The 250,272-nt window shown below is 45.5% G+C and overlaps 27 protein-coding genes, 3 long non-coding RNA genes and 3 other non-coding genes across 86 annotated transcripts; 17 read left to right on the top strand and 16 right to left on the bottom strand.

The window, feature by feature from the left end:
• Positions 1–8,305: 8,305 nt before the first annotated feature.
• Positions 8,306–10,446, bottom strand: metap1d (methionyl aminopeptidase type 1D (mitochondrial)). The gene is made up of 10 exons (XM_037276413.1): positions 10,395–10,446; positions 9,856–10,025; positions 9,566–9,715; positions 9,359–9,507; positions 9,229–9,271; positions 8,976–9,139; positions 8,812–8,909; positions 8,696–8,743; positions 8,549–8,627; positions 8,306–8,474 (listed from the first exon to the last, which is right to left on the bottom strand). The coding sequence occupies exons 1-10, from the start codon at positions 10,423–10,425 to the stop codon at positions 8,390–8,392; spliced, it is 1,017 nt and encodes a 338-aa protein (XP_037132308.1). The 5' UTR covers positions 10,426–10,446; the 3' UTR covers positions 8,306–8,389.
• Positions 10,447–11,398: 952 nt separating this feature from the next.
• LOC119137239 (calcium-binding mitochondrial carrier protein Aralar1-like) lies at positions 11,399–18,346 on the top strand. Of its 5 annotated transcripts, none has more exons than XM_037276408.1 (19): positions 11,399–11,470; positions 12,109–12,162; positions 13,426–13,571; positions 14,019–14,134; positions 14,394–14,533; positions 14,634–14,780; positions 14,962–15,100; positions 15,190–15,283; positions 15,548–15,632; positions 15,726–15,813; positions 15,876–16,034; positions 16,102–16,154; positions 16,253–16,333; positions 16,411–16,551; positions 16,630–16,768; positions 16,922–17,080; positions 17,175–17,265; positions 17,343–17,551; positions 17,644–18,346. In XM_037276408.1, the coding sequence occupies exons 1-18, from the start codon at positions 11,459–11,461 to the stop codon at positions 17,548–17,550; spliced, it is 2,052 nt and encodes a 683-aa protein (XP_037132303.1). In that variant the 5' UTR covers positions 11,399–11,458; the 3' UTR covers position 17,551; positions 17,644–18,346. The 5 variants fall into 5 exon arrangements, with proteins under 5 accessions (XP_037132303.1, XP_037132301.1, XP_037132302.1 ...); XM_037276406.1 differs by having other exon boundaries at positions 17,641–18,346; XM_037276407.1 differs by having other exon boundaries at positions 17,343–17,555.
• A 306-nt stretch (positions 18,347–18,652) lies between these two features.
• On the bottom strand, positions 18,653–24,769 carry LOC119137238 (dynein, cytoplasmic 1, intermediate chain 2a-like). 8 transcript variants are annotated; one of them, XM_037276403.1, is made up of 17 exons: positions 24,663–24,769; positions 23,805–23,937; positions 23,610–23,733; positions 23,036–23,177; positions 22,441–22,503; positions 22,120–22,241; positions 21,601–21,690; positions 21,291–21,453; positions 21,107–21,206; positions 20,917–21,042; positions 20,713–20,859; positions 20,529–20,642; positions 20,319–20,452; positions 20,075–20,219; positions 19,871–20,011; positions 19,681–19,806; positions 18,653–19,544 (listed from the first exon to the last, which is right to left on the bottom strand). In XM_037276403.1, the coding sequence occupies exons 2-17, from the start codon at positions 23,910–23,912 to the stop codon at positions 19,443–19,445; spliced, it is 1,947 nt and encodes a 648-aa protein (XP_037132298.1). In that variant the 5' UTR covers positions 23,913–23,937; positions 24,663–24,769; the 3' UTR covers positions 18,653–19,442. The 8 variants fall into 8 exon arrangements, with proteins under 8 accessions (XP_037132298.1, XP_037132292.1, XP_037132299.1 ...); XM_037276397.1 differs by having other exon boundaries at positions 23,805–23,941; positions 24,663–24,768; XM_037276404.1 differs by having other exon boundaries at positions 23,805–23,925; positions 24,663–24,768.
• Positions 24,770–24,857: 88 nt separating this feature from the next.
• usp33 (ubiquitin specific peptidase 33) lies at positions 24,858–33,462 on the top strand. Of its 4 annotated transcripts, none has more exons than XM_037276396.1 (24): positions 24,860–25,042; positions 26,234–26,331; positions 26,432–26,485; positions 26,565–26,627; positions 27,048–27,188; positions 27,334–27,445; positions 27,621–27,690; positions 28,112–28,225; positions 28,298–28,376; positions 28,533–28,962; positions 29,200–29,334; positions 29,509–29,624; positions 29,688–29,863; positions 29,930–30,000; positions 30,091–30,124; positions 30,205–30,250; positions 30,332–30,512; positions 30,588–30,714; positions 30,926–31,095; positions 31,175–31,256; positions 31,320–31,428; positions 31,838–31,940; positions 32,142–32,210; positions 32,533–33,462. In XM_037276396.1, exons 2-24 carry the CDS (start codon positions 26,248–26,250, stop codon positions 32,697–32,699), a joined length of 2,733 nt encoding a protein of 910 aa, XP_037132291.1. In that variant the 5' UTR covers positions 24,860–25,042; positions 26,234–26,247; the 3' UTR covers positions 32,700–33,462. The 4 variants fall into 4 exon arrangements, with proteins under 4 accessions (XP_037132288.1, XP_037132291.1, XP_037132290.1 ...); XM_037276395.1 differs by having other exon boundaries at positions 29,464–29,624; XM_037276393.1 differs by having other exon boundaries at positions 24,858–25,042; positions 29,464–29,624; positions 29,688–30,000.
• A 359-nt stretch (positions 33,463–33,821) lies between these two features.
• On the bottom strand, positions 33,822–34,664 carry LOC119137243. The gene is made up of 2 exons (XR_005100884.1): positions 34,560–34,664; positions 33,822–34,474 (listed from the first exon to the last, which is right to left on the bottom strand). It is a non-coding gene; the product is annotated as an uncharacterized LOC119137243 (long non-coding RNA).
• Positions 34,665–34,701: 37 nt separating this feature from the next.
• Positions 34,702–43,093, top strand: zzz3 (zinc finger, ZZ-type containing 3). Its single transcript, XM_037276392.1, is given in 14 exon segments — positions 34,702–34,926; positions 35,473–35,644; positions 37,425–39,039; positions 40,372–40,510; positions 41,027–41,174; positions 41,244–41,356; positions 41,463–41,534; positions 41,624–41,725; positions 41,861–41,956; positions 42,055–42,216; positions 42,344–42,456; positions 42,458–42,479; positions 42,546–42,646; positions 42,779–43,093. Coding segments are annotated over 14 exon segments (3,111 nt in total). The 5' UTR covers positions 34,702–34,815; the 3' UTR covers positions 42,924–43,093.
• Positions 43,094–44,062: 969 nt separating this feature from the next.
• Positions 44,063–58,777, bottom strand: ak5 (adenylate kinase 5). The gene is given in 17 exon segments (XM_037276818.1): positions 44,063–45,165; positions 45,311–45,511; positions 45,583–45,720; positions 46,514–46,677; positions 47,896–47,940; positions 48,295–48,340; positions 49,065–49,135; positions 50,066–50,085; positions 50,651–50,742; positions 51,501–51,543; positions 51,545–51,690; positions 53,024–53,110; positions 53,112–53,138; positions 55,142–55,314; positions 56,234–56,401; positions 57,541–57,727; positions 58,508–58,777. Coding segments are annotated over 17 exon segments (1,743 nt in total). The 5' UTR covers positions 58,568–58,777; the 3' UTR covers positions 44,063–45,090.
• A 437-nt stretch (positions 58,778–59,214) lies between these two features.
• pigk (phosphatidylinositol glycan anchor biosynthesis, class K) lies at positions 59,215–72,363 on the top strand. Its single transcript, XM_037275600.1, has 11 exons — positions 59,215–59,343; positions 59,507–59,560; positions 59,641–59,732; positions 59,976–60,111; positions 60,212–60,323; positions 60,415–60,511; positions 61,167–61,284; positions 61,388–61,498; positions 62,029–62,201; positions 66,044–66,119; positions 70,628–72,363. Exons 1-11 carry the CDS (start codon positions 59,275–59,277, stop codon positions 70,742–70,744), a joined length of 1,155 nt encoding a protein of 384 aa, XP_037131495.1. The 5' UTR covers positions 59,215–59,274; the 3' UTR covers positions 70,745–72,363.
• Positions 72,364–74,741: 2,378 nt separating this feature from the next.
• st6galnac5a (ST6 (alpha-N-acetyl-neuraminyl-2,3-beta-galactosyl-1,3)-N-acetylgalactosaminide alpha-2,6-sialyltransferase 5a) lies at positions 74,742–88,195 on the bottom strand. 4 transcript variants are annotated; one of them, XM_037275603.1, is made up of 5 exons: positions 88,031–88,195; positions 86,966–87,169; positions 78,723–79,135; positions 76,234–76,341; positions 74,742–75,650 (listed from the first exon to the last, which is right to left on the bottom strand). In XM_037275603.1, exons 1-5 carry the CDS (start codon positions 88,049–88,051, stop codon positions 75,404–75,406), a joined length of 993 nt encoding a protein of 330 aa, XP_037131498.1. In that variant the 5' UTR covers positions 88,052–88,195; the 3' UTR covers positions 74,742–75,403. The 4 variants fall into 4 exon arrangements, with proteins under 4 accessions (XP_037131498.1, XP_037131499.1, XP_037131500.1 ...); XM_037275604.1 differs by having other exon boundaries at positions 74,742–75,647; XM_037275605.1 differs by having other exon boundaries at positions 88,037–88,194.
• A 5,193-nt stretch (positions 88,196–93,388) lies between these two features.
• LOC119136840 lies at positions 93,389–101,977 on the top strand. Its single transcript, XR_005100814.1, has 3 exons — positions 93,389–93,529; positions 95,502–95,609; positions 101,797–101,977. It is a non-coding gene; the product is annotated as an uncharacterized LOC119136840 (long non-coding RNA).
• Positions 94,559–103,604, bottom strand: st6galnac3 (ST6 (alpha-N-acetyl-neuraminyl-2,3-beta-galactosyl-1,3)-N-acetylgalactosaminide alpha-2,6-sialyltransferase 3). The gene is made up of 5 exons (XM_037275607.1): positions 102,939–103,604; positions 100,450–100,644; positions 98,024–98,433; positions 95,521–95,628; positions 94,559–95,405 (listed from the first exon to the last, which is right to left on the bottom strand). The coding sequence occupies exons 1-5, from the start codon at positions 102,954–102,956 to the stop codon at positions 95,216–95,218; spliced, it is 921 nt and encodes a 306-aa protein (XP_037131502.1). The 5' UTR covers positions 102,957–103,604; the 3' UTR covers positions 94,559–95,215.
• A 175-nt stretch (positions 103,605–103,779) lies between these two features.
• rabggtb (Rab geranylgeranyltransferase subunit beta) lies at positions 103,780–106,139 on the bottom strand. Its single transcript, XM_037275601.1, has 9 exons — positions 106,009–106,139; positions 105,625–105,732; positions 105,290–105,487; positions 105,101–105,206; positions 104,963–105,015; positions 104,769–104,879; positions 104,559–104,684; positions 104,251–104,400; positions 103,780–104,188 (listed from the first exon to the last, which is right to left on the bottom strand). Exons 1-9 carry the CDS (start codon positions 106,009–106,011, stop codon positions 104,048–104,050), a joined length of 996 nt encoding a protein of 331 aa, XP_037131496.1. The 5' UTR covers positions 106,012–106,139; the 3' UTR covers positions 103,780–104,047.
• A 282-nt stretch (positions 106,140–106,421) lies between these two features.
• hectd3 (HECT domain containing 3) lies at positions 106,422–112,023 on the top strand. 3 transcript variants are annotated; one of them, XM_037275596.1, is made up of 19 exons: positions 106,422–106,531; positions 106,834–107,263; positions 107,535–107,788; positions 107,998–108,133; positions 108,405–108,526; positions 108,605–108,718; positions 108,788–108,870; positions 108,970–109,135; positions 109,211–109,292; positions 109,391–109,573; positions 109,791–110,012; positions 110,095–110,208; positions 110,295–110,384; positions 110,776–110,982; positions 111,053–111,182; positions 111,326–111,400; positions 111,464–111,551; positions 111,628–111,696; positions 111,815–112,023. In XM_037275596.1, exons 2-19 carry the CDS (start codon positions 106,913–106,915, stop codon positions 111,897–111,899), a joined length of 2,571 nt encoding a protein of 856 aa, XP_037131491.1. In that variant the 5' UTR covers positions 106,422–106,531; positions 106,834–106,912; the 3' UTR covers positions 111,900–112,023. The 3 variants fall into 3 exon arrangements, with proteins under 3 accessions (XP_037131491.1, XP_037131492.1, XP_037131490.1); XM_037275597.1 differs by having other exon boundaries at positions 106,430–106,541; positions 111,464–111,539; XM_037275595.1 differs by having other exon boundaries at positions 106,430–106,541.
• A 676-nt stretch (positions 112,024–112,699) lies between these two features.
• On the top strand, positions 112,700–114,974 carry rps8a (ribosomal protein S8a). Its single transcript, XM_037275609.1, has 6 exons — positions 112,700–112,781; positions 113,605–113,711; positions 113,921–114,020; positions 114,197–114,372; positions 114,560–114,689; positions 114,826–114,974. The coding sequence occupies exons 1-6, from the start codon at positions 112,778–112,780 to the stop codon at positions 114,933–114,935; spliced, it is 627 nt and encodes a 208-aa protein (XP_037131504.1). The 5' UTR covers positions 112,700–112,777; the 3' UTR covers positions 114,936–114,974.
• On the top strand, positions 113,747–113,854 carry LOC119137709. The gene has a single exon (XR_005100992.1). It is a non-coding gene; the product is annotated as a small nucleolar RNA SNORD46 (small nucleolar RNA).
• Positions 114,412–114,478, top strand: LOC119137708. The gene has a single exon (XR_005100991.1). It is a non-coding gene; the product is annotated as a small nucleolar RNA SNORD38 (small nucleolar RNA).
• A 589-nt stretch (positions 114,975–115,563) lies between the features above and the next one.
• On the top strand, positions 115,564–118,888 carry acadm (acyl-CoA dehydrogenase medium chain). The gene is made up of 12 exons (XM_037275599.1): positions 115,564–115,702; positions 115,992–116,106; positions 116,431–116,528; positions 116,602–116,671; positions 116,745–116,845; positions 116,956–117,036; positions 117,111–117,241; positions 117,442–117,550; positions 117,724–117,864; positions 117,928–118,023; positions 118,099–118,347; positions 118,586–118,888. Exons 1-12 carry the CDS (start codon positions 115,688–115,690, stop codon positions 118,655–118,657), a joined length of 1,278 nt encoding a protein of 425 aa, XP_037131494.1. The 5' UTR covers positions 115,564–115,687; the 3' UTR covers positions 118,658–118,888.
• Positions 118,889–119,121: 233 nt separating this feature from the next.
• LOC119136839 lies at positions 119,122–124,761 on the top strand. Its single transcript, XR_005100813.1, has 7 exons — positions 119,122–119,179; positions 119,583–119,685; positions 120,081–120,126; positions 120,348–120,409; positions 120,657–120,696; positions 120,947–122,841; positions 124,198–124,761. It is a non-coding gene; the product is annotated as an uncharacterized LOC119136839 (long non-coding RNA).
• Positions 119,734–119,932, top strand: LOC119137706. Its single transcript, XR_005100989.1, has one exon. It is a non-coding gene; the product is annotated as a small nucleolar RNA SNORA74 (small nucleolar RNA).
• On the bottom strand, positions 120,698–124,199 carry best4 (bestrophin 4). The gene is made up of 8 exons (XM_037275598.1): positions 123,532–124,199; positions 122,922–123,022; positions 122,593–122,826; positions 122,360–122,514; positions 122,211–122,288; positions 121,910–122,143; positions 121,697–121,851; positions 120,698–121,570 (listed from the first exon to the last, which is right to left on the bottom strand). The coding sequence occupies exons 1-8, from the start codon at positions 123,681–123,683 to the stop codon at positions 121,366–121,368; spliced, it is 1,314 nt and encodes a 437-aa protein (XP_037131493.1). The 5' UTR covers positions 123,684–124,199; the 3' UTR covers positions 120,698–121,365.
• Positions 124,762–126,085: 1,324 nt separating the features above from the next.
• On the bottom strand, positions 126,086–131,452 carry zgc:66427 (uncharacterized protein LOC406256 homolog). Its single transcript, XM_037275608.1, has 5 exons — positions 130,537–131,452; positions 127,963–128,058; positions 127,765–127,870; positions 126,505–126,598; positions 126,086–126,333 (listed from the first exon to the last, which is right to left on the bottom strand). Exons 1-4 carry the CDS (start codon positions 131,063–131,065, stop codon positions 126,541–126,543), a joined length of 789 nt encoding a protein of 262 aa, XP_037131503.1. The 5' UTR covers positions 131,066–131,452; the 3' UTR covers positions 126,086–126,333; positions 126,505–126,540.
• Positions 131,453–131,676: 224 nt separating this feature from the next.
• tep1 (telomerase-associated protein 1) lies at positions 131,677–147,734 on the top strand. 3 transcript variants are annotated; one of them, XM_037275594.1, is made up of 56 exons: positions 131,677–131,812; positions 132,194–132,627; positions 132,761–132,958; positions 133,057–133,206; positions 133,515–133,679; positions 133,751–133,882; positions 134,047–134,118; positions 134,204–134,325; positions 134,388–134,545; positions 134,688–134,797; positions 134,872–134,950; positions 135,088–135,271; positions 135,352–135,610; positions 135,779–135,931; positions 136,010–136,078; positions 136,306–136,427; positions 136,503–136,571; positions 136,785–136,928; positions 137,032–137,323; positions 137,525–137,646; positions 137,760–137,873; positions 137,962–138,079; positions 138,158–138,352; positions 138,472–138,653; positions 138,734–138,875; positions 139,007–139,186; positions 139,266–139,358; positions 139,535–139,670; positions 139,864–140,023; positions 140,183–140,316; positions 140,399–140,487; positions 140,567–140,681; positions 140,762–140,996; positions 141,201–141,318; positions 141,569–141,693; positions 141,763–141,862; positions 141,936–142,091; positions 142,222–142,437; positions 142,509–142,565; positions 142,760–142,898; positions 142,984–143,232; positions 143,435–143,586; positions 143,709–143,816; positions 144,148–144,252; positions 144,325–144,454; positions 144,524–144,603; positions 144,818–144,944; positions 145,200–145,333; positions 145,391–145,512; positions 145,610–145,759; positions 146,263–146,362; positions 146,598–146,742; positions 146,823–146,905; positions 147,040–147,144; positions 147,227–147,319; positions 147,398–147,734. In XM_037275594.1, the coding sequence occupies exons 2-56, from the start codon at positions 132,196–132,198 to the stop codon at positions 147,422–147,424; spliced, it is 7,746 nt and encodes a 2,581-aa protein (XP_037131489.1). In that variant the 5' UTR covers positions 131,677–131,812; positions 132,194–132,195; the 3' UTR covers positions 147,425–147,734. The 3 variants fall into 3 exon arrangements, 2 of the variants coding, with proteins under 2 accessions (XP_037131489.1, XP_037131488.1); XM_037275593.1 differs by having other exon boundaries at positions 147,227–147,734; XR_005100812.1 differs by lacking the exons at positions 146,823–146,905; positions 147,398–147,734 and having other exon boundaries at positions 147,227–147,263.
• A 276-nt stretch (positions 147,735–148,010) lies between these two features.
• Positions 148,011–157,021, top strand: LOC119137073 (myb-like protein V). Of its 11 annotated transcripts, none has more exons than XM_037276078.1 (35): positions 148,011–148,251; positions 148,337–148,390; positions 148,987–149,046; positions 149,116–149,175; positions 149,265–149,330; positions 149,528–149,599; positions 149,932–150,003; positions 150,072–150,128; positions 150,272–150,343; positions 150,416–150,478; positions 150,553–150,609; positions 150,827–150,877; positions 150,939–151,010; positions 151,066–151,131; positions 151,227–151,292; positions 151,370–151,441; positions 151,614–151,733; positions 151,800–151,847; positions 151,922–151,996; positions 152,075–152,194; positions 152,264–152,317; positions 152,615–152,671; positions 152,767–152,844; positions 152,917–152,970; positions 153,051–153,128; positions 153,262–153,318; positions 153,388–153,465; positions 153,526–153,579; positions 153,636–153,740; positions 153,817–153,867; positions 153,974–154,009; positions 154,959–155,036; positions 155,119–155,158; positions 155,252–155,303; positions 155,391–157,021. In XM_037276078.1, the coding sequence occupies exons 1-35, from the start codon at positions 148,249–148,251 to the stop codon at positions 156,346–156,348; spliced, it is 3,156 nt and encodes a 1,051-aa protein (XP_037131973.1). In that variant the 5' UTR covers positions 148,011–148,248; the 3' UTR covers positions 156,349–157,021. The 11 variants fall into 11 exon arrangements, with proteins under 11 accessions (XP_037131973.1, XP_037131978.1, XP_037131977.1 ...); XM_037276075.1 differs by having other exon boundaries at positions 148,031–148,251; positions 148,963–149,046; positions 152,075–152,176; positions 152,261–152,317; XM_037276077.1 differs by having other exon boundaries at positions 148,032–148,251; positions 148,981–149,046.
• Positions 157,022–159,022: 2,001 nt separating this feature from the next.
• On the top strand, positions 159,023–169,745 carry LOC119137029. 7 transcript variants are annotated; one of them, XM_037275979.1, is made up of 38 exons: positions 159,023–159,125; positions 159,819–159,866; positions 159,981–160,007; positions 160,081–160,146; positions 160,391–160,441; positions 160,659–160,739; positions 160,816–160,866; positions 160,936–160,983; positions 161,064–161,120; positions 161,407–161,475; positions 161,623–161,667; positions 161,748–161,870; positions 162,186–162,236; positions 162,334–162,451; positions 162,644–162,714; positions 162,786–162,848; positions 162,979–163,038; positions 163,157–163,219; positions 163,455–163,514; positions 163,608–163,682; positions 163,747–163,839; positions 164,269–164,328; positions 164,401–164,469; positions 164,539–164,607; positions 164,705–164,758; positions 165,255–165,320; positions 165,392–165,466; positions 165,533–165,604; positions 165,682–165,720; positions 165,846–165,911; positions 166,001–166,060; positions 166,120–166,206; positions 166,290–166,352; positions 166,494–166,550; positions 166,667–166,738; positions 166,819–166,858; positions 166,939–166,981; positions 167,202–169,745. In XM_037275979.1, the coding sequence occupies exons 1-38, from the start codon at positions 159,084–159,086 to the stop codon at positions 168,964–168,966; spliced, it is 4,119 nt and encodes a 1,372-aa protein (XP_037131874.1). In that variant the 5' UTR covers positions 159,023–159,083; the 3' UTR covers positions 168,967–169,745. The 7 variants fall into 7 exon arrangements, with proteins under 7 accessions (XP_037131874.1, XP_037131875.1, XP_037131873.1 ...); XM_037275980.1 differs by having other exon boundaries at positions 159,024–159,125; positions 161,064–161,111; positions 166,664–166,738; XM_037275978.1 differs by having other exon boundaries at positions 159,024–159,125; positions 162,334–162,450; positions 162,646–162,714; positions 166,664–166,738.
• Positions 169,746–172,963: 3,218 nt separating this feature from the next.
• On the bottom strand, positions 172,964–178,838 carry si:dkeyp-68b7.12 (rho GTPase-activating protein 30). Of its 5 annotated transcripts, XM_037277256.1 has the most exons (13): positions 178,609–178,735; positions 177,801–178,014; positions 177,618–177,720; positions 177,410–177,554; positions 177,229–177,311; positions 177,063–177,170; positions 176,863–176,981; positions 176,636–176,789; positions 176,447–176,544; positions 176,204–176,275; positions 175,379–175,990; positions 175,173–175,303; positions 172,964–174,857 (listed from the first exon to the last, which is right to left on the bottom strand). In XM_037277256.1, the coding sequence occupies exons 2-13, from the start codon at positions 177,886–177,888 to the stop codon at positions 173,064–173,066; spliced, it is 3,507 nt and encodes a 1,168-aa protein (XP_037133151.1). In that variant the 5' UTR covers positions 177,889–178,014; positions 178,609–178,735; the 3' UTR covers positions 172,964–173,063. The 5 variants fall into 5 exon arrangements, with proteins under 5 accessions (XP_037133151.1, XP_037133147.1, XP_037133146.1 ...); XM_037277252.1 differs by having other exon boundaries at positions 176,863–177,170; positions 178,726–178,838; XM_037277251.1 differs by having other exon boundaries at positions 176,863–177,170; positions 178,609–178,736.
• A 301-nt stretch (positions 178,839–179,139) lies between these two features.
• tesk2 (testis associated actin remodelling kinase 2) lies at positions 179,140–191,180 on the bottom strand. Of its 5 annotated transcripts, none has more exons than XM_037277261.1 (14): positions 191,057–191,180; positions 186,535–186,596; positions 186,292–186,434; positions 186,039–186,158; positions 184,742–184,863; positions 183,539–183,587; positions 182,367–182,513; positions 181,966–182,051; positions 181,568–181,652; positions 181,420–181,503; positions 181,087–181,173; positions 180,762–180,885; positions 180,105–180,644; positions 179,140–180,029 (listed from the first exon to the last, which is right to left on the bottom strand). In XM_037277261.1, exons 3-14 carry the CDS (start codon positions 186,412–186,414, stop codon positions 179,779–179,781), a joined length of 1,818 nt encoding a protein of 605 aa, XP_037133156.1. In that variant the 5' UTR covers positions 186,415–186,434; positions 186,535–186,596; positions 191,057–191,180; the 3' UTR covers positions 179,140–179,778. The 5 variants fall into 5 exon arrangements, with proteins under 5 accessions (XP_037133156.1, XP_037133155.1, XP_037133153.1 ...); XM_037277260.1 differs by lacking the exon at positions 191,057–191,180 and adding an exon at positions 190,078–190,485; XM_037277258.1 differs by lacking the exon at positions 191,057–191,180 and adding an exon at positions 189,739–189,985 and having other exon boundaries at positions 180,105–180,649; positions 180,767–180,885.
• On the top strand, positions 190,898–192,994 carry LOC119137705 (zinc finger protein 835). Of its 2 annotated transcripts, none has more exons than XM_037277267.1 (3): positions 190,898–191,362; positions 191,491–192,378; positions 192,666–192,994. In XM_037277267.1, exons 1-2 carry the CDS (start codon positions 191,065–191,067, stop codon positions 192,267–192,269), a joined length of 1,077 nt encoding a protein of 358 aa, XP_037133162.1. In that variant the 5' UTR covers positions 190,898–191,064; the 3' UTR covers positions 192,270–192,378; positions 192,666–192,994. The 2 variants fall into 2 exon arrangements, with proteins under 2 accessions (XP_037133162.1, XP_037133163.1); XM_037277268.1 differs by having other exon boundaries at positions 190,899–191,362; positions 191,497–192,378.
• A 3-nt stretch (positions 192,995–192,997) lies between these two features.
• On the bottom strand, positions 192,998–201,336 carry nectin4b (nectin cell adhesion molecule 4b). Of its 5 annotated transcripts, XR_005100988.1 has the most exons (12): positions 201,009–201,336; positions 199,566–199,769; positions 199,103–199,270; positions 197,219–197,497; positions 196,974–197,091; positions 196,060–196,211; positions 195,707–195,890; positions 195,562–195,637; positions 195,195–195,254; positions 194,941–195,129; positions 193,641–194,836; positions 192,998–193,514 (listed from the first exon to the last, which is right to left on the bottom strand). XR_005100988.1 is itself a non-coding variant. In XM_037277262.1 (11 exons), exons 1-11 carry the CDS (start codon positions 201,061–201,063, stop codon positions 194,513–194,515), a joined length of 1,809 nt encoding a protein of 602 aa, XP_037133157.1. In that variant the 5' UTR covers positions 201,064–201,336; the 3' UTR covers positions 192,998–194,512. The 5 variants fall into 5 exon arrangements, 4 of the variants coding, with proteins under 4 accessions (XP_037133157.1, XP_037133161.1, XP_037133158.1 ...); XM_037277262.1 differs by having other exon boundaries at positions 192,998–194,836; XM_037277266.1 differs by having other exon boundaries at positions 192,998–194,836; positions 195,707–195,875.
• A 355-nt stretch (positions 201,337–201,691) lies between these two features.
• On the bottom strand, positions 201,692–211,198 carry vangl2 (VANGL planar cell polarity protein 2). Of its 4 annotated transcripts, none has more exons than XM_037276283.1 (8): positions 211,112–211,198; positions 206,005–206,246; positions 205,800–205,917; positions 204,961–205,568; positions 204,591–204,724; positions 204,253–204,406; positions 203,743–203,992; positions 201,692–203,532 (listed from the first exon to the last, which is right to left on the bottom strand). In XM_037276283.1, the coding sequence occupies exons 2-8, from the start codon at positions 206,073–206,075 to the stop codon at positions 203,272–203,274; spliced, it is 1,596 nt and encodes a 531-aa protein (XP_037132178.1). In that variant the 5' UTR covers positions 206,076–206,246; positions 211,112–211,198; the 3' UTR covers positions 201,692–203,271. The 4 variants fall into 4 exon arrangements, with proteins under 4 accessions (XP_037132178.1, XP_037132179.1, XP_037132180.1 ...); XM_037276284.1 differs by having other exon boundaries at positions 204,253–204,388; positions 211,112–211,196; XM_037276285.1 differs by lacking the exon at positions 211,112–211,198 and having other exon boundaries at positions 206,005–206,363.
• A 533-nt stretch (positions 211,199–211,731) lies between these two features.
• Positions 211,732–217,267, bottom strand: ncstn (nicastrin). Its single transcript, XM_037276374.1, has 17 exons — positions 217,161–217,267; positions 216,204–216,305; positions 216,006–216,129; positions 215,734–215,855; positions 215,333–215,478; positions 215,121–215,265; positions 214,937–215,049; positions 214,407–214,559; positions 214,215–214,319; positions 213,994–214,071; positions 213,752–213,921; positions 213,523–213,625; positions 213,342–213,440; positions 213,169–213,256; positions 212,883–213,046; positions 212,591–212,812; positions 211,732–212,468 (listed from the first exon to the last, which is right to left on the bottom strand). Exons 1-17 carry the CDS (start codon positions 217,216–217,218, stop codon positions 212,346–212,348), a joined length of 2,115 nt encoding a protein of 704 aa, XP_037132269.1. The 5' UTR covers positions 217,219–217,267; the 3' UTR covers positions 211,732–212,345.
• A 423-nt stretch (positions 217,268–217,690) lies between these two features.
• copa (COPI coat complex subunit alpha) lies at positions 217,691–226,909 on the bottom strand. Its single transcript, XM_037275990.1, has 29 exons — positions 226,702–226,909; positions 226,256–226,369; positions 225,944–226,017; positions 225,733–225,813; positions 225,288–225,364; positions 225,096–225,205; positions 223,631–223,740; positions 223,191–223,290; positions 222,892–223,110; positions 222,625–222,775; positions 222,495–222,561; positions 222,075–222,150; positions 221,917–221,999; positions 221,596–221,821; positions 221,376–221,514; positions 221,026–221,188; positions 220,780–220,926; positions 220,524–220,713; positions 220,349–220,444; positions 220,097–220,185; positions 219,889–220,012; positions 219,741–219,830; positions 219,455–219,558; positions 219,201–219,347; positions 218,795–219,118; positions 218,560–218,670; positions 218,323–218,484; positions 218,016–218,210; positions 217,691–217,936 (listed from the first exon to the last, which is right to left on the bottom strand). The coding sequence occupies exons 1-29, from the start codon at positions 226,739–226,741 to the stop codon at positions 217,877–217,879; spliced, it is 3,669 nt and encodes a 1,222-aa protein (XP_037131885.1). The 5' UTR covers positions 226,742–226,909; the 3' UTR covers positions 217,691–217,876.
• A 244-nt stretch (positions 226,910–227,153) lies between these two features.
• pex19 (peroxisomal biogenesis factor 19) lies at positions 227,154–230,799 on the bottom strand. The gene is made up of 8 exons (XM_037276288.1): positions 230,658–230,799; positions 230,292–230,371; positions 230,071–230,230; positions 229,900–229,985; positions 229,522–229,701; positions 229,295–229,453; positions 229,178–229,222; positions 227,154–228,889 (listed from the first exon to the last, which is right to left on the bottom strand). Exons 1-8 carry the CDS (start codon positions 230,719–230,721, stop codon positions 228,800–228,802), a joined length of 864 nt encoding a protein of 287 aa, XP_037132183.1. The 5' UTR covers positions 230,722–230,799; the 3' UTR covers positions 227,154–228,799.
• Positions 230,800–233,085: 2,286 nt separating this feature from the next.
• Positions 233,086–239,318, top strand: LOC119137133 (myeloid-associated differentiation marker homolog). Its single transcript, XM_037276202.1, has 2 exons — positions 233,086–233,234; positions 237,071–239,318. The coding sequence occupies exon 2, from the start codon at positions 237,118–237,120 to the stop codon at positions 237,997–237,999; it is 882 nt and encodes a 293-aa protein (XP_037132097.1). The 5' UTR covers positions 233,086–233,234; positions 237,071–237,117; the 3' UTR covers positions 238,000–239,318.
• The last annotated feature ends 10,954 nt before the right edge of the window (positions 239,319–250,272 follow it).

Here is a 250,272-nt window from a genome sequence, read left to right as displayed (position 1 = left end):
AAATACAAATACTTCACATATTCTGTGACGTTACACGTGGAAAAGAAAATATTTATACACTAGTCCAACCAAAATATAATGAGATGAAATTTTAGATGATTTGAGCAGCTTTTGACAAATGTGTATCGTAGACGCAGACTGGACAGTCCAATGGAACTTTATTTTTTTTATTTTTTTTTTAAATTTGTGCTTCTCAGTCTCTCTTTTTTCCAGGCCATGTCAATTGGCTCGGCTGGAGCTTTGGCATCGTCGTTTTAATTGCGAAAGAGGTTGAAGCTGGGCTTAATTGTTGTACAAGGTGTCTTTGTTTGTTTGTTTGTTTGTTTGTTTGTTTGTTTGTTTGTTTGTTTGTTTGTTTGTTTGTTTGTTTGTTTTGAAGAAGGCCGACCTGATGTCGCATTTCAAGTGGACGTGTGCGTGAACTGTGCATTTGTGGCTGGCTACAATAAGGCCAGGCGGGACTCTATCAAGTACCGTCTGTATCGGTGTTAGAGAAAGAGAAATGCATCTGAAGCTGTTATTTTTATCACCTAGACTTCTCATTGCATTCATGTGTTTTGAGAGAGAGCCATCACGGACAGTTCTGCCACTTTTTTTGCTCTGCCTTTCATCCAACTTTGTGCTGCTAAGCATTAGGGCTAAGACGACAAGTAGCTGATGCAAGGAAGTTATGATTTTTTTTTAAACTCCTGACACGTCCGAGGCCTCGTGTTACAGAACTAAAACTATATATACACACCATATGTACATAAAGTGGAGGGTGCTGTCTGCTCGAAAGATTTTTTTTGGAATCCATCTACTATTCCATGGGTAAAGACATGCTGTGTGTTATAAATAAAAACAAGTGCATAACAAATTGGTGAGTTTGCCCCCTCATCAGTGTTCCACACCTGAGCATTGACACAAAGCGTTCCATCCCACAACGGCGCAAACGCCCAGTTGGACAAGTGGAGCAAAAGAAAGAAAACGTTGCCTATACGTAGTGCTGTGACCTCAATGCGTATGTGGGAGTCAGTCAGCTGATGCGCGAGTGACAATCCGACATGGCGGCAGGAATAATACCAGTTTATACTTGTTGCTGATATGTCCGTTGTGACCCGCTGGTTCTAACATATGACTACTTCAATAACAGCTGCCTCTTTTGTGTGCATGTGTCTTTGCGTGTCAATTTCAATTCAAACGGATGACAATCATCATTAGCCAAGGCATGAGGGCCATATGAGCTGGGTCGTTACCATTTACAGAAATAGATTTAGCCATTTGTTTCTGGTAAACATATCAGAATGATGAGAATAATGAGAAGAAATTGGAATTATTTTGCACAGGAATTTGCTACGCCGCCAGACTTTGATCTCTTTTCCCAAAATGGAACATTTAACATCGACATCAAACCAAGTTGATGACGTGAACTTGTCGTGCAGCGTGTCCCGCAATTGGTGCACTCCTCCGATCTCAAGCTTTCAGGGTGATTTATTCATGACACCAATGTAACTCACGGATTGTCTGAGTGTCACTGAGCCGAGCGCGTGACCTGCGTCAGTGAGCTTTATAAGGAAGCGGCGGCCAGTGCAGACAATTGTCTCCACCTGGTGCCATGAAGATTCTGATGGTACTCGCCGGACTTGTTGTCCTTGGGGCCGCTATGCCTGCTCCCATGCCCTTCTACCACGGCTTCTGCAGAACTCTCTGGTAAAAGAAAAACTGGAAAGAAAGCCACGGGATGTGCTTATGCGTGTTCTCTGTGCTTCCTTAGGCTCTTTTCTTCACCCTGCGCGACAGTCACCAGCAAATTGGTGCAGCAGATTCAAGCCTACAACCCCATGTTTGGTTGCGACGAGTGTCACTACATGGTAACCTTTTGTACTTGGGAGGAAAGAATGACACCAGACCCATTTTGCCATCAACTTGTTGCTGCAGCTGGTAGCCGGCACCCCTTTGGGCATCACCGCCTACCACTCTTCCGCTGACGGTCTGGCAGTTGAGAACATCACCTTCACCTTCAGCCCCACCGTGATAACGGGAGGATGCCGCGTGTCCGTAAGTGTCAGCGAGGGGGTCTGCGATAGCATTTGGAGACGGCGTTAAAGGACTGCTTATGTCCACAACTAACCTTCAAATTGTTTTATTTTTGTCTTTTTCTGAAAGCTAACCCTGAGATAGAAATTGGCATAAAGGAAGTATATGAGTGATACATTTGATTGAGAGTACGGATGTGACTTTAGCCTACGCCAAACTATCTGTCGAAAAGAAGGATGCAGTCAAATATGAAGTGGTTTGACAATGACTGTTTTGGGGGGTCGGACCCAGGGCCAGTCCACCTCTTTGGGATTCACCAGCCTTCTGGACAACGGCCTCAATTACTGCAACCTCTACGATCTGCTCTCAGGTTCGCCCCCCCCCACATACATGCAAGGAAGGCATACACATTTGACGATGCTCACGCTAATGCCCTTTTCCTTTTTTCTTCAGCTAGCGGATTAGCCAGCGAAGCAGGTTTCATGGAGATGACCAACGAGTGGGCTTGCCTGGGCTACGGACTCGCCACCTGCAAAGCCTGAAAGAAAGAAATGAAAGAGAGAAAAACAAATCAACAATAAACTTTGAAGCATTCAAATGGTCCTGTGTCTATCCTACATTTGACATTTGCTGACATGTGCATGAAAACCTCTTGACTGCTGCTTTAGCACCTTTACTCCCTTCTCCAGTAACGTTGAATGGAAATGATGAATTCATCACATATATAGGAACATGGAAAGGTTGAATTAAGAATCAAAATCATGATTTTGACTAACAAACATGCTTTGTTGCATTATTTTATTATTATTTTTTTAATATTATTATTAATAATATGATTTAATTTCTTATCCTTACACGAAATAGGATGAAAGAACCTTGATTTGTATTTGCTGATTGGCTGGGATACATCACATGGTTCACTCGTAATCAAATAGGGGTGTTCGCACCTTGCAACCACTCCCCGATGGTCCAGTGGTTAGAATGCGGAGCTTTCATCGCCCATGAGGCTGTGGGCGGGTTCCATTGCTGGCCAGGGAACCGTATGCAGCCTTGGGGGGCATGTGTCAGTGTCAAATCATCTGGAAGAAAACCGCTGTTTCGCTGCCAATCGGTGCAACCGCATGATCTCAGTTGTTCTCAGAATTTTCACTTCAAAATTGAATTGAATTGGATTGGTCAGGTTTGAAATGATATATCTTGCGCTCAGGTTTGGTAGCACAAGCACTTAGCATTTGAACAGGGGTGTGTTGACTTTTTAGATTCACTGTACTGTATGTAAAGAAGAAATGAGGTGATCTTTTTATACTTTCAAATCCAATCTTTGGTGACACTAGTCGTGAACCTTTTTACCTGTGCGGGCAGGCCGGCCGGCAGGCCAGGCTAGGCGTACACGCGTGCTCTTTTGTTCGCCCCCCCCCATTACGAGGCCTTGAGCGCATGCATCATCGGCACTAGTCCACGCTCAATCGATTGTAAGGCTGCCGAGCGCATGACCCGGGACGGATGTCCCCCCGGACGTATAAGAGCGCAAACGGCTAAGGTTCGTCCCACAAGAAACTCCAACAGCAGCCACCATGAAGACTCTGTTTCTCCTCGCCGGGCTGGTCCTGTTTGTGTCCGCCGTGCCCATTCCTGGGCCCATCTACCATGCCTACTGCAGAACGCTCTGGTAAGTGACTTTTGACATGCAATCGAGATCACTATGAAGTCTTTGGTGTCAATTTTAGCCAAATGTATTTTGGATGCTAATTTAACAAATGCCTTTAGCACAATAGATTTGGCAGATATTTTCTTTTTTAAGTTTGATCTCTTGCTGAATATGGAGTTACCGTGCACTGTCATTTTCAGCTGAAAAGAAATCCACCTGTTGCCGAAGCTAAGATTTCATTTGGAAATGTTTTAACCATACCCCTTTTTAACACTAAATGAACAACAGTTGAAATATAATCAAAAGCATAACTACATTGCACTCATTCCAAAATTGGATGTCATCTCTGTTCTATTAGGCTCATCCCTTCAACTTGTGCGGAGGTCAGCACCAAATTGTTGCAGCAGATTGAAGCCTTCAACCCAATGTTTGGCTGTCCTAAGTGTCACTACATGGTAAGTCAAAGTCAAAGTCTGCTTTAGTGTCAATTTCTTCACATGCCAAGACGCACAAAGAAATCGAAATGACGTTCCCACGGTGACAAGACATAGTACACAATATACTTACAAGTAAACAACACCAAAAAATAAAAACAAGAAGGCACAAACAATGAAGAAATATGAGTGATGAATAAATAAGAAATAAACAAATAACATAATAAATAAGAGGAGCACAAATGGAGCAAGTGTGCATGTTGTTTTAGTGTGTCAACAAATTCAATCAACCCATTTGAGCCGTTGAAAATGCTCTCTCTCTCTTCCAGCTGGTGGGGGGCACTCCTCTGGACCTCAGCGCCAACCACACGTCGGTGGACGGCCTTACAGTGGAGAACATCACGTTCACCTTCAGCCCCACTGTGCTGACGGCCGGCTGCCGCGTGACCGTGAGTCGACATGGTCTGAAATAGTGTCCAAAGGAAACATTTTGTTAAATAATGTCTTTTGTTTTTTTTGTTTGTCTGTTTGTTCCAGGGCCAGTCCACCTCTTTGGGCTTCACCAGCCTTCTGGACAACGGCCTCAATTACTGCAACCTCTACGATCTGCTCTCAGGTCAGCTCCTCTCGTTCAAGATTCGGGTTTTATGCTAAGGCTAATGCGAAGGTTTTTTGTCATTCTCATGCAGCGAGCGAATTGAACAGCAGTCCAGGCTTCTTGGAGATGACCAACGAATGGGCTTGCCTGGGCTATGGACTTGCAACTTGCAAATAAAGAAAAACACAACATGGGATGATTTGCTGCTGCGTAAATTGAATTGATTGAGAATGTTTTTCTTGGAATCTGGATTTGAATGAATAAAGCTTTACTTGCCTGCATCACAAATGTGTGCATTTGTGACATTTGATGATGATGATGATATATGATTAGAATCACGTTGTGGCTGGATTCAGGGCACAATATTTTTTTTGCAGTGTGCTCCATACAGCAAAACCAATTTAATCACATGAAAAAAAATCATACAAGAAATATTTTAAAAACTGCCGAAAAAATCAAACTTTGTATGTTTGACTTTTTCATAGTTTATCTAGTATCTATTGCTAGGTTTAGCATCCAATGAGTGAGAAGAGGTGCAAAGCTAATGTTATTTATTTATTATTTTTTCAACTTGGAGCAGGATTAACGTGTGACTCATTAAACCGCATGATGGGGGATTTCTGCTCTTTGTTCTATTCTTTTTATTTGTAGAGTGCAAAGCAGATTGATTTACGTTTTTGAAATCCTCTTGTCACGCAGCAATCAATTGTTTTTGCATTGCACATGGGGACATTCTCATTCCACAGTACCATACGAGTGATTTCCTCACATTTACTTAATTTCCTGTCAATTTCATTATTCTTATTTTACAACTGTATTAACTCACATGACTTTTATCATCTTTGCCAACATGAATTTCCTGAGTTTGGATGGCCAATTTTGCAACCATTCTCCACATGCTTAAAACTAGCACAGTGGAGGTCACATTTGATGTCCTTTGTCTACTTTTGACTCTTTGTTGACCCAACAGACTAGCGGCGCATCAAATCCTTCCGGAGGAAAATGAGCCCAGCCCAGCCCAGCCCAGCCCAGCCGACCCCATGGGATGATGAGCCCACTTCAGGTCACCACGACAATAAACAAAGAGCACATGAAGAGAATAGCTCCATATAATCAGAAATGGCCTCCACATGTGACTTGCGCGATGTCAATGATGCCTTAAAGTGCATTTGGGACGGAAAATCGGCATCCCCCGTGAAAAAACATTCAGATAGTCATAGAAATTGTTAATCAGTATGTCTTGTGCAGAACTGAAAGGGATGGGGCCAGATGGAAGGAATCACGGGGCACTTGAGCTCGTGTGCATTGCATTTGCGTTCTGCAGGTGGGCCGGCCGGCCGGCCACACGTCACAAGTTGCCCACCACTTGCTTGACTTGTTGATTTGACGCTATTGTGACACAAGGGCGAATATACATACATATGGAGTCAAGTTTTATAATAGGACGGACGACAGAAGGCATGATTGTAATTGTACTGTCCTCTTGTGGAGGAAGTGGTGAGTCTGAGTTTTGTATGTTTTGACCCTCCGATGTTCCGTAGTGCATCGTATCGAAGGCAGGCAATTATGGTTGTTATGAGTTCGAAGCCTGTAATTATGACATCTGAAGTACCTGTCTCGAAGTAAACCAGGTTACCGAATTGATGTTTGAATTTTGGGATCGGATTCTAAGCGCTAATTAGCTCGAGCCTTCCGACGGCGAACGTGATGCTAACGGTAAGGTTTTTTTAGGCTTTGCAGCTAATGTCAGTGAATGGTCCAAGTCTATCTTGTTTCAAACTATAAATAACATGATGGTCATGGATCATGATGTTGTCTATGTTACAGTTTTACAGTTACGTCCAGCAAAGTACCAAAACGGCAAGAGGCTTCTTGGTCATAATTGGAAAAGCTGTTAGCTCTCTGTTAAGCTAGTTCCTAAACACTCGTGGAGACAAAATCGTATTGATCACTCACACTCTGGATTTCAACATTTCCTTATGTAAATGTTTCATTTTTGCCAAACTTTTGGGGATACATTTAAGGCCTTCAAGGCACTCTTTCCCAACCTTTATTTCGCCGAGGCACATATTTTCTTTCCATTGGCAAGATCTCACATGACAATGCTTCTGCATGTGATTATATGTCAGAGGCAAAAGATAAGGAGGCTTCATCGTTTTTATTATTATTGGCAAATGCAACACAAACATTTTCCGACTCATTTGCTTTTGCAGGCTGAGACTCCGTAACCCAGGCAGAGCCACTCGTTGGTGTACTCGGTGAAGCCCGGAGCCTTGGCGAGGCCGCTTCCTGCACAGGAAATGGTACCAATCGGAAAGAATGCATTGGAGGGCTCAAAATGAAGGTGAGAGAAGAACACCTTGTATCACGTTGCGGAGATTGCAGTAGTTGGTGCCGTTATCGAACATGCTGGACCAAATGGCGGAGGTGGACGCTCCCTGAAACAAAGTCCCAATCAAAGTGAGTTCTTCTTGCATTCCACTGAGACTGCTTGAGGAGCACTCGTGGTACGGTACGCAGGCTCCCTCTTGTGGGAATCTGAATGTGCCTGTAGAACAGGGGTCTGTCTCAAAGTCCAGTCCTCGGGGGCGGGCCGCATTCCGACATGTTTTCCAAGTTTCCCTCGTTCAACACACCCGATTCAAATGATCAGTTCATCCTCCCGTTCTGCAGGAGCCTGATCATTGAATCAGGTGTGTTGAACGAGGGAAACTTGGAAAACATGGAGGAATGCGGCCCCCCCCCCCCCCCCCCCCCCGAGGACTGGACTTTGAGACCCCTGCTGTCGAGTGTTTCTAATCCAGTGTGTAAAGTACAATTGAATGCTACTGAGCCAATTTGATGTTAAGAACAATGCAACAGAAAGACGGTCACGCGACTTACATCCACGCGGCATCCCAGGCTCATGGCGGCGGACGATACGGTGAAATTAACACTCTCCACCTGACCAAATGCTGAGGTGTGGTTTGCCCGGATTAGCAACGGCGTCACTGGGCCTAGCTGAATCCAAAACACAGTGCGGAATGCCTTATTGCGCTCGCTCCTGCGTGAAATAATCCTTCATTTCTTACCTTGTATGAGCCCATGGCTTTGATTTGAGTCACAATGGCAAGGTTGACCTGAACACACGGCACACCGAGCAGCCTGGAGGGATTAAATCCCATTTATTCATCCGCGTAATCCGGGATTATGATTACAATTATCTTTGTATTCATATGTCGCTAAATACCTACTCGAAAATTCATTACAAAGGGAATGAACGGTCAAGAGTTCTTACCAGACGACCTTGCAGAAGGCGTGCGTCGGGTCAGTGGGGGCGCCATGTGTCAAAATACACAAACCCAAAATGAGGACGAGAGCAGCAAACTTGCTTTTAGCAGACATGGTCGCAGGAATACAAAGGTGCTCGGCGGCGGCGGCGACGGCAGCGGTTCGTGTGGGAATGTCGGCGGCTGAGTGCCGATTTTAAGGAACCTGCTCGGTGAGGGAGAGCGATCATGTGGCAGCGTACAAAAGACATTAGCGTGACACTTCATGGTGCATGCTTGAACTTTAAGAGAGTCAAATAAATGAACAAAGACTGTTCTTTTATTAAAAACACAATTGAAGTCCTTTTTATTTGACAATTCATCTTTATTGACATAGCGCTTCCTTGTGTGTGTATGTCCAAGTAAACAGTTCCGCCCTAAAACCTCAATTGTGGGCCTCTTCCGGCAATTCGGTGAGAATTTCCACTCCGTCATACGTGATAACCACCGTGTGTTCAAACTGAGCCGATCTGGGAAGAAAGCATGCGGAACGCGTTTGGATGACACGGAGAGAGACGGACGGACGGGCAAAAGCGACTCCCACCTTTTATCGTCTGCAGACACAGCCGTCCACTTGTCCTTGAGAATGTGAAACTCCGCGCACCCCTCCATCAGAATGGGCTCTGTCGAAGGAAACGAACGCCGTCAGCCCCCCCCACGGATTGGCCCGTCAAATGGACATTTACCTCACCGATTGTGAAAGTCATCCCTTCGTCCATGGTCACGTCATTGTCGTTGGCTGGAAATAAAGACAGGGGGCGCCGTGAGGAACCCAAACACAATAAGGTCGGTCTCTCAGGAACTCACCGTGGTGCCAGATTTCAGGATAGCAATGAAAGTAGGAGCCGATTCCATGTCCAATGAAATAAGGACACACTTGGAATCCGTTAGCCTGAGCTATTTCGCTGTAACACGGTACAAACATTTGATTTCAAATCATATCTTAGTTAACCAAACACCTCGCCGCGTACCTGATGGTGTTTCCGATAACGCAAAGCTGCGCTCCCGGCTTACAGGCGGCGATGGCACGGTCTCTGCAAAGCTTGGCCGTTTCCACCAATCGCCGCCCGACCTCATCCACCTCGCCCACCAAGAAGGTTTCCGACGTATCGCCGTGGTAACCGTCCAAATACACCTGGCGGGGAAACAAACGGGATGAGCGTCGCTCAGACCGATCGTGCCGTGGCACGGCGTGGCTTGACGTATCCTTTGCGGCTCGCTTACAGTCACGTCGACGTTGATAATGTCGCCGTCTTGAAGTCGCCGACTGCGGGTGGGCGTATTCATGAAAGCTCTTTTTCGTCGGCAATCGCACGTCCGTAATGAACGTCATCTTCAAGCGCTTGTCATTTACCTGTCAGGTATGCCGTGACACACCACGTTGTTGACTGAAGTACAAACGGATTTTGGGAAGCCTCCGTATCTGAGAGGGGAGGGGTACGCGTCGTGCCGGACGATCTCCTGATGTACCATGAAGTCGACTTCATCTGTTGTCATACCCACCTGAAACGAAAACTCGTGATTTCAAATCTGCTCGCCAGAGCTGCGTGCGTACGCTTACTTTCAGACTTTGTCCGGCAAGCAGCAGCACATGTCGAGCAAGGCGACACGCTCTGGCCAGGCCTTGGATTTGCTCTGCGTTTTTTAGTTCAATATAGTCGGGCCATTCTGGGACGAGTCCATTTGCGACATAATCCGGCCGTTCAATGTGCTTATTAGAGGAGAAGAAAACAGTGGGTCACAAAGTCATATGAACAAGTGTGAAATGAAAATATCAGTTGAAATGTCAGATAGTGGCCGATTGGTATCGCTTTTGGCTGTGAGCAAATGCTACAAAATGCCTCTGTCTACCTTGGGTACGGCATAAGCAGGCTTGACAGTAGCTGGCCGAACGACATTGTGCGAGTGGGATTTCATCCACTTCCTCCAGAAAAAGCGCCTATGCGGGTGACGCAGTCGCAGCGCCGAGGAGGACCTGCACGGGTCAAAAGCGCACACTCGTCGCAGGACGCTGGCCAGTCCTGCAAGAAGCCAAAGTCAATATTTGATTCATGACTCGAATGATCGTACATGTGCATACAAACGTGTGTCTAAGTTATTAGATGATAATAATTTGTGTGATACTACTATGTCTCGTGTTATTGCATACTGATGTGTTATTGATACAAGCTAAAAGTCTCGATCAGTGCAACCATTCTGCAAGCTGTCACTATGTATTACGTATATGACATGTTTCCATTCTGCTTGTTGAATGAATGGACTTGTTTTACCCTAACCCGGCGATAATTCCGTACAGCTAGCAGACATGCTAAAGTCGTGTGGTTCACGTAAGATGGTTTCCCACCTGCCTTTTTACTCGGATGATCGGTTCACTTAAGCGTGTCACCTACCAGATCTTGTTGCAGAGCAGTAGGACGCCATAACTGGTCACGTGATACGCTAGTCATGTGACGTGGAGCAGCGAATCGGCGACAATATGACAATGTGGAGCTCGCGCACTGTTTTAAATGAGAGATTCAAATCTAAAAAAAAAGTCACGATTTCGCATCATTTTTTTCTAAAGTGTAAAAAAAAAAAGGAACGATGTCATAAGATATCATTCTCCATGAAATATGTGCAGGAAATTTTGTTATATAAAATTTTTGTTTTGCATCATTCGTTTTTGTGAAATGTTTCACGGTTTGTAAAATTGTTTTGTACTTCCTGGTCAAGTGAACATTTAGCAATAAAGATTATTCATTGATTGTCTTTGCTTCTACATTCCTCGCACTTGGCTTTTTATGGGTTCTTAACTCAAACAGAAACAAACACACCTATCCTAAATATGAGTGGCATTTTATTTGGATAGCAACACAATACAATGTACCGTCTTACTCTGTACACAAACCAAGACATCCTGCATGAAGCAACACAAATTACATGAATACACGCAGTCTATTAGATGTTAAAACAGAACACAGAGACATCAATCTGGCCATGTTTTCAGGTTCACATATTAATAGAATTAACTTCTAGATGAGTTTGCCAAAGAAAACTCCCTTATCTACTGACACTGGAAATGAATGGTTTTACCTAAAGTGATTCCTGATGGCTGGGATTGGGCCAACTGTAATCCCGCGAGCAGAAAGTAGGGTGGAAACCATACAAACACTAAAAATACCAAGGTTAGAGCGATTGTTACTCGGTGTTCAGTGTGCTTTTTTCATTTCTTTTTTTCGCAGTGCAACCTAGTCATTTTAGGGCGTCTATTTATTGCAATACAATAAGGAAAAAAGACTTGCGGTAAGTGAAAGAGGTCGAGAAAAGTCAGGAGAAAAAATCTAATTATTTTGCAATACTAAATTTGCAACAATGACAGCATTCTCTCTCTCTCTCTCTCTCTCTCTCTCTCTCTCTCTCTCGCTCTCTCTCTCTCTCTCTCTCTCTCGCTCACTGTACGTGACGTCAAACCAGCATGGCGGTCAAGGTGACTTGGGCATCGTTCTCTTTGCAATTTCCAACCCCTACTTGTGTCATTTCTCTTGGTGTTTTGCTCGTTTTCGTGTGTAGGAACAGTCGAGGCGAGTGTGCGCCGGACGAGCGGGCGTCGTGCTCGGAGCTGCCTTGTAGCATCCCCGGGCTAGCTGACGCCCGGCGGCCGGTTGGCGGCTGCTGGCCTTGATGACACTTCCTTCCCAACAGGCTGGAGGGAGAGAGAGGGAGGATAGCTCCGTAATGCTAACCAGCTGTCAGTTATGCTTTCTTCCTGACAAAAATGCTAAGCGGAACGTCTTTTTCTTTTTAGCCAGTAGCAATCAAACTTGAACTTTTTTTCCCTCTCGTCATTGTAACGGTTCGCGTCCTCTTCGTGCTAGCTCTGTTAGCCGACCGGGGCTGGTTCGAGGTTCGACCCGTTACCAACCACCAGCCCGGTAGCATCATAGCTTCATGCCAGGCAAAACTGTACACGTCCGTTTTGGGCTGGACTTCCAAACCAACGTACACTATAATTTGCACCCAAAAAAAAAAACGTATAGGGGGGGGAGGAATGCGTAAACAGTGTCAAATTCCCTAACATCCTCATATGACTATTTTTGTCTGAATTTGTTCCTTTTTCATTTGTAGGTGCAATCAACCAAACGTGGGGATCCAAGTGAGCTCAAAGCCATCTTCCAGAAGGTGAGCTTTACACATTTAAGATGCATCCATTGTTCAGATGTTATTTTGAGTGCCATGGGTCACTCGTATGTACCTTCATTTGTTGGAAAATGATGATGAGTTACCAATTGAAAATATGTTTATCTATGCATAGTGACAGGCAGAACAATGAACTGCTCTTCTGTTGAGTGGCCGAAGGTACAATTCATACAACGGAAGACCAAAGAGTAAATAAAGGGAGACATTGCTTCATACTTTTGGTGAGATTTTTGTCCGGTCGTGGGCCGCAGCATTTTTCTTTTTGGAACTGCGCACGGGGTGAAAGAGTGAGCCGAGTCTGATTTTGCTTTGTAAATTGAACTGAGGGGGTTGTGTCACAGGGTTTAAATTAGTCCACTGTTAGCTACGACTAAACGTCCATAACAGGCTGCTGTTTCACTCCACGTCGAAAATGAAACGCAACCTCGAAATGACATGTGACGGAAGCGAAATACGCTGACATTCAAATTTGAATCTACTACTTGACTGGTGAAGTCTTCAAACATCTGCGTCAGGTTGTTTGCCACTGTTGTCGTCGTCCTTCCGCGTGAGGCTTACTACCAAAGTGTTGTTGTCAGCAAAGAGCACAAACAAGGAAGTGCTTCCATATGGTTTTGACTCGCCCGGCCACACCGCTCCTCACGTTTAGTATTTGAAATCCTACGCGTGCGGCGTGCCTTGGGTTATTATTCAAGCAAGCACTTAACCTTCACGTTGCTTTCTGCCACGGCCGGTGCGTGACCGGACCATGTGACCGTTGCGTGACAAGCACACACAGGGTCAAATAACACACAAGCTCAAGCCAAAAAGATTGATGTGCCTGCTCGCTCGCTCGCTCGGGTTAGTCGCAAAGTTGTCGAGCATGCAACAGAAATACGACAACCTCTGAATATGTTTGTTAGATCCGTGACATCACCGAAGCGCATATGTCGGACAGCGACATGACCTTGAACGTGTCAAGAACAGCTCGTTCTGGGAGCAGGTGTGACGTGATTGTAATCATCATTTAAATGATGGCAGTATTTTAGTTTTGTTCCCTAGCAAATGGATAGCAAAGTCTTTAATGAGTGACAGAATTGTCCTGTCACATTCCTTCTTTTCCTTTCCCACAAATGTAAGCTACTCTAACTGCAGCTTTGGGCTTTAGCGAGGCTACAAGCCACAGATGAACGTGATTATGTCGTAACGCACGCGACGCTCACGCAAATTGACGTGACTCGCATGTCTTTTTTTTTGCGTCCTCAGTATGCCAGCGAAGTGGACAAAGATGGGGAGAGGTTCATGACCCCAGGAGACTTTGTCCAGAAGTACCTGGGCCTGCAAACACAGATCCACCACAACCCCAAAACCGTGCAACTGCTGGCCGCTGTGGCCGACACCACCAAGGACGGGTGTGTGCCGCCGATCCGCAAAACATGAAGCGGCGCTAATTGATTGAAAGAAAAAAAAAACACGCACACACACTTGCTACCGTTAGCTCATAAAGATAAGATCAACGGCTTGTTATCGGTGCGGTCGTATGCGCAGCCAGGACACGCACACTTGTGTTATTTATCGAGAAAGAGGAAAGACAAGTCATGGTTCAGTCAAATCTGTTGCCTAAAATGGTAAAAACCAATTTTTCATAAGCATTCAAAGCAAATGGACTTAAAAATGAAATACAACTTCATTGTGCCTAAAAATGTCCCCTTCTTGAAAAGTCGAATACATGGGTTGCCGACTTCCAAGTTGATGGTTGAGTATGTGATATTTCGGACTTTCTTGATTGAATGTGTTACTCCTGTGCTAATCCCGCGTGATCAATTTGTTGTGTATTTGTTGTGCGCCGACTTGGACAGGCTCATCTCCTTCCAGGAGTTCCTTGCTTTCGAGTCGGTGCTGTGCGCGCCTGACGCTCTCTTCATAGTTGCCTTCCAGCTCTTTGACAAGACTGGAACTGGAGACATTTCCTTTGGTGCGTGCCATTCATTCTCTCTGACTTTCCTCGCCACCTGAAATCACACGCGTGGAGCCACAAACACACACCCCAGCCCACTCGACGAACATTCTGCGTTCATAAGCAGTCCGCTGCCGATAAGGAATGTCCGAGCGTGACTCTCGGAAGCCGATTATTCCTCTTTCCGGCTCGCTACGTGCGCGTGGATAAACTGACTGTTTCCTCCCAAAACACAATTGGCTCCTTATTACTTGATTTATTTGTTCCCATTCCACAGAGAACGTGCGGGACATTTTCAGCCAGACCACGGTGCACCACCACATTCCCTTCAACTGGGACTGTGAGTTTGTCCATTTGCACTTTGGCCATGACCGTAAGAAACGCCTCAACTACCTGGAATTCACCCAGTTCCTGCAGGTAAGCGACACCTTTTTGTCACACGGTGATGATGGATGGATGGATGGATGGATGGATGGATGGATGGGACACAACATCTTTTTGGAACTTTGTCTGCTAGGAGCTGCAGTTGGAACATGCCCGGCAGGCCTTTGCCCAGAAGGACAAAGGGAAGAATGGCGTCATCTCCGCCTTGGACTTCAGTGACATTATGGCCACCATCAGGCACCACATGCTCACGCCCTTTGTGGAGGAGAACCTTGTCTCGGTGGGTTAGCGTCGCTATGATCTCCATTTACTTTTCAACTGTTGATTGAATAGCGGACAGACGGATGGACGTGCAGTACAGCACTTTACACAAAGATGATAGACACGCCGGAGCTGTTTTGGGCCACAGCTGGCGGCTGTAGTCTCACACCATGACTCACTCTATCTATCCATCCATCCAGGCAGCAGGAGGCGGCACCTCTCACCTGGTCAGCTTCTCTTACTTCAACGCCTTCAACTCCCTCCTCAACAACATGGAGCTGATCCGCAAAATTTACAGCACGCTAGCCGGTTCCTGGAGTGACACGCTGGTCACCAAAGGTACACCTTTGTTTCTTTGCAAACTTTTCTTATTTGCTATCTTGTCTCATCCTTCCTTCCTTGCTTCCTTCCTTCCTTCCCCCCTGCAGAGGAGTTTGTTCATGCTGCCAACAAGTTTGGTCAAATCACACCAATGGAAATTGACATCTTGTACCAGTTATCAGGCCTGCACTCTCCGTCAGGGTAAACACTCGTATTGCCGCCGTAAAACTAACAACCGCGCTCACTTCGACACTTCTTTTATCAGTTCAAACTGAGTCAGTCAACATTGGTTCATCTCTGGGCATGGCGACTAGAGGCCGTCAACCTTTTTTTTTTTTTTTTTCCCTCCCCCCCTGCCCCCTCCACTAAATGCGCTCTCGCTGCTTCAATGTCTTTGTGAGTCGTGCATAACAAACGGAATCCCCCCCCCATTCTCAGCTGCGATGATCTGCTCTTGTGCTTCAGGCGCCTGAATCTTGCTGACATTGAGAGAATAGCCCCTCTGGAAGAAGGAAGTCTTCCATATAACCTGGCTGAAACCCAAAAGCAGGTAACTGGTGTTGTGTTCAAGGCCTGTCCTTCCAGTCAAAACCAATACTCGATGTCAAAGTGTGACGTCGTTCTTATGTTGCGATTCCCCCAGACTCAAGCTCAAGGGGACGGTTCGAGACCCGTGTGGCTCCAAGTTGCCGAATCTGCTTACAGGTTCACGTTGGGCTCCATCGCCGGAGGTGAGTTCTTCTCGCCGTGGCCCGAGGAAGCCTTTGGCCCGAGCTCGTGTTTGTTTGCGCAGCCACGGGCGCCACGGCCGTGTACCCCATCGACTTGGTGAAGACCCGAATGCAGAACCAGAGGTCCACGGGCTCTTTTGTCGGGGAGCTGATGTACAAAAACAGCTTTGACTGCGCTAAGAAGGTGCTTCGCTACGAAGGCTTCTTTGGCTTCTACCGAGGTAAAGCGTTCAAATAGCAGTTGGCGTGCCAAACGGCTACAAACGTTTGATGGTGGCCCGCCCGCAGGTCTGGTTCCTCAGCTCATCGGCGTGGCGCCAGAGAAGGCCATCAAACTCACCGTGAGTCCCATGTCGCGAGATACTAACACGGCATGGACATTTGGTATCACTACCGAGGTGTCTTCTTCGCTAACTTTATTTCTATCGGCGCCACCTAGGTGAACGACTTTGTGCGAGACAAGTTCACGGACAAAGACAATTCCATCCCTTTCCTGGCCGAAATCTTGGCCGGCGGCTGCGTGAGTGACATTGTACATGTGGAAGATGTGAGACGACACTAACTAACTAAGAGTTTTTGTTCTCCTCCTTCACCAAGGCCGGAGGCTCCCAGGTGATCTTTACCAACCCTCTGGAGATAGTCAAGATCCGTTTGCAGGTGGCGGGGGAGATCACCACCGGGCCTCGAGTTAGCGCGCTCAACGTGGTGCGAGACTTGGGCTTCTTTGGCCTCTACAAGGTAAAATATGCGCCGCCGCTAGGTAGGTAGGTAGGTACATTCTGCAATCCATCTTTGCTGCTGCATGTGTGTTTCTAGGGAGCCAAGGCCTGTTTCCTGAGGGACATCCCCTTCTCTGCCATCTATTTCCCCGCCTACGCCCACCTCAAGTCTTCCATGGCTGACGAACAAGGAAGGCTCGGACCCTTGCAGCTTCTCACGGCCGGAGCCATTGCAGGTAATGAATGCTGATTTGCGTACGGCGTAGTATGCAGCGGGCGAGCGAGCGTGGCTAAAGAGCCACACAGAAATCTTGTCAAGCGCAAATAGGAAGGCGAACCGGCGTGTTCAGGCAATCTCTGCAGTCGTCTCTTCCTGCTCCATTTTGCAGGCATCCCCGCGGCCTCGCTGGTGACGCCGGCCGACGTCATCAAGACTCGCCTGCAAGTGGCCGCCCGGGCGGGTCAGACCACTTACTCCGGGGTCACCGATTGCTTCCGGAAGATCATGCGGGAGGAAGGCTTCCGAGCTCTCTGGAAGGGAGCGGGAGGTTAGTCGGAGTGAGCCAATGAGGGAGGGGGGGGGAAGCTTATTTTCAATGTTGACGCAACACCCACCGTGGTGTCGCTCTCTCTTTCTCGCAGCTCGTATGTGCCGGTCCTCTCCCCAATTTGGTGTGACTTTGTTGACCTATGAACTCTTGCAGAGGTGGTTCTATGTTGACTTTGGAGGACAGTAAGTTCTTTGTATTTCTTAATCGCCACAGACGTGTACGGAATTGCTTGTAATTGCAACTTTTTCGCGGTCGGCAGTCGGCCGTCAGGCTCCGAGCCCACGCCCAAGTCTCGCATCTCGGAGCTGCCCCCCATCAACGCCCATCACGTGGGAGGCTACCGCCTGGCCGCCGCCACCTTCGCTGGAGTGGAGAACAAATTCGGCCTCCACCTGCCCAAGTTCAAGTCCTCGGGCGTGGTGTCCATCCACCCCCCGGAGCCCGCCGCACGCGCTCAGTCCCCGTAGGGTAGGTCTGAGCGTTCGTATCGCATCTCCACCCATATTTACGACAGCGGCGACTAAAGGCTGCCTCCGTTTGTGTGCAGCCCAAAACAGCAGCATAGATGCGGTGGCTGTCATAGATTCAAGAACAACGACAGTGTGGCGTTGTCCCACGCCCTACCTAGCCAATGGTGGCGTAGCAACCTGCTCACTGTGCAGACTTCAGCACTTTGATATATCTTCAGTGGCTGTTCATTGGTGAAATCACTCCAGAATCCATACGCATTATCATGAGTAGCTTTGATTTTTTGTTTGTTTGTTTTCGTCTGTTACTTTTTGCGAATAGGGCTGGCCATAGAAAATGATTAGCTTGTTAACGGTGTGTTGTGTGTAGGGTTGCGGGAAATTTGGAACTTCTAAGGCACTCGTAAGTTATTTGGGTTTTTCCCCTACAAAATTGAAGTTCCCAAATTAGAGCCAACATGAAATGTTGTAAATTCCTGCCATATGATCTCATGTCCAGTTTCAAAATGCAAATGTCAAGAATTTTGCAACCCTAATTGTGAGTGTGGGGGACAGGAGGATGAATTCTGTACATATTGTAAAAGTGATATGTTTAGGACGGACGGCGTCACGTGCAGTATGCATCATGTAGAACTGTACAGAGATAGCTACTGTGACGAGGCCACGTTGGTGCATGGAGTGCTTCATTGTAATATCACGGCAAGAGGCAGGCTTACGGGTGTACAGACCTTTGAGTTATTATCAGACCATATGCTTATGAATTTTATTGAAATAAATCATCCATGTGGTTTTATTCTGATAAGTGCAGCTGTTTTAGCCACAGCAACGGGATTGGAACAGGCTGCAACATGTGGTTGCTTTCTCATTGTTAAGGACGCAACCACAAACATTTGGAGAATGCAAAACACTTCCGCTGAATACGCTTCGTCTGATATTCCAAAGATATACGTATGTGCTTATTACTGGGTGTCCTGAAAAAAATTCCTCATGTTGAGGAGTCTGGTCCTGAAGACCATCATCAACTGAAGAAAGAGTATTAGGTCATATTTTATTTTTTCTCTCAAACATGTCATTGTGACCACTTGGAAAGAATGACCCATGGTAGCCACTTCTGGTTTTTAATTAGCAACAAGTTAAGTTCTTCTCAAACTATTGTCCAAGACATTGAGAAACACTTTTGATCCCAGCTGTTTGTAACATGAACATGAGGAGTTGGATGGTAAAGTAGCTATAAAAATGACCTTTGGACTACACCTTCATCATCCAAATTCATTTTGATACTGAAAATGACTGTTCTTAAACAAAGCATGAGACATGAAATAATAGCTGAGGTCGAAATAGTTTCAGGTTAAAAAAAGCTTGTAGTGCTAAGTGTGTGTGGCGCATAGACTTTTAAGCGCAAAGCAGCATTTCAAAGTACTATATGCGCATCAAATTTGAAAGAAGTGCAAGCACCGGAATAAATAGTATTAAATATGTATATGGAACACTCCCTTGCACAGGACACAGTGCAAAAATAGTGTCTCCAATTTGTGCTGAGCAGGACACAAAAAGGCTTGTGAACAAGTGTGTTGTGGAAATATCCAATCAAACATGTTGGAAAAATGCAACATTAGTACGTAGAAAGGTGCGAGTACAAATAGTTGCATATTGATTGAGGCCTTGAGAGCAGTCAGCGAAGCCCTGGAAATGGTCACATTTGACAGCAAATCAATTGACAGTATTTTGTACTGCTGCCAGAGACATGTCAAATTGTAGGGGGATCCACAAACAAACATCAAAATGGTTCTATTCGAATCGAACACTGCACGTTTCTCCAGGCTGGACGCCAACTCGTGTCATTTCAGGAAGTAGTGTACAGAGGGGGAAGGAAACGAAAAAGGTTTGCCTCATCAGACGTTGGCGAGCTCCTCGGCTTCGTCTCTGTTCTCGTTAATGTCGGCCAGAGTCCCGACGAAGCGCGTCCACTCGTCGGCCTTGGGCACGCAGATTTGCTGGCAAAAGATCAAAGTGGATGGATGGATGAAAAGCACCAATTGGCGCTGTGCTTCCAAAGGAAATGGAGCCCGCAATAGTATTTGGAGGAATATTGCGTAAGAAGTGGAATCCAGCCATTTTCAGCCATCTCACCTCGCCCACGTCGTACACCTGCACTTGTCCTTCCGAGTCTCCCGTAGCGATCTCTTTTCCCGAGTGAGCCCATCGCACGCGGTTCAGTGCCGGAGCCCCTTCCACGTACACGCTGGCGGTGGGAACCTGGCCAACAACAAGTGACAAGACCACTTCAAACAGAACACCATCAACAGTTCCACCTTCGTACCTCCGTGTCATTGTTGAGGTTCCACAAGTCCAGACGTCCGGCAAGGTCCACGCAAGCGAAGAGCGCAGGGTGCGTCGGAGACCACACGGCATCGTACACGTAGTCGCAACTATCCTCAAAGGAGTAGAGCGGCCGGGTGCTCTGCGCGGAGGAAACGGATTAGCCGGACCGCATCTACTCTTGCTATCTTCTGCGCGCCACCACCTTGGTGCTCCAGAGTTTGACGGTCCAGTCGAAAGAAGAGGAGATGAAGAGATGAGAGAAGTCCACGGGTCCCGCCGCTGTATGACAACTCAATCCCGTCACTGGACCGTGGTGGCCCTCAAACACCTCAGTGATGCCCGCCTTACTGTCGACGCACACAACCGAGTCGGTCGGACCTGCGCGTTCGCTACCTTGGCCTGGTGCTGTTCGATAAACGCAACGTGCCGAGTGACGGACGACTCACCTCCCGTGGCGACAGGCGGTATAGACGGATCCGTCCTCGCTGCCCACCACAAAGTTGTTCACATCACCTAGCGGGAAGGCCATGGAGGTGACAGCCACCGCCTTGCTCTGCTTGAACACCAGCTCCAAACTGTCCTGTCGCAGACAAACGCCAAAAGACTCTCAGCGAGCGCCCCGTGTGGACCTCCGCAAGAACCAGCGATGCCGGTACCTGCGGCTGGGACAACATGTCCAGGCTCCACGAGCACATCTTGCCGTCTGTGGAGACGCTGATCAAGTTGTTGGCGTTCTGCGTTCCCACCACGTTCACGCAGTAGACGGGATGCTGCCACGCACACAACCAGTTGATCAAGAAACAGCCAAGTGTGTGTGTGTGTGTGGGGGCGGAGCATTACCGTGTGCGCGGTGGCCGACAGCGGCGTTCTCTGGACGGGGGTTCGCTTGTTGCTGCGGTTGTCCCATAAGACAATCTGTCCCGAGTAGGTGCCGCCCACAACCAGGTTGGGGTGAAACTTTGCAAAGCCGGCTGACATCACCTCCGACTGAAGAACGGCAACTCATTAGAAGACGGTACGGTCCGAATGTCAAGTCCCTCTTACCTGACAGTGGAAGATGTACTCCGGGGTGCTCTTCTTGTATTTCAGGTTCCAGACCAGTGCTACTCCGTCAGGCTCATGAGGAGAGTCCTCGTTGTTGTTGTAGGAGGCCACCAGCAGCTCCGGGTACTGGTACAGTGCAGTCACCTCATTAATCGAATTCCAAGTCTATAGGCCTGTATTACAAACCCACCTGAGGAGACCAGTCGAGACAGGTGACCACTCTGTTTTTGGTCCAGCGTTCGTCTGCAAACTGTCGGTTCAGAACCAGCTTGGCGCCCGCCTGCAGGTCCCTAAACAAGATGTTGAGGGTCCTGCATCTCATCTGCATTTTTTTTTCTCTCTCTCTCTCTCTCTCTCCCTTGAACGGGCCTCACCCCTCCTTGTCCTCCAGATCTCGGCCGCTGTAGTCAAAGCAGACGTCCACCTGCTCGCACAGCGCTCGCTCCACAATGCGGCTGCCGCGCTCGAAAAAGGTCAGGAAGTCCTCGGAATGCAGGACCTGCAGCTTCTCTTCCTCCGTCAGCTCTTTGGGAATGTCTACGCACACAGAGGACAACATTCGAAGGATCATTTTGTTGTTCATACTTTTTACCCAGTCGTCATTTGAGTTTGTTTGGATCCGACAAACGTCGACACTTAAGTGAGCCAATGCCAGGTTTTGTCTGCTGGTGCGACGTTACAAACCTTCCTCATGTTGGTCTCCCTGGTCTTCTTTCTCCTCTTGAGCAACCTCGACTGGTGGGCCCGCACTTATCTCATCATCCTCATCCTCATCTGTAGGGCAAACAAAATACACACCCCCAAATTAGAATACTGTGACGCACCACAGTTCACGCTTAGGCGTTTGGTCACATTCCGATCTTTTTTCGCCAAGTTATTTGCTCAAAATCTCACCTAGTTGATCAAATGTGTCCTTTGGCGACCCCTGGTGGAATCTAGGTTGAATTAATAGATCATGTTTTTCGTCTGCATTTCCTGTTTTGTTATGGGTGCCTGCACCTCGTGCAGAGTGAAAGTATGTCTGCTGAAGGTGAGTTGAATGCCTTAATACTGTTTGTGCAAATGTGAGTGTGTGTGTATATTTGTCAGCTAAGTTTGTGCTAAGCCTAAAGGCTGGTAAACTAGCTCATATGATTGCTGCGCCTCGCGTAAGGGTGGTTTGTTGTGCGTTAGTAGGCTTACTCTGAAAGGATGTTTCTTTACCTGCTTTTTGTTCTGCGTGAGCTTCAGTGGGAGTCTGGGTCTCTTTTGAGTAGGACACCATCTCTTTGGGGACAATGTCCACTTGAATCACTTTGGACATGCCGAGCCTCACGGCCCCACGCCTGGATAGACGCAACGCAGCGCACATCATCATGTGAGCAAGACCGCAGTGTCGTGGAGAACTTGAGACGACGGGAGATGTGATGAGGAGGAGGGCTAACGGACATATTACTAACACTCAAACATATTTGGACGCGGAGTTGAAATTAGAGAAGCTCATTCAAAGCTGCTAGCTACAGGAGGTGAGAGGAGCAGCAGTACCCCATCAGCTCAGAGTCGGCGTGGAGTTGCAGAGTAGAGGGGTCGGGGTCCCAATGCAAAGTCCTTAAGGGGCCAAACCACCAGGCGGAGTTAGCGAGAGGCAGACAGAGAGAGAGAGAGAGAGACGGGAGGAAGGGAGGGAGGGAGAAAGAGCACACGGGGACAGCGGTGGCACCGACCAACCGCACAAGGAGACGGCTCAAGGGTGAGATGGAGAAGATGGAGGAGACAGTACATAGAAGAAAGGGAGAGAAGAAGTGCGTGTTAATTGCGTGCGGGTAAAAAGGCAAAGAGTTCAACGATGGTCATATACAATCACAAAACAAGACTGCTCCTCCAATATGATGTAGTGGAAATCCCCAAATAATCATCGTGTCGACTTGAATTGCAGCAAAGCCAGCAGGGGGCGCTGCTGCATAAAATGTCTGCCACGTGACCTGCTTAATTCCTCCTACCGCACAACAGCAATCGGAATATAATAAAGTGCTGGATTGTGCGGGAGGTGTACCTAATCAAGTGTCTGGTTGACAGTGTTATGTATATCCCGCTTTCTCCCAAACACACACACACACACACAGCGTGCACGCGCACACACCTTGGTCCTGCGTTTCCGTCCCCAGAATCCTGGCTTCCCGCGTCGCTGGCCACTGATTTGTTGGAGGGAGACATGGGGGCGGGGACTAGGTAGTGAAATAGACAGGTATCCTCTGTTACTACCCTCAGGGGCTGAGCTGTGGCTGTTTGACCAGTGAGTGGGAGAGTGATGGGGGGGGTGAGGAGGGGTAGCAAGTGGCGAGAGTGGATGAGTGAAGCATGCAGCGAGGGGGCCGAGACAAGGACGCACACACGGGCAGATAGGGGAGAGAAGAGAGAATGAACATACACGATAGACAGGCTTAGGCGTCATGCGCAAAATGGTCAGATAATACAATCGTATGTGAAAGGGTGAACACAACTTATCCCAACTGGAGAAAAAAGAAGTTAGTTTGTTAAAGCTTCAGCGTAACCGAGCAGTCCATCAGAGCTGATCTTGGGTAATCCATACAGTAGTACTTTGACTTAAACAGGGTTCCTCTAGTACACAATTGATAAATGATGACAATGTACGTCCGCACACAAAAAAGAAAGAAAGATGAGCATGCTGGCACATGTGCATTTGTGTAATGTACCATGTTGTATGTCAGGGGCAATGCCAACACTCTGCAACAAAGCCTCGGCCTCCTTCCTCTTCTTCTCCAGGTCCGAGTCTTCGGCACCCGCGGCGGCGGAATCCACCACACGCTTTGAGTCTCCCTGCAGAGGACAAGGACAAGCTCCAGAAAGAATTCCCGCATTTTTACCGTCGTTATTGTCACGTGACTGACATCCTTCTTCTTCTTCTCTTCTTCTTTTCTTTTCTTCTCCTCTCGAATCTGGGCGATACGCTGTTTCTTCCTCTCAAGCTCGGCCTTCAGCTCACTCTTGTCAGACATACTGCGTGCGTGCCTGCGTGCGTGCCTGCGTGCGGGGAGACGCCAGCGTCCGCTCATCAGTTATAAAGGTTACAAAAAGAGGATTACATGGTACACAGTACAGACAGACAGACACGTGAACATGGGGATATGCTTTGGCCTACATGTTAGTCAAGAAAAACAGTATTCATGTCAGGCCTGCGCTATTTCCAAAAAAGGAAGAAGTGGCCCTGGGCCCGTCACATTGCTAATATGAGGACAGCTGCTTATTACAATGTTCCCTTTCTATGTGCTCATATTGGGCGTTGTTTTGAAGCACACAGAAAGCCCCTGAACAAATGGCCAGGACGGATGGACATACTAACAACAATGTCATTACCCCGCAATTGCTTTATGAATTAACATGTGAGCCAACCTTTGGCCATCTATGACGTCATTGTTGTAACCCAACCAAGATGCTCAACAACGCCCCTCCCGCTGTCATAACAACTGTAGATAATAATAGTTATTTACGACCCATCTAAAAATCAAGTGAGATTTTAATCACTTGATCCATGTTTCCCACCGACTCGGCAACCTGCCAAACATGGTTTGATCTCCTTAAAAACCTTCCTGACAGGCAGGCCAAGCAGCTAGCTATCTATCTATCTACGTTAGCATGCTAATCCGAGAGGGCCCGAGAGATGGATGCATCGGAAAAAACAACCGCACCCAGTTGTTTGCAAGACGACTAGACATGTACGATGGGAAAACTCGTAACGGAATAACCACCTGACGTCCAAGTAAAACAGTCCAGTGACAAAGCGGTTCGGAAGAGAAGCGAAGTGATGATGAGCGGTGATGATGCTGGAACTGGAAGCACAACGGAGTCAGTGGGTTGTGCCAAAGGAGTTACCCCCGTGGAAATCTGTAGCCGCTGCCGCGGGAGCGCGCACGCCTCGAGTGGAAAGCGGAAACGAAAGACGATTTCTCTCTTGTACCCACTCCGTGTTCTTTGATGGTCAAGACTGCCTGTAACGTTAGCAACCACCCAGAACGGGGCGTTTAAATGTTCAAAACGAACGAAAACGGTAACAGCACATCCAACGCGAACATTTAGACTTAGGTGGACTATAACGACGTGGGTAGCACCGCTGACGTTGATCGTAAAGGTAAGCGCCGACATAGGTTGCCGCCGGGCGTGGTTTTAGTTTTGGATTCTCCGTGGGGGGATTGTCGGCTTTCGCTTCGTTCCGCAACGCTATCAGGCTAACGTTAGCTTCATGCTAACGGAGAGCTGCTAAGCATCGTCTCGCTCGTTTCGCTGGCGTTAAGTAAATTCACGCACTTCTTTATATTTTTACACCATCGTGTTCGTGTGTGTGTGTGTTGCCTTTTATTCTTCAAATTACATACTGAAATGTGTCAGATTGATGCTAATGCTACGTGCTAACTGCGCTGTCAAAAAAAAAAAAAAGCCTCGCCTGCTTCTGACAGCTCATCTCCATAGGCCAACATTACGTACATGTATCTACATGTAATATTCTATTGCCTATTTATACAGAAAACATGCAAAGCCAACCTTTTTTGTATGTCAACGTGACACGAGTTAACGCGAACGGGCTGCAGTTAACGTGTATCTTTTTACAGCATCTGCACCGTAAACTGGCGCTCGGTGTCAAATTGTAACGTACAGTAGACCCGAATGTGTACGTACACACACACACACACACACAATCGACGACGCAACGCCTTGCTAAATAGAGGCAATCATCAAGTGGTGCTTGTGGATTGTTGTCTGCACTATTGGTTGTATTATCAGGCAGAGTGCCCCGCCCTAGTTTGGCATCTCAGCCCCTAATGTACCGATATGTCCGTTTTGCACACTTTGAATAATCTTCAGATGAAATAAATGGGGATACCAACAAACCAACCAGAAATAACAAGGAAAGCTTGGGTTACTAATTTGAAAGGCGTAACATGCTGTATGAGAAACACTCCTTTGATGAGAAAACGTTGCTTCTGTATAGGTCAAACAGTCTTGTGACTAAACGTGCCCATTAGGATTTGAGCAGACTCTCGTGACAATGTAACACTAAAGTGTTCATGCTCACCAAAATACTCAAGAAGTGAAACATATGTTGCATTAAAACTGCTCCGACAGTTTGTTCAAAACCATAAAGTACATTTCGCACAGGACATTGAAAATACTCTATTGATGACATTTGAGCTGATAACCACAGCGGTTGTTCGCGTGTGCCGTGACTTGCGTTCCCCCCCATCTGTCATCGAGATGTAGATGATATTCCAAACGATTGTATTCTTGTGAAAGAGGAAGTGACTTTCTGCTCCCCATTTAACAGCTGTCGGGTGAGCAATGTCACCGGCCCCCAGCTGCGACTGCCCCCACCTGGATTGTGTGGGGGAGATCACCAAGGAGGAGCTCATCCACAAATCTCATGTGAGTTTCTATGATGACAATACCTGATGTGTTCTGGTCTGAACAAAACATATAGCGCGGTGCTATCTATGCTAATATGCATGCCATATCATATCTGCAGGGCCAATGTCAAGACTGTAAAGTTGGAGGACCAAATTTGTGGGCTTGTTTGGAGGTAAGACAAAAGAGTGAGAGAGAAAACCCCGTCAAATGTAGGAAGGAAAAAGATATGGTTTGTATTTCTGTGTTACTAGAATGGCTGTGCGTACGTTGGCTGCGGAGAGTCCCATGTGGATCACAGCACAGGACACTCGCAGGTGAGACTGAAAAAGTGCTCCCTCCTTACATGGCTGTTAACCACACTTAAAGCCCAATAACGCCACATATCAAAGCGCTTCAACATGTCTGCCATAGTTCCTTTTGTGAATCATTTAGACGGACTCTTTCTTTGTTGTCTGGGCCTCTTTCCCTGCTGCTGTGTGACCGACCCCTAATGCAGCGTCCATCAATAATGCACACGGGCGGGTGACCCCCCCCCCCCCCCGATTCACACTCGTCTCCAAAATACAAACGAATGTCCCCCCTCAAGTCACTCTCGTCTCCAAAATACAAATGACTCTTATCATTGTTAGCTACTTCCAAAATTCAAACACTTTTTGGGTGTTTCTCAGATAAATCAGGAATAAAGACAATCAAACTTTTGATGTGCTTGGTTCATTTGTTGTGCTTGCATGCAGGAGAGCGGCCACAACCTGACGGTGAACCTGACCACCCTGCGAGTGTGGTGTTATGCCTGTGGCAAGGAGGTCTTCTTGGACCGTAAACTAGTCCCTCAGCCCCCGCAGTCTAACAGCAAGCCTCTCGCCTCCTCCCAGCAGGTACATGCCGCCCGCCACCCCTGCTGTCCTTTTATCATTTCGATTAGCACGACTTTATCTTATCATTTCTCTCTTACGTAACAATGTTTTTCCTCTTATCCAGATAACTAACTATTGATTTTTGTTTGTGTGTAACTCACTGAAGGGTAACAATAAAGCCTCTCCTGCGAGCCCCGCCTCTCTCCGCGTGACGCCCAACAGTGTTTGCGAAGATCTGGACATGGAGACGGAGGAAGAGGATGACATGCGTGCTCGTGGTAAGCCCCACTGTATTGACACAAGAGACATGAGCCACTTTTGCTCTGTCTGCAAAAGCCAAGATTGAGATATGAAATCTATTTTTTTTTATATCCTTGCCACCCACAGTGACTTAGGGCCAGCCACTTGTGTTTCTGATTGGTTGCCTAACTGCACTCCCGTTTCCCTTCCCAGGCTTGACTGGACTGAAGAACATCGGCAACTCGTGCTACATGAATGCCGCTCTTCAAGCCCTGTCCAACTGGTGACTATGTGCCATATTTGACGTGACAATGCCACTTGATTTTGCTTTCCCTACACGCACGCACAGACACAAAGATGTTGCCGTGATAAAAGAAGCCCAATTGTCGCACCCTGCGGGCTCGTATTTGTTTATTGGGCCCGCCCTTTACGATTGGCCACTAAAATAACAAAGTTTTGTAGCAAACAGCAATCCTCCTCTGCCGCATTGCGTGCCCGGCCGGAGGCTGGTCAAATTTGTGCTCATGGGAAAAAAAAAAGCTGGGCGTGAATTTGTAAACGAAATCACTTTCCTCGAGCGAGTGGGAATGTTCTGTGCTTTCTTTTAATGACTGTATTTATTTTTTGGGCATTTTTGGGGAGGAGCAGTGTATTTCTCTTCGTGTCCGTCCGTCCGACCGTGACAAAGTGTCCTTTTGTCACAGCCCGCCGTTGACACAGTTCTTCTTGGAGTGTGGCGGTTTGGTGAGAACGGACAAGAAGCCGGCGCTCTGCAAGAGCTACCAGAAACTTGTGTCTGACCTGTGGCATAAGAATAGGTAGGCAACTTTTTCCTCTTGTTGAAAACAAATACCCGGTGCCCTTTCTTCATGTCTGTGGCGTCATTGCAGACCATCCTACGTGGTGCCGACTAATCTGTTCCAGGGAATCAAAGCCATCAACCCAATGTTCCGAGGATACTCTCAACAGGTGTGTGTGTGTGATGTTTCTTTCTTCATAGGTGTAAGAACGGAGTGGCCTTGATGTCAACATGGGTTGTGACGTCATGGAACATTCCTCGTGGCTTAATGCATCATCAGCAAAGCCCAGTAATACTTGTGATTTTCAAACTGTTCCGTCCCGCAGGACTCACAGGAGTTTCTGCGCTGCCTGATGGACCAGCTGCACGAAGAGCTGAAGGAGATGCTGCCCGAGCCGTACGAGCCGTCTGGCGTCCCGGTGGAAGGCGGCCCGTCCAGGGAAGATAACCACAACCAGTCAGACAGCGACTTTCAGTCCTGCGAGTCGTGCGGGTGCAGCGATCGGGCCGACGGCGAAGCACCGCACGCGGGCGCGCCCACTGTCGTCGTCGACAACGAGGCGGAGATGCTGATTCCCGAGCAAGATGACCTTCAGGCCAACAGGGAGTGGCAGAAGGAGAAGAACATGATCAACGACATCTACCGCACCGGGGAGAACGCAGTGGCGGACATGGACAAAGAGGTGGACACCACCACTGAGACCACGCCCATTATCAGCAGTCAGGGACACATTAAGACGCAAAGCAGGACATCGGGTAAGGAGAAGATACTCAATAGAAATCGATGTCATGATATCACACACCTGTTTTGATATTTGCCCTTCAGCTTGTGGTTAGAAAACACAGCATTGTGCAAAAAGCACTGGCAGATTAAAATTTGTCATCAAATTTGAGAGAAGATTACGTTTATAAAACATTTTAAGGTTCATCCTAAAATTGCAGCCCAATATCAGAACTTTTGACTCTCTCTCTCTCTCTTTCCTCCTTCTTCAGAGTCTTTTCCAGACATCCAAATGTCCAACCTCACAAGACCACAAAGTCCAGTCCCTATGGAGGGCCACAAAATGTCCAGCAGCCCACCCAAAACTTCCTCTGTGTGGCCCAGTCTCAACAATGCACATAAGAAAGGTAAATGATAAGTTTCCTACCAACAAATATAGCTCCAAATATCACTTTGGGAAGGGGACTGGTACTGGACATTGGTTGTTCGTATTCTGCTTGTTTTATTTTTCATTCAACGGACATTTGTGGACGGAGCTCACTCAGTCTTATGGCGTATGTCCTCTTGCCGCCTGTCCGCAGCGGTGAGCACGTTCTCCCCGGCCAAGACCAAGTGTCAAAGGAGGTACCGCAGCGTCATCTCGGACGTGTTTGATGGGACGATTGTGAGCTCAGTGCAGTGCCTCACCTGCGATCGGGTTAGTGTTCTCATCTCCACTTACATCGGCGCACATGCTCAATGACCACTCACTTACCATCAGGTGTCGGTCACGCTGGAGAACTTCCAGGACATCTCCTTACCCATCCCGGGGAAAGAAGACCTGGCCAAACTGCACTCTGCTACCCACCAGACATCCTTGGTGAAAGCCGCCGGCTCTTGCGGGGAAGCGTACGCGCCGCAGGGCTGGATTGCATTTGTCATGGAATACATCAAGAGGTGCGTACTGATTTGCTATTTTACACTGGAGCAGGTGTCATCCATCTTGTCGGCTCCTATTTTCAGCTGGTTCTGGGGTCCGGTGGTCACGCTACAAGATTGCCTCGCGGCCTTCTTTGCCAGGGATGAGCTGAAAGGTAAGCGATTATTTTAGGCATGGGGAGAATAATTTGCGGGATTGACCTCATTGAGTTTGTTTTTGATTTGTTTGTGGTGTGATTTTCTAGGCGACAACATGTACAGCTGTGAAAAATGCAAAAAGTAAGTTCATTTAAGATTTTTTTTTTTTTTCCCATGAACGTTCGAAGGGTTTTTATTGATGTTTATCATCCCCCCTCAAGGTTACGAAATGGAGTCAAGTTTTGCAAAATGCAAAGTTTGCCAGAGGTATCCCCCCCTCTTGACATCACAAAGAACCTCAGCCTTGAAGCTCAGGCTCTTGGTTGAAATGAATGTCTTTTCTTCTAGATTCTGTGTATCCACCTGAAACGCTTCAGGCATGAGCTGATGTTCTCCACCAAAATTGGAACCCACGTCTCCTTTCCTTTGGAGGGTCTCGACTTGCAGCCCTTCTTAGCCAAGGACAGCTCGACGCAGACCGCCAACTACGACCTGCTGTCAGTCATCTGCCACCACGGCACCGCCAGCAGTGAGTGGCCTTCGGGCGGGCGCTGCTCGAAACGTGCTTGTGATGGTCTCACCACCTCTTCCCTTCCTTCTGCAGGTGGCCACTACATTGCATACTGTAGGAACGACATAAACAATCTCTGGTATGAGTTTGATGACCAAAGCGTGACTGAGGTGTCAGAGTCTTGCGTTCAGAACGCTGAGGCTTATGTGCTCTTCTACAAGTAAGCCAACACACTCAACCTTGCATGCATAACATTGCAAGCAATCCAAGTCAGTGGGCCCCAATCTTTTTTCCGCCCCGTACCGGTTCAAACCAGTCCATAACTGTCAGACATAAAGGCACAGATGTTAGAGAAGTGTCTTGTGAAAAGATTTCAAACTTTTCACTCTGGCACTGGATAACAGCACATTGTGTCTACTCGCTCCCCAAAGGAAGAGCAACGAGGACGCCGTGAAGGAGCGAAATAGGGTGTCGGGCTTGCTCAACATGATGGAGCCCAGCCTACTGCAGTTCTACATTTCCCGCCAATGGCTCAACAAGTTCAAGACCTTCGCTGAGCCGGGGCCCATTTCCAATGACGATTTCCTGTGCTCGCACGGGGGTACCGTGACACGTTTATCATTCTACATTTTGTGCTCCGAGATCTGTTTTTCCTGAGTGTCTCTTTCCTACCGTGTCAGGTGTTCCACCCGACAAAGCGGCCTACATTGAAGAGCTGGCTGTAATGGTCCCACAGAACGTGTGGGACCACCTGTACGGCAGGTATGCCGACTCGTCATTCCTCTCGTTCCCCCGGCAACTTAATGGCTACGGTTGTCTACTAAGGTACGGGGGAGGACCCGCCGTCAATCACCTGTACGTCTGCAACACGTGTCAGATTGAGGTGGAGAAGCTGGAGAAGCGGCGCAAGTCAGAGCTGGACATGTTTGTCCGGGTAAGTTGTCTCCCCATCCACCACCTCGTCAATGAAATGGCTCATTTTATGATGTCGGCGCCATTAACATTGTATGGGTGTTCCTGTGCCATTTGGAGGCTCCGTTTTGTCTTCATCACCCAAGAGGGGGATGAGAGGTGTAAAGCTGATGAAAGCCTCATTATTAATGCAACCCGACGGCTGGATGGATGCAGCTGCCTTAGCATCAAGAACACAACCTGCTTCATTTCACAGAAGGGCACAGTGTGTTCAGAATGTCATGTCATGACAGCAAAGAAGCTGATGGATTTAGTTTCACTCGGTCACTTGATTTATTCTGCGTGAAATCCCCCGCCACCGCCTCTTCTTCCTTCCCACTGCTCGCTCGCTCGTTCGCTCACTCCTACCTCCACATTTGCTCTCTCCGCAGCTGAACAAGGCCTTCCAGGATGAGGAGTCTCCGGTGGTCATATACTGCATCAGCATGCAGTGGTTCCGCGAGTGGGAGGGTTTTGTCAAAGGGAAAGACAACAGTAAGTGGATGTTAGAGTGTGACACAAATGAGTCATCACGTCACAAAGAAGATGCAAAGTTGTCCCAATTCGTCGCTGGATGTGTCAGCCACAAAAAGAAGACCTCTCACAAATGACACAGAAGCGTGAAATGGCTTGTTCTTAGCTTCCCATGCATGACAACAACCTTTGACACTCATTGAGGTCTTTCTCTTTTTCAAGATCCACCAGGAGCCATTGAGAATTCCAAGATAGCAGTGAACAAGAGTGGCCATTTAACTCTCAAACCAGGTACAAAAAGTCATGTGGAATGTTTTCTCAATGTAATGTCTCTTCACTTGTGACAATATAGTGGAACGTCTACAAAAGTGGTTGACTTACTCTTTTTTTTGTTTTGTTTTAGCCTTTAGGAAATATTGATCACCATAACACCTTTGTTAACGGATCAGGCAATGTTTCAAGTCACATTTGAACTTTCTGATACAAGTGACATTTTTAAAGCCATTTCAATGAGTGTTACATGACCAGGCCTATGTGTTCATTTTAAAAATCAAACATGGCCCTTGAGCACAAGAATTTGCAACTCATTAACATTGCTTCTCCGTCTCGGCAGGCGCCGACTCGGGCCAGATCTCCGAGGAGACGTGGAACTTCCTGCACGGCATCTACGGCGGCGGACCGCTGGTGACTGTGCGGCCCAGTGTGGTTGCCGGCCACCAGGAAGCAGACGCCTCCCACCAGTCAGAGGAAAAGATCGAGGTGGAGACGCGCTCGCTTTAAAAAAAAAAAAAACGAAACAAAAAGCAGACGGAGAATGAGCGAACAAGATAAAATCAACAAGGCCTTTTTCATTTTGTTTTGCACTTGGATTGGAAACGCATTCAGGCAAAAAAAAACAAAGACGCCAACATTATCTGCTTATGCGACAGTCTGCTCCGAAAAGGGAATCAAAACTTTGTCGTATTGTACAAATGTGTATATGTTTCTATTAGCACTGCAGTTGTCTCGTGTCACTATTTTAAATGTGTGAAGCTAGATAACAACCACAAAAAAAAAAAAAAAAATTACACGGAATGCCATTTTATTTTGACCAAATGAGCACATGTAGCAAGTGTTCATGACACTTGTACTATAGCACTTCCACCGACGGACATCTTAAGGTTATGAAGGGACAGACGAGTCTCAGGAATTCATTGTTGAGTGTTTTGTGGGACAGAGCAGCGCTTCTCAACTGGCCTGGTAGCTTGTTTTCTCTTGAAATTGTCATCATTTGATAGCATTCCATGCCTCACTTTGCCCCACTCTCATGAGGTAGACAGAAGAGCTGCGCCCATCTGTTTTGGATACCTGCTTCTGATTTGAGTGAATTCACAAGTGAGGTTTTGGCAAGTACTTGCCCTGGTAATAAGCCCAATTGGCAGAGTCCCTGTCCGATTCCGGGAATGTGTCCTTGCGAATGTTGCTTGTGGAAAAACTGGCTTGGGCAGGCTGAATTTAAAAAAAAAAAAGAAAACTACCCCTTTTCATGGGGATCAAAATAGTCTCCACACTTTGTCAAAAAAAAAAGCTGTATTTGGTGTTGCCCTACTGTCTTTAGATTTGGGCAAATGACTGAGTAGACATTCGTACCTGAGAGCCCAAGAATCTATCCAAAATGTCTTGCCAATTGAGCTCACCACAACTGTCGCTAACCAAAACAGCAGCACCAAACGACACAGACATCTTGAGCCGTGTCGTTTACGTCGACTTTTGCTTCCACCGGTTGAGAATCGCTGTTTTGACACACAAAAGGACGGGCATGCAGATGTTTGAATGTAATAATGGTGTATGTTGGTTAAGATTCAGCACTTGCTTATTTATCACGGACAAGGAGTTTAAAAAAAGAATGTTTGTTTTTTTTTCTTTTGTATATACATGGTGAAATACGAATGCATGCTTTTAACATTGAAATCTCACAACTCCTAACTGTGCACGAGCTATCCTACACTGCAGTATAGTAAGTAGTAATCGGCAGCATTGTCAGTCTTGATCGAGGACATTATTTTACATATCGGATGCCGTATGTGTTAACCGATGGACCATTAGTCAGTAAGACCAATTCGGATTTTCTTTTTTGATGCCTCGCACAATAAAAGAAAAAAAAAAAAAACATGGATGGAATCCTGATGAATGTGTGCTCATCTTGATTAATCCCCAACATAAATGAATCTTGCCCACATTCCTCTTGATCAAAAAGGAGTAGCTCAACTGAGTGCCGCTGTCCTACACGTCTCCCTCCTCCAACACAATTGATTGAAATGATCAGGCTTCTTCAGGCCACAATGATCATTTGAAACGTGTGTTGGCGAAGGGAGACATTCAAAACAAGCCGAGCACAGATCAAAATCAAAGTGCTTATCATGCCTACTAGGATAAAGCAGTAACGGCACTCGGTGTTTCAAATGAGACATCACTGGTAATGAAAAAAAGAATAAAGTGTTGATGAATGAGCTTTGTTTACAAAAGGTTGGTCAGAATAGAGTCCTATGATGGGATCGGGAACAGGAAGTAGAAATCTGCCAAAATAAAAACAGCACACTGAGTGAGATTCAATTGCATGCAAGGCTCAAGCTGAGAATCATAGCTAGGGAAAGTAGAAACCTATCAAAAGGAAAGCAATGCCTCAAATGCACATTGGTAGAAGATCCAAAAAGTCTTTGGTTCATAAAAAGTTGCTCAAAACTCTCTCTTGATGAGTCCAACCAAAAGCAAGCAAGCAGTCACAACATGAAGGCTTTTTCTACGAAGTCATCATAATGCTTGTGATCCACATTTGCTGTGGATTAGAAAGCATTTCAAGGGCACGAGAAGCCAAACATGTTGCCGAGTGCGGCAAGCGAATGTCGCCCTCGCCTCAATGTGCTCGCACACCCGAGCCCGAGCTAGAGCTCGAGCAGGAGCCGGAGCGCTCGGCTGCACTGTAAAAACATGGCTGCGAGCGAGCGTGCAGTCACCGTACGGAAGTGAGGTACGTGCTACATTCTTTTGAGGGCTCCGCAAATGTTTAACCAGACTACGGAGCGTTTCAATAGTCTGGCGCTGGAGGGGGAACAACACAAACGGCCGGACTGTTTGTGAACGACCGCCGCCGTTTGCAAATTAAACGGCAAAGTTGGGAGCGGAACAATCGGCTAAGCTAGTGTGGCTAACGCTTAGCTACAGGCAGACTGCCACGATTCTCCCTACCGGTTTTATCAACTCGCCTAGCCTAGCAGAGACGCTTCTCGAGTCGAATGGACTAACGTGGAAGCCCCGCCACACCGGAGTCTCCTTAGGTAGCCTCTTTACTAATTTCGGCCGTTTACGGCTCGCCAGCGTGCCGTATTTAGCCGCGGCTCGAACGAGGAGTTAGTCCCATTGAAGCGCTAACCAAGCGGTGTTTTGCAGTCAAGTTACTGCTAACGTTTAGCTCGCTCGCCCACCGCCCCCGGCTGCGCTCTTGATATGAAACTACACTTGTGTGTATTATATGTAAGTTTTTTTATTTTATTTAACTCAACGGATTGTATTCCAGTTTTGGGTCACACCTAGGTCTCGGTTGAGTAGCAACCGGTTCCTGCTGCACATGCCAAGCAAGGACGCGGGGATCCGAGCCCCAGTACTCGGGATGCACGCCACGCCACCCCGTGGATGTCACGTTGACGCTAGGCCCCAATGGAAGTGTGGAGACGAAAGTGGACTCAAAAGTAACAAGCACACTAGGCTTTAGATTTAGGACAAACGTCCCCGAAAATTGCGAGCTTGTTTTCTTTAGCCATCGCTCTTGGCTTGTTTGGCAGGTGTGCTCACGCCTAATTGTGCACATTGTCTGCCTTTAACACTGTCTTAAATGACATGGTTTGATCACTTTTGGACGGAATGGTCAATGCTAGCACGAGCATTTCACTTTCAAGCCGGGCATGCATGTTTTTAAAGCGGTTTGACATGATCAGTCAGTATACAGCCTCTTAAATCGTGCCAAATTCCGAACGTAATCAATGAGCTCCCCCCAAAAAGTTAGTTTGGGTCTATTTTATGAGGCACTAACATCGTATTGCGACTTTGTCAATGTTTATGAACAATAGTGAAAAGGTTGAGCAAAGCAACCAGCAAAAATAGAGCTCAGTTCAGAATCTGGGATTTCTCGATACAGACCTTTAAAAGCAAGCAAAAAATCCATTGAAATATTCAAGGAATCTAATGAGATACTGCTGCGACAATGTATCATCCCCTTGGCTGCGTTCTGTGTAAACTGCACGGCTGGGTAAATGCAACGTTGCTGGATCTCTGTGAAAGAGGCTGATAACCAACTAAAAAGCAAGTCCTGAATGAAGGCATCCTCCCGCTTGACCTTATCATGCTTGGAAATCCTGTGAAGGTTCTATAAGGCTGTCAATTTGACCCTGAAACAGGTTACTACTGTTTTCCCATTGGGAGCAATTGCTTCTCAGAATGTGTGGATGTATAGTACATACTGAAGGCAGCGTTTGTTAGCGTATTAGCTAATTACCTCCGCTGCTACGAGTTAGGCTGTAACGATATGTTAGCGTTTATTCGACCGAGCTGATCGGTGTTGGTTATTTTCCTCCCAGAGAAGAGCTAACGAGCGTGCCTCATTAATTTGTTGCGTTGAACTGAATGTAGAGCGTCGGCTCCTTTTGCCTCCTTCCTGTTTTACGCATGGATGCGTCAAGTTAGCCGTCTCAGCAGCCGCCGACTGGCCGTGCAAGTAATGTGTGCACGTTCAACCATGATTGACTCTGCAAGTTGCGTAAATGCACAACACTGCTTGCAGAAAGATCCAAATCAAAATACTCTCCACAAATGAACACTGGCGTCAACGGAATGTCTTATCAGGGACGCACAAAGAGGAAATGCAAACTTTCCAAAATGAAAGAAAATCTCCAGCTATCCCAAACTACCGACATTCATTTAACGCGGTACAAAAGTAATGGCACAGAGCTTTTGTCTTCTCTGCTTGAATGTGTCCTCTTCATGGTCATGTCTGTGTCCGCGGTGCTAATTGATGTGCTCCTTTTACAACCCGCAAAGGACACCACCGTAATGACTCAATGTGACTTTCGAATGCCGGCCGGCCGGACCGGCACCTTTTATTTTTTATTGCGCTCTTTCGATTCATTAGCGGAATTAACCTGGCACTCTCTTCTCACGCCATGTTTGGTTGAAGGCAGTCAGCCCTGTGCGGCAACTTTTTTATTTATTGTAATGCTGCACCAGACCTCATTTATTGTGGAAAGTCTGAACGCGTTTAACATCTCGCTTGAATGTATTCATTCCGGCCGGGTAAGTGGGCGAAAATAACTTTCATTCACACAGCCATTGCGGCTTGCTTCATTTCTATCGTCAGATGTGCGATAGCGGCGAGCCAATTACACGCTGCAGTCATTAGCGGCATAGCAGTAGAGTCAGGCAAATAGATTGCTAACCCTACGGATTTTACATTCACAGTAGTGTGTGTCTTTGCAGGTGCCCACGTTCCGCCACAGTGGAGAGTGCACCAGGATGAGGAGATTGTAGGCAGCCGCCGTAGTATGGCCGCGTCCCGTTCCTCGCGCGTCACAAGGTCATCGGTGGGGCTCAATGGATTGGACGAGAACTTTTGTGGGCGCACGCTCAGGAACCGCAGCATCGCCCAGCTGGAAGAGTCGGCTGTGTCTCCGCTGCCCAGGGCTCGCTCGCCCAAGAAGAGGCAGGAGTCCCGGCAGGACTCCAGGCAGCTGGCCAAACAGGACATCAAGACGCTGTCCAAGCAGAAGGAGAAGACCAAGCAGGATGCTAAAGAGGACACTGACAACCAGTCGCTCCAGGACTCAGAGCGGCAGATCTCGTCGGAGGGACGGTTAAAGGACTCAAAGGACTGTAATAGTTCTCCGGCGGGCGAGCAGGACTTTGTGGCCGGTCTTCGCAAACGGAGCGGCTCGTGTCTGGAAAACGACGTCAGCCCCCAAAAGTCGGAACATTGCGATCAAGGGAACGGGGTGCCGGATGCTCCTCCTTTAATCAAAAGAGCCAAGCGGTGTTCCCGAGTCGGGGAATCTCGGGAACGCGAGGAGGACGCCGGGAGCCCCGAGTGTCCCGTCTCTCTTCCTGAACCTTGCGAGGGGAACGCTCGGGTAGACGTTCCCGCCCGGAACTCCGACTTAGCTCCCGACTCACCTGTCCTCAAGGAAGAGAAAGGGGAGCTGGCCAAAGATGGCCGGGTGGAGCACGAAGGGGCGCTGGAGTCCCCCAATGCTCATAAGGCCTCAAACGGGCTCGGGGACAACACAGCGGAGAACCTCGCCGAAGAGTCTTCGAGCCCAGTCTCCGCCGTCGGCTACCCGTCGCTGCTCAACGGCGGCCGGGCCGAGGCGCCCCCCTCTGCCCGCCCCACGGTGCCTTGTACGAACTCTAGTCCGGCGCGCACGGAGGTCGCCGCCTCAGCGGAGCCGCCCGCTTGGTTCTCCCCGGCCCCTCCGGAGGATCCGCTGCCTGAGCTGGTGGTGGCCGGGGAGCAGGAAGTGGAGGATGTAGAGGTGGACGTGGTGGGTGACCCCCTTTGTTTGGCCGGCGAGGAGCAGGTGATGGACAGCGAGGGCGACGGAAATGGTCGCCCGCATACGCCGGTGCCGGACACCGCCGCCGCCGCTTCGCCTTCCCCCGCCGCCTACAACAGTAACTCAGGAGAAACAACACCCCCGCTGGCGACGAGCCCGCCGCCGCCCGCCGAGCCCGGGCGCACGCCCCTGTCTTTTGTCGAGCTCTACGAACACAGGTACACCCTGCGGACTTCGCCCCGCAAGGCCAAGGCCTGCTCTCCACCTCGAGACGCCGCCGCCCCGAAGGAGGACGGGGAGGCGTCGGAGGGGATGGACGAGGACTTTCTCGCTCCTTCAGACTCTTTGTGTCGCCCTGACCACCACGAGACCACCCGCGCGGAGCCCGGAGACGAGACGGGCCGCGGCGGCGGCCCTGTGGTGCCCGGAGACGTCGGCAACGAAGCGGTGTGCAGTCACGCCACAGAGGAAGAAGAAGAGGAAGAGGAGGAGCCAGACGTGTATTACTTTGAATCCGACCACCTGGCTCTGAAACATAACAAAGAGTACGTACGTGCAAGGGACTTTGGCCGGGTGGTCCCTTTGGCTTTGCCGCCTCGCTCGTGTCGCTCAGCCTAATCTTTCCACTCTTGCCTTTTTTCTCGTCTGCACTGTCAAATAATCCTGCCGTGCTCTTGATTTGAATGGGATTTGGAGCTGGTAAAAATTGAAATAATGCGGCGTAATACCCTAGAACCTCTAGCGTCGAATGCAGTCTGCTTTGTGACAATATCCGATCTCCTGTGTAAATAGGTTTCAGGCTCAGACATTGAATAGGCAAAAGCAGTGCTCCCCACTAACCCTAACCCCTCCAAGCACACACCTGCAGAATGTTGATTTAAAAAACAAGTTCAGTTTAGGTTGACATTACGGAGGTCATGCTATCCGACTTTAAAACACAACCGCGTCAACGTCTCTCTCTCTCTCTCTCTCTCTCTCTCTCCCTCTCTCTCTCTCTCTCTCTCTCTCTCTCTCTCTCTCTCTCTCTCTCTCTCTCTCTCTCTCTCCTCTCTCTCTCTCTCTCTCTCTCTCTCTCTCTCTCTCTCTCTCTCTCTCTCTCATCTCTCCCCTCCTCTCTCCTCCTCTCTCTCTCTCTCTCTCTCTCTCTCTCTCTCTCTCTCTCTCTCTCTCTCTCTCTCTCCCTCCCTCCCTCCCTCCCTCCCTCTCTCGTATCGGCGGATATTTCACATTCAGCGCAGGCGGCAAAGTAACTGGATCGAGTTTCTGCGACAAGATTCAATCGAGCCCACAAAGATGGATCAATACAAGCTGGGAGTCATTTAAAGGAAGCGTGACTCTGCGTTTTGAGACTGGAACTCTCCATCCATATGTGTCACTTGGGGTTGGAGTGCAGGCGTTGTTAGGTTTGACGGGGCGAGGTTGTTTTCATTTTGTCCAATTGCCGTGGTAAAGTCACAATTCCAGTAGCTACGCTATTTGCTCGTAAAACTGAGAATTGAGAGTGCGTTGAGCTGCGCAACAAGATATTCTTATTTGGTCCCACAGTTTGAGGATCCCCGGGTTATAGTTGTTCCCTCCGTTACCATTTTTGTAGTCCAATTTCCTCAATTTTTGTGCTTCTAAAATGGTCTCCAGGACGTCTATCTGAATATTCAATGTTATGTCGCCTGCCAACGTGGGTAATGTTTGAGGAGCCCGCCACGTCGTGTTAACGGAGATGGACGCGTGCCTTTGAGTCAGTCCCGCTCGCGACGCCTTTCTCTCACCCCCGCAAAATGCCAAACTGTGATGCCGCGAGCCGTTGTTTGACATGCCAGCGTTGTGATAGCTCGAGACGCATTAGCTGGAATTGAGTCATTCACATGATGTTCTTTCAGTTACCAGAGGTTGTTGCAGACAATTGCCGTTCTTGAGGCCCAGCGCACGCAGGCCATCCTGGACTTGGAGACGTTGGCGCGGCACCGAAGAGAGGCCCTGGCTGACCCCATCACCTTTGCGGAGCAGCTGCAGAAGAGGGTAAGCCGAATCAACGGCTCGGAGTTTGATCGAGAGCAATTTGTCCATTTTGGCTCAGCGTACTTACTGTACTGGTGTTTATTGCTTCGAATTTTCCCAAAGTGGCAGTGGGTTATTCAAAGCCTGTTCGGACTGAAGTGCACTTCACAAAATGCAGTCACTGTTGCTAAGTTACTATTTTGGTATTTACCTTTTTATTCTTTGACAACAGACATGGATGGACCAGTCAAGCCATGCCCTTTGAAAACAATATGTGTCTCTTTGTGTCGTCTGGCATCTGCAGATGCAAATGAATGCATCAAAAAACACCACGCCGAAAAACTGGCTTCAAAGCTTGTTTGGTAACATCAAATCTCAGAAGGCGTGGATCAAAAAAAGAAAACTTGTTTTGAATAATGTCATATTCATGTCATTTTTCCCAAACCAAAGAGGGGATCTGAAAATACGTTTATTTTCAGTCAATGTCACCCAGCCCTACTTTCAAAAGTCATGTTGCATTTCGGTGGCTTTCTTCAGGTGAATCTGGGACTGCCGTGTCCCCAGCGTGTCGTTCAGCTCCCGGACCTGGCGTGGGAGCAGTACACCTCTGGCCTCGGGGATTTCCAGAGGGAGTTCTGCGACAAGAAACGGAAAACCAGGCGGCTCAAGCTCATCTTTGACAAAGGTGTGGCAGCCGGCCGGCCGGTCCAAAATGGCCACCTTGCTCTAAATGGTTTTACCCCTTCCTTCCTAGGTTTGCCCGCCCGACCCAAAAGTCCCGTCGAGCCCAAGAAAGACTGTGAAGCCTCCACCTTGTACTCGTCACTCCCTACTAGTGACGCCCCAGAGAATGGCAGGCAGACACAGGTCCGATTTAAGCAGCCGGCCGGCCAAGGCATCATCCCCTAAGAGTCCTTCTAATATGGGTCTGCCATTTAACATCATCCCGGTAACTGTTGCTCTGCGTCTACAGATGATCCGGGGTAGGCTTTGTCACTCCAGCAAGCCCGACACCTTTAACCAGCTGTGGACGGCGGATGAGCAGGTAATAAAAAGCACACGTATGAACACAGTCGTGTGGCAGACATGTTGTTCACGATCACACGTCCTCCGTGTTGGCTTTGGACCCGTTAGAAGAAACTGGAAGAGCTGCTTATCAAGTTTCCTCCTGAGGAGGTGGAGTCCAAAAGGTGGCAGAAGATCGCAGACGAGTTGGGCAACCGGACGGCCAAACAGGTCAAATGAAACACTTTAAGTTGACTGCAAATTTGAGTCATTTATTCATTCCAATGTACTTAACTCTAAATATTGAAAATTGGATTTGAATCAATGAATATTTGTTGGATCTGATTCCCTGTGACATGGTTGCAGGTTGCTAGCAGGGTGCAGAAGTACTTCATTAAACTGACAAAAGCTGGAATCCCCGTGCCCGGAAGGACCCCCAACCTGTACATGTACACTAAGAAGGTACGCTAACGCCTTGGCACCATCTAGTCTTTAAAAAAAAAAAAAAAGACTACCCCCACACCGAAAATAGCGCATGCTTGGTGTTGTTTGTTGGCCAGGCGACCAGCAAGCGGCAGCACCACCTCAACAAACACCTCTCCCGGCCCTCCACCTTCCTCACCTCCTACGAGCCTCCCGTCTTCATGGATGACGATGACGACGACGACGACGAGCGGGTGGCGTTCTACGGCGCCATGCACGAGCCCGCAGACGACGACTCGGTCGGTTTGCGCGCTTTCTTCTTCATCGGATTGGATTGGATGAAATGACTTCATACGTAGACAATGCGGGTCGGGTCGTCGCACCGGATCACCGTCAGTTCACTCGTTTGTTTGGGTGTGTCGCCAGGACGACGATGGCATCCCCGTGGACCTGCGTAATCTTCCAGAGTACAAAGAGCTGCTGGAGCTGAAGCGTCTGAAGAAACAAAAGCTTCAGGAGCTCTGCGAGGACAAGGCCGGCTGTGCGACACTTGGGATACAAGGTGATGCCACCTTCCAACCATTATTCCGCTTTCAAAGGTATGTCACACACATTCTGTACGTGTTAGTGCGACGTGTGCGGCGTGGAACCCATCCAGGTGTGCCGCTGGCACTGTCAAGATTGTCCCCCGGACAGCACCGTGGATTTCTGCGCCAACTGTTCAGACTGGTCAGTCGCGAGACGTGCACAAAGCAGATACACTTCATTCGGTCATAAGTGAACTCCTCAGAGTCACTTTTAGTATTTCACAGAGCACTAGTCATGTGCAAGTAAGTTGACTTTTCCCGTTCCCCGGTGCAGCTTGTTCAAGACCGAGACCCACAAGCCCAATCACCACTTGGACCCCGTGTACCAGCCCGACACTTTACTGGACCGCGACTACCGCCTGCCACAGAGCACCAGCTACAACTACCTGGATCCCAACTACTTCCCGGCCAACAGATGACAGACGAGCGGCAGGCGCCCGTAGCTCCACCACACGCACACGTTCTCTTTCTTTCTCTCCCTTCTCTCCAGCGCGCATGGCTCCATCGCTCAAGCCATGCCGGCACGCCAGCGGGCGGAGGAGGGGGAGCAGAGCAGAGCAGCTCCGCTGCCGCCGAGTGGCCGGCCGGCCAAGTCGCCGGGCCTCAGCGAGGTTAAACCATGGATATTTTAAAGAAAAAGACAAAACAAAAAAAAAAGTGAAGGCAACATTCCCGCGCGTCAAGAGTGGCGGTTTGTCGCGCTTCCACATTTCAAATGCCAACACAGCGGTTTTTTTATTTTACCCCCCCTCCCACACTCACCTGTCAGTGTTTGCCGCCATGGATCACGTGAAGCGTTTATGGTGACCAGTAGTTGGCGCTAGATGTTGTGTGTGTGCCATTGAAAATATTACAAAACGAAAAAACATTGTTTAGTCCGTCATCTTTCGGTTGAAGTTCATGGAAAAAGATTGTATTTTTATTAAGCTATTTAAAAAAAGAAAAAAAAAAGTTTTGAGGTGGTGCTCGGTGCCTCCACGTTTTTATACACACACTCACTCGCGCACGCACGCACGCACGCACGCCCATAGGTCTTGTTTGTGCTGACTAGACACCATTCTCAACTATCCCCCCGGAAAGCCTCCCTCCCTCCCTCCCCTCCTGCTTAAATATCTGTGTATAACAAGTCTGTTCTTATGTTAAGAAAATAATAAAATAATGTACAAAAAATGCTAGAGGAGACGCGTGGAAATAAAAAGTTCGTGAAAATACTTTTGCTGTCCATGTTTCTTATTGACAGATGAGTCCAGCCAGTTGTTGAACCTCCTAAATAGTACTAAATGTTACTTAACAGAATAATCTGTCTGGAAAAAGGAGTGTTCAGTAATGTTTCTAAACATAGTTCATTGAATTTAAACTTGTTTTGGCACAATTTAATGAATTAATGGACATGAGTTGAATCCATTTTATGAAATTAAAATAATGCAATTGCTTTTAAATGTATTTAATTTGGCTCCGGAAAACTCTGAATTTTGTCCAGTTCTCGTTTGTACTTGATGTCATTTTTTTAATGTGTCATTACGCTTTAAATGGACAAAAACAGCATCGCACACAAGAAACCATTTCAGAAGAATATTTAATTTGACATGAGATGACGTTTGGGCAGAGCCTTCATCATTGCGCTTTTGACCAGCAGAGGGCACTGTCACATAGCAAAAAGTCCAATTCGTCAAATACACAACTTTATTGAAACGTAAGTAGCAGACTCAGATATTAAAGCGGAAGTCAACCCAATAAGACAAAACTTATTGCCTAACCTAATCTAAACTTGGCACAGTGTTTTTCAAACGTTGATCCACCAAGTATTTCTTCTAAAAAAAAAAAAAACGCTCAAAACGTTGGCATTTACTCACTAACCGAGTTGCCATTTTGGTCTCCAGTCGCAAGAATATGACGTAATCGGTCTCTAATTAGCAGCCAGGTGTAACTGCCCGCCCGGCCAGGTTTTTGGGTGCACTAACGAGAATGAGAAATGTTCAGGGAAAAGTTGTTTTTTCCAGATTCAAAATGCTTCGAAAATTCCACAAAGGCGGAATAAAACGGCAAAGCGTTTTCATTTGATTGAAGCTGGGCACTCTGTGGACAACAATGACTTCTAAGCACAGAGCTGAATGTCAAACAAACAAAGTGAGGCAATGTTCGGCGTTGAGGGACCTAAATAAGGTAGTAATGTCATTAAAGTTCTTTCTATCAGACTAATATTTATTTAATTACTGAATATTCAATAATGGATTGTGTATGTTTATTTAGACAAGCATTGATATTTAGTAAATATTATTTAGCACTGAATTACCGAATGGAGAACCAGTGCGTGCCCCGAGCGCACCATTGGTTTGCGGGTGAGACCAGAAGGAACGCGAAAAGCAATTAGTGACGTACAAATGTTTTTTTTTTTTTAATTATTATTTTTTTTGTCCACAAATGATCCTTTATATTTGACAGTGAATGCATGCTTTTTGTTTACCATACAAAACATAAGGATGGGCTGTGCGTGACGGAATCAGTATTTGTGTTGTGCAGCGGACTTTGTTAATCTGTACAATCAAACCAGGAGAACGGCAGGTATGTGTGTGTGCATACGTTAAATCAAATAGCGGGAAAGGTCTCCATCACCTGGCAGATTTGAGCGAACACTTGGTCAGGTGACTTCTCGGCATCAATCTGCAAAATAAAAAGTTACAAATGTGCTCAAACATTGATGCATGAGGTTTTTCTAAACATGTGACGAGGCAACTTGGAGTAAAAAATATGTGGTCATAAAAAAGGAAAAAATGAGATGTGTTTGCACTTTCCACGATGCACTGACCCTGTGCAGCAGCTTTTTTTCTTCGTAGTGTTCCACCACCGGCTCGGCGTCGGCCCAGAAGCTGTCATTCCTCCAGCACGAGGCACCGTCTTTGACCGTCGGCGACACCGTGGCCGAAGTGAAACTCCGGCGTCTCTGCAGACGACTGGTGAGAGTTTGGGTGGAGCAGCTGAGCAGGAGCACTGCGGTGGGCTCACCCATCTGACACATACATTTGTTAACTTTCCCTTTGTCCTCAAACCATAGAAGAAGACGGGTGATGCGGAACCACCCTTGGCCTCGTACACTTGAGCCTGTCTCAGGTCTACGGGGAAGCCGCATAGCACCACGCCCCTTGTCTGACGTCTAGTTGCTGCTGCTGCTGCTGCTGCTGCTCCGACAGCCTCGCACAGCACATCCATGGTAATGTCCTATATGACACACACGGAAGTATGTCAAGCAATCACGTTCTGGTTTGATAGGTAGACACCAAATACCAGGTTGGAGAAGAAGTTAATTGCCTGTCGCCACGGGCCCTCATTTCATTGGCGGTGGTTCCGACGACGCCGTGCAAATGAAGCTGTGAGTAGTACTCGGTCGGCGTCAGAGATATACTTAATAAGACAAATGTTTTGATCGCATTTTTGTCGATTCAATTTGCGCATGTGGCAACGCAAGATGGCCGCCGGTGGCGTCATTTCCGCTACTGCCATGATTTCAGCTTAAAAAAAAAAAAAAAATCAAACAACCTGCTCATTTTACATTGACTAACCAATCTTTGACATTTTTGTTTTCAATCTGGTAAATACTGTGGAGGTGATGAAACTCCTCGGGCTGTCATATTGGCTTCTCTGTGACATTTGACTTCAAAACTCGCTTGCCTTGCACACAGGCACGATTCGGCACCTTTGAACGTGAGACAGTGTGTTTGTGCATGTGTGCGTGTGTGTTCAGTCAAAAGTGGATCAAAAAGAGCTTACTGCTGTCATTTGACACATAAAAGTGCACAACCGCCAACCACCATGCTTCTTCGAATGAATTGACCTATCGATGCATTTAGCACCTGTGCCTTCAATGGGGATTTAATCAGCCCAAATCGTTTGACTCCGTTTTATGAATCGGCTTTTTGGTGCAAACTGTCACGGTAGACCAGCGTCCTCCCGGTTTGGTGTCCAGCAGTGAAACTGGTAACAATGGTGGCTAGCTAGGGTTGCGGTCACTGACCTCCGGCAGGGGCTCTCCTCTCTGCAGGATGTCCCGTAGGTGGCGCCCCCTGTCGCCTGGAGTCTGCATTTCGCTGCAAAGCAGGTCGGCCATTGACACGCGACGCAGGCCCAGTTTGTCCTCCATGCGCTCGCATTGTGCGCGCTTGCCTGAGCCCGCAGCGCCTACAGGCCCAAACGCACACATAGAAAATATAGTAGCAATCAATAGATTTATGTTATGTAATGAGGTATTTATGAATTATGGGTTAGGTTCAGCAATAGGTGGATTTTATGTCTTCTTGAGCAGTTAATGAAAAATATTGTATTATAATTTTACAGTGTGAAATCAACAATCCAAAATGAAATGCATTTAGTTTGTTAGTCATGAATGAGCAATTATGTCTTTATATAGTGCATTTCCTGACTGTGCTGGACATAATTAAAAGTAGACTTAAAAGCACAATCCAGCTCATGACTGATTATGAAATAACGAGGTCATTAGATTGTGCAGGTGCATCGAATGTATTGTGTGTGTGTGTGTGTGTGTGTATGCCAAATCATTTCCTTTGCACGTCTGCGTGTCAGGATGCAGTTATCGTATGATCATTATCACGATGCTGATGATGATGCGAGTTGTACTAGTGGTAGATAAACATGTCATTATGGCTACACGGTTTTCTACACCGTCCAATAAGCCATCCACAGGCAGATATTTTTTTTTCTTTCCCCGATTCCGTGTGGATTTGATGGGTTGCCATAACGACAACGGTGCTGGCAGAGAGGAGCAAAGTCACAGCTTAAACCTTCTTGCATTCTTCCTGTTAGTTGGTTTTTGACTTCCGAACTGCAACTTGGCCCACTCAGCTGAACAAAAAACATTTGGATGTGATAGTCAAATACTTCTCTTTTGTCTAGTTTGTTTAACTTTGTATGTATCTTTTTGAAGATTCACTATTGTTTTAATGCAACATTACTATGAGGACGTTTATTTTCGGGTGTTTATGTATTTATCTCAAAGTTCATTTTTCTTTTTCTTCCTTTGGGATTCATTTAAGATTTTAAATTCAAATTTCATTTGAATTTATGTCTAGTTATGATGATGTTTAGTTTTATTACACATTTTTAAAATTCAAATTCTATATTTTCTATTAGAAATATTTTGATTTTAACATATGACAACTATAATTTAGTTACCATTTTGATTTCTATTTCATTTTCATATCATGTATTTAGTTTGAATTATAATTGAATTAAATTTGATTAAACGTGGAGGCTAAAATGTATGAGGACTAATACAAACAGCCTTGACTCTCATTTTGGGTTGGAATTCAGGTCCGACGAATGAGCTTTGCTGTTCCATGTCGCGTGTGTGTGTGTGTGTGCATTTGTGTGTGCGCGTACCCATCAAAAAGATGACCTTAGGCTTTTTTGGCAGTGTGCAAAAACCTGTCCGAGAAAATGAGAGCAAGGTTCACTTTAGCATGGACACACACAGATACATGCGCACACTCAAGGGGTGTCGTGTCATGTTTCCAAAATGATGTACACGAGGTCCATCGAAAGTGTTTTCGATGTTTTCAAAAACATGGACATTTTGTCACTTGTGTTAGATGAAAAGATGATCCTTGGCTTTACAAAATACGCGCTAGGATAATTAGACCAAATTTAGCAAAGCGTACATGAATTCGTTTCATTGACTGTTCTGTTTAGAAAGTTATCAAATGAAAACTCTTCAAATTGTCGTGTTAGACAAACATCAACGTTTAGTGATTGAAGGTGGTGACGGCGGTGAATACTTACTTTCTTCACTTTCTTTGGCGTATCCGAGCTCTTCTTCCTCTTCATCCTAAATATATGCACACACAAAATTGGCTTGTTACTCTTTTCAATCCATGTCAGAATAGAGAGGAATAAAATGATTGTGGGTTTTTTTTTTTTTTTGCAGTATAATCACAATCCTATTTAAATCTATTTCGTGTGAAGAAGAGAATTTTTCAAATGATTTAAGCAGTTGTTTGTTTTCGGACTTAAGTACATTTCCTTTTTTTTCTTTTGACATCAGAAATGTTTGCTTGAAGAACATTTGGAGCTTTACAATTTTGAAATAAGTGATTCTCTGATTACTTGAGCTTTCAGTGTCATTTTGTTTTGCTTTTCTTCTGACTCTCAGACAAGCGCCTGCAAGATAAACATCGCCTCCGTGTTTCATCTCACCTCCTACTACCAATGAAGAAAAAATAGTGAGCAAATGTGTGAAAAGTGAGCGCAAAAACATTGCTGTGCTAATTTTCTCCCCCCCGGCCCCCCTCCTCCTAATGTTGATTCATTGTTTATTTAACAGATGCTCCAAGTTGTTTACGCTGCTTCTGACTGCACACTGGGAAAGCTACTGCGCAAATTCAAAGACCGAATCTGGCACGTAAGGTCAATTAGCGTTTCAAAAATGTCTTCACTCACTTTATTTGTGCATCGTTCACCCGAGACTACATTGTCTTTGATATTCATGTTCATTGATATGTAAGGTGCCAAATCGTCATTGGAAAAAAATCCAAATGGACTTTGCTTCTTACCTCATCAGTCTTTCCAGCAAAGTGGCCCATGTTGCATTCAGGCAGCATACTGAGATCCAGCTCACTTGGAACTGCGGGCGACAAAACATATAACTATGACTTGATTAAATTGGGATGCCTTGACAACTTCTCTTCCTCCGTCTGCAAGGACCTGCTGACATTCCCCATGGCGACGTCACTACATTCAAGCCGTCATTCCCTGCCCGCCGCTCGGATGACACATCGCCATCCCCCTCATCTTATTCGCCATCATCGGCACCCAGCTGCCATTCCAGAAGTAAGTGAAAATAATTGGAACACGTTTTCTGCTTATGCAAAGACTGATTGGGGATCATCTGAAACCAAATCATTATCCATCCGTCAGTATATTGAAATTGCTACCAAGTGACCATGCCATTTGAAAGAACTGGAAATGATATTTTTGTCAGCTTTAAATGTCACAAGAACTTTGGGGCAATTATCGTCCTACCGTCAAATGGTTGAATTTTTGCAAAGGCGCCTCATAACTGGAAGAATTTGATAAGAACGCGTAATGCTCTTGCGATAACAGGTGGAAAAAAACGGATAGCTTCTGTCATCTGACCAGATGCTTGTTGGATGGGCTCCACTGCAATTTCCAATGAAATGACGTTCCGATTTTTGAGACAAAACTCAACTCGTTGTCCTTACACGACCTTATCGACAAAAGAACGGACAAAACTGCGTGAGCGTGATGCTAGCAATAAACGGAGAGACATGTTTATTTGTAGCTGATGTATCCATTTAAGGCGTTCATTTTTTTGTCCATCCCAAATTGCTGCACGGGCAGATGCGGCATCCATCAATGAGAATGCGATGGTTGGTAAGGCACCTTACGCAAGCAATGCCGCCGTCTGACCTAAATGATTGTGCGCTTCTCACAAAGCTTAGCTAGTGCTGCAATGCCGGTTGCCATGACAACAAGTGCCGTAACCAGGGAGCGGGTGGGAGATTTTTTTTTTTTTTTTTTACTCTTATCTCACCTTGGTTCCTGATAAACTCACTACAGATGTAACAAGAGAGAATATAGTACTTTATCCATCTTCAAGGCAAATTCACATCTTCCGATGAACAACACAAAGGCACACTTGCGTGAAGTTACGATTGAAGATGTGAAACGTTTCAAACGCATCGTCTCCAAACTAATAAAGCCATCATTTTAGTGCAGGTCCAGAATAGGGAAGTCCTGCTGAGAAGTGCGCAAAGTTGAACACGTGATGTGATCTTTGAGCGTTGTCCCTCCCTGGCAGAATGGATTCAAAAACGCTGCGTGCTATGGGGGAAGGAGGGGACGAATAATTTCCTCGTCTGTTAGCGAGCCAACAAAGTGACTTCAGCCTGTCACTGAAAGCTGCTCCTCTCCCTGGAGAACTGACGGTGTTGGCGCGCTCAATGAATGGACACAACTCATTCGAAATGTAGCGCCAGAATCCACACTGGACCACCGGGAGCCGACATCAAAACGCGCAGACGTTGGAACAACGAGGCAAACGTTACTAAGCCCCGGCCGGCCGTGGGCCAGTCGTGCTGCATGGAGTTGTTCAGCTGAAAATAGCATCTGAGACTACCTGCGGCGGACCCCTCTGACGGGAAAGAGCTTGTTATCTAAAGTTGCGCTGATGTCACAGAACACCTCCTCTTCATCACGAGCCGCGTCCAGCTGAGAGGAGAGAATTTCGTTTAGTCAAAATGTTGCGGATGTTCCACGGAGCCGCTGAAAGCTGTGACATTTTCACGTCACCCTAGCTCCCAATCATGGGTGGAACATTTAGTGTGTCAGTAATTGAAGAATTTCCAAACTCATCTTAAAAATACATTGGTTGTGTATTTTTACTCTTGGCAGAGTATGTCTCCAGGGATCCAATGTATGTATAACAATACAAATAGAAAAAGTGGTTTTCCGCTCGTCCCTTATTGTTAATAGGCAGATCGATAAGAAGCGAGGTGGCCGACGGTCACCTGCCGAAGCTGGCCTGTTTAATGAAGCTCCCGCGAGGGATGCAATTAACAGGACCCGACTAATGATCTGCCCATTAGTCGTTACCGTTTGTGTGCACTTTGCACTATTCATGAGGACGTTTCCTAGAACCCCAAGCTAATGTTAGACAATACAATCATTTCAAACAAATAGGACAAACATTTTCAGTGTTTTACAATACAGAGTCGAGTTATCTTGCAAAGGATGTCTTTAGTATATTATAGATACAGTAATGAATGAATTTGTTTCGTGACAGCGCTCATAACTAAAAAGACATTTCTCAAATCATCTTTTCCCACTGAAATGAATGCCATTCATCAGTTGCAGCCAAAAGCCACCAAGACTGTACAAATTCTTTGGATTGCGTTAACCTAAACTCGATCTGAAATGTAGCATAGTCATAACGGATCGAATCTTGTGTTCCGTATGGCGTGCGTTACCGTGACGATGAGGCCCCGCTCCTGGAAGTACTTGACCAAGGGATGGTGTTTTGCTTAAGTTGGTCAAACGCCGGTCGATGGCTTTCGGGTTGTCGTCGGGGCGACCCTGTGCTCGGCCCCGCCGCTGCAGGCGCTCCTTCAAGCGGTGGGTGGTGCACGCCAGGAACACCACCACGTCGGGAGTGCAGATCTGCCAGCAGAGAGGGAACGTCGATGACAATCTTGACATTTGCGCTCTATTAATATTCCATCCAAAATAGAAGTTTTGCTTTTGTTTCCAGACGCCAATTTGCATGACATCAAGCACATGCTTGCACAAAAGGAGGTCGAGTTCCAGGAGTGTTCAGCGCCTCTCAAGTGAGAAATTCAACAACCACGTAAATTGTCTTGTCATCTGCCCTGTTTCTGATTTCGACGTAATACTCTCCAACAGTGACTTTGGCCACCCATGACCAGACAGTGAGACTGGGTGACGATTTTCAAGCAGGCGGTCAAACTAAGTAAATGGAAGGAAGCACCATCGTGTCAAAGGCAAAGATGGTAAGCAGAGCTGCAGTGTTACCGCAGACTAGCTATAAAATAAAAAAAAAAAAGTCAGTTTCTATTAATGACAACAGGTAGATTAGATTACGTACACAAATGATTGGACTTGCAGCAGTTTCTATTGATGCTGCGTTGGTCACTATACGTCGCTGGTCACGGGGGGGGGGGGCGAAAGGGCTGCAGATCAGGTAAGAAACAAACGAAGGGTATTTGTATGTGGATGGTGAGCTGATTGATGCGGGCGACGGAGCGGCACGCTTGGGTAAATGTCGAAAATGTAACGTCAATTGTCACAAAGCCTCCGATGTCACACAAAGAACGTCTCCTACAACTGTTTATTTCAGCTGGAGACTCCAAAAAAGAGAAAGGGCAATCTCAGAACTCATGTTGCAGACCTGAATGATCTGCTCGCGCCATCCCTTCCTGTTGTTTCCCTCTGGTCCTCAGCGTGGTGGCTCGTGAGCATTGGGGTTGATTTTGGACGAGCGTCTGGTCCTGGTCTGGTCGTCAGCCATCGCAACCGCAACTACTAACTAACCACAGCAATTTAACTACGGTCCTGTTTGTAATTACGACGATGCCGTAGGAATATAAATGATGAAACGTGGCAATGTCCCAGTGCTGTTGTGTCTGCTGAATAGAGCTGGACTGCGAGTCGCTGACTCTCATGAGGTGCCGTTAAACGTTAGAGCCTTCAAATGCAACAAGCTCCGCTTCTCACTTGCTGCCGTAATTGTTCGATGCCCAAGCACACCTTCTGACAGCGGTTCAAAAGAATGTGTCGTTATGTTCGCTTAGCCTGTAAGTTTAGTTGCTGGGTAATTGAGGCTTCATATTGTATTTGTCAATTAACAACAGCCTATATGTTTTGAGGCTGTCACATGCCGCCATATATATGAGCGGCTATTGCCAATAAATTGTGTACCCTGAGAAAAAAAACATATGGTATCCCACGATATTCCAAGGCGTTTGACACTCACCTGGTCCTCAAAGGACAAGGCCTGCCCGACGTCTCATCGAAAGCCATCGATGACTATGCCGTTGGCGTCTGGGATTTTCATGATCTTCTTGCTTGATCTCGGTGATCGTGGTCTCCTGCAAAACACAGATGCTGCGCTCTTGTTTTATCCATCCACCATTTGCATTAGCTAGCGTAAATGCTACAAGACCTTGTCAGCGCCGGCTGGGATGGGATGGGATGCATCCCTCGACAGTTAAATGAATAGTTTGAATAGCGATCATGCGCCATGTCATCATCCAAATATAGTATGTATGTTTGTTTAGCTTTTTCTTTGGATATATAATGATTACAAAGGAGGAATAATCGCAATAAGAGAAGAAAAAAGGAAGACAAGTCTTTGGCTTGAATCATGTGATTCGAATGAGTCATCAAGTCTCCTTTAGTTAACCTTTTCTGGCTGAGTTGAAAGCGCATCAAATATTAATCATGACGAGCCTGGACCTAAGAGAAGCGATGACAGCGGCACACTGCCGGCCAATTTCTTTCTTTCTTTCTTTCTTTCTTTCTTTCTTTCTCTCTCTCTCTATCTATCCCACGCTGTATTCGAGTGGTGCAACATGATGGCGGTCGGTCGAGCTCACTCGAGGCCACTGAGTGCCAGCATCCTTTAGCGTCACTTACTTCTTCCTGACTGCAGGAGGAGGTCAACAAAAGCAGATACACGAGCGCTTCGCTGCTCTAAAAATAACACAGTAGCAACACACACACACACACACACACACACAACGCAGGCGGGCGCTTTCTCATCAAGATTCCATGGCCGCTTTCCAAGCCTTGAAGTGGTTCACCAGACTCCATAGCATGCACCTAACCTTTTGGATGCCAATCACATTGGACCAAATAACTTGACCCCATTGCAAGCCATGCAAACAGTATTTAACTGTGCATCGTGTCATGTAAGAGAAAAATGTTAAATCAACATTTTGATGGGGTTTATGAGAATTGGAAGAGAAAAAAAAGGATGTTTTATCCCGCCGTGGCTAAAAACAGACTAATAGTTGACGTTTGTGGAGCAGTACTTTACTGTGAGAGGAAACCAATTTGGTATGTCATGAAATGAGTCATCCGTTTCCATTATTTGATGCTTGTTTATCGATACTGTCGCATGCGTGAGTTCAACCCATAAATCACAAGATTGCTGCTATTTTGACCCGCCTCCAGTTAAAACACATCCATATTTGATGCTCGTGTATCGATACTTTGCTGGAGATGATGCATAACAATATGGATGATGTTGTCCTATGATCAATATTTAGCAATTGTGTATCAATACTAGCAATAGATCATCGTGTGGATATTTTGTCCAAACCCAGGTTAAAAGGGGTCATTTGGTGATGCATGTGGTGGATCAATAATGTACTGGCAGAGAAAACAAGATACTGATAGTTTGGTTGAATCCATTGACGTTTGATGCTTGTGTCTTGATGGAGAAAACAAATTGATTTTCTGCCCACTTTTAAAATCTTCATGTGTTTAAGCAATGTCCCATAGCCACGAATGACTTGATCGCATGGAACGAGCTGCCAGCATGACCCACTTTGCTGTTTGTTTGACTGCTTCACGACAGGCCATCTGGCGAACGGCCGGACGGAGATGATGGGAAAGAAGGGAAGGATTCAAAGAGAACGATTTTGCGAGGGCGCTCGGCACCGCCAGTCGCGACGTGGGCGGTAGCGCCGAGTGTTTTTTGGCTTCGCACTTTGCCGCATCACCGACCGCTTCATCTGTGTGGACAGCAGCAGCTGCCTCCCCGAACCGACCCAGATCATTTCAATCGCTAGACCTCGGGGTCATCATAAAAAGTGTACTGTGCAAAAGTCTAGGGAAGGCAAGCTTAATCGTGTTTCATTTGACTCAAATAGAGTCTATCTTAAGAGGTGCTCCTTAACTAACTAACTAACTAACGATTGAATGGCAACGACGACATTCAAAAGCACGCAAACCAACTCAGGTTGGCCAGTCTGACTTATTTCCTCGGCACTAATGAGATGCGTCCGGCTTCCCGTGTGACTCAAACACCGCTAATGAACGGCTACTTGTGTGCGTTGGTGTTGTTCCTGTGTCTTTCTGGGACTACCTGCGGTGCCAGCTCGCCGTTGGTGATGATCTTAGCGATCAGGCTCCACTTCCTGTTGCTAGTGGCGTTGTGGATCATCTTCTTGCGCAGCAGCTCCCCCACCGACACGTACTGAAAGCCGTAACGCTCGGCGATCTTCAGGCACTGTGTTCCCTTGCCGCTTCCGGGACCTCCTAGGGTGGTAGACCAGAAAATGCAAGGACAAATGTGTCATCAGCCCAAACCAGCATTGGAGCTTTTCTTTTGTGTTATTCATGCGATACCAGGCTTTGAATTGAACATGAAAGTGAAGATAACAAGGTAGTCTTGCTGGGGAGAGAGCAACAGAGACAGAAAGAAAGTGTGAAAACATTGTGCGCGTGGGTGGCTGCCTGGCTGGCTGGCTTGCTGTATTGCAGTGAGACATTATGGCATTACGTGAAGCCTGTTGCGGGTACGAGGCCGCTGCTAATTCGCCGACTGTGTGTTTGGGGGCTGATTAAGCAGGTATAGGTGTGAAGTTTCACATTTTCAAAAGCGTCTTCTTTCTCGCTCGCTTCATTTTGACGGCAGGAGGAACTTCAAAATGATGGACGCCTCAAAAGTCATCCAGCTGACTTATATTCCAGTTCATGTTGTATTTATTTAATAGTGGTGTGGCTGCTCTATGACAAGGTGGGAAACAGGTCATGATAGGAACGATGATGTTAATGATGTTAAACTCACCTTAAGCATATGGCACCGCCCCTTCGCTTACAGACAAAGCAACGTGGCACGATACATGCCACAAGAAGGCTTCCACGCAAAGTAAACAAACGTTCATTGAGATTCATTTGGATGACTGGAAGAGTAATAAGAAGCAGCTCTTGCTAGAAAGAAAACATCAGCTTTCCTGATGCTGACAAACGAGAATTGGCAGCAATTTGTTTTCCATTTCTTTATCTAGGTATTATTATGGATATTTGATGCCACTTTTTCTGATCGTAATGTTTTGTTCTTTGACTTGACTACGTTATGTTTACTTCACCACGCGAATACGTGGAAATGAAAATCACCGATAGAAAAAGATACTACATCTACCACGTCAGCTGAGCGCGTTTCTTGTTCACCTACCGATGACAAGGATAACTTTGGGCCGTGGTCTGGACGGATCAAACACTTCGTACTCCTCGATGAGCTCGGCCGTCTCCGACAAGTCCGAGTCGCTCTCGATGGAGAACTGGCTGATGGGAGGAAGGCGCTCGTAACGTCTGTAGGGGAAATTGGGACTGTCGGGCATCGCTGTCACGCACGCACGCACGCACACACAGACACACACACACACCTTAGCATGAGTGTCTGTGGGGAAAGATCTTCTTCGTGCACGACTCAGCTGTCCATCACGCTTCATATACTGTGGCCTCTGGTGTCGAGCTCACCCAAAAAAAAACACATGACTGCCCTAATGAGCACATCTGTGATGACAGTTTTATGGTGATGAGCAAATTAAAAGAGCAAAGATCTGATTCTGAGGGCAGTCAGTGACAAGCATCTTCTAGTTATTATTGATCATTAATTCCAAGCACAGTACTCACACAAACCTGTCAGAAACACATATTTGCCTTCTTCCGTCCGGGTAGTTGCGTCAAAGAAGGGCATGTGTGTGTGTGTCATAAAAACAAACAGGATTACCGTCACCATGTTTTGCATTGGAGCAATAGCTAGAAAAAGCAGACTAAGGGGGTGTCATTTTTTGGTTAATAATGAAACCAGTTGACGTATTGTCCACCAAGATGAAATCCAGCACCAAATGCTCATCATATACGTATAATAATTGGCGGACTCACTCCACCGTCATGACTGAGTGCCTGTTGAGATTTACAGCCTGTGGCACTTTCTGGGGGGGATTATATCACAGCACAGATGGGTCCAGACTGGAAGTCAATAAAAGTGGCTTTTGCTCTCTAATCTCAGCAAATCTTGAACTCCACACAGCAAATAGCATCAACACCACAGATCATGCTCTCTTCATTTTGAGAAGGAAATATGGGCTTGTAAATGTTTTCTTCCTTTTGTCTGGGAATGGCATTCACAATGATATCGTTTTTGTTCTTATTCTTATGATCACTCGGGGGGCAACGTGCTTCAAATGTCTTCATTCTTTTCACTTAATACTGATAATATTGGGTTGATCATTTCAGTTTTTCTAAATAATTGGTCTTATTTTGTGTCGTGATTCATTAAGTGAATGTTGGGAGACCATGCCACTTCTTAGTAAAGGTGCCAAAAGTGAAATACAACTGAATTGGAATTTTCTTTCGCATACCACTCGAGGTAATAGTCATGTCATAGTAACTACACTTTGAGAATGACTCATCGAGTTCGACCGTATTTCTTTGTCATTTTAGTCACAAGATTTCACGACGGCCCGGTTCCCTCACCGTTTCTGAGGAGTGAGCGGCGCGACTGGCCACCGTTGAGGGGGGGCAGCGGCTTCTTCTCCTGGCCCACGAACGTGTCCCACCGCACCTTTTCTGGGCCGCCCAACTCCCGGACTTTTTTCAGGCAGCCCTCCAGGTAATCCACTGGGTCATCGGGACGGTAGTACATCAGACCCGTCAGCAGGCTCTAAAGGTAAATATGGAGAGTCAGGCTCTGGAGGTGTGATCAACTTCCTCCAACTCAACAAAACATTGATTTTGTGGCGCGCTTCAATAACAGTTGGCAGTAAATGCCCGTGATCGCTTGCTTGTAGTAGACGATTGCTCATAAGTGAGGCCTCGTTAAGAGCATCCAGGAGTTTGAATGGATTTCATGATCATGATCGGGATATACAGTAGCATAAGGAAACAAGAATGAAGGAGTAACACTGAAAAGAAAACGCTACACCTGTGGAAAAGAATGACAAAAAGGATATTTTTTTACAAACAAATGTGAAAAGAAAACGCTACACCTGTGGAAAAGAATGACAAAAAAGGATATTTTTTTTACAAAGAAAATGCAAGACCTTTGAATTTTCTAAGACTTGATCAGTTTTACAAGCAGTGAAAATAGTGGTCAAAGTATTGGTATTACTATAGAACATTACGTTCAATTAACAACACTGCCATGTCGGTTGGCACAAACAAATGAATCCATCCGTAAATTCATAAATTGCCATGAAATAATAAAGTAAAACGATTAGTAGTGAATGAGAGCAGGGAGCATACTTTTTTAAGAGGAACATTGTGTCCAACATATATCTTACACTTACTGGGATTGTCACTTAAAACAATTATATGGAAGGATGCAGGAAGACGTCTAGACGGCGCGTTCCACTTGAAGCATTCCCTAAATAATCTCTCGTCTTTATCCATTTTTGGAAATGCAAGATATTACTGAGAAACGGGAACGTCATGTATTGCTCACCTCAAATAGTTGAGGTATCTCCCGCCGTGCCAGATACTCTTTGGCATCGTTGGTGTTCATCTCCTCCGAGATTCTGCAACTTGTTTGCCTTCCAACGTCTCGTTTTTTCTTGAGTTTGTTTTCTTGCTCCTCGGCGACTCTCGAAAAGTCACAGCGCCTCAAGCTCAGCGCTCATCGTGGCCGGCCGTGTGCGTGCGTGCGTGCGTGCGCTCGCTCGCTCTCCTCCCGGATTCCTGCAGGCGAAACCACAGCGACACGACATCCTCCTCCTCCTCCTCCTCGCTCTCTCCTGCCTGCCCCTGTCTCCATCCTTTCTCTCCGCCTCCTCCCTCATCTTCCTTGCTGATTCAAATGCGGGCCTGAGTCTTCCCCTGACGCTCACCAATATATTCAATGTACAAATATTGCACGTGACTTTTTTCCAAATGGGAAAACAAACTAAATGTAATATCAAGTACTCTCACAAAGTGATTTCCATTCTCACGTTCTACAATATCGACTGAATGATAAGATAAGATAATCCTTTATTATTCCCTCAATGGGGAAACTCCTATGTTATGCGTGTGATCTTAAATGGCTTCTTGTAGAATCGGACCTCATCACAAACATCATGAGTTTTCACGACATCATCTTATGACTTGCTCAGCCGGCAACGTGTTACAAGCTTTTATTTTGACACTTTTCAACCGGAAGTACTCGTAGGACCGCGCCGAGTGTCGAGCACTTTGCCTTGCTGGTTTCGCAGTTTCACTCCACTCCACTACTGCATGATGAAAATTCTCACTCTCGCTCTCTTATTGAGCACCTTTTCTTCAACGAACGGCATAAATGTCGCGGTAAGCATCACCGCTCTGTGCTAAATCCCGATTAATTGACCCCTTTATTCTTTTGGGCGACGCGGTTAGCCGGTTAGCTTGCCGTGCTGTCATCCTCTGATCATTTCTTTGAACTGACACCATTTTCAAACTTGTGTCTTTCTACACTTTCTTTTTTAACCAGGAGTCCGCCGGTCAGTTCTTCAGCAGCGGTCATACCAATAATTGGGCAGTTCTGGTCAGTTTCACACAGATGACGCGTCGCTTTGTGGACAATTTCTTTATCCATCTTAATACATACACGTGTGCTTTTAACAGGCGTGTACGTCCAGATTCTGGTTCAACTACCGTCATGTGGCCAACACCCTGTCCGTGTACCGAAGCGTGAAGCGTCTCGGCATCCCTGATAGGTGTGTGTCTTGAAGTGATTGTTAAATCGCATATTTCCCATGTCAAGGTCTGCCATCTCTATGACGTCATTTTCAGTTGCCGTTCACCAAGTCCCCATCAAACGTATTGCTTTTTTGCAATGATTAGACCGACAATACTTGGGCTTTTTACATTTTCCAATTCTCTCAGATTCCTTCGTCAACGCTTGAGCACAATAGAAATGGCATTTTCTAGTTGATTTGACCTTTTGCTTGTTCTCTCAGTCACATCGTACTGATGCTGGCAGACGACATGGCTTGCAACCACAGAAACCCCAAGCCGGCTACCGTGTTCAGCCACAAGAGCTTGGAGCTGAACGTGTACGGCGACGACGTGGAGGTGGACTACCGAGGTTATGAGGTACGTTTGGCGAGAACCAAGTTCAAGCCACCTTTCCCACCCCGTCATCGCTTTTACTTTTGTGGCGAGCCCGTGTAATGTTGCTGGGTCCATTTTCCAGGTGACTGTGGAGAATTTTCTGCGAGTCCTGACGGGGAGGCTTCCGCCCAGCACGCCGCGCTCCAAGCGTCTCCTGTCTGATGACCGAAGCAACATTCTCATTTATCTGACAGGTCATTATGCAGTCATTTCAAAATGGAGAAAAAGGAATGTCAGTGCAGTGTGACTCTTTGATTTAGTTTAGTATTTGTGTGTTTTCTAAAGGACATGGTGGCAATGGCTTCCTGAAGTTCCAAGACTTTGAAGAGATCACCAATGTGGATTTGGGGGATGCCTTTGAGCAGATGTGGCAAAAAAGGAGGTAAATGATGACGTGTCAATCAAGCATTGTGGCTTCGCACAAGAAATGAAACATCAGTATCTGTTGACACAATATTGTCGTGCAATGTTGTCATCATGGAACCCTAATTGTCACTACTTAACGTCGTATTATCTGGAATGCTCATGTTCACCACACAGACTATTGAAATGCTCCCAAGGACAAGCTAGGCTGAACTACTAACTTCATCCTTCCTTGCATAGATCAACAGAACATAATGGCAGGGAGAGATGCAGTCAGCACGGTTACAACGTACATTAAAGCAGCGTTTGTTAGCGGGGCAGTTTGTGTGCTCTGCTCCTGTGCTGCTGTTCTTCTTGGCAACAGAGTTCCAAGGGGCTCAGTAGTCCACTCAACGGTCCCGTGTGTGAGATCAATGACGGCAATGAACTGAAGAGCATTCCTCTCATGGTTGTTTTTTTCCTTAATGCGGAAAGGAAGGAAACAGCGACTTGAGGGAGCCGTTCATTTGTCTGGATGACGCACGGGGTTACCGCTGCATCCACTCTTGAGAAAAAAAAATGTTATTTGAGAGGGGAAAATAAGGTGCCAGACTTAGTTGCCTTAGCAACCGTCCAATGAAAGATGCTTTTAAGGGTGTGAGCATGAAACCTTCTCTTTTGACGTGTGTCGCCAGGTACAACGAACTGCTTTTCATCATCGATACTTGTCAGGGAGCCTCCATGTACGAGAAGTTCTACTCGCCGAACATCATTGCTCTGGCCAGCAGTCAAGTTGGAGAGGACTCCTTGTCGGTGGGTTTCCCGCGAGGAGCGTATTAATAAACATTCCCATTATTAACCTCTGTATTGTGAAAGTACGAAGATTGACCGGTGGCGAATTTGTCCTATCACGCAGCACCAACCTGATTTGTCCATCGGAGTCCATCTGGCGGATCGTTACACTTTCTACCTTCTGGAGTTCCTTGAAGACATCCACCCTACCAGCAAAGCTAATATGAATGATCTGGTGAGCTCATTTCCCTTCTCCCACTCATCACTTACAGTAATGCTAATTATACTGCCCCTTGGTGGCCAAGTGAAAGAGCAGCATTCGTGACGCACAAACTCGTTTCATTCGATTGACATTCTTCAAAGAGTGACACGGGTTGCCTTCATGTTTTATCATGTTCAAATCTGATTCACTAGCTGGACATGAAACCGAATATATATGTGGACCTTTTGACATTATGTTTCGAATATTGGCTCCATGCTGTGCTGACTCGTGGTGCTAGCTTGGCACACTAGGCAGCGCCCGCATTTCGCCCTCCCTCCCTCCCTCTCCCCAATTCCAGCAAATATCAAATGGCCTGAAGAAATAATCTCCAACTTCCATTTGTCACCTTTAATTACTTTTGTTCCGGTGCCTTTTTGAGATCGATGCGACGGATTTTTCGGACGTGCGGCAATGCATTATGGGCTGTGGCTGACAGCTGAATAACAGGATGACTGAGTACTGAATAACTTGTGCTGGTCTAACTTGTTTTGTTTTTCCCGCAGTTCAAAATATGCCCCAAGAGCCAGTGCGTGTCCACTACGGGCTACCGTACAGACCTGTTCCTGCGCGACCCAGGAAGCGCCCTCATCACCGATTTCTTTGGTAACGTCCGCAAGGTGGAGCTCTCCAGGGAAACCATCAACTTGACCGAGCCCATCATTTTGGTGGAAGACAAGTAAGTAAGCAAGCCAAGCACACAGTCTAGTCTCTGTGACAAATTCCTCTGGAAAATTGATCCTTCCTTTTCGCGCACATTCAGTATACGCACACTATTGACCATCTGAACTCTGTTGCTAATTAAAACGGCAGCACCAAAGTACCTTGGCTACTGTTATCTAGCACATCTGACCATCCTTATCCTCAGCAAAGGTGTTTTTATTTAGTTTTCTAGATTGATTTAAAACGACTCAATATACACTTCAAAGAATAGATACTATCATTAGCTGCCATTTGATTTTTAATTAAAAAGAGTGCAAATTGGGTTTAAACTTTAATGAGAGGCTGTTATCATTGGCTTGTAATGGAAGGGCAGTAAGCCCAATTTAATTGGATTTCTCTCATTTGCGCTTCTTCACTGGTTGTTTTGTCTGGGTTGCAATGCAGAGCATACTCTCTAAATTCTGACAGTCAGAGGTGCCCTCAGTTCATGAGAAAAACAGAGCTCTGCATTCACTTTCTAGCTTTCCACAAAGTAGAAAGTTGCACAATTGCAGGGTGAAGCCACTCGACGCTTGTAGAGACTCTTCAATCTAGCCCTTCTTACTTCAAGGCCAAGCCACATGTCAATCGCAGTACCAAGACTGACCTGCTGGTGACAGCAAAATGCCAGAAAATACGAAGAAGGCGTCGTAACTGTTGAACTCGGAAGTAGCCATGCAGTAACTCCTCTGGTTACACATCTCATCACATCAATCAATCGACAATCGGTCCTTTGCTGACACATTGGAATTTATTGTCAATATTAGACTTTACACAAATGCGGTTTTTGGCCGACACAAAGTTACATTAAAAAACATTCAAACTTCTCCCAGCCGCACAAATATTGGACTCAATAGAGCACTAAAAGCTTGTAGTCATAATGTTTAGTGTGGCTAATTAGTCATTAGAAGCGCTTGCTTGTCCTCTTTTATAGTCTTTGGCTGTTTTGATTCCCAAGGCAACTCGCAACTTCCCATGTTACTTTACTATTGATTAGTAGCTGGTGGATCAATAATGCAGACCAGAAACACTCTGCTACACGATGTTGCAATTCTTATTCTGGAGAACCAAGTTTTATTGGCAGTTCAACCTAGCTAGCTAGCCCTCTTAAGACAAAATAAAATCATCAAGGTGAGAGTGAATCCAAGTGCTTTGAAATCAAGACACCCAAAAAAAAAAGGATAGCACGTGAATAGGCAGATATCTGCTTTTAATGCAAATGCTTGCTAGTCAAGACACACACACACATTAATTTAATCACTAAATTACTTCTGTAGTCTTTTAATTAAAAACACAAACATTGGACGCAAATTAGTTTAGTCACTGCTTTTGATTGCGCCCCAGCACTCATCCGGCAGTGCACCTTTATTTTAAGCTCTGTGAGTTAGTTGTTGGAGTATTTTTAGACGTATCACTGCTGAGAAACTAATCTACATATTAAAGTGATAATGAAAGTCATGTTGGCAACGCCGCACACTCGGCTAATGATGCCCCACCTTCCCTTGGGAAATAGATATTTATTTTTATGTTGGGGACAACAAAAACATGCTTAAATAGGTCAACTCTTTCAATACCTGGGGAAACCAGATAATGAAAATGGGGAGCTCCATGTGTTGCCATAGAGATGGCGTATCCAAGGCACACACAACCTGGCTAATTAAACGGTTTTCAACATGAATGTTTTTATTTGAATTTGTGCACCACGTTTTGGGATTACCTGATCTTAATCAGTAGTGCTGAGCCTGCGTGTGTGTGTGCGCGTGTGTGTGTTGGTCGTCAATCCTGGCTAATTAAATGGTATTTTATCTCCTGCACCCCCCTCGAGGGCACCCCTCACTTTATGAATCTCTGAGTTAAACTGATGGGTTGAAAAGTCAGTCTGGCCAATTAAAGGGAATGCAAAGTTAAACACGGGATTTGTCTGGCGCACCCCCTGAAGGGAGCACCAGAGCGCTATGTGATTCAAACCAGTGGGCGAGTCAGTCCAAGCCAATTAAATGATACGTGCAGCTGGATAATTTATCACATGGATCTTTTTTGTGGTGCACCATAATTTGCGATTAGAGAGTCAGTTCAATTAAACTATATCACTGCGGTCCTCATATCGCTAAAAGAACCCCCCCCCCCCCCAAAAAAGCCATCTTGCTCGGTCGGGTTACACAATGCTGCGATAATATCAATTTGTGGAAAAAATATCAAATTGACCACATTTGGACTTGCAAAGTTTTTGCCCGACAGGGATGAAATGTAATGTATATTTTTATTTGATTCTTCATAGTTTGGGAATCCATTTTTAGATCCCAACCAAAATGAAATGCTACGTCAAATGTAATAATGTTGTTAAACTTGCGCACCATATTTTGAGCATCTCTAATGTAAACCAGAAGGGTCGATGGTGGACCAATGAAAGGGTATTTCATATGTTTTGAATTTGATCTGGCTTACCCCCTTGAGGATGCGCCACAATTTGGAATGACTTGATCCAAAACGGTCGATTCAATTCAGTCGGGTCAATGAAATGTTTTTGATTCGTTTTTTTTGTCGGCTGTAGAGGGCAACGAGTGGAGTCAACGGGCTGTTATTAAACATTGCGCTGCATGAATGGCCACTTTTGGCCACTGGCTTTCTTTCACTCGTCCTCTCTCATCGAAGCTCTCTCCAAGCGGCCATTTTGCCTCGCAACAAGCTGCTCTTCCATGAAGTGAATTGCACTTGATTGAGAAGACATATGAATGGAGCGTTCAGCCCCTTCTTCATTATACGCACGGCCTAACAATGTAATGACATTTTGCGCCGTTAGTCATCTCCTGTTGACCGAAAGGTGGCCCGACGAGGTTTTTGCCGAGTTCATTTTCCGAGTGATCCATTTATTTGATTTGTGACCCAGTCGGCCAAAGTTTCTTAGCGGAGAATTAGTTTGACCTGAAGATGGCAGGCGCAGACAGCGAGGCTCCGCCCGTTTGAGAGATCTACGCAATAAAGTGGAAAGTGCTCTCGATTGAATTGCCTCATAGTCTACTGGCCTCGCGGCCATTTATTTCTCTTTGTCCTCCTTGTTTTTCACGTACGCACAAAGAGCACTTTTTGAGGAAACCTAAGGTTTTGCTTGGAGAAGAGTGCTTTTTGGTTTTGTCTGGGAAAACCTTGGATTTTCCTCTGTCATCCTTTGAGTTGAGTCTTGCTCAATTTGCAATTGAAAAGACCAAACAATGTCTGGAAAAATATAGAAGCGCTCCAATATTGCAGACAAGCTCGCACACGTGGTTGAGTTGTACTTGACCTAATTAGTGCTGCGTGCGGAAGAAATGCAGCCGTGATTGCCGCGACATTGATTGTCTTATCTGACGCCCTTTCCATTGTTTGAGCTCGTATAGTGTCTTGATTTTTTTTTTTTTTTTTTTTAATCTACACATTCAAGTTGTCAACCAATAGTATCCAATCAACCTGCTTTTTCAAGACTTAATTGGTATTGTTGTAAGGAATTGATCGCAATTACCTTTGAAGGGCAACTGCAAGAAAACAACCAAAGATTTAACCTTAGCCTTCACAAGTCTTTCCATTGTGGCGCAAATTGTCGCAGAAATACTGCTTTGGCGCTATAACAGAAGAGTTGACATTTCCTGCTTCTGCCTTTTTCACGGAACCCTGCGAAGGCAGGATATTACTGTCTGATGATTGTCTTATTTTCAGTTGTCCTGCTTCAGTTACACCTTTGATAGCACCTCCAAAGTCAGGAAATTGTCTACTGTTTCAAACCAATGGGTGGCCGCTTACCATTTGAAAAAATCGAACCCAAAAAGCTTTTTTTTTCTGCTTTAGTTCTGAAAGCGGAGAGCTGCAAAAGGAGTTGCAGTCGTACGTGGATCAGCTGCCAGTGTCCGAGATCATTCATCAGGTAAGACACACGCGCGCACAAACAGACTCGCTGTACGACACACACACACATTCTTCCCTCGAGCTCACCTTCGTGTCAATTCAAGTGCGTCCACGCTTCATTTGGAGGTTGCATAGAAAGTTGTGCAGGACAACCCTTGGCAAATGGCTTTGTGCCATTTCCATGGCTACGGTGGCAACTGTGAAATGTGGCACAATGGACATTTGCGCGACAGAGTGTTTTGTTACCAGTTATAGCTTTTTTTTTTTACCATGCTTTGCATTCAAGTAGCTAGCCAAGCTGTTTTTCTGTACCAATATGCATTACAGACGCAATTGCACATGCATCATTTGTACGCAGAAGCACGGTTCAAAGGACTAAACATTTCACTCAAAAGACAGAATTCAATGAATATTTACTGTAAATCTTGTTGGCAATTCTACTCTGGTCTGATTTCTTCCTCAACCAAGTCTGTTCCTTTTCTTCATCTTCAAAGTATTGCGCTCAGATTGGTTGTTTCACCTGAGCTGAGCATCCCCAAGGGCTTTCTTTGTGCAATTTGCGCAGAGCCGAGCCCCTGAGACTGGCCCACCAAACCACTCGGGTCCAATCGAATTCCTGTTAAGAACCATAGCTGGTGACGCCTCATTTGAATTCCCAGCAGGAAATGACAAACCTGTTTGAAGTTGGTTGCTAGGCAAAACAGTCGTGAGGTCTGATTAATAGAATCAATAGAGTCTTCACGTCACTCCAGAGCCTTGTGTACGTTTCTCCGTTCTCCAACCCCCACCCTTAAATTTCACATCTGTCTTTCAGTAATATACTTTCTGTTTCATTTCCATCCATAATCGTGCGTGTAAAAATAGTACATCTTGTTGGACACTTTTCGTCAGCGGCAGTTTAGTATTTTACAGTCCCTCTCTCTCTCCCTCCCTCTGATTTATTTCCCATGCCTGTATTATAGAATGCATCACCCCAGGGGTCCCCTGCCTTCCACAGAGTCTTGATTATATTCTGGCACTCCTATTTACAGTTGTAGGTCCTCATATCCGGCCATCTGCACTAAGGGTCAGGCTCCCCCGTAGCTTATTGACAGCTCCCCCCTTGCCCGCCTCCTTCAGATTTGCTGCCTTGCGGCCAGAATCCCCCGACGATGCATCTTTGTACTTAAAATTCAGACGCACTCGAGCGATGAAGTAAGATGTGAGCCAGCTTGGCACTGACTCCATGTCTCCAATATGCCCAAGAGGGTCTGCCGCCTGTGGCGACAAACGCAAATCCAATCATTGATTGTCTTCTCGGCGCCCGGCAGAGCATGCGCCAACTTGTAAATAGGGAAGTCATCAGAATGGCTGACAGCGAATATGCGTGCGTGTGCTTTGTAAAAGAAAAACAAAAAGCGGTGTGTGTGTGTGTGTAAAGTCGATTGATTAATGTCCTGTCTCTTCCCATCCCATTCAGTCCATTCGACCATTGCTGGAAAGAAATCACTCACTCCTCTCTTGTGTTTTGTGCTTTCTTTCATTATTTGGCCCGCTGTTCAGCGGCTACGAAATTGTTATTTACGCTTCCGCCGGCTTGACAATACGCCTCCAAAGAATTGAGGGTGTCAAGTGCGCACGGTGGAAATGAATTCCTTGCCGCCTTCGTCGGTCGCAAACGGTGAGACTCCTTCCAAAGTGGACGTGGCTCAGAGTCCTTTGCCACCTCCGCTCTTATTTATTCCATTAGAAGTTGAAATGTGCCTGTGCGCAGCCCTAACAAATGATGGAATTTAGAACAACCAAATAAATACATTTTGTATGAGAATAATAATGTGCCTTCGTTCACATTAGGTACAGTAAAGGAGCAAAACACCGAAGTACCTTTCTGAAACCGATTTAATGAGAGTACAGTACTAGCAGGATAAACTTCCCATCCAATAAAACAACCAATTTCGGGTTGGGATAAGTAGCACATTGTAGCCCAATTTACAATTGTCAGGAATTAGTCAACCCACACATCACATTCTCGCAAATTTGCGCTCTTGCGAGAGTGAAAAGACCCTCGAAAAAAAAAGAAATCAAATAAGACATGACGTGATAGTAGTAGTGGGGGGCATGTCATGGGAGCAAGTGCAATAGAAATCCACTGCCACGCTCCGCTGACATCATTTGCAGCTGTTTTCGACCTTGGGAGCGCTCGTGCTTCCGACCACTGTCAGCATCTCATGTTAATTATCTCCAATCAATCTGATGGCTTTGCTATTAATTGATTTATACCGGCCAATTGAATATGCAACACAGAGGCGGCGTAATAAGCTGCTTCAGTGACGCTTCAATCAGTGAAGGTCACCGAAGCAGCCAGCCAGCCAGCCAGGCAGCCAGCCAGGCAGCCTTCCTCTCTTACCCGTTGATCGTCCACGTGCTTGTCCTTCTTTTATTCATGCCCCATTCAATCAAAGATCATGTAATATGTACATTAGTCTGAAGAAGAAGTGACACCGGAGAGAAGAATGACACTCGCGTGCATCCCAAAAGCCTCAAAGAGAAACAGTGAAGTGAATAAGCAATGACAGCAGCAGTGCCCATCACAAAAGCCTGAGAACGGAGCAGAGCGACAGCAACATGCTAAGCACAAGCCTGATTGATTGATTGAGAGAAGTCAGCAGTCTACAAAAGCCTGGAAAAACAAGTCCAGAGTGTCTTGTTATTTTCACCGGGTGCTATCGACTTGCTCATTTCGCTCGTCTGACTCCATATGTTCCTCGCCTTCTTGCTAGCAGCGCTGATAATGTGACTTTGGGTCAGTGGCGCGCCGCCGTCTCCCATATGTGCTCATCTTCCTCCACTTCAGCGTCTCCTGACGATCACACGCTCTCCGTCATTAGCGAAGACCTGACATGTCCGTACATAGCAAGTAATCAGACGCTAGATTATTGTTATCATAGCTATGGGCCAACTCATTTGCAAGTGAAACGAAGGAAATCTATCTAGAAAGCGAAGTTGTGGTGTATGCCCAATATTATTTGATCATTCACATCCATAGACGTTCATTTGGACTTCCTTAAAGCCATCCAAGATCTTAGCATACGGCTGATTAGCCCCTCATGATTTATACACCATACTTGGGGACGGATGCTATCGGTGTCCAGCTTCCAACTTTGAGGAACACTTGATTTAATTCAGTCTTTAAATCATACAGTATCTTCTTTTCCTTTCAGCTTGACACGTTAAGCTACCACAGTGGGTCTGCAATGCAAAGTCTTTTTTCTTTTTCTTTTCTTTTTCTTAACCTTAAAAGTGCCAAGCCGACGCTCACCCGTGCTCTAATCTGGTTGTTCACGCAGCCTTCCAAACTTGAAGTCATTTACATTCAGTGCAGGGAGTGAAGCGCCATTGATTTCGCTTTGATCAATTGAGCAATTAAATATACGATATTTGCTGTCCAACGTTTACTGATGACCGTGGTCATTTGCCAGCATAGTCGCGTAACTTGCTGTGAAGATCAGGCGTCCTGTTGCATATGGAAGCCCAAAATGACCATTTTTCCCTTAATGTCTGGAAGCGAACAATTTCCTTTCTTTTGTCATGTTGTGAATGATGGATATTCGCAATTTTCCCCCCAGAAGCTTCCGAGGCAGATCGTAATGTCTTGCTGACCGACCGAATGTGTCACTGCAATCTAATCATCAGTCATTGGTGCCTCCTTCAGGGAAGATTGACAGTTTTTGTCTGTTAGTCAAAGACTTAAAAGTAGACCCATTTCCTAATCTGTCTTTCACACTGAAACCAAAGCAGTAAAACTGCGTATTTACATTGGTAAACGTTGGTAGTCATCACAAAAAAAAATGCTCAAATTTCTTTGTGTGTGTATATATTGTGACTCCTTTAGCTTCTACGTTACCTTGCGTCCTGTCCCTCAGCGTGTTGGTCTCCTGTCTGTCTGTCTGTCAGCTTGGCTTTATCTCCATTTGCAGTGTCAATGTTCACAGCTCAGCAAAGCTTCCCCTCGTCTCTCCCTCATGGAGCCAAACGGACACCGTGCTTTTCCTGTTACATCCTGAGAGCTTGTCCTGTCAAGTCTGTGGATGGGGGGGGGGGATCCATAATGTCAGCTTCTGTGGAGAGTAATAACAAAAATCTCCTTAAGTGCTTGCTCGCTGTGTATGTATCATTTTTTCTATTTCTCCCCACCACCATTTCTAGAGGTTAACTCATCGGGGTGCGGAATATTGCTGTCGCATTAGCATATAAATGGTGCGCCTCGCGATGCGCGTTTTAATACGAAGAGGAAATTTAAAAGTATAATGGTACACAAAATGATGATGCGCCGCTACTGAACGGGACAAACATGAGGCGAGGGAGGGAGGTATACTGTCCATGGGCCGGCCTACCATTGTGAATGACAGCGCAATCAGCGGTGGTAGGCTCAACGAGGAGAAATATGCTCACTATTACGCTACTAAACTGCATTCCCCCCCCCCCCCCTTCTTCTCGACCCGCTCTTCCATCCCCCTTATCACCTCACATCACCACCCACCCCTGTAGAAGCCCAAACAGAAAGACTGGCACCCCCCCGATGGCTTCATCCTTGGCCTCTGGACCCTCATCCTGCTTGTGTTTTTCAAGACGTACGGCATGAAGCACCTCAAACACATCTTCTGAGACCAAGAGCTTTTTTGTAAAGCCGCATTGAATGGGAACCTCCAATGATGTACGGCAACGTGACTGCGAGGCCACGGTCGCCGCTTTGTTTTGACACTGTGACATTTGTCTGTGTTTTCCTTTTTTTTTCTATTTAAACTGGATGTTTGGTTTGACTTTTTCAATGGTCTGGGAAGCGTGGCAGTGAAATTTGGACATTTCCACACAAAAATGGGAATTGTGTGACTTGGACTATGTAGCGCAATTCCAGCCAGTCCTTGAATAAGAATTGAATCGCTTTGAGCGGATGTTCTGCTCAGCATATTTTTGTGTTCAGACTGCCGGGCCAGCCAGAGAGGGGAAAAAAAAATGAGACAGAACCCGTCTGATCGGCGGCGACTGGCGCTGCTGAGGGTCGACTACGTTAGGTCTCCGCTGTCAGCGCGCATTACACCCGTCATATCGTGGATGACGATCCTACATAATAGCGACTTTCACCAAATTGCCCTCCCCGTCGAAACATCCGTCAGCTCTCTGACCGACGGCTGTTTGCGTGGCCGTTTGCAGTCCGCCAATAAGTGACTGATAAGCCAGCCAGCCAGCCAGCCAGCCATCCGCTAAGCCATCCCGAATGGATCCTTTGTGATATCATGGGCCTTCTTTTCATTTCTCTTTCCCCCTTTGATTCCTGGCTTGACACTACATCACAGCCTGATTGCCGGGAGGACTGATTGTTGTTTGAAGCGCACGGGCCGGGCCGGGCATGGCCTGGCCGCCTGCCCTCTCTGAAAGCAGACAGCTGCTGCATCAGCCGCCCGGGTGCCTTTCTTCTTATGCATTATTAATAGCGTGCGCACGGCTTCCTTCCTTTTCTGTCTCTTTATTATTTCCTGCCATCCAATTCCCACGGCTTCCCTCCTTCCCCTTTTTGGTTGAGCTCAACATGTTGCACTGCCTCATTTTGGCAGGATGCCGGCCGGCGCCCTGATTATAGATGAATGGCTGAATTAAAAGAATAAATTTGTCTCCAACTGCTGGTAAGCGACAATATTGAGCTTTCCTAATGACTTGGCGAAACCTCCTCTTCCTGCTGCAAGTGCCTCCCTCGAAGGTGATAAGACGCTGTACGATTTTTGACTGTCTCTGAAACGGTTTGAACTTCTGCCACTTTTGGGCTGTGCAGTCGACTGACTGTAAAGCGAGCCACGAGGTGTGTCACAAAAGATTTCAAACCTGTGACGGTGAAGAGCAGCTCTTTGAGAAGCCTCGGTTGATGGTCCAAATTTGCTTCTGTCTTTTGTGATCCTTTTCCGACACACCTCGTCAGCCTGCTCCATTGAAAGAATGACAAACAAAAGGCAAGCCCGAAAGGTTTTGACTGTGTGAATGAAGCTGAAACATTTCAGGGAACATTTGCTTTGTACTGTCAATCATTTCCAAATGTATTCTAGATTATTGGCATCATCACTGGGTGGGTGGGTGGGCAATGTACTTGGAATGAGAGACCAAGCCTGTCTTTATGCTTGGAAAGATTTTGATAGTTTATTATTGCTGTCCAAGGAAAATCCAGTGATATTTGCTTCAAATTAAAAATAATAATAATGGCTACTTGCTTTTCAAGGAAACGACAAAATGATTTTCACAAACAAGTCAAATTTGCCATAAGCATATATATGCTGACAGATTTGGACTATGCTTAAAAGTCATGAATTTCGAGATACATCCGTCCTAATGAGTCCAAACATCTGGTGGTTGCACTTTGTTATGAATACTAAAAAGTCACTTCTGAAGCTACTTGTTTGTAATCAATAGGAAAAAAAAGTGAGCAGACTTGGAAATACGAGCTTTTCATTGGACAGCAACATTATGATGTCTTTTTGCCACTAAAGACTTGACTACTGATTTTTGTCTGCTCTTTTGTATTTGTGAAGGATCTTCATTATTAATAATAATAATAAAGCAGATTTGAAAAATAAACTTTTCCTTGTCTGAATCTTGATCGATTGCCCGAAAACTAATCCAGCAACTCATCAAAGTAAATACGATTTCATTTTGACAGTTGCACCAATAAGTTTGTTGTGAAAACGTCAACACCAAGTCCTGTCAAATTACGGTTTATCTAACGCACCACAGAATTTAATATCTTATTGATTTTTCTTCTTTTTTTGCGAGTGGGAGAAACGCTCAGGAATGGTGATTAGATTTTGGCAGACAAGGTCAACTTGAGCAAACATCTCCCTCCTTGCTCCCTGCCTGTCGAACAGATTTTTTTTCCTTATGCCAATAATGACTTTTACTGATGACTTTTCAAAATAAGTTGGGTGGAAAAATGAACTGGCAAAACAAAAACAAAAAATTCACTTGAAGCATGAAGTGCTTGAAATGATATCCATCTTAAAAACGGATTTAGTGGTTCTATGAACAGTCTGTCATCTTAAATGTCTTACTGAATTTATTCATAGAGACTTAAAATCTTCTACTTCTTTTCCTTTCGGCTTTTTCCCTCCAGGAATGATTTTTGTTTTTTCTTCCCAGGAAGAGTAACAAGCAATACCGCAATCTATTTGATGAATCAATCTGTGAATGTTCTGAACTCCTGTTTCATGCCCGTTTTGTATTTGGCAGACTAATGCTGCTGAAGGAGTTGCGCCATAGCCTGGCTGTAGTCAAGAGTGTCATCTTTTTTTTTAAATGGCAAACTCATTGACACTGTCAACAGCACCTCTGCTGGTTGAAGGTAAGACCTGCACTCCCATTTTGACATCTTTGCTTCAAGTACTATTTCCATGAATTGAACACGCGTCATAAGGTTGAAAGGTCACATGACCCAACACTTTGCGCTGCTGACAGTGTTGGAGGATACCGACCGAGGCACCATCTTAAAGATGTCGAACCGAACTGGAATTACGACGAGCCCGATTTGAATTGTAGATTTGACAAGATTCATACCTGAAATGACAATTGCGGATGTGAAGAATGGAGGTACGGGCTATTTTCGACGAGGCTATACTGAATTAGAGGTAGTTACGACACATGTCCTTATGCGTGAACTAACAAGTTTGTGCCTATTTTGTAAATCAAGCCCTAAATCTTCTTTTTTTTCTGAGCAAACTATTTGCAATTTTTCCAGATTGTGACCTTAATGTTTCTCCACTCCTATCGTCATAGTAACCAAAACGGTACTTGCCGTTGCCCCCCCGTAGAGTGACATGGCTTTAAGCGAGGATCATTTGCACGAGTTGACTCGCCCCCACACGACACCCCTGAGTTTGAGGTTACGTTGAATCCTTTTCATTCATTTCGGTGACATTGAATTGAATAGTCCTGCTATGAATAAAGCGAACATTGACCAAAAAAAAAAACCCCAACCCATTCACAGTCAAAAAACGTTAATTGGCAAAAACCGATGTGATCCGCTCGCTGCTATTCACGTACTCCTTTTGAGCAACATGGAGCTTTTTATACAAGAGTGTAAAGTGCTCCTCTTGCTACATCTGAGACGGCGACATGAATCACACAGACGAGACCCAGATCAATGGGGACTCGACACGAGCATGTATCACTAGAAAACCGTTTCTCCGTTTTTACCCCGGCTGACACCTGATTCTTGGAGAAGTGGCGTCAGAAGAAAGTGCAACAAAGCATCTCGAGCACGGCGGAAGGCCAGTTCTATATGCGGCAGGATAAAAGCGCACTTCACTGGGCGATAGCCATGTCACGTCCTCGCCCAAGAAAAAAACTGCCGCGGCGGCGGCCGCTTCATCTTCATCGTCCTCGAGTCTTTTGAGTCTTGTCTGACGTGACACGGCGGTGTTTGCATGACTCGTAGCAGCATCAATCACACTATTAGCTGGAGACAGCCAGCGCTCATTCGTAGGCAGCTGAAGTACGAAGAAGCCGTAAAAAGAAATAGCAGTCAAATTACAAGTTTTAAAAAAGAAGCCATTGAATGTCTAAAACAAACATAAAAAAAGAGCAAACTAAAAAAAGAAAAAGTTGTTACGTGGAACATATCTTCGTGCTGAAATGAGTTGAGCTTTATTTCGACAAACGTAGTCCTTAGCTACCATTTGATGGCATCCATAGGCAATTAAGTACAGTCGAAACCTTTTCAGGGGCCGTGGATTTCCAGCTTTCGCAGTTGGGCTCCTTCCTCACCCTTGCCTTCAGAATTGCTGCCACGGTGCTAGCGGCTTCTCCTCTTGTCATTTGAATGAAATTCCGGATCAAATTGACCTGCGCGCTGACTTTGGATCCAAGGAAATGTCAGCTTTGTCAACGGTGATCAAATTGCATCCGTTTGGTAAATGTCGAAAAATGCCTGGCAAGTAAACAGCAATTCCGAATGCGGACATGGCAAAAGAAAGCTCATTCAATTTGACTTCCTCCAAAACCAAATAAACATTTCACTTTATATTGAACTCACTTTCAATTCTGCCAACAAACAAGCACACACGTACACACCATATGATTGACATTGCTCCCGAGTGCGCATCAGACGATGATGTTCGCCCCTCGTATAACTTCACCGTCACGGCGAAAAGAAAAAAAAAAGAAGCCATGGGCTTGTGAAGCCTTGAAATATTTTCCTCAACAAGCGTCAATCAGGATCAACTCGTCTGGCGTCAAAGTCAGCTCGCGTTCCTTCCTTCCCTGGGCGGGTTGGGTCTTGCCATCCACTCACGTTCCTTGCCGACTCCCCCGTCCGTCCACTGTGCGGTTAGCCGGCAGAGGGGCGGGGCTCCAGTCGGGCTGGTAGAAGTGGATGTCAAACGTCCGCGCCCAGTCGGCAAAGACCCGCTTCTCCGTGATGAAGCGGTGGTGACTGCCCCGTCGGCCGCGCTCGTGCGATATGTACATGGCGCACTCGTCGGGGCCCCGCGGCTCGTAGTAGTGGTAGGGCACCGAAGGCTGCTCCGGATCCCTGCTGTCGAAATACATTCAGCAATGTCTGGAGTGCACATTCTGACACCGTACTTGTATATTGAATCTTTCGGTGTCCCCGGCCGGGGAATTTGCTCTACCATGTGACACAATGTTGAAAAAATGAGTTTCATGCCCAACATTTTATGATATCGGGAGGCTCAGTAATGCTAAGGGGATGATAACATCACAAATTGTCTTGTTTTGGGAGGTAGGCTTGAACGGATTGCTGGCATATCCAGTCATCCGAATTGGGAACATAACATTTACGCAATACGTCCCGGATTGGATTGAGCTTTCATTCCCGCGATAGACGAGTAAAAGCTCTTGCAATGTTTTGGTGTCGGTGAATATGGTGGAGAATTTCTGGATTTGAGTGCACGTACTTTCAGATGACATGGAATGCTTTTATTTCACTCTCATAGCCAATTGTATTTTTCAGGCCTTAGTCCTTGGTTTTACTCGAGTTTTTAAAGACTGCCACGATCTGTCACTAATACCTCAGATGTTCAAATCGGAATGATACTCCTTTGGTAGGAACACAGATCTTATGCGTGCATATTCTGCATGCCATGCATCTCTCACACCTGCAGAAGTCGGGCGAGACCATGCCATACACATTGATCCTATCGCAGAGCTCCAGGGCGATGGTCATCGTGAACCAGCCGGTGCTCAGCCACGAGTTGGATATCCTCCTGTGAGAGAAGGAGCCAGCGGGTGACATTTAGATGGATGGAACGTTTGATTTTTTTTTTGCCGCGTGATTAAGCGAAGACTCGTCTCAATCCGGCGCTCGATCGTTCACGCTCCTCCGCGGCGTCATTAAAAGACGCGTCGCATATCGAGCGATACAAATGAAGCCCGTCAAATCGTGGAAGCCCTCATCAGGAAGTCGGCGCAAGGACAAAGTGTCCACTGACGGATGACGAGAGAGATCATTTTGCACCACTGCTCTTTTGTGCGAGGGGAGAGAAAGAAATCTCGCAAAAAGTCCTTCAGACCTTCAAGGATGCTGCTTGATTATAAGATGTCAGATTTGCTTTGGATTTTTTTCTGGGTTTAGCATTCATACACAGCCCAACCGCATTGGAGAGGGGAAAAAAAACCCTAAATAAAACATGGCTACTTTCTCAATTTATATCATATTATTGAATCATTCTCAATTTAGGTTAGGACCAAATAGCTTTGTGTATGCCTCCTCCAAAATATCCGATCATCAGCAAACTTGGAGAAAGCCTGATAAGGATATTTTTGCTTCTAAAGACATCTGCCTGCCTGCCTGGTTGGGTTCAGTGAAAAAGCTAACATGTCTTTGACAGAAACATACAGTTCATGAGACTAAAATCCCTTTGCTGAAAACAACTGTCATGTTAGGTTTAGGGAGGACGTCTGAAGTGTACAAAAAACACGTCTTTGATGTTTTACGAAAACACCTACCTCGTTAAGTTCATCGCCGACTAAATGATCATCCGCGTTTGCAAGCGGAATGCTGTCAGCGAGTGTCTGTGAGACTTGCAGTGCCGACACATTAATGTTGTTTTTTTTGCCTGTCTTTCATCTTTTGGAGGCGACCCACTCCCGCCCGCCCGCCCTCCCTCATCGTTGTGGTGTTTACGGGCGTGTCGACGAATAACCCAGAAGCAAACGTTCCCGAGCCGCGAGTGGACAAACGCAAATATTTATCCCTCTCCCCGATTGTGTTTACTTGCTACTTTACCGCTGGAATCCACCAATTTAACAAGCTTTTTGATTGTGTTGATTCTTTTCTGCACGTGTTTGAAATTGAAACAAGCTTTCCGCACAGATTCTTATTGGTAAATAAATCAGCCAAAAAATGATTAACGGGTCCCGATTGAGTGAGAAATCGAAACATTTTGACGGCCTGCTCTGCCTCACAAACGTTAATGAATACATTTAAAAAAAGGGCAAAGAATTGCTAATGATTGATCCATTTTAACTACGAGTGGCACAAAATATGTCAATAATCACGTGTCGAATAGTGCTAGTGCAATAAAACAATCAGAGCTATCGTTATGCCACCTTTTTGCAATCATACACACGTATCTAACTTACTAACGAGGGCTAGGACCATTTTTGCGCTGTATTATTTTATTTTACAGTATAGTATGAATACGTTAAATATCAATCCATTGACACAAATAATCATAATTACGATGTACCGACGCCTTGAACAAATCCATTTCATGGCATCTCCGCTGATTTGAATGGGGACAAGTGATTTGAGGAATGAGCGTCGTTTTGGGGTACGGAGCAAATTGCTTTTCAAGGGGTTCGTTGCCCATCCCTTGCTTAATTAGTTACTGGGCAACAAGAAATATTCGAATCGAATTTTTCTTTCAAAAGACATCATCTGTTGATCTGTTGGCTCCTCTGCGGCTGTTATTAAAATGGGTTCGATGTAGGTACAGCCTTCACACGTTATGTTAATGACCTTGACTGGAACAGCAGGAATGAAAGTCATAACAAATACAGGGTTGTTGATTGCGCAACAGGTTGCCCGTTAAGGCATTTTTGAAGAGTAACACTGCATGCCAACCAACAAGTTAAACGCCCCCACTCTTCACAATCATTCATTCCTGATGTCGCAGTGGCGGTAAAAGGGGAAATGAGAAGAGCAGAACGTTTGGCGTGATTCAAGTCGCCGGGGTGGGATAAATGTCCGAGCTGGACACCCCCACCCCCGCAAGGCAATTTCTTTGCCGCCGTCTATCTTAGCCGAAGTGGCGTTCAATCTCTTCTGACGCGTGGAACAAAAGCTAAGGCACGGACGGAGGCTGAAACCAATTGAGTTGCCTTTTATTCACTGTTAACCCTGGGCTTGTTTTGAAGCCAAAGTAACCTCTTCCTTCCTGGAACCTCTTATTTCTGTCTCCTCGAATGGGTAAAACAGAGTGGTGCATTCCAACAACAAGGGCACTTTGCCAAGGTTTTCTGCCACCTTCAATGGAACTTGGCCAAATTGTAAAGTCTCTAAGCAGCCAGCTCGAATGGCAATCTCGCAGCTAATGCCGACGAAACCTAAGCGAGCACGATTGAAAACAAAGAAAGCTCTTACCTGTCCTTGCCCGTTTCTCTCTTGAAGAGGTCGTCAAACTGCAACATCTTCTGCCAGGAGATGATGTAGACTTTGAGCGCAGGAAGCACCTGGCTCATGAGCCGCAAGTTGTTGTACACCAGGCCCTTGCCGTCTCGCCGCATGTAGCTACTCGGTCCCCAGAAGATGAAAACGGCGTCCTGGCTGGCATTAAGCAGATGGTTGCGACTCCTCAGCACGCGTTGCATGCTGGAGTGGGCGATGACGCGCAGGGACGTGCGGCGGCCCACGTCGGACGCGTACTCCCCCGCCGCCGGCGCGTCGTTCATGCGGAGCACGCACTCGGACCGGTCGATCTCGTCACCGCGGCCGCCGCCGATCAGGTGGCCCGAGCTGGTGACCAGGGCGCACGTCCGGCAGTGCATCTTCAGCGGCTGATCCAAAATAGGGAAAAAATAAGAGTTGCGCAGACATAAACAAAGTAAGACAACTCTTTGGGCTTTGCTGTTTATTGTACCCTCGCTCGGTCCACCGAATCGACGAAATTCTATTTGTTGTTTTCATTCCAGTCTAGCGAGGGCAAACGTGTGACACAATTAGAAGACCTTTGGTATGCTGCTTTTAAAAGCCACTGTCAATGGCCGCCAGTGACTGGAGCAGCAGCACTGCTTAATAGGAGCACAGAAGTCGTTCACCACTTTACAAATGATACTGTGAAACATGACATTACAAAACCTAGCTAGTATGAGGATAGTGAAAAGAATGCGGAAAGTTGGAATGGGAAAAAAAACCCGGATGAATGCAGCGGGAGCCATTTGGTGCTTGATGATACATGGCGCGAATGAGTTCGGCCGGCCCCCTCCCACCCGGCAGCACTTTGACAGCCTATGCAGCGGACGGAGGTAGCTAGCAAGTTGTATTTTGTACCCGGGGGCCTGCCTGGCAGACCTCCTCTGTCACCAGAAGCAGCGCCTCGCTGGCCAGCGATCGCTCTCTTCGGGGAGGTTATTACCGAGAAACAAGGCTCTCCATCTCACCTGGAGTCATTTGACTTATTCCAGGCGGAGCGTCCTGACAACTAGATTTATCGGACTTATTCCAAATGGCTTGTCGTCAATCCTGGACTTTTATGACTTATTCCAGGTGGTGCGTCCTTAAAACTGGAGTCATGTGAAGTCATTCCAAGCGGCAAATCTTCATGTGTAAGTCTTTGTGACGTAAGAACATTCTAAAATGTACAGTTATTTGATTTCTTCCTCGAGTCCTGACACCTAAAGTCATGTGACCTATTGTAGGCTGAGGACTGTAACAACACCATTCATCTAACTTAGTGTCGGCAACTTAAGTCCTGCGAATTGTTCCAGGCTGAGGGGCCCAACTGGATTTATTTGGCTTCATCTAGATGGCGCATCCTAAGAACTTGAGTCATGTGACTTTTTTTCTAAGTTGCGCCTCCTAACAACACCTGTAGTCATGTGACTTATCCCAGGAGAAGCATCCTAGAGCGGCTGATACTGTACAAAGATTGGGCCGTGCTAATAAATCAGCAGTGATTCACATTTTCAGCTCTCATGAATCATTGATGTGCTTGAAATTGAGCGTTTTGTACTTTGCCGGCGCCGCGAGCATAACAACCTTCACTGTCTCGTTGATTAGGCAGACGTAGTTATGATTGCTTTCGGGCTCTTTTGTTTCATTGGAGAAATGCATTGAGAGAGGCATGAAAATAGACATGGCGGCCAATGAAATGGTTGTTTTGCAAAAGGATTTCATTTCATTGTTTTTTGATTGCACAGAGCAGCTGTGGCGCTTTTGCTCCCTTTGATACATGATTATACCATTTGACTATAGGCAAAAATCAAGAGCTTCGTTTCCCCAAAAAATGCAGTTAACTCAACTGCGGTGAATTGTATCGCATCAGAGAAGCGTAGATCGTAAATATTGTCATGAACGTTATGCTGTCATAATTGGAGTGAATCATATGATCGTATTGTAATTTGATTGAAATTTATTGTATCGTAATTGGAGGGAATTGCATAGAAACACGGGAGTTCAAAAAAAACACTGCGGGTGCCGAGCCACAGTTGTACGGGGCTCCTCTGTGAAAAAAATCTAAATCACGAAAGAAAAATCTTTCTTTGGACCCAGCTCAGTGCAAAGGAAGTATGTTGAAGTGATTTTAGCAGCTTCACTTGCAAAAAGTAGTGCTTTGCTGCCATCTCCTCGCATCTCAGTGCCATGGAACTATATTGAAGTGAGTCTTGGAGCTTGATGTAGACAAACGTAGCGCTTTGCCACCAACTTGTGACTTTCATAGGTTATTCGAAATGGGCTTGGATTTCTTTTCGCAGTAGGTTTCGTTCATGAATAGCGGCAATTGTTAAAAGTTCACGTGGGTGTGCCACACGCAGGCTGTGCGCCCGGTGGCTTGTGCTAGCCGTCTAATAGTATCGAACGTGTAATTAAACAGAGGAAGAAAAGGCCCGGCCGGGAATGTCGCACACGTGATCGTCGGGTTGTTTTCCAATCGGCTTGGCGCTCACAGCCAACACGTAACACGTTTCACGTAGCCGCTCACGCGTAACACGGCCGATAATTGCTCCTTTCCCGACGTCCAGAATGCTCCCTGGAGGAGTGGGCCATTACGCCTGATGGATGCCGTGCCCCCTCAGAGCTGAGAAATAGCATTCCAGTGTTGTTATTGATTATTTGGCGGGGCGGCGAGGAGCAAGACGGGGAGGGGCGTCGGCTTTGAGGGACAGAGCGAAGGCCAGCCCGTCATCGGCCGGGCGGGCGGTGGCTGAAGAATTAGCCAATGCTACTATAGGTGGCAGTCGTGCCGTGCCGTGCCGTGCCGTGCCGCAGGGCATCGTCATCTGGCGCTTCCAAAATGCTATTTTGGCTCTTTCCAAAGTGAGTCAGAATAACTCAGCAAAATGGTCCAACTTTTCAGCAGTGGTGCCAAAAGAAGGCCCTAGAAAATGGTCACTTGTGCAGACATGTTGCAATTGTTGTGCTTTCCATTCTCAAGAGTAAGCCAAAGTGTCAGATTAAGTTAGAAGAGGTCCTCCATACAAAGCGCAAAGTGTGAGCTAAAGGCAGCACGGAGAGGAGAAGCTGCGGCGGCAGCAGCAGCAGCAATTACAGTCGACTCAAACGTCAGCCTCTCAAGACCGCCATCAAACGGACCTTGGTTGTGCTGTGCTGTGCTGCAGGGCGGAGGCAGGGACGGGACGGGACGGAACGGAGGCAGCTCATTTGAAGCGCCCCGGCGAAGGGCTCACTTGACAGTTGATGAAGGAAATACAAAAATGACGTTTTTGGTCACCAAGTCCAGAGATATGCCTTGACTTTGACTCATAAATAAATGAGGCCTTCTGTATTACATTCTGGCTGCCTGAAGATAGAAACTCTCTCTAAAATGAAAAGTCGGAGCTTGAATACTTGAAGCACCTGACCGATGCTAAGTAGCTAAGCAAGATTATGCGCATGGCTGGAATCCTGTAAAATATGAAGACCTTTCCTCCTGCAACGACTGTTTGAAATGTCCTGAATCTTACGGAGATGTGATTCTTTTCCCTTCTTCTCCCCAGCAGACCTCACTAGCACGTTTGTCATTTCCTAATAGTTGGAACTTTAATATTTAGAACTTCCTCCTTGTCTCACAGCTGACGCTTGCCCCCTCCCCTGGCCCGCGAGTTTCAATGATTGTATTGCGTTTGGATTCTGGCGCAGCGAAAGTGAGCAGACAATGGAGTTGCACGGCGTTGCAACATGCTGTGTTTTTTTTTTCTTTTTCTCCCAACCTTGGCTATAATTGGCTCCCTTTCAGGCCGCCGGCCTCCGGTGCACAGCGTAACCTCCATGCAGCTGGGAGAAGAGACAGCTTCTACCACACACACAGGCGATGCAGAGGTAGTTGCTCGGAATACAAAAGACAGGGTCAAAAGATCTCTCTCTGCTTTCACATGTTTTTTTGGGGGGGTTGTTGTTAGGGAACAGATGGATCGTGACAAGGAAGTGGGCTTGCGTGACAGACAGACAGACAGACAGACAGACAGACAGACAGGGGAATGAAATGCAAGAGCTTTGAAGAAAGGAGTTGCTTCCCATTTTTCGGCCCTCCTCAAGGGAAGAAATGTAGTGTGTGTCTAAAAAGAAGTACTTGAAAAAGTAGGACGAAGGAAGCTCAGGGGATTCGGGTGGTCCCTTACTTTGCTATCTACCTCGTGTGCAAAGATATCAAAGTGTGGCAGCGATTGTTATGATGCATTTACAGTCATATTTGGAAGAATGCACGGTGGGTGGGTATTGGAACAAGCAGGACGTCTGCAAATGTGGCTAGCGTGAGCCACGGGCTAAATTCCGCGTGCTGCCTGCCGTGTTTAATAAGCCGTTAACTTTGCCTCAAGTGTCTCTGGCAGCGACGTAGTCGACTAAGCCTGCTATGTGTCCTTCGGCCGAGAGAAACGCCGGTTTCCTCGTGCGCTCGTTCAAATCTGGCAGCATTGAATTCATCATGCTTTTCTCTATTGTGTGTCTTTTACAAGACATTTATTTTCACTTGACAGGTTGGTCTGTTTGGATATTTTAAAAGCACAGTATGTCTGCTTGTTTGTATGTCTTTTTAGTTGACCGTTGACATGCAAATTAACGCCAGTTAACGCATGTCCGCCGCTTCCGGTGTAGTTGCGCTACTGTTATTGATGCGTGCGTCGTTGGTGCCGAGCGAAAATTGCTAATGGCCCCCTCCGGACGTCACTCAATAGGATTTGTCATCTCCAGCGGTCTTGGGCCAGCCACAATGACAACAGCCCTGGCCGGCAACACATTTGAATGGCTCGGAGATGGCCGCCTGCTGCGCTCGCACGAGTACACTGTCTTTTGGGACGCGGCGTGGGAGTAGATGTGACGTCAATTGCGGAGGCAGAACAAAGAGTAAAATTGGCTAATCAACTATCATCAATCAACTACCATCACAGAGCGGCTATCAGCTATGAAGTATTCGCTTCCAACTCCCAAAATGATGGTGACAGTTCGGGCCCACGATGGATCGTATCACTTTTTATGATTTCCACTGACTGTTTTAATCGCGTCACAGCGCATAAATGTCAATGCGAGACAGGTTTGCCGCATTATTAATGAAATGCTTGCTGGAGGCGACAAGTTGTGTCCCTGCTGGCAACATTGTACAGTGAAAGTGCTCTTCCAGCTTTTAAAGTCATTTCATTTTTTTTTTCTTACTGGAGTCTGCCAAACAATGCATTATGTTTATTTCATTGAAAAAAAACATCCTAGCCCGACCGGCCAAAAAAATAAAATAAAATAAAATGTAACCTGCCGGCCGGCCAGCTGGCTGTTGTTCTCATTTGGGGTAACTGTTTTGTCCTTGCAGATCAATGTGACGCGATAAAGACTAAAAAACAAATGGAGGACACTACTGTACGTATGTTGCCTGGAAAGACAGCTTGTGCTTTCTGATTTGGCAGCGTATGACTATTAGTGGCTATCAATCACACTGCTATCCATCATTTGAAAATGTGATTCTCAGTCACATGACTTTGTGGGGAGAGAGACGGACGGACTGACTGCAGGGGCAAAAAGTGTGATCTACTCGTAGTGCCTCTGTCCACAAAAACCCAATTGTGTCGACTGACAATGGTGAACTCTTCACTGACCCACTTAATCCTCACCCGCTTTGGAATCTCAGCGGTACCGCTCTTCATCACACACAAGGCTTCTTGTCAAGATCTGACCTTGGAGGAAGTTAGCCAAGTTGTAGTTAGCCAAGTTTGATGCCTGGAGGATCAGTTCATCTTGGAGAACGAGTACAAATGGCCCAAATGAGCCTAAAATGGCTGCTGCAAACTAAAATGGCAGACCTTTTTTGTGGGTTGTCTCATGAGATCTTAAATTTCGGTCTTTACCAAAATGGGACTTTGTTTAGTTTGGAGTCTGAAAGGGCTACTTCAAAGCAAAACGGCCGACTTCCCTTCACTTTTCTGCCCTGACCTGGGCGATGACCACACAAGAGGCCTGGAATTACCATTCTCCTCACTCCCTGGTGTTTGGGTACAAAAAAAATCGATGACTTTGCCCGTGATTCCTTAACCACAGGGTGTGAGATTACTCCCGTCAAGGGAGCGCTTATCGAGATGCTCCTGCCATCTTTTTCCGTAATTGCTTCCCGTAGGCCCTGACGCCGGGAGGGGGGGGGGGGGGCGCGCCACCTTCAAGTTCCAAGCAGATCCGCCGCAAGCCAAACATTTTTGCCCCTTTAATGAGTTCTCTGTGCTAAAGACGGTCTGTCGCTTTGAGTTTGATGTTTTGTAAACGGCAGACGGACAGCCCTTGCGGAAGTAATTGGGGAGCGTCTCTTTCTCCAGCTGGCTGATGGCGCGGCGGTCGCTGTCCTCGAAAAGACGGCTTTGTGAAATATTAAACATCTCGTGCAGCTGGCACCCGAGCGGTGGCGAGACGAGAGCGACGCCTTGTCAGGTCTGCCGGCGCAGATGGCGGGCGTCCTTTTGAGCAACAAAGTATATAAGCGACCGACCGATAAGTTGTCCCGAAATGTCAGCTGTCGTCATTGGTTTTTTTTCTCCTACCTAGCAAGAACGTTGGCTAATTAGTGACAGTTGCTTATTACCTCCCTAGCAGTAAAGCAAATGACTTGTACCTGCTCCTCCATAATGCATGGTGTAGGACAGAGGCTTTCAAACTAGCGCCGGCCGGCCAGCCGACCGGCCGGCCATTGATGCAATGGCAAACAAAATGATTATTAATATCCAATGCAATGTTTGATTTGATACATTTTTTTTCATCCAAAAGGCTTCTGCGTAGCGTCCTGTACTTTTGCGCTCTATTCTGACTGTCTGCTGTATGCACACTTTGCTCCTCTTATTTATTATGTTGTTTGTTTATTTACTATTTATTCCTCACTCTTATTTCTTCATTGTTTGCGCCTTCTTGTTTGTATTTTTGGGTGTTGTTTACTTGTATGTATATTGTGTACTATGTCTTGTCACCGTGGGAACGTCATTTCGATTTCTTTGTGTGTCTTGGCATGTGAAGAAATTGACAATAAAGCAGACTTTGACTTTTTGGACTTTGCTATATTACAGCCGTAATATTTTCTACAGTTAAACATGTTCTTCTTTTTTGTCCCCAAAAAGAATATTTCAATTGTTTTTTCACAACCGAGCAGCCTTACTTGAGACGGATTCATTCCGTTAGCGCTCGTGACTCAAATGAGCGGTATCGCAAATGATCTTGAAAGAAAATGCCATTAATGTGTTCCAGCCTCCCCAAACCAAATGAGCTGAACGGTGCAAGGGTGTGTGTGCGCCCTTCCATTCACACAGTTCCTTTCAGGGTGCCAATTATGTCCGATAACACCACTCAAGCTTGTTTGCGCCTCAAAACAGCCATCCACTCCGGCTGTCTCACCTCTGCATGATTGCCCCATATCAGTCTGGTACATTGGATTGTCAAGACAGGCAGAAAAGTACTTCCTGTGAGATTTAACGATCTATCTTCAGAGCTCCTCCGCTCTTTTTCATTCACGCGGATCCTTTGCAAGGGTCCCTCTTGCCCCGTACCTTTCCCGCCCCTCTCTGCTTTTACCGGGTTATTTGCTTTTTTTTTTTCTTCTTCTTCCTCATTCCCAACTTTAATTTTCTTTGCCTTATCAGAGCCGAGCGCTGCGGCACAGCCGGCGCGGAATAAATTATACCTCCTTCTGACCTCAATCACATTTGTTGCATTAGAAGAGTTTTTTCTCTTTTTTGTGCTTGTGAAGAATGATGATTTACACAAGATGCACAAATACAATATATATGGAAAATACGTTGCAGGCAGGTGTTTCGCCATTCCTATTCTTTTTTTTACCACTCTATAAACAGCACTCGGGTTTTTCGGTAGATGGTAACTAATTAGACACAAATAACACAAGCGGTTTTTCACCCCCAAATCACTCCCTGCTTGCATTGACGTGGCTTTCAAACATTGCCCTTCAGCCTCTCTGGATAGCGCGTGTCACTGTCATTTAACAGCTCATATTGATTTTTTTTTTTTTTTTGCTTCTGGGTAGAGTCAAAATGGCAGCATGAGTGGTGTCGGGTTTCAATTAGAGCGTACGGGATGTAATTGTAGCCTCACTTGTAATCGGTAATGACAGGCGGGTGCAGGATTGTGATAAATGACTCTCTTTAGAGCCATGCAGAGATGGATGGATGGTTTGCAGTGCCTCAGAGGGTATTTACCTTGTGGTCCACGATGCTGCTGTAGCCCTGGAGGGCCGGCCGGTGAGGCCGGGCCGGGCCCAAAGAGACGCCGGTGGGCCGTAATGGCCGCTCTGGCGTTCGCGTGTCATTGGCATCCCGGACGATGCTGTAGAAGCTGCCGTTGTAGACCAGGAAGAGGCTGGCGCACAGCAGCAGCACGAGAAGCACGGCAACGGCATGGCGCTAGGAAAAAGAGAAAAAATGGACAAAATGATATCATCTAGGTCTAGCAAAAGCAAAAAGTGGTTTGATGACAAAATCAATTTCTCATACCTAAGTTGTTGATAAATATGCAAGATTTATCCAACTGTACATGTTTTATTGACAAAATGATAAAAACATTGGAATGTCAAAATATAAAAGTAGAAAAAAAAATTTCAGCAAAGCCATCGAGTTGATATCGTATTTATTTACTGTTCTGTAAGTTTCCCGCTATTCGATAAAGTCCATGCCCATATTAGTTGGGTGCGTGATCTCTTTAAGTAAACGCTTACTTCAAATCGTCACCTATTTATTTATTTTTCTCTGGGCTCGTAGGTGTAATTGTCTTAGTTCATACAGTCTTAACTGCCATTTGAATTCCATTGCTAACCAAAACAGCAGCATGTGAAAAAGAATTCCTTTCATCCTGGAAATGTGTATCGATAGAAGCGATCGATGTGTTCAGGAGCGTATCTGAAGATAGGAATGTGGGTACTTCAAGTTATTTTGCTGGCCTGAAACGTTTCTAAACCAAACAGCAGTCGAAAGTTTTGAACGTCTTGATCTTGTTTTGGGCACCCATTCGACGCCCCCTCTTCTCAAACGTCAAATAAGCAAGCCAAAACACTTTGTCGTTGGGGAATGATCACAGCTTAGTTGCAGAGCGCATCTGTTAGCTGCATTGTTTCAACCTAATCTTTTGAGCCGACAGTCAGTGAGCACATGCAGCCAGCTTATGGTGCTTTTTGGAGCGCACTTTACTCAACACAACTGATATCTATCGAAGCATGCACGACATGCCTTTCGAAACCATTTCAAAGAAAAAAGATCATGCAAAACAACCTTTACCAGCGGTGTCTTCATCTTGCGGCGCTCTCGGGATCCTGTCAAGCGGGCTCCGTGCGCCCGCAACCGGCGCCGCTCATCCTCCGCACGCGTCCGGGATCCAGCTCTGCCCAGACCCGTCTGGGGGTGGGAGCGCTCCGCTCCGGTTGGCTCGGGCTGCCTCCCTCCAAAGAGCCCAGGCGACAGATGTGCTCAAGCGGACCTCTGCAGGGTCCTAAAGCCTGCCCACGTTTTGACACATGACGCCAGGCATGGGCCAGGTGGCCGGGCACATTCTTTCATCAGTGCTAGTGGAGGGGAGGGCCTAACCCTCATTCCTCATCAGCAAAAATGTGCTCTCAATATTTTGAATGCATGTATAAAACAGACAACATCAAAACATGAATTACCATTCAACAACATTGCTGAACAAGAAGCCAAGTACAAGAACGACATTTTTTCACAAAAATGAAGTCTTTTTAAACATATACTGGGCCCATATCACCTTCAGTACTGCATAAGCACAATTGAGTGGCACAACTAAGCTACTATGTCCGTCATCTAGTGGCGATTGCTGCGATTACAACTTCAAACTCCATTCGACCCCTGCATATTTGCAGTCCCGCACTAGCCGGTGCAGGTTTTTTTTTATATCTATGTAGAAAAACATTCTCCGAACTTCAATTATGTAGATACTTAAAACTTTTCACAATGGGAAAAAAATAGATACAATTTGCCTTAACATTGTGTTCATCACCCGGCATGCTCCCTTTTCGCCCCTAAAGTTTTAGACAGGAAAACCAAAAAATGAGCAACATTGTACATTTAGCACAGTAAGAAAGAACTTGATGATTTCCAAGCACTGCAGCTATAGAAGGTGCACTTCATTAGCCAAAGAGCACCTGCAGCACAAAGATAAGGAAGGCTGAATGGTGGTTTCCTTTCTTGATGGAGATCTTGTGTGGGAGAACCACAGCACCCTGTTGGCTAACTTTGAAGGCATTTCAACATTATGATTAAACTCTCTTGCCATTGATTCCTAATGCAAGTAGCGTTTATGTCTTATTGATGCCTTATTTGCCGCGTATCTGCTGCTGCTGGAACGCTTCCATTTCCTCCCCTGCGAAGATCAATAAAACTCATCTTGTGCTGTGCTGGATTATGACTGGTTTCATACAAACTAAAAAAAAAAAAATGTTTTTTTGGGCCTTTTAGAAGTGGTGTGCGGTACAGCAAGATCTGTTGGAAATTTAATCCAAATTAAATACAGGGACCGTATTGCAGATACCAATACTTTTCAATATTTCTAAATCTATATATACAGTACAGTCTACATATCTATTGTCTGATTGAATTGTCATGACTTTAAAGTATATTTTAGATCCGATACCAAGTAGATACAGGAACCATATCTCAGGTACACTGACGCTTTTTAAACCGGGGTCTCTATATGCCAATGAATATCCGTACCAAAGTTAGTTTAAAAAAGAAATAAAATATTGACTGTCCCACTGCTACCCCTTTAACGAATGCTTATTTGTTTGGCTTGTCATGATTGTGTCACTTCCGTACTGATTAACTGTCCGTGTTTACGCAATACATAACACTGGTACCAGCCTCAGTAAATTCAAAACGTTCATACCAAAAAAAAAACATCTCATGCCTGAGATGTTACAGCAAATAGTCGCTGGGTCAAAGCTTTTACATGAACACCCTGCAAATGATTCACCGTGTGTTTGGAGTTTAGCATCAATATTAATGGACATTTCATCATTTTTCTCCAAACAAGGTTCAAAGGCCTTCCAGCAGAGTACTGCAATGAGGCCAAAGCTGCCAAAAGGGGGTGTGTGGGAGGGCAGGCAGGCAGGGTGATGGCCACCTACTGCGAATTTTTTTTTTTTTTTAGTGTGACACCACTTGCATCAGTACGCAAAACAAACACACAGTACAGTAAATAATACTCTTGAGCATTCCGGCAATAAGAGAAATCATTTTTGGTTGATTTGTTTCGTACATTTTTCTGGTTCAAGGTGTCTCCCGCCTCCAGCACTCCTGATTCAAGGCATTGAGTTTGAGAATGTCAAGCCATAGTTATGGCTTTCAAAATAAGGCTTGAAGCCATAGGTGGGTTTTTAAATTGCGTAAGCCGCAGTTAGGCAATGTACTATGTACAGTCATCCGTTGTACGCTTGACTGCTGATTTATTGGACTTTTCACAGCTGCAAGAAAGACCTTGACAAGAACTTTGTGTGTGTGTGTGTGCAGGCGGGCAAGCTTGTGTGTGTGTGTCCTTTCCATAATTAGAGCGTACGTCCAATTCACCCTGGTGATTACCCCCGGGCGCCACGACAAATGGCGACGATGCCCCATTTCTGCTCGGGTGGACTAAATAGCGAGGCTGGACCACGTCGGATGGGAGACGGAACTCGTTTCAAGCCAGAGTAAGTCTTCTAAAATAGAGTTTCAAGGATTTCAAGAATCGGCCTGTGTTAGGGTTTCAATGGAACATTTCCAGACAAAGGCTGTAATGCGCAACATTTCAATTTGGGCCTTCAAGCCAAGAGAAATGTTTCTCGCTGGGTTTAAATTTTTCAAGCCAGACAAAAGAGAACGTGAGCAGCCCGCTGTGGTACACATCCATCACAGTAAATCCAAATGATTGTAAAAATGTCTTGAAAATGTAAGAATGTTGAGCTTGTGCCAACTTGGTTCCATTTAATCAAGGCCATCTTTTCAATTTGATTCATGTGACCTTTAAAAAGTCTTCAAACATTTTAAATTCACCTTTGGATTTGACAGGCACGTCATGTCCTCTTGTTTTTCTTCACAGTTGATGAAGGGGAGCCAATATCTTTAAGCTTCCCCCATCCGTCTGACCGTCGCTTTTGCATCCTCCTCCTGTGTACCTGCTGCCATCCATGTTTTTTTTTTGCTTATGACTCACATTGGCGTGGTGTCGTTTGCATAAGAACAATAGAAGGCTGCCAGGCTGTTTGGAGGAAGTGTCAATTAGAAAACACTTTTTCCCCCCTCATCAACAATCATCAACAATTGCAAATTACACAACAGCGCACGTTGGTGAGTCATTGATTTGCTTCTTATCATTTGTTGATGGCTCGCTACAGGGCTGTCTTGAATGAAATGAAGGAAGCGGGAACGGTCACAGCGGTGGCCTTTTCTTTCAGGAGGCCAAAGAAGCGAGCCGCGCTGGCTTCCGCCCGGGACGCCGTTGTCATGGCTAACTGCAGGTGTGATTTATAGCAGCAAAATGTGCCCCTAGCTGCCCCTGTCACCCAGGAAATAGGTTTATGATACGTATCAAAAGCAGATTGTTAGCATCCAATGAAAAGCTAGCGTCGTCCGTCACAAGAGAATCCGATTGGCCTGCTTGGTCAATGAATGATGTTGTTATTCCGCTGGAATTGTGCTTGCCTCAAGTAGATGAAAGGGAGGGAAAAAATAATGAGGATGCTACTTGCGAATGTTTTAACATGACTTACTCTGCTCAGAGTTTTGCAAGGACGGCCTTTATTTTGTCATTCATAGCATTCTCAGGGCTATGTTGAAAGAAACACAAGGTGTTCCTTTGGAGCTCGAAAAACTGCTTTTTTTCATCTTCATTTGGTTGTAAAAGTAGTGAAACGAGCAATGAAAACATGTTTTCTTTCCCTACCATGTATATCTCCTATCTATCTGTGGCCATTCTTTTGAATGATACCCATCTCAAGAGCTGCTTTCGTTTGTCCTGCTAAATCCTCCACAGCACAACTCTGTTCAGCTTCTTCAATGCGCTTGGCTTTCTTTTCCAACTTTATTGGCCGTTTGAGCTGCGGCACGCAATGACTTTGAAGCCTGGCTAAAAAGCGGCATTCTTCTTCTGGCGCGACATCCGATCCCCGTGGAAAGCTCCCCAAATGTCGACGTCCACCTAATGGGAATTCTTCGCATTTGCCTTAGTGGCTAAGTGCTGCTGCCCTTAAAAGCGCTGCAGGGCCATTCCTTCCATGTATTTTATTCACAGGCACGCTGATGCGCAGAAAATTCCCCTTGGATGCTTGCTTATGTGCGTGCAGGGAGATTTACATTTTGTGTCCAAAGTCATTTCAGTGTTGAGCGACTGACTTCCCCTAATGATGGCGGGGGTGGTGCCGGCGTTACGTGCGGCAGGCTTTTTCACCCGCTTAGGCGACACAAGTTACAGCTGATTAACTCCTTAAATGTGATTGTTTATCTGGCTTTATGATCTGACTGTTTGGCTCCTATTTGTTATTGACTTCTCTCAGTAGGGTTTCAAATGTAAGCACCTCCTAATTCAAGTATGCTACAGTCACATTGAAATGAGTCTGCTGACCCACGTTGCAAGGAGGACAGGAGCTGACAGGAAGAGTCAGATCAACGCTGAGAAAAGTTGACCGCAGCTTGTGAAAGGATAAACCAAGTTTGGTATTTCTCACAAGTATCCAAAACTGTTGACAGAGCGAGACGGCCCCTGGAATAAATGGTCTGTTCTCAACAGGCCGTCTCACACAATTAAGGAAGCGATCAATAAGCTCCCGCAGGTCCACATCAGTTTTGTCTTAGCCACCCTGCCTAAAGTAGAAAAAGCCCTTCACCAAATGTCAAGCTCCCAAGTTTCCCCCATTCTCCATCATGGGAAAGCACAGCGTTGCGGGCAAATCAACACGCTCTCACCACAGTCATGCTATCAAGTGCTTTGAGGTTCTTTTAATGGCAACAAAACAACAAAATACATTCTTCCATTAGGAAAACAACGTTTACAATATGCCACTAACAGTTACAAAGCAAATGACACAATTGAAGCTTTTTTTCTATTGAATGAAAAACAATGTTGCATTTTGATGCTAATCTAGCACCGGTAAAAATGAAACAGTCGTGTGTTACATTCAAACGCACACACACACACACACACACACGCAAGGACGTGTTTACAAGGACACTTGACCTGAAACAAAAAAAGTGATCACATTGAAACCAAAACATTTGTGTTCTACCCTCCAACTAATACAAAATCTCAGTTTGATGCAGTGCAAAATCCACCAAATCAAAAAGCACTCTTGAATGAATGGTATCATCGTAAAGGCAGAATATTTCATTTTGGGTTTCATTATTGTTGCAGGTGAAGCAAACCAGGCGCAAACAACAGCAACCTAAAAACGGTAGCAGCGACATCTCCGAAAATGAAGTCAGTCACATGTAAACTGATCTGAGAGCTGCCAGATGACTGCACAATCACAGTGTGTGTCTGTTCCCAACCTTTGAGGTAAACATGCATGACGACATCATCAAATTCCTCCCACGCTAGAATTGGAAAGGAAAAAAAAGGGGGGAGAGTAAATAAATGCTTGTTGCCATTCACAGTGACCCGGGGCAGTGCCAGGAGAAATCGAACCAGTGACCCCTGCCCGTTTTGCTACAACAGCAATATCTGCTTCAAAGAGAAACGCCGACAAACATCAGGCCTTTTACGAGATCTCTGCTCCAAAGTAAGTGGCAAAGGTAAACGTCTAGTTTGTACCTTTTGAGACCTAAACACAGCTAAATGTCGCTACATGCCGAGAACATGTGTGAAGGGCGAAAAGGAGATCTGGGTCAAGTGGAACAGATGCCTGCTTTGTTTGTCCCCGCGAAATTGGCATATTTCAACAATCAGTGACCAGGTTATCAGACTGGGAAAGGCGGTGCTGGTATATTACAATTTATACCAAGTGAAAGTGCAGTTTCAAGCCAAGGGACAAAAGACTTGTGGCGCAGATCCATCTTCAAAGTCCACTTAGGAGACATCACATCAAATCATACTGCAAATTGGCGTCTCTCTCTCCCCATATTCCAAGATGACATTCAATACTGCAATATGTGGCAATCTTCCACATTCAGCTGACAGACTGCTGTTTTGGTTAGCAACAGTGGACTCAGTGGTGAACTAAGCGTTTTCATTTGAGGAAGGAAGGCGTTGATTTATCGGATGCAAATAATGCACCCTGCCAATGAGGGATGGCCACTTTTTCAAAACAGGATATAGAAATAAAAGCATCACTATCAATCAGCGCGCTACAATAAAGTCGATTGACGACAAGCCTGAAGGATATTTAAGCCTCATGAATCTTCGTCCTGAGCACAACCTGCCGGGCGGGCGGGGGCACTGGCAAGACAAGAAGGTGGGCGACATGATAAAGGAGTGTGATCACATCAAAGTCCAACAGCATGGAATAAATGATGAGTAAACACATGCAGCTAAGCTAAGCTAACCTGCACTGAAAAGAAAGAAATAAAACGAAAGGCGTTGTGAGAATTCATACAGGGAACAGCGACGCATTTGCCTTCGGCAGCGGCTTAGTCATTGCAGACATTCCACTCCCAATCCTGCCTTGACTCACTACATTGGAAAAATTGTCGGCTAACCGTTTAAGGGGCAGTTTCTGCCTTCAGTCTTGATTTTTGTGAAAAGAGGCAAACTACCCATGCACCAGACAGTTTAAATGCTTTGAAGGCTTTGTGAGTCAGCGCAAACACTCCATTTTGACCAGACAGAGCAGAGCGTTGGTTCCGCGATTAGGATTGGCTTAAGTTTGCACTCCGCAAAAGCTGCTAACTGGCAAACGGACAGTTTCTTCCTTCAGTTTAGTCCTTGTTAAAAAGTTCATCGTATTTGCTGGACTACTGCATGATTTGCACTGCAAAAACACAAAAGAAAAATACGGCACTCAAAGGCTGAGGAAGGTTTGGAGTGGCAACGTCTTTTTGCCTCAACCTTCACAAGTGTCTCATTCAGCAGACAGTGGATTCTGAACCCGCCAGACTGTGCCTCCTGTGACATCCACAAAACGGGCTTTTTTTTTTCTTCCTGTTGTTAAAACAATGGCTGCGCAACTTGCACTGCAAACTAAAAAAAAGTGCTAACCCTCCAATGCTTTGTGAGGGTTTGGAGTGCCCATGTCGCTCGCTGCCTTTACTTGTGGCCCAATCGGATGGCGCCATCAATTCTGCAGCCGCCTTACCATGACCACGACTTGCCACGGCTTACCGCGACATCTTTCTATCACCAACTCACAGTTTCTTTCCTTCGGGTCGTCACTTCCAAAAAAGTCTCGGCCGGACCACTGCATGACGTCAATGACAAGAAGGGTCCGGTGTCGGCCAAACAAGCAAAAAGCCAATGAAGTGCAGAATAAGCCTTTTTGAGCGTCACGACAGCTGCCAGGGTGGATTGAAGAACTTGATGGCGTGCTTTTTGGTCCACTTGGCGAACACACTTTTCTCGGTGACAAAGCGGTGCCCTCCGTACGGGGCACTCTCGTGCAACAAGTACTCGGCGCACTCGTCCCGGCTGCCGGCCTCGTAGTAGTGGTAAGGGACTTTGCGGTAGCCTTCGGTCCTGCGGGACGGACAAAGAACTTTCCTCATGCATGCATCTTGTCTCTTAAAGATTGTCCTCATTGCTGAAATGTAATGGATCTATTTTGTCACGCAGGCAGGCGGAGGAGTCTTACTTGCAGTAGGTGTCGTTGATCATGCCGTAGACGTGGATCTCTTTGCACATGTCCATGGCGAGGATGAGCGTGAACCAGCCTGTGCTGAGGTACGACCCTGACTGGATCCTGTTAACACAAACCAGCACACGCAAATTCGAAGAAGAGCTGCTGCAGGCGAGCAACATTTATTTGTTTTTTATTACAAGAACGACACAGCGCCCGCCGCTTTTCATTTTTAATGATGCGAATGAGCAATGCTGCCACGTCAGCTCGCTCAAGCGTTTCTTCATTCCGACCGGAGGGCAATAAGAAGCCATTGTAGACCGACCGCTGCCGCTGCTGCTCGTTTTTATTGCTTTCTTTACAAAGGCCGCTAACGAGCTACTTATGATGCCACAAGGCGTTTGAAGAACTTGTGAATCCTTGGCAAATTTATCGGCTATCTGAATTTTAGCCGACCCACTATCTCGATCAGCGTCGGCCTAAAAAAAAAAAAATCCCTATTAGTCGGTCCCTAAATACGGTCATGGTATTTGACAAAATAACGGCTTGTGTCATTAGGTTGAATTTAAAGTATGGCGCATTGTGTTTTGTGGAGATTGGTAACATTTTCTTTCTTCATTAACGTTACGTAATCATACAAGGTCATATTGACAAAAGAAGCACAAACCTGAAAGCGTGCATCTTGACCTGTGATTTGAAGTTATGACATGACGTGATTTGCTGCGCAATGCTTTTTGATCTCGTTACGTGTGGAATTGATATTTTGTCATATTGACAAAATAACAGAAAGGCCATCACTATGACCTTTAATGCGAGGTGTATGACTCGATGCAGTTTGTCCGTAAATCATTTTTTACCTCGTTACACGTGACCTTTAACCTTAGATGAGTTCCTTAAGGTCAAGCTGAATCGTGACCAAAAACAAAACAGATGAGCACCTCTCTTCCTGCTAAGTATGTATGACTGCATTTCTTTGTATTTGCTGTGTTTGACCTTGCTGTGACCTACATCTTGAAGTTCAAATCTCTGAAAGATGAAAACAAATATTTGTGGGAAATATCAAGTATTGAGTTGCGTACTGGGAAACATAACACCCTGGAGAGTACACAATGTAATGCAGCAGCCCACACGCTCCAAATGTCGCCTCCGACGCAAGCTGTCAGCAGCCACACTTTTCCGTCACACTGACAAAGCGGAACGGAATATTCCCACGGTTGTTATACTGTGAATGTCTGGATGTTGTGTTTCTGAAGGACAAACCGACGACACTCCAAAAGTTTCAAAATGGAGGTCTCGTTAGCAAATGGCAGATGCCGCACGCTGGCTGGCTGGCTGGCTGGCTGGCTGGCTGGATGGCTGGATGGCTGGATGGCTGGTTGGCTGACTGGCTGGCTGGCTGGCTGGCTGGCTGGCTGGATGGCTGGATGGCTGGATGGCTGGTTGGCTGACTGGCTGGCTGGCTGGCTGGCTGGCTGGCTGGCTGGCTGGCTGGCTGGCTGGCTGGCTGGCTGGCTGGCTGGCTGGCCGATATCCTTTCAATCCCGCTTTATGGCTGGCTGGCTGATATCCTTTCAATCCCGCTTTATTAACGCCGATGTCACGCCGGCGTGATCAGGCTCGATAATCGGCTGCGAGCGGCCTACGTTGGCACTCAGTCGCACGGAAACATTGGCCTTTGAAATGAAAAGGAGAATCCGTTTCACAGCTGAGCTGTGTTGCACTCAGAGATGGTGTTTGTTCTTTTTCAGAACCGACGTCTTGTAATTGTGTAGACGTCTTAAAACGGAGGACATGTTCAATGTTCTTCACCCCATTGCTTTTTTTCCGCTCGGATCGGGCCGCTTGTTATTGCCGCTACAATTTAGTATCCTTCGGAAAGCGTGAAAAATGACAAAGGTTAAACTACACCCGCCAATAGACAAACGCATAATATGGAGAGCGATACTGTCACCTAGTGGTGTAAGCGCAATTATTGCATATCATTAATTGTGTCTCGATAATAATGCTAATAATAATTCATTGTTTTTTTTTTAATTGCGGAAGCACCATGCTGGCCCCTGCACAATCCAATCAAACAGTATCTTAATGATTGTGTTGTAACAAACGCAGGCTAACATGGCGTCAATGCGCTCCAAGCATCTAATGAATACTCGGGTGATTTAGGTGAGGTGGCTTATCTGCCGGCGCCATGGACCGATAGCATCCGACAGGAAGCCGCTCCTCTCCGCTCGGCGGGTGGCGCCGATAAACCACGTGTGCGCCGCTTGCGGATTATGGCCCGTGACCCGTTTTGCTTGATGGAGAACAGAACAGGAAGTCTCCTCAACCAGCATGTGCTTTGGAGCAGTGGTTTTTGTTGTTAATAGAGAACTAGTCATGATGTTGATTTGAGTGATATTTCCATGCAGAAAACAGCATTTTTTCAGTTGTCCTACCCTTTTGCTGTGCCCAATAGACCTGCATGATTGAAAAGCCCTCCCCACCACCTTTAATTTGCGCTCAATGATTTTTGACTCACCTGTCCTTGCCCGTCTCCTTCTTGAAGACCATGTCGCAATAATTCATCCTGTCGTCGGTGGTGGCGTAGATGCGTGCGTGCGGGTAGTTGTCGGCCGCCTTGCGCAACATGTTGTACACCACTCCCTTGCCGTCGGTGCGCATGTTGCGCAGCGGGCCCCACACCACGTAGAGCGTCTGGTTGTTTTGGCCAAAGAAGTGCTGCGGCCTCTGCAGCAGCAGCGGCACGCTGGTGTGCGACACCACCCGCAGCGTGGTGCGCCGGCCCACGTCGCCCTCGAAGCCCCGCGTGGGCGCGTTGTTCATGCGCCAGATGCACGGCGAGCGGTCGATGAGCGCCCCGGCCGCCTGGCCCAGCATCTGGCCCGAGCTGGACACCACGCTGCACAGCTCGCACTTGAGCTTCAAGGGCTGCCGTGGGAAACGGGACGAGATTGGCCTTTTGTGAACAAAAATCATCCTACCGACATTCGAGCGCAATGACAACATTATAGGGATGTTTTTGGCCCTATAAAGGAGCCCATCAAATATATGGATGCCATCATAAGTCATAAAGGTTTTAAGAGCGGTGCATCAAAATCCCCGTCAGCGACGACGTTAATTGAACGGGCACCGGAAGTTTACGACGCAGAACGCAGAGGTGCGCAAGCGTCGTCGTTAAGTGGCTGTAGAACATTATAGCTACGAATCGGCTAGCTACACTTTCACACGCCTACGAGGAGCCCTGAAGCCAGGGAACGTTACACTTTATAGTCGCCGAAAAAAGTTCATTGCTTAACCATCACGGATGAGTAAATGTTTTGATATTACAATTGTTTCGCCAGTTCTTCCTAAATAGGTTGATTCAAATGTATTTGTTCTTTGAGCTATTTATTTAGATCGTTTCATGATCAGTTCAATGACTTTTTGATATCTTCATTTAGCTTGAGGGTGATTTCAGCTAGAGATTCTAAAGTCATAACCTGACCCATTTGTCCATTCGAAAAGTCAAACGTGGCCCTTGAGCACAAGCACAACCCCTGTTGTAAATAAATCCAACTTTAGCATCCCACTGCAAGCATCTTTTGTAATCCTCACAATCCTGCCACATTCTTTAAAAAGCGTAGCGTGGACATTTGGGAAAATGCTGCGTTAATTTCGCTCAATAGCCTTCACATCGCCGTTGATTAAAATGCACAAGGCGGCGGCGTTCATTAACAGGCCATGATTATTACATTAGCGCAATTGTCCCCGGCGGACGCCTCGGCTGAGTCATTCTCCTTGAAAGACTCTCTGTGCTTGTCTTTAGATGCATGAGCAAAGTCCTCTAAAGCACCAATAATTCACGGATGCTCTATATTTGGTCTTTCTGCCAATTCGTTTCCTATGAATGAAAACACAGAAAGTAGCAACAACAGCCTCATATTAATATATAGAAAACCCAAATCAAAGTGTTTTGTTCTCAAAACGTCGGTCAGTACCAGTTGTGGATGCGAGTCCTATCAAGATAGCACAAAAAGGAAACAGAATCTAAAGTCAAACACGTCGACTTGATTGGCAGCAACCGGATTCCTTCCACTGATCACATTTACGGTTGCAAACAAATAGGCGGGACGATGATATTTCACACTTGCGAGAATGGGTGGAAAGACAAATGCTGTCATGCATTAAACATGCGCGGGTGACAAGTTTAGAACCCCTCTGGTGACACCGCGCTACGGATGCTAGGAGATTACCATCCGGGTGAAATATGAGCCAGCGCCTGTTAAAGTGGCGCTGAGGGAGGCAAACATTCACCCCCACGGATCGCCTGGACAGACGGGAAGGAAGGGTGGGAGGGAGGGAGGGAGGAAGGAAGGAAGGAAGGAAGGAAGGAAGGAAGGAAGGAAGGAAGGAAGGGAGGAAGGAAGGAAGGAAGGAAGGAAGGAAGGAAGGAAGGAAGGAAGGAAGGAAGGAAGGAAGGAAGGAAGGAAGGAAGGAAGGAAGGAAGGAAGTTCAGAGCGAGAGCTTTCAAAGCTCCACAATAATGCGCCTCAACGGTTTTCCCCTCTGCCTCCTCGCCTCGCCTTGTAATGTGTGGGAATTAAGCCTCTTTGATATTTCAATTTCCATAAATTGCGTTGAGAGTATGCAGCAGCGAGCCTTTTGAAGGCAGCAGAATGGGATCACACAGCGCGGTACAAAAGCGACAAGCAAACATCAAACAAGACATTTTCCGACTTCATGAATTCAGCCAATACTTGACGAAACGCACCTTCTTAATAGATTTGGTATTGGCAGTCGCCGAAATAAGGTTGTTTGAGTGTTAAAAATGATTTTGTCCCCAATTTGGGGATTTTCAACGGCCGTGACTTTGATTTTTGAACTGGCCTGATCAGGCCAGTGTGATAACAGCAGCATAAGGCTCATGTTTAAAGAAAAAGCAAAAAAAAAACAAAAAACACTCACTTCCTGTTTGGGGATGCTGACGTATCCTGGATGAGGTTTGAAAGCCTGGTACGGTTGCTTGGATGGCGCCCAGTGGCTGCCCAATGCCTCGCCTAATGCGGGCTGCCACGGGAAGTAGGGCTTCTCGGCCAGGTGGACGGCCAGCAGGAAGAGCGACACCGCCGCCACCAGTCCGGTGGCGATCACCGACTTTCTCTGTGGGCGAGAAAAGGGTCAAACAAGGATGTTTTCTCTTTAGGAGAGGAAGTGCAAGGAAGTGAAACAAGGAAGCCGGAAGGGAGCATAGATTGCAAAATGACTGTGTGTTTATTTCCCCACATTTAGCAGTCAGCCTGGTTCTAAGGGTGAGAATCAGCTTGTTTACTGGCACATGATTGGTTGAAAGGGGCTTCCAAACAGGAGCTTGCGTGGGCCAGACGCTCTCCAGCTCCGTAAACAAGCGCTTCATTGGGAGCAGCTAATTGCGTTGGGAATTCAAATATATTTTTGAAATATTTATCTCAAGGCTGTTTTGCACTTTTAGGTCTCAGGTGGCGCCCCCCCCCCCCTCCCCCGTACGCCCGCCAAACAGCCGAGGAATTAAAAACACAGAGAAGGCTGTTTGTAGGCCATTTCCTGTCAGCTGTATTTTAATATCACAAACTCATTTTTGGATTAGGCTTGGTTCGGTTCTAGGGCTGCTTTACTTGATCCGGAACAGGCTTTGGAAACCATCCAAAAATACCCCCACCCATCCAAATCAAAAGACAACGGATAATTGCACTTCTCTCCAACCCCAGCAGAGGGCCCAATTGCCTCACACTGTAGGATAGATTTTCAAAGTGTGTATATTTGATGACATAAGCGCAAAAATCCTTCAATTCAGGTCAAACGAGCACTAATCCGCGAGCGACGCTAAGGGGAGCTTAATGTGCCCTGAAAAACAAAGGTGACCAGCTCTGTAGGTGTCCGCGTGACCTTGCCCTGTGAGAAGCCATTAGGCTAATGCATACCTCACATCTAATGGAACATAATCCCCCAGAAGATAAAGCACTTATATTGTCCCCCCCCTTCTACTTTAGAAAACACTCACGCACACATATTCATCATAATATTCATAACAACAACGTACAAGTGTATAAAAAGACGACACAACCGTTTTTTGGGGTTGTCTATGACGCTAATGTTTTCCGCTCATTGTGGCAAATCCCATGAGAATAGCCCAAATCCACGGCAGTACTTGTTTTGATGAGGAAAAGGGAAGCAGTTAATTCACTCAAGTAGCTTAAGTTGAACATGTTCACGTAGTGCAAACAGTTGCGACGACACTAAAGCAGATAACGAGATTTTCTGCTGGCTGGCTTCAAGGGCGCCGAGAGCTCACCGCTGCTCAAAGTAAGCCAGAAGAAGTCGGGGAGAAAGCACAAGGAGGATTACAGCGCTTTGGAGCCGAAGAGGTGTCGATCCCACTCTGGATGTGACGGGATCAGGCCGGGCTTTGCCGGCTCGGACGTTTGGCCTCGCAATGAATCGCTTTGTCATTCAAGTGGTCTGCACAGAGCTTTTCACACAAGGTCGCCTGTTGATTGGTCAGGGCCGACCGACCGACCGACCGACCGAGGCTTCGGGAGCGCCTACGTGTCACCAATGCAAATTAGATTTCCCACACTCTGGCATGACACCACGTCGGCCATCTGGCGAGGATAAAATCTTCGAGATGAGGCGGTCTTCACTGAAAAAGGCCAAAATGACCCTAAAATGTCTGTTTCAAACCAAAATGGCAAACTTTCCATCTTTTGAATATCAGGAAGAAAACACTAAACAAAGATCATATCGTAGAGCCACTATAACAGAAACAAAAACTACATGCCACTTTTTGGATTAAAACACTATCTGAGCTCACAAGACAATATCGAACAAGGGCCCTGTTTATGACATCGTTTCACTCCAGATACTCCAAGTCCCACAATGCACTGCTATGGCTCACTACATTGGCCTTTGAGGGACAAACAAAAACATGTCATATTCTTCAGTAGGACATAACGCGCGCCTCTGATACCACAGAACCCAAAATACAAGCGTAAACGTTCATATTCGTCAATTTAGCTCTAAACGCCAAAACATTTTCATGTTGCTGCCATCTGCCTATGATTAAAGTGATAACCGCTTATTCATGATGATGATGATGTCACGCACGCACACCACATAATACGCAGAAACACCTGCATGCACATGTTTGACAGACAGACAGACAGACAGACAGCAGGACAACAGGCCCACTTTCACGCTATATCGAATAGACCTCCCCAAAAAAGGGGGACCCCCGCAAAATGAGGACTGCCGTTGCCCGCATTGTGTATCGCCTTCATCGGCATGCACAACTTCATCACGCGTTGTTTTCGTTGCTACCGATGCAAAAAATAAAACACACAAACAACGACCCCCCCCCCCCCTCCTCATCCCCGCCCCCACCCTTTTGCCCGTCCGTCTCCCTCCATTCAATCGCTCACCTTCCAAATCCAGGCCATCTTTATTTCCACGATGCTCTTTGAACGCTCGTCAGCAGCGCCGCGACGCCATGAAAGGTCCCCCGCGACATTCGGTGCAGGAGAAAAAAAGGCTAAGAACCAGCTCGAGGGTCGGTACCGTTATTCGTCTCCTCTGCGGCCCTTTTTTTCTTCCATCCCTCCTCCTTAGTGGAGCTGCTGCTGCGAGAAGTTATTTGCGATCTGATTGGTCCACACGCGTAAAAGGACCCGCCCACTCATCCTCCTGTTCGCCTCTTGTCTGAGCGCAAGTCACGTGGTTGGGGTCCGCTTCCTGTCAGTGAGGGTTGGGATCGGATTCAGAACCCTAACAGGAATATGAAACCCGAAGTTTTAACCCTAATCTTGGCCTGAAATGATCATTTTGAAAGCCACTGTCTTGAAATACTAAACCTGGATTGAAACGCTAACTATGTCCTGAATCCTAGTCATTGCCTGAAATTCTCATCGTAATCTTGACTTCTTATCCTAATTTGAGATTTACATTAATCGTAACCTTCACCACTAATTTCAAACCAAAATGTGAAGCCCTACCCCACCTTGCTGGCCACTTTGATGTTTTGTACTCGGATGCAATCAAAACTTGCGACTTGAAGTTTGAGTGCAGACTGGCTGCTTTATTATAATAACGTATTAAATTGCTCTACTGTGGCAAAGACAACAAGAGTGATGGCTCAGCGTTATCGCTGATGTTTGTCCATCGCATTACCATGACTATGCTCATTACGATCACTGGGGTCTTTTACAATGTCTGGTATGGTAACAGTGCCATCTGGTGGTGCATGCCAGAATACAAGCAACACACTGCGGATTGAAACATTTATTGCTCGAAGCAACCAAATAAGTTACATATTCACACTAAATGACCTTTGGACAGATGATAAACATTAAAGTAACCATTTAATCTGCATACTGTAATGAGCCATTTTAAGAAAGATGTTCGTCTACATTGATGGGCGCGAGAGTCCATGCGTTATTTAGGAGTTGAACATTACTAGAAGTTTTGCATACAGGAATGTTCAGTGATGACAACTTGTGTGTGCGTGCGAGTGTAAGACACTAGCACACGAGGGTTAGCTGAGGAGCTCCGGCTTCAGGCCGAGCTTCTGCAAGACGTCCTCGGGCATGCACAGCACAGGATTGACCGCCTTGATCTTCTCGTCCCCCAGCAGGGAGAGGCCGGCGATACCAAACAGAGTGTGGAAGGGGTCCACCTAAGCAGAAGAAAGAGTTGGCAATGATGACGCATTAGGTCGACTGGGACCTTTCCACTCACCATATCTCCCGGCCGGTCGGCGAAGCCTCCCGTCTCCTCGTCCTGACAGGCCAGGATGAAAGTGCGCAGCTTGTCCTTGTCGATCCAGTGGATCTTGCCGATGATCCGGAGAGACGCCAGAACCCACCAGGAGTAGCAGACGTCCGGAAGCTAAAACAAAGTGAGTTTAGGAGAAAAGTTTCACCATCTATTGATTTGATCAGTTAAATGTTGATTATTTTCTATTTTATTTCATTATAACTCTTGGATTATTTTCAAGTTGACGGTGACAAAGCTGATGACACAAAATGAGAACGGCGGGCGGGAACCTTCTCAGGACGCCCATTGAGGCCGCCTGACGGCAGCTGCCTCTCGCAGAGCCACCAGCCCAGTAGGTCAGCGTTGAGCTGGTGCAGCTGGCCCGTCAGCGAAAGGAAGCCCGTGCAGCAGTAAATCTGACAAAAACGCCATTTCGGAATGTTTGGAAAAAACAGGCAACATGATCGTTACAGGGTGGCAGTAAAGAGATTGTCCATTACCTGACCGGCATGCGACTCGGACCCGGGCCTGCATCCGAAACCACCGTCAAAGTTCATACAGGACAAGACAAACTCCACCGCCTTCTCCACGTTGATGGCATCCATCTTGCCCTGCGGTGAGGGGAAAGAGACGGCGGCCATTTTATGGATGAGGACTTGTGCTGGCTAGAGAAGCTTGGAATGAAAACACACACCAGCAATGAAAGGGTGGCCACTGCGCAGAAGGAGAATCTTGTGTCAATTTCTCCTGAGGAGGCAAAAGAAATGGAAAGAATCGGCTGAAAAAGCTTCTACATGAGCATGCCAATATTGTTTCTATTTCGGTCCCTTACCCCATTTATCTCCAGCAAATGATCCGTCGTCCTGCTGCAGCCCTTGGACATACTCCACAATTTTGTCCACGTCCAGTGAGTCCACGCTGTCGTACAAGCACAGAATCTACAGAGGACGACGACAACAACAGAAAACATTGAGGACTGAAGGGACGGTGGAAATCAGAGAGCTCGTGCGTGCGGCATCACCTGCACGGCGCTGAGCGTGTAGAGCAGGTGCGGGTCGTGGCCGATGCTGGCGCCCACGCCACCGCACTGGTGCTGACACTCCTTGATGAAGTCTATGATCTCCTGGCGGTTCATGCGTGGCAGCTGATACATCAGGTCCATCACCGTCAGACCCCAGTAGATGCCGCTCATGCGCAGGTATTCGGACAGTGTGTACTCCTGCACATGCGTACAGTATTTAGTACTTGAAATCATGTATTTATTTCAAGCCTATCTTAAAACCCCATTTAAAATGTTGATTAGATCATATATCTCTTGTGACACACATTATGACAAAAAAAGCGTTTAACACTCACATAGTCATCCTTTTTGGAGCCGTAAGCAACGATGTAGTCTGCATGTTTGTCCAGCAGGAGCGTGTGGGGAGCGTCAGGGCTAATGAAGACGTCTTTTATTTGAGTACCCTGACAACACACAAAAAAAGAACAGTACTTCTTAAGCATAACGCTAGCTCGTGATTTTCATTGTAAAATTGGAATGTAAGTTAGCGTTATAATGCATTATAAAACTGCATGTTAAAAGGAAATGTGCTATCGCTGCACGCTAGCCCAAATGCTAACACTTTTGGCGTCTCAATCTCACGTCGAGGACTCAATTGTACTCGACGGAGCAATACTAGTGCATTCACGCTACGTGTTACCATTAAAGCTTGACAACACAGACGGATAAATGCTGTTTACCATGCCGAAATTTGACTCATGATCAAGCGACAGCGGCCTTATCTTCTTCGATTGATGTCAACAACCGTGATGGGGAGGCAGGAGGCGTTCTGCTGCCACCAGCAGCTCGGAAGGCGAAGTGCAAGTGTAATAATGGTACTTTTTGCCCTGGCTAAAAAACACATTCGTTCCGAAACACTAATCTTGACATGAAACCCTAAATTTTTCCATTTTCCAACCGCTAGTAAATTAAAAGGGAAGAAGTACACTAATTAAGATAACATGTGACAGTATTTATCTTTATGTTAATGTTGCTTTATCCACCTTATATCTTAGCGCATTGCACTGCTTGGGAACTATGTATATATATTTTGTTATTTCTGTTTAGTTTTTTTTTTTAACATAAATAACGACACAAAAATAACAAGATCGCCTGCAACTTTAGGTACGGGAAGTCGGGCGGGTCAAAAGTATTTAAAGCACTTCCGTAGCGTACCGTCACGTCTCCACTCAATCAACACCGACTCAACATAAAGCGCTGGCGGTCATTGGCGGTATGTAGAAGAATACTGAGTCACATAGAAAAATATATTTGGCAACAAGTCATTTTTATATGCTCAATGTTCCGTTGTTATGATTTTGGAGATTTCTGGGTTGCTCATTTTACAGCGCAGTGCTAGCTTGCTGCGTTAGCTTCCTCGATGAATTGCTCGTTTTATTGCCACGATGTGCTCACCGGATTCACCTTTAGACTCTCTGTAACAGTTTAAAAGCAGCACCCTGCGCGTGACTGCCGCTTTTGTGGTTGATGACGCTCAGAAATTTCCTTTTTGTTTCATTTGCCAGGTGGGGGTCACAGCGCAAACAGTGAGGAGCGTGTGGTCATGACATCTGACTGCCGCTCCCATCCATCTCAACCATCATCATGTCTCTGGGGGACAGTCCACACCTGCTGCTCGGCCGGATTCGTTTTCTGAACCGCTGCATTGAGTGTTTCCAGAAGAGTGAGCCGCTTCCCGACAGCCTGTGTTACGTGCCAAAAGAGGTGTGCTACAAAATCTGCAAAGATTCATCCTCCAGCTCCTGCGCCGCTGCCTCTGGGGCTTCCACAGGGGGCTCTGGCACGACGATGGTACCGGTCTTTGACGGTCCACACCAGAGTCCGATCAACAAGAAACTATGCAAGTACACCATTGAGCTAAAGAAAGGGACGTGTATCCGGACCACGGGGGAGGAATACTGTAATACCCAGGGTCTCTGGGTCAAGATAAATAAGGTAAGAAGAAGCTGTGTGTCCAGGCTCATCATTCAATTGTCTAACAAAAGCTAAAGCCACACGGGTAAACATCCATTCTTCTATTGCCCCAAACTCACAAAGATGGGTTTTCATGAAAAAAAATCACCCCTTTGTGGAGACATGAGGGGCTTTCAAGAATTTTGCAAGTGTTGTACATGTCAATGAAGAGAGGGGTTATCGATTACAAGGAAGGAAGGAACCTCAACCTCTTAAAGTCCACGTGTATGTGTGTGTGTGTGTGCGTCCACAGGAGCAGCTGGAGGAACACCGTCCCGGGCAAGAGCTGGAAGAGGGTTGGATCCTGGTGTGCAAACACACCGAGGGCGGCGACAGGCTGGTTCCGGTGGAGTCGCCCGAAACGTTGAGCAGACAGCAGCAGCTCTTGGGCTATGACCACAAAGCGTGCAACAGGTGGGAGCACGTGGTGGACGTGGAGAATGCCGTGTTTCTCGGAAACAAACCCAAGATAGCTGAGCCGGACGCCGCCGCGGTAGAGAAGCTGAGGTGGGTTTGGGCTAATAATCATGTAGCATTAGAATGCTGCAGAAGTGTTCTGAAATCACTCACGAGCTAATACCGGTATTATTATTTGAATGGTAACAAAAACTGTTAATTGGGACGTATCAAAATAAGAGCAGTGACACAAAGGACTCAAATGCACAGCTCTGTACTCAAAAGCTAGTCAAATAAAATGCCTTCTAACCAACTGTCAGGTATGCACCACCGACCTGGACGTATGAATGCGATGAAGACCTGGTGCACTACTTCTATGACCACATTGGCAAAGAGGATGAGAACCTGGGCAGCCTGAAGCAGTGTGTGACCAATATTGACGTTTCGTCGTGTTCGGTGAGGCGCAAGTACTACTCGGATTTGATTTGAAAAATGTTGACATTTCTAAGTGATCCAAACTTCTGAAACAATAGTGTGCATATGTGCCTTTCCATTGTTAGAAGTTGAGAGTGGAACTGAAATAAATGAGGATAAATGTGGTCAATTCAATCATTTATTGGTATTCCACCAGAGGGAGCCCACGTAGCACATTTTGAGAATCGCCGCTTTCGATGCGGCGCACTGATCTGAAGTCGCACACAAATGATGCTGTTGTCGTCACTACCAGGAGGATCCTAGCGGGGGCGTGAACAGCTTAACAGACGGCGACAACAAAACATACTGGGAGAGCGACGGAATGCAGGGACAGCACTGGATACGACTTCACATGAAAAGGGGAACTGTTGTCAAGTGAGAAGCCGGCGCCACCAACGAAACCTGTCTTGTGATCCAAATGCCAAATGTTTTTTTCCCCCCGTTGTGCCATAGTAAGCTGATTTTGACGGTGGACTCCACGGACGACAACTACATGCCAAAGAGGGTGACTGTGTACGGAGGCGAGGGAGAGGCGCTGAAGAAGCTGAGTGACGTCACCATTGACGAGTGAGCCTCTTGGAATTGCAGCGTTTCAAACTTAGCATCCGATATTAGACAACCTCATTTTGTCTACAGCAATCTGATTGGGGAGATTTGCGTGCTGGAAGACATGTCGTCTCACCTGCCGGTCATCGAGGTCCGAATTGAGGAATGTCGAGGTGAGTTTTGATGTTCGGGTAGGTATTAGTTGGAATGGGTTCTTTGTCGAGTTTCTTTAAATTGCTTCTTGTGTGCATGTGGCCCTTTATGTGGGAAAGATGAGGGTATCGACGTGCGCATCCGAGGCTTGAAGATCAAGTTGTCGTGCGAGCGAGACCTGGGACTGAACGCAGACATCTTCCAGTCCTCCTACTTGGTGCGCTACCCTCGTCTGCAGGGGACGCCGGCTGATGTCCTTTACCGCCGAGCACTGATCATCCAGAGGTAGCAAATGTTTCGAGTCAAGCCAGTGAAATGGGCCAAATTGTTCTCCTAACCCATTGATGTTTCTTCTCACAGGTTCACTTCTTTACTCGACAGCGTTCTCCCGCACTTTGTGCCTGCCTGGGACTACAGCGTGGGCACTTTCAACCACATCAAAGTGAGTTGGCCAAAATCTACCTTGGAACAAGGTTCTGACTCAAAGATACAAACGGAGATTTCTTTTGTCTCGGTCGGCTTCTCCACGTCACCTTCCAGAGCATAAAGCAGTTTCTGCTGCAGTCCAAACGCCGCTCTGCCCTGGTCACGCAGTGCCTGAAGGACTCTGAGACCAGCAAGCCCAACTTCCTGCCGTGCCTCTACATCAACAGGCGGCTAGCCATGGAGCATCGGGACAACCCCTCGTTGGACCCCAGCTGCAAGAACGCTGTGTTCAGTCAGGTCGGCTTGATTTTTATGGTGGCCCAAAGTACTGATTGTTTTTCTCAAGTGAAAATTGAAATGTAGTCCCTGGCGGCTGAAAAATGCCACCAGCCAACAGTTATCTGTTTTCAGCTGTATAAGAGAAAAAAAGGTGTCACGAATTGTAAGCACTCAAGTACAGACGCCTGAAAAGTGTACCTCAGTCACAAAATGTTGTCACCTTGTAACTCTGCAGGTGTACGAAGGCCTGAAGCCGTCGGATAAAATGGAGAAGACTTTGGATTACAGGTGGCCCGCTCGTTACGACCAGTGGTGGGAATGCAAGTTCATCGCAGAGGGCATCATCGACCAGGGCGGGGGCTTCCGGGACAGCTTGGCCGACATGTCCGAGGAGCTGTGTCCCAGCTCGGCCGAATGTCCCATGCCGCTGCCCTTCTTCACGCGAACCTCTAACCAGGTACGTTGGCCCCTAAATGATTGGTTCATGTTGTTTTTTTTCCCGCTATTTCCATTGATTTTTGGCTTGTGTTTCTCTTCAGGGTGCCTTGGAGGCCAGAGACTACTACGTCCCAAACCCATCTTGCAAAGAATTCCACAAGTACGAGTGGATCGGGCAGCTTATGGGCGCAGCTCTTAGAGGGAAAGATTTTCTCGTAAGTGATTCTTGTCTTTTTCATTTTGTTTTGTCTCATTTACAGCTGTACTTCATTTTTGTTGTTGTTCTCTCTCCACCCAAAAGGTTCTGGCTCTGCCAGGCCTGGTGTGGAAGCAGCTCACCGGGGAGGCAGTTAGCTGGAGCAAAGACTTCCATGCTGTAGACTCTGTGCTGGTGAGGATATTAGTGGATTTTTTTTTCCATATTCGATTGACCAATTTCCACAAATATCAACTTCACCCAAAAGCTTGTATTGGATTGATTTATTTATGTCAATATACATTTAAATGTACACAATGGCAGCAAAAAAGAAACCATTAAACAGACATTTGAATAGGCATCAATAAAAGAAATAATTATGATAACCCTCAATTTTATTTTGAACGCTGAAAACAAGTAAAGTAAATGATAAATGTATAATCATTGAAATGAGCAATTAGGATATCCTATAAAATGCACAATTTTACTTATAATGTAAAACCATTTGAAAAGGTTTCTAGTCCAGATTGCTTCACTCAAAATGGCACATGGAAAAACAAGTCACACATACTGGCTGCATTGTCAGGTCAACCTGCTGGAGGCCATGGACAACATGGACCGCGAGACCTTTGAATTCCGTTTTGGCGAGGAGCTGGTCTACACCACGTTGCTGAGCGATGGCCAGATGGTGGAGCTGGTCCCGGGCGGCGGTAACGTGGCCGTCCGCTACGAGGACCGCCGCGACTTCATCCGCCTAGTGCAGAAGGCTCGGCTGGAGGAAAGCAAGCAGCAGGTCTGTTTTGAAGCCTTTGTCCCGACGGTCGCCCCTTGTGGTGTCATCCATCTCTTTCCGCCCATCGCAGATCATGGCGTTACAGGCCGGACTGCTGAAGGTGGTTCCGCAGGCTGTTCTGGATCTGCTAACCTGGCAGGAAGTGGAGAAGAAGGTTTGCGGGGACCCGGAAATCAGCGTGGAAGCCCTCAAAAGACTCAGTCAGTTGACTCCACAGATAATACTGGCGCTTTTGCTCGAATGACCTTTTTTATTCCAAACAGAACGCTTGCAGAATAAAAGCAAATGCAGGTGTGATGTGTGTGTGTCAAAAAAGCCAATTTGATTCTTATTTGTTTGCCAGCTTGCTATGAGGACCTGGAACAAAATGACACTTGTGTGCAGTATTTGTGGGAGGCGCTCACCAACTTCACCAATGGTGGGTCTTTACTCTGTACATCCTCAACGCATGTAACCTGATGATGTTTGTTCATCTTTTCAGAGGACCGTAGCAGATTTCTGAGGTTTGTGACGGGTCGAAGTCGTCTTCCTGCCCCCATCTATGTCTTTTCTAACAAGCAAGTATTTTGGCAAGTATAATAATAACTTTAGCAGACTTGCAAGCAGGCGTTTTATCCTTTCAACTGCTTTTACTTCCTGCTCTAGCTCTGAGAGCGACGCGCTTCCGCAGTCTTCCACGTGCTCCAGCACATTGTATTTACCCAACTACCCGAGGTAGGCAGGCAGGCAGGCGGTCAGCCATCTGTCTCGTCACCTGGATTTTGACTGCATTCGTTTGTATTTCTTTATATGAGCCCGCTGAACTGCGCATGTGTGGGTTTTGTCATGGCAGTGCCAAAGTTTGTGAAGAGAAGCTGCGCTACGCCGCCTACAACTGCGTGGCCATCGACACGGATGTGAGCCCTTGGGAAGAGTGACCACTCCCCGATGAGTTCCGCTGCACACTCATCACTTTTGAAATGGAATAACTGCCAAGTTATCACAGCTGTAAATAATAGAGGAAAATAATAATAAAGAAGTATAAATGAAAACTTGAATTTATCTCGTGACCCCTGCCTGTGCATTATCGTTTGTCAAAGTCAAAGTCAGCTTTATTGTCAATCCCTTCATATGTCAAGACACACAAAGAAACCGAAATTCCGTTTCCTCCATCCCACGGTGACGAGACATACAAGTAGGCGACACAAAACAAAAACAAGAAGGCACAAACCATAAATAATAAATAATAAATAAAATAAAATGAGCGATGAATAAAAACAGACCAATAACCCATTGAATATGAGGGGCAAAACCGAGCCAGTGAGCATACAGCAAGAACAGGACGCTACGCTGAAAGGGGGAGCGAGTTCAGGAAACTTCAGGAAGTTTGTGTGACTATCTCAAGAAGATATGATGATTGTTTATGAATTAAGGGTTACGTTTAGCAACAGGTGGAATTTTTTTGAGATGTATCATTGTAAAAAATACGTTTGGGGACACAAAGCCACCTCTGATTAAAATTTGCCGTTCAATGTCATTTCAAAAGGTTATTCGGATTTTGTTATGACGTCAATTTGTAGTCAGAGAAACTCTGTGAATGAGAGAATTATGTTGAGAAATGTTCGCCGACATTTCATCAATACACTTCCAGTAAATTCAACATAGCATGCATTATATTTTATTATATCAAAATGATATCCAAGCATGAAAAAATGGTGTCGCGTCAAATCTCGCTTGACGTAAAATGTCGCGAGACGACATGGCTAGAAGCCGTCCCATAATGCCTTGCGATTCCTCTTTCTAGCCGGCGCCTGAGATGGGTACGTGCTTTCGTCTTCGGGTCGGAAGGCGAATCCTTGTCCATCTCTTGTTTTATCCTAGGAATTTTGAACTTGCTACCAAATATATTAAGGTTAAACATAAATGTAGTCCGTACGTTCTCAACTTGATTATGTGCGGGCCGGTTACAATGTTTTAAGGAGGTCGTTTTCCGTGGACGTGTGAAATGCTCCAAGATGGCTCCCAGCTAGCTGTGTCTCGAACTTTACTTTCCGAAATTACGGCATATCACGCGGGATTGGTTTTGGGGACAACTTAAGGTATTTTGTAATAATATGTTCATGACGTCTGAGGTTTTGTTGTCGCGTCGAAAGTGGTAGGAAGTCGGTAAATAAAACCAGGCTAACTGCGCTATGTCTGCATTGCCACTAGTCAGGTTGCATTAAGGTACAACGTGCTTCCTTTTCTCTCTCCAATGATGCAAAATGTTTTTGAGTTAATTACCTACTCGGCGTCATTTTTGCATTCTGCTGTATACTGCTGTTGATTGATTTGAGCCCTTTCACCAGCAGGCCGGAGTTCGTTTTTCCTTTTGTCGTACTTATTGGTTTCCTTTGATGGCGCCGTTGTGAGTGGCAGCCTTTTCTTGGAGCCTAATAAGTTTGATCTATCCTATATAGTGCTGTTTGTTCAGGTAGTGAGACTTTGCTTGAGTGATGTGATGAAGCATTTAATGCGGAATCCAAAATACACAATGTGGACAACCTACCTTGGAGAACTGATTGCTCAAGCATAGTCTGATATTGCCTTGCATGCATGTGCTCGTACGGCTTCCGCAGCATTAAAAACGAAATATTTTCTCAGGTATCTCAAGGGACAACTGGCATAAACGCCGTAAAACCGGTGGCAAACGCAAGCCCTACCACAAGAAGAGAAAGTATGAGCTTGGACGGCCTCCCGCAAACACAAAGGTAAATGCCACATGTTGGTTTTGATCCCTTCATGTCATGTGAGTGATGAAAACTGGACCTTAGGTAGGTCTTATTTGCACTGTTTTGGTGTGAAGCTTGGGACCTACCCGTGCTAGGCCTTGTCATAGTTACACTGACACATCATCAAATAAATGACAACTATTGCCAGGTTGTTGCAGATTGTAGAAGGTTTTTGGTTTTGTTTTTAGATTGGCGCTCGCCGTATCCACACCGTGAGGGTCCGTGGTGGCAACAAGAAGTATCGCGCCCTGAGACTGGACGTCGGAAACTTCTCGTGGGGCTCAGAGTGTAAGTTTCCAATATTAGGTGGTTCTGAATCTTCCCAAGATGTTCAGTGATGATATCTATCCAGTTCTGCTACTGAATTCAAGTGCTGATAGTTAGGACTCTGAGAACCTGACGACCGACAACTGTTAGTCATAAATTAGGTGAGGGGGAGGAATTCATAGTTTTCTCTTACTTAGGCTGCACACGCAAGACCAGGATCATCGATGTGGTCTACAATGCCTCTAACAACGAGCTGGTCCGAACCAAGACCTTGGTGAAGAACTGCATCGTCCTGGTCGACAGTCTTCCCTACAGGCAGTGGTATGAGGGTCACTACGCCACTGCTCTGGGACGCAAGAAGGGAGCCAAGCTGGTGAGTGACCGAATATGATGACCTGATAAGTCTGTTGTCTTTCCATGAAGATAACTGTCCAGTTCTGCTACTGAATGAAAGTGATGCTAATGAAGACTCTGAGAAAGAAAGGCAATAATGTCATCTCAACCTGATGGAATGAATATAAGGCTTCACAGCTTAAGTGACGCGATTCCTTGTTGTGTAGACTCCTGAGGAGGAAGAGGTCCTGACTAAGAAGCGGTCTAAGAAGAACCAGAAGAAGTACGACGAGCGTAAAAAAATGGCCAAGATCAGCTCGCTCTTGGAGGATCAGTTCCTTCAGGGAAAACTACTTGGTGAGTCAGTCGGGGCTTTGTCGCATAACAAAGCTCCATTTTCAAAGCGTGCTTACAGATGCTGGCTTTTGCTATGAGAAGTTCAATGTTAAGTCCGCAATCTTCTAAATGTTAAGTCCTCAATGTTCATTTGCAGCCTGCATCGCCTCCAGACCGGGCCAGTGTGGCCGAGCTGACGGATACATCCTAGAGGGCAAAGAACTTGAGTTCTACTTAAGGAAGATCAAGGCCAAGAAAGGCAAATAAATGTTTCATATGCCAATAAATGAAAAATAACAAATGTTACTTTTGTCCTGGCCTTTACTCTGGATGTAATGCTCAGATTTCAAGTCTGTGCAAAATCATGTACCAATATTAAACAAAAGGGCTTACGAAATGTTGCCATGATACGTTAAATTGTATAATATATCAACTTTGTCAAGAATGCAAAGACTACAAAATGTTTTCACTTGTCTTTTACTTCTTCTGAGATTGTTTTGCTAAAAAGCCATACAGTATAGCAAGCATGCCCACCCACTGCCTGAATCCAGAGCACAGAATCGACATAATCAAGGGTGCCAGAATTGCATTCATTTGGATCCCCATCTGATCTTAAACCTTTACTGCTGCTAAAACTTAAACAAGACAACTTTGAGGGCATTAGACACTACTACAGATACCTCAAATACAGAAATGCCGTTAAGATGATGTGGCATCTTGGGAAGGATTTGTATTCCTATGCAAATACGTGCGTTAGTCCTATTTGACATGACTAACCTGACATTTGTGTTTCCACAAATGTGGCCTTATTTGATCCCCCACACCCCGGTCGGCCCGTCAAGTCTTGTTAGAAAAGACGTTTGAAGGGTGGACAAGATTAGGTAAGCCACAACGACTAGGGGAAAGTTCACGTTTAGGATCACCGTGGGTCACCTGACTGAACACGCCGCTGTGATTGGACGAGCGGTCGGTCGGTCTGTCTGTCGTTGTCGAGTGTTGTGTAAGTAGAAGTAGCAACGATGCTCTTGAGTAAGGTGAGTGTTTCTTTTTCAAACCAATGTCTACTTGTATATACAGCACAATCGACATTGTGACTGAGGGTACCTTGTGCTTGTTGTCTCTCTTGTGTGACGCGTCAAGACACCGACGCGCGCGCTCGATACCGAAGTACGTTCACATACGTTAGCTTGTTTGGAACGTTTGTTTCAACTGCATTTCATGTTCCAGCGCGCCTTAAATGCTATTAATAACCAGGTCAAAACGCCTTCATGGCATTCATAGCTATGATGGGACTGAAGTAGCACTATCCACCTTTACTCCCAGGTACTCAGAGGAGGGCTGCGCTGCGGTGTTGCTCGGCTCCAGAGCTCCAGTGCCGCCGCCGCCGAATCCAAAATCTCCGGGGAGAACGCTGCAGCGGCTACCGGCTTCTCGTTTGGTGGGTGGGTGGTCTCGGCACCTTCACTTTTCAGACTTTTTGTCGACCTTCTTACTCTTTTCCATTGCATTGTTCACCATCACTCAGGATTTACTCTTGTAAAATTGCTTGGACATAACTCGCAGTCATCAATATTTTACATTTTCAACGGAGTCCTTTGTGTTTGCATCCATTTGTATTTCAAAAGCAAACACTGTTTTTGCTTTTATTGACATGACTCAAAAATATTTTCCCCCAATCATGCCTCGCAAATCTGTGGCACAACACAATATAGACATGTGTATGTATGCCGTCCATTGGGAGAATTTCTTCTCTGTTTCGCAGAGTTAACGGATCAACAGCGGGAGTTCCAACAGCTTGCTCGCAAGTTTGCGCGCGAGGAAATCCTTCCGCACGCGGCGCACTACGACAAAACCGGGGAGGTGAGTCTCTTCCAGGATGAGGCGGTGTGTAGAACGCATTATAATTTGACTTGATTGGATTTTGTGTTTGCAGTACCCAGTACCTATCATCAAGAAAGCATGGGAGCTGGGTTTGATGAATGGTCACATAGCAGAGCAGTATGGTCAGTTTGCGTGACGCATTTACAGCATGTCCATTTTTATTGAACTTTGAATTATGCACAATTAAAACCTAAGGTGGGATGGGCTTGTCCATCTTCGACAACTGCCTCATCACGGAAGAGCTGGCCTACGGTTGCACGGGAGTCCAAACTGCCATCGAGGCCAATTCTCTTGGAGTGAGAGCTCTTCATGGTTTTTGCCCGAGGCCTGCCTGGCAAACACTTTCACATTCGAATGTGTCCTTTGAATTGTAAAGTGGATGATTAAGCATATTTGTGCCCAACAGCAAATGCCTGTTATTATTGCTGGTAATGAGGCACAGAAGAAGAAATATCTGGGCAGGATGACTGAGGAGCCTCTTATGTGTGTAAGTACATTTTCATGTCATCCTGGAACCCCAGGAATGAATACAGATTGCTCACCTGATGCCCCCCCCCACAGGCCTACTGTGTCACTGAGCCGGGGGCGGGCTCAGACGTGGCGGGCGTCAAGACGCGGGCGGTGAAGACTGGCGACGAGTACGTGGTCAACGGCCAGAAGATGTGGATCACAAACGGCGGCAAGGCCAACTGGTATTTTTATATAGAATGTCACTTTTTAACCAGCCGCAATACCACTACATTGTTGAAAGCCGTATGCAACGAAATTTCGTTTTGTGTACACCTAGTGTTGACAAAATGACAATAAAGTTTGTCTAAGTATTGTGCACTTAGGCGATGACACGGCCGTCCATTTTCTGTGGATGGGCTTTCATTTCTTCTTGTGTTCCCAGGTACTTCCTGCTGGCCCGCACTGACGCTGATCCCAAATGTGCCACAAACAAGGCTTTCACTGGCTTCATTCTGGATGCAGACACGCCCGGAATACAAATTGGAAGGAAGGTGAGATTTACCATATCCTCTTGGTCTCAGTCCAAAGTAAGCTAGCACACATCCGCTTTCGATCAAAACATTTGAGCTCGTGTAATCACCGATTCAACTTCTGATTGTTAAGACAAGCACCGACGGCATAAGACGTTCCCGAGCAAATTGAATTGTCTTCCTGAGGATGGCAGGAAATGAACATGGGCCAGAGGTGTTCCGACACACGAGGCATCACTTTTGAGGACGTGAGGATTCCAAAGGAGAACGTCCTGATCGGCGAGGGCGCCGGCTTCAAGATCGCCATGGGCGCCTTTGACAAGACTCGGCCACCCGTGAGTCACGTGACGCCCGCGTTGCCTTATTTGAACGTGGATTAGATGCGATGTGTTGCACAGGTGGCAGCCGGAGCCACCGGCCTGGCTCAGAGGGCACTGGACGAAGCCACCGCCTACGCTTTGGAGAGGAAAACGTTTGGCAAAGTCATTGCTGAGGTTGGTTCCGAAGGGAACAAAGGCAAATGTCTATGAATTGCATCAGCAGCAGTAGAATGGGATCTTTTTTGCCAGCACCAGGCCATCTCCTTCCTGTTGGCCGAGATGGCCATGAAGGTGGAGCTGGCGCGCATGGCGTACCAGCGCTCCGCCTGGGAGGTGGATCGCGGCCGCCGCAACACCTATTACGCCTCCATCGCCAAGGCCTTCGCCGGCGACATTGCCAACCAGGTGGCCTCAGACGCCGTGCAGGTGTTTGGCGGAAACGGCTTCAACAGCGAGTACCCTGTGGAGAAGCTGATGCGCGATGCCAAGATCTACCAGGTGGGTGATGTTTTGCAAGTGAAAATGCTTTCTTTGGGATTGAAGTACTTTTTTTGGCATGATAGACAGAATAGATATGAGTGATTTATTTATTTTTTCTTTCTTGGTACACACAGTCTCTGCAGGTTAATTTACCGCAGATATTTTGTTGTTGTTGTTGTTGTTGTTGTTGCTTGTGTCCATTTATTCAAATGAGAGAGAGAACATGAGCCACTTTAGTTTTTCTTTCTTTTTTTAGATCTACGAAGGCACCGCTCAGATCCAGAGACTCATTATTGCCCGTGAACACCTGGCAAGAGCCAAGAAATAAACCTGAATGATTTTTTTATGTGTAAAAGAAATACAATGTTAAAATAACTCATTTTTTCTTTCAATTGAATATGCCTTGATGTCACTTGATGGCCTTGCTAAATAGAATTCAGTCGGAACCCTTCAAACAAATGGCACACAGCAACAAAATGTGAGCCAAATGATGAAAATCTCATGTACAAATGTCATCCTGGAATAAAAAACAAATCATGTCCTCGTTTTGGCTCCAAATATCAGTCTGTTTCTTGTTCTAATAAAGGTTGCTTTATGGAATTTGTGGATTGACCAATAGTTACATATCATAAATGAGTTTTCTGGCTAACGTATCGACATTTGTAAACATGCTCTCTTCTCCAGCAATGCATTTGACTCGGCCAGTCTGTGCGTTGAAGGACGATTTGTCTGTCATTGGGCATTTTTTGAAGCCGTCCCACTTTTCCCACAATGCACAGCGACAGACAGTATATTACACAGCACGTAACTTCCGCTCTTTCCTCTCCCTTCAACCAGTGCTACATTGCAAGTGAGTCCCTGCAGCTGAACTTGCAGCATTTAATACTACACTGGTTGTTTGAAACCTTTTGTCGATGAAAACATTTGATTTGGTTCATATAACGTTTACATCGTGAAACTGTTGATTTTTGACGGAAGTCCTTGCACGAGGTCGCCACGATGCACGCAAGCGATTCGAACAACGCACGGCTTAAGCTAATAAAAAAAATAAAAAAAGGGTGTGTGCGAATACTCACCGCTAAAGCACATCATTAAAAAGTTAGCCACGGCTAATCTTCAATGTTTGAAACCTCGTGATCCTTCCACCATGTTGCGGCCCGAGCCAGTCTAGTAGTAGTTAACAATCAGCAGTATTTAGCGTGACCTGCTTTGAAAGTTAACTTTTTTTTTTTCTTCTTCTTCTTCCCCCCCAGAGATGAAGGCTTCCCAAGGGAAAAGACGGCGAAACAAGATGAAATGGACAAATGCTACCGTTTGCCCCAGGGATGAAAAAGGCTACTTTGTCCTTAAAATAAGGTAAGTGACATTGTTGAAATCCACAATGAATGATATTGTATCCTATCCACCAGCACTAAGTCAGCTGCCCAGGCGACATGTCTGGCTCAGTGTTACAGTGCTGGAAGAGGAAGTCTCTGCATATGTCATCGGCGCTGCAGGTTCTGTTCTAGAACCTGCCGTTGCTGAACGGCTGCAGAGCGTAGCCCGACGAGAGTGGCCCGTCCTGGACTCTCACCTGAACGGGCCTAGTGCTGGGCTATACATGTGCTGCCATATTGTAGCGGCATCAAAATGTAGCCACATTAGAAACATTCCGATTGAGCTGATCGGAATTCCTTTATTGTCACTGTGAAACACAAAGTGCAAGTGGTTTGGTTTTTGAATGAGTTTCTCTTCCCAACAATCTTTTGCAGCTGATGGCCGTGTTGTGATAGCAATGACTCTCCATGGTAACTAAAGGTAAGATGTACATGATCTGTCATGAGGCCAGTAAAGTCTGTCTGAATGTGAAAGTGGCCCATGCCTACTTTTCATTCATGTGTGCCGTGATGTCTTTTGACACATTATACAGACTAAACTCTGGTGAACCTTAAAAACCCTGAGCACATCCATTTCCAGTCGCAAGTTATCGTATGTGGACATAGTACTTGATATATAACGCTCTCCTCTTTTGTTTCCAGTGCTACATCCAGCAGTTTACTGGCTGTGGGCAGGAAAGGCCATGTGTCAAGCGTGATGGCAGGTGTGGACTGCTTCTTTTTTTTTTTTTTCCTTAAAATGCCCAATCATATACTGCCATGCCAGAGACCACCCTCTCTGTTGTGGAATCTTTGTATTGGGAGAAAAACCACAAGGATTCAGGCACAGGTTTGTGTAAAATCCAGTTTACCACAACCTGACTGAATCCCTGGAACATTGCTAACAATGTCTTTGAATGTGAATTTCAGCCATGCTTCACTGCCTACATTTAGTTTGGTTTTTCTTTCCAGTGGTTTGAGCTGCTGATAATGGCCCGTGGCTCCCTTTCAGGTATATTCTTTCTTTCTTTCTTTTTCTTTTAAATTGCACATGTAAATCCCCAAATGTGCTTTGCCATGCCAGGGACAACCCTCTCTGCTGTGACTTTATATTGGGGAAGAAAATATCAGGACTGGCACAGGTTTCTTTACAATCCAGTTTATAGAACCTGACTAAAGTCCTGGAACATTGCTACCATTCTCCTTAAATGCAAATGTCAGGCGCGCTTCACTTTGCTTAAATATTTGCTTCTCCTTTGTAGTGATTTGGACTCATGATGATGAGCGAAGACTGTCCCTCCCTCCCTCCTTCCCTCCCTCTCTCCCTCCCTCCCCCAGAGGTGACTAAGATTCATCATTTGGACAGTTTTATTAGGAGGCTAGAGTATTCAAATCGAAACGTGTGACTATGATGTCTCATCTGAATGTTATTCAATTAAATGTGTTTTGATGAACTCTGCTTTCATTACTGCAAATATTAGCTGACTCACTACGGCGCCCCCTGTCGGCAGTTACTTGATCTTAACCTGTCAATTGCGTATCACTCCAAACTGGTGCCAATTGGATTCAATTTAAGAGGGAACAGCAAAAGGTGACCATGCTGGCACAATGAATCAAATATTAACAAAGTGGAAGCCATGTTGAGCATTTTTTGAGGGAGGCTGTCCAGACAGATCATGTCCTAGTTAGTTTCGACTTTGATCATTTCTTCCGCAAGCGGGATCTCATCCTCGTTGACGTCCTCCATAAACTGATGTGTCGGCACATTGAGTAGCGACGGGAGGCTGCAGCCCTTCAGGAGGCCGTCTTTGCGATTGTCCAGTGAGGAGCCTTGCAGAGGGAACGTATCAGTAGGTCGTTCCAGCTCGAGATCCTCCAAGCTCATCCTGCAAATGTTGATAAATGACACGATACAGTACTGATTTGGCCAAGATTGTATTAGCTACGGATTGGGACAGAGAATGTGATACTTGACCAACGCTAGCGATAATGACGGTCTGACGAAGACGGACCTCATATCAAAGGTGGAGCCTTTGAAAGCTGGTCTGAGGCCATCTGCTGCAGTGGACACAGTGTAAGGGATGGAAAAATGTTGTTGGGCCCAGTGCTTGTCTTTCTCCAGGGGTGCAAGGTTCTGGTACATGTCATCCACAGCCAGCATTGACACCTTGACAACAATCACAATATCAGTACTGTAAGGTGGGAAAAAACAACCGAGCGAGCACCTGAATGTTTCTGTCAATCAGCTGGTTGGTCTCAAAGTCGTCGTCATCCTCTCCAAACGGGTTGATGATCAGCTCTCCCACTTTGAGCCATCCGGCATAGAAGAAGAACTGCAGCAGCGTGAAGACGGGCACGTACAGGTCCAGCTTGTGGTCCTTGTAGCCTTTTTCCGGGCTCAGGAACTGACGGCCGACGACGCACAAAGCGAAGAAGGAGTAAACGGCCAACGTCACCACCTGTGTTCATGAGACGGTTGAGCAAATAGAAGGCGATGGAAGGAGGAGGTGTGGCTGACTCAGGTACCTGAGTGTAGACCAGAGGGATGCTGATCCAGTCATAATGGAACAAGAGACTGCATTTGGCCCTGTAGTTATTCAGCTCCTGGAAGGACAGTCAAACTGTAGAGCAATGTTCCCAAAGTTGGTCAATGATGTGAAGGCAAAGTTAGTCACATCCATGAGGAGTCTCAAAGCAATGTCGTCCCTCACGCGGGTCTCCTCTCTCGCTCTGGATGCTAGATTGGCGAACCAGGTGAGCGGCATCCAATACTTGTTGAAGTCCGAATGCAGCGACTCCAAAATCTTCAGCTCGTGTGATGTCATAAAGCCTGAAAACAAATATTCACATTTGGTTTTGTTTTTCTTTCTTCCAGATCGATCCCAGTTGATAGATGGATGTTACCTACCGGCCTCCACCACGTGCTCCAGCGTGGGGAAGCGCTTGCGCACTCTGGTGCTGACAGAGCGCAGGATCAGTACTGACGCCAGGTTGGCATATCGCATGAGAGTGCGCCGCAACATGCGGCCCCTCTCGTCGGCTCCGTGGACGTTCCCGGAGACCACCATCATCAGGTTGTCGGGCAGCGGGAAGCTGGTGTATTGACCCCACCAACGATTGAACGCCAACGTTACGTAGAAGCCTGTCCATGCCAAAGGTATAGACATTGAACACGCCGATACCTGATACCTGATCCATTTTTAACATAAATGATCCAATTCCTTGCACAATACCTACCGAGCACAAAGAGAACCGGGATAAAGTTGGTGTTGGTGAACTGGTCACAGTAAAGGGCGATACGCTCAAACACATCCTGCTGCTTGGGTGTGAGCATTAATCTACGTGTTCAAAACAGTCACATATCAATAATGATCAATTGGAACACATTACAATCAACCAATAGTATCACTCTATGTATGATATGATACAATGTGATGACACTTGTGTGACTATAACAACAAAATCACGCTATGATACTATGACCTCAATACTGCCAATATACACTACCGTTCAAAAGTTTGGGGTCACAAAATTGTTTGGGTGACCCCAAACTTTTGAACGGTAGTGTAAATATTATAATAAAATATTATGAATTAAATATTATAAATTATATCTTATATTTGTATAAGATTATATATAATCTATGAATATAAGTATACATATATAAGATTTTTTACACAAGATTATATATATAATCTATAAATAATTATCTAAATAAATATATACACTACCGTTCAAAAGTTTGGGGTCACCCAAACAATTTTGTGACCCCAAACTTTTGAACGGTAGTGTATATTCTAATATGATTCTCTTGTCACGTTAGCAATAATCTGAGGATAGGACCCACCTGTAGAGCACACTGAAAAATAGGTAGACTCCGCAGAAGAGGAGAAACTCCTTGTAGAGCAGCTTGTAGATGCTGCCCTTCCACCTGAACAAGAGCTTGGAGAATCCGCCAAATCTCACATTGGCCACCTCAAGCGTATAGGACACAGTCATGCCTGTAAGACCCGGAGGTAGCTAGCAAACATTGAAGATTTTACAACACACCTTGACCTGCCAAAGAGATGAGGAAGCTGAAGAAAAAAAGGCACTTGGCTCCCAATTTAAAGCCTCCCCTGTGTGCCCTCAACACGCCTTTATTTTGAATTGATGAGCTGGGAACACCGCGCCAAAGACAATTTGCTCACAAATCAATCTTATCACCCTGACACCAAGTTCATAAAAAGTGATGGTTTTTTTTCTCAACTTTTAGACTGGCCATTTATAGTAGTGTGCAAAAGTCATTGCACGTCATTCATTTGTTGTTTGAGCAAAGTTAGTGCAAAAGAGCTATCGTAGAGCACCTAAAAATACTTTAGTCATTTGAAATGAAGCATTTATGACATGTTGGATGTGTTTTGGAATGAGAGAGATAAGAACAGTGGAAACAGCTATGAATGCTAGGTCACATGTCTGTCCCACTCATCACCTTGTCATTAGTTCTCTGCTCATTTGTTTGGTTTTCACACAGCTTCACTTCTCTCTTCTGCTGTAAATCTGCCTCACTTTGCTTTTATGACATCTCCTTTTCCTGTGACAAATGGTATTCTTTTCTATTATCGTGCATCACAAAAGTGAAGGTGAAATGTAAATGCAAGAGACAAACACTCCTCTTCACACATTTATTGTAAAAAATACATATAAAAACCATTTCTGAGACATACAAAAGATTGGAGCTTTAGAAACAGTATATCCAACAGACAAAGACCAGCCGTTTTTTTCCACTGCATTACATATTTACAATTCAATAAATAATATGATGCCTCTGCTGTGTGTGTGTGTGTGTACGCACGCGTGCCGCGCATGCGTACTTGTGTGTTTTTTAAAGATTGTCCATATATGCTGTGATGAAAGCTCTGGTGTCTGTAGATCTGGGGGTCTATTTATACAAAATCCCATCTTTTGTCGAGTTCTCCCTCCCTCCACGCACAGAGCAAGCTTTTATAATTAGCATTGGTATAAATTTGAGGTATTGCACCACACGGTTTGAGAGGGAATTAATTGAGTGGGCTTGGGAAAGTGCCCGCCCACTTTTTGAAAACATACACGCAAACACCTCAAGAGTACACATCATAAATTATCACCACAACAAATGTAACGTCGAATGAGCCTCCCAACACGCGCACACGCACGCTCGCTCACAAGAATTTGGCATTCTTATCGTTGGAAACATGCACAGGGCTGTCCCCTAGTGGCAGGACGAGTTGTAGCACCTCAGCTGGGACCCGAGTATGAAAAGTCGTTTTGGGCATTTCGTCCATATCCTGATTATCCAAATGCTCTTCACCCTCACTAATACAACTCGGATTTGTTGACGTGAATTTTTATCATTTTATTATTATTGAGGACAAAAAAGATATTGAATAAACTGCTTGAAAACAGTGAGGACAGAAAGCGTACTAGTGCATTGACTTTTGGCCGATATTGACAAAATGCTCAAATGGCTTTATCGACTTTTACTAGATGGCCTCAATTTAACTGCACAGTCTTACTGATGAAGACAAAGAGCTTACTAGTACAGGGCCATCAAGGATATTGAATAAAAAAAAAAAGCCTGCAGCTTTTTGAAAAGCTGTGTGCATGTTTACCGGTATTGTGCACTAGTAAGTTGTACTAGCGGTGTCAATATGTTAGGAGTGCGTCTTACTAGTGAGGGGAAAGAGCATCCTTGATCAAATGAGGCACTAGCAGTCGAGTGTACTAGTACCAGGACCGCAAGTTAGATGAAAGATACGGAATAAATGCTCAAACGGGTTTCCATACCAGAGGGGATGATCATAAAAAAACTTTCTGAAGCCATCATTCATCATTTTTTCATTTCCGTTCCGTTCCCCAAATAAACCCTGACCCCGCGGGCAAAGGCAGCAAACACAAGGAGGCTTGAAAAGAAAGTCATACATTGAGCTATAATCATGGTCATGATGATATCATACTGGATAATACGTACTTGCCATTATAAAAAGGTAGCTAGCGCCTTTAAGGCCGATGCATCCGCCGTTGAAACGGTGATAAAAAGCCTGCCGACTCCAGAAAACATGGGGGGGGAAATCTTTTCAGAATCAAAAAGCAGTACCGTTGCCACATTTAACACGATGGAAGTCTGGGTAATTCACATTAGACACTCACTCACTCACTCACGGTCCATCCAAGCACTCGAAAGCAACGGAATCAAGAAAGCAAGACACAAAGGGGGAAAGAAATCCTCAAAGGACAAAAAGTGCTCAAATAGGTGCAAACACCAGCGCTAAACCGAGCACAAACCAACCAACCAACCAAGCAAGCAAGCAACTACCCCCCTTGTAATGTTAACACTAAACACCAGGTAACGAGCGCCCCCACTTTTACTTTTACTAAAAAATAATACACAGGTGGTGACTGAAATTCCTCATCCCGGCCAGAGATGACATCATCTGATGCCAACCTGGCGAGCGAGGGGTTAAATCCAAAAGCAGCCATGGTTTTTTGTTTTGTTTTGTTTACAGTTTGTTGCGAAATGGTCCGGACCTACAAGAGGAACAGGAAGAGGTCCGCGCCGCCCGGAGCTTCTTGGTGGCTTGGTGAGTATGTTTCAGTTTTCATAAGGAGAGAATGTTGACATGGAGGTCTCCTGTGAGGACCAAACAAGTAAGGATGATGGTGCACAGCGAGGAAACATGAGCTCTTTTTTCGTGAACACGAGGCATTACAAAACGAGTAAATAAAGTGAAATACTAAATGACAAATCCAATGTCGACACTCGTCGACTTCCCGCTGGCACGTTTCAAATCATCGGGCCTACCTGAGTCATGGCGGGGGAAGTCATGTGACCTGGGAGTCAATCTGATGGATGCTCTGGGCAGCAGGGCTTCACCTTAGCCCAAGCGTCGATGCAGCTGCGGCCACATAGGACTCGGTTACTCATACGTATTGTGATTCTCACATTTCAATCGGGCTTCATTGGAAGCACTCGTTTGCAGAACATTGACCACACTAAATGGTGCTCTGCTATGAACAAATAGTCAGATCAGACTATAGTAAAAGTATTGTGTCATCCCAGTTCAACATATTCATAGACGCACGCACCACTTCAACTGAAAGGACGTTCACAGCAAGTCAAAGTGAAAGGGCCTTTCTAGATGAGTGAATTTAAGATCAAGTGACAACGTGTAGGTGAAAGAGCGAGTGAGTTACTGGAAAGACACACGGAGATTGACAGTTAGTCGTACAATGAGAATATCAGTGATTTCTTATGATTTGGATCACGAGTGGATTAGTCAACGAGTGAAAGATCGCGAGTTGGCGTATATGAAATTGTTAAAACACACTCAAGGTAAATGAGACTGACGGAGATGCCGTGGCTCGGTTCCAAATGACAACCGCCTGCCTGCTGGGTTTTATTTGCATTTCAGAGGAAGAAGCTAAAAAAAAAAAAGAGCCACACCTCTTAACATGCTTTGTCAAAGTAGGAACTTACAAGACGTGAAACCTCACAGCTGCCTCCGCACGCCCGCATGCATGCACACTGATGTGATGTAACCATGCCTGATGTGCACATGTGCATTGCCTAACCGCATGAACATTTCCTGTGCTCCAATAACAGGGAAGCTAAAACCTCACAAAGTTCCGATAAAAAGTATGCTTTCACAATCTGTGTAAAAGTCTTAAAGGCCACACTGATAAGGTAGAAAAACCACTATGTGCTTTCAGAAAAGGGGGGAAAAAAACAATTAGAAACTAACTCTTATGTGGTCAGTGTTCTTTTTAAGGTATGACAAAAAGGTCACACATTAAGATATTCGGCCTGTGCACCAATTGGTGGCGACTCCAATGAACATGCAAACTGGCAATAAAAAACAAACGAGAAATCCCAATGTTCAGATTGGAATCACGTTGAAGAAGCCTTTCATGTTGTAGCTTTGTCCAATGGTTAGAAACTAGCAGTACCATCAAAGAAGCCAAAGTGGGCACTGTCTGTCGCTACTTATTGTTGACCTCTCCCAACAAACAAAAGTGTGTTTTTGTGCGTGCGTCTGCATGGAGTCAAGAGGTTATTGGTTACCTCTTGTGGTAGACGCAGAGACACGCCAGCCTGGCAATGGTCTCGCCTTGCACCAGATCCTCCAGACAGATGGAGCACTCGCCGCTGTCTTTGCTCAGCACGTCCGCTGGAGGCGCACACACACACACAACACACTTGTTGTCACCAACGATTTTCATTTGGCAAAATGGCTTTCAATAACACACGCAGACTTCTTACCGTTGTAGGGAAGCGGCGGGGACGTGAGGCAGCTCAGTAGGTGATCCTCGATGCGACCGCCCGGGAACGGCTTGGAGCAGAAAGGACAGCGGATATCTGCGCACACACACACACCCACACCAATGGATTTGGAAGTCAAAATTGTTGCTAAAAGACACTGAAGGAAAAAAAAAAAAAATCCATGTTGCTGATCTGTATTAGAGGTGTCAAAATTAAACGATCAATCGACAACAAATCGATCAGCAAATGAATGGTCTGGTACGTATTTCATTTTTTGATTTTTAAAAACCTCCTTTCATCTCCTGTTGGTTTCATCAAATTTGTGCCTTCAAAGTATCTGCGAGCACTCAATAGTTGAGTGTTATTCTTCTGCGGTAGTGAACATCCTAATTGCATTGAAATATTAGGAACTCTGATTCATCACTATTATATTGCGTTAACATTTCGCAGGTCTGCCTGCGTGTGAAAGAGTCTTCGGATGTAACCGAGGCAGGACGGCCGGCCGGCCAGCGTCTGTGTGCAAGAGAATGTCGGAAAGTTGAGACAATTGTGTGAACTTTAACACCTGGCCGGCCTGCACTGTCTTTTCCCATCTCGTTGCATGGAAAGCAAATACTATTTCACCGCTGACTCCCAAAACTCGACTACTCAAAACTAGTCCATGCCCATTCATCCCTGAACTTTGATTCTTGAACATGATGTTTTTGGTCAAGTAGAAAAGGATGGAAACACAAAATGTGCTATTCCAGCGTTTTGCATTTTCATTCTGCTGCATTTGCATCTTTGCACAAATAAGCACCTCCTATCGTTTTGATTCGCTGTCCTGTTATTTTCATTTGTCTAGGAAGTCCCAGGACTCGGGTATCATATTTGCGCGACGTTGCGTTGCTGTGTACAGGCGCAAACGGCAACGGAAACATCCTGTGGGCATACAGAAAAAGGCAGATCTGTTGGAAACTTGCTGTCAGTTTTAGCTAGGACACAAGGCTAAAGCGTTTTGAAATGTAAAGGAGGCGAGACGTTGCCTGTTTGCAGTGGGAATGTGAGAAAGGCAGGACAGGGGTGTGACGCTAACAACCGACACTTCTCCACCCTGTTCTGGGTGTCAGGCAACTATTTTAGATGTCCCTCTAGACACTGACGTCTTCCAAACATCTGACTGCACAGTAACAAAGTGCATCGTTTTTTCCATCCATGGGGTATGTGGACGCAATGTCAGCGAGCTGGGATTAAAGACTGTAAAATATAATGTTCCATGCAAAGTTCCATTCTTCTGAGCATGAGGATCCGTGGACAACGCAGATGGTCCAAAGCGTGCGTGCGTGCGTGCGTGCGTGCCTTCCTTCCTTCCCGGCCGGCCGGCCTACTTTCTCCAAAGCCAGCATTTACTTATTTCCTGACCCCATTCATTTCCCAGCTCAATTGGCTGGAGGGCCTGCATGGGAAAAGCTGAAACATACACAGTGGTGTTTTGCCACATGGCTCTGTTGAAAGTGAAACTAGGCCTTTCATTTTCAGCTGCCAGGCAGGCCTCCCTCCGCACTTACAAGGAAGGTGGTGGGTCTTGCATGTCATTCCATCAAGTCTTGCGTCAGCGGCTCAGTTTACACAATACAGGCCCAGATGACTGCCCTCATCATAGAAGCATGAGAAAAGAGATGATCTGCACAAGAATGTCAAGTTCTTCAAATCGGTTTTGGTTCCACATGCTGATGGACATTATGCACAAGTTTTATTCCCGCTTGACAAACCTAATTGAAAGTGGCTTGCCTTCTCAAATGTAATCATTTTGTCATTCACACATTTTTTTGTGAGTAAGCAGATCTCATGCCTGTGTCAAGCTATACTCTGCCCCCTCCCTGTACGATTTATGGTTCATCTCCTTGATAGTTCATGAGCTGTTGAAACTTTCGACTGTTTTGCTATTTCCCCTCTGAACCGTGAATGAGCACCAACCTCGGAAATGTGGTGGGAACCCAGGCGGTTTGAAACCATTACAAGCTTCCTCTTGGGAGCAATGTTACCACCGTCGAGTGACAAATACAGACAGATTTGTGTCCTGTAGTTTCATGATTCACTTGATTTAACACGCACTCCTATATCAAATCAATATGTGAGAGTCTACACTGACTCTCAGTTGGTTGACTGATGATGTAAAACTCATTTGGCGGGCGGTGTTCTGTGGATTTATAATCACCCCCATCGTGATTGAGTTGCTAGAGTTTGTGCGTTGTTGTCGTCGTTGATTTTGCCGAGCGCCATTGAAGGGATCACTGATTTACGGCTTTGAACGTGCTTTGGCGTCGCCGAAAAGAAAACAAATGCGCTTGTATAGAGTACATACATGTCCGCTGAGCTTGGATATGAAATAAAACATTTTCTAAAGGGCAACCCTGTCACTTTTTACGACTTGGAGTTGCAATAGATATTAAGGCGTAAAGATCGAGTCGACTTGTCTTCAAAACCAATGCAAGCTGTCAGTTTACCCAACAGTTACGTACGGCAGGGACTTGAGATTTGATTGAGTTGAACATGACATGGGAATGCTGAATGGGTCACGACGTCTCGACTTACTGCCATGGCGGTTGTTGACGCGGTACAGGCCGATCCAAGCCTCAGACACCGGCCGCTGGTGGGTGCCCCGAACGCGGGCAGACCTGGCTCCGACGCTGCGGCCCCCGGCGTGTCGGTTTCCGGGCAGCCGCTCGGAGAACGTGCGGTGGGGCGTGTGGCCTGTTTCGTCTCCGGGCTGGTGCTCCACGTTGGCGGGAGCCTGTGGGCTTGTGTTGCCGTCCTCCTCCGTCTTGCCTTCGCTGTGGTTGTCATCCGCCGGGGACGCCTGGCTCATGCTAGCCGGGATTCCGTGATGGTCGGCAGGGCTGCCGTCGGCGCTCGCGCCATGCTGGCCCAGGTCGGAGTCGCTGCCTTCCTCCGAGCGGCTCCGGTTGACTTCGGTGTCCTCAAAGCTGCCCGAGAAGTCCACCATGAGGCTGGTAGGCCTGGCACAGCGGGGCCGCCGGTACGAATCCCGCTTGGTGGTGCCGTCCTTCCCCAGAGTGGAAGGCACCGGGTCTTCCTGGAGGCGACTCGCTCTCGTGCCCATCGCTAGCGAGCGGGCGGGCGGGCGGGCTAATGGAGCCTGGCTAGCCGAGCAATCGAACGCTTTACAACACGGTAACAACGACCTCGACTCGTCCCTTTCAGCTACGACGCACTCTCGTCTGGAAACGACACCGCCAGCGGCTGCCTGGCGACCAACGACTTAGCTGGACGGACGCGCTTTCTTCCCTTGGCCTCAGTTTGTCCTTCCAGTCCACATTTTCCTCTCTTTTATGACGTACTGGTTCTCGTTGCTGCAGCGGAAATAGAACGCTCTCGTTTCCTGCTTTGAACAGTGTACAGTTACGGTAACGCACCGTTTTTGGCGACGCCACGATCATATCCTTTTTACCAACAAACACCCAGTTCATATGGCCATCGCCTCGTCTTGTACAGTTATTTCGGCTCTCACATTTTAAATGATCGTTTTAGTTTTAACAGCATTTTGGGTGATTTTCTGAACTGGGGGCGCGTGATTGAGCAGGCTTACAGTAAAAAAATAAAAAAATAAATAACATCACGTCGTCAACCAATGCGCGCGCGGTCATGTCAAGACCTGCCAATCGGCGCATTCGAAAGAAACAGCTGGCCGATGTCAACCAATCAGCACTCTCGAGAGAGAAGCAGCTGGGTCGCATGAGGGCATTTCAGGAAACTACAGACAAGTTTGTTTGACCTGATTGAACGAGCTTCGTGAACAAATGACACAGCAGAGCCGTAGACGCTAAGGCCACGCGTTCAAACTATACAGGTGCGTCTTCAATGGAAATGTTTCCGTCTTTTTTCGCACTTGAGCTTGTTTACATGAAGCGGCTGCCCACTGCTAAGCCGACACACTTACACGACACAGCACTACATCAGCGCTAGGGAGTGGTGTGTCGGTGATTTAAGTCGTTAATTTAGGCGTCCATAATATGATTGTCTGCCACTAATAGGACGTTTTCAGGTGTGTATCTAAAATCTTTGCATCATGGATCTTGTTCAAGCCAGGCTTTTGTGGACTTTGTTCGCACTTTATGGATATGTCACCGATCGACACGCCCCTTTTGTTGACATTGTTCAAGTGAGCAATGCGAAACCATTCATCTAATCTGTCATGTTGTGTCAACTTGCTTTACTTATTTCCATTCAGGCATGAGGGGGCTGGATTTGCAAATAAACATGGCCTCCTCCACAAGCGGAAGGAGCTTGACCTCCAATTACGTCCCGCCCTCTCTGGAGAATAAACTCCTGACTCAGACATCCTCATCATTGCCGAGCTTTTCGCTCCAGCCCTCCGGCCTGACCTCCACCTCCTCCTCCAGCCTCCTCTTCTCCGCCTCGTCCTCCATCGCGTCGCCGCTTCTCAGCACCCAAAACACTCTACTGAGTTCTTCCCGTCTCACCTCTTTCACTCCTTCCACCAGCAACCCTCTCCTTGCTACCTCTTTAGTCGACGGTGCTCTCCTCTCTCGCTTTTCCCAGCCGCCATCTTTCCTCCTACGGGACAGAGACCCGAAGAAGGTTGATGAAGGAGGAGAGGAAATATCAGAAGCGCAGCCTTTCTCTTTTGAAGAAACAAGCGTGGTAAGTGATCATTTTGTCTCTCACTTGTAATGCCCACAAGGGGCCTCTCAGGACACATTTCAGGATTAACCTTAAATGGGTTATAACCTTTTCGGGTAAATTTGAATTCAGATGTTCTTAACTTCTGTTTCAGCTGTATTCCGATGAAGATGACGAAATGCCGTCTGAGGAGGAAGAGCAAAGTGAGGAGGAAATGGTTGTATCTAAAGCTATGGAAGTGTGCATCCCGGAGCACCGGGAGAAGGTGGAAATGGTGGTCAAGAGACGGGAGGAATTTGCCCAGGTAGTCCGTGACCAGCAGCAGATTGACGAGGAGCTCAAGGATAAAAAAGTAGGGAGGAAATGCCAAATAGGTTGCTCATTCTGTCTCAGGAATTTGGGCTCGGATTGGTTAATAATGTTGTTTTTCACCCTGCTGTGTCCACTTAGTATTTCCTACTGAATGCCGTGTGCTGCTCCCTGGTCCAAAAGAGCACCAACCCGGGTCAGAAGGACTGGCACTCTGAGCAAAGTGTGTGGACCAAAATCACCAACCTGGTGAAGAAGATTTCTGAATTCGACCCCCAGTTTGTTCTGAAGGTACACGAACAACAGGGGAAAAAAAGATCAAATGATGCAAAAAGCATCACGTCACCAATGAAGAAAGTCTGCCTTTGGGGCTGCTATGGAAAAGAGCAAAAAATCTCTTATTTACCACAAGGGCTACAATTGATGGTGTCGAATAATTTCGGACTCTATTATTGGGATAAATCCATTCTTAACACACTTGGGACCGATTGTTTTTTGTGTCATTCATGCGTACACTATGTTTGGGTGCTCCCCTCCCTCCCTCCCTCCCTCCCTCCCTCCCTCCCTCCCTCCCTCCCTCCCTCCCTCCCTCCATGTAGGTGGCGCTGTACACAAGACAAGAGTTGAACATTCGCATCACTGCCAACTTCCTGCTGGCCCTAGCCGCCAATCTCCCGGCCACCAAGTGTCACGTGCGCCGCTACTTCTGCGCCAGCGTCCAGCTGCCGTCCGACTGGCTGGAGGTGGTGCGCATCTACAGCGCGGTACGTCCACCGCCGTTGTGTTGTAACGGAGCAGCCGTCAATCCCATTCTGCTCTTTTAACTTGCTTGCAGTGCTTCAGTCGCTCGCTGCCCATGTGCTTGAAGAAGGCCATGGCTGACAAGTTTAAGGAGTTTAGTGAGTACCAGCTGGCCAAATACAACACACGCAAGCATCGCTGTAAGCACAACCGCAACAAGAGCAAGGTACAATATTTGCTTCTCATGACATTCGCAATGCTTAAACCTTCTCTCAAATAATTGGTTTATAATCAAACGACTGTTTGCCCATGTGGATGTAGTGTCAATATTTATTTTCTTTGTTCATTTGATAATTCCATTGTTCAATTTGTACAACTGACGTTCTGCAGAAGCCAAGCGACAAAGATCTGACAAAGTGGGCCAACTGGCTCCGATCCGATACGACAATTCTGCAGAAATATGTAAGTTCAAAGAAATGAATGTAATCGAGTTTATCCGCAAGATCCATTCGAAGGATGATTAATGCTGACTTGTTTGCATGCGTAGCTGAATACGGACGTCAAAACGACTGTGGACAAAAAGCAAAATGAGTTCAACATGAAGAAGATGATCAAGAAGTTTCACATCAAAGAACCGGCCGAGCATGTCATGGCCATCTTGGGCCGAAAGTAAGATCACGGACCAATGATGCAAACTGTCACCGAGGTCGTCATCTTCTCCTTCTTTGCAGGTATCCTGCAGACCAGAAGGCGTTTAACCGCAGCGGTCTGAAGGGTTACTGGGACAGAGACAGAGCAGGTCAAAGGATGAAGCTCAAGGATGCAGAGACATGGGAGCGCCTACTTAGTCAGGAGGGCAACAAGGCCGCTACCTGGGAGAAACTCATTGGTATAGCTTTTTAAGATGTTATCCAATTTGTCCAGATGAATAAATAGATAAGCATGCAACAATATTCCTTTCATTTGAATGATCTTTTGTGTTGAAAAGCTGCACTCTCCCCTTCCTTAACATGGACTCATTTTCCCTCCAGACAATAATTCACTGCCCTTCATGGCCATGCTGAGGAACCTGAGAAACATGATCAAGCAGGGTATCAGTATGACTCATCACGAGAAGATCCTCAGACGGCTCGTCAATAAAGTGAGACGCTTTCCTTCATCGTCTTAGCGCAAAACGTCGATCCTCCGAGCAAAAATGTTGTGATTGATTAACAGAAAGCAGTGGTTCAGAGTCGACAGTTTCCCTTCCGCTTCCTGTCTGCCTACAAAGTCATCATGGAGCTTTGCAATCTTTGTGAGTCATCATACTTAACCTCAGAACTCCGAAATGCAGGCCGGCCAAGTACTGTCTGGATCAATACTGCCAGCTTGTTCCATATCGTCAGTATTTAGAATGACCATATAAATCACCTCCCTGATCCACCCCCACAGCGATGGCGCAAACATCCTCCAACAGCGAGATCCTGAAGAACATCCTCAAGAAGATTCCCAAGAGTAAACGCTTCGGCCGCCTGGACTGGCAATCGGCCAGCAGGAAGCGGCTACGGGTGGCGCTCGGCGTGCCTTTTGTCTACCGCGTTTATCGCATGAAGAAGGATCACTTCTTGAAGGCAAAGTATGACGACAACAAGTGAAGAAATGCAAATTGAAAGAATATGAAGTCACTAGGTATTTATTTATCTATCTATCTGTCAGTCTGGGAAAGCAGAGAGTCAGCCTGCTGGAACGTTACCGGCAAGCCCTGGAGAAGGCAGTGCAACTCTCATGCCGCTACAACATCCCGCCCCTGCCGGGACGCACAGTCATCTTGGTGCACAACACCAGGAGCAACAGACAGGGCTGGTGCAAAAAGCTGGACTTCTGTATTCCACCCAAGTCCAATGACGAGGAGGAGGAGGAGGAGGACGATGAAAGGAAAAAGAAAAAGAGCAATGAGGATAAGCTCTGTCCTTCTGTAAGATATGCCATTTGGATTGAGAAAATTCATAGTTCTAGAAATATTTTAATTTTTCTTTTTTTTTTAAGAACAATGCTGCACAAGAAGTTTGATTTGGGGAGAAAAACTCAAAGTATTTGAAGTCAGTTGATCTCCTTGATCGTCGTGCTTGGTATTTTTTCACAGGCACTGGAGGTTACCGTTCTGCTTTCGCTGATGCTCGCCAACAGCTGTGAGGACGCCCGCATCTTTTTGCTGAATTATCATATTTGCAAAGAGGCGCAGCTGGAGTCTGATGTGGTTTTGGAGAACGTGTTGAGCCTGACCAAGCAATTCAAGGTACAGTGACCGCAAAGATGGGCACGTACGTAAATGCAATGACGTGGACCGACAGAGCTTTCCGTTGTCCTTTTCCAGGCGTTGGAAGACATGCAAGTGGATGCTCCGCTAAGTATTTACTTCCACCAGGTTCTCCAGAAACACAAGGTTTGTTGCTTTGTCCAAAAAATATCAAATGTTCAAATTTGTCAAAAGTAGTACGTTGTGACATTTAATTCTGCTGATATTTGGATGTTTTAAACCAAAACGTGCAACTTTATTTACGTACATTTCTGATTAGCCTTTGTTTTAATGATAGAAAACCAATCGAAATACCCGAGGTACTTTTGTACCTGTTGACCTACTTTTAGAAAAACTGATTGTGATTCCCTCAGTTGGACAACATCATCTTGCTGACTGAAGATTACACTAACTATGAGCTGGAGTGGGCCATCAAGACCTACAGGAAGGAAACCAACAACAAATGCCTTTACTTTGAACTCGTCATGTCGGATACGTAAGGCGTTACCGCCTGAACGCAATTTCTACTCGCTTCCTGAATTGAAGTTAATGTTGTTTTCTTTGAAAATAGCGCATCCCGGTTCACAACCTATGACAGGAACCATATCTTTCTGCCAGGCTTCAGCGAGCAAATTCTGAGGTAAAAATAAATAAAAAATTCAATCGGTTAGATTAGAAAAAATACACAAATGTCTAGCAAAAAATAAAAAACTATCAGATACAGAATAATAGAAAGGAAGAAAAACAATATTAAATGGAAAAAAAAGTTTGAGACCAAAAAATGAATAGAATTGGACGTTTTGCAGCGAGCAAAAAATAGATGCATTTATGTATCTGTACATTTTGAAACCAGGTTTGTGGCTGAGCGAGGCTCATCCAGGCTGCTGGACCACGTGGAGCATTTGGACAAAGTGTATAACGTACCACCACCAACAGGAGCCAAAGATCCTGAGATTACCAATAGCCTGCTCTCCATTCCCACCACTCCCAAGTTAAGGTAAAAGCATGACTCATTTCGTGATATTTTTCTCAGTTTAAGATTGGAGAATTGTTTTGTATAAAAAAAAAAAAACAACAGCAACTCGCCGGTCTGTCCTCAGGTGGCGTGGTGTGCGCGTCTTCATATCGTCCACTTTCCGCGACATGCAAGCCGAGCGTGACGTCCTGGTGCGCAGTGTCTTTCCGGAGCTTCGCCGGCGCGCTGCGCCGTACTGCCTCCACCTGCAAGAAGTGGAGCTGCGCTGGGGCGTGACTGAGGAGGAGTCGGGCAGGGCCGCCGCACTTTGCCTGGCGGAGGTGGCTCGTAGTCAGATGATGGTGGCGATCCTGGGCCAGAGGTACGGCGTGGTTCCAGACGCACTTGAATTACCGGATCTGCCGCAGTACAAATGGGTAAGAAAAGGTGTCTTCCTGTAATTTACACTTTAGCAGGAAAAATACAATGATGTAATCGGTGAGAATATTAGAGTGCAAAACCTTTGAACATTAGACAGCATTGAAAAGCCATGCTACCACAGAGAAAGACCTGCTCTTTCCTTGAAAATGTTGCCATGTATCTTTCCTGATGATAAAATGTTTGTTTTTGTGTCTTAGCTCAAATCGGAGCCTGAAGGCCTGTCAGTTACGGACATGGAGATCCGTCACTTTCAGGCACTCTATGGCGATGCAGCAAAGCAGAGGATGTTGTGCTACTTTAGAAATCCTGATGTCATCAAGTATTTTAATTTTTTATTTTTTTCCCCTCCATCAAAATCTGATGTTGAGAAAATATCTAGTCTCTAACTATCCAGATAGCTGGCTGATCCGTGTGGTTTTTGTTGTTGTCCAGAACAGTGCCTGTGGCATGGAGGTCCCACTTTGCTGCTGAATCAAAGGACACCGAGTCCAAAATGGAGCGTCTGAAGCAATGGATCCACATCCACAAGCTGAAGGTCAACGACAAGTGAGTTGTCCCATTAAATTTCAATGGAATGCTTCAGTCAGTGTTGCTGGCCAATGACAAGAAATGATTGGACTTCTTTTGGTCCCAGTTACCCGTGTGAGTGGGGTGGTGTCGTGGAAGGCAAACCCTACTTGAAGAACCTGGAGGTCTTTGCCAAAGCGGTGCTGGAGGACCTCTGGGAGACTGTCGTCAAGCAGTTTATTAACGTGAGCAGTTCGACGGCAGCGTCTCGCTACGGCTACCGAAACGAGCGTCTCGTTTCTTTTTCTTTTTCTCCCCCTCAGGAGGACGAAGAAGACGAGGCCGACACATCGGCCGAAATGTTAGAGCAGGAGGTTCACCAGGAGGCGCTGCGGAGGCAGTTTGTCAGCCGGGCCAAGCTGCTGTCTGCCGCTGTGGAAATGGTGGAGCAGGTGCAGGCCAATGGAGGTGCCGTGGTAGTGGAGGGAGCACCAGGGCAGGGCAAGACAGTCTTCATGGTAACTTGTTTCTTGGGGGGAAAAAATCATAACTTTATTCTTGAACAACTTTAAATTGTTGTGTCAGCTGGCTTTTTTCTTATTGATCTTTTTTTTAATTTGTTTTATCTTGAACACAGGCGGCTCTAGCCGAGGCTCTCAGAAGCGGAGCTAAGTCCAAGAAAAACTTGGCCTGTGATGTCATCTCATACTCAACAGCTGCCAGCCAATCGTCTCGCGGCGTGGAGAAACTCCTGAGATATCTGGTCCGCTGCTTGAGGCGGCTTAAAGAGGAGGAATTGCCTCTCCCTCTCTCTTACGAGTGGGTTCAAATCATCTTACAGTAATGCGCGTGTGTGTGTGTGTCTTTTGTAAATGTATGGATATTGTAATTCTTGAAAGGGATTTGCTGTCAGACTTTCACGCCACTTTGAAAGCCATGAAGAGGAGCAAGCCTCTCGTGCTGCTGGTGGACGGCGTGGATCTTGTGTGTGACGACTGGGATCAGCTGCGCTCTGATTGGATACCGCAGCACCTAGCACAGGTCTTTCATTCTCTTTAGTGCCATATTATAATGGCTGGCTTTTTCCCAGCAGGTAGAAGGGTTTTCATTTTTTTCGAGCTACTGATTTGATTCCAAATGACAAAACACAATCCTCACGTTACTGTTCCCAGGGTGTTTGTTTGGTGACGAGTGTTGCGACCACCTCACAGTTGTTGCACGCCTTATCCAAAAAGAAATCCACGCTGCTCTTCACCCTGCCGCTGCTTACCGTGACAGAGCGAAAGGAAGTGGTTCAGAAAGAACTGGAAGTGTTTGGGAAGAAACTCAGCGACGCCGCTTTCAACAATCAGGTTGCTGCCTCTCATCAACGACATCATTTTTTGCCACACTCGATTCTTTCTCCGTGACGTTCTTGTGTGTTTGCTCCAGCTGCAGACGCTCATCATGAAGAAAAGTGCAGAGTGTCCTCTCTACCTGCACATGGCCTGTGAAGACCTGAGGAACTTTGCTTCCTTTGACAAGGTTCCATTGCTTTCACTCTCTCAAAAAATGCACTATTTATGTTTGGAAATTGCCAACACTTTATTCTCGTCATCATCCAACTGTATTCTGTTTTCAACTCAAACGTCATACTCCAAAATGTTTCATGTTATTTGACTAGAAATAGAAAACTTTCAAATGGCGTCTTTGTGTATTAGCTGAACGAGAGCCTGCAGGCTTTGCCTCAGTCTGTCAATCTGCTGGTCCAGTACCGCTTGAAGAGACTCTGCTCGGAACACAGAGGCCTGCCGGGACTCTGCTGGGCTCTGGGGGCCCTCACCGTCCGCACCGCTGGTAGAACAAACACTGTTGCCACAGTTATATGTCAACTCTGCAGTGATCCATGCAATTTTAGAGTTTTTGAAGCTAGATAGCATTTTGTCGCAACAATACTTTTGCCTTTAGCTCACGCAGACTCAAAATATTGAGCTGCTTCATTTTTTGTTGTTGTTGCTACATTAGCTAACTATCTTCTTTTCATGTCCAGGCCTGAGGGAGCACGACTTCTACTCCCTACTATGCGCTTGCAACGACCTGTGCTCGCTGAAAGGACAGGTCACATGGCAACAAGTGCTGGCGCTGTGCAGGAGCCCCAAAGGACGCATCCCCATGGTGACCTTTACCCGCATCGTGCATAGCTTGCGAAGGTGATTATGCCAGAAGTTGATCACAGTGGCCTTAGAAAGAAAGTGCACCTTTCTTCATAGTGGTCTAAGCAAGGGTCCGATATATTCACTCAAAATGGCTTTTAAAAAGTCCTCCAATTGGCCAAAGTCGATCTAAGTGGGGTAGATGGTGTTTTGCAGTCTGGTCAGTCCATCTCAGCTCCACGACGCCGACGACGTGCTGGCTCTGTCCAATCCGGACGTAAGGCGGGCCTTTGAAGACGTCCTTCTGCCCTCAGAAGACCACCGAAGAAGAGCTCACCTTGTGTTAGCGGGTAACAAACACAAAAGACTCAAAACATCTTTTGATGAAAAAGCGTCACCATTTTTTTTTTTTCTGTCGGGGACCCGGTGCAGGTCACCTGTGGGGGCTGGCCGACGCTCAGGGTGCTGATACTTTTCTTCACGGAGAGGTGGACGCTGTCCAGCAGCTTAGTGCTAGTCTGGTTCGTCATCCTCTGAACAAACAGGCATAGTTTAAGTGATTACTTGTGTACTAGATCTTTTTTTTTTTTTGCTCTGTAGATACAAAGTGATGAGCTGGAGGTTCTGCGTTCGTTGCTTTCCAGCTATAACTTCCTGTACGCTAATGTGCGCAGCAAACTGCTGCACCATCTGCTGGACACCTACAATGAGCACGGTGGGTCAACAATTTCGTCACGATAGAGCCATTTCCAACAACCCCTTGTCAGCCTCTAAAAGCGCCTACGTTCCTCACAGATAAGAAGTCGCCCCCATTGAGCGTCAACCAGCGGGCCGCCGTGGACGACTGCCGAGATTTCCTGCAGCGCCACGGCGCCACGCTCTCTCGCTGGCCGGCGCTTTTTGTTCAACAGGCCCTCAACGAACCACCTGAAACCCTCGCTCGCGCCTGGGCCCGAGGCCTGATGGGTAGCGAGAGCGTAAGGGTGCTTGAGTGGCTCAACAATGACCATCAAACCTTTGAAAAGAGCAGGTACAGCGCCGGTCATCTCAATCTGTTCCGCAACTTTCAAAAACATGTGGATGTTTCTTTTTGTGCATGTGATTCTTCTTCAAAAGTCTTATGTGTCGGTGCTCTCTGATATTCCATCAAAAGAAAGTGGCCTCAGAAAGGCTACCCCCCACCCTAACCCTAACCGCGGCCTACAAAATGTGCTGTGTGTCATTTATGCTGCAGTCAGCTGGTGTCCACCTTCACATCTGAGCCTACGTGCTTGGCAGTAGACTGTGATGGAGAAATGGTGGTCGGGACTGGGCAGGGAACTTTGCATTTCATCAATGCAAACACAGGACAGGTACTCCACAAGGAAGGTCTTGTTTCCATACGTTCGTATATGCGAGTGCACCGTTAGGTATCAATGCTGTAATCCAGATAGATGGAGGGACAGTATCATTTTTAAACGGGAGTTGTTTTTTGTGTATCATGATACTAATAGTGAAGCTGGTTTTGTCAAATTGCTAAATCTCAAATGATTTCTCATGATTTCCAAGTCTTATTGCGATCTGATGCCAAGTTGAAATGTTTTCTGGCTGGCTGTATCACAGCAAGTGAAGTCGCTGGTAAGCAGCTGTGATGGCATTTCCAGCTGCCTCTTCCTTAAAGATGGACGCATTGCTACAACCTCCTTTGACGGGCAAATCGAGATCTGGGATAGCGCCAATGGTTGTCGGTGAGTGGGCTCTCCTGTAGCGCATCCTGAACACATGCCACCACAGGTGAATTTGAATTTCCTTTGCAGAACGTCTCTTATTAAGGGTCACACTAATGTGATAACAGCCAGCGACATCACCACCGACAGGAAGCATTTGGCCACCGTATCACTGGATTACACCATCAAAGTTAGCTAGCTCCTGTTCATTTCTTAATAATCCGTCCCGAAACTCTCGCCGATGAAAGAACTTTGTTTGTCAGGTTTGGTCTTTGAGCGAAGGTGACATTGCGGCAGTTCTGCCCAGCGACAGCCCTCTAAACTGCGCTACGTTCGACCCCGAGGATCGCCTGCTGGCTGCCGGCTGCTGGAACGGGAAAGTTGTCGTGTGGAAGTGGCTCCAGTGTAACCTCCGAGTGGTGAGTTTCCGTTCCGATCGTGTCAGTTGGCCGCCGCGACGCAATTTCTGAAGAAGCGCATGGTCATGCGCTCACTCCCACTGGCTTTGTCACATCACTGTGTGTTTATTATGCTCTATTCTCCGCACAGTTGCTGTGCGGCCACAATTGCTCTGTGCGTAGCCTCTCCTTCTCGCCGTCGTCGCCAACCACGCTGTGCTCGGGCTCTGTGTCTGGCGAAGTGCGTGTCTGGTCTGTGGACGCCTCCACCTGCGTGGGATGCTTCCAGGCGCACGTCGGTGCCACCGATTCCCTAGCCTTCCTTGACCAAGGCCGCTTGCTGCTGAGCGCCGGCTCCGATCACATGGTGGCTACATGGAAATGTGTCAATCATTTGCCCTTGTAAAGACAATAAGATGATTTCAATTTGCTTAACAGCTCCAGTTGTGGTCAGGTGGACTCGGACGCTCAATCGGCACTTTAAGGAGAAAAGGGGTAAATGTGACCCGACTTTGCTCGGCTGATTTTTTTGCTTTTATGGGGTTCGAGACTTTTATGCTTCTAAAACTAATGACCATAATTCTAGCAAAAATGTCCTTTGTTTATTTTTAGCTAGTCCCATCAACCACTCATGAAAACGCTACTTTGGCAATTCCCAGCTTCCTTTCTTTCTTCCATGCTTCCGATAGAGTGAGCAAGAGCCTCCTCACAAAAAAAGCAAGTGCCACGCCTCGACTGAGGCCGCCGTGCTGTGTGCGGCCGTCAACGGGGACCATGTGGCTTTGGGTTATAGTGATGACGGCTTCAAGCTCTTCTGCCTCAGCTCAGGTGGGCGGGCTGAAGGCAATACGAGACATGCTCAGTGTAGATGTCAATTTTGGAATTGGATGTGGTTTGACTCTTCTTTTGGCAGGTGAGATGATTTGGGAGTCTGGCCTTTCCCACCTGAGTGTACCATCCCTGCTGTGGGTACGCACGGATGCCACCGACGCATCGCCACTGCTGTTGTCCTCGGGGCACGACAAGCGTGTGCGGCTGTGGCGGAGAAAACTCGGGGCGGACGGAGAGCTGACGGGCCTGGAGATGACGGACATGTTTGGCACTCAGTTTGGCATCATCCATACCATGGCACACAACGCCACTTATTTGGCCACCGCTTTAGGTGACAAATGATAAGACGGGACAAAGTGCATTTGACATGTCTTCACGAGTAGGCCCATAAATAAGTCAAAAATACACACAATTTGGCTTTAAAGCTACCCTTCTTCGACTATTTACCTTGCTAGACCTGCCATAAATTCTTGTAACTCAACACAAATGATTAATTGGTGCCCTACGTATGCTGTGTTTGTCTGTTGGAACAGATGACTGCACTATATTCCTATGGCTGCTGAGCAAGCTGAGCGATTACAATTCCGAGCCCCCTGCTGGCCTGCTCAAGGGCCACAGCGCTTGCGTCACCTCCCTGGCCTTCAGCCCCGATGGTGAACAACTGCTCTCTGGTGGAAAAGACAAAGTAAGAACAAGTGTCTCCAGTTCAAATACATATGTAGGACACGTGTGTGTGTGTGTGTGTGTGTGTGTGTGTGTTTATACTCTCATTTACTGAAAAATATATAAGTATATTGTGTTTTGTAGGCTCTCATGGTGTGGGACATGACCTTGACTCCTCCTGGTCTTTCCAAAGTGCTTCCAGCTTTCCACAGAGACTGGATCACAGGCTGTGTTTGGACTCCAGACTGTGTGGTGAGCCATCGCTTGCTTGCTTTTTTCTCTCAATTTGTCATAATGGTGGTGAATTGTATGCAGAATTTTGCACCAAAAATGAATATTTATATTATTTAGAGTATTTTTTTTATATAGTATATGGACATATCCTGTATTAAATTTGATTTGTTAGACTTTTTGGGGTTCATTTTTTTCAATACTTAAATATCACAAAATTCATGATTTGACTATTGATGAATGCTTTATCAATATGCTTTTATTCTGCTTCATCACAATGATGAAGTGCTTTTCAAGCGCTTTAATCTTGTGCACTGTTTCCTGGTTGTCTTTGTGTTTTTGTAATTGGCAGATAAGCTCATCGAATGACGGCAGACTTTGCTTATGGGATTTAGAGGCGGGTCAAAGCCTGCGAGAGATCACCTGGACAAGTCCTCTCACGTCTGTCTGCTGCCTGGTGAGAGTCGTCCGGCCTGGCAGGCAGTAAATGTCCCTGCGGGCGTCTTATTGGCCGCACGTGCGCCTACAGGGGCCATACGTGGTGGCCGGATCCACCGATGGCAACCTGCACGTGTGGGAGTGGGAGACCAGTGTGAACATTTGCCACATCTCCGCCCACGAAGGACAGATCCGTGCTTGCTCCATCGTCCCCGATGCCTGTAAGCCTCAACTGAGCATCATTTTCATATATATTTTTTTAAATGTAGCCTTGCATTCTTTATTTCTAGACAACAAAAAGAAATCCGAGGACCTCACGGTTCTTACTGCCGCCCAAGATGGAATCATCCGGCTGTGGAAGCCCTTACAGGTTTTGGATTTGATTTTGTATCCAATTAGATAATAATTGAAGTCATTGCATTACAATGTGCTCTCAAGAATAACAACATAAGTAATGACAATAAATAAAAATCCCGAATGAATTTTGTTGTAAGAAAACATTATTATTATTATCATTATTTGCATAATAATGTGGAAGACAATTGACGCACGCAACGGGGTTCATCCTATGTGTCGGTGCACAGGTGGAACACTTTAGCACCTTCCAGGGTCACAGCGGCGCCATTCGCAGTGTCGCTCACGAGGGGAGCGTCCCACAAGTCCTCACTGTTTCCGAAGATCGCTCCTTAAGAAGCTGGATGTGGGAAACGGGTAAAGTTGGATTCATTCACACTGTTACTTCATTTTTTTCATGACTTGTCTTCATTCTACCATCTTTAATCTTACTTCATTCAATCCTGTATTTCTATAAAACAACCACCATATTTTGACATAAATAGCACTTCACTTGAAAATGTACAACTTGGAAAGTATTTTCAATTGGAGCTGAAATGATGCCGTTTTGTCAATTCAACCTTTGCTGACTGCTCGGTGGTCTTTATGCTCAACATTTTTTTCTCCGCATAGAGCGGGCCCCCGGCCTTCGACGTGCCGTCACCGCTTTGTGCTTTTCCGACACGGACGGCCGCGTGCTGCTAGTCGGCTACGACTCCGGCCTGCTGGAGGTGTGGCGGTGCGGCCGAGCGGTTGGACGCATGCAGGTGAGTGCACGTTGAGCGCACGTCGGCACGCTCGTACCGTCTTGCTTTTGTTTTCAGGCTTCAGACGGCAAGGTTGTAGCCATCTGTGCCATGCCCAACTGTCGCTTTGCCGTTGGCTACTTGGGCTCTTGCGTGGATGTGTGGAAGCTAGCGTGGAATCAGGATGAAAGCACCGCAAGGTAAAAAGGAAAAAAAAAATACTATGTTTTGTAAGATGGTGGAGTTTTCTGTTTAACTGTGTATTTAAAGCCGAAATGCACCTTTGGTGTGTTCTAGCATAGTCAAGGTGACATCGTACCAGGTGATGGATCAAGTGGCACACCTGGCGTACTGTTCCATTCTCATTGGTGTGTCCAAAAGCGGATCGATTTTTGACGTCACCTGCAGCAACGACAGCAAGATGCGCTGGTCAATGATGGTCCAAAGGTAATCAGCGTTGTCCTCTACGTATTTTGGGTCAGGTCGATTCGATGATTTTTTTTTTTTCCCCACTACCTTGGTGTTCTTTGCGCTGTATGTTCCAGGTCAGTTTTGACTCAAGCCAAGAATATACTCATTGTCTATATTAAGTTATGGTCCACAAATATTTTGAAAATATATCATTAGCCTGCCCAACATAAATTGATGATGAAATAAACGGTTCAAAGAAGAGGGTATAGTTTTGCATATGCAGATGTCATCATACCTGTGTCAAAGCTTCTGCATGACTTCTGTTATGTTTAGTGTGTCATTCTTTTGCCGTTTTATTTCTTCATTAATTCCGAACAGCCTCACTGAATATAAACTTGGTGGAATCTGTACAAAAGAATGGCCTTTTTAAAATATGAAAACATTATTTTTATTGCTATCAAATGACAAAACGGGTCAAATTTGACCTGAACAATTCTGTGTGTAAGTGATGCTTGCTTTGTGTTTGTGAATTCACGCAGCTGGAGCCACCAAGTCAGCGTTTTGGGACTCATCCGAAACGACGAGAAAAGCATCTGGCTAGTGGGCGAGTCTGACGCAAAGGTCCATGTTGGCTTCATTGTGAGTTTTCCATTGTGATTGTAACATGTTTGTATTCATTTTTGTATCAATTGCTATGTATACTGTGTATGGCAATAGATTATACTATCTAAGCTTAGCATATCAATAATATATGTTAGAATGAAGTGAACTCTTGTCAGGCAAAGCAATGAGCTATGCGTTTGCTATAAAATATGCAAGGTATGCTTTATTATTGACATTATAGTCAGTGTTGACAAGTTGTCTTTTCTTTCAGTTTGCTATGGGCCCGCAGAACCAAATTAATTCATCTTTCAGTTCCATGATCCTGGAGACCGACACATCAAATGAAGAGAACAGTGACTTGATGACGTCTAATGAAGAGAAGAGTGACTTGATAACGGCCGTTAGCATTGACAAAGGTGCTATCGCCGACACAAAGCTGCTGCTGCTGCTGCTGCTTCTCACGTGTCTGTTGTCTAACGTGCGTGTGCGTTTTCAGAATTTGTGGTGTGTGGGGATGTGGCGGGGAACATGTGGTTCAACACGCCTCCACAAGTCTCCACGTGGAGCAGCAAGAAGCCCGTAAGGCTTAATTTGATTGACTTTGAGTTGCCATTGGATCGTTGAACCTCTAGCGATGAATCATTTCTGCTGTTGGAGGAATGCAACTATTGTGAAAAGCGCCTTTGTTTAATTGAATGGTGTGCCCCGCTCAGGCCCACCATGACAGGATCAGTGTGCTAAGGCTCACCCACAGCCTCATCATCTCAGCCTCCCTGGACCACACCGTGAAGCTATGGGAAAGAAGCACCAAGAAACAAGTCAGTCACTGCCATTGACTGTCTCTCCCTCTTTTCCTATCATGTTCATTTATCATTCTGTCTTTTACCCGCTCTTATCCAGGTGGGAATGTTTGTGTGCGGCAGTCCCGTAGTCTTGCTGGAGGTGAACCCAGAAAATCCCTCGGAGATGGTGTGTGGTGACACACTGGGAAAGGTTTACTTCCTTTCCTGGAGAGAATAGAAACAGACAGTAACTTACAAAAACCTAATCGTATTTCCAAAGACTACCAAGGTTTACTTCCTTTCCTGGAGAGAATAGAAACAGACACTAACTTACAAAAACCTTATTGTATTTCCAAAGACTACCAATGTGTGCAATATATCAGTTTTTCTCAATTTTAGTTATGAAGGGAGCTTTATGCTGGCATGCTCACATGTGCCTTTGGTTTACTTGCATAGCATACTTAAATACAACTTATATCAGCTTTTGTGTGAGCTACATTTGCGTTTCTTGTTTGAAAATCACTAAAGATGGCTTATTTTACAAGTATGGTTTCTTTACATCAGATAAAGAGTATAAGATGTGTAGAATGTGTGGTTGGATGGAACAATAAAGGGTTTCAAATTGCTCTTGTTGGTCCTTTAATACGAATTATGTCAAAGAAATCATATTTGATATACTACAATATTAGACTTTCATGATTACAATACTGTCGAAAATCATTTTTTGCAAGACAACTTGTAAAACCAATGTGATCCACAGTGAATTTAAAATAATAAAAAAGAAGCATTTGTCAATCCTGTACAGTCAGTCACGTTTGAACGTATTTTGAAGGTGAGATTTCCGAGTAGCACCGAATGCAACGCACCATAGTTATCCTGTTGCCAGGTGAGTCAGGCCACGCCCTCCTCATCCACAGGACTCGTGGAACTGGTCCGTCGGGGTTTTTAAACATTGTTTTTGCATGAAAGTCGTCACAAGGAACTGGGTGAAAGAGTTTTTGCCAAATGAGCAGGGGTGGGCGGAACTGTTCAGGTCGAAAGCCCGGAAAACTCCTTCACGGAAAGAACCGGGGGAAAGGACGTGGAGAATCTTCACGAGTTTGCTTCGGAGAGAGAGACTGAAGCTAATACAGACCCAAAATGGTGAGCGAGAGAGAGCACCTTTGCTATCTATACACACATTTATGTTGTTGTCAAATCGTTTGATATGTTGAACGTGTTTGAACAGAATCGATACGGCGACCTTGATCTGGACTTGGAGTGCGATGAAGGAGACGTCACAGTGAGTACAAAAGTTGTCAACATTTTATGTTTTATGACGATGATAATGTTGACCATAGTAGAACATTGACAACAATCTGCTTCCTCTAACTTTTATTTTCTAGATTGTGTTGAGGGCAAGGATATCTTAAAAATGCGCTGTCATGATTTTTTTTTTTTTTTTTTTAATAGGCATTTTGTGAAACATTTACATTCCGTACATTACTCATGGTATCACTATATATATATATACATACTGAGATAGTGATTTGGTTATTAAGTCTGTTTAAGATATATAAATGACCCCCCCTCCAAAGAAAAATAAAACAGGCAATGGCATTTGTCGCTGCTATTGGTCACGTGTGGACCTTCAAATTAACTGCGAAGCTCATTTGTGTGCTGTTGTTAACCAAAACAGCAGCACTCAATCTCTTTTTACCAAGTGTGTGGAGTCTGCAAACATTTGAAAAAAAGATACACACATACACAATATACTCCTCATGCTGTTTAACAATTACACTTTCTAAAAAAGGACTCTTTGCCAACTTTTGAACGGGCATATCCGGCATCTGCAACTGCGTAATGACCAATCAGTATTTTGTTCCTCTTGAGTTTCAGCAAAAAGCAGCATTGTTTGGCGGCATGTTCAAGAGATCGTCCAAATCGTCTGAACCGCAGGTGATTCATGACAATAATGCCAGTAGTAATCAACCTTGCAAGCTTACGATTTGAATGTTTACAACACAGGACAACCTGTCAGTCAGCAGTGAACTGTCAAAGAGTAACGACAGTCTGAACGACAACAAGGTCACATCCTGATTTCTATTGTTGCATTGGTGTGCAGTGCTAATGAAGACACCCAAATAATTGGCTTTTTTTTTAAATCATGATTCCAGGACAAAGGCGGCATGTTTAAGGGCATGTTCAAGAAGCAGCCTAAATTGTCCAAAGAGCCACAAGAGGTTTGTTGTTGATCTTCCACCTAATTGCTACTTTTCAACTTTCTGAACTTAAAGTAAACCTCGACTAAGTGAGACAAGCTTCATATTGCTTTGTCACTTGCTTTATTCTCTCGCCCTTGCAATTTTTTTTACAGGTCACTTTTGGGCTACCTTGAAGGCAAAGCTATTTTCAGGAACGTTTTTTTTTGTTTTTTTAGGTGGCTCTCTCACAGCACATTCCAGAGCTTTCTGCCAGCAACGACAGCTTAGATGACAGCAAGCCATCCAAGGTGAGCCCACATTTGTATAGTTAGCTCATCGCGAGGAGGTGGACTGTGCGTCTACATCCGTGACGAATGGTGCCGGGACTCTGTTGTGGGATGCCAGCACTGGCACCACTGGCGAAGTTTGTGATCTCCAGGCTGTTGGGGTCCTGAACTCTCTCCCCCGTTGTTTTACTTGTGTGTTGATCGTGTGCTGTGTCTCGTCACCGTGGGATAGGGGGAACGAAATTTCGGTTTCTTTGTGTGTCTTAGCATGAAGGAATTGACAATAAAGCTGACTCTGACTCTCTGACTCTGAAACTAGTTAGCCTCTGATGCTAAACTCTTATCCTACGCAGGACAAGTCTGGCATGATGAGCGGAATACTGAAAAAAACTCCCAAACGAGGACACGCACGCAGGCCCTCGCAGGTACCCGATACAAAGATCGCACTTGCACATGGGTGTAAAGAGTTGAAAAATATCTTTTGTTTGCTTAGGATCTTCTCGACATCGACATGTCCGCCAGCAATAACAATGTGAACGACAACGCCAAGGTGAAGAATTGAATGTCACCTTTCCACGATATAGAAATTGTTTGATTATTGTTGTAAGACTGTAGACTGACTTTTTGTCCAGTGCTGAATGTGTTTTAGAATTTTGGCTCGACTTTTTTGTGTTGTATTCTTTTTTTTTTTAGGCAGCGGTCTCACAACACAATCCAGAGCATTCAGCCAGCAATGGCATCTTCGATAAAAGCAAGCAGGGCAAGGTGAGCGAGCGCACTTGTACAGTTAACGCACATCAGTGAGCCTCTGATACTAACGCCGCTCGTCTTACGCAGGACCAATCTGGCGTGATGCTGAAAAAAACTCCTAAACGGGGACATGCACGCAGACCCTCACAGGTGACGCAACATACTAAGATGACGCCTATACGTGCAAGTCAAGTCAAGTCAAATATTACGTTTTGTTCTTTTAGGATCTTCTCGACATTGACCTGTCCGCCAAACAGAACAATGTGAATGACAACACCAAGGTGCGCGAGTATTTGTTGTCACCATCAAAATGTTTTGAAGCAACTTTTAAGTGTTCCCTGAACATCTCCAGACGTAAATGCAGCACTGAATTTGTTTTAGGACAATTTCAGGACTGTCTATGGCTTTGAAGTCAACACTGTAATAAATTCTAAAATATATATATAAATACAGTATTATTTGACTTTTTGAGCACAATCAGTTTTTTCCCCCCCGTAGGAGAGCAGCGGAATGTTCAGCGGGATGTTTAAAAAAAGAACACAATCTCAGGTGATTCCCACACCCCTCTCCTATGACGTCATCGTCCTACAACCATCTGCTTCTTTTCCAGGATGATTTGTCTGAAAACAACGAGCAGTCTGAAAGCAGCAATAATCTGGTCGTCAACAACAACAATTCCAAGGTGAGCGTTACTTTCCTCTAATGTTCATATCAATAGCTAACGTGCTGTTTCTCAGGAGTCATCTGGAATGTTTAGCGGGATGTTTAAAAAATCACCAAAGCTGGTAAAAGAAAAGTCTCAGGTGAGCAGCAGTTGAGCCATTTTTTTTTTTTTTTTAAAGCGTTTTAGGTGAGTGTATCATTTGAATTTGACTTTGCAATTTATGGACCGGTCCAGGATGATTTGTCTCAATCCAGCGAGCTGTCGGCCAGCAGTGAAAACCTCTTTGAGGGTGGGACTAAGGTCAGCGGCACTCAACCAACCTCAAGGCTTTGCGTTACCGTGACAACCCCAGCATTCATTTCCTGTTGTTTTTGCAGGAGAAAGGAGGACTCTTTAGCGGCATGTTCAAAAAGCCCAAACACACTTCTGCAACCAGAACACAGTCTCAGGTGGAATATCTTTTAACAAATATTCTTGAACTTCAACTTTTTTTCATTTGTTTGAGCATGACTGTGTTAAAAGGCAATTTTAAAATGGTGTTTTACTCGCTTAGGTACTGACCAATCACGGCCCAGCTTGCCAACTTCACATGAGCCGTGATCATCCGCTCTTATGTTTTAGGAGGACTTGACAGCAACCGGCAAGCTGTCCTCCAGCAGCGACAATCTCGCCGAGAAGACGTGGAAGGAAAAGTCGCTAGGTTCCAAAGAACACCTGATGGAGAAGCCCAAAGTCAAGCAGGTAATCAATAAATTGGTGAACAATTTTTGTGAACAATTTGACTTTAGTGTATGTGTGTGCCTTTAGAACGGCTTCAGCGCCATGATGAAGAACGCCTTCAACTATGACAAAACGGTGCGTTTGTCCATTTGCGCCGTTTTCAATGAAAAGCTCAAGTCATATGAATATGAAAATCTGCATTTGTTTAGGAGAAGGAGAACTCCGATGCTGATGTTACTGAGGAGACGTCAGACACCAGCGAAAACCAGACTAACCATAAACAGGTTCTCCGTGTTTGTGGATTTCGTTGCCCGAACCTTCGAATTCATGTTTGTTTTAAACATTTCTTTGTCTTTTGTCAGAGTAAGCTGGCCGGTGCCATGAACAAACTGAATCCGTTCCGGTCTGAAAAGGACAAGGAAAGTGACTCCAGTGACGATGACACACCCGTCGCCGGCGACAAATTGTCCAGCCACAAACAGGTATTGAAATGTTCCTGGCGTTGATAGTCCTCTGCGACAGCCATCATAACGTGTCCTCGCCTCCCTCAGAACGCCATGATGGGAGCCATGTCGAAACTGAATCCATTCAAGTCTGCCAATAAAGTAACTTGTCGTTTGTTTTTGCCGAGCTTGATGGTGACGGACGGTGCTGGGCACGGGGCTGTGGTTTCTCGGTCTCTGTTACGCAACGATGACTGTTTTAAGACCATTTGGAGATGTTTTGGTCTTCAACACAACACTGACTGAGTTTCTAGGCCAGCTCTGGCTTTCTGTCTACTTTTGAACATTATGTTTTCGGTCAATTTGAGGACTCTTTAAAAACGCTATGACTTTTCAATCAAGTTTTCACTGCAAAAGTAAACAAGTTGATCTTATACTTGACTTTCCTTCTTTGCACAGAAAGACGTGGAAGAGCCGCTCGAAGAAACTGACCAACAAGTGGAGGGGAAACAAAAAGTACTGTACTATAGGCATTATCAGGCGTAATCAGTGACAACACACGCACGTCCTCTCTCTTTAAATCCTTCCTGTGTTTCATTCACCCTGGCTAGCTCAAAAATAGCGCCGTCGACAGGGAGCGAAAGCAGAGAAGTGAAACGCCGCCACTTCCGCACGGACCTACCCGAGAGGTATGCCAGTAGTTTGTTTCCACTTGACGCTCTTGCCGACACGGCCGCCTTGACTTTGTCACACATTGACAGGAGAAGACACAGGTTCCTGTCAAAGCCCAGGCCAAAGCATTTGAAGACGCTAAGGTACTTACTGAATCTTCTGTGGCTTCTTTTTATGGTTTGGGCTTTGAGGCAACAAATAGCATGTACTTTGCCTACCGCAGGACGACAAGGTCATGGCGTCCCAGGGGAGGGCAGATAAGGAAGCTCCCAAAGTTCCTCCACGCAAGCCTTCCGTGGAGGTAGGAAAAGCCTCTAAAGTTTGTGAAGGATTTTGAAATTGACCTAAAGGTCATTTAGCACGGTGTTCAAAAATTCCTCAAATTTACATACCCTCGGTGTTTGCACTTGACCTGCTACTTGTTTGTCTATCAGGAGCTCAGGAGCAAAGCAGCCAACACAGTGGTGCCGGAGCAAGGAAACCAGAATCAGGTTCTCATCATGGAGCTTGAAGGCGACTTGAATACGTAGATGCCTATTAACGAGGTCATTATCCCGCAGAGCCAATCAGATGAGGAGTTTCTGAAAGAAGAAGACGGCGGCGGCGGCGGCCAGGGGAATGAGGTGACCCCGGTGGAGGTGAGGTGTTAATGTTATGACCAGATGGTTTTTGAGGGTATCTCACTGTGGCTTTCCCAGGCCAAGAAGAAACCAAAGCGCTACAACCCGTTCAATCCACGTGCTGCTGCCAAGGTACGTGAATGTTACCAACGTGTTGGCAACGTTTGACACTTCTCACGTGACAACAGCCTCCAAGCTACGATGAAGTGCTGAAAGACGAAGCAGCGGGAGAAGCAGAAGAAAAGTCCAAAGAGAATCCAAAGGAAGAGGATGGCACCAACAAACCAGAAGAGGTTTTTGTTTTGTTTTTTGGGTTGCTGACTCTCATGATGAATCATTTGCCTTGTTTCACTTGTTTTTGCTTTTCAGGTCAAAGTCAAGAAACCCAAACGCCACAATCCCTTCATGCCTCGAGTCAAGGTAATTGTCACGCTTTTATTAGCTGCAGTGTTTATTATCGCTCGTGTGTTTGACTGTAGATTTATTTTGACCGTATAATGACAAGATTGGTTTTCGTGTGTTGCAGAACAAAATGACACAGAGACGCGATGAAGAGGCTGAGGTACACATTTTATTTCAATTTGGTTTCAATTCGGGTTTTTATTTTGTTCCACACAATGTTCTTTGGACACACAATTCTTTTCCCGCTGTTAGGGCTTTCTTCCCACACAATGTCACATTGTCATCTTTGTTACGATAAAGAGCCGTTTCGGTCACCTGACACCCACCCTCCCAACATCTGTTCTTTTTTGTTTTTGTTTTGTTTTCCCACTTTTTGCTCCTCCCCTCCCCTGCCTTGCATTCCAAGACAAAAGCCTCTGCATGAAGGCATGATGTAAGGGGAGATGAGGCTGCCACAATGTGTCCTGACTTGTTTGTCTGCTTTCCTTTACCGAGACGCCACTTTTGCAAAAACACAGCGCTTCTGCTTCAGGAGGAACACCTGCTATGATCAGATATTGTTCTTTTACTGTAAAACACACAATAACATATTCTAATGAGTTATTCAGTTTGGTTGGAACTGGTTTGACACATTGACACTTTTTATTTGGTTAAAATGAAATGTATTCATTACATACAATACATATTTGGATTTTTTTATTTTTTATTTATTCACTTATTTTGTCTTGATTTAATTGCATTTCTGTTTACTTTTTTTTCTTTCATCAATTTCATATTTTTATCCAATTTTCCTTCGGTTTGATTTATTTGTTTGAATTGAATTTATGCCTTGATTTTGTGCTCATTGAAGTTTATTTTATTGTGATGTCATTCGTTTTTGTTTTAATCGAACTCAATGTAGTTTTCATTTTTATGTTTGAGGATTTAAACATTCATTCATAAGCATAGTCTTTATTTTGTTTTTATTTGATATATTGTCAGGGTTTTTTAGGAGTCCTTTTGTCACCAAACACCAAATGCAGAGAAATCTCCACTTTCTAATTGTTGAAGTAATTAATATGTTACAATCATTGAAAAAAAAACCCGACTTGGCACTGCTTGTGTTCCAGAACGAGGGTGGAAACCGAGGTTTGTTTGAACGGCTGGAGGAATTCCGCATTGATCCATCGCAGCCTGAAGACAGACAGGTCCGTTTGCATTTCCATGACAAGATCGCGTGAACTGGCCTTAATCAAGCCAACAACATTTTTTCTTTGGTTCATCTTACAGGACATGGATGGTCTTATGGAGTGGTGGAACAATGTGGAGTGTAAGTTCGTCTAAAATTGAGCCTGCACGGCGACAGCATTGAAAAGGACGCTGTTGTTCAAATATGATCGACTCTATTTTGCATCTTCCTCAGCTTGGGAGGACACGCCTCAGGAGGACGACATGACCGATAAAGAAGAAGCGAAGTAAGTGTCGGGGATAGACATTCCAAGTCTCTTCGTAGATATTGATTTTCATATTGCTCTGTGTAAAATTGCAACTCCTATGGTCAGGGCATTTGCGGTGACGGCGGAGAAGGTTCAGAAGGGCATCCGGGTGTTCAACAAGCTGTTCTCAGATCGCGCCGAGAGCCTTTGGCAGCACGTCATCAACCTGAACAGCATGGCCGACGGCCTGGATAAATTCAACAAGAACACCAAGATTGCCCAGATTACCGGCGGCTCCACCAGCGCCATCGGCGGCGTGGCCACCATCGCCGGCCTGGCCCTGGCGCCCGTCACCTTCGGCACCTCTCTGATCGTGACGGCCGTGGGGCTGGGCGTGGCCACGGCGGGCGGCCTCACTTCGGCCGGCGCCAGCATCTCCAACCAGGTCAACAACTCCATGGACCGCAAGAAAGTCGAGAAGATTGTGGAGGACTACCAAGAGAAGATGGCGGACCTCAACAAGTGCCTCAAGTTCATCAAGCAGGGAATCGAGAACCTGCGGCGCTTCGACCTCATCAAGATGAAGAACAACGCCTACAACCGCGAATTCCCCGTGCTCAGCAGCAGCTTCTACGAGGACGGCGCCATGGCGGGCAAAGCCATCCTTATTAACGCCAACGAGATCATGCGTGTGGTGCAGATCGCCAACGTGGCGGGCAGCACAGCCGCCCGCGCTGTTCAGATTGCCAGCATGGCCACCGGTGTCCTCACGGGTCTCTTTGTGGGGATGGACATCTACTTTGTGGCCAAGGACTCCAAGGAGCTCAAGAAGGGTGCCAAGTCTGAGTTCGCCGGCAAAATACGGGAGGTGGCTACGCAGTTGCACGAAGGCCTGGTGGAGCTCAACAGCATCCGAGAGGAGCTGCAGTGCACCACCGCGCCCCAGGACGAAAACCAACGAGAGGACGACGCTTCGGCGGAGAAGATGAAAGGGGGTTACGACTACGACAGCTCGGAAGAAGACGAGATCGACCGCATTAAGAAAGCCATCAAGAAAGACCTCGACAACAGGGAGTACGTGTGACATTGGAAAAACGAAGCCAATATCCAAAGAGATGCCAAGTGCAAAAATGATAACCAAAAGTTTGTCTGAAATACAAACTGGAACAAAATATACAACCAAACCAGATTGATGACCATTCTGATATTTTTGAGGTGAAATCTGCTTTTTGGCTAGCAAAAGCGGACTTCAAAATTGTTGAACTAATCCCTTTAGGGAATTGATGCCTCTGTATTTTACTCCTCATGGAACGGGAGGATTTTTCAATGAACAAAACATTTTTGATATACAAATAATGTTTTAGTCATTTTTTTTAACTCATGTGCCTTTTATTGTACTAAATTCCACAATACTAGCTAGCTAACGTTAGTCAACCGTCCCGGAATGAAATGTATAAAAATGTTTAATATATAGTTTTGCAACAATATTTTAATATTTGGACACCAGAGTGACTCTGGCAACAATGCTAATGCTTTTAGCGCTAACCTGTTCACTGGATAAATCCATGCTTTGTTTTTTTATTTAACTTTTGTATTTATTGTGGGTGGACGTAGGATGTGCAATGTATGTTTTGTGTAGGAGGTGATAAAAGGAAAAGTGGCTGTACCGGTAATCTGTGCAATAAAAAAAACAAAGATTCCCATGAAGGCCTGATTGTTTTGTATCCTATGCATACGGCAAACAGGTTAAAAAGATATCTGAGGTATGGGCAATATAACATTTATCTTTAAAAAAAACATTAATTCATGAAAAAAAAAAAAAAAATCGAATGTTTTTTTAAGTCAACACATAAATGTGCATTTATTAATAACATACAAATGATATTAGTTTTTATTAGACAAGTATGATATGGATGTATTTTTTAATCAATGTAATCAAATTAAATTTGACTATAATCTTATTCATTTTTGTTGGGGTCATAAAGAAACATTAAAACAGTCGTTAAAAGGATGAAAATAACCCTAAACACACAGGATCTGTAATGATCATTTCTGTTTTTATTGTATCAATACAAAATTGTAAAGTAGTTAAATTATTTAATTGGATAGTTTTCCCCAAATAAGTATTACTCAATAAGCATATATTTATTTAGAGTCATCCTCAGACAAGCTTCCATAGTAGAAGCTATACGTTGCTAATAATGACTGTGGGGCGCAGCTCCTCACAGTATCCCCAATCCAACCCTTAATGCTGAGAGTCAAGCAGGGAGGTACCAGGTTCCATTTTATAGTCTTTTGGTATGACTCGGCCGGGGATCGAACCCACGGCCTCCCAGTCTCAGGGCGGACACTCATACCACAAGGCCACTGAGCTGGTATTTAGTCATAACAATTTGTTAGCCCTTCTTTGATTTCGCCAAGATTGCCAACCCTTTCTTTTTTGTGTGTGTCAGATGTGAGGTTGAAACTGATGAGTCAAACCTGCTGGGACCCAAACCCAGGTGAGTTAGGCCTTGCCCCTCCCTCCCTCCCTCCTTCTCCTCCATCTCCTCCCAGGTGAGTCACGCACAAAGGAAACAAAACAAAAGGTTTCGAGATATCGTCGGCAGGTAAAATGGTCACTTTTATCATGCTGCCATATGATGTGGATAATGATTGCAGTTGTGCATGGCTTGCTTCATCTGCATGGATGTGTTCAGGTCAGCCTGCTGGTAAACAAAGCAAGGCGAGGTGGGGTGTGTGTGTGTGCTTTAGTTGAGGTAAACAGTTGCTAATTGTCATCATGAATATTTCTACTGGCAGTTATATCATTATATGACTATTATTCTTGTCGGCACAATGACCTAGTCCAAGTTTGAAATCGGGCTCAGGCCTTCCTGTGTGGGCTTTTCATGATCTCCGGTGCTTGTGCTTTTCTTTCACTTTGTCATGTGGTCTGAATGAGAATGTTTTTCCATATGTGATGGTGTATCTTGCCTCTTTGCCCAATTGAGCTGAGATGATGTCGCAGCTCACCCTTGACCCTCCCAAAAGGTCCTTACCTTTTGGGAGTGGATGGATGATTGGTAGGATTGTTATGAATGTAGTGTATAAAGAACTTGAGTGTAGCACACATGAACAGTGGCATGACGTTACATCTTAATGCAATACAAGATCTTTGGGGAGGCATGAGAGACGCTAACAAGCAGGAACATGCACAAACAGTGCACAAAAGATTATATTTAGAAAGTCAAACATTGTCTTCGGAATGCCAGCGTGATACTGGACATGTCATTGAGGAAAGTAACAGTAAGGAGCATTAAGACACGTAAAGGAAAATGAATCTGTTTTGCCCAGTTGGAGAAACAAAACAAAACAGATACAATTAATTGTAAATGTATATGAAATACATTTAATTCATGTAATGTTTTTAGATCTATTATGATAAAAGTTTTTATTTTATTTTAAAATACGTACCATTAAACACACATTACATTTTTTTTACAGTAATACTTGGTGTAAAAAGTTTGAGGAGCACTGGAATAAAATATTTAGTTTTCTATGTCAAAAAAATCATAAAACCAATTTATTTTGATAATTGTGAAATGTTTCATTAAAATGTGTTATTGGTTATTTATTTATTATTCACTACTACTCACATTTTGGGAAATCAACCCACAAAAACAATCTCACGACGCGGATGGCTGTGGTGAAATTAGAAATTTCGGAGCTCGTGAACGCCTCCGCAGCTGCAGATGCGTTGCGGGCGGGGTGTGGTGGGTGAACACTTTGGGAAACTTCTGAGAGGCATTCACTTGCCCTAGGTAGGTAGGTCTTTGGATGCCATTGACGGACGGAGGGAGGAACAGCAGCAGTAGCGAGGTGAGACAAATAAACGACATGAACTGCACACAAATAACATATCAGCTGCTCGGAAATGATAGTTTGTGAACACTTCCAATGTGAGCGGTGTGTCTATCTTTCATTTAAAGAATGAAAAATGTCTCCTTTTTTTCTCTTGTAGGAGCCTCACTTTCAGCACGTGATAATTGGGGAAATGTGTGTTTTCATAGTCAACGAGACAGGAAATGTGTATTTTCACAATTAAATCGTCATTATGAAGCACTTCCGGGTGTCTCCAAATTCTGAAACGTACATTTGGAATGATTACAAAGTAGGCCAAGGGCTAACAAAACAAACTGCAACGTCACGTTTTAGTTGCATTTGTTGTCTCGAAAAACAAACGTTATTGTAGCCTCGATGTGATGCTCTTCCTCTGTGTTTGTGTGTAGTGTAACTGTGTTTTACTGCCTCCTAGTGGCTAATGAGCAAACTTTTTAAACAATTCCAATTCTTTACATTTGACTGATTAGGACTGTACCTTTTTCTCAGTAGCGTGCATTCTTGACTGGCCTTAACACTATGAAAGCACTGGCCTACATTTATAACTGAGGTCATTTCAAATGAAAAAGTCCAACTGTGCTCATCAATAACTTCCATCATTTCACACACGTGGAAGCTGTCTTGGTACCATGGTGATGAATCTTCTGTCTTTTGTCACTTTATGGAACTCAGATGGAGCCGTGCGTGATGAAGCCTGAAGCAAAAAAGAAAACCAAGCCCGTGAGATACATAGAAACATTAAGAAATAATCACCGTATTTTAAAAAAAAAAAAAAAAAAATCACACTCCTGAGTAATATTTCTAATAATACAGTATTCTTTGTTGCCTTCACAGACCAAACTGCCTCCCTGGCCTCCCGAGGTACTTCATCCGCCCGCCTGCCCAGTAACCGATTGTTTGGTGAGGTGTAAAAAACCCGACTTTTTGTTTACAGCCTCCAAACGATGCAGAGAAGTCGGACAAGCCCATCCCTGCGGTGCCTCCGCGACCAAAGCACAGCGTGTGTACAAAATAATATTTTTCTGCCCAAAATGTCTTTTGTTTCTTTTTCAATGCCCTTTTTCCAATTATTTTATCATTTGTTTCAACTTCCATGTTCAAGCCGTCACCTCAAAGGTTGATTGTTTGGTTGATAGCAGGTCAGCAAAAGGGGGCACCTGGTTCTTGTAAAAGTGAGAAAATGCGGATTGTGCATGACTGGACTGTAATTCAATAGTTTTTTATATTTTTGTGTGTGTGTGCAGGAACTGAGCCAAACGCAGTATCATTTGAAAAGATTAGCCGTGGATGGTGAGGTAAGATGAATTTATATATGTTTATTCTCTGGGAAATCGATTGAAAAGAACTTTTTTGTCATCTTCAATAAAAAAGTCAATATTTTTTAAAGTGATTTAAACGGTGTCATTTTAGAAATTCGTGTTGAAAACACAATATTTCAAAACATTAGGCATTACACAAAAAACATGATCGTTTCAGTGACAAGTCATTTCATGATTTGGACGTGATTTTCAGGGCCAGAGAAACGTGACACAAAGGGAGACGAAGGAGAACAAAACAGAAACTCCTGTGCCCCCACCGAGACAAGCAAAGCAGGTGAAGTACAGTACTGTCAAAATAAAGCAAAAGTGAATTTAAAATCTGAATTCAGGGGTTTTTTTTTTGCACTCAGGAGAGGAACCAGACAACAAGACACGTTCAAGGCAACAGTGACGACAAGCAAGTACGCCTCTCGTGACGCCATCTCGGTGTTGGCGGGCAACATGAATACTTGATCCACTTCTTTCTTCAGATTTCTGTCAAAAGCGTGCAATCAGATGCGGCCTCTGACATCAAGAAGGTTTGTCACTCCCTGGTTAGATTACATTTTGATTGATTGATTGATTGATTTTAAACATCATTCATTTTCCTCAAATGCAGACAACCAAGTTGCGAAAAAGCCTGAAAGACAAAAAAGCGTCATTCATTGTAAGCAATGTGGGTGCTAATGCTAACAATGCTTCTAATACGTACTAATAGCGCTTACAGGTTCACCTTTTATCGGGGATGGGCAACTGAAATTCATTTGAGGATTTGTCAAATCAAGATCTCACAACACTTGCTATACTAACACTACGTATAAGATTGTGTAAGAAGCGGAGACAAAGGATGGACAAGGATGGATGGGTTCTCTGGCTAAACGGGTTTATAGGAGCGTGCTCACGTGTTCAACACACACCGACAAAACCAGTTTTTGTGACTCACACCGATGTGTTTGCTTCAGAGTCATTTGACTGACGACCAGGACAGAGGTGACGACATTCCGGACAAACACGCCGCATCCGCCAAACCGGTATTTAGCACTGTCCGTCCTTGTGTGCGTGCGTGCGTGTAGGTACTATCTATTTTTCAGAATTACCTTCACTCTAATAAAATGTGTACGTGTTCTTATGTACTTGAGCGTGTGAAACATGACAGCATGTGAATCTTGGCTCGGCAGGGCGTCTTGAAGGGCATGATGAAGCACCTCAAGTCCACACCCAAAGTAGGAGATGCAGCCCGGGCGATGATGGTCGTCATCATAATCATAATGTGCGCAAATGTTGACATTTGTCTTCCTCGAAGGTTGGCGGCGGCGGTGGCAGTGGCGAGGCACTTCTCGATCAGAACAAGGAGGAAGCGTCTCAGGAAAAAGAACGGATGGCCAGTGACAAAGTCAAACAGGACAAAAGTGCAGAATCCAAACAAGTAAGACATGAGGATGATGATGAAATCTGCTTGTCATCATTGTAAGACAAGACATATTCTTTCTATTTTCTTTCATAAAGTTTTCCTATTTTTACCAGAAGAACATGATTCACTGAATTTATGTATCTGTTCATTGATTATTTTGTATCTTTTATTTTGCCTATTACTTACAATTCGATTCTTGTAATAATAATACATATATTTTTCATTAAATTATTTTGTAATCAATTCATATTTTTATAAAAAGTATTTAATTATAATTTCATTATTTAAAAAAATGGTGTTAAATAAAATATGATCCATTTCATTTTTCAGGACTTTGGGGGTCGATTTGCTGGAATGTTCCGGAAACCTCCTTTGGTGGCGGTAACTCCTGTCGGTCGTCTTTTGCTGTGTTTCTCAGTCTTGTTTTATTGATCATCGTCATCCCTTCCATTTCCTTTCTATTTTTTGGGTGAGGTAGGTGGGGAAAATGGACGGCGATTCGGAGGAGAGTGAAGAAGACGAGAAACAATCTTACGCTGGAATTTTCAACGGGGTGTTCAAGAAGAAACCTCCAGAAGAGGCTCAGCTGGATGAGGTCAAACTTCTTCCGAATACCGTGGTGTCTTGACGTACGAGTGACGCTAGCTAACGAGCGAGTTCTTTGTGATTCAAGCCGGCGACTGGCATAAACACCAAAGGACTAACAACTAGCGATTGTGTTCGACTGTAACGTAACAAAATGTGGAAAATGTGAAGCGCTGTCAATGCTTTTTTTTTTTTCCCCCTTCAGGAGGAGCAGCCTGGTCCCCGTGACGACCTGTCAGACAGCAGCGACGATCTGTCCCAGAAGGCCTCCGAGGTAAGGTGCTCTTGTAAGAGCGTCACCATCATTGAAGATGTCACCAACAAGTGTGTAAAATTGCGTTGCAGGAAAAAGGAGGATTTTTCAGCGCAATCCTCCGAAAGACTCCCAAAGAGGTGGCACCCAAGCAGGTCAGCCACTTCAAAATATTCTCTTGAAAGATCTCCAGGGGGATTGTGTCTGTCCGCGGATCCTGTACATGACATTAGTTTGCTTGCTTAGGGTTCATTCCAATTGAGTCAATTGTATTTTTGCTCATAGGATTCTAAAGAGCCCCGCGATGATCTGTCGGGCAGCACAGACAGTCTGTCAGACAATAAGGTGATTTCCCCCCCTGTTTATATAACATAATACAAATTCTCTTTTGTGTTATTTTTATTTTATGAATATAATATTAAGGTTGATTCATGTATAGGTGATGCTGACAAATGTCTTTCAGGAAAAAGCAGGACTATTTGGTGGATTCTTTAAGAAGGCTACCAAAGCGGCTCAGCCTGACCAGGTAAACAATTCAATGACATTTTGGAGTATTTTTATGCAATGTTTTCATCCTTTGATTTGAACTCCTCATAGTGAAAAATTGGTTCTATGATCATGAAGACTCAAATGAAGACGTTATTCTGGTTGAACAATTTGAGCTATTATTACGATTGACTGTACTCAATTCAAGAAGTATTATTGAACTTTTTATTGTGTTTCTGTGTCACTGAACGAGGCTCTGTTCTTGTCACTTGCAGGGTGAGAGCGTGGATAAAAGGTTGTCAGCCAGCGCCGAGGATTTATCTGAGGGCAAACCAGTACGCAATGGAACATTTCAGATTTCCATATCGTGTGTGTGTGTTTGTTTGCGGCCATTGTCAAGACGGTGTGTTTTTTTTGGGGGGGCGCAGGGTCAGGACAAAGATCGAGGGCTCTTTGGCGTCTTCCAAAAAAAGACCCCCAAAGGAGAGAGAGACGCCTCACCGGTGAGTGTTTTTTTTTAACAAATTCTATTTTCATACTTGAGTCAATTGCATGTCCTGGTTTCAGGACGGTGAGGAGGACAATGACAAGGAGGACAAGGGACAGGTGACCACAACGGCAGTGGGTGGGGACAATGCGGCCGAGAAGAGCGTTGCCAAGGTAAGAAACCAAATATTTTAGTTTGAACAATTGATGGCCTTGTGCATCTATGGGTGAAAACCCTAACCCTACTTTTTGGATGTGCATGATGAATTGTTGCTCATTTGAATGATTTAAAAAGAAAAATCTATTTCATCTTTATTGTCATTTAAAATTATTTATTTGACAAATTTTAATCATTCAAGAAAATTACTGCAATAGTTGTTGTGTATGAAGAATGCACATTAGTTTTTTTTAGTATACTGTGCATGTATGTTTTTAATTAGATTTTTTTTATTTTAACCTCAACTAATGTTCGAGGCATTTTTTGTTGTATATATTGTACAGGTATGTACGTTGTGCTTAATTTAAATGTCAGTTTGTTTGATTTAGTCAAAATTTTTTTCGTTGTGTATAAATATTTGATTGTGTTTATTCATTTTTTTTCAGGATAAAAACCTTTTCAGCAACATGTTCAAGAAGCCTCAGAAGCCTGCAGAGGGCGATAAGGTGCCTCCCCCTCCATCCCAAAAATTCTTCTTAGTAAGCCTTTGATCAAAAATACGATCTGAACTATCTCAGGAAGCGGAGGTCAAGAGTGAAGTGACGCCATCCGGAAGCACTGAGAACTTGTCCGAGAATATCCGCAAGGTTTCAAAAAGTCTATTTGTTATTTTTGATCTCTCGTTGTTTGACCCAAAAAAAAAAACATGCCTTTAGGCGAAAAAAGGAGGAGGCCTGGCGGGCATCTTCAAAAGATCCTATAGCAACGACAACCTGCTGGATGAGGTTACCAACACTTAGTACACTCGCAACCATAAGGACACTCAACAAAGGGTCTAGGTTGTTTTTTTTTCCTCTTACGAACACGCGCTTTTCATTCCAGGACAAGGAGAAATCATCAAGTAATGACAATTTAGCAGAAAGCACCACTGTCAAGGTAATATCTTGTATTTTATTTACACAGAACAGTTATGTTTTACTTTACAAACTTATTTGTACGTTTTTGACCCTTCATTTTTTTATGTACACATTTTTGTTTCATTTACTTATTGAAAAGTTTTTCAAGATTGATGTTGATTGTGTTTATTACTGGACATCATTTTTTGCAACTACTTTTTTTTTTAAATTAGGGTTGTATTCATTTAAAAGTAAATGTCCTTCTTTTAACCTTCGCCTCTTGTTTTTTATTTTAACATTTGAAATGACATCAAATCACATTAAGTTAAACTGTTGAATTTTCCATCATTTTTTCAAGTGTTTAATGATTACATTATTTAATTGTATGTAGATTTTTTTTTTTTTTTAAGAATTTGAACACACAGGCTATTTCTGAAATGGTTGAATGTTTACATTTTATTATTTGTATTTATATTTCCATTTTTGTTATTAGATTTTGATTAAAAATAAGTATTTTTTGTCTTTTTTTATTTCAGGAAAAAAGTATTTTCAGTGGTATATTCAAGAAAGCTCCAAAAGCAGCTGACGAGGTGACACTACAGATGATGATTATTTGTATTCATTTTTCCTGTTGTTATTTTTATATGTTGTGGCTATTATTTTTGCTACGCAGGAGTCAAACGGTGATGACAAGAAGAAGCTCTTATCTGACAGCAATGAAAAGTTGACAGAAGAAACTGGACCAAAGGTACAATGTTGACGGATGTCAGACTCTGTGTGTTTTTTCCTACCTGACCCAATATTTGCTTTACAGGAAAAGACGGGAGGTTTGGCAGGAATGTTCAGAAAGTCACCCAAACCGGCGCCACGCTCCATCGCTATCAAGGTAACGTTGTCAGATGATCTACACTTGTTTGTTTGTTTATTTACCAGAAAATGACAAAAATCATCCTCTGCTTCCAGGATCCTCTTAGTGATGACAATCTGGATGAAAGTGCCAAGGTGAGATGACAGAACAAAAATCGGTCCCTCCCTCCAGGCCACGAATAAATTAAACTTGTAAAAAACTCAATACAAATGAAATCATAAATAAATGTGATGTTTTTTTTTTGTTTTTTTTTAAATAGATGGATGACTTGTCAGGAGACGAACTATCAGGCACTACTGTCAATCTTGAAGCTGCAACTGCTAAGGTGAGTATTCAATACACTGTATGCCTTGAGGTATGATTGACACCTGTGTACATTATAGTATACGACGACTGTGTGTTTATGTCGAGCAGGAGAAAAAAGGAGGCTTTGCTGGCATATTCAAGAGAACGCCCAAAACCGCTGACAAACAGGTTAGGCTCTTTTTGAAGTCACATGGGGTTAACAAGCACTAACATGCTGTTAATGCTAGCAGGACAATGAAGACAACAAGGAGGACGCGGCGCCACCCTCGGGTGGCGGACTGAGACGAAGGAGGACCATCAAGAAGAAACGACGAGTGAGCCTTTTGTTTTGCCAAATAGCAAAGCACAAAATGTCTTCTCTCACTTGACCGTCATGTCACTCTGGTCCATCCTCCAGGTTGTATCTTTCAGAGTCAAGACGACCCTTCCCAAGATGACAAAACGCAACACATCATCGCAGGTAACACCAAATGTCATAGCAATGTCTAAGACCCACACAAAAGTCTCCAAAATGAATTGCGGGATGATGGATTTGCCAGGGGGCCATACAGCCCAAACGGATGGACTTTTGACTTTTCTTCTTCCTTGTCTTGCGGCCCAGGAAAAGATACCCATCATTGAGGAGAGCATGGAGATGGAGGAGATGATGCCAGCACAGGTTAGTTGCTTCTTTCCTCCTCCTTAATGCTATGAACCGAGCGAAATCTTTGGTAAGATGGAGCTTGGTAGGCTGTGTGAAGCTAATAAGCTTAGTGTACGTAAATCTTTCAGCAGAGCACAGTGGAGGTCCAGCCAGTGGAAATGGCAGCATACCCAATCGAAGGAAACCCTCTGGACTCTGAGGAGGTGTGTTTGACCGCCGTCAGTGTTCCCATCATCACATGAGGTCAAAGTTGAGTGTCACGTTGTTGCTTTTTTTCTTGCAGGAGAATGACGGCCTGATGGACTGGTGGAAAAATGTTGAAGGCAAGTGCAACGTCTGACACGTTTGATCTGAAAGCTTTTCCCAGTCTCATGTGGTTGGTCTTGACTTCCTGTCTCTACAGGTTGGGCCGAGTGGAACAATTTCCAAGAAGATGAGGAGGAAATGTATGCACACGCTTTCGTTTTACGCTTCGGGTTTGGACGGACGGACGGACGGATGTTGATCCCAGAGTGGATGCATAGATTGATGTTGAATGAATGGGTGGATAGGTGATACAATAATGGATGGGCTAGTGGTAAAAAGGGCATTTGGTATGCAGTATTGATTGTAATGCCGGCGTACCTAATGATTGAAACATTCCTTTACGTCCGTCCGTGCGTGCAGGGCAATGGAGGAGGCGGCCGACCGTGTCTACATGGCAGCGCGACTCTTTGTGCGCCTTTTCAACCAGCGGGGGGCATCCTTGCAACACTGCATCCTTGAGCTGCTGGCCCTGGCCGACGCCGCCGACTACTTCCACAAAAAGACCATATCGGCAGCCGTCGGCGGAGGCGTGGCCAGCGTGGCCGGCAGCCTGACCACCATCACGGGGCTCATCCTGGCGCCGTTCACCTTTGGCGCCTCCATCATTGTCACGGCGGTAGGCATCGGCGTGGCCACGGCGGGCAGCATCACCTCGGCCACGGCCAACATTACAGACGCGGTCCACTCCAACATGGACCGCAAGAAGGTGGAGAAGATGATCCAGGACTACCAGGAGCAGATTAAAGACATTCGCGAGTGTATGGAATTTGTGCAGGAGGGCATCGATACTCTGCAGGAGTGGGACTTTGAGAAGTACACGCAGAGTACCGCTAAGAAGGCCTTGAACCACAACATCAAACATGTGGTGAAGGAAGGCGGCCGGGCTGGCAAGGCCCTCATGATAAACACCGACAAGCTCATTAGCACTGTTCAGGTGCTGGGTGCGGGGGCTGGAGCAGCCAAGGCTGCCCAAGCCATTAGCGTCACCACAGGGGTCATGTCGGCACTCTTCCTGGCCCTTGACGTCTTCTTCCTCGCCAAGGACTCCCATGAGCTGCGCAAAGGTGCCAAGACCAAATTCGCATCCAAGATCAGGGACGTGTGCAAGGAGCTACAGGACGGCCTCCTGGAGCTCAACAAGGTCAAGACGCAGCTGCAGAAGACCATGGACGGCATCGAGGTGGAGGAGTATGAGGAGATCCAGGAGGTGGAGGAGGAGGTGGACGACGACGACGACGACGACTTGGAGTCGGATCCAAAGAAGCTGGCAGAACTGGAGCAAGAGCTGGACCTCATGGAGGAAAAACTTGACAAAAAGATTGAAGAGGGCAAAATCACAGCAAAGGAAGGGGATTCTAAGAAGACCAAGGAAGAAATGACAAAAAAGGACAAAGTTGACAAGGAGACAGAGAACCGAATGGCAGCTTGGAAGGAGAAGCAGGAGAAAGAAGCAGCGTCGCTTAAAAAAGTAGAGGAGAAGCCCAAAACGAAGGACAGCAAAAAGACAGAACGGGAGGGAAGCCACCGAGTTGAGGGGAAAGACGTGCCGGGAAGAACAGACACAAAGGGCGGAGAAGATGAGGGGAAAGAATCGCTGGGCAAAATGGAGGGCTCCAAAAGGAAGCCACAACATCAGCAAAGTCACAGTGGGACTCCAGAAGGAAGAGTGGATGTCGTCGCCCAGCGGGCCGGTCAGGAGAGAGGAAGCAGTGGACAAAGCAAAATGACTGATGACATTCAAGCAAAGGATTGGAGGACAGAAACTACAGCAAGTCGTGATGGATGGGACACTCACGGTAGAAGCAATGAACGGAGGGGCTCGCACCGGAGTCAAGAATCCAGCCGGATGGACGAGAGGACGTCTGCCAGCCAGAGGAGGGCGGAGGAAGACAAAAAACAAATGAGCCGAATAGAGAGCGCCCGCAAGAAGTTCCAGACAGGCCACGAAGAGCATGGAGGTAGTAGCTCAGAGAGTCACAGAAGAGCGAGTGACAAGACAGGGACTGACCAGGAGAGGAGAGGAAGTGATCACAGGAGGAGAGCAAGTGACAGAGAGCAGAAACACAGTCATCGAGGTTCTCGGCATCCCAGTGTCCTGCCCGATGATGGCTATTTAGATATTTAGCAGAATTTCTCACATGACCTTAAAGCATAGCCCTACGCAAGACTTTGGTGTTGTAGTCGTAGTCCAAGTCCACCTCTCTTTTGGAGTCAGTGGAAAATAATTCTGTATATTACAGCAAACGTCTGAAGCTATACATACTACTCTTGTCCAGGTCATTTAGGTCTGTTTGTTCAAGCAAGATCTACTGTAGGTATTTGTGGTCATGAAGTCCTGACTGAATTTAGAGCCAGACCTTGATGTTTTGCTCATCGTTTTAAGGACAAAGTCCAATGCTAGACTGGAGCAAGTCGTCAACCTTTGTGATCATATTTTGATTTTTGACATAGGTCCAGGTTTAAAGCACGGTCTTGGTCTTTTGGTCCTCATATTCTAGCCAGTGGTTTGAGGAGCCAAACCAAGATTTTGGGCTCTAAAACCATAGCAAGAAGGCCCTGGTGCTTTAGTCGAGGCGAGGTCTTTTAGCCAATGTTGTGAACAGAATTTGTTTTCATCTTTTTGGGATAGTTACACGATTACACTATATTATTTTAACGTACCAAATTTGTCACTGACATTTTAATAATTGAATGTTCACTGGTGTTGGTTTTCTTACTGAACAAATAAATTATTTTATGTGCCAAAATTGACACAGATGTCTTTTTAACATATAGAGGTTTTTAAACTATTGTCTCCTGTTTTAAATTATATTTAATGTGTAGATGAGGTTTCTAAACTATTGTAACACATTTTCTCTTGTATGTTTTTGAAGAGTGTAAATTCATTAAATACATACCTTTCAATGTCTGCATTACTTGTGTCGGCTGGCATAGCAGCAACGCTGTCTGTCACTCACTCATGAATCTTCGCGAACGAACCTGAAGATGGCGGTGTACCTCATGGAGTGTCCGTGTGACGTCACAGGTCAACCAGCCAATCAGAAGGTGGGGGTGAGGGCGGGTGTGGCGCTTTTCGCTTTCAGTTAAACTTTGGCCATGATTTTGCCCTAATGAACTGGCCTGTGATTCGGTACACCTAAAAATGGCGGTGTACCTAATGGAGTGTCCAAGTGACGTCACAGATCAAACAGCCAATCAGAAAGTGGGGGTGAGGGCGGGTGTGGCACTTTTCACTTAAACCAGGGGTGTCGACCTCCAGTCCTCGAGGGGCCGCGTTCCAATATGTTTTCCAAGTTACCCTCGTTAAACGCACCTGCGTGAAAAGTTTTTGGTCATTTTCACTTCTGCAGGAGCTAAAACTTTTCACGCAGGTGCACTTAACGAGGTAATCACACGGACACTCCATTAGGTACACCGCCATTTTCAAGTGTACCTAATAACAGGCCACTTTATTAGGGAAATATCATGGTCAAAGGTCACAGGTGTCAAGCTCTAGTTCTCGGGGCCGCGTTCCAATATGTTTTGCAAGTTACCCTCGTTAAGTGCACCTGCGTGAAAACTTTTAGCCACTTTCACGTTCTGCAGGAGCTAAAAGTTTTCACGCAGGTGCACTTAACGAGGTCATCACACGGACACTCCATTAGGTACACCGCCATTTTCAAGTGTACCTAATAACAGGCCACTTTATTAGGGAAATATCATGGTAAAAGGTCACAGGTGTCAAGCTCTAGTTCTCGGGGCCGCGTTCCAATATGTTTTGCAAGTTACCCTCGTTAAGTGCACCTGCGTGAAAACTTTTAGCCACTTTCACGTTCTGCAGGAGCTAAAAGTTTTCACGCAGGTGCACTTAACGAGGGAATCACACGGACACTCCATTAGGTACACCGCCATTTTCAAGTGGACCTAATAACAGGCCACTTTATTAGGGAAATATCATGGTCAAAGGTCACAGGTGTCAAGCTCTAGTTCTCGGGGCCGCGTTCCAATATGTTTTGCAAGTCACCCTCGTTAAGTGCACCTGCGTGAAAACTTTTAGCCACTTTCACGTTCTGCAGGAGCTAAAAGTTTTCACGCAGGTGCACTTAACGAGGTCATCACACGGACACTCCATTAGGTACACCGCCATTTTCAAGTGGACCTAATAACAGGCCACTTTATTAGGGAAATATCATGGTCAAAGGTCACAGGTGTCAAGCTCTAGTTCTCGGGGCCGCGTTCCAATATGTTTTGCAAGTTACCCTCGTTAAGTGCACCTGCGTGAAAACTTTTAGCCACTTTCACGTTCTGCAGGAGCTAAAAGTTTTCACGCAGGTGCACTTAACGAGGGAATCACACGGACACTCCATTAGGTACACCGCCATTTTCAAGTGGACCTAATAACAGGCCACTTTATTAGGGAAATATCATGGTCAAAGGTCACAGGTGTCAAGCTCTAGTTCTCGGGGCCGCGTTCCAATATGTTTTGCAAGTCACCCTCGTTAAGTGCACCTGCGTGAAAACTTTTAGCCACATTCACGTTCTGCAGGAGCTAAAACTTTTCACGCAGGTGCACTTAACGAGGGACTCACACGGACACTCCATTAGGTACACCGCCATTTTCAAGTGGACCTAATAACAGGCCACTTTATTAGGGAAATATCATGGTCAAAGGTCACAGGTGTCAAGCTCTAGTTCTCGGGGCCGCGTTCCAATATGTTTTGCAAGTTACCCTCGTTAAGTGCACCTGCGTGAAAACTTTTAGCCACTTTCACGTTCTGCAGGAGCTAAAAGTTTTCACGCAGGTGCACTTAACGAGGGAATCACACAGACACTCCATTAGGTACACCGCCATTTTCAAGTGGACCTAATAACAGGCCACTTTATTAGGGAAATATCATGGCCAAAGCTGAACTGAAAGTGAAAAGTGCCACACCCGCCCTCACCCCCACCTCCTGATTGGCTGGTTCATCTGTGACGTCACACGGACACTCCATTAGGTACACCACCAGTTTCAAGTGTACCTAATAACTTGATGCATTTTTTGTACGTGTCAAGAATGTGTATTTGACTGCTTGCTCTTTATTTTGGCGGACACCAACACATAAAACACATATACATATTGTCATATAAAGCAGTTAACCAAATGTCTGATTTTTGTTTTCATGCCCAAAAAAATAAAAACAAGGAATAAAACACCAGACAAGTTTTCACAGGTTTTAATGTTTATTAAAATAATAAAGTAAATTTCAAACCAGCAATCTAATGTGAAATTGCAGTAGATATATTGGATAACAATATTTTGGCGAATATATGCATACACGTTCAAGATGACCCAAAGAGAAGCATCATCTCCCCGTTGTTGCATAACGGCGGATCCCTTCATGCAATAAAGTTAGCCGTTAAGCTTGGAGAAAACGTGCATAAAAGAAGTGAGTGGTTCTTTCCCGTCAACGAACGAGACGAGTCAGTGACGCAACTTCCTGTTCAGTGTGTGTGGGGGCGATTCGTTTGAACGAACATTTTGAATGACCTGATTCTAAAGGTTCGGTTCACTTAAAAGAACTGGAATGCACATCACTAATACAGTTCGTGAACGGTAAGTTACGTCATTTTCTTCTTCGTTTTGTTTTACGGCAAGGTGGCACTAGCTTCCATGTGCATTACTGACACCTACTGGTTGAAGTCATATTAACTGAAAGAAAAAAATCGAATCACTTTCGGAAGTGATTCGTTCACTCTCGTTCACTCACGGGCCAACACAACACTACCATCCATCCATCCATCCCTCCGTCCATCCATCCATCCATCCATCCATCCATCCATCCATCCATCCATCCATCCATCCATCCATCCATCCATCCATCCATCCATCCGTCCGTCCGTCAAGACAGGGCTTGGCCAGCTGGATTTGAAGCAGCGCGCCTCATATTTCAAGAAGCCCACCCCAACCAACACACCCAACTCGCCCACCCACCCACTATACTGGCTGAGCCACAATCAACACACACAAGTCTGGTACATTTAATCTGTTGGGAAAGTTCAGTTCAAACATTTTAATTTGTTCAGTTCACAGTTCATAATTGCAAATTTTATTAACTAAGTTCATCGTTGCAAAAATGAAAAGTTCATAGTCAAGGTGTTACCCTCTGCCATTTTATCAGGTCATTTTGAATGACTTAAAATGAATGACTAGCCTTAAAAACATCCCAATACTTGTGGTTGCCATTTTTGCTCAGACATGCCCTAGTTGGCGCTGTCGCTCCCATTCTTTTCTCGCCTCATGATGGCTTTGGCAACAGCCTCGTCGAAGCACATGCTGAGAGGGCTGTTCCGCGAAGCGTCCCTGCCGCAGGTGGCACCCACATCGTCCGGCGCGTCGCCATCTCTCCTCTCTCGCTGCTGCTGCTGCTGTCGCAGGCTCCGGGTTGCTAATTTGCAGTGTTGGGGTTTGGGCGGCACCACCGGCACCGCTTTCACTTGGTAAACTTTGGTCAGTTTGGAAATGACCAGCTTCCTTCCGACTCCTCGCTCCTCTAACCTCACACCTTCTGTGGACTCAGGAACATGGGACCTGAGCTCTTTCAGACTTGTTGTCACCGTGGCTTCCTCACAAATGGGTTTGTCTTCTTTGGGCACGGACATTTCTGCAACTGCTCCGTTGTGTCCTTGCTCATCAAAGCTCACGCCTCTGGACTGCAGAACCATGGGCACATCTGTAAAATGTGATGGTGTCACTTCTTCACAAATGCCAAATTTGTCTGTGGGTGCTGACATTTCCATAACGGCTCCCTCTGGTTTACATTTTTCTTGGTTTTCAATCATCCCGTCATTCTCTGTCAGGGGTTCATCTCTTCGACTTGGCGTGACTGTCACTTTCTCGAGGATGGCTTTGTCTTCATTGGGTAGCAACAATTCCATCACTTTTTCACACCTCTCTGGTCCTCCCTTGTCAAAATTCCCCCCACCTGCAGACTCGTCAGCCCTGTCCCCTTTCAGAGATGCCTCTCCGATTGATTTGTCTTCTTTGGGCATTAACTCTGCCACAAGTTGGTCACATCTGGCTGGTAAATGGACCTCTGGGAGGTCCTTTCCCGCAGTTGTTTCCAGCTCGTCGGTCCCTGGGCTCTCGCTGGCCTCCACAGTCTTTCTTTCTTCATTCTCGATCAGTTGGCACACGACCTCCTCCAGCTCGTCCCAGACCTCTGCGTGAGTCTCGTCTGTAGCCAAGACATCCTCCCGCGTCCCTTCCAAATTTGGTACCTCGCCATCATCTGTTGACATTGTTTCAGGATTCACATCCTCAGTCCTTTGACTTTCATCTCCATCATCCTGAAGCTCCTCTGTAGCTTCCTGGGAAACATCTAGGAACTCCTCCACTGGGCATGTTTCTTTCTTCGTACTACGCTCAAAAGTAGAGAGATAATGGGCTTCTCCTTCATCTTCCCGTCTTACATTGTCAACATCATCATCTTCATTGGCCTTAACAACTGAAATGTGCTCTTGCAAGTCCACACAGTAGTGGATTTGCTCTTCACTTTGTGGTATCATCTCTTCTAATCCGTCCAGGTCATCCTGGCTCTGATTGTCATCGTTTGTGGGATTATATTGGTTCGCCTCACACGATCGGTCTACTGGAGCACTCTCATCCTCTGGTTCAAGGCCACACACGTGGTTTAGGAAGAAGTCCGCGGGGAGGCTCTTAACAAACAAGCTGCTGTCTTCGTCACTGCTGTAGTAGTTGGCCGTGTCCTCATCTCCTGTGTCGTCACAGCAACATTCTCCAGGTTCATACGCAGGCGAGGTCATGCGAGGCAAGCTGAAGGACTTTGCGTTGCGCTCGTTGACGCTGCGCGGCCGCTGGAGCTCCGGTCGGCTTTGAAGGTTTGTCTCGGAGCTCACGCTTAGCCTGGCGTCAGCTTCGTTGGCGCGATGACACGGTTCCTCTGCGAGTTCATACTCGTCGTCAGAGTGTCCGGGAGGTTCCACGGAGAATACGTTCGCTTGGGAAGCGCAGTCTGACAGGAAGTGGAGAGGAATCTGTAAAGACAAGGAAGTTTCAATTTGAGATGATCGAAGTATTCCTGAGGAGATACACCCTGGATTGGTCACCAGCCAGTCCATAGTTCAGCTAACAAGTCTCAAAAGTTAGGCGAGGCTACATTTGTCAGCCAAGTTTCAAAATGGAAATACAGTACTGTCATGTGTTTTGATCTGAGGCTTAAGCAAGATAAAACACTCAAGTGAACCTTTTCAAAAAGTCATTGCGCTTGCTTGTGTAGTTCCACCATAACCACGCACAAAAACATTTGACTTTCAAAGTGAGGCACTCATGTACAGTCAAACAACAACTACCTGATCGGAGTCGCTGCAATCCATGTGATCCAGAAATTCAAAGTTGTCTTCAACATAGCCCGACAGCTCTTGGTCATCCTCGGTTGAATTGAGGACGCCAGAAGAGTCCAAAACGTTGGCTGATGGCACTCCTTGCATTTGTGCAATTGAGAAAATGAAACAAACATTAGAGGCCAGTCGGAGTGCGTTGTGATATTGGACATTACCTTCGTAGACATCCTGTTGACAAACATCCTCATCTGCTTTGTAACTCGTACGCTTGCTTTCTTTTGCTGCTGGCTCCGAGCTACGGTCTTTCCCAAGTGCTTCTTTGTTCTCGTCTTCTTCTTCTTCCTTGTCAACTGGGTTCTTTGTATTGTCGTCATCCAGGATGATTTCCTTCCTGTGTGTTACCTCTTTGCTCTCTTCCCTCACTTCAACTGGCATTTCCATTTTTCCACTGTCCTGACCTCCGTCCTTACCCTTGCCACGGTGGACCACACGGCCAGTCCCACCTCCCTGTAGAAGGCCCAAAGCCAAGTTGGAAGTGATGTGCAGCGGCACCGTGACCACAGTGGGCCCAGTGATGTGCATGGCCGCTCTCCGACCGGCCTTCGCTGAGAGTCCCGGCGACCTGGATTGGACAGAGTCGCCTTCCGGGCCACCCGAGCCTTCGGGGTGGAGAGTCGTGTAGGTGCCCTGAGTGCCCCCGCTCACAAGTCCCGTCCCCCTGCGGTAGGTCACGGCGTATTCGCTTCCGCCGAACGGGCTAGGCGACGCTGCGTGTTCGAAGACGGACATTTTGGCCGAACGAGTTGTCTGCAGAGGACGTATGGAATCTGGAATAAAAGGAACGATAAGACACTTTGACGTTAGTGAATCCCTCCCTCAGCAAGATGATCGAAGAAAAATGAAATCAGAGTTCAGTGTCTTGCTAAAGGACAATTCAACATGGCCGGCCACCAGATGGAACCAACCTTCGTGTTGGGAGACTAACACTCGGCCACTGAGCCACATGCCGTCCGTGATCATGACGGCGAAAAGAGCAGTACCTTCATTTGAATATGTCGAAACGCTGAGGGAATCCATGCTTCGAGCTGGACGTAACACCGGCTTGTCCTTCTCTAGACACGAAAAATGCAAAATTATAGTGACAGTCCATTTGGACTAGACACATTGATTTCTCTGACATCTTCTTTCAAAATAAAATGTGAGAGACCAAACAAAGAATGAGGCACTCAACACAAGCGAGCCACAATTAAAAGAAGTGCCTTGGCACTACTCGAGATACATACCTTTGGCCGAGTGTTTGTGCCGTCTTCTCGGGTCGTGGAAGCGACTGCCGATATTGAAAATGGATATCCACTTCCTTCCTTTGAAGGAGCCCTTCCTCCTGAGGTACACAACAACCCAAATGAGACCAATCCCAGAGATCTTTCCAATTCAGGAGCAGTTCTCAGACATCTTGGAGAAAATGCACTCACTTATCGGTGGTGCCTTCAATGATGGCGTGGTAAGGTCTCGTCGGAATCGGGCCATCCCCTGGACTGATGTGAGGCCGAGTCTGGAAGAGGGCTTCCTCCTGGCCGGTGACGGCCGTCGGGGAAGGAAGAGACTTTCTCCTGTTGTGCGCCATAGCTGAAAGAAGCAAATTGTTAAAAGACACCAAAGACAAGTCCTGCGCAGGCTTGAGTGTTTGTGTTGTGTTTACTTGGCTCAGGAAACAGCTCCGGGACATGTGTGAGGATGAACTCCACTACAATGGACTGGACCCTGACCTCCATGAAGGCGGCGGTGCCATTGAAACCGGACACCTCGATGTCCTTTGACCTTAAAGAGCAGATTTGACAGATTATCCATTCAATCTCAAGTCTCATTGTAGAAGTTGAAGACGTCGTGTGGCGTCCACACCGGAGCAGATTGGGCGCCCAGACAATGGCCAAGTTCCTAGCGTGCATGTTGGTCTCTGACGAGTACGAGGCCATTTTGACGAGGTGGCGCATCAGAAATTCCAAAGTTCTGAAGGGAATAAAACATTCAGACACAGTCGGTATGAGTGAAAAGTTGAAAAGCAAACCTGTAATGCGGCGGCGGAAGTTCCTTCAGGACATCTCGGATTTTCACCAACCGCTCGTCCTCCAGATGGATGGCCACAGCCTCCTGGAGCAAGTAGAAGGATGGAGACGTTTTTGGCTCAAATCTCGTGTGGGAATCATTTTGATTTTGGAAACGAAATGCTGGATCGGCTGCTACTCAACGGCAAACTTGTCGTAAAGTTGGTAGGTGAGCAGTGGGTTGGGCAGCTCCCGGAAGTACGCTTTGCACAGGGAGCTGACGCAGTGGATGTCTTGCAGGTACACTTCCTTGCTGAGGTCCGGGGTCCCGTCGCTCTCAAACTCGCTCCTGGCAAAAAGGGTCACACGTGTGCTTTACGGTGCGCACACGGCGGGGTGAAAAAAACCTCACCTGAGCTTCTGGATGTTGGAGGAAACACCTGACAACCTGTAGATTCCGTCCACTACGCCGTGTTCCTCGACAAACTGGCAGCAGCACCTCAACACTTGAGGGACTGCAGAAGAAAACCTTTGTGAAAATTCGGAATGGAAGTGGGGGGTTTTTTGGTCTAGGACCCCCCCCCCCCCAACTTACTCTCCTGACCAGTGGCATTCAGGTGCTCCAGAAGATCACAAGCAAATACTTTCTCTTTGCTGGCCCCTTTTCTCCGGACTCTCCTCATGGCTTCTCAATGGTTGTGTTCCCACCGCCGGTCCAGCCCAGTTTTGGACTGGATGCGACTGGACCTTCGAGCAAATTGAGGCCTTGTTCTCAGTGCAGGGACATGGTGCTTTTGATCCACTTGACTCTATCAAAGTACAAATAAGGCACATCTTATCATTGCAGCAGGACATTTGGAATGGAATCCTTTTCTATTCACAAGCAACACAATTGAATTTTCAAAGAGGTAGACGCTTGATTTTTCTGGCAAGAGTCAAGCTAAAAAATGTCAATCCAAATAATAAATAGAGGTATGATTCCGATTTTTTGTAGAAATCTTGAAAAACATCACATAATGTTCTGCTTCAGAAATGTGATTAAGAAACATGATTTTCTTTCCTCTCTCCAAAATGGTTACATTGAAGTGGGATCCATCGGGGTCTCTCCTATTACAGGGTCCCTGGCCCGAAAAAGCTTGAGCTAGCATTGTGCATGTGCGGTTCACCACTTCCCTCCCTTAAAGTGATGCACTTGATTTATTTGCAAACGGCCGCACCCATGCCTCCCTGAAACAAAACCAACCAATTGGTGTCTTTTGGACCCGAGTCCTTAAAACCAAACAAAAGCGAACCTCAGGTACTTGACCTGTGTGAACAGCCGACACTTTTCTGCCAATTTCATGGATGCCAGCAAGCCTGTGTGTCGATGTAGCGGAAGTGTGGAAAAACTTGCAATTAGTCACCTAAGATCTGCCGTCGCTGTACATATTCTCCCGACACCTGCCACCTTCACTCCGTCCGGGGCCGAAGAACATTGACGCTTGTATTTTTGAAAAAGTGACAGAAAATGACTGTCCTACCTTCACTCTGCATCTGCCCACACGCAAAGCGCAAATGACGCAAGAAAACCACCAAACTTCCCCTGTTCACTTCCTGAACGCCGCCTCGGCTGCAAAGTCTTCTGATTGGCCGAGAGACTCCGCTGCCGCTGCTTCTTCTTCACGGCGTCCGGTTCCCTTCCGCAGATGTTTCGAGATACTTGCACAATTTCCAAGTTGGGTTCCAGCCGGAGTTTATTGACACTGAAATGAAACTCAAGGAGAATCTGTTATTTGAAAAACAAAACAGTATCTGTTTTTTGACCAGAAGAGTTTTTGTCATTATTTTTTTTAAATACAAATATTTGAAAAAACGTTTCAAACCAGGGTTAGATGTTGACAGTTTGGTGCTTCAGCCTGGATACGGCTGTAAAGCTTGCAATAATTCCAAAAGGGTCCGAGTCAGAGGTTCTTTTTTATTATAACTGAAATGAAACTCGGGAGAAGCTTTGTTATTTCAAAGCAAAATCAGTCTGCACATTTTTTACACAAATATACAAAGGTAAGACTTGTTTTTGTGTGTTGTTGTTTTTTTTTTTACACATAAATATTACATCCTCAATTCTGTGCAACAGTGTGAAATTTTTTTTTTTTTTGCATAGAAAAGATGACAAAATAGTGCATTTTAGTTCATACGGATACAAACTAAATAATCTCTTAACTGCTTTTAGATTTGAGAAAAAAAAACAAAAGACAACATGACTGCTGGTGAACGAGTGAAACTGCATCAAACTGACTTTGAATCCAACAGAAGCGTCGAGGAAAACGAAGAAAAGCAAGAATGCAGTAAATGCACATGAAGTTGGAGGGACCCGAAGCAGCAATTTGTCCACTTTTACCGTAGAGATCCGTTTTGGTGTGAAAACGGGATCTTTCAGTGGGCGAGGAGTGGGGGGTCTAATGGAGGGAAACAATCAAAGTCATCCCGTAATATTAATAATAAATATAAACAATATGAGCAAGAACACATTTTGAATGCGACTAGGGTCACAAATGCTTTAGAGCAGCTCTGAACACGCTCTCTTCACATTCTCTTCAGTCCTGAGGTGGCATGGCCTGCATGTGTTGGTCCTCCACCATGCTGGAGCAGTCCATGGCCTCGCCAGGGGGGACGTTCGGAGACCAGCTCTCACCAAACACGTCGTCCTCGTCCTCGTCATCGTCCGCCTTGGGCCCACAATAGGGTGGGATCTCCACCACCGTGTATTTCCTGGCCCACCCACTCAGCGTAGGCTTATGTCGAACCTCGTGGCCCGTCGGGGCCGACTCGGACCAGCAGGCTGCCGCTGTGAGAAAGCAGGCGTCGTTTCATGATTAAGAATTGAGATGAAAATTTACACTTCGTGCTTCAAATCACTCACACGTCATAGCGGAGGCCAGCGGGTGTGCGTTGCAGGGCAGGTTGTTGTTGTTGTTATTGAGAGCCGAGGTGGTTCCGGCCACGGCGTGATGGTACGAGAAATCAGAGCGAGACAACTGGGGGGACACGGGCAAGGAGTGACACTGTCGTCCCGGCAACTGCCGCCAGTAGAAGGACGTGAAGGCGGTCGCGGCGTGCGGCGGGGGCCGGCTGGCAAAGGCGCTGCCCGGTGGCGAGCGCAAGTCAAAGACCAGCGAGAACACAGACTTGCTGGGCACGTCGTAGAACTTGATGTTGCCGCCGCACAGGTCCTCGCGTGCTGTGAACGGGTTGACCTTGGGGGGCTTGACGGCCCGCCGAGAAGCCGGCGGCTCGTCGTGCGGGTCCGGCACGTTCGCCTTCCTCGCCGCCTTGCATGAAAAAATGTCCGACTGGCTGCGACTCAGCCAGATGTTGCGGCGGGGCCGTGGCGATTTGGGTGGGATTTTGTCATCGGGGAAAATCAGCGGGTTGAGTCGCTTCAGGGCCTGAAGCTTGTCCCCTTTGATTGGACACACGGAAAGTTGAACACGTCATAGTCAAACAATAGCCCAGAGATCACAAAAGATGCAGATTTGTTACGAGCATGGACAGGGGTGGTCGAGTCTTGTTCACTAACCTTTGGAAATCTTGTCGCACTCTCCAGATAGTGGGGGGCACTGGTGTGCTTCGTTGAGGCGCGCCAATGACTCGTCCAGGTATCCCATAATGTCTGGGAAAGAGGGCCGTAGCGTGGGGTCCATCTGGAAGAAATTTGCCAGTAAATCCCTGAAATGATCTCCTTTCGTCTTTTCGTGACTTTTACAAATCTATAAAGACAAGCAGGTGGGTGGCTTATCCAGCTTTTGTTGGAAGACCCCAGGAGATTGGGGGTCTTCAGATTAGAGACGTAATCCGATTGCCCTTTGTGTCTTTTTGGGAAGACAGCGTGGAGATGGACTTACATTGCAGCAGTTGAACGCCAGCTGAAGGAAGTCGGGCGGACAGTCGCCAACCATGTGCTGGAAGGTGTGATAGTCCAGGCCGAAGTTCTGCTCAATTACACAAAGAAAGTGTGTGAAATTGTGCCAATTCATGTTCATTAGTCGACACGCAGTCATTTCTATCGCATAAAACAATAAATCAACATTTTGGATGAAAAATATTTTAGCGGTGCATCATGGAGTTCTTGTTCCATTGACTTTTCTGGACATCCTGTTGATAAATCTGCCGAATGTTTGGTTTAGTAAAACTGTGGAACTCTACAGGAGGCGGCACTGAGAGAGTTTTACATGTACCTCTGTGCGTGGGAGAAAATCGGGGTCAGCCTGGACCCTGGCGATGATTTCACACAGGATAATGCCGTAGGAGAAAACATCAGCCTGGGAAAATAACGCTCAAGTAACGCTCGCCATACATCTTTGGCTGAAAATCCTTTCAGCAAACCTTCTCGTTGTAAGGTTCATCTCTCAGAACCTCAGGAGCCATCCAGAACGGAGAACCCACCACTGAGAGCTTGGCTCCTTCCGTGCTGCACAAAAAACACAATGACGAATAAAGATGTGCCCAAAAGGATCGATCTTTTCATTCAACATTTTACAATCAAACAGAAAGGTTTCAAACATTCTGGTCATACATAAGTGCTTCTTCTTGGGACTACCGAGGCTCTTACTAGTTCACAATCAAGTAGGGATTAATTAGTGAATAAAGGGGATTTCAGCTGCTTCGGGCTTAATGTCCTCCCAAAACTGCAGTAGTAAGGATGTGCTTTAATGGCCGACTGAGAGCCGACTGGAATATTTAGACTCGCTCATAAGGTGATTTGAAGAAAGAAGAGCACGTACAGATTGGCGGGGATCTTCTCGGCCAATCCGAAGTCCCCGACCACCGCCGTGTAGCCGCCGCCGTCATCGCATTTGATCAAGCAGTTCTGGCAAGAGACCACAACAGAATCCTCATTATTATTGTTGTTTATCTTCCAATATGGTCACGTTTAGACGACAGCGGAGCCTCCAAATAGCTGACTTGGCCACATGCAACATTCACTTTGTAAGGAAAATGATTTAGGCTTGACTTTCTCATTTGCCGTGGCAAAACTGATGATCACTTCCAGGACCAAAATGTCACTGGTACAGACAATTGTCAAGTCAGCAGAGGGCAGTATTGAGTCACTCACAGACCACAACCATAGTCCCGCTTGCGTTCCATGACTGAAGCGCCCACCCTACCGTTCCAGCACACCTACCTTGGAGGTGAGGTCTCGGTGGAAGATGCCTTTGGCGTGCAGGTAGGCCAGACCCCCGGCGAGGTCGCTGGCTAGTTTCATTCTGGCGTGCCAGGTTAGGTGCTTGTTGCTGTCTAAAAGCTGCTCGAGGTTGCCACCGTTGATGTACTGTAGACACAAACCATAACAATGTGGCAGGCATATGAACGCAGAAGCTGATATTATTTTGGCAAGCAAAAGTATCACCATTTTACGTTATTATGTCAATGATTTGCTCATGCAAGTGACATATAATGTACATTTTAAGAATGCTCTAAAGATGAGAACAAAAATATACAAAATTGAAAATACACAAATATTTGGGGACAAATGAGGGAAAGGTGTATGACACGCTAATATCAAATGCTTAGGACTGTCTGGCCAACAGCGAGGTTCTGGGTCACGAGCCAGCTCTCCCGCAGGCCCGCCGGGGTCGCAGCTACTGCTTGACAGGAAGTGGACTTATCTCTTGGCTCTTTGGCTCTTTCATCCCTGAGAACTTTGCTGACCCTGCCATAAAGACACACTAATCCCGCCCGACGTAAAGGCGTCACGGAACGCGAGTGGTTAACACGGATCAAGGCTCAGATTTAGGCCAAGAGGTCGATGTTGTTAAATAACGGAGTAAGAAATGGCATTCAACTGGGATGACATCAGTGCAATCTGATTGGACGCTTGTGGTGCTGCCACTACTATCAATCGTTTTGTTGTACCTTAAACATTTCTGCATTTTTGTCCGCACGTGATACAAAGGACTATTGTTTACTCGCTGCTTTGAAAGATTATGATTGCTGAAAAGAGCATGACTGTATTTTTAGGCCTAAACAAAAATTCCTGTAAACAACGTGAACATTTTTCAAGCCAATAAAAAGTCTTGGGGAATGAAGGCACTTCCAGAAAGGACAGATAGAGGGAAAATACTGCTTTTGTGCCTCTGAGGTACTTGACTTGATTCTCCATTTGAGGGAACCTGGCACCACCCCCCTGCCCTCAGGGGGGTGACTGAGGGTCAGATGACAAAACAGCAAAACAGCATGAGGCCGCCACCCGAGTCGGGCCACACACACACACTATTTCATGACCTGTCTATTTCTGCTGCAAATGTTTTACCTGCCAGGGAAGTGAACAACCTTTTGAAGAATGTGTTCTCTTACCTCCGTCAAGGCGTGAAGCTGGCCCTCGTGCACACACACGCCCTTGAACCTGCAGCGGCACAGCAAAAAAAAAAAAAAAGCACAGTGATTAGCATGTAGTCATAAAATAAGCCATCATTTCCTGATGATTTCACATGAACCTTTAGGAAAGGCTGGGATCCTTTAAAGTAGGACTTAGAAACAATTGAGCTTCTCGAGTCCCACTTCTTAACTGTCAAACAAAAATAGGTTAACCAATACATGGGTACATACTAAAAGAAGACTGAAGTACTAATAACAAAGAGCATACAAGCATGAAAAGTCAAGAAAGAAATTCCGGAGATTCCGGCAGCAGACAAGACCAGACAAGACAGATGTGTGTCTCCTCTTGCACACCTTTCTTCTGCATCTGGCCTATCAAGGTGAGCGCCACTGTGTCCTCACAAACATGCTAACTCGGGGAGTGACCTATTTTTTTGACTTGAGATCCAATGCAACGCCCAAAGAGTGCTCTTTCTTTGACTTTTTCCCAATCAAAACATTTGAGCATTTTGTGGCATGTATCTTGACTTCATATCTTTTTTTATGAAGATATACTCTTTTATTTGTCCCACATGGGGGAAGACATCCATATATCCAAATTCCATAAATTTGATGAACTTCTATTTTCATTTGAGATCCAAAATCAAACAGCCATTCTTTTCAAATGTTGAATTTTCAGACCCGATTCACGCAGCCTGCTTTTCACACAGACGGCTGGATTGATTTTTTGAGTGTATTTGTTTTGTGTGAGTGATCAGTTTGTGAATGGACACAATCACAGAGGCTTCCCCACTGGCAAAAGAAAGTTCAGCTTGTGTGTTGTAAAACAATGAGCCCCTTCACTGTCCGCTGACAAGACACAGAAATAACACACCCGGCCGGCCGGCCGGCCGGCTGCAGGAGGCATAAACAACAAGGATGGCATTGTATAACAAACATATAAACACATGCATGCTCCCGCCCATACATTACAGAATGCAAAAAAACACCACCACACAAAAGTTACTACTACCTTGTAACATACTTTGACTTCTAAACAACTTGTGCAAATGAACTATAGTCATAAATATCACCTATTTTCTAGTACTGGTTGTATTCATGAACATATAATTGCATATAGTTTGACATTTTTTTATGAGTTGAAAAAAGGCTGATTTATTTTTGGGGGACAGTTCACCTGACCTGAGTATGTTGGGGTGTGAAAGGCGGTTCATCAGCTGCACTTCTCTCAGCATGTTGGCTCTGTTGCTGCTCAGCTTATTCATCTTCAGCGCCATCACTTGATCTGACGCTCGATGGCAAACCTGTGAAGCCGCGGATTAAAGGTGGATTCGCCATTGGTTAGCCATTGATTAGCCGCAGACTAGCCATTGATGAATCACTGCTGGGAAAACATTGCATGCATTTCCCATGGAGCAAAGTCAGCCTTGGGATTGTGGAAAAACACACGGATCAATTCGCCTTGATTGGGCATCATCGGTGGTGTATCACTTTCCATCCGTCAGCCAGTTGGGTAATGGTCACATAACCCAGCGAGGCTCGCCTTGTACTGTACACACGCTGATAAGCACATCACACCATCTCGGCATGACGCAACAGCCATAAATGTCGGCTGACGGGGACAAAGCATCGGCTGTTAATTCAAGGCGAGTACTTACTGACTGACAAAACATTTCTCTCTATTGTCCATTAACAACTCCCGCCAAGTTGCCAAACATCACTCAAATAGTTTGGGATATAGCAATTGTTCCTGACCATTGCCATGATGATAATAATCAGCATTTACCTTTTCATTCAAGTCAAAATGCTATCTATATATAGTCCATGATACAATTTTAGCTGAAATTTTGAATGCTAGCATGCTCGATTGGGGGCTTGGCTTGACAGGACAGCAGGAGGAACAGATGGCCACTCGACAGAAGAAGACCCCCCCCCCCCCCCCCCGCCCCCCATGTTCATCTTCCGACCCCTCCAACCCCGCCCCTATTCCATCCCCCATCTTCTTCCCTGTTTTACAGCTTCACCACGGATCCACCCCCGAGCCAAACTGAGTACTGTATCCTTGCCCTGTCCTGATGTACGTATTTTCGGCTAAGTAAACTTCATCTTCTCCAGATGGAAAGTGAAATGAGAAAGAAATTGCATCGGCCATCTAGGGCGATATCAAAAGTTCCTTTGGTATCCTCATCAGAGAGCATACAATGACTCCTACGAACTAATCATTCTGGACACGGGTTTTTCAAACTTTTTTTTTTTTTTTATGGTAGACATGCCAGCCTAATTTCATGTTCCTCATGCTCGCGTGACTGATGGGGAGGAAGGGAGAGCATTAGCAAAGCTTCCGTGATGTCTCATAAGTGATTGGCGTTGACCTCAAAACATCAACTGTGGACGGAGGAGACCACCAGGCACAAATGACCGTGAGCTTCAATAGATAATCGTACGCTTTAAAGATTCAGCGTAGTAGAGTCCCACCCACCTTGTAAACGTCAGAGAAGAAGCCGGAGCCGATCCACTCGCAGGTGAAGTCGTCTAAGCGCGTAAGGCAGGAAAAGGCACTGATAAGGGCCCTGTAGGACGAAGGGCACACCCTGCCCACCTGGAAGACATTTGACAACTGAGAATGTTTTTTTTTTTTTTTTTTTTTTAAATAGAAAAGATTTCATACATTTATAAAAAAAAAAAGATCAAACTATTCTAAGCATGTTTTGTAGGTATGCTGCTCGGCTGACCTGCGATGATGGTCCCGTGCCCATCTCACACCCCGCTAGCCCCGCGACACCGTCTCTGTCCTCGGCGAGGCGTTCGGGTCGCGTGGGGAACGCGGCGATAGAGTTGCGTTTATTCCGGTCCATGACGATAACGATGGCGACACCTGTTGGGGTAATGGGAGTCTTCCTCCGTGTTGTACCCACATGACAAGAGCACCAAATTGTTGTGGAGTTGCCGAGGAGGGCTCAGCGGCGGCCGCTCACAGCTTGGGGGGTCCACCTCGGTGGGGGGGCTCTCACATGTCGGGTGATGAGCCAGTGGAGACCTGGAGGGAAGAAAATATCAATCAATCAGATTTGATAACTATATCATCTGGAACAATGTGACCATCAAAATAATAAATCATAATATTCCTTTGAAAAAGAGATGTGATTAGCAACGTGATTAAATTCGAAGACTATAAATTAATACTGTAACCATCTTTATAAAAAAAAAAAGAAATTATTCCATTGGTATAATTTCTCATGGATCTGATTTTATCCAAGAATAACATCCAATTGGAGGAGACCTGTAAATCAGATTTATTTTCCAGAAGCATCAAGCGGACTCGTGGAGCGGCTCTCACGAGCACTGCTAAAGAAAGCTCAGAAGAACAACGGCCGTAACAGTAAGCGATTGTTCGGAGATTAGTCATGAAAATGGCTCTCGGGTGACGTGAATCTTTTAACGACGTGAGAGGAACTTTGCAGGGGCGAAAGGTCATGTTTATCTCGGATCATAAATACTTGCCACTTTTTCATCTTTTTGCTCTGCCCTGGAAAGAATGTTATTACAGGTTTTCATCTTTTTACTTTAACGACAATCAAAATACCCGACTAGCATTTCAGTCAAACACTTTCTGGAGACATCACTCACTCCAATCGTGCCCTAAGTTCACCCCAATGCTAAGCTGAACCCTCCATCGATCAGTTTAGATCCCCACACTAACTCTCGACACTTCAGAGATGTCACTCAAACCGCCAACACCCAACTATTACTCCCTCGACGCAAACTCTTTGGAGACTCAACTGCTAACCCTAAAGAGCACCACCTCGCAATTCCAACTCTCCAGAGACATCTTCTTTAGCCCAAGCCATCAACGGTTCTAAGCAAGCCCCAAATGCAACTCTCCACACACATCCACTTGACCCCAACTCGGCCTAACCTGCAACAACCCACCCGCAAAGTATCTCCTAGCCCGCAACCCTAAATCTCCGAGACACCCTCCAGATACATCTTCATCCTAACCACTAACAACTCCTAGCCAGAACTTTTGGGAGACATCATCATGAGCAGCCCCACTATGAGCACGGCTCTGCCTTCAACAGCTACCAAAAGTCTGATCTCATGCTTATCGTTCAATGACGTCGTTTAAATCATTGAAAAGTACTGGGAGTTCTTTCCAGCGCACGGGAACACTCTTTATTGTGGATTTTAATAGTGTAAGGCACTCGAGTTACGTTCAAAATAACACACATCAAAGTGAAGAAATGACGCCTTAATCAAAGCCAAGCCAAGTTGTGGTGTCATAAGATCACAACCTAAAAACGGCGTCTCTTGTGTTCTATTAACATGTCATCACAGCCGCAGTCCTTAAAAGGATCTTCATCCTTTTCTTCCCTCCTTGCTCTCGTTTTCTGTCCGCTTCAAACGGCGAGACAAACTCAAGCCGTGCCAAGGAAAACGCGAGTGGCCCGCCGCCGGGCCAGGCCTCAAGCTCGCCGGGCTCTCTAATTTGACCGGCGAGAATAGACGAGCGCGCTTGTTTTGAACGCAGCCGCCGCTGAGAATAGATGGCAATTACCATTCAAATTTGGAACCAGCACCGCACACTAATGTACCACGTCGGACTGCTTTTGGGGGAAGGGGCTTCTCGGGGCGTCATGTTGCCCACTTCCTTACTCTCATCCCGACGACACCGATCCAAAAAATGTTGGCCTTATCATTTGTGTGAATGGGCTCACGTTTATTTGCACAAGAAACGACGGACGTCTATATTTGCTCCCTATAACTACACCCTTTGTACATATGTGGAGACCACTCAGTGAAAGACCACAGGAAGGGGGAAAAAAAAAAAAAAAGGGAGTGGGATTTTCTTTTTCTGCAGTGTAAAATGGGGCCTGCTGTTAGCATAAAGCAGATGGGTGTCCTATGGGAGCGGCCTGGATGGGTTAACACCACCCAGATGTGGCCCACTGGATTACACACTAACAGAGGCTGTCAGCCATAAATTACACACAAGTGATGTTTACGATGACTGCTGGTGGGGGCGTCTGGGGGCTTACCCCAGAGGTCAAACTTGGAGCTTTAATAACATTTTTACACTTGCAGGGGCATTACAATACATTCTAGCTAGCGGTGGCAGGCTATGAACTTGGCTAACACTGAGGTACACAAGATCAGTGTTGCATTGTGCATTATCTTCTTATTTGAAGTAAGAAATAATGTTAGAAATGTCTTTATTTACGATGCATTGCCACCGCAGCATCTTATTTGTGCGAGTGAGCGTGTCTGGACCTGCGGTCGCGTTCGCTTCTCGGCAGAGATTTTGTTTTGACATTTTTCAGCCCAAATGTTGTCATTCTGTTTTAGCATTTTGCAGTTGACAGACTAGACTCCAGAGACACTAAATCAATTGTGTGTATTTATCAACTTAGTCTGCTTTGATGCTGCTACAAAAAATGCACAAAGCACAAGTGCAAAGGACAGAAATGTAGGTTTACTGGCACCCCCTGCGCCAATCTTGAGGATTTCCACGCTGCAAGAACTATGAAAATGACAAGCCAGTCTTCCAGCTCTTTCATTTTGTAGTGAGTGTACAACGACCATTCACAAGCAAGCATGATGGTACAGAGACAAAAGAAATCCACAAAACAGAGAATGTTGCCATCATCTATCTCGCAGTGCAAGTCGACAATGGTTCAACATCGATTCTTAACACCTTTTAACTTCAGCTCGACAAGGTCAAGTCAAGTCAAGTAAGGTAAACAATGTTAATTCACTGTCATTAGTTAGAACATAACGTGTTTGCAGTGGCTCTAGCCTGCTGTCTCATATTAGTATGAATACAGTTTGTTCAGACTAATTTGTGTTAAATTGCACAAGAGGAAGAGCCTGCACCAAATAAATCCTTTCGACACATATCTCTTCTGTTTTCACTCTTCCTGAACTTTGTAGTGGAGTATTATGAAAGATAGAAGAAGAATTTTTTTTTCCTTTTGCACTTGCACTATGTACATTTCAGTATGCACGAACTACATCAACACTCACAACTAGATTTCTTTTCTTGTTTTTACACAGGCTGCGAGCACCTCTGTGTTACAATCATTAATGAGTAGGTTCTTGAGGAAAACATTTGGAACCTGGCTGGACCCAAAGGGTTTAACAAGCTCTGGTCTAAACGTCCGAGCGCGACGTTTGCAAGATACCTGAGCAAGGTGACATTCAAGCGAGCGAACGAAGAGCAGCAGCTCCCGCTTATCCGATGACCATCTGGCTCCGAAGTGCAGCGATACGCGGCATGGCTGTCATTCCGCAGCGACATTAATGAGCAACCTCCGCGGGGGTTAGAAGACTTATTGTCGAGAAGCCGCAGACGGCTCAGGCTGCCGAAAGGGACTCAGTGGCAGCAATCTTATTAACTCGAGGCCCTTACTAAACGTCTTTGGTCTACCCGACGCGACACAAATGTGTAAGAAAGTTGTCGTTGTGTGACGCCAGACAGGAAATAAAAGTTTCAGCTTACATATACACTACAATGTACGTACCTTTTTCGACTTGCCGAGAGGGGTTCATGCTGTTTAATTCCGTAGAGGCAAAAATGGGGAACGGGGGCGTTTTCTTTTTTAAAGTCAAAACGCCAACATAATTGGGAACTGGGGGCTCGGCTCGGCTCGGCTAGCTCGTTTGTCAACAAAACTGCATGCTAGCAAAAACGTTGGCTAGCTAGCTCACCACTGAAGTACAACGTCCCTCCCACCCGTCCTCCTCACGTTTGGCGAAGATGGCGCTGCATAAACTCTCTCCCTAAAATGTTTTTCTTCCCACCAGCTGAGGCACGTTTGCTGTTTTTCTCCGCCCGCGGCGATAATTCAGCGCGATGCTTGCCGTTTGACAGTTCGTTCAATCGTCGCTGGTGTCTTCCCCCTTTCTCTCGCTTTCGTAGCACAACGGACCCCGCCTACCTTTGAGTGACAGGCCCGTCGGCCAATCGTCGGGCTTTACTCTCACTCATGTACAACTGACAAAAATATGTATACTTGTTCATTTTCATTGAAAATACATATATATTATATATTGCAGCAACAAAAAACAGATCTATTGGTTAGGAATAAAAAATATATCATCAAAACAATTTCAGTTGGTGTTAGAGTGGAATTACACCCCCATCTAGTGGACAAACCGAGAGGTCACATTTACACGCCTTTAAAATGTGAGTAACGTTGGCATTGGACGGCGGTGTTATTAGTAATAATCGGTAACATATATATGCAACTATTTTAATATAGTGGAATAATTGCTTCAATTTAGCCTCATAGCATCTTGGTTTATAATGAGGGAATTTATTTTGTCTTCTTGCAGTCGTCGTAGATTTACATCACGTGACGACGAGTACTTCCTGTTTCTCTTGCATTACACTACTGTTTTCGCTTCGTCAGAAAGATTACCGGTATCCTAAACACAAGAACAACAATCACTTCAAATAGCAAACTAATTGTAAGAGCTGTACGTTTTCAAATCTTTTACCTTCCGCCATGTCGACGCAACCGGCACACGGCGCAGCTTTCCAGAATAAGTTAGCCTCCATCATGGAGGCGCTCGCCCAGGCGGCCGTGTTGGAGATCGCACAGCTGTGGGAGGATGCTTTCGCCCTGGTCCACGCTGAACTCCGCCGCAGGGAGCGGGAAGTGGAAGCCCTGGAGAGGAAGCTGCTGGAGAACCAGCGGCGGGATACGTGTGTGTCGCCCGCGGCTCTTGGCTCCTCCGGCGTGGAGCAACAGCAGCACCACCAGCCGCCGCCGCCGCCCACCACCACCACAGCCACCAACGATGGTAGGTGAACGAACAGCTGTTGTTTTATTTGTCTTTTTAAGACGCGTTTATAAATGCACCTATACTTGTGTATATTCTTACAATTATGCTTTCACGAATATAGCGGCTCACTATTTTGTTTATCTCAGGTTCAACTACCGACATCATCGGGACATGCGAGCAGAGCAGCGCAGACAAGGGAGACCCTTCAGCCAATGACGGAGCAGCAGCATTACTCCTTCAGGAGAACCCAAGTGAGCAGACCTGCGACGACACAGCTGACGAGGACTTACCCGTCAAGCGAGAGGGCGACGAGGATGACGTCATGATTGTGGAGCAGGTGACAGACTCAGAGTGCCCCGACCCCGCTGACGGACCCTCGGGTCATGGTCCGGCCGTCAACAGTGAGGATCAGGAGAGCCGCATGTGGTCGTCTGTTTCTGTGGGCGACAGCGACACCGCAGAGGAGGCGGACTACTTCTTGGCTAATTCTCACAATGTGGATTCGGATATTTTGCTGATCGAGAATGCCTTGGACATACTGGATAACTCTAACAGGTTGGTGGCAGGCGCTAGACATGCCTCATCGAGTCACTCGGCGCCTTTTCGGCAAAATCATCCTCTCGGCCAATCCGACGAGAGGCGGGGTGCTTTCCTCCCAGGGAAATGTCATCCCGACAACGGCATCTTCATGTTCGACGACCCCAGGCTAGGCAAAGAAGTGGCGGGACGGCGCGTCAAAGAGAAGTGGTTCATCTGCCCGTTCTGCGGCAAGAGCTTTGACCGAGCCAGCCACTTGGAGATCCACCAGCGCATTCATACGGGCGAGAAGCCTTACATGTGCAACATGTGCGGCAAGTCCTTCTCCCAAAGGAGTAACCTGCGCACGCACCAACGCATACACAAGGAAGCCTTAGCCCCGCAGTGAATGAATGGAGAAAGACAAAAAAACTCAACCTTCTTCCATCCAACCACACAAAATGACAAAACGTGTCGAGCGTAACAAATGGCCAACATTTCTAGTACGAGTGCCCCGATTCATCATCATCATCATCGGTTTAAAGTCCGCTTTCCAGGCGCCGCTGGGTTGGACGGGATTCTCAATATGGCTTTCTTCCACCGAGGACGGTCCATGGCCATCTCGTGGTTGAGAGTCCTATACTGAGAACATTTTTGGAGCAAAACCTTTTTACAGCCGGATGCCCTTCCTGACACCAACCCAAGGGGAAATTGATTTTCTGTAGGGGTTGACTCCCTTAGCCCATTCCTCTCCCGAGGAGCCCACTGGGCACCGGTACTATTTAACCCATAGTTGGAGTTACCGATTGAAGTGTCTTTTCACAAATATTGTTTGCTTCCTGAGATCCAAGCAAAACACTGTGTAAACATCATCCGGTCCGGTCCGGCCTACTTATCACATATTACCCTTATTTTGGCTGTAAATTAGCCCTCACTTTGGCTTCCGAGACAGTAAATTGTGCTAGCGATGAAGAAAGTGTGGCTTTTACGAAAGCTGGTGTCCATCCCGACAACCGCGCAAACACAGCTAATAATAACTAAACAGAAAGACAGCTCTTTGGAACGTAACGAGACGTGCATATACTAAAGTGTGGGGGTGTCTAAATTGCTTCATAAAAGCATTTTTTAATCATGCAATGCTGTTTTTTGATGTTTATTGGGGTGGAACAGATGAATTGCATTTCCATTCATTTCAATGGGGAAAGCTCATCTTCGAAGTACGAGTTTCTGACGGAGCCTGCAAATAGCAAATATGGCCCTAAAATGTACACTTTGTTCTGATGACAAGGTAGAAAACATTTGCTGCACCCACATGCAAAGATGAAAATCCAATTTAGTGTCCTCAATGCTATTCAAATTTGGTTGCAATCAGTAAAGAGTTTGTCTGTGAAGGACCCCTTGAAACAGCTGGAAGGGAAAACAAAATAGCCCTAAAATGGATCCTTCCAACCAAAACTAGTACACTTCTCTCTCTTTCTGCACAAAAGATAATTCATTAGGATTTATAGTACAACATGATCTACTTACAGAATTGAACACTACAAAAATGATTTTAAATTGATGCTGTGCTTCCATGAATAAACATTTACAAGTAAACGCTTCAAGTTGTCATTGAATGCACCAATTAATAATGGTACCTCATGCCATACTTTCACTCATGTGGTGCTTTTGACCCTGCCACCATCTGCACCTACGTAGAATACGTACATGCAGCTCACTTTGTTCCATAAAAGAGACTCCAGGGAAACTATCCAGGTTCAGCTAATCATTTTACAAAAACAAAGTTACGCAATGGGGTGTTGTCAAAAGGTCCATTTGCCCAACCGTGTTAATTGTGCCCCTTTTGTTGAAAGCAATTGTCGCTGTACCACGTCGATTTTAGACATCATACACAAGTTCTGGAAAGCTGACATCTTTTGGCCCCGATTAATGATCCTAAATGTAGGCACGAGCTTCTGCAATGTAAACAAACACACAAAGGTCCTCCAGAAGTTGCACGTTCTCCCATCGCGAAAGTCTTTTGCTATGTCAATCTTCCAAAAGTCCCCGTCCTCTCAAAAGTACAACCCCTAGGTATAAAAAAGGCACAACTCTCCTTCTCCCGCTTGTGCACTTTCAAGGTAGGCTACGCAGTTTTTGCCGCAATTCCGTTTGCTGTGTGCACCCAGCAAAGAAAGAGGTGTCACACATGGAAGTCTGAGGCATGGTGGACCATCGACTTTTCCTGAGATGTACACGTGGAAAATACGTATATCACATCTTAAATCTAACTCATTGACTTCTGTAGTGTAATATAACGCTACTTTGAAGCTGAAAAAAGCTCTGTGCTGATACTTGTCAACAATTCATCTGATCTAATACTGTATTTTGATGTTCTGCCCTTGGCCTAATGCGGCAGGGACACGATCAGCGTTCGTTCGGGTGATCGTATCCACACTGTCAATACGACTATGGCGGTTAATTGAATGAAAAAGTGCAAAACGACATTTTACCTGCAGCTTTGGACGTGTGCAGGACAAACAGTGAAGTCCGTGAGATACGTATACGTAGGTGGCGAGATTTTCACAGAGAGCGCCTACATTTCAGAATTGCTCCAGTAACAGTGCTACGAGGGTGAGCAAAGGTTGAGCGGAAAGACAGGAGACTATGGCTCTACAAGACCTGACTTGGGGGGTGCAACAGGATGGCGTTGGCGTGCGGCCGTGGCCGGAGGACGCCGTTGCTGTAGTAGAAGTGATTGGTGAGCGCTTGGGACAGTTGGTAGGATTCAGAGCCGCCGCCGCCGTCGTCGTCGTCGTCGTCCTCCTGCTCCTCGCCCTCCGGCCCGCCGGTGGGGGGTGCCTGTGGGACCGGCGGACACCAGTTCTCTTCAGGCGCGGGGGCAGAGATCTCACAGACAACCAACGGGTCTCTCGCTCCCACAGCTTCGTTCGACTGAACTTTCAAAGGAACTAGAGATGATGGAAGACCAGAATCCTGCAAGTAAACATTTAATCGTATAAATATTGACAGACTATAGAGAAAATTGTGTCCAAAAACAGGTTCTATCAAAGTGAGAATGTTTTTCAACAGATGCTGACCAGTACCAGCGACATGTTGCTGCTCTTCTGGTAAGAGTTGGCTCTCCTCCTGTCCAAGTCAGTCACCGCCACGCTGGCGATTTCGCTTTCATCGTGCCAGACGACGGGGCGGCCCTCTGCCTCGAAACCACCCAGAGGTGCCCATCTGCCGCCCAGAGTTGACTGGCTCCCTCTGTAGATCGGCCGTTCCTGCAGGGCAGAAGACATAACGCCCATTGAAACTATTGATGTCAAAATGGAGGGGGGGGACTCACCAGAGACACTTGGCTATTTTTCATGTGGCTGTCTGATCTGTGCAAAGCGTAATCTTCAGACTGGGAACAAACATTGGCATGGATTAGGTGCGAAACACTTTGGGACTCCAAAAATAAAAAAGGTAAATCTTTTTCAAATGATTTAAATGGAAAATTTCAATTTAAAAACATTTCACTTATATTGAAAAAGAAAAGGAAAAAAAAGAAAATTAAAGTGAAAAAAACGATTAAAAGTTACAAACCAAAAACAAAGTCAACAAGTACATTTATTTTGAGAAAATGAGCAGTGGTTATTAAATCATTTGTTCACATTAAGGACGGCGTGTGAATTTGTGTCGTGGACGTAAACAACGTGCGGCGTACGTACCTGCGTTCGTAGATCCGAGCCGACAGAGTTGAGCCTCCTAAAGGAAGCCTGTCGAGATAAATTGTTGACTTCCTCCCTGAGGAGAGACGTCAACAAGAAAAGCATCAAAATGTGTTAATGACTTTCAATTTCCTGCGTGGCTCACATTTTGACACTGAGCTGTCTCTCCAGCTTTTTGTTGCGGCGCCGGTGGTGGCGGACGAGCAGCAGGACCACCACGGCCATGACGAGGACAGCGGCGGCGGCCGAGGCGGCGATGATGATGATGAGGGTGGACGATTCGGGCGCCGACACTTCCTTGCGCTGAGATTTTTCTGCAAGGAAAGAAGCTAACACACATGGTGACAATGTTCACGTGGGATACTTGACATGACATGCTGACTAGGCTAGTTTAGAAGAGGGATTGATTTTTCATCTTCAATTTATGTTTTTAATACCACAGAAGGTGACGATGAAGACATGAGGTCAAAAGAAAACAAAAATAGTCATAATGCTCACCAGTCACAGTCATGAAGTAGTCTGCCTTGGCCACGCCCACATCATTGCTGACGGCACACTGGTACAGGCCGCTGTCTTCCAGACGCAAGCTTCGGCCCAAAGTCAGGCGCCCTCCCGACACCGCGATGCCGTCCGGCAATGCCCCGCCCCTCCTGCGTACGCCGGAGAGGAGAACCTTTATGTTGATCATTTGGTGTGCAACTAAATCCCATTTTCAATCATTTATTGTATGGCTGGCGTGCAACCACAAATGTGCATGCATGAATGAACCTGAACCACAAAACACCTGACACTTCGCTCGAAATGTGGGCTTAGTGCAATGAAAAGACACACAATGGTTGCCCCCAGTTTCACCACATATAATTGTCACCCCGCCCCCCCTTCCCCACAACGTCACGTTTCGTGTGGCTGAATCCCAACTAACCTGCTGCATATACTACAACGTAGAGACAGGCCTTCAATTACTAGAACTATCTCTGTATGTATGGCTCCTTTAACGATAGTGACATTTACAACAATCTTGCTGCCGTCCATGTTCACTTCTACAGTATGTGCCAGGTGGGCCATACATACACAGGGAACGCAATGATGAAGTGCTTAGTAGTGATGGGAAAATGAAGCTTCATGAACCACTTGTTGTATTCTTTGGCTCCTCAAGATGACAATGTTGGTTTAAAGTGAGGGTTTTAAGAAATGGCAAGTCGGTGGGCTTTCAGCTTTTCCGTGAATAGACAGTGCCATCTAGAGGTCTTAGTAAACACAACAACGGGTTCATGAATCATCTTGAAGCTTCGTTTGCCCATCGTTAGTGCTTAGCGCTTGTTTCCTGCGTGTGACAAAAAAAAAACCCTCTCCTCTTATTTGAGGATTATGACACATGTTGTGTTAGTGCCGTGTACGTATGTGTGTCCCACCATGTCCAAGTGATGTTTTGGGGCACGGGGAAGCCGGTGGCGACGCAGGTGAGCGTCGCCTGGTCCAGACCTGCAAACCAGTCGTCCGTGGAGGCGGAGATGGTGGCGTCGGGGGGATCTGTTTGAGCCAGCACAACGATACAAAGTGATAGTATGTAGACAAACACATGGCCCAGTTGAATCTAATTCCAATTCCAAAACCCCATCCGATTGATGCAGGTTCCAAACGACGTGTGCATACTCACAGCGCACCACCAGCTGGTTCGGGATCCTCCGCGGATGCTCCAGTCCGGGGTGGCGCACCAGGCAGTCCAGCCGCTTGCCGTTCATGCTACGCAGCGGGTGCAGCGAGTAGTAACTGGAGACAGAGCCCCCCTCGTTGATGCGGTTTTGGGTCTGGCCCGGCACGGGGGTGTCCCAGGAGAGGGTAGGCGGCGGGCGGCCCACGGCGCGACATGAAGCGGCCACGCGGAACGACTGGCCCTCCACCAGTACCACCGGCTCCAGCGAGGCGATGGGAAGCACTGGATGGAAATGAATGCTGTGGTTACAACACGGAGAGGCGGCTCAGATTGTCTTTAGTTGCCGACGTGCATTTGGGAATGAGAGACTAATGCTTTCTGGGACTAAAAAAAAAAAAACCCAACAACAATAATGAGATGGCTGTCTTATGCATCCACATTGGGGCCCCTTCTTCCGTTTAATACCAGTGATAAATATTGCAAGAACCTTCCATGTTTCGGCTATAATGGAAACAAGTCATTGTGCCGGATGATAAGTGGCTGCTTGTAATGATGTCATGAGTCATTTGAAAAGTGAATGTTTTGCTGTTTGTTTACTCTGCCCAGGTAGCAACAACATCATGTCTTTTTTTTTAAGTCAACTTTCCTTGACATTTTGCAGCACACGGTCATAGGGTGTGCCGACTTGCGCAAACTCCTCCCCAGAAAGTGTGTTGACTTGTGTAACCATGTCATTCCAGTTGTTTATTTTGCCATTAGGCCTCCAAAACACCCACGCACGCACGCACACACACCAAATGAGTTCCAATTGAGTTCAGGTTGCTGGTCACTTTGTGGTGAAATTCAACAGAGGCCATGTTCGTGCTTCGTGTCTTCATAATATACGTACCTAAAAATGCATGGCTTTTAAGCGGTTGCTGCTGAAATCCTCATATATTGTGCGCGTTTAGGAGACAATGAGCCATTCTAATGTTTCGAGGTGTGGTTCATTTTGAACCATAGCACGCACTCTGCTCAGCTAAATAGAAGAAGAGGAGGAGGGAAAGGTCAGAAGAACTCAAATCCAGGTCGGATATCAAAATGCTTTTCGCTCAGTTTTATTCCTCAAATTATACTCATGGGTGAAGAATACAATGGACACTTTTTACGACCAGAGGAAGAAAGGCAGGTCGGTACTGGTGTACAAAGTGTCAATCTGTAGGTTACATGTGGCTGCACGATGAAAAGGAAAAAGGTCGCAAATTTGCAATACAAGACATAAAGACATCATTGTGTGCTTCCTCTCCAGCAACTGGTTCGACAGAAAGGTGATTAACCACGAAAGCTTCAGCTCGCCACAGGATGTTAGGAAGAACAACAAACCAAGCGTTCTGAACATTTTAAGGACTGAGAATTGCGCAAAAGAAACTCACCACAAAGTTGAACCACCATGTGGCACAACCTGCTACGTTTGATTGACAGCTAGGAGGAGGTCTCGGTACCAAGATGGACATGTCATAAAATAACTCCATTGCACTTATATAGAGGACAAAATGCTGTCCATAAAACACAAATGGGGTATCATTTTAATTACTTGTTGATTTGTATTACTTCCATTTCTTTATTACTTCCAACCTTTTTTGGGTATATTTTGTTTTCATTCATTTCATTTTTTTGATATTTGAAATATATTTTTAATGTATTTTCCATTGTTCTGACAATGTATTTTCTGTATTCTCCTTTTTTTATTACTTTGATTTGATTATTTAAATTCAGTTATATCATACATTATTATTCTAGGCAGATGACCCAATGGGCCTGAAGAGTCAACAACCATTTGTAGCGCCTCTATTGCTTCAACATTATGGATAGAGCCAAAAAAAAAAAAAAGTCAACTGAATAACTTACCCCACACGGTGAGCTTGATGCGCCTCTCAAAGTTTCCGTTGGGGAATGTGGAGATGTGGCAAGCGTACGTGCCATCGTCGGACTCTTCCGTGTTGGGGATGAGTAGTGCAGAGTGGACGGTGGGGTTGTCGCTCTCGAACTTCATGCGACCTGCATAGCGTCCGAATTCTGACAGCAGGAAGGAAGGAAAGAAGGAAAGCTTTTTAATTCAAATAAAGAAAGATATCCCACATTGCGTCAGTGCTTTGTGGTGTAAGGAGTCAGTTTCCTTTAGCTGTCAAAAATTTAATAGCAATGCCTATGTCACGTCAAAAAAAACATCCATTTTGGTGGTCATATAAGTGAAAATGTATGCGCTGGCACCTTCTGGAATCACCCAAAAACAATTTCACTGAAGTTTTGAGGAGTGGCCAGAAAAGTGTCCAAAAGGACTGAGCCATAATGCTGAATCTGCTTCACCTACCCGTGTGTCCATCTGCAAAGTGGGCGGTGATGATCTGGTCCTTGGTGCCGTCACGCAGCTCCTTGTACCAGGTCACCTGCACCACCTTCTCGTCCACGCTGGCCCGGTAGCGACACGGGAGGCGGGTGGCGCTCTCGGCCATCGAGCGCTGCAACGTGACAGCCTGGAGGGGCTCGATGAAGACGCCATGGGCGCACGCCACTGGTTCGGACATGAAAAGTATCAACCGTGGTCATAAAGTGGCACCCATGGCTCAGAGTATAAAAGAAAATCAAAACAAAAAAGAGGGAGGGAGTTTACTTGACTTGAATTGTATTGTTCATTGTGCTTCTCTTTTTAGAGTTGAAATGTACTACACATGATCAGATTATGATTTGTGGAAAAGTAGAATGTGGTTAACTGCCCTAGGTCAGTCCCATAGCATCTTCATTTTAAATGTTGAGAATTACGTCGATTGACAACGATGCATTTAGGTATCTGTGTGACATTCTGCTGAGTCTGTCTCATCAGGCGTGGAGGAAAAAGAAAAGGCAAAGCAGCAGAACAGAATGTGGCCATGTGGCATTCTTTGACTTCTTGCCCAACTCGGGTCACTGTTTGTTACCTCCACCAAGGAATTACGTTTTAGCACCGGTGCGTTTTTGCAAGATAATAATCAATCGACACTGGAAATACAGAGTTCAAAACATTCAAATCGCCAGATTAACAATCAGCAACCATAGTCAAACACCATCCTCATATCAAACACATTCTACAGCAAGTTAAATCCAGATCTAATCCAGACTGCAAGATTGGCACCAATGTAAACGCAACATGTCAAATTCCAACCACCAAATCATTTTCATTTGTGGGTGTTTTTAATTCAGCGGTTACTTGCTCGTTCTAGCCCCATGGCAAATCCCTGAAAAATAATTATGTTGGTGAGGCAAACGTTTGTTGCAAGAGAACTGGAAAAGCCTGTGTGGCAGCAAAACTGTGGTGCATTCAAGCGAGCTCGCATTTGTCTGTCTGCGTTGGTCTCATTTCATCGTTTCTTTTTCCCACACTGAGCTACTGTTTGGCCTTTATCAGCGCTGTAATCATTAATCAGCATGCTCATTAATCAGTAACCACTTTGGTTTCAAAAAAAAAAGAAAAAACGTGGGGAAAGAAAGCCGCATTTCAAAGTACAAATGTTTGACTTGAATCAGTGTTTGTGTCCCACGCCTTAGTGTATCTTCAGAGCTGTCACTAGAAGACCAAATGTTTGCATTAGCGCCCCAGTTGTTCAATATCCCGATCGATGCGTGCAACATTTGGCACAACCATTTTTTAAAAACAAATTTATCTTTCATATCGTTCAAAAGAGGTTACGACTACACGAAGGAATACAGAGGCATTCAAAACTACTACTCGACTGTCATGTATGTGAAAGTAATACGTAATACTACGACTCCTACTCACCGAAGAGGAAGACAAGGAGCGGCGAAAAGTTCAACTTTTGCCGAGTAATCTCCATCCTGCTTCCTCGAGTGAAGCCGCTTTAATTCCAGTTACTTCAAGCAAAATTCTCACGCAACCGCTAAATAATCAGAATCGGACATATTTGTTCTATTGGCGCGCGTGCAGGTGAGTCGAGTCTTAAATCCAGGTTGGGGGAAAAAGGCCTTATTATTTTTTTAGGAGAATTCGCTCCAGTTTAACAACGAATTGTTAACTATTAAATAAAGGAACAAAAGTCATGTTGACACGGGAGAAGGTCCGAGAAAGTGTGTCGCTCAATCCCGCTGCACCTGCTGCTGGCCTTTAGGCCACGCCCACATACACGAAGGTGCATTCGAGATGCGTTTGCTGATCCGCGGAATAAGCAGAACCGTTTACTAGTAGCGCACACAACAACACTGCTACTACACATTCATTAGGTGCCTGTGCTTCCAACAGTCCTACTAACACTTACATCTATTCCAATCAATATACTATATTTATTAGGACAAATACCACCAGTACTGCAATACTGTGGCATTATTATTGTAAATACAAATAGTTTACAGTGTGTGAGCATAGCTGGCTGGATAGCTAGCTAAAATGGCACAATTTTGGTAGCGGAACTTGTCACGCTCCCAGTGATGAGGCAGGGCAATCTTTTGTACGGAATAACAGGGTTTAATGCTGGAAAAGTACTAACAACACGCTATACAATGCTAACAAGAGTTAACAAAAACATAAAAAAGGAAAATACAAAGACCCCCCCAAAAATCTACGTTAGCATTCATTGTTTTTTTACAGGCCACTCGTAGAAACATTCGGAGAAAAGTTGCATCATAACTTAGGCACCTTACAATTTTTTTTGAATAAAAATGCAACCTTTTGGAGCTGTAAAAAAACTCTGGTGAGGAGTTCTTTCCGTTTGGATGTTTCTGTTAGAAATGTGCCGGACATCACTTGCACAACATCTGACCACTTAAGGCAGTTTATGGTTTACTGATATGCAAAAGCAAAAGTATCAAGATGGGGGATGAGACTTTGATAGGTTTGTTACATTAAGAAAAATCCACATTTAGAAAAAATAAATTAGCTTAATGCGAGCATGTCAGTCAACAGATAAGAGCAGGAAATGCACCCACTAAATGTTATGTTGTCACCTGTTGTTAAAGCTACTTAAAAGAGGAATGTTGCTTGGTTTTACACATATATTTATGTTTTAAGTGTAAAGGTGTTGTTTTTGTGTGTTAAAGTGAAACATCAACGCTAATCGCAAACATGAACACAAAGACAGAGAATCTAGAAAAAAATGTTATTTGCGCACATAAGTTGCTACATTCTGAAGTGAGTACCGAAGATCTGGGCCACACGACAAGATTCAAACTGGATTCTCACCTCCAATAAAACAGTTGTATCAAAAAAAGAAGTTGGAGTCTTTTGAAGGGATTCGTATCAAGAATAAAATGGTATTTTTCCAAAAGTAATGCCAATTTTGAGAATAAAATCACATCAAAAAGCCGACTTTTCCAAGACTGAAGTCTAACTTCAAGAATTCTTATTTCTCAGGATAAAGGTTAGATTTTTAAAGACAGGTGCATTTTCAAGAATGAAGTCACATTTCTTTAGCGCAAGTGGACTTTTTAAAAAGTAGCATATTTCTAGGTTTAAAGTACAAGTTGCATTTTTTTTTACCACGAATCAAGTCATTTTTTTCATGCAATTGTAATTGAACTGTAATATTTTTGTGTGACTATGTGAAAATGTGTGTTTATTCGCTTCATTTATTTAGTCCAGACAGATGCAACATGATTATTTCAAGTATTATTGGTCTAATAATTGCCAATGGCATTTTTAACTATCAAAAAAAAAAAAAAAATTCCAATGGGCCTGCATTTATTTGCTTTACATTTTCTTGTTTTTTTGAATTTGCTATTCTCATCATGAAAACATAACAAAATAATGATTTGTTTTATCAGTGTGGCCCTAGATCGTGCTTTGTATGAAAGGAAAAAGGGGTACAAAACAGTAAGGAACCAGCTGCGGTGGGGCAGCGGTGGTGCGTTGCAGTCACTTTTCCAGCTGAGCGGACGCAACATCATAGTCGTGGTAGTGTAATGCCAGTTCAGTGGTTACAACAAAAAAAGGCGCCTTTGTAAAAAAAATGTTTTTTTTTCAACAATGTGCTGCAATAACAACACCAGTCAAAGGCATCCAGAGCTGATTTGAGGTTGTTTTTTGGCGTCCTTCACACGGACGTCTCGGACTGAAGCCGCATGACAAACTTGTGGCTTTTGGGGTCCACAAACTCCTCGCCAAGGCGCAGGAAGGGCAGCGGCGTGACGGTGACCACCAGGGAGAAGTCAAGGCGGCGCACGGAGAAGACCAGGCCTTGGCGCAAGGCCGCTGTTACGGGCTCCTCGCTCACCAGTGTCCACTGGCGCCCCCTGCCGTTATGCTGTTGGTACTGCATGGTGGGCCCCGGGCTCAGGTAACGCTCCAGGAAGGCCTACACAAGTTTTGAAAGATATATATGAATACTGGATTTGGATCAAAAGTGATTTGTTTGGTTATTTGTAGATGATTTTCATGCTAATGAGATGAATTGGACATGCACTGAGGAGGGTATACAGGGAGAAAGAAGGATGCTGAGGAGGGAGGCCAAAGAGGCACTTGATATGCAGGTGGTCGGTAATAATCAATTGGGTAGTTTTTGGACCTTGGGCGTCATGTTGTGCGTGATGCAGAACTGCAGATGTGTGAGGATGCTCTCCATGCTGTGGAAAGCCTGCTGCCGCGTGGTCCTCAGGTACTTCTGCATGGCCCGCGCCATGGGGGCGAAGATGGCCTGCGCCGCCTCGCGGGGGTCCATCACCTCGCGTGGGTGTTTTGGGGACGAGGTCAACGCTGCCTCCTCTTCATGGAGGCGCTTGATGTGCGTGAACGCCTCTTCTACTGCCACCACCAGCCTGCAATGTTAGACGGGTGTTTTTGTTGTAATAAAGCTGCAATAGCATCTGAAATTTCAACATTATAGGTTAGGAATTTGTAAGAAGGGGGGGGCAAGAGTTGGAGGAGAGAGAGCGAGAGACTCCCCCTGGTGTATAGTGGGACTATAACACCAAACACTTTAAAGCACACATTGTTCATTACAGGCTAAGACAATGCCCCCATTTGGGCATTTAAGCTCACTACATACAAGATGAAAGATGTCCCTCTCTCTCTCTACCTGGCCTTGCGCTTGCGGATCCTGCGGTCCATCTCTGCCTCCTCGTAGTAGAACTCGTTGTGGGAGTTGTCTCGCCTCCTGGCGGCGGCAGCGATCATGGCGCGCGACTGGCCCGTGGAATTATTGGCAGGGTTTTCTGTGCAGGAAAAGTTTCCTACACCTCAATGTTTTTGTGTAATTACGTACTAAATATATTTTTGAGACAACACAAACAGTACACAAGGGTTTTTTAACGGTGGGATTTGAGTTCCAGGAAGACGTTTTCATGATAATGTAAAGCTTTGTAAAAAGAAATATAGAATTAATCTCTGCGTTAAAAGAGGCAGTGTAGTGTTTACCGTCCAGTGAGTAGACTTTGAAGCCTGTCATCTTCTTGGACAGAATGGATTTTGGCAGGTTGACCAGGGCGGGATTGTAGACAGGGAAGTCGTTGTAGTAGTGGTCCAAAACCCACACGGCAGCCCGCTGGATACTGGAAGACGGTAACAACTGTTGTCAATTGTTGTGTATGTTGGTCACGTTGGTATGGGCTGCCTGCCTGCCTGCCCGTGCTAGTGACTGCTGCCATGCGTTACATACTAGAGAGTGTTTGTGGCTCACTTGACAGACAGACAGACATCAATGCTGAGCTGTGTTTCCAACACCGCTGCAGCAGTACAAATATTGGCTGAATAAGAATGGAAATAATTACAGGTTGCGGACACGAACCTGAGGTGGCCCACGTTGTAGAAGCGACTGGCCCCGTCCGTGCTGCGCACCACTTTGAGACAGAATGCGGGCTGCAGATGGCGCACCTCCAGCAGCACCAGCGCCAGGTACTGGATGAACAGCAGCGCATCTACCAGCGAGGCGGCGTACTCCACGATGCCCCGGTAGTCTCGCTCGCGGGGCTCCAGCACGCGCACGCCGTAAAAGAGCCAGTAGGATGCCACGAAGAGGAAGACCAGCACCATGAGCAGGCAGCGGAAGACAAAGAAGCGCGGCAGGGTGGCGCGCGGCGGGCGCAGGAACAGCGCCCACGAGGAGATGAGCAGCACCAGCAGCTTGAACGCCAGCGAGACGTAGAGGCCCTCGCAGGGCGTGCCGCACGGCTCCAGGGTGTCGCGCCACAGCGCGTGCGGCAGCACCAGGAAGGCCAGCGGCGTCACCAGCGCAAAGAAGCTCAGGCAGCCGCCCAGCGCCGGGCCCAGGAAGCGCTTGCACTCCAGGGGTGTCGACTCCTCCAGGTCCTTGGTGACTCGGGTCAGGTCCTCATTGGAGATGCTGTGCTCCGACGTCCCCGTGACAACGGTGGTGGTCTCGCCCCAGTTGTCATCCTAGCGGACAAGAGGAAAGGCCAGTTGAAACAAGAGCGCTGGGAGTTTGAGAGCTGCTTTTCACTTTTCGGGGGAAATTTGGTTCAGTTACAATTACATTCAATTCAGATGAGATTTTTCCAGGTATGGTGTAAATTAAGTCAGAAAACCAAAATGGCGACCTTTCCCGTCTTTTCCAAGGTTGCATTTCCAGTACGATACATGAAACGCAGAGGTGTTTTTTTCACTCACCCGGTCGTCCCCGCGGGTGGACTCGGCGTCGAGCAGCGGCTCTCCGGGCGTCTGGATTGTCACCGACTTGTCTCCGCGGCTGCTGCCATCTCTGCTTTTGGAGCGATGCCTCCGATCCCTGCCAGATACCAAGCGGGACACTTGATGACATTGTGGCAGGAAGCTGCACTCTTGCCAGCGGCGGACGGACCGCCGACTCCCCTACCTGTGTTTGCGGGAGCTCCGGGAGTGGGACGACTTGTACGAGTAGCCGGAGTACTGGGATTCGTTGTCCATGTCTCGGGCGGGCGGCGAGCGGGCTTTGTGAGCCCCGCTTCCTCCTCCTCCTCCGCCCGTGCCGCACGGCTTGCCGACGCCGCCCAGCTGGATCTTGCGCTCGGAGATAGACTTGGTGGAGAGGGCCAGCGGCAGCTTGAGCAGGTCAACCTTGCTCCTGAGTGAATCTATCTTGGAGGCCGAGGAGGGGACCGTGGGAGAAGGCAATGGGGGGTTGGGTGGGCGAGGGGAGCGGGGGGAAGAGGAGGAGAGGGGCGGGAGAGGATGGCGGGTAGGAGAGTCAAGGCAGGGAGAGAGAGCAGAGGCTTCCGTGATCTGAAAGACAAACCAATAACTATCAAATGACGCGACAATAACTGCTACTTTGAAATCATCAGAATGACTAGAAATCATCCGCAGAGCGACGGACCGACTGGGCGAGGTTGGAATCGGGACAGAAAACTCGAGGATGGAGAACGATGGCCGCACGTGGAAATTTAGAGCTATGACGTTTCAGAAAAAAAAAACAACAACTCATAATTCAAAACTGTTACTAAATACAATGTATTACATATGATATTATTGTAGTAAAAATTGAATCTCTAATGTTTTTTGTTATGAATGTGCGACCTGTTGATATTGAAAGCCCATCTGCCAAATATTTCTAGATGACGCAGATGAGTGAAGTAGCGCCATCTCGTGGCACACGGCATAAGGAAATGTAAAATGGTCGCCAGGTCGACATGAAAAAGGGAAACGGCGTCTCTCATCACCCCCGCGTGGGAATCAAAGTGAGCGCTGTGGCACATTAACCCACTAAAACCTTTTTTGGCCGTGTGCACTTGGCAAAACGCTACTGGCGGCGGCGGTTAGTCATCTCACAACGCCGGCGCTAGCACCGACACAAAGGCGGCCATATTGGATTACGCCGTTTTCACACAAAAAAAACTCGTTTGGCCTCTCCCCTTTCCTCCTCGCATTCCCTCTGTGGCGTCGCCCGTCCCCGTGGAAACCTGGCCTGGTCGCTGCCATGGCGATGAAAGGAGGAGGGGCGGGGGGGGGTCGTAGGTTGACAGTTGCCGCGGTGACATGACCTCAAAGCGCCCTCTGCTACGACGCCCCCCCCCTCACACACAAAACAAACCAAAATAGAAGGGCGGCCATGATGGATGCCAGGCTGTCATACGCCGGTTAGTGGATAAAAGGTGGGCGTGGCTCAGAGGGTGCTCTGCCTTGGCCTTCTGGGAGGAATCAAGCGTTGCCATTAAACTCCAATGGCGGCTGGATCTTACATGAGCCAATTAAAATCCACTTCCTGTCCAGCCAAAGACCAAAACACGATGACTCTTGGCATGTGCACATTACAATGATCACCGCCACATCTTTGGTTTTCTTTGCCTGGCCAACATTGAATTCTTTGCATTCCACCAAAATAGCGTACGGTGTTATAAAGTACAAGACCTAAACAATGTGCCAATTTTTGAACTGCACTACGAAATACAATTTGTTGGTCTTTTTGGGAGGCTAGAATGGCTTAACACCACTTCCATTACTTTCAACTTTTTGAATTATTATTATTTTGAATTCTAAGTGATATTGTGAATGTTGTTTTAACGAAGCAAATTTTCTCATTACAGAATGTCGTCATTATAATATTATAAAAAGAAGGCAACTAAAACAAAGGAGGATGAAGTGCATTTTCAAGCCTCACTCGTGATTCGACTTGCCATTCTCTCAATTCTGTGTTTACCAAAAACAACAACGACGACGACGACAAGGAGGCTGAATTCAATTTGGAGCGCATCAGGTGATGTTTGTGCATTTGAACAATGGATCATTTGCTCCACAAAAGCTAACTGACGCTACAATTCAAAATGAATTTCCACATGAGTGCTCCACTAGCCTGTCCTGTTTGAAACCCAGGCGCAATTCAGCAATGACCTTTCAAAAGCATGCACATACTTTTGCAATCATGACGTCACGTTGCCATTACGCCTCATAATGAGACGCATGTGGTCGTCGGCATATGAGAGTCAGCCCCGAGCGAGCGAGCGAGCGAGCGAGCAGGCGGTACACTAAATTGGAACATGAAGAGAAGACAGGAACAAACAGAACATTTCTACCCTCTTTTAGCAGACTTAGCAATGATCGAAGAGCCCGACTTTGCTATCAAGAAAACATTTTGCCAGCTGCCGGATGGGGTCTTTGAAGAAGCTACATTTGCGGATAACAATTGAAGTTGGCATCTCACAATCCCAGCATAGTATACATTGCAGCAGAAATAGAAAAACACCAAAGGTGTTTCCACTGCTGTACTCTAATTTACCTGTATTTTGTCCTACTAAGATGATTTGAAACATATACGAACACATTTTGGGCTGCAAACAGGTTAAGACAATGGTGGAAATGTACTCTTGTGACACTACGTATTGTGCAAGGCTGTGAGTGAGAACGTGGCCAAACACTTGATCCAAACAGGTGTGGTCCAGTGGTAGCGAAGATCGGGTTGCCTATTCATCCCCTGGCCCTATACGTGCAAGTGCATCGAATAGTCTTCGATGAATGTTTCGTTTCAAGCTAAATGTTGTGGCGCAAACGGATCATAAAAACGTACTCAGGACAATGAAACTCTAGCCCACCGCCAAAACCGCCCACGAGTCTTCTGACAAGCTGCTGATAATGTACTGTATGAATTATTACAAAGGACGTAACGGCGAAGCCCATAAAAGTGCTTTCAGGGGCCGACATTTCAGAAAAAGCTCTCCAGTTGATTTATGCGCTCAACCGCATGGTTTACTGTAAAATCATGAATGGAGCGGAAGTCGTGTACTTTCCAAGAACAGAGTTGTTTGTCCATCCAGTCTGTCGTGAAAAAAAACAATTACAATCACCACAAAGCAACGACCTACCGGCCGTCCATTTTCAGAGGACAATGGTAATAGACCGCAACACAATATTTTCGTATTTACAAAAACATTCCCAAAGTGACTTTACCATCCTCTGTGCACGACCCCCAAAAAATTCGAATGGAATGCTAATTGTCGCAATTACCCTTTGTCCCTGGTCATAACGTGTCCGCAGAGGAATCAAACATTTTAAGACGGCCGGCAGCTGCCCGCCATGGCCAAACGTTTTAGGAACACCACCGCCCAGCTCCATCCAGTGGCCATTTGAGGCCTACGAGACCAACTGTGTAAATACACACACACACACACACAGTAGACCACCACCACCACCACCACCACCAGCAGCAGCCATGGTTTCCTCGCACGACATCAGTTAAGCAACTGCTACGGGCAGCCTTTCCTGCACACAAGGCTAGCAAAGTGGAGCAGGTGTGTCATGTCCACTCCATTCAGTACGCCGTCATGTATTACACTTAGATTTCCTTTATTTGTCAGAACGCAATGTCGTGACATGACTGAAGCACAAGTAACTTTCTGTAGTACCGCCAGACGTTGGCCAACAGTTTTTGCGCTTTTCCATGCTCAAAATTTGACAAGAAAAGTACAGGCGAACATTTGCAACCTTGAACCGAGAATGCAGGTTTTTCTGCCTTCAAAAACAAGCATACTGGCATAGGGACCAGATCTTAAATCAAACCGTTAGAGTTTAACATGTGACTCCGTTTCTAAGAAACAATAACTGCATCCAGTAGCTTAATAAACTGACAGCTGTAAAATTGGAATACATGACATATAAATGCATCATATATACTTCAGAATGTGTTCCAGTGACGACAAATTTTCCTCATGAAGTAAGTGTCATGTATTTGCCATTAAAATATTTCAAATGAAGGTGGGGGAGACTAGGCAAACCCGACTGTTATGTTAACCCTCAGTACCAATTACCGCTGCTCAAATGTAAAACAAGTCAGTAAATATCGCCAATACACAAGCTCGCATACCACTGGCGTTTTATTACCTCCATCCAGGGGGCTTTCATTGACATGGTTTTGTTTGCTTGGGTGCAAGGGCCTGCTTTTAAAACATCAAGCAGGAAAACTTCAAATTTACATGGAGTGGTAATTGAACTCATGACAAATTGATTTAAAAACAAAAAACACACATATGGCCTAGATATGCTAACGTGTCAAACACCTTGAACATGTAAATACTTCAAAAAGTGTATCAAACAAACTTACTATATTAAAAAGTAAAAATTAGGAAAGAACAATTTCTTATACATGAACGTAAGAGAAAACATAAAACATTAAGTACAAAATAAATGAGCAAAACGTCCTTTAGACTGTTAAAAGAAGGTAAAAGCTATGTATGAACGTTTAACCCTTTAGGCTGGTATCTTACAGAGTAGCACAACATTTCCTTTCAAATACTGGAGGAAAATTCAATATAGTACTTGCCTCGGGGCCGTTCGAACAAAAATGGAGTTCAAACACTCTTTATAGCGCGTGTAAAAGTCATCAAATGTGCAATACTGTATCTTGGAATTTGGGAGTCGTGCCCCATCACTGGCTGTTCGCCAAATACACTCATGTTGCTCGGCCAACATTTCAGCATTTTGGCTCTTTTTCGAGGTATTTGGGCCAGCGAAATGGGATAAGAATGTGGAAAAAAAGAAGAAAAGTATTGTAGATCTCCTGTGATGACAGTACAGTGGGCCGCACACCCCGAAATGTTTGCTCCTCTCCCCGCTAAATGAATGACTTCCACGGCTAAAGTGTCCTCCAGCGTCGGCACAATTTTGGCTTCATCGCCCACTGTCTTAGTCGCTTCATTCCCGGTTAAAAAGTGGAAGCTTACGTGGCCCTTGGCGGGGGAGTACAACAAGCAACCTCCTAATCTTGCTTGGCTGCGGTTTGAACAAGTGGGGGAGAAAGAAAAGAAAAGAAAAGAAAAGGAGAGGAGGCGACCATCGCGTCCTCTCCACCATTGTTTGTTGAGCCCATCCACGACGAAGCTAACCTGCCCCCTTTTCCACTTCTCTCCTCTAATTAAAGCTTTTTCGTCAACCCCACAACAGCGCCGCTCATACAGCACTCGCGCATCACCGCCACTTGCATTTGAAGATATTTGAAATGTAAAACGAGGACTTACTTAGGGCAGAGTGTCCATGCAGTTATTTGTCTCACTTTCCACTTTCTTTCCGCTCGGCCGTGAAAGCCCCCCCCACTCCCCTTGCCCCGCCCCGCCCCGCCCATCACTGCTTGCCCACTGGGAGGTTAGACGGAAAAGGCGGGGCTTAGCTCCGCGTTTAAACATAAACTCATATCAATATTTTAAACTCACATCCACTTGTACAATGAGCATTGATATTTTTTGTCGGAATTACCATTAAATTCAGTCTAAAAAAATATTTAGTGTAGTTGCAAACCAAATATACGTTTACGTACACTGAGGCTACTAGTAGATCTAATCTGCGCATGCGCAGTAATTAAATGATTACATTTACTATAAAATGTATAATTAAAATGTTTATAGATAAAAGTCAGTCATTATTAATATACATCTAATTTAAAAAACTAAAGCCATTTTTAACCTATAGGCAAGCAACCAGAGGTTAGGATGAATAGAACACTGACTATTACTGTTGTCTACTACTGTTACATGAGTTATATAGAACAATAAATACGGTACACCAAGTTGTATAGAACATTATATATGCTCTGTTTGAGGTGTAAATACGCTCCAAGAGAGTAAAAAAATACTCCATTACGTTTTGTTCGAGTACTTTATGCATTAAAGAAACTACAAAATGTAAAAGCAGTATTTATTTTCTCATCACAGCAGGTCAAAGATTCCTGCCGCTGACGTTACCGATTGTGAAATTATGAATGTACAACCAAAGAACCAGTCCAACCCAAATGAAAATAAGCAGTGCAAAACTCATCATTCTAGAATACGCGTAGGTGCCAACTTTATATCTACAATGCCACATTTTTGTTCATTGTGACTCAAAAGAAAAGTGGTTTCTTAACATTGGTCATAATTACACTTATTTACAACAAAGATTACAGTATTGCACACGACAATCGCTTGCAAGCACACACATCATTGCTCGTGTATGCACAATCAACAATGGAACACACTTCATCGCTCTTACAAACCAAAATAAAAGCACGGACGTTAATTTAAAAGAAATATGAACATCATCTCTGAGGCCTTCTGCTGGTACCTGCCCAGACGCTTTTTGGGATCCCCTGCCGCCATTTTGAGGTCTAAAACAACCTTCAAAAGGGGCATTTAGCCGCTTGTCTATTTTGGACCCAAGCAGCATGGCAGGTAAACGTAGTAGTAGCAGTAGTACTAGTTGTAATTGTGGTACTTGAGGTCAGTAAGTGGCATTAGTGGGCTCCCTCTGCGAGCTGAATAGGATGTCCGCCTTGGAGCTGAGCACATAGGTGAGCAGGAGGGAGGTGATCAGCACACCCACGCCCACACCCAGAGTCACCATCTAATCAGTGGAAACAGGAGTTGGTTTGCCATGCAGAAAGAAAAAATGTTGCAAACACAAAATATGATAGTGGTATCGGGCACTCAACAGAATATAGACGTCAATATCAGACGTGTTTCTACCTCCAGCTCGGGACTGGCCACCAGGAAAACACGACCCTTGATTGTCTTCCAGCGGGACTCTGTCCAGGTGGAGTACTCCGTGGAGGTGTACTCCACCTGTGCGTTGGGGTCCAAGGCGGGCGACAGCGCCGTGGAGAGGTGCACCGTAGAGCGGACACAGTAGCCATCCCTCTTGGTGGCGTTGGGCAACATTGCGCCTTGAACCCACATGTACGTGTACATCTGATGAGAAGAGCCATGCTCGGTCATTTCTTTTTGAGGGGAGCGGCCCGTCGCTATGACGACCACTCACATGTTTGCTCTCGGTATCGCGCTCTTCCATCCGCTGGCTTTGGCAGTTCTGCTGCGTGATGTTGACCACGCTGCCAGTCAGGTTGGCCAGCAGGTGCTGCACCAGGTACGTGGGCTCACTGGCTTGCTGCAACACCCCCACGTAGAAGTTTGTGGCCGTGTCCTCTGCAGAAGGCAACGCAAACACAGTTTCATCGCACCCCACATCCTCCAATGGATAATTTCCTCCAATTGGGAGTTCAACAACAGAGAGAAAAGTCCCATGCAGGAAAGTTGACACCACTCACTCAGGTGGCCTGCTAAGTCAGCGGGAACTATCTGCTGCAGCCAGCTGTTATTTGACTGGATGAGGAATGAGTAAAGCATTTGAGACACCTAAGGAAAAGGAAAACATGGATGTTGCCAAAATAGAACTTATTTGCAGTAGAAGCAAAATACAAGTGAAGGAAACACTCATTACTATTTGGGCATCAGCGTTGATTCTGCTCAGTTGTGACTGATCTCCTCCCGCCTGCTTGAACAAAGCGCGGGCGACCACGGTGGCCACCTCGGCCAGAGCCTGAAAAATGCACCCAAATTTGAACTCCAACCATATCATATGGTGGGTGACAAATGGAGATTTTCTGAGGGCTGTGACAGACCTTGGCCGTGTCTGTGACAAATTGCAGCTGCTCCTCTTGGGTCATGTTCTGGGGGTATGACACGCGTAGGTATTCGGCGTTATCGTACATGCTCTCATAGAACCTGTGCAGGAGACATACGGTCCAGTTTACGGAGAGTACCATTAGTGGAAATAAGTTTAAAATTGAGAACACAAGACATCACATGACTTCTTTCCATTCACACAAGGTTCCTCCAGACACTTTTCACCTGTTGCTGAAAGACAACTCGTGGTCCACTATGACCACGCCGGGGATGGGCCGCAGTCGCAAGAATCGCTGGAAGGACGAGGGTGGCAGCGGCTGCGACGCGTTGGGCTCGCTCGCCGAGACGTTTGAAGCCGTCACGGCCGACTGGATGTTCTCCACCAGCGTCTTCACCTGCAACACAAACAGATCATTCAGTCCGTGTTACGGGATGTGTCGAGCCTGCTGGAATGAAGATTGACAAACCTCCTCGTCTACGCTGGTGTTCCTGCGTGAGACGGGATCAGAGTGGACCCACAGTCGGGATTCGGCACGCAGGCCCACCTAAATGCAGCACGTTCAAATTACCACTGGTGGGAAATTTAATTCATACCCCTACAGTGTCTTGGGTAACACAACACGTCACCGCAGAATAACCAGAAACGACAACGGCCGACGTCGGGGCCGATGTGTGCGTTCCAACGCACCTGTCCGACCTCCAGCACAGAGTGAACGTTCTCCAAGTCCACCGCAAATTGCTTGTTCACCATGTCGTACACCATCCTGGAACTGCCGATGTAATCAAAGGTTTCCTGCGGGCGGGTCAATAAAGATTGGTTGTTGATTTGAAGTCAGACAAGATTTCAAATAAGAAGGTAAGTAATAACGGACGGACGGACCCCCTGGAAGAAGGCGTAGAGGATGGTGCGGTTGGGCGGCACCTCTTGGGTGATGTTGCGCAAAGCGTGCGCAGCCGCCAGCAAGGTGACGAAGCCCGAGGCGGCGCTCTGTGCTCCGGGAGTAACGTCGAAGAAGAACGATCGGCTGTCCAGCTGGGTGAAATTGGTAATGCCATCAGTTTTTCTATTTAATTTTCAAAACAGTGGCGATTATGTATGTTTTTTTTCAAATCAACATTTTTTTTAATAAAATAATAATAAAAGACGGATATTTATTTTGTTGAACAAGGATGTTCACAACGAAATTAGGCCTTCTTCATGCTTCAGTTAAAACACTGATTTGGTCATAAATGCTTTTTATTCTGTGTCTAGAACTATTTTATTTGAATCCAAATCTAACAATAAAAAGTTTTCTTCATCATAAACACTTTTTTTTTATAGGCATTGAATAGTTTTACCCCAAGAAAACAATCAATCTCTCGTTGTATTTCTTGTTTTTATATCCAAATGAACGAGTTGAAGTAACTCACCCGAGCGGCTGCGATAACGATGCTCTCTGACATCTTGTGTCCTTTGGCCGTATTGTTGAGCGCTTTGGTGGTGGCCCAAACGTTGAAGTCGCCCAGTGGGTCACAAACTTTCTCTGCATGGAGACAAAGCGTTACGGGACAGTTCATCTGCGATAAACAAAAATTGGAACTGGGGCCAAATGACCTGGTGTGATGCTGAAGTTGATGTCATTCCTTCTCATGCAGGTGGCGGTGTTGGTGACGGCCGACATGTGCGAGAAGAGCTGCATGGCACACAGCGGGTACTTGGGGGCGGTGCCGTTCACCACGCGGTTATGATCGAGGTAGCACTGCCAGGGACCAAGTCAACAAAGGTCAAACTGGTTCTTGGCTCAACTGACCGTTGCGCCGCACTACCTGTCGGATGAGGCGCGTCTCATTGTCATCCTTCATGGAGAAGATGGGGAAGTCAAACTCCTCATAGGACAGGCCGTTGCCCAGAGGATTCCACACCATGGCGCTACAGTGAGCCAAAGCCGGGCCGTAGCTTTCCGAATACACGCCTGACAACAACAACATTTGTTACATACTGTGGCTTTAAATTGTTTTCATTGTGTTTCAAACAAATAGGGATTGAGACAAGGACAACAGAAAAACAAACCAAATTTGGAGATGTGTGCTTTTCATTGAACGGTATTTTGTTTCAATGAATACATTGCTTTCTTTTTCGGATAAAACATTACAAACATTGGAAATACTTGTTTTCTTTGGACAGCATTCAAAAGCGTCAAAATTAGTCATGAGGAAAAGAAAGGCACCCGTGTTTTCATTGGGACACGTGTTGTGCGGAGAGAAGCCCTCTGCTGGGTTCGTGTTTGGCGCCACAACAGCGACGCCCGCCACCCTATTGGAGCCATTGTTTAGCCTCATCATGATGGACCTGATCAGCATCGAGAAAACATGACAGGGGACACATCGGGGGCAAATTAGCGTGTTCATCGTATTTGTTACAAATCATCAAGTGTGACGTTAAACAACCCTGTGAATGTCTACTTCTACTAGGTCCTACATGGATCAGAGGTGGAAGTACCTGGTGAAGAGCTGGTGTTCCAGGATAACCATGTAAGGAGGATTGAGACCTGTCCGCAGCACAAAATCCAAGTTTTCCTCCGACTCCAAGACATGGAGCACCCCGACATCCCCGGACAATGAGGCTGGTGGAGGACGAATTCATGTATTAACACACCAGCGGAATAGGATTATCAAATCAAATGGCCACTTGACTTACACTGGCAACCAATCTGATGCGTGGCGTTGAGGAGCCGCACACACGGGACGGTGTAGTTAAGGTGCACGTAAATCTTCTTCTCTACTGCAGTACAGCCAACACCTAGAAGAAGAAGAAGAACACTCTAATTGGAGCACAATACCTTAATAGTACAGTGATTAAACGCCCACGTCTTGAAGGGGAAACGTATCAGAAACCTGACATGAATTGTGAAAATCAGAAATTGCCTACAGAAGCCACAATATCATATTATGGCAAATCTCTGTATATGTCATCTTAAACAACCATTGCTTTTCAAGTTCAATGTGCAGGGAATGAATTTTTATTGCAGCAATTTTGGTTCTTCTTTTTCCCTCCTTTTGTACGTTTAATATGACTGTCATATTGAAAGCACTGTATACTTTTATGGCGATGCGAGTATGTTTTACGTCCCTAGCGAAAAAAGTTGAATTACCACTGTCCTCGCCCTACTTCAAGGCAAGACAAAAGAGGTTGGGATTATTTTTACGACGAATCGATCAGGGAGTGCGAAACTATTCGACTTTACAAATATTGTGTGTTTAAGGCCAAATTGCGATCAATCACATGGGATATCATTTGAGGCTGCGACTGAGCTCCAGGCGAGTGGAAATCACGAGTACCGTAGTCACGCTCAAACTCAGCCGCCCTTTGTACGTTTAATCCAGATTATTCACAAACACACTTTTAATGTTGTGTTACTTAAAATTCATGTCGACTAGCGGACTAACGACCATTGGATTGCTAACATACAAATAAACCTGAATTTTAGACACAAGCTAATTTTAATGAGAAATCGGCTCGGTACTAGCCTAGCATAAAGCTAGCCAACTCACAAAAGAAGTCGGAACAAGCTAACCGTTTTGTCTCGGAAACACACCAGCAGCGCACAAAAACACTCCTGTACGCCAAATTAAAGATGTCCCGCTGCAAACTTACCGATAAAACAGATAGAAAGCAGAAAAATAACAGTCCATTTGCTCGACAGTGAAGCCATCTTCCTGGTTTGAAAGAAGACCAACACAACAGGAAATTGCGACAGGACGTCGTCCGGGTTCTTTCCGGTTTACCCCCAAAAACGCTTTAGTTCTACACCGCAAAAAACATCGCCCTTTTTGTTAGATTTTTAGTACAGACAAAATAGAACTATATTTCATTAAAAAAATAAATAAAAAAATACAACGGTTTTTATAAAGTGCAGTTACTGTAGTATTTGTAATTGATAAATCAGTGAAAAGAACCCCTCCCTTCTCCATTCTATTCTGGAGCAAAACGTGCTTTTTTTCCACTCTGAAAACACTTTTTTTTTTGCATTGGTTGGGTTATATAATTCTTGATCCTTCAGCTTTTGACGAAAGCATGTTGGAGATTTTAAGACACAGGAATTGCTTTAAATTGTAGGGGGGAAAACTGAGCAAGGTTTTGAGTGTCATTGGTCACTTTTATTCTCCATGTCATTCATAAACACATGGCATGTGTTTTATTTCCTTCTTCCGCATTTTTACATCGTGGATTTTTTCTTAAATTGAACCTAAGAAAGCCTAAAAGCAAAAGAGTTTTCTTGCAGGATAGATGGAATGATTACATTGCGATGTTAGCATGCATTGTAGAATATTCATGTTAACATATTTTATTTGATGACATTTCCTTCCGTCTTAACGGAACTGGAGTGGACTCACGCGCAGACCAATCACATCTTTGCCGATCTCAGTCACCTGAAAAGTAAAAGTTCAGATGAGTGTGACGCTCAGGGCTATCCAATTGTGCTGTCTGCTTATACGTATTTCACCTTACCTGAGTAACCCTGCACACCTGGCCCTTGTACGAGGGGCAGTAGCAGGCCCCCGACAACGGGCACTTCTCCACGGGACGTCCGCGGTACAGCGGGACATAGGAGGCGGCGCACAGGTCGAAGGGATTGTGCGGGTCGTAGTTCAGCTGGTGGGCATCTGTAAGGTTCTTCTCGCATGCTGCCATTATCTTGCGAGTCTAAGTTGGTCAAGAAAATGTTAACAGGTCATGAAGGGAAACTGAAGAATGGCATTTTTTAGAAAACTACGTGTTAAAGGTGGAATGACTCCATGGAAATTTGACAGCTGACCTGCTGTGCCACATCAGGCTTGGGGCCGAGCTCGAGGAGGCGACGCGCAAAGCCGGTGGCCGTCTTGAAGTTGCGCAGCTTGAAGAAGAGGTTGAGAGCAGTGCGCAACACCAGCACCATGTGGACGGGCTGAAGATTGCAGTGGGTGAAGTAGGCGGCCATCTGTGGCGGACAATAAACGTGTTACCAGGAGAACAAAACAAACAGAAACAGACAAAATGATGATTCAAGCCTGACCTCACAGAGTCTCTTCTGCTGCTCCAGTGTGTCTTTGGGCAGCTTCTTTCGCTCTGTCTCCATGGTCAGACCCACAATGTACTCCTTGCAAATGGTGATCAACTGTTGAGCCTACGACAGTGGTAAAAATGACAAATCAACACACAATACGTACATGTTCAGTGTTTTCCGTCGATGCGAAAGTTCATTGTAGAAACTATACGTACATCCATCCATGGCCCGATTGCAAGCTCACCTCGGCAATCTCCTGCTTGTTATCGACAACCAGCAGCGGCACCGACAGCAGGATGGCTCGGAAGCGCTCCACGGCCTCCTCGAAGCGGCCAGAAGTGGTCATCTGGTAGCACTGCTGCAGTCGGGCGATGAGGTCAGCCAGGCGGAGGCCCACGGCCGGCAGCCCCTGCTTAGCTCCGCAGTCCTTCCAGTTCCTCTGGGGATTGCCCCGCAGGCAGGGAAGAGAGGGCAGAGCCAGGTAGCAAGTGCGGCCCCTGGACAGAGTCTGCATGAAGAGCGACTTGTACGGGCCGAAGTTGACGACTCCGACTTGGTCGTGGAGCAACTGTGGAGGGAAGCAACAATGTTTGCAATCACGTTTCCCTCGCACACAAACGGTTACATTTCCCTGGCAAATGGCAACTTACTCTCATGGCCGTCTCAAAGGAGCCTGCGAGAATGTGGTCCACTGGCAGCTGCGAGTTGTTGCACCACATCTGCGTGGGACTCGTTCCCTTGGTGGGCGGCACAAAGAAGCCGTCCTCCGTCGATCCGCCTGCGCCGGCAGGCAAGTCCTAATGACGTCGCACAGAATGTTCTTAGCAAGGTTTCTTTTCAATTTCACATGCACCAGGCGTGGTAAGAGAATGGCACACAGGCCGCATATGGTGAATTTTCCTACCAGCTCTGGTGGAAGGTCCAGGTCCTCTTCCACTTCCCAGCCTCCTCCATCCTCTTTGGCACCGCCCTCTTCGCCAAAGCCATCCTGGGCATCCATGAACCCATCTGAGGGAACACATTTTATTTGGACACGTCAACTGGCGTAGCAGCGGCTTTATACTATAGGGTTCTAACGGACAAGTTAAAGTGAAGACATTTTAAATTCATTGCATGCAAAGGTTGAATTTCTGACCATGTCAAAATATTGGTACCAGTTGAGAATCTTAGTTTCATTTTGCAACGCTTACCCTCATCAAGCTGAAGCTCAGCATCGTCTCCCCAGCCCTCTGCTCCGGAGGCCTCCATGTCCAGGTCGGCGGCCATCTGACCCGCTTTCCCTTCAAAAACATACCAACGTTAAGTGGCTGAATAACTTGTGCCACATTTTGTGTTTACCCTTTGCTGCGATGGCTCCCTCAAAGAAGCCCTTGGAGACGGTGAGCAGGGGCCAGTTGGTGTCCAGAGGATTGATGGGTGGCGGTGGCTGCAGAAGCTGGGCATTGGGATCCACCTCAGGTAACTACAAGTGACAGAAAAAAATCAATCAATCTTACTTCAAATGGCGGTACAACGGTGTTGTGTCAACTGAAAGTTAAACTCTTACAGTATCCTTCTCCGGATCAAACGTCTCTTTGAGGGCCTCAGCTTCTTCATCCAGTCCGTGCGTGGCAGCAGTCAGGTAAGCCAGAGACTCTACCAAAAAAAACAAGACACGAATTCAACATGGCAAATTTATCATTTAAGATGTGTTTCCACAGGAGCTTGGCACTTCATCAGCGCCAAAAGAAGCAGGTAAGGATTTGTTTTTTTTGTTTCCTGGTTATGAAGTCAAAATATGTGTCGCTGCTTAACTCACTCTGGCCACAATTCTTCAAGATGCGGACTCTCTCGCTGACATCTCCCAAGTAGAGTGCTGCCTGGTAGTGGCCGCTCATGTCCTTCCTAATCTCAGCTAACAAAAAAGAGCACACGCATTTTAGCGGCTGTCGAAGGTCATCATAGCAACAGAGAAGCTCTCGTCGGTCCCTCACCGATTTTCATCATCTTGCGTAGCTTGGCCAGGTTGCCGGTGATGAGGTAGAGGAAGGTGAGCTTGTCAAAGTTCTTGGTCCTCTGGTAGCACATCTCCACTACCTGGTGGTGGCCCTGTAGCAGCGCCGACTCCCCCAGACGCTCCCAGCAGCTGCGCTCATCCAGCGCCTTGGCCGCCTCCAGCGCCACCTTCAGCGAGAAAAAAGCGAGACAATCAACTTGCTGCTTTTAGCAAACTGCAACTACGATCCTTACTTCGATATTGCCGCACTCCAGAGCGAGGCTGAAGCGAGTTTTCTCGTCTTTGACAAAGTGCAGCGCCACCTCGGGGTAGCCCTTCTTCTGCAGGTAAGCAATGATGGACTGACCCACCAACTTGGCATTACGGACCATGTGAAGAACCTGAAAGGGTCCACAACATGCAGTATCACTCAATAACACTGCCACGACAGTGGCTTTGTCCCGACAGTGCTTCCGTCAAGTCCCGCCATCGCTCGTCACCTCGTCGTATTTGCGATTGACGAGGGCCAATTTGAAGCGGTACTCGGTGGGGTCGATGGTGAGGACACGCGGTCGGCACTCCCTGTCCAGGCAGTACACGCTGTTGCCTCGCACGCGGGTCACGTAGATGGGCAGGTCTAGGGTCCTGATGATGCCGTGATCCCTAGACGGAGAGATGCGTGTCAAAGTGTGCTACTGATGACAAATCATTGGATTAAATAAATGTGGTGGAGCTTTACACAAATACATAATGGAGCAGCTGCTTATTTGGAGTTGGTATGCGATGAAGCGCAATCTAATAGCTCGGGACCAATGGGCATCACTTGAATGTGGATGTGCGCAGCGCATACCCTGAGGTGAGGGCGTATTTGATGTGGTTGGAGGTGGTGTAAATGAAGACGCCGCTCTCGTCCCAGGCGCCGCTCTTCACTCTGATGTTCTCGTGAATGTTGCAGAGGCTCTCCAGCTTGCGGTTGCAGATCATAATGGCTGAAAAGCGAGCAGGCGGGGCAAGCGTTTAGCCTCCGGTCATCCCCGCACAATGTTTGACGACGGCTAGGCTTCTTTTACCGTGCTTGGCCAGCAGCGCCACGTGGCTGGTGTCGGCGCTCCACACCACATACTTGACCTTGGCGATCTTGACGGTGGCCAACGAGCGCTTCTGCTGCACGTCAAACAGCGTCACGCCATCGGCGTCGCGCAGCAGCAGCGATCCGGTGCCAGCGTAGAAGATCTCTTCGCAGCTCGGCACTTGGACTTTCTTCACGATCTCGTTCTTCAGATTTTTGATCAGCAGCTGCGTAAGACAAAATGTGGATGGGAAGATTAGGCGGGAGAGGTGAGTGAGCCACAATTTTTCGATACTGAAATGAATGGTGATTTCGGACTTACAGAGTGCATGCGGTCCAGGACAGCAAATCTGTTTCTTGCCACCCACACAGCTGTTAGGCCAGAGGACCTCTTTCCTTCAGGGGCTGAGAAGGACAAAACTATCATGAATTACACTGTTATCATTTGAGACGAGAGACTGCACTGGACGGTTTCTTTACCATCTGGGTTCTGAGAGTCGCTCTCTTTGGGAATGGAATACAGGTCGTACGTGCTGTTTTCCAAGTTGGTGGCTCTCTGAAAGATGACAACGAGAGACAGTCAGCATACTGCCTCCTTTCACCAAACAGAGTCAGAAATGAATCATCAGAGTTGGTGCCACCACAACTATTGACACAGATGTCTTTTGACATCGTTGTCTGACAGCCTTAAAACAACTCAGATGAGTTCTACCACAGCAAACTAGTTCCGGCTCAATTGCTGCACCGTTGAACACGACACAGAGCCAGCGGAGTAACTATCCCTGTCCGCAAAAGCAGGGCAGCAGTGTCAAGTTGACACTTCTCTCGTCATCCAAGCTTTTCTGAGATAAGCTACGTCTCCCTTTTTTTTAAGGAATCTTAACCGGCGCTAATACTCACGGTGCAAAGGAGCACAGCGTTCTCGGCAGGGTTGTAGGACATGCTGAACACCGGAAACTTTGAGCCACTGCGACAAGAAAACAGCGTCACTCAACTGAAGCTAGAAGCTGCGCCGCTTCACATCAGCTACCTGCGCAGCTGCATGACGGCAGTGTCCTTGCTGCTGTTGAAGTCCAGCTGGCGCAGGAACCGCTCCTTGACGTAGTACAGCATGTTGTTGTGGACGGCGTACGCCGGGCGCTCGCGCTCCAGTTTGAACACGATCATGCCGCTGTCGTGGCCTGGAGGAAAATGACCAACGTAAACATACTCGGCCCAAATGTTGGCAAGGTGAATGCTCCTATGCTGTATTAAATTACGGCACTGCGATATAGAAGGGCAACACAATACTACACACCCGCGGCAAAGAGGTTGAGGTTGGGGTGCGCGCCCAACACCCAGAAGCGGTCGTGGTCCCGGCGGAAAGTCTGCACGCCTGTCCTCTTGGACATGTCCCACACCCGGATGCTCTTGTCCTCAGAGTTGGACAGAATAAGTTCCTGACGTGGGTGGAATACGGCGCAGGAGACATTGTTGTAGTGGCCGCGGCACGTGTCAAGCTCCCACGCCTTGGACTCTGAAAGAGGAAGCAGAGCCGTTACGCTACCCAGCAATAGTTTGATGTAACTTTGTAGACCGGACAAAGAAAATCCAGACCATTCATCCTCCAGATCTTGACCTGCCTGTCGTCCGCCCCCGACACAATGAGAGGCATGCTGGGATGGAAGGTGGCCCAATTAACGCCTCGGTCGTGACCCTGGGCAAGAGCGACAGCAATCAGCTCAAGTCAGAGTGGTGGTCAAACACTGCAGCATTTAAATCAGTTGACAGGTTTTACCGACGAAAGTACATCTTTTATTCCTGTGAGGATCGGGGCGGAGCTTAGATGTGACTACTTTTTGACCTCATAGTCTTAAAAAAAAAAAAGAAAACGGAGTGAAGACAGTAACACCGTGGATGTGAAATTTATTTTCGCTGTCAGTACTGTTGGTTTGGCACCATCTTGTTTTACGGTCAGCTTCAAAAAGCCACCAGTTAAATCAAATGCTTTCAAGAAAACTATGACACGTCTCGCTCTACGCGACCCCTCCTTTCACCTCAAGCACGTGCTTGACGACTGCATCTGAGGCGCCGAACAGGTCGACGCCGGAGATGCCGCGGACTTCTGTCTCCACGGCGCCGGGCGACAAGTTCTTCTTCCTCAAACCTGCAACCGACATTCAGAGTCGCGGGTGCGACGGCAGGTCCCGCGTAGGCAAACAAGATTGTTTGGGATAAAAGAAAACAGTCAATACAAAATGCAAAAAATCAAAAGGCAACAAGAAGCAGAGGCTAAGTTCAAATGACTGCTGGACCAGCGGACACACACTCAGGACGGAAACAACACAAACATGTGCTCTCCTGCGCACAGCGTTGGATTGGGTTAGCGAGGGAAAACAAAATGACTGGGTTGGACGGCTGGCAAAGCGTGTGTTGATGATGCTTCCCGCCTGAACAAAACAATGCGGTGAGCGCCTGGTTCAGCAGTGAGAAGAGGTGAACAGAAGATGGGATGGAACTAGGAACCCGTGTACAAGTGGGGATGTTTCCAGGGAGGGCAGTGGGTAGGTAAGAGGGCACATAGGGAGGGATGGATGGAGGAAGGGTGTGGGTGTTGGTGGTTGGCGCTGTAAAGACGTGCTCTGATGGGGCTTCGGATGTGAACATTGTAATGTTATTTTACTTGAATTACAAATTAGCATGAAGCAGTTCACAATAATAAGAGAAAATAAACTTTGCGTTAGCTCAGTGTAAATGTCATGCAGGACATATGCTAAAAGACCTCAAATGTCAGTTTTGAGGAATTGTTAGAAAAGTCCTGGATGCTGTGCATTTGCCATTGAGTAGTTTTATAGGCATCAAACAGTATTCGATCATGTGAGTACAAGTGGACAGTAGGGCAATGCCAATGCAAAAATAGGGCTAAACAGAGGAATGACATGAGGGAGGGAGGGAAGAAGGGAGGAGGAGATTGTTTAGTTCCAAAAACACAAGCAGACAGCAAAGACATCAGGAAGCATGCAAAGGCACGCAAACACTTCCCGGCTCACAAGGTATGATTGCAATTCACATGAAGAGCAATACATCCTTAGAGGAAGGAGGGAGGCGTTTGCGCATTCAGCCCACAGAGTTTGTCCTATACACGTCGCAGAGAAAGAGGATGGCTTGGGGTGTGAGTTTTACATCCCATTTCAGACTCTCTCTCATCTAATAGGAAGTGAACACGTCTATTGGATTGCTAGGTGTGTCTGTACTGCCTGACTCACTGGACCCTGGCACTACTTTTTTGAGTCATTCTGAATAACCGAACGGCACATTCGAACAATGACTTTGCAGACGGTCTAAGTAAAAATTTCCAAAAAACATTTCAGTCCCCTCCAGTCAAATTGTACAGACTCCTCGATGCATAATTATCTTCATTAAAAAAAAAATCAAGCATGGTGTGTTCACTTCCTAGAGCCACTCTACACGCCCCACCTTCACCCAGCCTGCTATCCTGCACTGTTCCCTAAAAGCCCTCACCGGAGATATCCCACACTCGCACAGTCTGATCCAGGCTGGCTGACACCACCAGGTCCTCTGAGGGGTGGAACTGGGCGCACATGACATAGTGGTTGTGGCCAGTCAGCACACTGTGGAAGCGAAGAGCGACACTGAGAAATGACATGACATTTGAGCACTATTGATCCTTATCAGATCGATTATTCAGTTTACCAGACACAAGTCCTAGACTGCCAGTTCCAAATGCGAATGGTTTGGTCATCTGAGGCACTCAGAATCCAGGGGTACTCCTAGAAAAGGAGTAAATGAATGGCTATGTAGCGGCAGTATTTTCCATGTTGCAGTGATAAACACTAGAGAGGTTGTTGGGGTGTTTCAGGCTACTTTCCAGCATGTTTTGTTTTTATGTATTCATGTTTTTCTTTCATTGTTGTAAAGCGCTTTGAGCTGCATTTCTTGTATGAAAGGTGCTATACAAATAAAATTTATTATTATTATTATTACCAACTATTTGTGCAACAGATAGATAGATAGATAGATAGATAGATAGATAGATAGATAGATAGATAGATAGATAGATAGATAGATACATTTTGTAGCCCTAAAGAAGTTTGGCAAAGGCTGTTGTCAGAACTCTGTCGATGGAGAATCCACTCACATGATGGAAGAATGTAGTCCTGATGTAGTCCAGGTGTCCGAGCAGGGTGAAGAGGCAGCGTCGCAGCTTGTAGTTCCACACCTTGTTGAATACACAAAATATTTGAAAGACATGTAAAAAAAAAAAAAAAAAAAAAAACCATGACCTCAATGGATTTGTACAGAGACAATAGAGTTTCTAACTATAGATAAAACAAACACAGAAACATTACCTTGATTTTGTAATCATCTCCTCCAGACACAAACAGGGGCTGTTGTTTGTGAAAATCAATTCCTCGAACAGGACCTGTCGGACAACATATGCAAGTCGTACCAAAATATAGTGAAGTGCACAAAAGAATCTTGCCTTCAGGATAGTCTGAAATCTGAAAAGTGCTCTAATATTTCTCATTTAGCCCCTATCAGTAATCCATTCATTGGGCGTTGTCATCAGGGACAGTCAAAGATGATTGAGAGTTTGGACAAAAATCTTATTCAGCCATCGACAGCAGTTATTGCCATTTCTTAATACGAACTATTCTTACCATCATGCTCATCAAACTTGTCAATGAGCGTGCACATGCGATAGTCCCACAGCTGGATGACACCGTTGTGCAAACTAGCAAGAACCCAAGGCCTCTTGGGGTGGAAACTAAGGCCTGAAACGTAACAACAACAAAAAAGGATCAGTCGTTAATAATATTCAATCAAGTACAATAGGGAAGGAAAGGCAGACATCGTCTCGTTCTCAACGACAACTTAAACGTAGGGCAGCCATTAGCTTGTAGCTATCCCGACAGAAGATTTGCGTACTTAAAATTGCTTTTTAAAAAAAATGATGCTGACTGATTAGAACACAAGGCCAAATAAAATACACAGACAAAAAAAACCGTTTGACTGTTTACATTTAGAGACACCATACAATAACATTAATTCACCGGATAGCTTCCTTACATTAGCCTCAAAGTAGCGACAGCTGGCTAACACTTACCTTTAACACGGGCCGACTTGGTTTCAAATTTGGTCAACATGGTCAAGGAGAACCAGCCTGTGTGGCTCTTTAACTAGACTTAGAATACACTATTTCTCTACCCAATCGCAAAAAGTACAGATGTAATATCGGATGAGTTAAGCGGTTGTCGTCCGTTTGTAAGATGGATCTCTTCTTCCTGACACGTCTCCTGTTTTGTTTTCCGTGTTTGAGCAATAAAGTTTTGTCAAGATGTACGGATGACGCAAAAAGTTCCACGACGCTCCGGACTTGTCCATGGGACGCAAAATGTCACATTTCTGTCATCTTTAAAATTCATATCCACACCTCCAATAGCAACCTTTTAGGCACAATAAAAATATATATTTTTAAAACAGTATATTACTAGAATAAACCCAGAATTTTAGTGACTGGCCATCTATAAATGGATTAATACACATAACCCAAGTATATCTTGTTGATATCTTTCTTTTATTAAGTATACTGTATTTACAAAAAGGACAACACATAGCAGCAGCTATGTCGTTCCGCTGTAAACGGATGGCATGATGAAAGAAGCACTTTGCCACGAATTTCTCTCTGCATTGCTCACTGCCTCAATTGTACACAGCGGCGGGTTGTCCTGTGCTTTCTAGCCCCAATTCCATCGTTGCACACAGGGAAACATCTTTGTTTTAGACACACAAAGTGCTTTGGCCTTTTGTAAATGCACTCTTTGAAGTGGGAGCTTGTAAACCCCCCCTTCCACTCACGCAAACATCAATCTTCGCAATAAAACCACACTAAAACTCAAGGGAAGCACTTCAGCAAGGTAACCTTACAACACAATCATCATCAAATCAATCACTTCGGATGAATACCGGGATGACTGCGGGAAACGTTACAGCGACAAAACAATTATATCTATTTTTTTTAGGTAATTTTCAACATACAGTCCAGTGTTTTTGTGTTTCTGTAATACATGATGAGACCGCACTGATCCCAGTCAATCCTTCTGTTTGTGTGGAGAAGTCAAATTGACCCGTTTTAATCATCCCGTTATATTGCCGGTCAAACTGACCCGTACATATCTGGATTTATTTAATAAATTGCACCCTTTTTGTGCCTCTTGTTCAACTGCAGGCCAAACTGACCTGTAAAAATCATTTTCATCCCAGTTTGAGATTTTTTTGAAATTTGTTATAACTTTTTGAGTTGCCGGTACTTTAACTCTGTTATACTGTGGGTAAGATGGAGTCCCAAAACACAAGATTAGTCATTTTTAGAATTTTCTTACTTTTTACATTTTTTTCTCAATTTTGTTTTCAATTGCCATTCATAATGACCCCTACATTTATTTTAATTACTGTCCATTTTGAATTCCCTTCTTCTTTTAGTTACAATAACCCTCCTGTAAGTAGTTTAACAAACCTACTATAGTGCAAGTACATTGGACCTGCGATAAATGTACCTAATATTTATACCCATTTTTGCTTTAGTGTAACTCTCGTTTTACATTGTAGGTCAAATCGACCACAGTGAAATTTTATGTTTCATTTTAGTGAACAGTAATCTTAAAATTACAGCTATAAAGTTTCGAAAATTATTCAAAGTAGTATTATGGTATCAAATGCTGGTTTATGTATAATAAACATGGACAGTAAATGTTTGTACTGATTTAGAAATCTTTGAACTAAATATTGACAATAGAGTGAATGATCCTTGTTGAAACGTGATTTACCACAAATAATGCAGTAAGACGATTAGTAATGGAGTTCATTGTATTGAATAGGATTTTTTTTTTTTTTTAGTGGTACTTTTGGAATTAATGTCAAATTGACATAACAGGTGGGTTAAATAAAGATACACCAGAGAGGGTGTAATACCACCTTCCTGGAAAAGGGAATGCAGGTAAAAATTAAAGATCTGGGTGAAGAAAAAAAAAAAAAAAAAAAACAAATACAGAGATGTTTACATGTTTGAGCCGGTGACGGATTTCGCAACCTCTTCCACATTTGTCTGGGTGTTTGGGACGTGAGGGAGAGCGTCACAATGCCGCCACTAAACTCCTGGTGGGTGTGGTCCTCTCCGCAACTGGGTTCAAGCTGCCGCCTCCGCCTCACATAATGGAGCATTGCTCAGCCGCCCCGGCTCCACCAAGGCCCCCCGGGAGGGTGAGAGAGTCCAGGTCAAAGTTAAAGCCAGGAGGCTGGTGAGGGCAGAAGAACACACAAAATAAACAAAAACAATCAGATTAGTGGAAACCATGCGCAACATTAAAATGTGGGTTAGGGTTAGCGATTAAAAAGGGTTAAAAATGTTAAATGCGAGCATTTACACTATTTATTTTATTTTTTTTGCCAAATAACATTTAAAAAAAAAAAATGATCCAAGTCAAGCCTTAGGGGCAAATTGAACTACGTTTATAACGCTTCTTTCTTCCTCCTTCTCAATGGAAATTTTGAAAATTACAAAATGACTGAGATGTTCAACTTACCGCGTCTCCTGCAAGCTCTTTGGGTGGTTGTCCAAGGTCCTGGAGCTGTATCAAAACAAAGTGAAATAAGGACAATGATAGAACCCAAAGGAGCCCTTTGACCTGAGTCCTCTTTACCTTCTGCATGAGGTCCATGATGCCTTCAAAGACCTTGTCACCATTTTCCTCCTTCTCAAAGTGCTGACAGATTTCTCCCATGACCTTGGCCTGCTGCTCGTAGCGTTGAGCGTCCTCTGGGCTCAGACTGGATTTGTTGGCCTCCAACCACTCTGGATACTGAGGACGAGCGGGTTTGTCATGTCATCAAATGAACAGCGGTCGTGTGTTGAATATGCTGACAAAACCTTAGCGGTGATCTCCTTGAGGGACGGGTAGAGAACCTCCTTGGAGAGGAGATTCTGCATGATAGATTGCATGATGGGAAGGACGTTGGCGTCGTCCCCCGCGCCACCCCCTTCGCCGCCCTCGTCCAATCCCAAGCCTTCCAGGGCTTTGACCAAATCATCTCCGGCCAGGCCTGAAGACTGCGAGAATACAAACGTGTGGACATGGTGGAACCACTTATGTCACATTTGTATGACAACTAAATCATTCTGCCATGGAAAGTTAATATTCATCTACTGGAATTCCCACTTTCACCGCCCCCAACAAATAAACGACTAGTCCTTTCCGCTTGTGCATAGTGACATTCAGTTATGAGTAAAAGTCATTCCAAAGTCCACCTGCAAGTTATCGGTATTCTTGGCGAGGCCACGGAGAGTATCTTTGAGGCAGGAGGTGAATTCTTGCTGGGAAGCCGTGTCAGTCCCTGTGTGTGACAAATACACCGTTAAACCAGGAGGGTCCAAAACAATAGTCGGGCAAAAAGAATCAAAGGGAACATCCAAACTCGCCAACTTTGCCGGCGGCCTCCGAGAGTTTCTGAAAGTGCTGGAGCAGGTCGGGCTCCTCCTGGGCCAATTCCTTCATGGCTTTCTCCCACTCCTGCTGGGCCTGGGACGCCATGTCACCCTCAAAGAGCGTCTCGAAGAGCTTGCAATCCTCCAGCGGTGGCTATGGGGAAAAGAAATGTGCTTGTTGTTTTTCATGACAAAAACTTGTGATGCCAACCAACCTTATCTGCTCCATGGCTTGAGGAGGAAGGAGCTTTAGGTTCAGGAGGCGCCGGCTGCTTGTCAAAGTCATCGAGTGCACCTAAAAACCAAACAGAAGCCTTCGATCATTGTACTTGAAACAAAAAGAACAAATCCAAGCGATAGAGCGTGTTTAACACTTCAGGTAATCAATCCCCTTACAAAGTACATGACGACACTTTTAATTGCATTTGCAAGTAATGTGTTGGCTACAAGGGATCACTTTAATGTGTTGGCAACTCCACCGGAGAAAAGCGACGAACTAATAACTGACAGGAAGAGCACAAAGGCCCTAAAATGGCGGTTTTTGAGGCATGTATTGTTTAACAATTTCATGAAAACCGTACTGTCCAGCAACTCGTCCAGTTCAGCGTCGTGGTCGCAGTGCGACCCTGCAGCTCCAGACGCCATGACGGAGTCAGTGGACTTGATGACAGACAGAACGCTGCTGCGGCGGCGGCGGTGAGTCGCATAAAATGACGTCACAGAAACAAGCGTCGCCCCAGTTTGACGTCCGTCCGTACTTTCAAAAACAAGTTGAGCGCACTCTTGTGGTAAACAGAGGGAAATGCGTTATTTAAAAACTGGGCGAATTCCGAATGAAGTGAAATGAAATAAAATAACAATGGAAAAACATATTACAATGGAAACACTGTATAATATGATACAAATAACACAATCAAATAAAATACGGAAATACAATCAATAGAAATCAAATAAAAACATCTCAATACAATAACAGAACATGAAATAAACTGCATCATTAAGATTTCAATTAATCCATCCATCCATTTTTCTGAACCGCTTAGTCCCCATGGGGGTCGCGGGAGTGCTGGAGCCTATCCCAGCTGTCATCGGGCAGTAGGCGGGGGACACCCTGAACCGGTTGCCAGCCAATCGCAGGGCACACAGAGACAAACAACCATTTGCACTCGCACCTAGGGACAATTTGGAGTCTCCAATCGGCCTACCAAGCATGTTTTTGGGATGTGGGAGGAAACCGGAGTGCCCGGAGAAAACCCACGCAGGCCCGGGGAGAACATGCAAACTCCACACAGGGAGGGCCGGAGGTGGAATCGAACCTGCACCCTCCTAACTGTGAGGCGGACGTGCTACCCAGTGCTCCACCGAGCCGCCAATTCGATTTCAATTAAATACTATATAAATACAACTATAGCAAATATAATACAAAACATAGTACAATGCAGTTAAATACAATATCATACAGTACAACAGAAACTAAAAATTTGAATATAATGAGTACAATTCAACTCAAATGAAGGAGTGCAGTTTAAATGATTGTTAATACAATCTCAGAAATAAAGCTTTAAAACGAATGATGAAACATTTGAAATAATCAATTCATCTAAAGTTAACTAAAGAGCACAACATATATGTAACAATATATTGAATTTGAAAAGCAATTCTAAAGAAAATCAGGCCACATGTACTGAAAGAAATGACTTGGTATTTGAGTATTTTAAGGTATTCTAGCAAGAATTTAGCAATTGTTAATCAAGAAAATGGAACCACAGACAAGCTTAACAACAGCATAACTCAATTAAAGCCAAGTGAATCTATTCTGGAGGAATGTGCATGGCTGACTATATTCCTCCCTCTCGAAATCGTTTTCCTTATTTTAAATAACAACGCTGAATGTCACAGAATAAAAACCATTGTTAGAGGGGGCGTCGACTAGTTGATCAACAATCTGTGGGCTGTTCATACGAGCAATAGCCAAGTGAGTTATCACTGCTGTGCGAGAGGATCATGTTACAACATTTTTTCCTGCCAAGGAACTCCCCTTTTCGCAACTTTTTGGGGTCAACTTCTGCTTTGCGTCCAAGGCAATATTACTTGGAATCTTCCACGAAAACCAACTCAACACAGACAGGAAAATACATTGAAGTTGAAGTACTATATTACATATAGAGTGAGGTAAGATTTATTTCATAATACATTGGACCCCTGCAAACTGTCATTTTGGTATCTATCAATTCACCTATTGGTAGATTTTTTAGTTTTGAATATTTTTTTCCAACACCCAAAACCAATTATTGGTGGTTTATCCTTATCTAGCCATGTGATACAACATGTGACATTTTTTGATTGGCCATTCCATCTGCAACTTTGCAATGAGGGAAGTCAACAGCTGCTTGCTTGTCTGTGGGATTTCTTTCGACTTATGTACCTTGTTTCATTCCCTTTGTGTTTTTTCATTTTCAAACGTTCTTCATGAATGCTTCTTGAGTTCTCCAGTTGAATAAAGTGAAATGGTATACAAATATTGATCAATTTTAACCCTTTAATTGATATTTTCAATGAACTAGATTCAATAAACATTTACAAAAGGTTTTTTAAATTGAAACACTTTTTACATCATCATATTTTTTTACCTTATCTATGACTGACTTGGGCCAAGTAAAACTAAAAACTGGGCCAGCCTTGAGCACAAACGTTGGCCCACCCTTGGATGGAATAGTGTGGCTATACCTAATGAAAAGTCCAGTGAGTGTGTTTTGTCGTCATGGATTTACAAGAAAGAGAAGTACAAAAAAAGAAAAGGTACTGTTCCAAAAGTAGCACACGTAGTGAACTTTTGCACCACATTCTGTGTGTGTGTGTGTAGCACCATCCCCGGGGTGACCAGAGAGGAGGAGGAGAGAAGGATGTTGACGAGGAGTAGGTTGGAGGTGTGGCGTGTACAGATGTGACAAATGCTACGAGGACATTCAATGCCTAATTTGGAGGTTGGGGCGGGGAGGGAGGGAGCTGGCAAGGAAGTCAAGTGGGAGTCTGCTCTGCTCGCTTTCTTTTGCTCCCCCTTCTGTGGGTGTGTGTGTGTGTGCGTGTGAGAGAAAGACTCTCCACCTCTGGATGTTTGTGTGAGACGCTGCAGCCGAGCGAGCGAGCGAGCACACCAGGTAAAGAACTTGTTGCATCTTGTAGTATCTTGTTTGTCTGAGAGGATGAAAGTTGATCAAGAAAAAAGAAGTCATAGCTACTTTGGGTGTTTTTCTTTCATAATGAAATATTGGTGGGAAATACTATCAACATTTGTATTTAGATGGGAGTCCAAATGTGCTGTGAGTCATTTGAGAGTAAAGTGGCTACTTTTTGTTTTTTCATCTTTGCTTTTATGCTGCAGTCACGTTAGAGAAAATCAGGAAAAGATGGTCTTTTGTGCATGTTTACACTCGTGGTGTGCGTGTGTGTGTGTATGTGTGTGTGTGTGCGTGTGTGTGTGTGGTGGCTGCAGGGCGCGGCAGGCAGCACACCCACCTTCACTACACTGGTCTTAATGAATGAACCTCAGAAAGGGTCCCAAAAGCGTGGCTAACCCGAACCACGCTTTATAAAAAGACTCGATTTTTTTTGGAGAACAAGCTGTAGCTTCCCCCCAAAAAAGACATGATCTTACCCACTCCCATAACTAACCTTAACCCCTTCCCATATAAACCTAACTTAATACTAAGCACTCCCCGCCAGGATCTGTCTCACCAAGTTATTGTAATTAATATTAAAATTGATTAAAAAAAAAACATGAGCATAATAAAATAAAAATGAGTACAAAATAGCTTAGTAATATCTAAACAAAAAATCCAAAACAATTAGAAACCTGCTGCTCACTGTTTTGATGGATATAACATCAAGGAATGAAATCATTATTTAATACACAAAATGAGGGGCCTCTACTTTTCCTTATTTGAAGTGTTTATTAATATTTAGATACTGTCGTGCCTCGAGATAAAAGTGTCGTAACATACAAAGTTTCCAAGATGAGTCATTCTTTGGCCTCTTGTTTTGAGATCCCTACAGCTCGATGACAGCAGCAAACTTGACAGCATTTGGCCACCACTAATTCGCATTGCTTTCATTGCAGTGGAAGAACAATATTAGTTCAAATGGCTTGTCAACTGCCAACAAACCCCAGAGAAGAAGCCCAAAAAGGGACAAAACATTGAGGACCATTGTGATTTGTGCTTGCATTTTCCTAGTGTGCATTTTACAAAGCACAATAATGCCGTGTCATTTTCTTGATGAATAAATGTAAAAAAATAAAATAAATTGGTGTTTCTTGGGAGATTTGGAACAGATTATTTGCATTTCCATTCATTTCAATGGGGAACGATGAGTTGAGATACAGTAGATGTATGGTCACAGAACAAATTAAACTTGGATATATCTAAAGCACACTAACCCGTCTTACAATACAACAGTGAAACAATTCTTTTCCTCATTGTTTATGTCTTTAAAAAAAAAAAAAGACTTTTGGACGCTTATTTAAGTCTCACCACAAATTTCCCTCAGAAAAAAGAAAAGAAAAAAAACCCCAAAACAAAGTGGGCTTTATCCCGCTGAAGGATTTATTTCGTGCACATTCAGCTTGGTCCTCATCTTGGCGTTGGTGCGTAAGTGAATTAAGGGATGAAATCAGGTTAGCCGCGTGTCGCCGTGGCAACTGATTCATGACGGCGTCAGTCAGGAGTGGCGGGGGCGGGCGGGCCACGTCCTGTTTTGCCGTCCTCATCCCGAGCCCTGCGAGCACTATTTTCAGCCCTTGTCCATTTTGGGGAAGTACCCCCCCCGCGAGAAGTCCCAACCCTGGTCACCACCACTGTGTGTACGTGTTTTCCTTTTGTGTTTTCCATGCGGTGCAGTGGAAAAGCAATCCCCCTCCCCTCTACCCTGGAAGATATTTGCAAGCGCTTCTACATGACGTGTAATTGCGCCTAAAGCTTCGATAGGGCGGGAAAAGGGAGGGAAGGGAAGGGAAGAGAAGAGAGGGAAGGAACACCACCAAGGGAAGGGAAAGAAAGAAATTGGAGAAAGTAAGGAACAAAAAAAGTTGGGGAGCCAGACTGACATCTGGAACACATCAGTAAGTTGGAATTTTTTTTTTTTTTTTTTTTTACACATGGAATAATGTGGGCGGTGAAAGGGGAAGGGGGCCCCATGGTGACTCACTCCTTTGCTATGATTCCATTCCATCACCGGCCTTCCAATGTGTGTGTATGTGTGTGTGTCATTGAAGTGGCCCGAGCTCAGGGCTTCCCCAGGTTCCTCCCTTCCAATCCTGCCCATCCCTCCTTTGCCTTGTGCTGTTAATGGCAGCTAATGTCAACAAGGTCTGTTTCTAGGCATCTCTGGGGGTACGAGGCTAGCGCCGCGTAAAGTCAAGCGGGTGATGAATGCCTGTTCATTCGGTGTGGTCCAAATGTTATTTTTTGCCTTTTCTTCTTTTTTTATGCCTCATAAAATATTGCCTTTTCCAGTAGGCTGGTAGATTAGAATATACATTTCCAAAGTCTCATATCAACATCTAAATACTCCTAAATACCAATGAAACATGAAAAGGCCCAGAAAATTGCATGGGAAGACCAAGAAAGCCCAAAACACCAAAGAAAGGATTAAAACGTTATTTCGATTTCTTTGTGTGTCTTGGCATGTGAAGAAATTGACAATAAAGCAGACTTTGACTTTGCAATGCTCCAAGACGGCACCCCATTAAAAGCATTCGAATGTGCGTCTCCTATGGTAACATAAACATAGCTGCCTTGCAGTAAACACATCAGGCGCCCTTGGAAAGGATGACATCGTTCAGGAGAAGTGAATTCTTTTTAAGTGGATCTCATTGACAATAAATCTAAAGGCAAGCAGCTGGCCGCTGTCTGATTTACGACATTGTCGGGTGGAGTAGCGGGAAGAGGCCAATCCCCCAAAGTTGTTGGGCGTGGCAGGCATCTGCAATTTTGGACTTTTTACTACTAACCCTTTCCACACTGGGCGAACCTTGGCAACTTTTCAGCAAAAGCAGGCTTCTTTTCTTGCACCATTATGTCATCTTTGACTGTGTGAGCTAGACACCTGCTAGTTGTTAGCCGCGCTATCCGTTAGCCACTGTTGTGGAAAGAACAGCCGTCCAAATTGGTGACAAACAAAAGTAGAAAAAACCTGATGCCTAAATATTGTTTTCTGATGAATGGCGTGAATAAATAGAGTTGTAATGGCATTTTGTTTTTGCCGAGTGAAGTGGGGAACATTAGAAATACACCAGCCGCCATGTCATTGTGAACACGGTCAATGACTACGGCCTTCCACTCTTATCACCCCTGCACAAGCGTGTTATGTCTAGTTGGGCTCCAGTTGTGCTGCAGCGTTGAGTGAAGTTGGAAAGCCCAAAGCCTCGAACCAAAAGCTGAGCAGTGAATCGAATGCGTCAAGTAAAGTGGGACGGGTCGGCCCTCACCGATGACAGCGGTCGGGCACACAGTGCGCTTCCCCACGCCTCGCCTACCGTGGATTCGAACACGGATGGAATGTTGGAGCGAGGCAGGCCAAGTCTTCGAGCAGTAGGAATGACTTGCAGACTGCGGCCGTAAAAGTCAGGCTGGAATGGAGGAGTAGAAGGGGAAGCCAGTTCTCAGCAGATTATTCAAGCAGATGGAAATGCTTCTACCACAGAGGAGTCATTATTTGTGCTGGAGACACAATAATACCCTTGTGTGCTTTTTGTGGTGTGGTGCAAAGTTTTTATGTTAAGCCATCGCCCTCATGTGGCCCAGTTGGGCTATTACATTCTTTTACCAATGTAGTACATTAGTGGCAAAAGAACAGTGGTGCCTTCCGGTTTGAGTCAACTGAACTGAAATGGGGGGGGGAATGAAATAAAAATAACAGTGAATCTCCATTTTCGGTTTGTAACTGTATTTGAAAGTAACATGCACGAGCTTGAATCATTCCTGTGTCCTTTCTTCAGATTTGCATCTGCCGGTCTTCCCCCGAGAAAGACAACCAAACATCAAAATGGCCATCGTCCTGAAGTCTACCCCCCTCTTGTGGACACGCCTGGCGGCCCTGGTCTTCTCCTGCGTGGCCTTCTCGGTGGCGGTCCACGGCGGGCGTTTGTACCACGGCACGGGCGACTGGTGCATCTTCTGCTGGGCCTTCAGCTTCGCCGGCACCCTGCTGGTGCTCATGGTGGAGCTGTTTGGCCTACAGACCAGATCGCCCGTCTCCTGGAAGAACTTCCCCATCACGTTTGCCTGCTACGCCGCCCTGCTGTGCTTGTCGGCGTCCATCATCTTCCCTCTGTACTACCTGAAAGGCGACATGGGGCCCAGCCAGGTACGCGACTTCCGCATCGTGTCCACCGTCTTCTCCTGCCTGGCCACCATCGCCTACATGACCGAGGTGAGCATCAGCAAGGCCAGGCCGGGCGAGGTGGCCGGCTACATGGCCACGGCGCCGGGTCTGCTCAAGGTGTGCGAGACCTTCGTGGCGTGCATCATCTTCGTGTTTGTCAGCGATCCGGTGGTGTACGACCGCCACGACGCGCTCAAGTACTGTATGTCCGTCTACTGCATTTGCTTCATCTTGTCCGCCGCCATCATCCTGCTGTGCGTGGGGGAGTGCACCGGCTGCCTGCCCTTCCCCTTCGCCCGCTTCTTGTCTGGCTACGCCCTGCTGGCCGTGGTGCTCTACCTGTCGGCCACCATCATCTGGCCCATCTTCAACTTTAGCCCCAAGCAGGGCGGCAACAAGCAGCGGCCGTCCAACTGCGGCTCCACGGCCGGGCTGTGCACGTGGGACAAGCTGATGGCGGTGGCCGTGCTCACCGCCGTCAACTTTGTGCTCTACCTGGCCGACCTCATCTACTCTGCCCGCTTGGTCTTCGTCAGCGCTTGAGGCCGCGGCGGCTCCTCCGAATCTCAACTCGACTCCCAATAGGCTTCAAAAGTGGAATAATCCAAAATTCGGAATTCAAATGAAATGTTCATGAAAAATTGCCAACTGGCCTTATGAGTTGAGTTGAATTGAATGAATTCATTAACAGTCATATTGGAAATCATCTTTCCTAATCAAAATGAATGGAAAGACCAAAAAGCCGTTGCAGCCACAGATTGCGCTCCTACAGACGCAAAGACGACTTTCACCTCTACTATGTGACTCAGTTGCAGTAGTAGAAGCCATTTTCACCACCAAACTTTTTACAAATTGAGTTGAAACTCCATTTTCATGAAAATGGCAACAAATCTAATTCGACTCTCCATTTGGGTTTCTTTTTTTCTCTGACGGTTTTGTGGTTTGTCTGACTAGAAATGGTAAAAATGAATGACACCATCATAGCCTGGATAAGGAAGGAAACGGGTTCAACCAAATTCTGGGTGAAAATATTCCTGCTCAGCAAATCTAGTCTTGTCAAAGCAACAACGGTGCTGTAAATTCAATTCAGTACATCATTTTTGGGGGTGGGGTGGGCTGGGGGTGTCACTACAGAACAGGAAATGGGGGGGGGGTCAGAGTGTGCTATGATAACTGTGTATTAGTAGTTGGGACAAAATGTAGTATGTGGCAACATTTAAAACCGCCAGAATATTAATATTATAATACACTTAAGTTGATACTAAAATGTTCAGGTTTCACCGTATTGCCATTGAAGAATCCTCGGTCGGGTCTGCCAAATTCTGCTATTTTGCTACGTTTACTACATCTGCGCTTTGTGTCCGTTTGTTGAAGGACTCACAAGAGTGTGAAGCAAGTATTACTAATGAAGTCTCGTTATTCCGCTGATCCACATTGGCAAAAGCTGGCGAGGATGCGCATGAGAAACATTGTAGTGTATTGTTATTCTTTTTCTTTCGCCTTGTGAACGTCATTAACCAGCTGAAAATTCCAAAATGGTTCGTGTTACTTGAAGCAGCCGCATCACCTAAAATGAACGAGCGACTTGATGTTTCTTCATTTCTATTGTACAGGGTGCACATACTTGCACGTGACAATATATGGATGGATGTGGATTTAAAAGAAAATAGACATATGTACACTGTATGTGCACAGCATATCTCACGCACTTAAAGGCTATTTGTCACATGTGGTCAAGGGCTCTGTTGATTTTTGGAAGGCTGTTGTACTTATTTTGAAATAATACTTTTGTATTCTGCCGTTTTGTGTTTTGCAGCAAAAATGTAACCTTTTTTTCATTTCAATAAAAACATATAAAAACACATTCTTTCCTTATTTACTTTTAAGTCGCAAAGGGCACATTCTCTGGAATTTGTAACACACCCTTGCATGTCCCAATGAGGCTTTTAAGGAGGAAAATAAAAGTGCCTGCTCTCCTGGGATTCCAACAACTATTTTAAGTAGAAAAGGGAGCTGTTCTGATGAGAATGTAGCCAAAATTAGAGTCAGAATTTCTAGTAACTATTTGCTCATGAAAGCACCCCTTCACTATTAAATGAAGTTATTTGACAGGAATTAGTAGCAATAAAGGCCTACTGTCAGACAAATGGTGTTGTTTTCAACAAATTGTGATGAGTATGAAGAGAGCAGCTTGAGGATTTTTTTTTTTTTTCCGTGTGTGTCAGTGTGAAATCTAAACTTGGTGGTTTTTGAAAGGTGTTGACTTACCACGTGTTCCAGAAGCCACCAGATGCTTGGTTTGTTCCAGTCGTCATGTTCTCCGAGCGAGAATGAGTGCTCCGCAAAGTCAACGTCTAGTCAGTCACAGTGATGATGGCTTTCCATCAGCAAGTGCCCGGTGATGTCACAGAGGTTTCAGCTGGCAGTGAGACGAGGGGGCGGGGCCATGTGTTGATGGCTTCTGCAAAACCACAAGGTAGAAATAGTGAGCAACAAGCTCATGCTCAATTGCAAATCAGTTCAACAATGAGATCAAGGTGAGAGATGGAGAGATGTTTGTGTTTGATGAGGTGCCCGTGCCGTGTAGTGTATGAATTGTTGCCCTCATGTCAATGGTGGTTGACTTATTTCATTTGTACTTAACAAACTTCCTAAACTACACTTCTCTTTTCTCTCATCATTTTCTATCGCGTATTCCCTCTATTTGATGAGCTAATATTGATAACTTTGCATACGCAGGTTAGACACAAGCATATAGCACAATGATTTTGAAAGAATAGTTTCTGACACCTAGTAGTGATCATGTGCACGACAAAATCTGTGATTTGAAAAGAAAAGACATACATTATGCTGCCACCTGCTTTTAAAAGGAAACACTGCAACTTACATCTTGGTGCATCTCCTTCAATCACTCTGACAAACTCCTGAACAAAATATATATGAGGAAAGCACATATGGGAGTCTGTTGAGAACTCCAGCTCCAAGCGACCCTGGACAACAGGATAAGCAGTAGAGAAAATGAATGGATGGATGGATGGGGTTTGCAGAAAGTGACAGTATCTCTTGATGGCCAGTAGAGAGCTCTGTGATGACGTGAAAGAAAAGCTTTAACAACTCGAAGCTCTGCTGTGGGGAGAAAAAAAAAAACCAAGAGGACCCATAACCACAATGAAGAAAATATTCTTGCCTTGATTTTGGAAGACTGCCATCTTCAGCAAGCAATTTTCTGTCAAACTAGGAACTGAAATACTCTGTCAGAATAGGTAAGCAACCTTGCAACTGCAAGACAGAATACATCAACTCAATATAAACACTTGACTGTCAGCTCCAGAAAAACACATTGTACCAATGTAATTAACTGGTGATCGATACAGCAGGTAGCTTTTCTTTCTGGTGTCCAAAGTCAGCAGAAAACATGTGTTTCACCATCCATCATTATATTTTTTTTATTCTCCAATCACGTTTTGCTTGAGCTATGAATAAATAATAATGGCCTTCTTTGTCTTCTAGCCATGTCTTTGCAAATGCATAGTTACTGCTATCAGGTTCTATTAACCTCGCAAGTAAATTACACTGCACAACTGAAGGGTAGGCTTAGGGAAAAACACCCTCATATATATATACGTATATATAATATATAAATACACAGCTCTCTTATACACGCGCATGCTTGACTTAAGGTAATGGCTAGCCTGTGTTTATTGATCCCTTTTTGAGGCTATAATCAATTCATTTGCACATGTGGCATTAACACGTCAAGTTTTATGTTTCTTGTTAACTTGATATATACTGCAGGCTTTCTGTTTGCCACTAACCCACTTTTGAAACTTTATGCATCGCGTATAGAAAGAAAGAAAGAAAGAAAGAAAGAAAGAAAGAAAGAAAGAAAGACGAAAAGGGAAAGATGGAGATGTGGGGAAGTAATTAAATGCAGCCTGTCATTAAACTCGAGGTGGCTGGGCTTACAGGCCTGTAGCAGTAGTGACAGAATTTTGACTTCATGATAAAGCTGTGAAGGAAATCCACAAAAGAATATTGTGTATTGTTGTAAGTAATTACTGCTTCTTTAGTAGCAAAGATTCCATTTTGTTAGCATGATAGATTAAGGACAAAGATGAAGCTTAAGCTTAGCTCTAAATGAAGGTGGCATCAGCAGTGACTCAACACTGCCCCTTGAGGAGCAAATTGCTATCAAGCTTGTCTCACTATCATCCAGCTAGAAATTCTACACAATAACATGGATTATTTGTACTGCATTTGATAGTTGATTCAATGCATGGGTGAATTGTCGAATTAGGACTGACCACTCGCCCATATCATTGCCAATGACTCGTGTACAGCGCAGAAATACTGAAATGCATACAGACTGTAAGACAGTTGGTTAGTTTTATATAGCAAAGTGTTCAAAGTCTAAAATGGTAACGTCATTAAATGTTGTCCCTCCATATTGTCTTGCCTTGTATACTTACAGAACATCTTATTACTAAAACAATGAATTGAAATGCAACACCCTAGTTTCTACTATTCCAGTTCAGATCATAAAGATTTGATAGGATCTCTTTCTGGTTTTATTACCTTAACGCAGCGCAAAAAGCACTGATCACCAATTACAATCACGAATAAACACACATTCTAGTTGCAAGTGAAAGCGTGTGCATGTGTGTGTGTGTGTGTATGTGCATCCATCCATCCATCCATTCCTGGGGTGCAGTGGAGCATCCAGCGAGCTGATAGGAGCTGAAGTGTAATTGTGTCAGAGCAAAGACCCAGAAAATACAGAGAGACAGACAGATAGATAGAGACAGGAAGAGAAAGCGGGCCGGAGTTCCGCACATCACCCTGAACTTAGCTAAATGTCATCCATAAAGATATTTTATTATTTGGTGCTTCAGTCTGCTGCACATAGAACATTTCCGTTTAACTCAGCGGCCTCCCACCTGCTTCGCATGCTCCATCATTCGGGCTGCAGCTGCTTGTGACTAATAACAACCAAAATGAGCTTTTATCTGATAAATGCAAATGCCAGTCATCAGTCATTTGCAGGTACAGGGCACCATCATTTTACATTCAATGCCAATGCTGATTTCTGATTTGTGGAATTAGTTCATTTGATGAGGTCCATCCCATCCGTCTGTCCGTCCATCCATCCATCCATCCATCCATCCATCCATCCATCCATCCATCCATCCATCCATCCATCCATCCATCCATCCATCCATCCATCCATCCATCCATCCATCCATCCATCCATCCGCCAGCCCGCCAAATTCAGCACCAGTGTTGCTATTGTTATCTTGAAAAAGTGAGTGATTTACTTTTCTGATGACCTGATTTGAAAAGCAACTTTTGTGGGTACAACTATAAATCAGAACAAAGATCATCATTACACATTGTATTTGACCGTTCAAGGTCCCATTGATATTTTGAGGAGTAAATTTGAATACCTTATATATATATATATATCAGAGTTAGAAGTGACTAACGCTGTTGAGGTTCAATTGGAAATTTTTGCAGCTGGCTCCAAATGTCAAGTGGAAATCATAAAAAGAGAAAGAAGCTGATGATTTTTTGAGTCTCTTGCTCCTTCTCTCATGTTACATCTGCTGCTGCTTCTTATGTCGTTCTCATTCGCAATCCTTTCACCATCTGTTAGCAGCAGAAAAAAACAAAACACTGTCGCTTCAGCAGCAGTGAGAGAACTGCAACCTTGTTGGAGTCATAAACTCCTACAGCTGATTGATCAATTCCTCAAATAGACTGGTTACAATGATGACAATACAGATCAGATTTAGAGAACCTCCAACATCTGGCATTTGAAATTAACATAATGAAATGAGCAATGCTTTTGTTTGTACTCTTATACTGCTATGTGCTTTCGTGTTGTCCTGGTTTCTTTGTTCCTCATACTAATCTACACTCTCAGAAATGATTGTTTTTTTTTCCCGTACCTACCATGGCATTTAAGGGCATTTGAACTGATTTGAGAAAGAAAAACAGGGAACGATAGGAGAGTAGAGGAGCAGGGGGGGATGGGACGTTGTTGCCATGCCAACTGCCATAATAATCATCCTAATGATTGATGTGCTGCGCTCCATTTCTTCTCATTTGAACTCTGTCTGTCTCTTTTCTCTGTGTCTGTCTGTCTTTCGGTTTCTCACTTCCTCTGTCTGTCTGTCTGTCTGTCTGTCTGTCTGTCTGTCTGTTTTAAGTCATCATGCCCTATTTTTTATCTTTGTGTTGGTGCCAATATTTCACCACATAAACAAACAAGCGCAAAACAGATGTTAATAGAAATCCTGCTGGAAAGACAAATGGTCAGTTTACACACAGACCTTTTCCCCAAACTAATATTCGGAGTACTGCCAGGTACTTTTTTTTTTTTTTGTATTTGGGTTTCATATCAAAAGATGAATAGGCGACAAAAGTTCAGAAGTCCAGCTTTTATTTTCTGCACCTATTAGACGTGTTAACTTACCTTCTGTTTGAACCCAACCCACTTCTTAAGTGAGCAAAAGTATTGGAACAAAGATTATTAAAGGCTCATGTATCATGCGGTTTTCCATAGTTAATGTATATGATTATATATTAGCCTTGTCACAATGGCCATCTTATTTCTTCCAAATAACTCTAATCTATAATGCCGCACTATATGGACTAGAAAGTAGTTTGGACCCCTCATGAAGCGAATCCTTTCTTTTTTTCATACTTCTCTTTCTTGATGATGTAAGTGATGATGGTCGCAGCAGGACAGAGTCTAACTGTGGGCATAGTTTTCTTTCTTTTGATATTCTGCACAGGTAGAATTGGAAGAAACGGGTTAGTAGTTTTGTAGCAGAAGACACTACTAAATAATACAAACCTTTTAGTGTTCGCCTTCTGCAGCACTGCTTGCACTTTGGAATTACTGAAGCTGTTCCAGCAATTTGACTCCCTCCCACGCTCCATTTAGATGAAAGTTAACTGTCATCTCTATCTAACTTTAGGTTAACGTGAATCATTGGAATTCTCATTTATAGTCCTTTCATGCTTTACGTTTGGTGTATTTTCTAGCTCTTACATTGACGAATATTCTATGTATATGTATAAATATATATTTGTCATTTGTAAGCGTGGAGCTGCACAATTCCAATCGGGCAGGCAGGCAGGCAGGCAGGCAGGCAGGCAGGAAGTGGCCATAAGCACTGCAGCCCCATTGGCAAATCTCGAGAAATGTAGTCGTTTTTTATTGCAGTCAGGCTTCCTACTTCAAACCCTAATGGCATGCCGAGTGTCAGTTTGGAAGATGACAAATGCTGTGCCATCTCCCAAGTACACAGCCGAGTTAAAACAATCGAATCAAACCCATTCTGAAAGTTGGATCAGAAATCAAATGTGCCTTGCAAAGATAGCAATGCTCAGGCTTCTGACAATAGCCATCAAACTTTTGCGTTACATCATTTTAGATTGTGGAAATGGTCTCATCGTTTAAAGATGGGGATTGTCTATGATTTCAGTTGCTGGATTTAAAATTACAATCCACAGATAATGAATGATAATAATAATAATAAAAAAAAGAAGAAACAATTTCCACTCTGTGTCTGGTTTTGGCAACTTTATACGTGTCTTCAACAATTCAGAACAATTCTGTCACAATAGAAGCCATCATTGCTTCAAGAAATGAAATTTATCTACCACGTGGATTATTTCTAACCAAAGAAACACTTCAATCGCCATAACGCTGTTATTGAGGTCAAGGATTAGAGTCTTGAGGAAATCTAAGTCACTTCAAATAGTGTAAGTGAATGCGCATGTGTGTGTGTGGAGCAACTTGTCAAAACAGTGTACAGTTTATTGTCACACTGGACTCAACACAAACTGACAGGCTGTCAGCAATGCTGTCTCTTCTTTCTTTCGGTCTCTCTCTCTCTATCGCACGCACATGCACGCACACACACACACACACACATGCGTGCAAACATCCATTTCCAAGTGAGACCCAGATTTGAATGAAGAATTCATTTGATGTACCAATTAGATTTGCAGCACTTTGAATATTTTGAGGCGCTCTATAAATGAGCTAGCCTTGTGCTAACCTCAAAACTTATGTGAAGAAAAAACTTTTGGCTCATTGTCTCATTGCATGATTAAGCTTCTTCTGATCACTTTGGATAGTTTTTTTTTTTATTCTTGACTAGACAAAATGTCTTTGTAGACTTCAGGTGGGTGCATCATTAATAAAGAGCGGTGAATCTGTTCCAGAAGCAGCCATGCACGCCCAAGCCATGACATTCCCATTTCATTTTTTTGCTTGATTGAATTTGCCTCGAGTGCTTGGCAATTAGTTTTCTTCTTATCATGACATCAATGTTTTGTATCCTGCTTTAATAATAAAAACACTTTGGAAAGTCTTTGGAAATTCTTTGTAGCCCGCCATGACTTAATAATCTCCACCCAAAATGTGTATATTTAGTCATTGATTTAATTGCAAGTATTTCATTCAATTAATTATTTCTAAAATGATAGACCATGTTGTTAGATTTTAAATAACAAAAACAGGGTTGGTTAACAGAGTTGCTACACATTTACCAGCAAGTGACAACAATAAAACAATTTCCCATGAGTGTTTTTTTTAATTACTTTTGTCAATAAATTGTGATATGAATCTGTGAGAGTGTCTGATGTTTACCATCATGAATGGATTGTCAAGTCCGTTTTTCCTTTAATCCTTCCACACACTGACCAGCAGCCATGCATAAACTAGAGCACAACTGATTATAAATACATGCCTACTTGATAGTAAGTGTGCATTGATTTTTTTTTTCCAAGAAATTTGATGTGTGTATGTGTATGTTCGTGTGTATGCATCACAGTAGCATAATAAATAGCCCCGTATGAAATAATAATGAGACTGGGTGTAAAACTGTGACAGCAGGGAAAAATAGCCCTGAATGATGCATCAACCCTCAGCTAAAAATGTGCAAATGAATTCAATGGCATTGCCATTCACTGAGTAGAAGACTGTCAGAACAGAGAATTCTTGTGTGTGTGTGTGTGCGTGCATGTGTCCTTCACTTTTCTGATATTATAATCTTGTCTTCAAATGTCATATACTGCATGACCACAATACAAAAAAAAAAGAGCACCAAAATATACTTAACACAAATGATTTGTCTTTCAATTTGTTTCACAATTTGTTAAGGGAAAGGTAAATAAGCTTGTTTGCATATATAAAATAAAAATAAAATGACTTTTGAATGAATTAAAATACCTCGACCTTCTTAATAAACTTTCTAAATACAAAATGATAAGCCCATTCTGTCCACAGTTGAAATCTGCACAGTGGCCAAGCAGCTGCTCGACCAATGCAAAGTACAAAATAGAAGTAAAAACAAAAGCTTAAAATATGTATCGTAGACTTGAAGCTCTGAAAGGTTTTACTTTAAAGAAACACATCAATTATTGAATTGGACTGCCATAGCAGCTACAATGTGGAAAAGGCTCATGTGCATTAAGTAGGGGTGTAACGATTCATCGATACACATCGATTAATCGATATAATGCTCTACGATTTATTGGCATCGATGCTAAACGTAAACATCGATTTATATCGCCGTGTTTGACCTCGGACATTAGACGCGACTTTATTTTGAAATCCAGTTCATTGTTGCTTGCTTCCTCTTTCCGGGAGCAGTGCGCGGCGTGTTGTGTTGTGGGGAGCCGACAACTACGCGGCTCCTGGGCTGGTGCTATGGCTAGTGTCTGTCCAAGAAGACGAGGAAATTCGCTCCCCTTTGGGCTTCAAGTCATTCGTTTGGAAGCACTTTGTAATTTCCTAAATAAAGAGTTTGCAGTACCTTGTTGATTTTGCGTATGAATTGTTATAAATCAGGATATTGTTCTACATCGATCGTAGAGCACTATATCGTGATGTATCGTGAATGAATCACAGCAGGCTTTAAGATATCGGCGAATATCGTATCGTGGTTCTTTGTATCGATATGATATCGTATCGTTACAAAACCCGCGATTTACACCCCTAGTTTGTAACCCTAACCTTGATTTAAAACCCTAGTCGGAAACCCTAACCCTAGCTTGAAACCCTAATTAGCAATGGCAAAACTCCTTGGAAACCCTGGTCGGAAACCCTAACCCTAGTTTTGAAAGCCTAGTTAGAAACCCTAATCTTAGAAACCCTAAAAGTAGTTTGAAACCCTCGTTGGAAACCCTAACAGCTTTAAAACCTAGTTTGTAACCCTAAGCTTGGTTTAAAACCCTAGTCGGAAACCCTACCCCTTGTTTGAAACTTTAATTAGCGATGGCAAAACTCCTTGGAAACCCTGGTCGGAAACCCTAACCCTAGTTTTGAAAGCCTAGTTAGAAACCCCGATCTTAGAAACCATAAAAGTAGTTTGAAACCCTCGTTGGAAACCCTAACCCTAGCATTAAAACCTAGTTTGTAACCCTAACCTTTGTTTAAAACCCTAGTCGGAAACCCTAACCCTAGTTTGAAACCCTAAATAGCAATGGCAAAACTCCTTGGAAACCCTGGTCGGAAACCCTAACCCTCGTTTTGAAAGCCTAGTTAGAAATCCTAATCTTAGAAACCCTAAAAGTAGTTTGAAACCCTCGTTGGAAACCCTAACCCTAGCTTTAAAACCTAGTTTGAAACCCTAACCTTGGTTTAAAACCCTAGTCGGAAACCCTGAGCCTAGTTTGAAACCCTAATTAGCGATGGCAAAACTCCTTGGAAACCCTAGTCGGAAACCCTAACCCTAGTTTTGAAAGCCTAGTTAGAAACCCTAACCCTAACCCTAACTCTAGTTTTGAAAGCCTAGTTAGTAACCCTAACCCTAACCCTAACCCTAACTCTAACCCTAACCCTAACCCTAGTTTTGAAAGCCTAGTTAGAAACCCTAACCCTAACCCTAACTCTAGTTTTGAAAGCCTAGTTAGTAACCCTAACCCTAACCCTAACTCTAGTTTTGAAAGCCTAGTTAGAAACCCTAACCCCAACCCTAATCCTAACCCTAATTTTGGAAACCCTAGTCGAAAACCCTAACCCTCGTTTTGAAAGCCTAGTTAGAAACCCCAATCTTCGAAACCCTAAAAGTAGTTTGAAACCCTCGTTGGAAACCCTAACCCTAGCTTTAAAACCTAGTTTGAAACCCTAACCTTGGTTTAAAACCCTAGTCGGAAACCCTGAGCCTAGTTTGAAACCCTAATTAGCGATGGCAAAACTCCTTGGAAACCCTAGTCGGAAACCCTAACCCTAGTTTTGAAAGCCTAGTTAGAAACCCTAACCCTAACCCTAACTCTAGTTTTGAAAGCCTAGTTAGTAACCCTAACCCTAACCCTAACTCTAACCCTAACCCTAACCCTAGTTTTGAAAGCCTAGTTAGAAACCCTAACCCTAACCCTAACTCTAGTTTTGAAAGCCTAGTTAGTAACCCTAACCCTAACCCTAGTTTTGAAAGCCTAGTTAGAAACCCTAACCCCAACCCTAATCCTAACCCTAATTTTGGAAACCCTAGTCGAAAACCCTAACCCTCGTTTTGAAAGCCTAGTTAGAAACCCCAATCTTCGAAACCCTAAAAGTAGTTTGAAACCCTCGTTGGAAACCCTAACCCTAGCTTTAAAACCTAGTTTGAAACCCTAACTTTGGTTTAAAACCCTAGTCGGAAACCCTGAGCCTAGTTTGAAACCCTAATTAGCGATGGCAAAACTCCTTGGAAACCCTAGTCGGAAACCCTAACCCTAGTTTTGAAAGCCTAGTTAGAAACCCTAACCCTAACTCTAGTTTTGAAAGCCTAGTTAGTAACCCTAACCCTAACCCTAGTTTTGAAAGCCTAGTTAGAAACCCTAACCCCAACCCTAATCCTAACCCTAATTTTGGAAACCCTAGTCGAAAACCCTAACCCTCGTTTTGAAAGCCTAGTTAGAAACCCCAATCTTCGAAACCCTAAAAGTAGTTTGAAACCCTCGTTGGAAACCCTAACCCTAGCTTTAAAACCTAGTTTGAAACCCTAACTTTGGTTTAAAACCCTAGTCGGAAACCCTGAGCCTAGTTTGAAACCCTAATTAGCGATGGCAAAACTCCTTGGAAACCCTAGTCGGAAACCCTAACCCTAGTTTTGAAAGCCTAGTTAGAAACCCTAACCCTAACTCTAGTTTTGAAAGCCTAGTTAGTAACCCTAACCCTAACCCTAGTTTTGAAAGCCTAGTTAGAAACCCTAACCCCAACCCTAATCCTAACCCTAATTTTGGAAACCCTAGTCGAAAACCCTAACCCTCGTTTTGAAAGCCTAGTTAGAAACCCCAATCTTCGAAACCCTAAAAGTAGTTTGAAACCCTCGTTGGAAACCCTAACCCTAGCTTTAAAACCTAGTTTGAAACCCTAACTTTGGTTTAAAACCCTAGTCGGAAACCCTGAGCCTAGTTTGAAACCCTAATTAGCGATGGCAAAACTCCTTGGAAACCCTAGTCGGAAACCCTAACCCTAGTTTTGAAAGCCTAGTTAGAAACCCTAACCCTAACTCTAGTTTTGAAAGCCTAGTTAGTAACCCTAACCCTAACCCTAGTTTTGAAAGCCTAGTTAGAAACCCTAACCCCAACCCTAATCCTAACCCTAATTTTGGAAACCCTAGTCGAAAACCCTAACCCTCGTTTTGAAAGCCTAGTTAGAAACCCCAATCTTCGAAACCCTAAAAGTAGTTTGAAACCCTCGTTGGAAACCCTAACCCTAGCTTTAAAACCTAGTTTGAAACCCTAACTTTGGTTTAAAACCCTAGTCGGAAACCCTGAGCCTAGTTTGAAACCCTAATTAGCGATGGCAAAACT

This window comes from Syngnathus acus, chromosome 17 (genome assembly GCF_901709675.1).
Source record: "Syngnathus acus chromosome 17, fSynAcu1.2, whole genome shotgun sequence".
NCBI classification, from domain to species: domain Eukaryota; kingdom Metazoa; phylum Chordata; class Actinopteri; order Syngnathiformes; family Syngnathidae; genus Syngnathus; species Syngnathus acus.
The sequence above is the reverse complement of the archived record's forward strand: the minus strand, read 5'-3'. Positions and strand labels throughout refer to the sequence as shown.

What these genes read in the sequence shown, in the direction of transcription:
- metap1d (XM_037276413.1), bottom strand. Translation starts at nt 10,425, where the DNA reads ATGGCGTCCTACTGCTCTGCAACAAGATCTG. An exon ending in CTGCTCTGCAACAAGATCTG is followed by an intron (nt 10,026 to 10,394) that starts GTAGGTGACACG and finishes GGCTTCTTGCAG; the next exon opens with GACTGGCCAGCGTCCTGCGA. An exon ending in TTATCAACGTCGACGTGACT is followed by an intron (nt 9,140 to 9,228) that starts GTAAGCGAGCCG and finishes TTTCCCCGCCAG; the next exon opens with GTGTATTTGGACGGTTACCA.
- LOC119137239 (XM_037276408.1), top strand. An exon ending in TGACACGCTGGTCACCAAAG is followed by an intron (nt 15,101 to 15,189) that starts GTACACCTTTGT and finishes TCCCCCCTGCAG; the next exon opens with AGGAGTTTGTTCATGCTGCC. An exon ending in CTTCTTTGGCTTCTACCGAG is followed by an intron (nt 16,035 to 16,101) that starts GTAAAGCGTTCA and finishes GCCCGCCCGCAG; the next exon opens with GTCTGGTTCCTCAGCTCATC.
- LOC119137238 (XM_037276403.1), bottom strand. Translation starts at nt 23,912, where the DNA reads ATGTCTGACAAGAGTGAGCTGAAGGCCGAGCTTGAGAGGAAGAAACAG. An exon ending in AAGAGAAGAAGAAGAAGGAT is followed by an intron (nt 23,734 to 23,804) that starts GTCAGTCACGTG and finishes TGTCCTCTGCAG; the next exon opens with GGAGACTCAAAGCGTGTGGT. An exon ending in TCAAACTCTGGAGCACCAAG is followed by an intron (nt 20,012 to 20,074) that starts GTGGTGGCGCGC and finishes TCCTCCGCGCAG; the next exon opens with AGCACCCGGCCGCTCTACTC.
- usp33 (XM_037276393.1), top strand. Translation starts at nt 26,248, where the DNA reads ATGTCACCGGCCCCCAGCTGCGACTGCCCCCACCTGGATTGTGTGGGG. An exon ending in TCCGAGGATACTCTCAACAG is followed by an intron (nt 28,377 to 28,532) that starts GTGTGTGTGTGT and finishes TCCGTCCCGCAG; the next exon opens with GACTCACAGGAGTTTCTGCG. An exon ending in AAATGCAAAGTTTGCCAGAG is followed by an intron (nt 30,251 to 30,331) that starts GTATCCCCCCCT and finishes CTTTTCTTCTAG; the next exon opens with ATTCTGTGTATCCACCTGAA.
- pigk (XM_037275600.1), top strand. Translation starts at nt 59,275, where the DNA reads ATGATGAAAATTCTCACTCTCGCTCTCTTATTGAGCACCTTTTCTTCA. An exon ending in CATTCTCATTTATCTGACAG is followed by an intron (nt 60,324 to 60,414) that starts GTCATTATGCAG and finishes TGTTTTCTAAAG; the next exon opens with GACATGGTGGCAATGGCTTC. An exon ending in TTGGAGAGGACTCCTTGTCG is followed by an intron (nt 61,285 to 61,387) that starts GTGGGTTTCCCG and finishes CCTATCACGCAG; the next exon opens with CACCAACCTGATTTGTCCAT.
- st6galnac5a (XM_037275603.1), bottom strand. Translation starts at nt 88,051, where the DNA reads ATGAAGACACCGCTGGTAAAG. An exon ending in AGAGAAACGGGCAAGGACAG is followed by an intron (nt 76,342 to 78,722) that starts GTAAGAGCTTTC and finishes CTTCTCTCACAG; the next exon opens with GAGGATATCCAACTCGTGGC. An exon ending in GTCTCGCCCGACTTCTGCAG is followed by an intron (nt 75,651 to 76,233) that starts GTGTGAGAGATG and finishes GTATTTCGACAG; the next exon opens with CAGGGATCCGGAGCAGCCTT.
- st6galnac3 (XM_037275607.1), bottom strand. An exon ending in TCAGCATCCCCAAACAGGAA is followed by an intron (nt 98,434 to 100,449) that starts GTGAGTGTTTTT and finishes TTCCCACGGCAG; the next exon opens with CCCTTGAAGCTCAAGTGCGA. An exon ending in ATCAACGACACCTACTGCAA is followed by an intron (nt 95,406 to 95,520) that starts GTAAGACTCCTC and finishes TCCGTCCCGCAG; the next exon opens with GACCGAAGGCTACCGCAAAG.
- rabggtb (XM_037275601.1), bottom strand. An exon ending in ACACGCTCAGCGCCGTGCAG is followed by an intron (nt 105,207 to 105,289) that starts GTGATGCCGCAC and finishes CGTCCTCTGTAG; the next exon opens with ATTCTGTGCTTGTACGACAG. An exon ending in TCAATGGGCGTCCTGAGAAG is followed by an intron (nt 104,401 to 104,558) that starts GTTCCCGCCCGC and finishes ACTTTGTTTTAG; the next exon opens with CTTCCGGACGTCTGCTACTC.
- hectd3 (XM_037275596.1), top strand. Translation starts at nt 106,913, where the DNA reads ATGTCTCTGGGGGACAGTCCACACCTGCTGCTCGGCCGGATTCGTTTT. An exon ending in AGAACGCTGTGTTCAGTCAG is followed by an intron (nt 109,574 to 109,790) that starts GTCGGCTTGATT and finishes GTAACTCTGCAG; the next exon opens with GTGTACGAAGGCCTGAAGCC. An exon ending in TATTTACCCAACTACCCGAG is followed by an intron (nt 111,697 to 111,814) that starts GTAGGCAGGCAG and finishes TTGTCATGGCAG; the next exon opens with TGCCAAAGTTTGTGAAGAGA.
- rps8a (XM_037275609.1), top strand. An exon ending in GGCCTCCCGCAAACACAAAG is followed by an intron (nt 113,712 to 113,920) that starts GTAAATGCCACA and finishes TTTTGTTTTTAG; the next exon opens with ATTGGCGCTCGCCGTATCCA. An exon ending in GCAAGAAGGGAGCCAAGCTG is followed by an intron (nt 114,373 to 114,559) that starts GTGAGTGACCGA and finishes CTTGTTGTGTAG; the next exon opens with ACTCCTGAGGAGGAAGAGGT.
- acadm (XM_037275599.1), top strand. An exon ending in ACTACGACAAAACCGGGGAG is followed by an intron (nt 116,529 to 116,601) that starts GTGAGTCTCTTC and finishes TTGTGTTTGCAG; the next exon opens with TACCCAGTACCTATCATCAA. An exon ending in CTGAGGAGCCTCTTATGTGT is followed by an intron (nt 117,037 to 117,110) that starts GTAAGTACATTT and finishes CCCCCCCCACAG; the next exon opens with GCCTACTGTGTCACTGAGCC.
- best4 (XM_037275598.1), bottom strand. Translation starts at nt 123,683, where the DNA reads ATGACTGTGTCCTATACGCTTGAGGTGGCCAATGTGAGATTTGGCGGA. An exon ending in CCCGGTTCTCTTTGTGCTCG is followed by an intron (nt 122,827 to 122,921) that starts GTAGGTATTGTG and finishes TGGCATGGACAG; the next exon opens with GCTTCTACGTAACGTTGGCG. An exon ending in TCCCTCTGGTCTACACTCAG is followed by an intron (nt 122,144 to 122,210) that starts GTACCTGAGTCA and finishes TCATGAACACAG; the next exon opens with GTGGTGACGTTGGCCGTTTA.
- zgc:66427 (XM_037275608.1), bottom strand. Translation starts at nt 131,065, where the DNA reads ATGGGCACGAGAGCGAGTCGCCTCCAGGAAGACCCGGTGCCTTCCACT. An exon ending in CGTCAACAACCGCCATGGCA is followed by an intron (nt 128,059 to 130,536) that starts GTAAGTCGAGAC and finishes GTGTGTGCGCAG; the next exon opens with ATATCCGCTGTCCTTTCTGC. An exon ending in CCCGCCGCTTCCCTACAACG is followed by an intron (nt 127,871 to 127,962) that starts GTAAGAAGTCTG and finishes GTGCGCCTCCAG; the next exon opens with CGGACGTGCTGAGCAAAGAC.
- tep1 (XM_037275594.1), top strand. Translation starts at nt 132,196, where the DNA reads ATGAGGGGGCTGGATTTGCAAATAAACATGGCCTCCTCCACAAGCGGA. An exon ending in AAGCTGAAGGTCAACGACAA is followed by an intron (nt 137,874 to 137,961) that starts GTGAGTTGTCCC and finishes TTTTGGTCCCAG; the next exon opens with TTACCCGTGTGAGTGGGGTG. An exon ending in CTCCATCGTCCCCGATGCCT is followed by an intron (nt 144,455 to 144,523) that starts GTAAGCCTCAAC and finishes CTTTATTTCTAG; the next exon opens with ACAACAAAAAGAAATCCGAG.
- LOC119137073 (XM_037276073.1), top strand. An exon ending in AGCAAGGAAACCAGAATCAG is followed by an intron (nt 153,319 to 153,387) that starts GTTCTCATCATG and finishes ATTATCCCGCAG; the next exon opens with AGCCAATCAGATGAGGAGTT. An exon ending in ATCCACGTGCTGCTGCCAAG is followed by an intron (nt 153,580 to 153,635) that starts GTACGTGAATGT and finishes ACGTGACAACAG; the next exon opens with CCTCCAAGCTACGATGAAGT.
- LOC119137029 (XM_037275979.1), top strand. Translation starts at nt 159,084, where the DNA reads ATGCCATTGACGGACGGAGGGAGGAACAGCAGCAGTAGCGAG. An exon ending in GGAAACCTCCTTTGGTGGCG is followed by an intron (nt 162,237 to 162,333) that starts GTAACTCCTGTC and finishes TGGGTGAGGTAG; the next exon opens with GTGGGGAAAATGGACGGCGA. An exon ending in ACAGTCTGTCAGACAATAAG is followed by an intron (nt 163,039 to 163,156) that starts GTGATTTCCCCC and finishes AATGTCTTTCAG; the next exon opens with GAAAAAGCAGGACTATTTGG.
- si:dkeyp-68b7.12 (XM_037277252.1), bottom strand. Translation starts at nt 177,888, where the DNA reads ATGAGGAGAGTCCGGAGAAAAGGGGCCAGCAAAGAGAAAGTATTTGCT. An exon ending in AACTTTACGACAAGTTTGCC is followed by an intron (nt 177,312 to 177,409) that starts GTTGAGTAGCAG and finishes TACTTGCTCCAG; the next exon opens with GAGGCTGTGGCCATCCATCT. An exon ending in TTCGACATATTCAAATGAAG is followed by an intron (nt 175,991 to 176,203) that starts GTACTGCTCTTT and finishes CTTTTATTCCAG; the next exon opens with ATTCCATACGTCCTCTGCAG.
- tesk2 (XM_037277258.1), bottom strand. Translation starts at nt 189,854, where the DNA reads ATGTCGCTGCGGAATGACAGCCATGCCGCGTATCGCTGCACTTCGGAG. An exon ending in ACCGAGACCTCACCTCCAAG is followed by an intron (nt 182,052 to 182,366) that starts GTAGGTGTGCTG and finishes GTCTCTTGCCAG; the next exon opens with AACTGCTTGATCAAATGCGA. An exon ending in ATTTTCTCCCACGCACAGAG is followed by an intron (nt 181,174 to 181,419) that starts GTACATGTAAAA and finishes GTAATTGAGCAG; the next exon opens with AACTTCGGCCTGGACTATCA.
- LOC119137705 (XM_037277267.1), top strand. Translation starts at nt 191,065, where the DNA reads ATGTCGACGCAACCGGCACACGGCGCAGCTTTCCAGAATAAGTTAGCC. An exon ending in CACCACAGCCACCAACGATG is followed by an intron (nt 191,363 to 191,490) that starts GTAGGTGAACGA and finishes TGTTTATCTCAG; the next exon opens with GTTCAACTACCGACATCATC.
- nectin4b (XM_037277262.1), bottom strand. Translation starts at nt 201,063, where the DNA reads ATGGAGATTACTCGGCAAAAGTTGAACTTTTCGCCGCTCCTTGTCTTC. An exon ending in CTACTTCATGACTGTGACTG is followed by an intron (nt 195,891 to 196,059) that starts GTGAGCATTATG and finishes CATGTGTGTTAG; the next exon opens with CTTCTTTCCTTGCAGAAAAA. An exon ending in AAAATAGCCAAGTGTCTCTG is followed by an intron (nt 195,130 to 195,194) that starts GTGAGTCCCCCC and finishes TCTGCCCTGCAG; the next exon opens with GAACGGCCGATCTACAGAGG.
- vangl2 (XM_037276283.1), bottom strand. Translation starts at nt 206,075, where the DNA reads ATGGACAACGAATCCCAGTACTCCGGCTACTCGTACAAGTCGTCCCAC. An exon ending in CAAAGTCTACTCACTGGACG is followed by an intron (nt 204,407 to 204,590) that starts GTAAACACTACA and finishes ATTGAGGTGTAG; the next exon opens with GAAACTTTTCCTGCACAGAA. An exon ending in CGCACAACATGACGCCCAAG is followed by an intron (nt 203,533 to 203,742) that starts GTCCAAAAACTA and finishes AAACTTGTGTAG; the next exon opens with GCCTTCCTGGAGCGTTACCT.
- ncstn (XM_037276374.1), bottom strand. Translation starts at nt 217,218, where the DNA reads ATGGCTTCACTGTCGAGCAAATGGACTGTTATTTTTCTGCTTTCTATC. An exon ending in CAACTTCAGCATCACACCAG is followed by an intron (nt 215,050 to 215,120) that starts GTCATTTGGCCC and finishes GTCTCCATGCAG; the next exon opens with AGAAAGTTTGTGACCCACTG. An exon ending in TGACTTAGCAGGCCACCTGA is followed by an intron (nt 213,047 to 213,168) that starts GTGAGTGGTGTC and finishes TGCCTTCTGCAG; the next exon opens with AGGACACGGCCACAAACTTC.
- copa (XM_037275990.1), bottom strand. Translation starts at nt 226,741, where the DNA reads ATGTTGACCAAATTTGAAACCAAGTCGGCCCGTGTTAAAG. An exon ending in TCCTGGACCGCATGCACTCT is followed by an intron (nt 221,822 to 221,916) that starts GTAAGTCCGAAA and finishes TGTCTTACGCAG; the next exon opens with CTGCTGATCAAAAATCTGAA. An exon ending in AAATACGCCCTCACCTCAGG is followed by an intron (nt 221,189 to 221,375) that starts GTATGCGCTGCG and finishes CTCTCCGTCTAG; the next exon opens with GGATCACGGCATCATCAGGA.
- pex19 (XM_037276288.1), bottom strand. Translation starts at nt 230,721, where the DNA reads ATGGCGTCTGGAGCTGCAGGGTCGCACTGCGACCACGACGCTGAACTG. An exon ending in AGAATACCGATAACTTGCAG is followed by an intron (nt 229,702 to 229,899) that starts GTGGACTTTGGA and finishes GTATTCTCGCAG; the next exon opens with TCTTCAGGCCTGGCCGGAGA. An exon ending in TCAAGGAGATCACCGCTAAG is followed by an intron (nt 229,454 to 229,521) that starts GTTTTGTCAGCA and finishes GCTCGTCCTCAG; the next exon opens with TATCCAGAGTGGTTGGAGGC.
- LOC119137133 (XM_037276202.1), top strand. Translation starts at nt 237,118, where the DNA reads ATGGCCATCGTCCTGAAGTCTACCCCCCTCTTGTGGACACGCCTGGCG.